The 288358-nt window shown below is 35.9% G+C and overlaps 3 protein-coding genes and 1 long non-coding RNA gene across 12 annotated transcripts; all 4 read left to right on the top strand.

The window, feature by feature from the left end:
• Nucleotides 1–47283: 47283 nt before the first annotated feature.
• Nucleotides 47284–288058, top strand: LOC149793256 (uncharacterized). The gene is made up of 12 exons (XM_089967229.1): nt 47284–47446; nt 78675–79064; nt 89478–89828; nt 93495–93761; nt 238976–239365; nt 249365–249715; nt 253358–253624; nt 264052–264171; nt 270613–270723; nt 273232–273253; nt 273914–274019; nt 281460–288058. Exons 1-12 carry the CDS (start codon nt 47389–47391, stop codon nt 281610–281612), a joined length of 2586 nt encoding a protein of 861 aa, XP_089823355.1. The 5' UTR covers nt 47284–47388; the 3' UTR covers nt 281613–288058.
• LOC149793259 (uncharacterized) lies at nt 116804–126801 on the top strand. 3 transcript variants are annotated; one of them, XR_016422745.1, is made up of 5 exons: nt 116804–119978; nt 120799–120878; nt 122711–122726; nt 123085–123166; nt 123955–126801. It is a non-coding gene; the product is annotated as an uncharacterized LOC149793259 (long non-coding RNA). The 3 variants fall into 3 exon arrangements; XR_016422744.1 differs by having other exon boundaries at nt 123082–123166; XR_016422746.1 differs by having other exon boundaries at nt 123059–123166.
• On the top strand, nt 154879–179643 carry LOC149793257 (KRAB domain-containing protein 2-like). Of its 4 annotated transcripts, none has more exons than XR_016422736.1 (10): nt 154879–156343; nt 159413–159527; nt 168059–168178; nt 168575–168679; nt 169046–169189; nt 169512–169902; nt 172722–172912; nt 173312–173368; nt 174450–175089; nt 175255–175382. XR_016422736.1 is itself a non-coding variant. In XM_089967238.1 (10 exons), exons 2-10 carry the CDS (start codon nt 159498–159500, stop codon nt 179574–179576), a joined length of 1290 nt encoding a protein of 429 aa, XP_089823364.1. In that variant the 5' UTR covers nt 154879–156343; nt 159413–159497; the 3' UTR covers nt 179577–179643. The 4 variants fall into 4 exon arrangements, 3 of the variants coding, with proteins under 3 accessions (XP_089823364.1, XP_089823363.1, XP_089823365.1); XM_089967238.1 differs by lacking the exons at nt 173312–173368; nt 174450–175089; nt 175255–175382 and adding exons at nt 178536–178664; nt 179047–179130; nt 179481–179643; XM_089967237.1 differs by lacking the exons at nt 173312–173368; nt 174450–175089; nt 175255–175382 and adding exons at nt 178536–178664; nt 179047–179594.
• LOC149793258 (uncharacterized) lies at nt 175106–178528 on the top strand. Of its 4 annotated transcripts, none has more exons than XR_016422738.1 (5): nt 175106–175387; nt 175628–175797; nt 176113–176299; nt 176707–176859; nt 177709–177838. XR_016422738.1 is itself a non-coding variant. In XM_089967241.1 (5 exons), exons 2-5 carry the CDS (start codon nt 176781–176783, stop codon nt 178423–178425), a joined length of 684 nt encoding a protein of 227 aa, XP_089823367.1. In that variant the 5' UTR covers nt 176167–176299; nt 176679–176780; the 3' UTR covers nt 178426–178528. The 4 variants fall into 4 exon arrangements, 1 of the variants encoding a protein (XP_089823367.1); XR_016422737.1 differs by lacking the exon at nt 177709–177838 and adding an exon at nt 177253–177702; XR_016422739.1 differs by lacking the exon at nt 177709–177838 and adding an exon at nt 177253–177702 and having other exon boundaries at nt 176679–176859.
• Nucleotides 288059–288358: the final 300 nt, after the last annotated feature.

The raw sequence follows: 288358 nt of genomic DNA, 5'->3' as shown, positions 1-288358 counted from the left end.
CTCTATTCCGGTATTTCTTCCGGTATTTCTTCTTCTGGTTCTCTTGCGGTGGCGCCTAGTTCTTCTTCATCGGCCATTGTAACATAAGGTTCTTGTGGGTCCGTTATATCGAGTGGTGGCGGCCGTGTTGTAGCAACCGCTATTTTCGCAGGAAGTGTTTTCAGAGACTCTTTTGTTTGCTCGGTCTGAGCCGCTATCTTTTCAAGCGCACCGAGGACTGGCACAGTTGAGCTTTTTACCGGAGCAAAGAGTTGTTCACTTCCAACAGCAAAATCAGTTTGTAGTTGTTGCCGCGTTTGAAGTTGTTTTCGGACCCTGTCTCGTAACGGTATGAACTTTTTAAGCGCTGCTAGCCGCTCTCTGGCTAGCCGAGTAGTAAGTGATTCGCCTACCATTATTGCAAATTGCTCCGTAATTTCTAATTTCCCTGTGGCAGCCTTACCACGACCTATCGGGGGGAAAAAAATGTATACAACGTAAAAATTCACTTCCGTACGCTACATGCCAGGCTCCACGGAGTTTTCGTCTATAATCCTTCTAATGTTTTTAATTTTATTAGAGATTTCTCGACGCCGTTCAAAAGCCTGTCCGAGTTTTTGTCGTATTTTTTCAACGGTAGTAAACAATCCAATAAATGCATTTAGGTCATTGCCATAGAGGTTTTCATTGATCGTATATTGTAATCGCTTTATAAAAGAATACTCACGTGGCATGGTATATCGACCTTTCTTTGATTGCTCGTTAATAATTTCATAATCGGACAATATTTTATGGTTATCAAGCTTATCAGATAATACAATTCCTTGATTTTTTAATTTTGAAATCTCGGTTAATATATTATTGATGTCTTCGATATTCATATTCTTATAAAACATCTTATTTCTAAATAAAAAAAAAATATTTTACAAAATGAACCCTGCGTATCAATCCCGAGGTGTGTTATCTAGTATGAAGTTGAAACAGACAATTCGTCATGGTGACCTTGTCACGGTGACCTTATAATCGGAGGATTTATTTATATACGAAAATCGAATTATGTGACCCGTCTTTTTTGAGATCGCTGTTTGATATACTCGTTCTGCAACAAATAGTACTGAGGCCCTACAAATGTCGAAATATTTTCCTGCCTCATTCATCGACTGAAATATTTTTTCCTCGTGCGTTGATGTATCAAACGACTTGACCCCCGTTGCTTGCTTTGAAAACTTACCAGTTTGGCCTTTTTTATTATTTTCCCTCTGAGAGATGGCTTGCAGATTACACAGTCTGTTATTTTGAGGACATCCATCAATGTGATCAATAACAAGACCGTCGTTGATCAATCCGTTAAACGCTTCATATACCACCCTGTGAACAAGATAAATCCCCCCCCCCGGCACCAAACACCAAATACCCGTGATTATTTACGGTACCAACCGGCTTCTTCAGTCTGCAGTTTCTAACAACGCCGTCGCGAGATGTCTCGTAATTAACGAGCACAGGATGCGGCTGAAATTCTTGGTTCATTTGTATAATAATACTACTTGTCTAATTTATTATTTGGTTTAATTATAAACCTTGCAATGTAGTCCTGAGGAGTTTTGATGATTTTGTCCTTGACGGAGTCAAGGATGGAGTCAAGGACGGAGTCAGTGACGGCGTTTTTTATTCGTTTGTCATAATAGCGTTTTAGTTCCCTGTATCGTTTGCCGCCACAATTGATACATAATTGTGATTTTCCTCTTACACCAACGTGGCAAACCAAGCACGGGAGGGGGCCATTTGAACATTACGAACGCTTTGTAAATGATACCCGCAGAATTCACCTCTACATGATTTATTGCACGGGGTTGTCGACCCAATCATCAACCATTTACAGTGATTCATTATACTATATTCTTTCATTTAAATACTTGTTTTAATTATATGGAGGAGTTCGAGAGATTAGCAGCAATTAAGCCCTGGAAAAATATTAGGTTTAATCTCGATAGAGTCCTCAAGGACGCACCAAAAGCGTTAATAAACGATAGAACCCTGTTGAATAAAATACGCGATTGTATCAATGAATTCAAGCGTGATGGTGCATCTCATAGTTGGTCAACATTTCGAATTGATGGTGTTGTTGATGCTACCATGAACGACAACCGCGCAGCAACGATAATATCACAACTTGACGGTAAAAAGTATTTCTTCAGAGTAAAATTCATCGTCCGGGTGGAATCAGGTAATTGGATCATACGTGATAAATTTGAACCGGTTCTCAGCGACAAGAAATCAGTCATTGTTAGCCGCGACTCCAAGCCAGGGTTGTTAACCGGAATTGACAGACCATACTATGAACGAGCGTATCCTGAAACAGCAGTTGTCTATGGAATATACCCGTTAAATAAGAAACCTGATATCGGAAAACTAGCGCCGATGAAACAGTCAACGGGGATAAATTGTGTAGCAGAACGAGTAATAGAGCATTTTACAAATGCGTGTCGAGGAAATAAACTGACCGATTTACGACGTAGCAAAATAAACCAATGGGAGGAGACAGTGCGCGAGCGAGGAGCAACCATCAGCGACATAGCGAAATTAGAAACGTCGTTGAGATTTCCAATAACCGTTACAACAATAACCGGTGAAGTATTATATGAATCAAAGTATAGATCAAAGGGAGCCCCAATCAAAATTATTGATCATAACGAACACGCGTGGACGCCCGCGGTCACAATATTTCCACGGGATAGAACAGTAAAGTATACCCCGGGGGAATTCCTGGGAGAGGATGGTTTTCTCGCGGAGAGGAAACTATTTGATGCTATTGCTTGTTTGTGGAAAAACGACCCTGTGTCAGTGTGGTTACTTCGCAGCGCTGAAAACGATGCGGATACCTTTGATCAGTTTGTAAGACCAAACGGTGAATTATATCGCACTGAAGCGTTTCACAACAAGATGAAAAAACCGCCATGGAATTTGAAGAGCATGATGAACAACTGCTAACAAATTGTTTTACGATTCCATCGGTTGCGGCTCATGTTGCAGCAAGGAAAAATGCGTGGAGACCAACGCGCAAGGAATTTCTACCGGATGTACAATCCAGTTGTTTGGAATACTATCACGGTGGACTATGGAACACTGAATACAACCGCGACGCTATGATTTCCGTTGATATGGTTGCCTGTTATCCAGAGAGTTTTCTCGGGTATGGATCCGCCGCTGAGTACTTTAAACGATTTGGACACCCCAGACATGAAATGACTCGTGTTGCTATTAATGGACCACTGCCTGATTTTGATTTAACCGGATTCGCTCGCATAGTATCATTTGAATTCGCGGAAGGACTTCATCGCTGTTGTTATATTTGGATCGGTAGACACATGGCTGAAAAGAGATGGCTTCCAATAGCGCTGCTACGGTTTATGATTGATTGTAGCATGCTTGTATCGTTGATTGTCAGTGACGCGATTATATCATACCGGGCGCAGACTGAAGTCTGGTTACCAGAACCAGAGCGTCTAGATAGCATAATTGACGAGTCCAGAAAACACATTGATGCCGACGAGGAATATATCATCGAATGGTCCAAAAAGATATTCAACCAACGAAACCGCGAGGCAAAAGATCTCGGTAGAAGAATAATTGGTAAGTTCACACAAGATGGAAAAAACTGCGACTACAAACGATATTGCTCACGGCTGATTATAGATGACGCAGAATATGATTTCGTAATCAAGGACGCAGTGGCAAAAAATAGATACGTGAACTGCAAAACAGCTTTCTTGTCCAATGGAACAAAGTTGGGTACAGTTGTTACCTACAGCGATGGAGACAGCCCGGCATATCCACATTTGAGGGCGTCTATGCTGGGTTACGCCGCTATCAATTTATTCTCGATGATAAATAGATTTCCCGACACCGCGGTTAGAGTTGCGATTGATTCATTTTATATAGACGTAAAGTATAAGGGAAACATAGCCGAGTTTACTAGTGCGGACGAGAGTTTGGGTATATGGAGAATTAAAAATGAAATACGACGCGATTATTCCCCGTCAGCAGATGTCACCGTTGAAAATAATTACTTACGCGGTGATAATCTATCAGAATGGTCTAATGCACCACCGTGTTCTGATCCAATTTGTAGATATAAAACAGTTTATTTAAGCGGCTGTGGCGGGTCAGGAAAGACGACTCGGGCAATTGAATTATTTCGAACGCGGGCAAGTATAATCGTGCTTACACCGACCCATAGACTAGCGCGAGAGATAAAACAACGAAATGTTGACGCCGTTACTTATCACAGCTTTTTTCGATACAGCGGCGGTGAGTGGACTCCTGATCGAATGGGTGAAAAATTTATTCCTGAGGTTATCATCTGGGATGAGATATGTACTGTTTCGTTAGATGTTTTACAAATGTTTCTTGAGTGGTTGCTGCGCGCGAATACAGCGGTGATAATGTGCGGAGATCATGGCCAACCACCACCATTTGTCGGCGAGGGTCCACATGATTGGTTAAAGGGTTTTGTGGACTATTATGAAGAAACCGATACTGATTACCGAGCACTTGATGAACAACTGCGCGAGGTTAAAAAATTAATCAGATTACAGCCGGATAGAGTTCAATGTGAAATAATCCGCGAGGTGATTCCGGAAACGCCGTTAAAAGAATTCTGGGAAACATGGAGACCAAACGATTTGATTGTAGCGAGTAGAAAGATAGTCAGAGACACACTTCAGCGAAAGTTGTTTACGTTGCATAAGGAAAAGTTTCCAACGCGCCCAGTGCCGTTATGTTATAGACCCGCGGACACACGGCGGCAGAACATTGAAGTTGAAATCCCGGGCCCGACAGCGTCAGGGACAAAAAAACAAATTCTTGTGCTGAATGATATTGTGCTCGTTGATATCAGCGTCGTCGAGGACGCGCTACGTGCTGATAAATCCCCGTGGACGCTAGGATACGCAACGACAATACATTCCTCGCAGGGATTAACCATCACGGACACAATTGTTTGGATGGTTGATAATCGCATCGAATGGTCAAATTTAGTCTATCTCGCAGTGTCCAGAGTACGGAGAATGAATCAGCTTCGAAGAATTGTTATTGACGAAGTCACCGACAAAGTCACCAACAACGACATCATCGATGCAAGCGTCATTGATAGAAAGCTCTCGGGTTACCGCCAACAGGATTAAGAAAAACAGCGGCGTTTTGATATTAATGCCGAATTAATAATTGCGTTACGACAACAACAGAATAATCACTGCGCGAGTTGCAATTGTGTAATGCGCTGGCGTTATTCGGATTAAGACGCTCGCCAATTTACCGTGGACAGGATCGATAACAGTCTCGGTCATGTCAAAAACAATGTGAGGTTGACCTGTCTTGAGTGCAATAGACGCAACGGCGCTAGTTAAGACCACGCGGGGGCAATTGAGTATCGTCAGGTATCACTTGTAGTTGCTCGCGTGTAAACCCCCGCTGTGGGGCAGTTGAATCCAGTCTATAGATCGGTGGTCTACCAGTTGATCGTGTTATCGTTGATATGTTATGTGTGGTAACACTCCAAATAGGATCAGTAGCTCTTTTTTTACCGCCTTCAAGCTCTCCTGGTTCATACAGATATCTAACAGTGACATCGCCGAGAATCGGCTTGGAAACGATATCTATTTTTGATCTTCCGGGTATATACTTTTTTTTAATCGCGTCGCTGGGCTCCGTGTTGATTGCTCGGGTAATCTCGTTATTTAACGCTGCAATTACGCCTGGCAACCTTTTGACCCATTCACGAGATCGTTTTTCTTGGATGAATTCCTTCGCGTATTGATACCCAAATAACCGTTCAGCAAGAGTCCGATTGAATCGTTCAACAATTGCCTGATCACGATGTAGCGCAGTATGACCTCGTCGTATCGCGACGCTATGATGTTTCAGCGTTGATAAAACAGCGCCGCGAAATTCACTACCAGGATCAACTTGTAATAGATTTGGCCAGCGCAGAGGACCCCTTCGGTAAATCCGCTCAAACGCATCGGCTACTTCAGTTGCTGACTTTGTTTTTAACGGCTCCGCTTGTTTGTATCGACTCGCAACATCAACTACGGTTAGCGCGTATTTGTAACCGTTGTCATGCGGCAGAAATAATATGTCAGCTTGATGAACTTCATTGGGTACGCTGACATCAAAGCGCGAAAAGTTGATTTGTTTAGGCCGTGGTAGATAAATTTGCCATATAGCCTGTTTGGATAACCAATTATCCGCAACGGCCTTTGTTACCTTTGCAGCGCTTGCGAGTTTACCAATTGCGGCCTTTCCTTTCCAGTATCCTCTCGGAGAATAATAGATGGATTCCATGTTGTTATTATAAACGCTAGCGTTTTCAATTACCAGCGCGAGAAGCTCCGCTTCCAATCATTAATTTACCTTTCATAGCCGATTTTACCAACCATGAAGCCAATTTTTCTTTGAATGATTTATCAGGAATAGCATTTAAAGCGTGAATTAATTTTACATCCGCGATATGACGCTGTTGCAGATCGCTACTTTTGTAGTAAGCAACATCATGAGCATGACACGCCTTATCGATAGCGTTTATTGGATACTCACCGGGTTTGGGCTGATTTTGATCATCGAGTCTGATATCTAATCGTGTTCCGGGGCCACAGTAGCTATATCCCGGGAGGTGCTTTTCTCCTGGATACTTTGCCCACGGTGTTCCGGGGAGTTTTGATAACTTGGCTGCAATATCACCTCCTCGCTTTTTTTTAAAGCATCCCCGGGTCTAATAGAAATAAATCTAAATTTCTTTGTACCGCATCGTGCACACTTGCCAGTAAGTGCCGATCTGTTATTTCTCGTTGTAACGGTTGTCATATCATTTGTGCCAGTACGCACTCTACACTTCACACAATATAAATCCATAATTTATGTATAGAGATATGAATATGATTGATTTTTCTGCGACTAAAACAAGAGAACCAGTTAAGCATGTTGCAGCGTTACCAAACTCGATCCGGATGATTATCATCGGACCATCTGGATCCGGCAAGACGCAATTGTTACTCAATTTAATAATGAGATGGATGAAGTGGGATAAGTTGTATTTAATCGCCCCTAGCGTGGATGATCAACGATGCTACGAGGTGTTGAAAGATTTTAACGAGAATGCACCAGCGATCGCTGAAAAAAATGTTATTGAGTTTATTACAGATATCAATGATGCACCAGGTATTGATGATATTGATGGCGACGTTAACAATCTAGTCGTGTACGATGATGTTATGTTAGACAATCAAAAAAACCCAGCTAGGATATTTTCCAGAGGCAGGCATAAAAACACCGACGTGATATATGTCACTCAACGATACACTCAGATTCCAAAAGTAATCAGAGACAACTGTAATATTCTTGCTGTATTCAACGACGTTGATACACACACGCTACAAAATATCTGGCAAACTTGGTGTGGCGGTGACATGGACTTTAATGGTTTTCGAAACTTTTTTAGTCATGCTCAGTCGACCCCACATGGATTTGTAACGATAAATTTACATGATCCTCGGACACGATATCGTATTGGACTTGACCAAATATTCGGTTAAATTGTAACTAATTTTCATTGTAAATAACTTCTTAGCAGCAGGGGGGCGATGACATCGACGCGGTCGTCGCGCTTTTTACCCGACGCTGACAACACTGGGATCGCTGAGTGCAGAAAGTATTAATTAAACCAAATGACGATTGGACGACACCCCCCCCCCCCCCAACGACGACGTCGTTTTTTTTTACCGGGCGCTGACGACACCGGATCCGCTGAGTGCAGAAAGTATTAATTAAGCCAAATGACGATTGGACAAAATGTCCGATTCGCCCCCCCTGCTGCTGTTCATAGAAGATTTTAAGGACGGAAAATACATTCATGTCTATTATCACGATGAGCATTTCGATACCATTACCACTATCCCCGGATTCCTGGGATATATTTATTATTGTGAGAAATGTGATTATGATTATAATAATCGAGAGCAACACAAGCATTGTGGATTGAAATGCCCAGGATGTTTGGCCTCTCCACCCTGTCTGAGCGAAGAACCAGTGCCTTGTTCAACTTGTCTGCGCACGTTTGTCAGCCCTACCTGTTACCAACAACATCTGAAGACGCAAGGTTCACAGAAGAAATGTGCTTGTCATCTGCTGAGATTGTGCCCTACCTGTGGACAAGGCATACTTACCAATAATGCCAAGGCACACGTATGTCGAGGAAAGAAAAAATGTCACATTTGTCACCACATCGGGGACTTGGAACACCAATGCTACGTGCAAAAATACCAACCCCCACCAGAGAAAGAGGACGGTCACAAGAAGAAAGGCAATTTCATCTTTTTCGATTTCGAATGCATGCAAGAGACCGGCATTCACATTCCTAATTTCTGCGTGGCTCATCGAGCGTGCGAGAAGTGCATTCAAGAACCTATTTTCAGTCATTGCTCTCACTGCAGCAAGATTCCTGGAGGGCGTGAAAAAATCTTTCGGGGACCGAACACGCTAGCCGATTTCGCTCAATGGGTCTTAGACCCCATCGACAAGACGTGGAGCCAAGAGGACATCGAACGTTACGGAGATTGTCATCGTCATGCCACGGTGATGGCTCACAATTTCTCCGGATACGATGGACAGTTTCTTCTCAGATACTATACGGAACAAGGCACCGAGCGTCCTAAAGTCACTTTGAACGGAGCCAAAATCATTTTCATGCAAGTGGGACAAGTACAGTTTAAAGATTCGATGAGCTATTTGGCCATGCCTTTGAGTCGAATGCCTAAAACGTTTGGAATGACAGAAATGGCTAAAGGGTACTTTCCACACTTTTTCAATACGGAAGTCAATCAACACGCCGTTCTACCCCATTTGCCTGAGGCTCACTATTACGACCCAGACAACATGCGTACCGAACAACGAGAAGCTTTCTACGCTTGGTACCAGGCTCACGCCTCGGACCCTTTCGACTTTCAGGAAGAAATGCTAAAGTATTGTCGTTCCGACGTGGACATTTTACGGCGTTGCTGTGGAAAATTTCGAGAACTGTTCATGGAACACGGAGGGGTCGATCCTTTGAAAGAAGCTTGCACCATTGCCAAAGCGTGTTCCTTAGTGTACCGCCAACGATTCATGCCTGAAAACACCGTGGCTGACATCAGCCCTCAAACGACACACTATGTCAAACGTCAATACTCGGTCAAAGCCCTACGTTGGTTACATTACTTGTGCGACAAGGAAGACAAGTGGATTCAGCATGCCCGCAACGGAGGCGGCGAAAAGACCATCGGAACGTATTCGGTCGATGGCTGGGACCCCAAGATCGTGTACGAGTTTAACGGTTGCTTATTTCACGGATGTCCCGTCTGTTACCCTGACCGTGGCACTAAAAATCAGTTTTTGCAACGAACCATGGAAGACTTGTACCAGGACACTTGTCAGCGACGCCTAAAGTTAGAACAGCAAGGATACCAAGTGGTGGAAATGTGGGAACACGAGTACGATCACCGTATGAAAACCGATCCCGAGTTTAAACGCCTCGTGGAAAGTTACCAGTTCATGGACCCGTTGAACCCGAGGGATAGTTTGTACGGAGGAAGGACCAATGCCACCTGTTTGCTGTACCAAGCCGACGAAGAGAAAGGAGAAGAAATCAAATACTTGGACGTGTGTTCGCTGTGTCCTTACGTGTGCAAATATTGTCGCTTTCCTGTAGGGCACCCACAATTGTTAACGGAACACATCGACCTAAAAAACATTCGACAATACGAAGGCTTGATCAAGTGTAAAGTTTTACCTCCCACTAACCTATACCATCCCGTCTTACCTCACCATTGCCAAGGCAAACTGATGTTTCCCTTGTGCCGAAACGTGCAACCAAGACCAACCTTGTCAGCACACCCAGGAAGAACGTGCCTTGACGGGAACATGGGTCTTCGTAGAATTGTTCAAAGCTCTGGACATGGGATACCAACTGTTAGAAGTGTACGAAATTTGCCACTTTCCCAAGACACAACAGTACCACAAGGGTGATCCCAGTCAGAAAGGCATTTTCGCTGACTACGTGGATGCCTTTTTGAAACTGAAACAAGAAGCCAGCGGCTATCCTTCCTGGTGTCACACTCCCGAAGACCAAATACAATTCAAAGAGAAATACTACGAACAAGAAGGCATCTCTTTAGACCACATCGAAAAAAACGAAGGCAGGCGATCGTTTGCCAAAGTGATGTTAAATTGCTTGTGGGGTAAAATGGCACAACGACCGTGTTTACCCAAGACGGAATATTTGACAGAACCTTCCCGCTACTTCCAGATGATTCACGACAAAACCAAATACATGAAACACGTCGACGTCGTTCGAGAGAATTTGATCTTGGTCAATTACGAAGAAGATCTGGACTTTGTACAAGACGACCCTTTTGGAAATGTCATCATTGCGGCTTACGTGACAGCCCATGCTCGCTTAAAATTGTACGAAGCTTTAGAACTGTTAGGGGAACGCGTCCTGTACTTTGACACGGACAGTTGCATTTACATCCATCACCCGATTCAACATCACCCTAACATCGAAGGAGACCGTTTAGGAGCCTGGACAGACGAGCATCCCGACGACAAGATTCTAAGTTTCGTCAGTGGCGGCCCCAAAAATTACGGCTACGAATACCGGGACAAACAAGGAGAAGTGCACACGACGTGCAAAGTGAAAGGACTGACTCTGAATTATCGTACCAGTCGAGTGGTCAACTTTGGGGTATTGAAAGAAGCCTTGCAATCGGGAGAGGATGGACACTTTAAAGTGACCACCTATCAACCGAACAAGATTGTACGTTTACCCACTCACCACATTGTCAGTCGACCCTTGGAAAAAGTCTATCAAATCGTGTACCAGAAGCGAGTGAGACTTCGCAATCACTTTACGTTGCCGTACGGTCACGTCGGTATTGGTCTGTATATAAAAAGGAACCCAAGGCAAGATCGATAGTTCATTGTGACTACCAAGACCGAGCGAACAATATGAATACTTTCAGAGAAACACAGAACAAGTTGTTTAGAAAGGCACAATTCAAGTGTGAGGCTTCGGAAGTGGAATGCGATTGTGAGCCTTGCGATGGGTACGATGCTGTACGCTGTGACCTTAGCGATGCCATAAAGCATCATGGGAACTTTGTTCTCACGACCCCTATCATGGAAACTGATGCTGTGCGTGTCAAACCTGAGGGATGCGAAAGTGATGCCGCTCGTCCTCTTGGACATTTTACTGGGTTTCGTTTTAAAGGGGAATGTTCACCTTCACGTCTACCCCCCTACGGATGTCATCCAGCCCTGAGCAAACTCCTACTCATGTCACTCAACCCTCATCGAAACGAACTTGTGAAAGACGAATATTCGTTCCCTGTGCGTTTGTCGGAATACTGCGACTTTGAAAATCGGCTTCAATCGTTCAAAGGAAAATGGCCTAAGTATCTGGGAGGACCTACCCCCGAAGAATTAGCCAGAGCCGGATTTTTCTACTTGGGCGAAGGAGATAAAGTCAAGTGCTTCAGTTGCGGTGTGTCACTTCACCACTGGGAACCGCAAGATTCGGCCTACGTAGAACATGCTCGATGGTCACCGAATTATCATTACTTACCCTTAGTGGGACCGAGACATTGAAGTAACTTCTTACCATAATCTGTTCATGGATACTTTACAAGAGAACATTCGTGCTTTGCCTGTGGAGTTGAGAGAACGCATTTACCGAGAGCTAGTCAAAATACAAGTGAAACGTAAAGAACAATTGCATCCGTTACGTCACCGATGTTTGAACCACTGGTACCTGAAGGCTATACAAGGACTGATTCAATTGAAAGTGTTCCATTGGACAGACATTGATCAACGATCCTCTAGTTTTAAAAAGGATTGGTTTGTTATGGACGATTCTACCTACATCATTGTAAACTTACTGCATCGAATTCCAGAGGAAGAGTTAACGAATTACCAACATCTTGAACACAATGTCAACTTAGTGAAAGAGGAAACTTCTGAACGAATTGTAATGTGCAAATTAGCAACTAAACGATTTAAATTCGACACTGAAGTAAAACCATGTTTGTGCAAACAGTACATTTCTTGTGTCAGACCAAAGAGGATTTATTCATGGATACTTTGCTAGAGAACATTCGTGCTTTGCCTGTGGAGTTGAGAGAAAGCATTTACCGAGAACTGATCAAAATACAAGTGAAACGCAAACTCAAAGTGATTCATCCGTTTTTAAATTATGCTCTGTTCCAAAGTACAAGAAGACTGATTATGAGTGGATATTACATTAGGCACAAAGTTAAACGAGGCTATTGGCCACCACCCAACGATTCCAACAACAGTGTATATACTTATGGATACTTTACAAAAGAACATTTTGGGCTTGCCTGAGGAGTTGAGAGAAAGGATTTACCGAGAGCTGGTGAAAATACAAGTGAAACGTAAAGAACAATTGCATCCGTTACGTCACCAGATCTTTAACCACTGGTACCTGAATGGTATAAGAGGACTGATTTGTCAGAAATTTTTTCAGTGGTCAGACCTTGTTGAACACTTTCAGTTTGGGGATGATGATGGACTAGACGTTCGTAATTTTGGTTACTTCTAGATTCACTTACTGCAACGTATTGAGGAAGACGAGTTAAAGGATTACCAACATTCGTTACATGGAATCTGCTTAGAAAAAGACGAAACATCTAGACAAACTCTGACGTTTCAGTTACAGTATGTAACATTTAAATTCCCTACTGGAGAACGAACATGATTGGTTAGAAATTACCTTTATTGCTTCCGAAACAAAGACACTATAAAATCAAGTTGCCATGCCACGGATTATGTCACATATTATTGAACAGGTTCCGTGGAAGGAACTCAATGACCATATTCAAACCGTGGATCATTACCATCGATTATTACAAGAACTGTATCCGTTCAATTTGGGACGACAAGTGGTGTGTGTCTTAGTGACTTGTTTTCTGGGATTTCGTTTACCAGCCGATTCTTTATGGACTCTTTACGATCAGTACTTACCACCTCAATGGCCTTAAATGGTCACGAAAAACTCCTTTTGCTCAAAGCCTTGCGTTTTCATCAGGATACTTCTCGACCTCAACAGGAAGAAAGATTCGTCAACTTTTAGCTACCCAAGACGTGTATGACGATGTGTGTGTAGCTTGTGACTTACATCCCCATTGGACAGATGTTCGTGCCTGGAAAGAATGGGGTTTTGAGGCTTGGACCCAAGAAGTGGCCCAGTATGCACGAGAGTTGTTCAAGGAAAAAAGTTACTTTTCAACCCGTGTTAGTGACGGTGCCAGAAGAACCCGTCACCCAGGACGGGACTGTCGTGGAGAGGCCTGAAAGACCCTTTCGGGAGGACACTTGTGTGACCTTAACCCCACTATAGAACTGGTTAGAACATTACCCAAAACATGTGGTTGTACAGACACTTGTTTTTATTCCACGTTAATGGTTATCATGTGCCTTTTATTCTTGTACTTAAGCCTTTGGCTTTTATGTATTTTTGTCTTTCGTATTCATGTTTGAAAAAAAAATACATTCAATAAACGTGTTCTGAAAAAGTATATAAACTCTTGTCTTGTTTGTTTTCGTGTCACAAGTGACATTTCTCACACAATGGCTACCTCTGCTGTCTCTGCTCCCTCTTCCTCTACTGTCAAAGTCATCGAGGAACACTTAGATCGTGCCAGTTGGGAGGCTTTGTATCTTCGCCATCCCTTTAACATGCTCATTGCTGGACCTAGCGGTTCAGGCAAAACCGAATTCGTCAAACGTTTGATCGAACATAAACATCATTTGATCGATCGGCCACCTCAGCGGATCATGTGGTGTTACAAAGAGTGGCAATCGGCGTACAGTATCTTGCGAGAAAGTCAAGGCTATTCCATCGTGTTTGTGGAAGGCATTCCTAAAGAAGACGACAGCATCGTCTCTGACTCCCGTCAAACCCATTTGGTCATTTTCGACGACATGTTAGGAGAAGACGAAGAAGAAATTAAACTGTGGTTCACGCGCAAAGGGCATCACAGTAATGCCAGTGTCGTTTACATCACCCAAAATTTGTTTCAACAAAGTAAAGCCCATCGCACCATCAGTCTCAATGCGCATTACGTGGTCTTGTTTAAAAGCCCTCGAGATAAATCGCAAGTGCAAGTCTTAGCCAAACAGTTAGGAACGCCTTGGCTGACTCAGGCGTACGACGATGCCACTCAAACACCACACGCCTATTTACTCGACGATTTGAAACCTACGACTCCCGAGGATTTGCGATTTCGTACCCACTTGTTTCACCACTGGTGCCAAGACGGAGGGCCTGTCCTGTACACGTCTCCGTCCTCGACTTCATTTCACTCCCCATAAAAAAATCTATAAAAACCTCAGACCCTTTTTCGTCTGTCTCACACAGTGTGAACATGACGTCCCTTCAGTCGCATCTTCCCGTCAAATTGATTCGTGCCTTGTATGGCATCAGTCGAGAAAAAAATCCACAAACACGAGCTCGTGTCTTAGAAGCTAGTCTCAAAGAAGTCTTACGATGGTTCACGGTGACGGCACGTCAATTACTCCAAGGAATCATTCAGATTCCTCATCAAACCAAACGCTTTTTTGATCGAAACAAAGTCGCTTTGGTCCAACTGGCCGATCCCCGCATCGACACTCAAACCAAAAAACAAATCATTTTGAAACCTGGAGGGAGCGGTACTCTAGGAGGGGTCATCATTCGCTCTCTCTTAAGATGGGATCCTAATGCCACCAAAGTTATACCCAAGAAAAAAGTCCAACGCAGCCCCAAGAAGAAGAAAAAGACCAGGTCCCCAAGGAGAACTTCTCCAGTGGCAGGACCCTCCTCTGATCAGACACCACCACCCCGGAAAAAGAAAAGAAGCCCCCAGAAAAAGAAACAGAAAAAAGCCCCCAGAAAAAGAAAAGTCCACAGAAGAAAACTAGTCGCAAGAGAGGCACTTCTGCCAGGACGCAACCTTACATTCGCAAACCACGACCTGCCACAGCGCTGACTGCGTCTCCGGCAGCCTCATGTTTATCCACTTCTCCGTTAATGACACCCAGAACTGAAGAGTACTTGGAGACGTTGATCACACCAAGAACTTCTCCGTTGATGACCCCCAAAAGAACTTCCGCAGTGGCAGGACCCTCCAATTTAGTGGCAGTGGCTGCTGCTCACAAAGTACCTTTTCCCAAAATCAAAGTTCAAGAAAGATCGGGCATGTTACAAAGTTTACTGGATTTGTCCAAGCAAGAACTGGCTCGATTTAGTCCGTTGCGTACCCCTGCACGACGTGTCATGCCTGTCCTCAAACTGATACGACGTAAAGACAATCAGTGGCGACGCGTTCCAGTATAAAAAAGGTGTGTGACCAAGTAGGGTATCAGTGTTTTTTTGGTGCTCCTAAAGACTCAAAGATGTCACCCTCCAGAAAACCCCAAGGAAAGAAAAAGAAAGGACTGCCACCACGTTTAGCCAAACATGGGGACATGTTATCTGTCCTGTCCAAAGCTTCTCCACCTCTACGAAAAAAACTCATTCAATCGGCCTCCAAAGAGGTCATCGATACCGTGTGCGAATGTTGTTTGAACGTTTTGAAAGGCACGATCCCTTTGTCCAAACACCAGAAACAATGTTTAAGCAAACATCGTCACGTTCTTCGCCAAATGGTTCAAAAGAAAATTCCCATTCATCAAAAAAAGAAGATGTTGGTCCAACGTGGAGGCATTTTACCTCTCTTGTTAGGTCCCATACTGAAAGGAGTCTTGGGAACCATGTTGGGAGGAGTGGTGGGAGCAAGATAAAAAGGCCCTCGGAAGTCCCAAGATCTCAGAATCGACCCCTGACAACCCCATGGAAGGACGAAAACTAGCTTTAGTGCCTTACAAACGATGGATGGAATACCATCGGTGGCAAGAACAACGCACCCCGCATTTACCTCCCAATCCCAATTTGAGCGAGATGTCCCAGTTACAACACGAATTGCAGTCCTTGATGGATCGCCAAGATTTGTCCGAAACAGAAAAATCGCAAAAGTACGGTCAACTCTTGCAACGATTGCAACTCTTTCACCAGAAAGCTTTAGACGAAACAGCTCTACCCACTTTGAAAGATTTTAAGACCTTGATGAAAAGCCCAGCTCCATCATCACTCCCACCACCACCACCACCACCACTACTACCATCCCCAGGGGTAACCAAAGATGCTACCCCACGAAGTCCTGAGGAAGAAGAGATGCGAGAAGTGTTTCAAACACCGTCAGCAGCTCCCATTTCGAGTAAGATTGCAGCATCCTTGTTGACCCCGTCCCCCACACCCCAACGAGAAGAAATGAAAGCTTGGGTTAAAAAGATGATGTCCACTCCTCCTTCGACAGAAGTCAAAAAGAAAGAAGGGAAACCAGAAGTGAAAAAAGAAAAGAAAACCAAAGCCATTCCATTGCCACCTCCACCACCACCACCACTACCTTCGACTTCCACTCCCGTAGCCCATCGGACACATAAATCCGTTTCTAAACCACCCTTTCGTCCCACCCAAAGTAGCATCACCGAAGAGTGGGTGACTTATTAACACACCAACCAACACAAAAAATGGAAAAAGTCTTAGCCAGCATTTACTACGATCCCTCCCATCCTGCAGGTTACGCAGGAGTTCAAAAATTGTATCGTGCTGCCAAAACTCGACTGAAAAGTCTCCGTTTACCTCAGGTGCAACGATGGTTACAAGAACAAGCTACCTACACTTTACACAAACCCATTCGACGCAAGTTTGCCAGAAGTCGCACCCGAGTGGAGGGCATCGATCATCAATGGCAAGCCGATTTAGCCGATGTCTCTCATTTGGCCAGCTACAATCGCGGCTACAAATATTTGTTTTGTGTCATCGACGCCTTTTCCAAATTTGCCTGGGTCGTACCCTTGACTTCCAAATCGAGCAGCGAGTTAGTGCGAGACCTGCAACGGGTGTTGAAACAAAGCGGTCGTCACCCTCATCGATGGCAAACGGACAAAGGCACCGAATTTCTGAACCAAGCTTTCCAAAAAGAATTAAAGAAACGTGACATTCATTTTTTACCACCGAGAATTCCGAAACCAAAGCCAGCATCGTGGAACGTTTTCAACGCACTTTGAAAGAACGCATGTGGAAATATTTTACGCATCACCACACTCTGAAGTACATCGACATCTTACCGCACCTGGTGCAAGCGTACAACCAATCTTACCATCGAAGCATCGGACGTGCCCCGCAAGACGTGACTCCCGAGAACGAAGTGTTGGTGTTTGAGCGCCTGTTTGGTACGTCCCCGACGAGGGCTGTCCCCAAGAAAAGTGGAGAGTTGGCCGTAGGAGATTGGGTGCGCATTGGCAAAACCAAACGCACTTTCGACAAAGGTTACTTACCTAACTGGACCACCGAATTGTTTCGCGTCACTGGACGAGTGCATGGCCGTCATCCTGCCGTCTATAAATTGGAACACATGAATGGAGAAGTGCTCAAAGGAACGTTTTATTTGCCCGAGTTACAACGTGTCACCAAAAAAGAAGACGACGTGTACGACATCGAAAGCATTCTCGAACGCAGAACCCGTAAAGTGGGCAAACGACGTGTCAAAGAAGTCAAAGTACGTTGGAAAGGATATCCACCCAGTTTTGATTCTTGGATCGACGCTTCGCAAGTCATCGACTATAAAAAGAAGTGACCATCATGCCCTTTCACACAGCAGACGCAGCTACGTCGACCACTCCTCCTTCACCTAGTTCTTCTGTGCAAGATTTACAAAAACGACCCTTGTGGGTGTGGTGTGGAGAACGTGTGCCTAAAACGCAAATCGTCTTTTTCTGTCAAATCTTCGTGGTGTATTGTGTCATCGGAGCAGCCATTGCCAATTTGAGTTTGCAACAATGAGACAAACAATTGTGGACCATTTTATTGAGCAGTTGCATCGGTTACCTGCTTCCAAATCCCTCCCTGAAATTCTCTTCCAACGGGAACCACGGGGACCTTGTGTCCAGTGCCAGTGTCAGTCACCACTCCAATAACAATCAGAACCCCATTTTGGGCGGAGACACGCCTTTGACGTCCACTAACCCCTCGGACAGCCACAGAACTCTGGAATTATGAGTCACCAAAACCAATTTTACTTAACCTTACCCAGTGACAGTTCCATGGAAGTGTTTCCCAACAACACGTTGTGCTGTTACACGGCCAAATTACCTCAGGCCATCCCCTTAGATCACTCAGCCCATTGGGAAGTGGCTTTAGTAGAAATGATTCACCCGACCCAAGTCCTCAATGTCCTTCCCAATCAAAATAAATTTGATGCGGAAGTTCATGACGAACAATTGCAACAGTGGATGGATAACCATGGCAAATATGACAAGAAAACCCCTGGCACAAAAAACCAAAGGTACACCACCTATCACTTGTTCATTCCCCCAGGCTATTATTTTAGTGGTCAACATTTAGTCAGCACCATAGCCACCAGGTTTAATGGCGTGTTTCTGAAAGCTTTGGAGGATGTCAAAAGAGGTGTCGTCACCCTGGAGTACCACAAAACAGCTCGTCGCTTCCTGATGAAATTTCCTGAGGGGCGTAAAATGATGTCTTTCTTATTTTGTACTGAATTGTTTGACATGTTGGGCGGAGACATGGAGATGAGAAAGAAATTTGAGCAAAAAGGTGAGCTAGCAGTGATTTACGACAACGAGTATTTTAGCAAGTTCTTTCGTACCCCAGTAGAACTGAATCAAGGACTGAATTTGATGTTCGTGTATTCCGATGTGGTGGAGTACAACGTGGTGGGACACACCTCCGTACCGTTACTGCGTGTCATTCCTTTCAAAGTGGATTCTGCCGCGAACGCTGACGAGGAAGGTGGAAACACTTACCACGTCCACCGCGAATTTGTCCATCCTCACTATTTGCCGGTCAGCAAGTCGTATTTGGATACGGTCAACATTACTATAAAAGGAGATTTGGGACAAAATATTCCATTCTCCAAAGGAAAAGTCACGGTGAAACTCCATTTTCGAAAACGGTTCTCTCACGACTCGTAAGTAAGTCATGTATCCAGTGTACCGAGGGGTTGCACGACAGCGAGGACACGGTTTAGGAGATATGCTGAAATCGGCCTTTCGTTCGGTGGCCCCGGTGTTGAAACCGATGGTGACACGCGGATTGCACGCCTTGAAAGATGCGGCACTGACGCAAGGCAAAGAATTTCTCCAAAATTTCATCATCGACAAACAAAACCCTAAAGAAGCCTTCATGAGGGCAGGCAAAAATGCCTTGCTGTAAACGGGCAAAGACATTTTAGGCCGACGAGACACACCTATAAATGCCCTGCACGCTACCGAGTCAGGCATTCAGCAAGGACAAGGCAGAAAGAGACGACGCAGAAAACACCCTTTCACCAGACTTCAAGCGAGAAAGGCCAAGAAAAGAGGAACCGTTCGAGACTTAGACGTTTTCGATTATTGAGAAAAGAGACAAAAAAATGATGCACCGAGAGTCTTGCGCTTGTTCCAAGACGGAACTGGATCTGTTTGCCATGCCCCCCACCATGATGACCATGCAAGAGTCCCAGTGGGTGGAATTTCACCCCGTCTCCTCATTGACAGCCTCAGCTCCCATCGAGTTTGAAATCAAAGGACAGCCCGAAGATTACATCGATCTAAATAGCAGTTACTTGTACTTGAAAGTCAAAGTTATCGATGAGGATAATACGCCCCTAGAAGGCGATGAGGTAATAGCTCCCGTCAACAATTTCATGCATTCCTTGTTTAGCGGAGTGGACTTGTGCTTGAACAACAAACTGGTCAGCAGCAGCATGGATACTTACCCTTATCGAGCGTACCTGGAAAATCTCTTGACGTACGGAATAGACGCCAAGAACACTCATCTTAATACCTGTGTGCTATGGGAAGCTGACGAAGCAGAGCAGTTTGAAAATTTCGAAACTGATGCAAAAAAAACACCAAACAATGACGGATTTGTAGAACGAAGAGAGAAAATCAAAAACGGACAAAGTTTAGAACCAATGGATAGTTTGCATTTGGACATGTGGTTGCAAGAGAAATATTTGCTGAACGGGGTGAATGTCCGCCTGAGACTGAATCGTAGCAGTGCCGCTTTCCATCTGATAGGTAATACTGCTTGCAAAACTGTCATCGAGGAAGCTAGACTCTACGTACGACGCGTGGAAGTGTTACCTAAAGTGGGTAACGACATCAGTCAAACATTGAGCAGAACGACCGCCAAGTATCCCATACGATGCGTGGAAGTGAAAACCTTCACCATTCCCAAGGGACAGCGATCCATGATCGAAGATCATCTGTTTCAAGGACAGCTACCCAAACGTTTGATCGTTGGTATCGTCGAAAATGAAGCCTTCAACGGAGCTATCGCTAAAAATCCTTTCTACTTTCAACACTTTGGCGTGTCCAAGATCGAAGTCAGTCGCGATGGCAAGACCTTGTGTACCCGACCCTTTGAACCTGACTTTGACAAGAAGAATTACTTGAGGTCGTACTTGTCCCTGTACGAAGCCACCGGACAGTTAGGAACCAATACAAGTCACGGCATTACGTACGAAGATTACGCAGGAAGGCTACGCTTTGTGGGCTTTCGATTTCACTCCAGACCAAGGCAGCGACGAGGGACATTTCCACCCTATAAAATCTGGCCAGATTCGTGTGGAACTTCAGTTTGCAAAAGAACTACCAGCGACAGTGAACGTCATCCTGTATGCAGAAGTCGATAATACCATAGAAATTAACAGTTTGAGAGAAGTCATTCTAGTTTATTAGAAGCCATGGAAGACTGTTATCCCTCTTTACCTAGTGGAGAAACTTTGGACATGAAATGTGAGGAGACCGTGGAAGGAGAAGAATCTCAAGACAAAGACGAAGAAGTTGTCATGATGAAGTCGAGATGGCCAGAACAAGAAGCCCATTTAGTCTCCTGTTTTGCCAAACACTTGGTCGAAAAAATGACGGAATTGATCAAGAAAAATTGTTATGGATGTCAAAACGATCATCCCAGTCAAATTCAACACGATAAATGTCTAATGTTAAGTCAAGAAGAAAAATTGGACGAGTATCTGGACGAAGCTTGGAGTCTCATCTCGGACAAAGACGTGTTGCACCAGTGGTATAAAGACTTGCGTGAACATTCTTGTCCACCATTAACCACTCAAGAGATCCATCGTATCGAAGCTATCCTGAATCAGAGTGAGGAAACAGAACGAATAACCGTTTATTCGTCAGACATTTTCAAGCAAAAAGTCAGGATCGAATTGACGACTTATTATTATCTTTGAAGAAGAAAAAAGCACACACATACAAAACATGGATACCTGGGAACTTTATTACCTTTTGAACCACAGTTCGTATACGGCTTCTTGGAATCCTGTCGTCTGTGCTAAAGATGAACTACCTCATCGCAAACCTAAAGACCATCAAGCTTACGTGATCAACACGGACGACAGTCATCTCCCAGGAACCCACTGGGTAGCCGTCTACTTTCCTCAAGAAGGATGTGTGGAATATTTCGATTCGTACGGATTGCCCCCTTTGGAAGACGATATCATTGACTTTATGAGAAGAAATGCTCAGACTACCCGATTCAATAACGTGAAATTACAAGGCACAGATTCATTGGTGTGTAGACAGTACTGTGTGTATTTTCTGCATCATCGCAGCCTGGGCTATTCCTTAGAACATTTAGTGACTCATTTTGATCCTCGTTCTTCTGCTAGAAACGATGTGAAAGTAGATCGATGGTTTTGTGACCATTATGCTTATCTTTTGTCTCAAGCTAGGAAACGTAATGTCCATCAATGGCCTAATGATTTCCAACAGTGGAAATCACAATTTCATTCACAACGTTGTCAGCCCTGTTTAAAGTAGATTGTCAACTGAGAAAAAATGTTTGTGATTTGAAAAAAATTGTTTGATGTTATATTGTTGGATTATTGTTAAAAATGTTAAAGTTGTTGTTTAGTGTTAAGTGATTTTTGAATAAAAAAATGTTGTGTTTTGAAAAAAATGCCTTTGTCTTTTGTTTAGCTATAAGAATGTTGGATTGATGCTCTTTCATTTCTTACTATCCCTCTCATGACACTCACTGAACGTTGCGACTCGAAAACCGTGTGGGGGATGTTTTCCTTCACGTCCGCGCTTTGACTTTAAGAACCGGGGTTGTTTCCAGTCCAACCATCCATTGTCGACTCATCCTCCTAAGAAGATGTGCTCCAAACTAGCTAAGCTCAAAGAAGCCTACGTGAATTTGCATAGGGTCAGACACAGTCTGATACCGAAGCCAGAAGAAATAGAGAATGTGAGAATGTTAAAAATCACTGAAGACCTGATAGAAGAGCTCTTCAGAGAAGAAATGAACAGGGAAAAAGAAGAATGGACAGAGAAGTACAGACTTCAGAGACAGCAGCAACAGCAGGCAACAGCAGCAGCAGCAGCAGCAGCAACCTGAAGCTGACAGAGGCTTTGTCGATTGTCGTATCGACACCAAAGAGTTCTTCTTCTCTTTCCGAAGAAGCAGACCTATCGCCTGAAAGTCTATCCTCAGAGGACATCGCATTTTTAGAAACTAAAAAAGATTGCCATAGCAAACAAAAAAAACCAGCCCTTTTCAGGGCTACCCCAATACTCTAGGAAAGAAATAACTATTAATTTGCCAATGTGTGTAGGTAGAGTAGTGTGAATATAAACACTAACTCTTTTATAAAAAATGTGAGGGTATGTGTTAGAGAGTTTGTAAGTGCTAATGTAAGTTGGTGTGGGTAGTAGATTAATATGATGTTTGTTTTCTTTGGTGTTTGAGATGTATATTTGGGGTTAGATTGGATTGCTTTGCGTATGTAAATAGTCTATTGAAGTGATTTATAAAAAATTTTAAAATAGTGATGGGTAGCATAAAAAAGTGAGTGAGTGTTTCTCTTAGGTCCGTGCGTTGTTTCTTTGGTCATGATCTAGGTAAGATCAATTTTATGTTTTTAGGGGATGTTTTCCATCACGTCCTCGCTTTCAGTATAAATTGAAACTCGCTCGGCAGTCTAGCTACCCTTGTTGATTGATCAACACCACCAGAAGAATGAACACCAGAATTGTGAAACTGTTAGAACTCCAGATGCACCTGGAATATGCCAGGCGCATACTAAATGAACTGGCCGCGGAGGCCATTGTCGAAGAAGCAAGAATGAAAGAGGAGGAGGAGGAGGAAAGAAGAAAAGAAGAGGAGGAGAGAAGAAACAAAGAAGAGGAGGAGGAAAAGGAGAGAAGAAGAAATTTCAGAATCCCAGAAACCGAAAATTGGGATTCTGAAGCCACATATCCTGCCTCTGCACTCCCAAGAAGAAAGGTGAAAGGACACTGGGGAAGAAGATGCGTGTGTGGCGCCAGGTCAGGAAGGTACAACCATTAGATAGGTGCATCTGGAGTTCAAAAAAAAAAAAACAACAGCCCTTTTCAGGGCTACCCAATACTCTAGAAAAGAAATAACTATTAATTTGCCAATGTGTGTAGGTAGAGTAGTGTGAATATAAACACTAACTCTTTTTTCATAGTGTGAGGGTATGTGTTTGTGTGTTTGTGTGTTTGTGTTTGTGATTGTAAGCGCTCACGTACGATTGTGTGGATAGTAAATTATGGATTTGTTTATTGTTTCTTAGCGTATGTGGAGAGTATAGTTTGGGTTTTATTATATGAAATGAGAAAAAGTGGGGATGTTTTCCTTCACGTCCGCGCGTTGTTTGATCATGATCTAGGTAAGATCAATTTTTATGTCTTAGGGGGATGTTTTCCATCACGTCCGCGCTTTTCGTACAAGAACCCACAGTTTTCGTCGTTTAAACCATTCTGCAAAGAATAAAAAAGAAGATGGCTTCGAACCACCTTGACAAAATGGAAAAATTGCAAAACGTCCTGGACAATTTAGGAATGATGGAGCAAATGTTGGTTAACCTAAACGAGGATCACTATTCTTGCAGTCCCCATCGAGTGAAGATGGAGATAAACAATTTACGAAAAATGAAGGTAATCATCAGTGATCTGTTGAAAGAAATAAAGGAGGAGAAGGAGGATGAAGAGGAAAGGATAAGGATGAGAGCATAGAACGAAAAAATTGAAAAAGAAGAAGAAAATGAGAAGAGGAAGAAAGAAGAGGAGGAGGAGAAGAAAGAAGAGCAGGAGAAAAGAAAGAAAGAAAAGAAAAGAAAAAGTGTAGGACAGAAAATAAGAAGCTGGTGGAGAAATAGAAGAAATTAGAAGAAGAAGAAAACCAAAGGCCCTTTTCAGGGCCACCCATATTTCTCGAAAAGAGAATGACTTTTCAATTGCCTACCCCTTTTTTAAATTTAAATTTAAATTTAAATTTAAAAAAATTTTAAAAAAAAAATCCCATGTTCAATTCCCCTTGTTCTAGACAAGCCCAAACTCTATTCCCCATGTTAAATTCCCCTTGTCGCTCAAACGACCCACGATTTTTCTCCATGTTAAATTCCCTTGTCACTAAAACGACCCACGATTTTTCTCCATGTTAAATTTCCATTGTCGCTAAAACGACCCAGGGGTCTCTGTAATGCTAATTCCCATTGTCGCTAAAGTGACCCACTTCACTACTCCCCCATTTGTTCTGGTTCTATATAATGTTGGTTTTTGGACGTAATGTGTCTTGAAGTTCCATATATAGTTTATAATTTCCTTATCTATCTTATCTAAATTTTTATTTTCTAAATCTACGGAGTTTATTATACAGTTCATGCTAGAGTACATGTATGCTTTTGCTACTTGTGCAAGCTCCATTATGCATAATGGCGTTAGTGCCCAGATTTCGATATTCTCTTTTTTTGCATATATTTTTGTAGTTTTCTCTTTCTTCGTTTTTCCCAAAGAAGATTCCTAAAGCTTTAACAGTTACCTTGATCAAGTGTGGGTTTTAAACCGGGATGGTTTCCCCTCCAGTTCCATATTTTTAGTATTTATGTTTTATCATGATTTATTTGCGACCCTGATGCTTTTCCAAACGATTCGTATTCCTATTGCATGTGTTTAAAGGAATTTTGGTCTCTTATGAAGTTAGTATAGTCATCGTCAGGTTGGAGCATTTTGAAATCCTCTTTCAGATTGGGGAGTTTTATACCTTCGATATATTTGTTATTCCGTATTGTGATACTTAGTATTTCAATTGCTATTACGTATAATAGCAAAGATAGTGGGCAGCCTTGCCGCACCAGTCTTTGAATATCAAATTTATCTGTGACAGCGCCGTTTACCTGTACTCTAGCTGTTATTTTATTGTACAGGATTTTAGTCCAGTTTTGGAATTTAATTCCAAATCCAAATTTCTCTAATGCCTTTTGGGTATAGTTATTTTCCAATCTGTCGAAAGCTTTCTCTTGGTCAGAAAGTACCATATCGCCTTGTTGACCTGTTTCATTAACATAATCAATTATCGTTCTTATATTTAAGATATTATTTTGCACATTTCGTCCCCCCCCCCACAAGACTGGTTTACATTTATGATTTCATTTAGACATAATTTAACTCTATTTGCTAAACATTTTCTTAAATTCTTGTAATCTATATTTAGGAGGAAACTTTAATATCGAGCCAGATGGTATATATGGGCGTTCTTTTCCGCCTTTTTACGTGTGGGTCCCAGATCAACTCGATTCCCTTCCTTCAGCGTTGTTCCAGTCTTTTGTGGTGGTGTGAGGTGGTGGGGTGGTAAACATATGGCTGAGTAGGAGCTGATGGATTAGAACCAGGCGAAAGATAATGCCAATCATGCCACTAGTTCTATCCTGCTTGGGATGAATTGTAACTATCTAACGTGTTTGAATATATGTGCTATTCAATATAAATTATTTTAATTTATGATAAAATAATCATATATCCAACTATACAATGTTCAGAAACTTCCGTGTCAGTTTAATATAGTGCTGTTAATATTACTATATGCATAAACCTCGCATCTGTAACCAGAGGTCCAACACTTTATATGCATAGATGAGATTAAAGTTCGGCTTGCCTTGCTCATAACGATCACACAATTACCACCATAAAAATCCATAACTTTGTTCTATCAAATCCACAAAAGTGCTAGTATCAAATTAGCTCAAGCTTTGCTGCACGTGAATTGCAATTTCTTTTTAAACAACACAAGCACTCTGTGAAGCCGCCTAGTTTGCTGACAAATTCATGGGCGTAGCCACCTTTACTTCTAGTGCGCATCGATTCATTTCTAGGATATTGTTCCATGAGTTTTAGGAATGCTCATAGGGTCGAGCGGATCCAACCTGTCTGATTATGTTGGTGTGATGCTATACAGAAACCACAGACTTGGACCACACAGGTGAATATTTGTCATAATAAATTTTGTTAGTAAATCTTGGAAATAAGGATCATTTAGCGTACTTCGCTGTGACTGTGTGTTCTCCGTACTTCACAAAGGGCACGTTAAGAATATTAAAGCTGTACGGGCACACCATGATCTAGATTATACGATAAACTGCTTCCAGGTTGCACTTGGGTTTGTCTGATCAACCGCCATCACAAGTTGATTTCTGCACGAATCTTGCAGAAGGGCAACTTCATAGTTTTGTTATATTGTCCTGCGAGTTCACGCAATTTAAACTATATAAATGTTAAAGCTTAAATTGGCTGATACGGCACTACTTAGAGATGATGTCCGTCTGTTCCCTGTTTCATTTTCATTCCATTTCTTGATATCTTGCATATATTATTACATCACTTTGTAAAGAAGAAACCGATCTATTTCGATCTCAATGTGGTGATGGCCATGGTAACAGAAACTGAGTAGAAGCATAATAGCGGTGTATAACCGAGCTGACCAATCGGATTTTTCACACATACATGCATTATAACCCACGGGGCCTTAAGCGAGTTTTTCACGAGGTGCTTCTGCATTATTTTGCTTTATGTCAATACACTACTTCCGCTGACAAAGGAGAACTTACATCAGTGTTATTACTGATCACGTCTGTCTGGTTTATAACGCATGATTTATAATGCATGTAGCCTGCACACGTTTCATTGTGTATCGCACAGCTTCAATCAAGAAATGGAGTGTTCTGCGTCGCATTTAATTCTCATAAAGGATACCTAGAATTTGTGACCTAATCTGTCTTATCCACGGTCGATATAAAATCAAATCAGTTGTTGAACTTCATAACACTGAGGGGTTTTTTTTAAATACCGTATGTGATGTGTATCATATCGACAATAACTGACAATTCTAAAAAGGCACATTTCACGTGTGGTTTCTAATAAGCAAGAGGGTCAACGTATCGCAGATACTACTGTAATTTAGGCAGCCGCGCATACTTATCAACCAGTTAAAGTCACAAAGTTGAAGATGCACAAGCGCATTGGTGATTTCGATGATTACCGGGCATATATCACACGTGAATACAAACCAACGAGCGTTGCCGTGAAGCTTCTCTCAAATATTCGTCCATAAATTATATCAACGATGACTTCGCCACAAGTGGGTCCCGAGTAGCGATTGGTCTAAAGCGCTCACCGTTACGGATCACTGCCATCACACCTCTGCGTGGGTTCAATCCTCGAGTTCGGTCAATGTGTGTATGTGAGAAAGCTTGCCTGTAGCTTCTCCTGGGTCGGTGGCTCTTTCCGCGTATTTCCCGGGTATTTACTCCACCATTTATACTAGTGGCTATGTATAGCCTATCTTGTGCTGCAAAATGGCGTTAAACTCTACAACAACAACAAACTCGCGTGAACCTCACTTTTTTTTGGGGGGGGGGGCCAAGACAGATGCCCCCCCCCCCAGCCAAAGAATAAAAGTGTTTTTATATTTCACTGAGTCCCCCAGATATGTTGCTTTGTTTTTTTAATTTAAACAGAGTTTTGATAAAAAAAAATTTAAATGAATTTATTTCCTAGTGTATTCTATAGGATTGTTCTTCCGAGTCGGTTTCGATCACCTGACTCGGAGTCCCTCTCCTAGTATTTTTGTTACCTTGGCTAAAGGTCGCCAACGTCCCGTGTTTGCTATGTGTGAATGTGCTATATGTTTGTTCGTGCTATAGTTGTGTTCGTGTTGGGACAGCCGTCTGTATCGCATTCTTCTCCAGTTGTCCTGCGATCCTTATAACATGGATCTTCTAGATTTTGTACATATTTATATTTCCAAATTTTTAGAATAAGAATTTTGAATTTTGGGCGAAGTAACGGTGTAATAATATTTTTAGTGTGTGCTATGTGTGTGTCGTTCTTCGCAAATCTATATTCTGCTGAGGTCAGCTGTGTTCGAGAGAGCTCCATATTTACTTTATTTTTTTTACTTCGCTCTCTCGAACTTGGCTACCTTTATTTACTTATCATGTTTCCAAAAAGGATTGCCAAAAATTTTATTTCCTATACAGTTGAGTGACAATATAGGTGTTAGTATAGATTGGTTTCTATTATGTTGTATATCTACTTTTCCATGTCGCATGTCTGTCCCTTCCTTCCTAGCTCCATGTAAGTGTAGGTCTGTGTCCTATAATTCTCAAAGATAAAAGAAAGGTATTAGTATTCAATATACATTTGCTTAAGTATAAATTGAGAGGTATACGTTCTACTATTATTTATCAAGAGTAGGCAGGAGTAATGTCCCATTGGGTAACTACCGTTGGTAGTTATCATTACATATGCCTCTCACTCTAATTTATTTTCCTATGACTATTATTTGGCCACAGGCCATCATTGTTGTAACGATATAGTCAGTCATTTTATATAGCGTCAGTGGCGTCACTCGAGTTGGTGTCACCCAGTGCGGTAGCTAATGGTGTCACCCCCATGGTCCTCCTTCCGTAACAGACCATACAGAATCCTTAGTAATGTCATTTTGGTATCACCCCCTCTGATGGTGTCACCCGGTGCAGTCCGCACCCCCCGCATCCCCCTAGCGACGCCACTGCTGTGCCTGCTAGTCATGTATTTAACTATGATCGGTTATCCGCTTATGAAATCCGACTAGACCGAGCAGTGTGTGCTCTGTAAAATTTGCAATTTTTCACTTTGGTGTCACCCCTCTGAAATGGTGTCACCCGGTGCGGTCCGCACCCCCCTAGCGACGCCACTGTATAGCGTATTTTTAGTAAAATTCCCATCAAGATATAAAATGCTTTGTTGTTTATATTTATACGTTTTGTTTATTTCAGCTATTACCTTGTCCCTATTAATTTTTGTTTTTTCACATTGTGTTATCACATGGAATTTAGAAAACAGGCCTCTTTTACACAGTGGATATTTTGGCGGTACTCTGACCATGCGCCGTCTCACTGCAGCCTCTCCTGTCAACCATGCATTGCGCATGTATTCAAAGCAGAGGCTTTGAGTTTTAAGGGAGCCTAGTTTCATCCAGTGCCCCCATGCTCTGTCCCAATTAACGTATAATTTTTCTTTTTCTGCCGTGCTTTTAATATTTTTTATTACGTCCTCCCTTATCCAATTATATGTTAAGGTTTCTTTTTTATTCCATAGTTCTTTTTTATCTCTATATTTTATTAGTAAATCTTTTATGTTTTTGAATTTACTTGGACTTTCTAATTGTTTTATTAATTTATTATTTTTGTAAATACCATCCCTATTTCTTATGGAGAATCCATAACGGTATTTGTAAATACCTTCCCATGGACTCTTTGGTTCTACTCTTAGCTTCTTAAATCTATTTAAAATATTGCCGGCTTTAAGTAGTATAGGGCTGGGAAGCCTTACCCCTCCCCTTTCTTTAGCTTTATATAGTGTTTCTTTATTAATATAATGAAGTTTAAATTCCCAAATGTAGTCTATTATATTATTATCTATTGTGCTTAATGCTTTGTTACTAATATCTACAGATTTTAAGATATAATTAATATGGGCGTACATGTATGTTTTCGCTACTTGTACTCTCTCCATTAGGCATAGTGGCGTTAGTGCCAGATTTTCACATTCTGTTCGATTGCTTCTCTTATTTGTCTGCAGTTTTCCTTCTCTTCATTTTCTCCAAAATTGACTCCCAAAACTTTGACCCTTTTCTTGATTAAATGTGGGGGCAAACCTGGGTGGTTACCTCTCCAGTTTCCTATTTTGAGTATTTCCGTTTTGTCGTGATTAATCCGTGACCCTGATGCTTTGCTAAATTTGTCAAATTCTTGGATCAGGTGTTTAAAGGAGTTATGATCCTTTAAAAAGTTTGTACAATCGTCGGCGTGTTGTAACATTTTCACTTCTTCTTTTATATTCGGTATTTTAATACCTTCAGTATCTTTATTTAGTTTAATGCTCATGCTTAGTATTTCAATCGCTATTACATATAATAGCATAGATAGTGGGCAGCCTTGCCTCACCGATATTTTAATATCAAATTTACCCGTCTTTGCTCCATTCACCTGCACTCTTGAAGTTATTTTTTTGTACAGGATTTTGTTCCATATTTGAAATCTGTTTCCAAAGCCAAATTTCTCAAAGACTTTTTGCATATAGTTGTGTTCTAATCAATCAAAGGCTTTTTCTTGGTCAAAAAGTACCATAGCAGCTTTTTGTCCACTATCATTTATACGTTCAATAATTGTTTTTATACTTAATATATTATTTTGTATGTCTCAGCCTTTGGGACCACATGTTTGATTTATATTTATTATTTTCCCCATTTCCTTTTTTATCCTATTCGCTAAAATTTTGCTTAGTATTTTATAGTCCGTATTTAGGAGAGAGATGGGCCTCTAATTTTTAAGATCTTCCCTATCCCCTTTTCTTTATACAGTAGTGTTATTATCCCTTCCCTCATACTCTCTGTCATGACATCATTTCTAAGTCAAATATTATTATACAACCATTCTAAGATGAGCGACAACTCACCACAGAATTTCGCATAGAAGTCCGTGGTGAGTCCATCTCCACCTGGGGATTTTCCTTTGGTGAGTCTTCGAATACTTTCCACTATTTCTTTTTGCGAGATGAACTCATCACATAAGTCTTTATGTGCTGATGATATCCTCTCGCACTGAATATTTTTTAGACAGTCATCAATTTTGTAGTCTTCAATTTTTTGAGATGTATATATTTGAATGTAGTATTCCTCAATGTATTTGAGTATTTTATTTTTATCATTAGTTTTTTCCCCATTAATTTTCAAGGTCTCCATAATTTTTTCTTCCCCCTCCTAATCTCTTCTCGCTTATACACCTTTCCGCTTTTCTGTATATATGTGTGAATTTTCCCGTTCTCATTTCATTACCCCTGATGTTTTCTTCTATTATTTTGTTTAGTCTGTCGTTTAGTTTTTTTTTCCATATCTGCTGTGTTTTCCCTCTTTAACTGCCGTTCAGTTTCCTCTTTCTCCATTTTAAGTTTTTTACTTCTGATATTTGAAGTTTCAATAGCTATACTTTTTATTTGTAATTTAAATTTATCCCATTCTCTAATAATATCCATGTTTCCTCTTTCAATAAACCTTTTTAATTCATTTTTAATTTCGTTTATAACATTGGGATCTTCCAATAACTTGTTGTTAAATTTCCAGCCCCCTTTTCCCAGTTATTTTTAGCTTTAAAATTTACTGTCATGTATATAAGTTTGTGATCAGAGATCTTAAAATCAATAATTCCAGCCTCTTTGTGTGTTTCTTCGTTAAAGTTTGTACACAAGAATTTATCTATTCTACTCCCTTTGTTTATTTTATATTCGTATGTATATTGTTTCCTAAGTATATTTAACTGTCGGTATACATCTTTAAATGTATGCCTATTTATGAAGTTTTCCATTTCTATCCTAAATCTTATATCATTGGTTGTTAGTTCTCCCTCCCTATCTATATTATCCCCTTCCCAGTTATAGTCCCCTCAAAATATTACGTCTTCCATTGTATATCTTTCTAGATATTTTGATAGATTTCTAATAAATTCCTGTCTTGGATATTTGTTGGACGGCATATAGAGATTAATAAAATGTATTTTCCCAATTTTGACATGTAGTAGTCTCCCTTTAAAATCTTTACCCTCTTCTATTCTCTCCCATTGGATTCCTGGTTTATTTTTAATTATTGTTGTCACACCCCCTTTCACATCATTCCCCTCAAAGTCATTTTTCAACAGAATTCCATTTAAGTGACTTTCACAAAAAGATATTACATCATTTTTAAAACCATTATGGGTTTCTTGTAAAAAAAGAATATCAAAATTTAGGTCTTTATTGAATTTGGCAAGTTTTTCTATATTTATTCCATTTACATTTATTGAGTATACTTGGAAGTTCGTTCCTTCCATTTCTGGTTGCCTCCAGGTTGCCGCATTTATGGTTACCACTTGATTATATTTTGATTTTTATTGATAATAATTTTTATTTAGATTTTTATTCAACGGGGGCACTGGCTTCAGAGCCCCCCCCCCCCCCCTCCCGTCGAAAGGGTGGGTGGGGTTTCTTCTGTTGAATTTGTATTTTCTTTGCTTGCTTGTTCAGTCTTGTTCTCTGTCGTATTGTCTTCCATTTCTTTTCTTTGCGTTTCATCCGTCTCACTCTCTCGTATTCACGTCCTGTTTCATAATCATCATCATTTCCAGTTTCTTTGTCATTTTCCTGTTCAAATCTAGTTTCATTTTCTGTTTCTGTTTCCATTGTTTCCATTGTTTCTTCTTCGATTTTTTTTCCTCCCTTTTCTTTTTGGTTATGGTTTCCTTCCTCTCTGACACATTTTTCCTTTCTTCTATTGTATAATCTTCATTTCTTCCTGTTTCGCCCTCCTGGGGTGATTCAGGTCCTGTGGCTGCTTTTCTTTTTATTCTCAACTTTGGTATGGGCGTGGATGTTAGAGGTTGAATTCCTATGAAGTCATTCCCAGTATGGTTATCCTGTTCCTCTTCCTCTGACAGACATCCGTACCTATTTCTCAACGTTAGTCCCTCTTTGTTGTTTGGGGTTTTTGAAGGTTCCGATTTGTTTGGGTTGATTGTTCTTCTCCCCTTATTTCTGTTAAGTCCATATCCGCGAGTGAGCTTCCCGTTGCTTCCTTATTTTGCTCATTTTCAGTTCTGACTTCTTTTATGAGTTTTAGTATCGGATCGGGTTCTTGCATGTTATGATTTAGTGGTGCAGCTGCCACCCTACTTGCGTACGTATCCCTGTTGGTTGTGCCTTGCGCTGTTTGTTCTACGCCTGGGCAATCACGTGGTTCGTGTCCCGTTTGAAAACATCTGGGGCATCTCCGATCTTGCTCTGCTCCTCTATACCAACTTTTGAGTTTGAACCCCATGACATAGAAAAAAGAGGTATTTTCTTTGCATCTTCTTTTTGTACATAAATAATTCTGTTTCCGGATTTGATCGGCGCAAAACCCCAAATTGTTGCCATCTTGTGGGTTACGACCTTCGCTCCGAATTTCTTTTCAACTTTTAGAACAAGTTGATCTGTATCCACTTCGAATGGAAGTCCCACTATATGAATCTCTGTTAACTTTGGCTCGATATTCGTTGCAAAGGGTTCTGTCTCCTTTACCATTGCTCTCATCCTTTTTATTTCTATTTCCGTCATTTCTAATAACGGAGTTCGATTTTTGTGTATATCACATATTTGTTCAGTCCTCCATTTTGAAGCGCATCTATCTTCCCGATCTCCACTCCCATGACATGCAATGCCATCAGTATTTCCGCTTGTCTTGGTGCTTGTGCGGCTCCTTCAAAATCCAAAGTCTGACATCCTAGTGGATGGTGCACAAGTAGTCGTCTATCTTCTACACTAGTTCTGAAGTACTGGTTCAGTTTAGATCTTGTCATTACATTTATTTCCACCATGATTTCCATTGTAGTAAGACAAAGGCTAAATCTTTTCATTAAAGTTCATGTAACATAATTCCTTGAAAAAACAGGTACCACACCACTGTATAAAGATTCAATGTATATAAAGTTATTGTAATTTCAATACTAGGGCGGTCGTGTTATAGTAAGTCTCTTGAAATAGAGTAGCACTAATCCCTTGGGTTGAGTACTTCTCAAACCTACCTTTGGCTGACCGTCCAACAAAGTTAATATGAACAAAATAAACACAAATGGCAAAACTAACAATACAATAGTGCAAAGTTTCCTAACTGGAAACGTGCACAACAAAACCACAGTTAATGAATTTACAGAAAAAATATATAATAATACAAAAAAAAAAAAATTGCCTTCTCACTAGACAGTTTGCTTTGCTCGCATCATTTCGATACGTGCCACGATAGCTAATGTAGGTCAGAGCACACACAAAACACGACTGTTCTCCACGACGAACAACCCGCGTGAACTCTACGGGTCCAAGATGAATGTTACTCTCGACTTTACTATACTGCTAGGTTCTAAAGATGGATTTAACATCATGAGCAGACACTTTCTTAGTGGTGACAGTGTGACCTTGATCCGGAAGACCCCGAGGCCATTAATGATACAATCGACAAAGGTTTGCATTGATTCTTAGAATATTCGGCATGGGCTGTTTCTGCATGCTCAGAAAGTCATGTTGTTTCCCAATAGAACGACAAACGGATGTTTCGAATGGGAGATCTTGTCTGTGTTTCTTTCCGCGAGCAATTATACAGATTAGCCTCGCAAATACCGACAACACTTTGGTGACCTTAAATTGGACAAAATAGATTTTACTAATCAAGATACTGTCATAAATTAAGTTTGAAAGGTTCACCCTGGTGTCACTGTTAATGCAACAACTTCTCGATGACCATGCGCGAGGCTGCGGTAGGGTCAGAAAGGCAGATGGAAGAAGCACCGTACCATCAGGCAAGACACATGCAAGAATGTTTGGAAACTTTCTGCAGTGCAATAAAAATAGAAGGTTATTATGTCATGTGCGCTGCCTTCGAATGCTTCAAAGTTCCGAAGAAAGTTCCGATTCTAAACGACAGTGTGTCCCCAAGCTCTAAAGTTTCAAGTAGATATCTCGCTAACAGTTGAAATTCAGTCGCACAATTAATCCAGTTTCTCTAATGATCACAAGATTGTCCAAAAGGAGTGCTAGCTGAATATGCGATTATATGGTGACTTTGATGATCTAATTGCTGATGATTCATTTCTGGAAGAGTTTTTGGCGGAAAGTATGCGAATAATCCACGATTTCAAACATGAAAAGCTCGATAATACTGATCTAATTTTGTTAATAGATTCTGAAAAAGCACTTGATGCAATATGCTGCAGAATTTATGACCAAAACATTATTATATAATTTTTCTACCGGGATTTAGTTCTTTCCGGTGGCTAGAGAGTCAGTCTCTGTCGCGGGTTCGAAACCCGGCCGATTCATACCATAGACTTATAAAATGGTACTAACAGCTGCCTCGTTACGCGATCAGCATATAGAGGTTAGTGTTAGAACTGGTCAGCCTGATGTCAGGATAACGTGACTGTGTGGAACATGGTGCCACGTGTCTGCGGCATGGTGCCCCAGTGTAGGGCCGAATTAAGCGATCACAGGCCTTAGGGCCTCTCCAAGGTTTTGTTCAAACAAAATTTTTCTTTATAAAATTAAAAAGTGTTGTTCGGCCAGGGCCTAGGTGATATATCCCTGGTTGCCCCTCCCCTCTCCCACCCTCCCCCCCCCCCCCGCCGTTTCTTGTCGGTCCTGCTAGACATCACTATAAATTTCCACATTGCAAACATCGCAGCGATATGACTGAAAAGTTGTTAAACTACGGTACAAATCCAAATCACACACTCGAGCTTCAGTCAATAAAATAGTCTGGTTCCCTGCTTAGTATGCTCCCTGCGGAGTACAACGTAGGAAGTATACTAAGCAGGGAACGAGACTTTCAACACAAAAAAAAACAAAGTTATACGGTAGATAAGTCATGCACATTCCAAAAACGGATATAGGTACAAGTTATTTACTGTTTAAAGATATGTTGCCAAGACATACAAATTCACCAGAATATTTATTTAATGTGTTGAGATACATAGGAAAATGATGTAAAATTATACAACAATTAAATTGCTATTAGTAATGTCATTATGTTGAAATTCAAATATGTTTGGATGCAAGGGGAAAATATCTCTAACGCTACAATATATGTGTTAAAAGCAGTTTATAATATGTCAGTACTAAAATAAAGGTAGAAAAGCCTCTGGCAAGTTGCAGTGGCACATTTAAATAAGATGTTAGATTTTGCCAGGACTTTAATTCAGATTGGGATCAATGACCTCTTGAAATGTTAGGGGCAGCTTCTTCAAGTCATTACTGGGATTGGGATAAAATACAAATCACAAACGCCGGTAATTCTGTGCAGTTAGTTTCGCATTTAATGTATGCTTCTTCAGGTACAAAATGTTTTACAAGAAACGGGTAAGGTACTTATATTTTTAAATAACAATTTCGTCATTACGTACGTCATAGATGATATACATCATCATAACAATATATATATATATATATATATATATATATATATATATATATATATATGATCTAAAAGATACACGAGTCTCTAATGAAACCTGAATCAGTAAAATAATAAAATAGAATAGAGACGAACAGTCATAGATATAATTATATTGTTATAAAGAACATACAATTTATCAATAAATCAAAAATATACAGTTTAATATAGCGCATTAGTATTAGGATTATTATTGTTATTAATATAAATACACTATATAAAATTGTATATTTTTTTCTGTCCTTTTATCATTTTCTTTAAATTTCTTTAATTTCGTTTTGTTTTCTATTGCTTGTTTCTGGTTTGTTTGGTTTGTATTTTTTTAATTCTAAATTTGCTTTTGGGGCCCCGAGTGGCCGAGTGGACTAAAGCGCTCACCGTTACGGATCATCGCCATCACACATCTGTCTGCCTGGGTTTGAGTCTCGGATTCGGCCAGTGTGGATATGTGAGAAAGCTTGCCACATGCTTTTTGTGAGTCGGTGGTTCTTTCTGGGGTTTTCCCAGGTTCTTCCTCCAGCATTTATATTGGCGGCTATGTTTCGCCTATCTTATGCTGAAAAATAGCCTTAAACCCTACAACAACAACTTTATTTGTTTTCGATTTGCTTTTTGCCAGTGACCGGTCTGTGGGAGTGGCAAGACTGATAAGGGAGATAATCTAGCGTGACCTGAATTAATTCTCCACGTATATTTGATGAGCGTCAGAAGAAATTCCGTTGCGTAGCCACAGGCATTTACCTGATGCTATCAGGACAGCGATGTGTATAGGCCTACGTGATTTATCAGACAGCATGTAGTAAAACGGGTTGGACATGTAGATCACTTATAAAGATGGGCCAACTGACAACTAGAGAATGCTTCCCATAAGAAGTTTAACAATGGAGGGGTCACGATGCGTCTCTCAGAGACGTTGTTTACAAAAATAGACTATTTTATCGCCGGAACAAAGCCATGTGAATTAACATGAATTATTGTTTAAAACGTCATATTTCATATAACATACGGGGTTTATATGGCAAACCCTAATCGGCTATCGCTGTATCTGAGGATATATCGAAGTCAACAATCGTGATAACTGACTACCGACGAATTAAACATTTCCCTGTGCTGTTTATAATAGGATTTAGTGATAAAGGTCAAGTCTACTTGTTATACTCGAGTATTATGTCATTATATATATATATATATATATATATATATATATATATATATATATATATATATATATATATATATATGAAGTATTCTTCCCTGCAATTAATACAACTTATGTTCTGTTATACGTGTTATATATACAGTTACATGTACAATCAAGTAAATTTGTGCTAGATTGATAGAAGTCAAAATTATACTCGTTCCAACATTTAAGTAACTAAACCCACTCACCCTCGATCGAATCCCTATTTCTACATTTCTATTGACCGATTTACTTCCTTACATACCTACATACCAAGTGAACATCTTCTACTCGTCTTCTTAGGCGCCTATCAGGCGGCCGTAACAATATTAAGTGTCCATTCCCCACCCAACCGTACCCTTTCACGATAATTACTTTTCGGTACTATATTCATTATCAGCATAAACAATGTCCGTGTTCTAATCCAGTGTTGTATATGAGTGCTTGGCACGTAACGGCTCCTGCGAAAATTGGTATATTCTTTGTATCTGGTATGTACAGGGGATCGAAACAGGAGACCTGTTTACATTCACAAGTTATACTAACTGAATAATATGATCTCCAACCGGTTTAAACATGCATACCGAACTGGGGCATATTTATGTTTCAACAGCAGCAAAGGAGCGAGAGAAATAAAATCAACCTAGACATGTTTTGCTTGAAGGAAGCAAACGACAGAAGGTGCATATTTTTTTATGTGTGTATGTGTGCGCGCGCGCGTGAGAGTATGCGCGTGTGTGTCAGATTCATCAATTATTTGTGCACAGTTTTATCATACTCTTATGTAATTAGCAGTACAGTTCACATCTGTAACCCAATATGCTCGCTGATTGCATTTAACCGATAACCATTTGATATACTGATATAACTTATTGTGAACACTGTGATATGGATATATATCGAAGATTGATTGATAGTTGAACGGAAATGAACATGACAATTTGTCAATTGGATCAGTAAATAATGATACAGGATCCTACGGTTTGATTGAACTCTGTTTTGAAACAAATAACGGCTGTCGCTTTATAAACTTGTTTAAGCTCTTGACCAGTATTAGTGGCCAAATTATTCTCATAGATAAAAATTTGTATTACATATGGATGGGAAAGGAAGGTTTTAACCGGACATCACCCAAACTAATTAATTAATTTATTTATTATTGAATGCATCAATTAATGAATTATTCAATTAATTAATCAATCAATCAGTTAATTAATAGTCGTCATAATAATAAAGATAACACATTTGTTGATACTTCAGTCGTGTCTGTTTGTTTTTATTTATTTGCATGGATTCTTGACATAATCAGTACATGTAAGAGACTTCTGATAAGACAAGGAAGTTATACATAATGAAATGCATATAAAAACAGACGTATACGGTATTCACATTTATTTTACAGCACACAGCAAATTTCATGTATATACTTACACGAATATTTGTTTACCTTTAGAAGTAGGTTCCACTTCTAGTGTTTTTTTTTTTTTTTTGGCTCCAGTAAAACAAGAAAAGGTGAGTGGCACATTTATATGTGCTCCATGACTTTCAAATAGCTGTATGTTTTTCACCTACATAGGTTGACAGATAATGTTTCAAACCAGATTCAAACCAGTCCATACCATTTATATATTCAGATTGAACCAATCCATATCATTCATATAATCAGATTCAAACCAGTCCATACCATTCATATATTCAGATTAATACCAATGCATATCATTCACATATTCAGATTAAGACCAATCCATATAATTCCTATATTCAGATTCATCCAATCAGGCGCAACCTGTGTAAAGCATAAACTTGACTTGCATTCGGATGGTCCGTCTTATATTATCTAATGTTGAGAATGGATGCATCTCTTGAAAGAAATATTTCGAATGTGGTACACATGGCAAATAATAATTACTAATTATACTACTTCTTTAACTCTCGTTAGAATTTTCTCTCTCTCTCTCTCTCTCTCTCTCTCCTAAATTGCAAAATTTCGTTCTTGAATTGCTTCACTATTCATACTTCATGTATATACCAATCGTTAGATGAAACGGGATGCGTGAAAAACAAATTGACTACTCCTAAAGGAATGACTATGATGTCATTAACATCATGACTCGGATATATCGAATCATGTGGGTGTGGGAAAATAGGTTAAAAATGAGTCATACAGGTTTGGTTTCTTGTGAGGGAGATAACTGTTGCATCCATGAAAGTAAAATTCCAATCGATTCAGCAATCTATATGATCACAAATTATTTCCATAGCTACGATCATAACATATCTCAACAGCTAATACATTTAAAAGGCTATTATAATTTAACCACCACCTCTCTCTCTCTCTCCACAGTATATTTCAATTCAGGTAAGCCAGACTTGCTGTCGTCCGGGCAGCAATACGCATCGATATTTTAAATCTGCTGTTGCGAGTCTGCTCTCTAATTACAAAGTCACATGATCTCCGCAAGAATGATAAGAGGCCCTAGGGTACGTTGCCAATATAACACATTTTATCGAAAGTGATGTTTGTAAAATACATTTTATAAAGATTATACATAGATGTGGTATTGACTAACATGGTAAACTGATGATGATGTTTCGAATTACGCAGTAGGTGACAGACGTGATGATTTGTAATAGCTAGCTACATAAGGACTCACGGTACTAATTCAACTCCAATAGTAAACATATGGAAACACTATCATATTCAGAATTCAATAACTTAAAATTTCTGGGTGCTGATGATGAGACCTATAATTATCCATGCACATCTAAGCTTGTGCAAGCTTATGTGTGGAGAACACCATATGAGCCGCGGCATTTTCTTTATTTACATGTGCATGAAACACGTGTTATTGATTCTGCACCAATGAATCAGGTCCTACTTTCATTATTGAGTACTCCTGAGTCAAGCCTGTAAAAATACTAAAATTGCATCAGTAGAAATGTGTCTATATTTTTTTAATTACATATAGGATAAGCTCTCAAAAGATATTTTTACTAAAATTTTAATTTTTATTATTAACCAATTATGGACTGCCAAACCCGTAAATACTCTATTATTTCTTAACCCATTTCTAGACTGGTTCACAGTTCTTCCATGTAATTAGTACCGTGTGTCCATAAGTTGTCCTAACTTTTCTCAATGATCAAAATTTACGATTTCATGTTTGCTGTTGTTGATTGGGGCGGGGATAACTTTAAAATGTGATAGCTCGGTTTGATTTAATTGAACTTCTTTCAGTATTATCTTTTTGTTTCCGCTTGAAATAGGAGGGGTTGGTTTGATCGCTTTTTCAGAGAGCCCCTTTTAAATCCCTCGCTTGTTTTTGATGCTCTATTTAAATTGTATAGAAGCCTCGTCATTTTTGCTACTTTTATCTTATGCAGAACAGGAAATGAAACTCTTTTCATTCCATTGAGTGCAATACATCATACTTCCTCTTTACCCGGTGACTAACTAATCTATCAGATTTGTTCGTGTGCTTCTCTTTTGACTCACTGTGCTCAGGGCCAAACTGCCTCTGGCATGCACCGTACGTCGTTCATCAATACCTCTGTTTTCTTTCTTTTTTTAATTACAAAAATCCGCTTAGTCACTTTTAGCCATACTTGGCAGGAATATTCCCCATGATATACCGTAACAAAATTATGTTTAATCCGTCATGTAGATATGATTGTTTGAACATGCTTCATCAAAACTATGTTCTGTGTGGCTCTCCTAGTTACAGTGTGGCTTTCTCGGCAAAAATATTCAAGACCTATTTTTACTTCTCTATATCAGATAAGTCAATTTTCATAATTCTTAGGATAACTAGTTTTAGGGCATGTTCTAATATAGTTCTGTCTTGGTCGCTTCCCTGGAAAAAGTGTGGCTCTTTAGAAACAACACGGAGAACATAGTTCCAACATCTACTCAGGAACAATTTAACCACTTTCAGTCAAACTTAGTATGACTGTTTGTTATAACATGCTTTATGAACAATTAGTTCTTAGTGGTTCACCTTGTCACAATGTGGCTTCCATAATAGCCATAAATCAAACGTAATTTAAATAGATTTTCGAGAACTGCTGATCAAATCGTGATCACACGTTATAGAATTTGTTTCATAGAACATGCGGTTTCAATTTGATGTTTGATGTGTCCCCACGAGGAAAGATGGGGCTTCCTTAGAAACAATGTGAAAAACCTATTCTCTAACATGGCTGAACCATTTTATTCAGACTTGGTAGATTTATTTCTTAGTACATGCTCTGTCAAATTTATCTCACACAAAGCTATCATGCTCTTATACCAATTGCGTATTGTACATAGAAAGCAATGGGAAAACCGTCTCTAATTTCTTTACAGCAAATGTGATAAAACTTGGGTACAAATGGTACTTATGGCATACTCTAGTAAAGTTAATCAGCATGGCTGATACCACCAGATTATATCGCATAGCTTGAAATTATCACGACATGAATGTATTTTAGCTTAAGGCAGGCGCTTTATTAATGACTTTGCCTTTTAGACCAGTATATCAAACCCACGTAAGCATCTTAGGTGAGTTAATGCAAATTAAATCACTACAGTGAAAAACATTTGGAAACAAAAGAAACGTAAATATAAAAATTGCAAGGCAGACAGTAGGTAGAACAATCTTGTGGGATGGGATATTGATATATCATGAAGTCAGCTGTGCATCTTTTAATTTGTAAAATTGATGTCCATGTATAATTTTATGATAATATCTCGCATATCAATTATATTCAGCTTCCCCTCACCCTGCCTGTTCTTAACTTGTACTTCCCCATTGTTTTTGTTTTTGGTTTTTGTGCACATATAAAAAAGAACGAAAAAAGAAACGTAATTTGTATCCATACAGCGTTAAAAATTTACATATATATTATACACATTTAAGAATTAAGCATATTTACAACAAAAAAAAAAAAAAACAAGCTGAATAAGCATCACGAAAGATGCGAATTTCTCTGTCATATAATCGGTTTGTGTTTTCTGAGTTTCTTAAAACAATAAATAATTGGGGTTTTTCGCTGCTATCCCTTCAGGTCTGGAGAGTTCTTCCCTGGTGCACTCATACTATATGCACCCATCCCCAATTACGGGAAGAAAAAAAGATAATTTGCAAACAAACAAACAAAAATGTATTACTAACACAACGATACCTTCCTTATTATTACCACCAAATGGACCCAAGGTATTAAATTATTAAATTAAATTGTTAACACCACAATATAAGATAACGACACCGACACGGAAACTTACGAATTTGAATACAAATTAATTTAAAAAATAGATATTTATGCAAAGCCAAAGCTGTTTGAAGTAGTTAAATTTAGAATACGTTCTATAAAAAAAAATTGTTGAACTGCATTGTTTTTGTATCGCGTGCATTTGTCACTGTACTGATTGTATGTTGACAATTTCTCGTTGCTTTTGTTCTGTCTTTTTTGGAGATAAATGCGAGGGACACATGCAGTACAGATATCGTCAACATCGGCGTTCTCGCTAACGTCATCAGCACAAGGTTCAAGTTTTTGTGCAAAGTCCTAACCCCGACAAAAAGCCGAGGCGCCGAGTTCCATTGACTGTATATTTTATGCACTTGTCTTTTTTCTACTTCCTGTCTTTTTCTTAATATTCTGCGCATTTTCCTTGCATATTTAGCATAAATTTCTCTCTTTAAGCATACAGTTTTCTCATTCAGGATATATTTATTTTGTTTAGCGTAGATTTCTCTCATTAAGCCTGCTGTACATTTTTCTTGACATAATACACATTTGTCTATTGCCGTTACGGTACCTACATCTCAAGCCAATATAGGTGTCAACAATAGGCGTACCTACTTTATGTACATGATAAATACGGTAACATATAGATAGCCTGTACACCGCATATCGTTAGATATATTGGAAGACGGCCATCAAATAATAAGTTTCGCTCCGACTGACCTATATTTTTGTTATTATTGTGCCAGTTAGTCTTCTGTTTGATAAGGGTGGTTCCAACTTGGCGCATTGATGGGAACATCAGCTTAATTTCAGGTGCTGTCGTTAGAGTTTATTTATTATTCAAACAATTTGTATGATAGAGTCTAAAGTAAATATTGAAATACAAGCTCGTTTTCGAAACACACACATACACACACACTATATATATATAACTGTCAGTAGCAGTTCATTTGTTTGATGGCCTATTTTTCTCAATAGCCTAAATTTTCTAAATTTTTATTGCAAATTGATACTGTAGATGGTCTATTCTGAAGTTATTAAGGATATGGATAGATCTTCTTCTACCATATTTTTAATAAATATAATAATACAATTCGTGCCTTCAGGGTCGTAGAGAGCGATCACGGGCCTTGGGGAAAGAAACACCCAGGTCTCTCCTAATTCTTGTTCAAACAAGATTGTTCTATTATAACCTTAAAAAGATTTGTTCGGGCCGAGACCCTTACGGGCCGGTCCCCTGGGGGATGCACCCACCTCCTCGTCGGCTACATGTCTTAGTTTAAAAGACACCCATATCATGATAATTTCCAGCAATCTGAAAGAACCTGGTGTCATTTGGAAAGTGCTAAATAGTTACATAATTAAGCTTTACTTTATTTTATTACATCCAAATCGCGACCTAAAAGAAAAATAAAATATCCCCCCCAAGCAAAAGAGAACAAAAAAAATAAAATAAAAACAAAATGATTTAAAAAAAACCAAATATTGAGGGAAGTTTAACAATTGAAAGTGTGTCCATATAAGAATATGTTTGCAAACCATGTAATATTTTATTGTTAGCTACTTGTTTAAAGTAGCCTATTCTTACCTGATGTGACTAAGTTGTATTTAGAATGACTGTACACAAGAGTACCTATTTTTCACCCTCGGCGTCACATTCCATTTTAAGCAGTTTGACGTTTTCTCCGGGGCGCTCTTTCGAAACCTCAGTATAAGAAGTAAACAAAAACTTAACGCAAATAATGCAATCTCTCAGACTTCATACTGCCCACCCACCCACTCATGGTTCATCATAAGGATATGGTCATAACTAAAAATCGTTGACACATCACATGCAGTTTCCTGATTTATTGATTTTTTATACATAAAAAGCTCTCTCTTTCTCTTTCTCTCTCTCTCTCTCTCTCTCTCTCTCTACTAAATTGCAAAATTTCGATCTTAAATTAAATAAATAAAACTGAGGCTGAAAGTGAACGAATGAACATTGCTAATAAGCATTTGCGTTAAAGCGTATGATTAAATACAGTATACACTCTTATAATTCCAGTGAAAATGCAAACTGCACAAACCCAGATATGCCGTCGCATAATTCGCCAACTATATATATATATATATATATATATATATATATATATATATATATATATATATATATATATATATATATATATATATATATAAGATTCGATAAATCAGGAAATTACATGCGTCAACGATTTTCATTTATGACCATATTTGCAGTCTGCTTGTAGTGATCAGTAGAACAAAATAACGCATGCTTTGATCCATAGGCGCATGATGCAATGGTAGATTAGAGTCTACGTTGTTTGCAGTTGGACTCGAATTATAAGGGAGTATATGCGGTGCATGGCCTATTTAGCAACAATAAAACCCCGTCATATAACAGTCAGAACCAGGACCTGTTAGTGTTTACATTCATTTATGAGGACATTCCGTCCTCTTATCATCACAAAAAAAACTCCATAATCCGATATACGTTGACCATCTGTGCATATTATTCCCATCCCAGCTAATAGATACGGACACTGACTAAAGTGTCACTAATTAGCAACAAACAATTCGTTAAATCCCGTCAAATAACAACATTGAAATTTGTTATTGTTAGAATCATTTGAGAGGATATTCTGGCCCCTCGTCATCATCAAGAAATGTCCTTAATCCCTTATTTATCACACCTGTAACTAGTGCGACACTAAATGAACACAGAAACAATACATGACACGCACCTGCTTGAGGTTCCGTATAAAAGAACGTTAGCGGCCACGTGTGATAGTTGGTCTTATAAAGGAGCGAGCGGCAATAAAATAAATCTCGAGTGTGTGAATTTTGACGATTAAATAGGGAAAGGGAGGTAAACAAGGAGGGTTAGGGTGGGTGGGTTGGCCGACTATCCTACACTCCCTAAAAGAACCAACTTGTTGTACACAACACGGAAACATACACAATGATACTAAATATTACTTAAGTAAAAGACCTTAGAACGGGAAGGTTTTATATTCTATCTTCCATCATCAAACAAGGAAACCCGGGTGTACGCCATCGTTTCCGAGAATGGACATCCCAAAGATAAGCTAATACTACAGAACCCTTTTATGGGACTCTTGTAGTTCCTCGTCTGGATAATTACCAGATAAGTGTATGTTAAATGAAATTGGTGAGATCAAAGATAATAAAAGTAATATAATTGTAGGATATATGAAGAGACTGTAAATAAATAAATTACGGTCAAGTATAATGGACGGTTAAATTTACCGACGTCTATATGGGCGCCTCTCGAAAGAGATATAGCTCCGTACTGGATTCCCATCTATACATCTGGCAATTTTAACAACTAATGTCCTACATGTAGACGATGCTTTTGGGAAAGAATGACGATTTATATTAATTGGCGAAAAGTTTTGGTTCTGCACAAGACTATGGCGATTCAAACAATCAGCAATATCTTGTACAGTCACAGAATTGTATAAAATTAAACTTTTCTTTCGAGATAGCAACACGAATATTGGTGAAGACAGATATATGAGGATCTTCAACTCTCCATTCTTCGTCACTAAAGTCTCCTCCAGTGTATATAGCAGCAAGATTGGCGGCACAGCTTGAACTGAACATATTCAAGTTGGTAGATAAGATTATAAGACCATTGTTTAGAAGCAACCCCATTTGTGGGTGTACGAAGATTTACGGAGAAACATTCACAGCCCACTGATTCAATTTCCGTGGTTAATTTTATTGCTGCGTTTTGGGACTGCTAAAGTTTGATGTGGTTGTTTGGTTATGTGACATTGGTATTATTTGTGTAAGTGTATGTTGCAAGCAAGGTCATTTGAGATATGGACGACCAAGTATTTTGGTGGAGATTAACATTTATTTTAGATCTGAACACCAATGTATCTGACAGAAGAATAACACGATAAAAGTGATATCTTGTGATAGATGTGGAGGCTTATTCACTGAAACACAACAGACGCTGATTATTTATCTAAATTTGAAATCAAATTTCTATATGTATAATTTTAGAACTCTGATCTTGCTTTTGTGCAAGAGTGAAACCAAGTACATAAATCAAAGGAATTTTCATTGCTGACTTACCAGCGACAGAATACATATACACAACTGTGTTGTTGTTGTTGTTAAATCAGAATATTCAAATGATTTAAGAGTCCCACACTTGTTAAATTGCAGTTTTACGCTTGTCAGGTTATTTGTTAAATTTAGCGCACAAGTATTATGTCTTTGTTCTAAATTTACTAGCAAAGTGTATCACTATTATAGTTGAAAGTATGCTTTATATTCTATTGGCAGTAAAATCAATTCCCTCGGGCGCCTCTTGAAAGTCAGGTAAACACTCTACACTTACCTGTTGCACAGTGCATGCTGGGAACAGAAAAGTTGAGTCATGGCGGATGTGTCTCCAAAGGTCTCGTAGAATTCTAGTGACTCAGAGCATTTAAATTGGTAACAAAAAGACTCAGAAATGGATTTAGCCAACGTATTTTCTGTGACAGTTTTTTTGGTCTTACTTTCTATATCAGGTATGTCTACATTTGGTACCATAACAAAACTAACGACTCCATGGCGTGTCAAATCTCTTTTGAAATTTTGGAGCCGACGGTGCGTGAAGTAGTGTCGCCTAAGTAGATATACAGTGATGCACAAGGGCTTGTTACAATTGAAGTTATGTCATTGTACAGAGGGCTGGGGTTGAGACCTGTAAAGTACAGAACTTAACATTTTAAGTTGCTGTTTATTTGCCTACTCTAGTGTTGTCGCGTTTGTTTGGTCCAGTAGTGTAAAACCTGTGCGTTTTATCTCATATTGGTAGTTTGTCATGGCTGTGGTTGAAAGATAACAGTTAAAAAGAGATGCAATTTGCATATTTTTTTTTTTAAAGTTTATTTTTGAAAGTTGTTATGCTCATCTGATTTAGATGTTATGTTTACGCTTTTTTGAAGTGACATCCCGGTTGTTTAGGGCGGTCTGCAGTGTGCGGTACATAGCTGATTTACCTTTTTACAGATCCTACAATGTAAAACGTCCACTGTGATATGTATGATGTTGGGGTGTATTGTCGTACTGCAGTAATAAATGTTGTGTAGCATGTTCCTTGGTGAATTTATAGAGGCCAAATCTTCAAAAATGTTTCACACTTGTCAGCCCATACAGGCGCGTATACTTCAGTGTGTTTTTCCTGATGTAATTAAATCCTGCAACAAGTTTTAAAGTTTCATTTACATATATTTCAGTTGCTTGAAATGCGATGGTAGCTGAAGAATGCCGAATTCAGTTGAAGTAGAGACATTTTTTTTTTTTAACCAAACAATGTTGACATTTTAAATAGGAATGAATACTTTTATCATACATGTTAGGGAATTTTAAATTGTAATGCTACAGCGTGTGTGTGTGTGTTCCATTGTCTTTGTGTGCATCGTAAGTAACACATATTACTTTCGAGGTTGTAAATATCTAGGTTTCAGAGGTCAAGATAATACAATGCATTGCGACAGGATTATGCCGAACCTTCTAGTCATATAGAATTCCTAGGTAGCTTATGCATGACCTTTGGAAGTTGTCTTACCAGCAATTTAATAATTAGTTTCTATCTCCAAAGAAACGCCAAAATCCTTTGCTTTCAGTGGGGTAATCCTTAGAAAGTTATGGGTTTCTTGGAAATTGTTTGGTCCGTCCTGAAACGAGAAAGGTGAACTATCTTTTAATTGAAACAGCTAATGTGAATCTACAACAATCCTACATTAAAATACAAAACAACAATGAATACAAACAATGGGACAAAAGAGCAATACAATAATGTTAACAATGTTTTTGTTTTCTTGTATCATATAAATTGTGAACATTAAATTCTTTTCCAGGAAAGCATGACATTTTTAACTGGGGCGATGTGCATATTTTCAAGTAACTACCCTAAAATGTTGAAGGTTTGTCTTATTTACTATAACAAGTTCTACCAAAGTATATATGGTCATTTAGATCTGCATATCGACGATAATAATTGTAATTATACGGTCAAACATTGGAGTGTAATTATTTATTTAGAGGCATCTCGTGAAGAGTAAAACACAATTCTACAGAAAATGGACACAAACAAGGGGGTAATAATGGGTGGGAGATAGGGGCTTCATTTTCGCTGAAAAGGTGTTAATGAGCTTTATTCTACACGATGTGTATCATGAGCTAATGAACGCAGCTATGTCCATCTTGGTATTTTGGCAGTGCTTCACTTTTGCAATGCCCTGGCATCCTTTTCATCCAAATCTCAAACTTACACTACTTTTTTCAAAGGTTCATCGTACTGTGTACAATTCAAACCAGACTGCTTTAGATATAATGATAAAAAGTCTCAAATCTGGACATACATGCTTAGAAACTGATAATTTTCAACCCGAAATTATATGGTCCAAAAATTGTTTTTCTGCTGCATTTTTTAATGTGAGTAGGAAGTTGACATTATCTAGTATTACTGTAGAGCTACTTTCTTTTCTGTGATGCCACCCAGATTGGTTTATCATGACTGATGTTGATGTCAGAGGACACAGTTGAAAAAGGGGATTACCTACCTCATGGCACATAAACCACTACCACATTCAGTGGAACAAGGGGATTACCTACCTCATGGCACATAAACCACTACCACATTCAGTGGAACAAGGGGATTACCTACCTCATGGCACATAAACCACTACCACATTCAGGGTTGAAATGATTCATCAGTATAATCGATGCATCATTATTTTTGCTGTACTGATACACATATCAATACAGGTGGTGGAAAATCAATACAAGATATTTATCATATTCAAATTATTTTAATATTATTAGCTGCCTAATATGTTGTCTTATTCTTCTTAAGTTAAAAATTCATCTGAGACAGCTGTTGCAGATGCATGCACTTATTTTTGTTTGTTAAATATGAAATAGACTTGTCAACTCGCCATCTACAAATTAACAACAAATGATGTGGTTTGTAATATTTCCCCTCCCACCAGTTCCATGGTTATTATCTCACTGCAGTAGCTTGTTCAGCATGAAGCAGTAGTAGTTTCCTCTGACACTTGCCACCTGATTTTCAGAGATTTATATTGGTGTGTAGGGTCAGAGGCAACTTCTCAGAAGATTGGAATTCGCTGACATTGTGCAGTATTGTCATAGGGTAGCCATTTACTAGCCAACCTTACTAGAAACCCTTACATCAAGCCATACTGCCCAGGTTCATTTTCTAAGATATTGCAAGTACAATTGGTATGTATTTAACATCTGGAATATGTTGACAGATGAGGCAACTATATCGTTGATGAAAATCTGACCTCATAGTCACATATATGTCTAAATATCTCAAATGGGGTGAACAATATAAGATGAAACTGACTAATCAGAACTATATAGATTCGTGACATCACTTGAGGAATTAGTAATATAGTGTATGTATGTGTTAAGGAAATGTCAGTGGAGGATCTTTTTGTTTTGGTACCCATGTATTGTTCAGCCATCCATTCCAAAAATATACAGTCATGTGGGTGAAAATTTTGTTTCCTTTGTACATTATACTCTCTATCAGTAAAATCTGATTGGATTAGCCTAGATGGACCCTGTATTTGGTTCAATGTTTAAGTAAGTGTGGAAAGACCTAGGTTTAATATCCTGGCTGCAATCCTCCAGGGGTGGGTGTGTGAGATGAAAAAGCCAAGATAAAAATTAAACTGTTTGATATTTGCAATGGCGTCCATTTCAGGTGAAGACTACACAAGTTACATTGCCTGTACGGAGTATCAAGTTGATATATTTGTATTAAAACTCTGCCTTTTTTACCTAACACATTCAACAGTTGATTAAATGATTTTGGGAATACTTTATCAACATTAGTCAACCAACTAACATATTAGTCCTACATTAAACTTAATACATCCCATTACATTCTCTACATATTGGTCCACAATTTATATAATAGTGCTGTAATGTAATGTCCATTGTAAAAATCATTCCATATTTTTTTAATGTTTCTTTATGTTCAATGGATCTGTGTATGATTTTTAGGATCTCATTAAAGTACAGGTCATGTAGACATTCAATACAGAAAATTTCAATAATGGGTGTGATTTTCTAGAATTTAAGTGCACATACCTATAAATGGTGATTATTCACTTTATTTCAAGCCTCATACTTCTATATTTAACATATTTCTTGCCCTGAGAAACTGAAAGGTTTGATCCAGTACAAACAAAATTGAATGTAAAATGATGTGTGATGTCATAACGAGAGCTGTGAGTGTTTCAAAGACCAAAAAATCCAGCATCCCTGATATTAGTTGTGATAGACTGGAGTTCTTCTTTCATTGACCGAGTTTATTATCTGGCAAACATTGTAAACATTCATAGTTATCAAATGACCGCTCCGGTGGCCTAGTGGTTAGAGCGTCCGCCTCGGATGCGGGAGGTTGTAGGTTCGATCCCCGGCCGAGTCATGCCAAAGACTTACAAAAATGGTACTAACAGCTGCCTCGCTTGGCGCTCAGCATTAAGAGGTTAGTGTTAGGACTGGTCAGCCCAGTGTCAGGATAATGTGACTGGGTGGGACATCATGCTACATGTCTGCTGCATGATGCCCCAGTGCTAGACATCACTATAAACTATCACATTGCCGACATCGTAGCGATATGACTGAAAAATTGTTAAAGCTACGTTAAAAATCCAAATCACATCACAACACACAGTTCTCAATAATTTTCATCTGGATGTTTTTTTTCTGGTGATATTTAATGTCTAGAGCATCCAACAGTCAGGACTGAACTGATGCAAAGATAAAGGTTAATTTTCACCGTTTTCTTGACTTTTTAATTTTAGAACAATCTGTCATCAAATCTTTCAATAAACAAAACATGCATTCAGTAATAGTTATGGTATTGTTTGTTTACTTATTATGGTTAATCAAACCCATAAAGTTTGAATGGTCAGTAGTAATTAACTAATTAAATAATAACATTTATATTAAATATTTATAACAAGTGCTATGAAGCCATACAAGATGAAAGGAAAGGATCACGAAAAACTGCAAACTTTGGACCAAAACTTTGTGTAATTGTATGGACTGACAGTCGCAATCATGATTTCTTAATTAAATTTGTAATGCATCAGCTTTTCTATGGACTGTCTCCAGAATGGGCCGTGTGTTAGGGCATAGATCTCCAGTCACCAAATCAACACGTGTAACGGGAGAGGGAGAAAGAGGATGCTGCTGTAAATACATATTGTAGATTTGCATGCAAATGGAACTGACACACACTTTGCTATGAATAAATAAATATGTTTTCATTTGTTTACAATATAGAGAAATTGTATGTATAATGCAATTAATATCTAAATTTATTACAATTAGGGACATCTTGGCCCAAGACACTGGTCCGCCTGGGTTTGGAACAGCTTTGACTCAAACCCAATTATATTAAATTTTTGTGTGTAAAGTATAGTGTGGGTCAGTTGTTAGATGTGACAGAATGATAGTGAGAACTAGTTAAGACTAAGCCAACCCAGACAGAAAAACATTAAGCCTATATTTTTTTTCAACTGAAAAAAGCAGACTAATAATGATCAGTGATATACTTCTGCACAGCCAACTAGGCGGTGGCAACACATTATAGGAAACACATTGCTAATAAGCAGCTGTTGAAAAAAAGATTTGCAGCAGTTTTCTTCGTACAATCTTGAATCTCTTAGCTGTTGCATGTTTGGGGGGGGGGGGGCACTACTTTTAAAGAGACATGGGGTGATTGAAACCTAATTACTTTGCTGCCACTGGTTATAATTTGTGCTGTATGTTAATCTCAATGTGCACACAATGTGTGCAGACCTGTCAGCTCTTTTGATTTGAATGCAAGTCTTACAGAAAGGGCCCTTAAAATATTGATTTAAGGAATAATAGAGCAAAAATTATGGAAACAAGATTGTTGTTTTAATTTAGCCAGCTAATTGCTCGTCCATGATTGATTTTGATTCAGGCTGTTATATTAAAATCAATGGAGTTCAGAGAATCAGAATGGCTTAACAGGGATATCTTGGACGCTTTCAACTGTGCACATTTGTTTCATGCAGAAAATCTGCTTGATCAAGCTCTTGCTTATAGAACTTTCTAAAATGGAATCTCAGAAATGACTCGTGTTCAGAACAAAATGAAAATATGCCTCTTAAAATGTTTAAATAACAAAGAATAATAAAAAGAAATTTTCAGAATTATTGGTGAAAAAAGCTGGAATGGCAACCATTATGTATATATTATATATCATATATTGATTTTAATATGCCCCGTTGCGGAAGAGATGACAGAAAGTTTGCTGCGAGAAATGGATTAAAAAAAGTAGATGATAGCTCCAGATTGAAATTAGACAGCATGAAGCCATTGAGCTGCATAGGGTTTGGGACTGCAGTATATGAAGCTGTACTGGATGTAACAAGTTATACGTGCATCTCAAACGTTGTAGTTGAACATAATGTACACCGTCACTGTATAAGTCTCCAGTTACATTTCTGGACATTTTAAATGCATGTTTATCATTATATATTATATGTTATTACACCTTACTTAAAGTTGGTACACATTGCAGAAATTATTGATTGCTTTGCCCAGGAGGTCTTATTAGGGTTGGCATGTCTGTGTGTGAAGCTGTTTACAGAGGCAGCTGAACTTGACTGGTGTCAAATGGTATCTTGTTGGATTAAAAGTTGGATACACTCCCAACCTGACTTCTCAGCTCCCTTTTCACTGATTGAAGTGGCCAGTGAAAGAGATTTAAAAACTGGACTTGCTTATTCAGTACCAGATATATATATATATATATATATGACCATTTTCAAGACAGGTAGATGATGCTGTTTTACAGAAGGAAGTTTTATTTTGTGTCCCAGGATCCAGGTGTGTTTTATTTTTACACAGGGATTTTATTCCTTATTATCTTTTTGTGGGGCATTAAAGGTTAAGACTGACCTCATCTCAAGGGAATTGTACTTTTTTTTCACTAAAGTATCACGTATTCAGTCAACATAGAATGTTTAACTGTGTGTAAAGTCAACAAAACAGGCCATTTATACTGCTTATTGTGCCAGGTTCCAGGTAGAGTATGGGAGGGGTATAATATCCTGCTCAATTAGCACTGTTATGTTATCTAGCCAGGACTGTAGTAGTTTATTGGACCCACAAAATACAGCCCAACTTCTAAGCACTAAAGTGTGCAGTGTAGCCTATCTAGATTAGCAGGGTGATTTATCCAGTGCCTATTCAATCAGTTATACAGGTAGGTATGGATATAAATAGAGGTAATTGCTTTTGGGGACATTGATTTAATTGAAAAACTTCCCGAGAAATTCTTCATTTTTGCTCTCACCAAAAATCAGTCTTAAGTCCGCCATCATTTACGATTTTTCATGAACAGAACATGTTTAGTTAAAAAGCTCTCAAACAGTAGCCCTATTATGGCTTCTGAACAATTCAAATTTCCACAAATGAAAGTAAAATCATTTTTGACTGGTTTAATAGTTGTTTCGTTCTTAGAATAAACCCATTTCTAACCAGTCAGAGACGTATCTAACACACATTCATCACGCCTCACTAGAGACGGGATCAGCCATTGAAGGCAGTAAACAATTCACGACTACAGGCGGGATTGGCCAATGAATGCAGAAACCGGATCACGCCTACAGATAGAATCAGGGCCGAATGGGTTAATACTGTCACAGAATTATATAAATCCTTTTATTTATTAAATACATGTACTTGGGGTTTTGTTTTTATGTACAACGAGTAACCTAAGGGTGATTTATGTATATTGTACAAATATTTTGAAATAGTGAGTTAAGTTTATCCTATGCTGCACTTGCCAAGTGCTTTTGATGGGAAGAATCAAATACTTCCAGCGCAGAGACCTGTACTGTGGCATCATCTGTGTATAAAATGCCTCACCGTAAAACAAAATCTAGACTTGTCAGTGAGCTGTCTACTTTAATGACTTGCATGTCTTCAGCTGTAGAGCTGACCAGAGTGATCGAAGTGGTCAGACTGACCAGAGTTATCAGAGTGATCGGAGTCGTTGTGGAACAAGCTGTAGAGCTAACTATATGAATTGATCATAGCAGCTGTGAAGCTGAACCATAGCAGCCATAGAGCTGAGTATAGTGTTGCTGGTTGAGTAGCAGGTGGTCGGGTATTGTGACCGAGATTGGTGGGCGCTGATGGCTTGATTGACCGGTATGCTGGTAACGAAGTGTGTAACTCCATACATGTGATCTATTAGCTGTGGGCTAATCGTTGTAATACCCATGTGTTTTTGGGACTGTGAAGATATTTTGTACATCTGTCCCATTGTTTTCATTAATTTCACTATTTGAGTGAATACATTTGTCTTATATGAGTAAAATACCAGTGTTTACTATTTAAGTAAAACACATCATTCTTTTGTTGTGTAATCACTGCGAATCATTCACTCTTGTGCTTGTACTGTGTAAAGTCATTTATTTGTATTTCCATTATTTGGTTCTTGCGGATTATGTTAATTGTTCCAATATTTGGATATTTTATGCACATATTAATCATAATTCTTTTTTCATTCAAGTCATTTGTCATTAAACATTGTAATTGTGTCACCATCAAAAGTGTTCTGTGGTAAATCCGAAATCTTGTTTTGATCAGGCTGGGTTGGTGTCATACTGTGTGTCCCTTGGCAGGACACTTGACTCCAGTAGTTTGTTGTTGTTGTGGATTTAATGCCATTTTTCAGCACTCGTTCAGCTATACCTGTTGGCCAGTAGAACTAGTGGAACAAGAACTTGGAAAAGACCATTAAGAACAACTAACCCACCTACTGGCATGCTTTCTCACCCAGTAAGTTGTCTCATGTTGATGTACTGCTATAACAACCCACAAGCCACTAATCTATTATTGGGTGGAGGGGTCTGCACCAAGTGTTGGATATAAACAGTTGCCTCTCATTACTTCAGATTCCGATACATTATACATGATTGTGTTAGTAGAGTCAGAAAAGAGGTGTGTTGTTGACTATGTAATAAAAATCAGCGATTTATCATGGCAACCCACGGAAGTATATCTGGTAGGTTGATTTATATTTGTTTGAAATTACTTGGTCAGCGTGTTTTAAGAACTTTGTAAAGTAGTTAGCTGCCTTAGATATCTTACTGGGTATTTAAACTGCAGTCAAGGTACTCATTTGACTTGCTACCTGTACAGTGTCTTTAATGGGGCTATTTAAGGTTAATTACAGTCAAACTATATGTGCCTTTACTCTGCTATTAGTATTTTTTTCTAAATTGCACATGGTTTAATGTGGAGCTGTTTGCATAGATACTTCAGGGCAGATTTACAAACCTTAAAATAATCCAAACCATTAGCTGTATTTGCAAGAAGAAAAAAGAATTAGGTCATCTGCCTGTAAATTTTTGCTTTCTTGGTGTTTAAATAATGGTAGGATTTATTCAAAGATAACAAGGATATACTTGAGGGTTTATAATTCATTGATTTGCCTGACATGTGATACCAAAACTCCTGCAGATGATTTAAAGCAAACTGTATAGCTTATTACATCTGGACAGTTTGAATGCATTTTTATATTTTGAGTTGGCATCAAATAAGGAAGACCCGAGCCACTATATTCGGATAACAAAATTAGATCACCTCCATGCAAGTTTTCTACTCTCATATGCATTGTGGCCTGAAAAAGTAAAAGTAAAACTCGATTATTTGGCTTGATGTTAAATAAAGAGAACGACAATTTATAGCTAGTTCACGGAAGATTATGAAATCATGCTGTATTTTGTCCCTTTCTGTGGGTTGAATTTGGGTTGTGGCATTAAATTATCACAATGTACACTTGATTTTCATGCCAAGACAATTTGGTCATAGTCAGGTGGGCTTAAAATGATTTGGTTGACGAGAAACATGCCTGATTACCAGTAACTAAAGGACAAGAGGCAAAGAAGGAACAAGACTGATTATGAAATGAACCAAAAATGAAGAAAGAATAACGTAAAATGAATGAAAAGAAACAGAAAATGAAAATGAAGTCAAACTATTACTAAAAATAGGATTTAAATTAGCAGTACTTTGATAATTGTGACTTTCTGTGAGGTATTGGGAAATATAAAAATTGAGTGTACTACAGTGTTTAAGGTTATTTTATTGACCATGAAGTAAGTTTTTCTTGTAACAGAGATGTAAGTTTTTAACAGGGATGGGAGGATGGGTTAGTGCAGTTTTTAATTCCTTCTAAACAATCAACCACCACTCAAGTTTGTCTGGTAGATCATGGTTGTTTCATCCAGGTGACTACATAAACTCTATACAATTTTCTGGGCTTTCATGCCCTGTTTCAGCTTTTGATGAAATACGTTGAAAATTTTGCGCCAGAAATACCGTGGCTTAGTGGTTAGAGCATCCGCCTCAGATGCAGGAGGGCGCGGGTTGCAACCCCAGCCGAGTCATACCAAAGACTTTAAACAATGGTACTAACAGCTGCCTCACTTGGCGCTCAGCATTAAGAGGTTAGTGTTAGGACTGGTAGGCCTGGTGTCAGGATAATGTGACTGGGTGGGATATCATGCAACATATCTGCAGCATGAAGCCTCAGTGTTAGACATCACTATAAACTGTCACACTCCAGACATCATAGCGATATGACTGCAACATTGTTAAGGCTATGTTAAAAATCTAAATCACACACACGTTCCAGAAATAAAAGGACACAAGATTTTAAGCTACACTTGATAAGATTACTTAAATAAATAAATCTGTAAGCCACACATGACAAGACTGCTATAAAAACAAATCTATAGGCCACACTTGACAAGATTGCATAAATAAATGAATCTGTAAGCCACACTTGACCAGATGAAACATGGGGACATGATCATAACACCAACAAAAAAAAAACCAGGAAGCAAACTTGCTTACATGAATATCCAATGCTATGTTGTTTTCATTGGCAGTTTTTGATAAGTTGGATATGCTGTTAATTTTATGAAGCATGAATAAACTTTTATTAACATGACAGTTTTTACAAATTGTCTTTAGTATTTAATTTTGTTAAAAAGAATTATCATTTGTCAAGGACTAAATTGAGTTAAATAAAAAAATGGAATAGTTCAAAAGGAAGGGATTTCTTTGCCCATTTGGATGAATAATGATTAAATACTGTAACCATGTTGAGTGGTGTAAAGGCTAATTATGGTTAATTTGTGTATATTAAAAAATAGACACTTTTCATGATTATGGTCTGTACAAAGAGTGTAGGAGCTGACTGGAAATGTTAAACAGATTAAACATAACTGCACTCATATTTCACCATTTATACACATCAATGTTTGCACATATGACATTGAACATTTTGCTGATTTTCATATGTTTTCGTAGCACCAGTTCTCCGGTGAATGTTGTATCATTGTGGGGTAGGTGGCAGCTACGCTGGGGAATTAGCTGGTAGAGCAAAAAAATAAACAATTGTCTAGACAACATATTTCTTTAATGGTTTCTTTTCACTGTACCAAATTCAAATTCAAAAGCTCTCACTAACAATCAATCAATCAATAAAAATTATGGTCGCTTGCACAAACTATGTGCTTTTGTGACTTGTTAATTCCCAATCACCAGGATACTTGATTGGTCGAAGTAATGTAGGAATGGAGCCACTACAATCGCCTCTGTATATAGAATTATCAGCCTAGCGGACTTCACAGGAGACATCCTGATATCATAGTTCTGTAACTGGCTTTATTGTTTCTGGTACATAGATCTGTGTTTCCCACATTTGATATCTCACTAATGAGTTGTCTAGAAGTTGATTTGAAAACATATAAATGATTATAATATATCTGGTCAGACTCACACTCACTTTCAACCTCTTCCTCAAAATATAAATGTTACATAAATGTAGTTTATGTGTAAGGGTTGGCAAAGATTGTCAGAGTTCAAGTATAAAATATGTATTTCTTTAAAATCTAGATATAAGTTACTGTTGATAATTTGAGAAACTTAATTTACTATCTTGTCTCTAATATCATCAGCATTTTCAAAATTTAAAACTAATTAGAAGTCATGTAAATAATCATTTAATTAATTTGCATAAACACAAATTTCTGCTGTTCTAACTTACATACACCATAGAGTTAGACCCGTTAAACCAAATGATTAATGTCCATAAGGCCATGGGGTGAGTTTGCTGTAAAGATTCTACTTGTATTATTTTAGCCTGCAGAAGCAGAACATTTCTTGAAATGTGGATTCTATTCAACATGTCTACTACGTACAAGGCTAGAAAATTGGAAAACAGCTAAATCATAAAAAGTCCCTACTGCATGAAACAAAATTAAATTTGGATTTGCTAAAACTTAAGACTTAAATTTATGCAAGAATAGAACCAAAGCTTTGACAGTAATTGTCACGTTTGCCTGCCCACGTTTATGTAAGGAACAAAGGAATGGGTTAGCAGCCATGTGTATGTAGACCCTGCGGCTATCGTAGCGATTTGTGTTTGTACAAGAGCCCCACTTCGTTGGGTGTCAGAACTCACATGTATACGTTGGAAGCTTTGTTCTAGAACAAAGGACCCTTGTTGCTGTTGTAAATCTCCCCACGTTGACAGATGGCCTGAGGCTCGTCTGTTAAGCTCGACCGACTGGGGTAGAATTGATAACCAGTCGGAACTGAGGAAGGGTGGGGCCATCAATTTGAACCAGAATTTAATAGTCATTTGGGCTGGGAATGAAGTAGTGATTGTAAGCCATCATACTGGTCAAACAGCAATATACTCTGAGGAAGCCGCTCGTGAACTGGTGGGAAAACCCTTAGTACATTCTAAGGACAGAAAGCTTCGTAAAGGAAGCTTTTGGGGACAGAACTACCGGGTAGTTAAGTCCAGAGTATCAGGGAGGGGAGACAGGATAGAACAAGGCAGTAGGCAGAGAACAAGCCTTGTCGCTAGAGAGAGAGAGAGAAGGAGGAGGAGAAAAAGGAGACAAGAAGGGGAAGTGTATAGGAAGAATCGTAGTATGGAGAACGCCGGAAGGAGGAAAGGAATTGGCAGAGTAGAACACAGATGAGTAGAAACCAAGTACAGGGGAAAGTCATCTCACACTATAATCACGTGATGAAATAGGTTGTTACATGGTCAAGAGGAAGAAGATTGGTTGAGAAATTAATATCGTTTAAATTGTATTAAATTGTTATTCTTTTGAACTTGACATTTGTGTTCTCAATAATTTAATTGTTGGCATTGCTGACTGGGGCCTCAGAGCTTTACCTCTCTCCATCACTAATTTCACTTCCTACAAAAATGAGCCTGGGTGGGAGTTCCATAGTAATTTAAATAAAATATTGGGAACACCCCACCCCAACTCATAGCAGAACATCATAGAACGCCACAGTAATAATGGGACTAATGACTTAACTCCTTCAACTTGCACTAACATTCAAACTCTACAGCAAATACTAAATCTGAAATAAATGTAGTGATGTTGAGTTCAAGTATAAAAAAATTGCTAATTAAAGCACTTAATTTCCTGTCTTGCCACTAATATTAATATTTTCAACTTCTTAAGTTCATGTTAGCCCTTTAATTAATTTAACATAAACACAGCTGCCTGTTTTATTCTCTACTAAATAGGCCAAGAGCTAGACCTGTAAAACAAAACCATGTATGCCTAATGGAATGTTTGGTGTGAATGTGCTAGCAGGACTTTAAGTGTATGTGACTGTGTACAAGATTAGAAAAATTGGAAACAGTTAAATCATGTCAATTGTTCCTACAACAAATATCCCAGATTGACAGTTTTTATTTTGTTGGTTTTAATGGCACTTTTAACTTCTTACTGGTTATGTGGTGCCAAGGACATTGAGCTCTAGGCACTTCCAAAGGACCACATCCACAAGGTAACCAGATTTACAGCCAGGCAGCTTAAAGGCCAATGCCACATGAAGTTCTTGTTTTGAATTGAATGATCATTGGTTAAAACTTGGCAGTATGGTGTGTTATAAGTGGACGGATTTGCATCAGACAAAATAAAGTTGATTGGTTAGTTTCATATATTGGGTGGACTGGTTTTGGGGGTTGTGGGCAAGTTGTATCCCTTAAGATGGGCATTTATAATTTTAATCAGATTCAGCAGTGTGCATGACATACTCAGATGATTGATAAAGGCACAGGGTAAATTGTTTATTCCTTTTTTGTTGTTTAGTCTTTTATTACTAGGGCTGCAGTGACATCATCAGGAAGTGAGACTCTGCATGAAAAGATTATATTTTCATTTTTTGAAGCCCAAACACTATTTAATATTACCAGGTTAAAAGGAGCAAAGGTGTCATTAGTTACTTCCTAAGTCTGGGTCCCCGAGTGGCCGAGTGTTCTAAAGTGCTCTGCATCACGGATCGCTGCCATCTCACCTCTGTCTGCATGGGTTCAAGTCTTGGGCTTGGGCAATGTGGATATGTGAGAAAGCTTGCCGGTAGCTTTTCGTGGGTCAGTGTTTCTTTCTGGGGTTTTCCCTTGTTCTTCCTCCACCATTAATACTGGCTGCCATGTGTAGCCTATCCTATGCTGAAAAATGGCATTAAACCCTATAACAACAACAACAACAACTTCCTAAATCTATAGCATTTCCCATGAACAATACCTTACTTCTGTTATATAGTTCTGCATGGTGTTATAGATCCATGTAAATAAAATAATATAAATAAACAAATCCATTGTCAAATGTAAACGTGTATGCTGACAGGTGTATAACAGTTGCCTCTGTAACGATGTAGCTGCTCATTAGCTACATGTGAGAGTAAAGGTAATGGTTTTGTTTTGTTTACAATACTATTTACTGCTTGCAAACCCTATTTTATCTGTGAAGTTAAACATAAAGAAACAGACAAATCCATTGTCAAACGTAGACCTGTACAGTGTCAGGTGTGCAGCACAGTTGCCTCTGAAATGTTGCAGCTGCTTGTTTATTACCTGTGATAGTAAAGGTAATGGCATGTTGTTGTTGACAATAATATTTACTGCTTGCAAACCTCATTTACTCCTTAAAGATCAATAGCTGTGTTGATTGTAATGTGATACAATTTATTTATGGTGGAATCACACCTGCATTCTACCACTTTGATGAGCAGACACTACAGTGCCAAGTCTCCTGATCCATGTTATGACACTGCAAATCTTTTTACACCGTACAGCTAAAGCTTCATAAATTTGAAAGCAAGACCTTGTCCTGAATTAATATAGGATCCCTTTTAGTTCTGAGGAGTGCTTTTCAAGGTTATATGCAGTGTTTGTAATATTGAACGCGTGTAATGGGGGAATGTATTTGAGAAAAAAGTATCTGGCAGTCAGAGGGGTTTAAGAACTCTTGATTTTTATGCTCTTGCATACATTTGTCTGGATATGTTAGCGATTTAAAGAACCAGACCTCAAACTGTAATGCAAAGTTAACAAATAAAAAATTGCAGTGTAGGGCAGAGATTGTGTACTTAGTTTCCTTAACACTAAGGTGATTGGCAGCACTCGAGTCTTTGAGTGAACTTTATGTTTATATAACATGTAAATATCGGAACTTATTTGAATGTAATTTAAATTTTTTTAAATAAGTCAGTACATGTAATTGCTGTCTGAAGAAACTGGTAAATTTTACCATTTTTTTTTTATTTGGTTGTTAACTGGGCATTTTAATAGGAATAGTCTCATATAAGATTTTTTTATTTACACAGTTGTTCCATAAAATATAAACACCCCACCCATATGTGTTTATGGTCAGCCAACCATCCCTAATAATCACTGCAGAGTAATGCAGACAATAGCACTTTTCCTCCATGATAAAAAAATGATCACAAAAGTCACGTTAAATATGTTTTTACAAAATCTGACCTGCCTACCTTAATTTTAAAATCAGTGTAATAGTAAACAAATATTTCTTTGTTTTGGGTGAATATTAGAAAAACTTATAATCCTTTCAGCACATGTTGTGTTTTTGGGTTTTAGCATAACTTAGCAACTTTAGTCACATCGCTATGATGTCTGCAGTGTGGCAGTTTATAATGTTGTAGACATGTTGCATCATGTCCCACCCAGTCATATCATCCTCACAACTAAGTTTGACCAGTCCTAACACTAACATCTTAATGCTGAGCACCAAGCGAGGCAGCTGCTAATACCAATTTTATGTCTTGGTTATGTTTTATGTCTGAACTTTACGTAATTTCTCAAGTCCAGGAAAAATATTTTCTCATTTAGTGAGTAAGTGTGTTTCGTGTTTACTGGCTCTTTCTAATACATATTGTGCCTGTTATATCACGAGGTAGCTAGAAAATTGTAGGCTTTAGTACTAACACTTCCTATTTGTATCAGTAGGTTTTCTAACCTTAGCATGTTATTTTTCACAGTATCGGATATAATGTAAGCTTAATTGTCCCACTTTATTTGCTTTTTGATTGCAACTTTTACAACAATTAGCATACACAGAGCAAATTTACCTGCTATAAGGTACTAGCCTTTTAATTTGTGGGGGGAGGGGATGTGATTTTCGTTTGCGCTGAAATATTTTCTTTTCTTTTATATTCAAGATAATAATTGGGGTTTTTTTCCATTAGCATTATGGTTACTGTTGGTGTTATCTTGCTTTAAATCATAGCAGGAAAGTTTTCCAGCTATTGACAATAAGTATCAGGTTCTGACCAAGAACATTGAATATTTGGTCTCCAGTATAATTGAGTTACACAATGGTATGCGTACCACTATATGTTTAGGAATACAGTGGACTGTACAAAATTTTTTGTGGTACCTAAGCTCTAATAGCTATACTAGAACATGCATTATACTATTCTATCCCTAGACTACTTTATTGCACTGAGATGTGAGGAGGAAGCCAGCTCTTCTGTCATCACAAACTGACTGGGCAGAATTGTTACTCATTGTCATAAAAATCAGTATTTCCTGTATACAGTTGGATTTACCTGGAATGGCCAGCTAATTTAGTATATTGAACCTCTTCTCCCATCCCCAGTTTCAATCTGATTGGGTGTGCTTTCATTTTGAAAGGGTACAAGACAGGAACATTGAAAAAAAATCCAGGAAGCAGAAAAGTTGGTGAAATAAATACATTTTGACACAAGGAAATAAACAGCTTTTTAAAGTTTTGATAGGTTAAAAGTTGAGTTTTATCATGTAAATCAGTTAAAGGGATATGTATGAATGCTACAGAGGAAATAAATACATGTACAGTTGTTGATGTTTGGGTTTAATATCATTTTTAATGTATGATAGGTTCTACATGGTAGGGGCCCCGAGTGGCCGAGTGGTCTAAAGCGCCCACCGTTATGGACCACTGCCGTCTCACCTCTGTCTGAATGGATTTGAGTCTTGGGATCGGCCAATGGGGGTACGTGAGAAAGCTTGCTAGTAGCTTCTCGTGGGTCGGTGGTTCTTTTCAGAGTTTTCCAGGGGACTTCCTCCACCATTTATACTGGTCTCCATGTATAGCATATCTTGTGCTGAAAAATGGAGTTAAACCCAATAACAACAACAACAACAACTGTACATGGTGCCTGTACGAAAACTTCCGCCCTGACTTTAACCAGATTCCAGGTGGAATTTTAAAGCGGATTTCACTTAAGCCTAGATTCCACCTATAAATTTTAGGTGGGTTCAGGGCGGATTCAGGGTGGAATACAGCCCGAAATATGCAAATTAGTCCGTCTATTACTTAAAGCGGAATTTGTTTATTCCGCCTACTAGGTGGAATTTGTTTATTTCTTCTACTAAGCGGAATCTGTTTATTCCGCTTATTTAGCCTAGATTCCCCTTATTATCACTTTTAGGCAGATTCAGGGTGGAATATAGCTCGGAATATGCAAATTACTGTTACTATGTGGAATCTTTACTTCTGCCTAATTAGATGGAAATACCTGCAGAAACCCTATCCAATAATGAAAATGTAAAGGCGGTTTTTAGACGGGTTTTTTTTAAAGCAATTTCTGCCTAAACCATAAAAAATATACTTCAGATTTCTATTAAACTGCCTAATGATTTTTAGACATTATTGGGAATCAATGATAAATATTCACAGTAATATTTAAAATGGATCATAAATTTTATTTTGACAGACATTATCAAATAAGATTTAGGTTTTTCTTGTCCTAAGGGGCAATGCCATTTTCTTTCTTGCATACAAAATCTAATCCAACATGGCATCACTTAAGTATTTTTCATTTCACTTTAAAGTTTGGCGAGATTTCACACATATTTTGACCAAACATTCATTAAAATTATGTTGAGGTCTCACTCAGATTTCTTTGAAATATTTGTGAAGTTTGACAAAACAATTACTAAAACTTTTGTAAGATTATCACTACAATTTTGATCATTATATAGTATATTACTGAATTTATTTATAGTGTTTCAGACATTTCAGCAGGTTTAAAAGAAATAATGGATATGAATTAAACAGGACTTTATTAACCAAGGTGATATTTAACTGTGCATGAAAACAATTATACTGATGTTGTAATTATATGACATCCAAGGTAAGAGAAATGGGAGTTAATAATAATAACAATAATAATAATAATGACTTTATTTAGAGAAGGTAATTCAATTAGTTACAGAACTAATCTACCTCGAGGCCTTCTGTCTGTGATGTACAACATCTACAGTATATACAACAAGTATCTGACACTAAATAATTATGTGGTTTTAAAAATCAAAGTATCAAGCCTGGAGCATATGCACAGGCATATGTGAACACATAAACATATATAAAATATTAATCTGCATTGAAAAATTCAGCCTTGAAAATAATGCAAAATTACAGAAAAGCATCCATTTGAGACAATTTGATTATGAGAAGAAAAGCTAGGAGCCCACCTTATGTCACTTGTACTGTAGACTGGATTTTTGATTGCACAAACTATGATGCTGTCATGGACTCTCGAATTAGTCCTTGTTCCATAAGCAGCCATGACAAACGTTTATCATGATATAATTACTCTTATTTTACACTGAATTCCAACACACCAAGAATATTTTGATAATATACACAATAATGCCTCACGAGATTGAAAGTAGATTTTACGTTTCAGCCAAGAATATTCTGCAAAGATATGACTATCTTTGATAGACATGGATATCTGGCAACAATTCCCGCCAGTGATCTACACGTTGTCCCTCCTTAAATTCTGAAGTTAATCAGTTTGGAGTTGTATAACTTCGAAATCATCCTGATTCCTGGTTCAATTCCTTGTCCTATTCAGAACGTTAGCCGTTACTGTAAAGCTCTTTATGGCACAAAAAGCAAAATGCTTGTCCTGGCGTTCAGTTTTCATACAGATTGACTAATTATGTTCCCATCAAATTTGCATTCAGGGTATTCTCATTGCCGCACATTTTTCAAATAGTTATTCAGTCTCTCGTCCCGCTCGAAAAATCGAATCGCCACGTTTTGCAGACATGCTCTTTTCCATCAGTTTCTGTTACGTGACGATTCATTGGGCAATTAAAAAATGTTGACCAATCAGAAAGCTCTATACAATGATCCTCTGTTACACAATAAACGGAACAAGTACTTATTTGAAATCTCGTTGTGGAATGGGATCGGATAGAGCATTATTTGAAAAAAAAAGTTTCGCAGACGATTTTAAAAAATGGGTCCATATCGAGGAAATTCAGGTCAGGAGAAAAGCGAAATTATGTTTAAAACGGAAAACAAGATGAAAACTTGTTTGAGGGCAGTTAAATCCAATTGAAGTTAAACAAAAATACAACAACAACAAATCTGAAAAAGAAATTTAACAAGGAAAGCTGTGGAAAGAAGTTATAAATTGTGCCAAAAATAAACAATAAAATTACAGCTATAAGAAACAGGAAATATAAATGCTGCTGAAATCATTCAAATTGTACAAGAAACAGTAAATGTTATTATATCTTATTGATATTTTTATTGAACTGTCAGTGATATTACAATCACAAAATATCACTATATTTTCAGTCATTTAACTTTACAGACACACAAAAGCCAAGTCCTAATTATGACTTACTTAACTGATGTGAATGACTAAGTTCTTCATTCCGCCTAGATAATGGTTAGAAAATAAACTAATTCCAGATTCCTCCTTTCATATACTAGATGCCAGTGACTAAAAGTTCCTAATTCCACCTAGATGGTGGGTGGAAAATCAACCAAGTCCAAAATTATGCCTAAAGATGTTGTCACGGAATGGTGTAAATGTTGTTAATTAAATACATGTACTCGGGTTTCGTTTCTTTTTCTCTGTACAACGATACCCGAGGGTGATTATAATATGGTCTATGTATTTCGAAATCGTCAGTACGATTCGTCCTGTGCCACACGTGCAAGGTGCCTTTGATAAAGAATAACGAAAATTCTAAAGGTATAAATACGTTACTACATGTAAAGGACCTTTACAATACTAATGGTTTTGTCAGCAAGCGGCCTGCTTAAAGGATTCGCACAACTCCAGCTGTAGGGGTAGGTAATGTTTTGGGTTTTAAGTGATAACTAGTGTATTACCATATTTGCCTTTGCATGTTTGTTATAGTTTTCTTTACATACCATAATGCGTGCATTTTTTATTCTTGTTGCGACGTAGTGCAGGACTTATATTGGTAATGTAAAGCTACATTTTTTAAAAGAATTGTTTACTATTGTCTTATCAAGCAGGGTTAGGTTACTATTGAACCTCTGTTTTGTAATTGCCATTATAATATAATCTTTTTAACTTACCATGTATAACGTCCTTACGTTATGTCTGTATCAAGTTTAGTACACTGTATCGGGTATATTTTCAGCTGAGTTTTGATGGTAGGAATATCCCGGTGTCCGGTGTTGTCAGAGTGTAGAAACGTCCGTGTGTCCGGAGCGTTTAAGGTGCCGGAGCGTCTAATGTCTAGCGTCCGGAGTGTCAAGAGTGACTAAGGTGACCCAGCTGTAGAGCCGTCAAAGGACCAGGGGGTCCGGAGCGTCTAATATTTCAAATGTCCGGAGGTTCTAATGTTTCAAGTGATCATAGTATTCCGAGGGTCCGGAGTCTATATTGGTTGTGAAATTGATTCGGAGGAGCTGTGGAGCGGATATGGTGCACGGGTGACGGAGTGCATCTCCACACATGTATTTTTAGCTGTATGCTAATTTTGGGTTAGTAAGACCCAGTGTATTATTCAGGACTGGAAGGATAGATTGTATATCCGTTCTTGTTTAGTGACATAATTTCGCTACCTGAGCGAATACATTTTTTTACTATGTGTAAAGACTTACATCGTTTACTATTTGAGTGAACTATATTCATCTTTCCATTATTGAATCATTTGTGAAATCATTTATCCTGTGTTTTAGGGTTACTGAACTAATTTATTTGCATATTTTTTCCATCTTTGAAACTGTGCGTTTTTTTATGTTAAATAGATCCAATATTTGGATTATAAATACGCACACATCTTCATAATCCACTACTTGTATAAATCGCCACATTAAACCATATATCTGTGTCGTCAAAACGTGTTCTGTTGTTAATCCGAAATATCCCACCCGGTTATCTTGTTACAGATGTATTTATAGCAGGAATTTGACAAAAGTCCATCTTAGAGTTAGACGGACTCTAGATGGATTTATCTTTGATTTCTCAAATTTTCCATGTCTGCCTTTGTTATTACCAGATTTTTAACATTTTAGGCAGATTCTGCCTGGAGTCTGCTTAAGTTCCAGGTGGAATCCGCCTAATTATTTCGTACGGGAGGCACTGTTTAACTGGTGGTGGAAGAACCCAGGAAAACCCCAGTAAGAATCACTGGTGCATGGGAAGCTACTGACAGTCTTTCTCAGATACCCACATTGGCCAAGCCTGTCAGACTTGAACCCATGTGGACATACCCGAGATGGCAGTGCAGGAAACTTCTACCGGTATTTGTTGATCCTAATGATTGATTACCCAGGTACCCAATCAAAGGGAAATTTTATTAAATGTGAACCTGAACTGCTTTATTGTAGGTTCAATTATGCCAATCCCCAAGAGAGGTTTAAGGGTAATTGCATGTATTACTAATATGTCCCCAAAAAGCATAATTTAAGAATAAAAAGAGCAATCTATATATTACATGCCATAGTTATGGAAAACTATATGAAAAACAAAAAATGTGCAACTTACCTGGATCTGCAGTTAAAATTCTTCTCACAAATTAGTTAAATCCATTTGGCTTAGTAATTAGTACAAGAGTATAACAAATGATACCAATAAATTATTTATGTATAACACTCGCTTTAACTAGTCTACATGTCCATACATTCCAACCATTACCCTTGTGGCATAATCAGTATGCTTTTTTTCTCACCAAATTATGTTTTTTGCTAGACTGTATATCATAGGATTATCATTGCTCTTTTGGTAAATTAAAAAATTAAAGCAATACAAAAATATTTTTTTGCATTTTTTTTGTCATCTCTTTAATTTCACTGATAAATTGGAGAACAATTTTGAAAAGGTGATTGATGTGTAAGAATGGCATAAGAGTTCTTTCTTTCTTTGATATTTATTGTAATTGTATGTGACCCATTTTCAAGACAACAGTCACTGGTATCTTCATATGTGACCCTCACAGATTCATTTTTTGATGTTACTTGGTTAGTTAGTGAACCAGTCTGTACTTTTAAAGAAAATGGCACCAGATGTTAATTGAAATGTTTCATGGTCTGAGTTGTGGATGTTTCATGATGGAAAATGTTAGAGCAGATGGATCTTTCCAAACTTCAAAACATGCCAGATCAGAAAAAAGGACAAATCGACATCACTTTACAAACTTTAAAAAGAAGAATATGAGAACCATTCAATACATTTTGTGTTTGTATTCTGGTTCTAATCCATGTTGATTTTGCCTTGTGACAAAATTTTTGAGCATCTGCGGAACCAGCTCAGTAGTAAAAATCTATCCTTTTCATACATACTGCAATTCTGGCATGTAATATGTACATTTTATGCCCAAATTGCACTTTGTTGCCACTTACAACAGCAGTTATAACACTTTTACCCATAAGAGGGTTGGTTGGTTGGTATGTATGCATGTCTGTCTTGTCCTGAATGATAGTGAAGTCCACAAATGATAAATGCTGTATTTCATCACTGTCAAATTCTTCTTTCAGGGTTTGTAAAGTGCTTTGATTTGTCCTTTTCCTGGTGCAACATATTTTTAAGTTTAACAAAATCCCTCTCCTCTAACATTTTTCACTCGTGTAACATTCATGATTTACATCAGTAAAGCCTGTTTCTCTCAATATTTTGTAAGAAATTTAGACTGATCTGCTACCTTAGTAATGTGTGTATCAAAAATATAATGAATCTATAACAAATGTTTTCACATTCCAGAAACCCATCTGTTTTTACGGAGCTGTTTCATGTACAGTTACTATAAATAGAAAATAAGGAAATTTTATGGAGGTCTAATGATGCATAAATGCTCAGCAGCCAATAGTCACAAGACATGAGCCTTGAAGTATAATCATTATTCTGTGTCTCGATCACTCCTGATGTCTTTGATATGAACTTGGAAACGTTTTTATTTTAAATTTCTTTATTTTTAATGGATTCCTGGTTGCCTACTTTATTACCCAGGTTATAATCAGTGGGTACCCAAGTGTCAGTGTACCCGTTGAGAGCTTGAATACCGTGTGCCCTGAAACTTTGATGGGACATAGTACTCCATTTATCGAGGCTTTTGGAAGAGAAAATTCTGTCTTTTATAAAATACTAGCACCTTGAACTCAAAATTACATCTAACCAGGAACAGATCAGATTTAATTTTTTTCTTCTCATCGACCACAGTGTCACTTTATTTGCATCATTACTCTTGCGATTCAGGGCCCCGAGTGGCCAAGTGGTCTAAAGCGTTCTCCGTTATGGATAACTGCCATCTCATCTCTATCTGCGGTAGTTCGAGTCTCGGATTCAGCCAGTGTAGGTATGTGAGAAAGCTTCCCAGTAGCTTCTCGTGGGTCGGTGGTTCTTTCCGGGGTTTTCCCGGGTTCTTCCTCCACCATTAATACTGGCTGCCATGTATAGCCTATCGTGTGCTGAAAAATGGCATTAAACCCCACAACAACAACAACTCTTGCGATTCGCAGCATAATGTTACGTCTTAACAAGAAAAGCTATAATAAAATATTGATGGTTTGGAATTTTAACATCATTTGATAATCAACATATATTTCTGTATCATTTGTAAAACAAGTTTGAACAACTTTATATGTAAGGCGTTTAGGGCAAGTTGATTCCAGTCATTGGAATCTTTGAACCATGGATCAGATGGCATAATTATCGTTAATCTTTGTTGCATTAAAAAATAGTGTGATGCAGCGTTTGAACTCAAATAATCCTCTGTTTGCACAAAATGTTATGATCTGATTTGGGTGTCTTGAAGTGAAAATTGCACCATGGATAGCCTCCCCATGTATATAAATATTTTGATTTGTATCTCAAAGGCCTAATAATGAAAAACAGGCCCTAATATTTCAGTGAATATTTTCAAGTCCTTCCCTGGCTGTACATATTCCGAGGTTTACTATTATTGGTTGCTGACTTTTCTTGGTAGTAGTCCAAGGACAATTTTTTTTGATACCATTGTTTAAGGTTTTTATTCTCAAACGTCCGAGGACACCTCCCTGGCATAAAACGTCAGCCCAAGAATTGAAGCAGATATTACAGAATATAATAATATGTTTTTTTTATTATTTGTTCAACATGTACAAATAAAACTTTAAAAAGGTCCAAATATTGAGAATACCCATAATGTTCCATTAGTGTAAATTGTCCATTTAATTTTAAAAATCCATAAATTTATATCCTGGTTTCTTGATGGTTTTAGTACTTCATTGATTTTCTTGTTTGTCATCACATCTTTCATATTCTGCTATTTCTTTTGGTACAGTTATGTAAAAAAAAATATTGGTTGAAAATGTAAAATGTGATGGATTAATAAAACAAATAGTACAGATGTAACTGTTATTTTTAGCCTTAAATTTACAAATCATGTTTGGAAACGTTTAGTTCTGAAAACAAGGTATTAACCCATTAAACACTATATTTCTAAAATGGAATGTTCTTTGAATTTGGGACCATCATTCTAAATTCTTGATAACAAATACAGTCATGATTATATTCTGTTCCTGGCTCAGTGCCTTACAAGTTCAAACTAATGTATTCAATCAGTTATAAGATCCTGATGCACCCCTTTAAAGATATTATTAAAATTATTCAGAATTACTATCTTATTATTTCATTATACTGTAATCAACTCTTAAAGATATGACACAATGCTTGTTGCTTTTTAATAGTTTTTAGAAACTTTGAAATTGCTGCATCTTTATTTTTACCTGGTCTTTTTTGGTGTTACCATCTTAGTCTGTTTTGATGTTACCATCTTGGTGGTCTATTTAGTTGTTATTTTCTTAGCAGTTTTTTATGGTTTTGGTGATTGTGGATTCGCTTGCATCAACCCTAAATTTGTATTAAAAAGAACACTTTTCAAATGATATGCAATACATTCCATGACATTTGCTAGTGATGGGAATTGATTATTTGAGATAAAATACATATACCCATGTTTATTGCCCAAAACAATTGGTGTGGCAAGTTGGCCTTTAAAAATAAAAATATTAATGATTTTAATTATGTAACCACACATGAAAGACAGCCTGAGTAATACTGCGGCCTAATTCTGTGATACAGACCATACTAACACTAAAGCAGCGCAGAGTTATCCATCCAGTGTAATCTAGCTCATCTTTAGAACAATTTCAGACACAAGAACCAAAATTCAAAATTCATGCAAGTACATCCATTTAGACAGTACCCTGGAATGAGCTGACTCCTGCCTGCAGATGGTCGTCTGCCTTCCTGGTCACTACCTCCTTTGCCTCAGTCAGACACAAATAAGCGTGCAATGTGCGCATGAAACACCTAACATAAATAAAAGCAAAAATAAATGAATAGCGAGTGTGCCTATGGTGTCAGAATCCTTACACAATTCTATCAAGATGCCTACAAGAACTACCCAGTCCAGGAGCTAGTAGAAGAAGCTAACTACAATTTTACGCTACACAGCTACCATTTCCCTGAAATTACCTGAAAGGAAAAGGGACTCTGGAGAAATGTAAAGAAGCAGAAGAAAAATGGGGAACTTCTGCTAAAAAAAAAGCCCTTCTAAGGGCTACCAATACTGCCTCTTATCCAGGGAACCATTTTGGCTTGGTATCCTGTTTCGCTAAAACTATTATGTACACTAACTTGATCCGTCAATCCACCGGTTCAAAATTCAAACCTTTTATGACCTAACAGAGACCAAACTTTGTATATGTCACTCAGACATGTTATTAAAAATTTGTAGGGCATCTACAATGCACACTATGTACTAGAATTTGTTCGATTGTTAGGACGTAGGAAAATTTTACAACTTGTTTTGATTTGACCCAATTGCACAGGTGGCTAACACATTATTGGCGTTTTTTATCGTTCATTAGTACAACTAGACTAAATTTGACTAAGTACGGACTGACGTTATTGGAAGTGCACAACATCCATGGCCGGCTTGCCGAGTTCCTTGCCCTTCTGCCTCTCTCGGACATCGTATAACAGCATAGATATGGAACAATTTCCACCCGCCTGAAGCTAGGTGTCCCGATGTGTTGTCATCATTGCGACCAATTGCAACGGGCGTTACATACTGCTTGGGTCGACACCTAGTACAGAAAATATGGACTGAAATCAACTCATTGTTAACATGAGTGTGTGTTGGGCCCATTACCACTCATGAAAACCCTTCATTCAGGTCGTTAGAGACATATAGTCCTACGACCTGATGGCTAAATTAGCAGTGCTCCTTGAGCACATAAATGCCTGGGGGATGTGGCACTAATTCCATCCCCAAGGAACATTTAGAATCCCGCTGTGCGGGAATAAACCCGTCGCACATGCCCTTCTGGGCGCACGCGATGTAAATCCAAGCAATCAGTCAGATAATTCCTTCTGTAATCCCAAAACTCAGCAACCCACCCTTGCTGACACTAAATCTCCGACTTTGTAATCTTCGATTGCCTTTCTTGGCTGAACAATATTTAGGAGGCTTAGAACATTTCTGGTAATAGGATTATCATATAAATAACACAAACAAGTTATGGGGGCCCTGAGTGGCTGATGGTCTAAAGCGCTGTCCGTTACGGATCACTGCCATCTCACCTCTGTCTGTGTGGGTTCGAGTCTCGGATTCAGCCATTGTGGGTATGTGAGAAAGCTTGCCAGTAGATTCTCGTGGGTCGGTGGTTCTTTCCGGGGTTTTCCCGGGTTCTTCCTCCACCATTAATACTGGCCAGCTATGTATAGCCTATTGTGTGCTGAAAAATGGAGTTAAATCCTACAACAACAACAACAACAACAACAAACAAGTTATGGCGATTGAGAATCCACTCCTTTTTAATGCAAGTTTTCACTGATCAGTTTGCTTTCAGTGGACCACTTTCAAATTTCTTATTATGGTGCGTACAAGATTGATTGATGAATCGGCTACTGTGATTGGATGCTTCCATGCTTTGCAACCAATGGAAGAATGTGAAAGAAATATTTCCTAGATCTTTCCACAACTTCTTAATATTTTTTTTAATTTTAAAAGTAGTACTGTAAGCTGATAAGCACCTGCTACGAGTAGTACATGGGGTACTTCAGTTACCTCATTTTTTTTTAATACGATTAATTATCCCCCAGATTTTGATTGTTGCAGACCGGAAGTGCCATATTAGGCCAAAAAGATGAAAGTTCCTGGTTGGCCGACCATCCCCATTTTTGTTGCCCACCGTAGTACTTTATCCATGGAGTAAAAATAAATTTAAAAAATTCATGATAAAACTTGAAATGTTTAGTATATATATATATATATATATATATATATATATATATATATATATATATATATATATATATATATATATATATATATATATACACAGAGATCTTGGAAACGTTTGATTACGCATGTTTAGATGCAATTTTTGATCTAGGGCCGCAGAAAATTACTGAGGCGGGAGTTCTCCGTACGCATGTAATAGGTGTGCGGCAAAATTCAAAGATTTGCCTGTCCTGTTTCAGCCATCTCCTTTGTGGGAAAATGTGTTGATCAATTAGCTGTGTTGATATTTACAATGACAGAATTCAGTGACTGAAAGACCCCTTGATATACATACATGTTGACATTATAAGAGTACATCAAAAAGAACACGATGCAGTAGCTGGGCGGCAAGTTCAAAGGCTTTGACTCAGAAAGACCCAGAGATGTACATGTGGTCATTTATAAAAGTACATCAAATAAACAACTTTAGCTTTCGTTATTGTGTTCATTTCTGAATGTATCGGAATAAGTAGTGCACGTGACCTCAGAATCAACATATGTTGAGACGTAGACAAAATGCCATTCGTAAATGTGGATAAGAATTTTGGGGTTAAACAGCAAACATACGAAGATTGAAACGAGATTCAGAAGAGTGCTAAAGCTGCTAGAATTGATAGTTCAGACAGGACAGTAGCTAAGTGTAAGAAAGTGTGTGATGCCTAGCTTAGTGTTTGGAATAAGTCATTACTTGGATTGACAAAATTCAGTATCACTGATGGACGAACAAGAGCTATTTAAGAGGTACATTGACAGACCATACTCTTTTTTAAATGTCCCTCGCCTTAGCCCAGTTAGTTCTAGTGTTGTAGCGAAATGTATTCTTCAAGACATCAGTAGCTAGGCCTAGTTTTGATATCAATTATGTTGACAAACAAACTCTTGCCCATTCACAAGCATATGTTTTGATAACTGATTGACCATTAACCCTTTTCCGAGTAAGGTAGCAACTATCAATTTCCTGCATGATATCCTTTGATGATAAAATGTACAGACATGTGTTTTAAGATCAGAATCGGTGATCGGTGTTCTGGATATATATTAACTGCCTCTTGTAAACTATTTTGTCATAAAATTTGTTTGAAACTGTAAGTGAACCAGTAGGCCTTATGGGAAATAACGGCGGACTTCGCTAAGCCTGGGATGTACCATGCAGTTTATTAGATTGTCTGTTTTCGTAAATCATTGGGCAAATATTGTCAGAAAAATATACAAATCATTGAAAGCAGAGCCAAGGTATTCTTTTATTAAAGATTTAACTTTAAAATGCAAATTATGTAGATCAGAAACGTATAGGACAATGCTATGTTGTGGAATTCGCGAGATGCGCTTTAAGGCCTAAGCTGTTTTCCGACATGACACGTATTTTCGAAAATACGGGGAAAAAACAGCAAATCGGATACTATTTAACCATTGCCTAAATTTACTACAAGGACATAGACAAATAAATAAACCATAAATTTGCAATCCTGTCAGTGGACTGTTGCAATGAAGTTATATTAAAGTGAGTGATTACATTATGAAAACCTCACCATCTCAAAATAGATGCACTCACGTCGGTGTTGATTCTGTAGGAAAGAAGGGACTGCAACTTTTGATGGTGGGACTCCTATTTTTACCAAAATGGGAGTCCTGGACTCCTAGTTTTAAAATCCTAGCGAGACCTCTGGCAAACCGGTATGAACTGCAAACAGACAGATGAACCTTTGCAAAAAATAGGATAAGATGGGTCTGTTTAGCAAAAAAACAAAAAACAAACAAAAAAGAACTCCAACTTTTACCCTTCTGCTCATGCGGGACCAAAATAGCCAACAAAAAACGATGTTTCTACCCCACCTAGGCAGTATATTATTGAAAGTTACCTGTGATTTGGTGTTTTCGGATGCATTTAGAAATAGCTTTCAAAATACGTTTCCTACTAGAATTTCAGGCGAAAACAACAAAAACCTCCAGGGGTTAACGTGTTAAAGAATTTCCTTTATGTAAAAAAAATAAATTGTTTCTCTAACATGTATAATATTTGTAAAAATTTGAAAATGAGAAAAAAGACATTTGTAGAAAAATAACATTTCATAATTTGTCTTGGTCAAGAAATAATTCAGTTTATTTTGAAATATATTAGTAATGTTCATGGTTAATTTAAAAGTAGAGAAATGTTGGAATAATATATTTCATTTATTTATCAGCTAAGTACAAGTAATTCAAGTTCTTAGCATTTCGCATCACTGAAAATATATATTATTTAATTCAAGTGCATTATCAGATGCTATAAATAAAAGCTAGATTACCGGTAACATCTTTTAATTTGACAGTGTAGTTTCTTATACTGAACATGATCTAGTCACAACATATATTCTTCAACATTTCAGGAAGTACTGATCTCATGCAGAGCTGCCAACTTTCAACTTTTATGCCTGATTATTGCAAGCTTGCGCAAGCTTACATCAAGTATTTTAGATTTCGCAAGCTTGCAGACTCAGAGAAATTCCTTTTGCAAGCTTGTGCAAGCTTGAACTTTAAATTCTGCAAGCTTGCAAACTCGCAGACTTCGAAAAATTCCAAGCTTGTGCAAGCACCCTTACTAGCTTGCACAACCTCAGTTAGCTTGTCGTAAGCTTGCTGCAAGCTTGTCATAAGCATACATTTTGGTTTGGGAAATCACAGACAGAAAGTCACAGGACAAAAAGTGACAAGTCTGATTTTCATTAAGAAGTTTTTATTAGGACTGGTGGGCCTGGTGTCAGGATAATGTAACTGGGTGGGACATCATGCTACATGTATGCGGCATGATGCCCCAGTGCTAGAAATCACTATAAACTGTCACAATGCAGATAATGATATGAGTGAACAATTGTTAAAGCTATGTTAAAAATCCAAATCACACACACACACACACACACACTCACTAACAGAATTTACTATATTAACTCCCCCGTGTGAATAATGCTAGTGATTGTACCTTCTTTTATAGCTTTGAAAATCAGGCTTGTCACTTTTTGTCCTATGACTTTCTGTCTGTCACTTTTTGTCCTGCGACTTCATGTCCTACAGTCATTGAGAATGACTATAAAAGTACTCCTCAGTTAAATGCAGAATCATGATCTCGGCATGGTCTGCAGTTTGTTTACTGTATATAACTATTGTAAATGGTATGGCCCGACTTTTGGTGGAGCAGGTTTTTGGGATTTTCGCTGTACACCTTTTTCTCATTATAACACTGTAGTCTGGGTCCATAACAAATGATGGTACAGAGAGAATCACAATGTGTACAGAACTGCAGTATACTGAGGATAACAATGTATTTAACATTGGTTTAGCAGGCACTAAAATAAAATTGTTAAATAATGCTGTTTTAAAGTTTAACTTTTTCTTCAATGCATATTGTTATACGTTGATGTGATTTTGGTAATTGGGTTCTTAATAATACCAAGTTATATCCGTAATCACTTTGGAGCGAGGCATAATTTAATGGGTGAGAACTGTATTGGCATTTAATGGCTCTTGCATAAAATAATGAGTATATGGTGCCAGTCAGAAGCAAAGTTTCCAGAAAGGCAAAGATCAAAAAAGCACACAGAAAACTAGGAAGTAAATGATGTACCTGATTTTGTTCAGTTTTGTTCTTGAAACAGAGTTGTATGATGATCATAGTATATTTCAATAAAACAGAAGTAATTGATTTCAGCAATTTTTGATGTCATATTATGTTATCAAAAATACATGTATGGCACAAACTGAATAATGTTGGTGAAGTTATGTGATAAATTATTTTTATTTTTATTTTCCAGGTTTACGGTCTGCAACACTGACATTAAATAAATCCACAGAGAAGGGGCAGCTTGGGAACAACCAGATATCATTATTTTGTGACTATACCCTATCAGCAGCAGAAGTTTTCTTTGCCATTGAATTGAAAAGAAAACGTGATACTGACCCTGACTTCATTATAATAGTGTTCTACTATCAAGATAATCAGTTCAATGCTTCATATAATTTACCAGATGCAGCAGACATTGAAAACAGAACTGTAAAATCAAATCCTACATCAAGTAACCGAAGATCCATACTACAGTTTGATTCTATACAGTGTTCAGATGAAGCTCAATACCGCTGTGAATTGGTGTATGTTCAGTCAGGAACTAAAAGAGTTCAAAGCAATGGAGCAATTGTGGTCACCGGTATGTATTTATGAAAGTAGTGTTTTTTATGCCTCCATGCAGTGCAGTTGCAGATGGAGGTATATTGTTTTGTTGCTGTCCATCTATGTTTACATGTCTGTGTGTAAAGTTCCTCAAACCTGAATCAATTTTTTTGCACAATATCATAACATTTATTAGAGCTATAAAATATGGAAACTTGTATCTGCTTATAATTGGATGGCCTAATTACCATATGTTGCTGTATGCAAAGCTTGTTTTACAGAAGAAGAAAAAGATTTTGTTTCAAAGTTGACATGAATAAAGGACCAAGTTACTACAGGTAATAATAATAACTCCTTGTGAAATTTTAAATCTGTTGCATTATAACTAAATTCTTTAACTGATTCGGCCCCAATCCCGTCTGTAGGCGTGATGAGGCTGTACCCTACTTCCGAGCTCTGCAGCATCAAGGTCATTTAAGATACACCAGCGTGGGTGGTATTTAAAAAAATGCTGACAGATATAGCTCTAAAATGATACCAAATAATCTGGAAGTTCTAGTTGCACTACAAAATACAGAGGGAAAAACCTCATTTTTTGGACCCCGGTTTTTTTCCACTCAAAATTCGCTCAATGTCGGAATGCGATTATGTGTCCGGATTTTAGACCTTTTGGCCTCAGATCTAAGACATACCGGTCTTAATTGCACACAGGCAGGTGATTCTTTGCAAAAACTAGGATTAGGTGGGCATTTGGAATAAATTGCAGTCTCCATACGAAAATGATCAGTCCATTAAGTAAAAAAAAAAAAAAAAAAAAAAGAACTCCAACTTTTACCCTTCTGCTCATGCGCAAGCTAAATATCCAATCAAAAATAATGTTTCTAATACAACTACGCATTAGTCTCTTGGAAAATCTGTTGAAAGCCGATGTATTCAGAAATAGCCCTCCAAATGTCTTTCCTACAAACATTTCAGGCAAAAACGACAAAAACCTCTGAGGCCGAATGAGTTAATGGCAGTGTTTCCCCCAGGGGTATAAAACAAAGGGTAAAAAAACACCTTTGGTGTCAGAACTGGGGATCGATTGAAACGTGGGGTCAAGAATGTACTAACAAGTTTTCATCTGACCCATACTTTTTCAGCTAATACACCTCTCCCTCGATAACTCGCTTACAACGGGATCCACAAACATAGACCACACTATAAGCGAGGGTGTGAGTTACCGATGGACTTCTAAAAACCGATTTTTTTTTAGCTTAGACATCGAGAAATCCGCTGGGGGGGGGGTATTTAGGGAATTGGGCTGTTTAATGACTGAATCCTCGTTTAACAATCGCGTCGATAAGTCTTTATTAATAACGCGCTTTTTCTAATGAAATTGTTGGTTTTTCTGAATAAATAACATTTATTTTTAAAATGTCCAACATGTGAAAGATCGTTCCAACTGGTTTCAACAACCATCATGTGTACGCATAAACATCTAAGTATTACTTTTTGTTTTGTTGATTAGTCTGGTTCCAAGAGTGTATTTGTTACTACAATACAAAGTTGGGAGTAAAGCTAGCAGGGAACTAGACTGAATGTCAATACACCACCAAACAAGATTTCTTTTTATATAAAAAAATTTATGAACATATATTTCGTGAAACATTCGTCTACTTTGAAACTCGATTTTTGTATTCTTAAATTAGTACAGTATTGATGTCGTGATTTCATTTGAAGTAATAGTGAAACTTCTTACCATCCTTAAGGATATATCTAAGTGCCAGTTCAGCAATTCTCAGAAACTCACTTGCCCACAATGGTCCGCATCTATGAAACCAAGCTCTGTATTTTATGAAGTATTCGTTTCGCTTGGTTGCCTTGCTGTCGTTGATCACAGATATGAATGAGTTGGTTAATTTAAGGTAGTTTAATTATGTTACATACACAATAACATTTATAACAGTGTTCGATTGATCAATTGAAGCGAGTTTACCCGACATACGATCGAGGCTGCTAGAATTTAAGTATGTAGGATTTGCATGCCTTTCAGCTTTTCTTTTATTCCACCTCATTTATTTGATTCAAAAGACATAAGTAATGTGATAATGCAAAGGAAGCCATCTTTTAATTCAGTACAACAATACAACAAATACTTCCGCAAGACATTTACAAAACACGGTATGCACTTAATTAGGTTCTCAGCGAAACACTTGCAGACATAGCTGTTACAGTAGAGTGACACATTTTACGTTTAAATATACATTGTATTTATCATGATTATACTTAAGAGGAACTAAAAGATAGAAATAACACACAAATTTCACTTAATTAAAATTATTTAACTGGCATTTAAATATTAATGTACAGCCTACACTAGGTGTAATTGATAGTTTCATTGATTGAAATTTCCTTAAATATCTTTAATTATGGTGTACTGAGATTGTCGTTTGGAAAGAAAATGTAACCAATTATATGACTTCTTATTAACAGCTAATTTATAAATGTTGATTAACATTTCAAGGTCCTATCTACAGTTTTTGACCATGAAACGAATGATATATCAACATTTCAGTTACCAATTTTGACCACGATTTTCTTCACAGTGAAGAAATACTGATCAGTTTTTTTTGGGGGGGGGTTTGTGGTACAAAAATTTGGGATCCACTCCTGACCCCATGTTATAAGCTGGTTCGCGAGTTATGAGGGAACGAGTTATCAAGGGAGTGGTGTATTAGGAAATTGCAAGTTGTACTACATTTTCTCTCCCCCTCTCTCTCCATCAAAAAATACAAATAAACACGCAGAGTTAACAAACAAATTCATTGTCCATTCATAGAATAATTGTATTATTTCATTTTCCTTTTAGTTTATAATCGTACTTTTAACAGTATCTTTCATCTTTTTGTAGCAATATCATAAACTAACACATTACATATAATGTGCATAAGCCAATACAAAAACCCAAATAAATCTTTTGATACAAATGGCCGTTAATTTACTGCCTGTCATAAAGGGTGTACTTTCTTAGGTTTCATTGTTCTTCATACTAGAAAACATCTATCCAAAAATAAAAAAGGCTAACAATTCATCTTCTTTTTGAGTAAGATAAACTTAAACTTTGAGATCTTTCTCTTTATGCAGCAAAGTTACAAACCAACAAAAGCTACAATGACCCGCACCCTTTATTATCCAATTCCAAATATAACGTATTTGTCTCTGCAAGCTTACAGATTTTTTTGTTGTGAAAGAATTCCTTGGGTGATGATGTGTTTTCCAGATATCTTATGGAGAACAGTATCAGATTGTTGAAAATTCTTAAACCCTTTCACAAAAAGATTATTCACTTTTGCAGTTTACACAATCATGAGTCACATCAGTAATCCCAATGGATGTGCCGTGTTCCAGTCAGGGAAATTGTTTTCTCTATTTTTTTTATTAACGTTACAATCCACAGCTATTATGTTGTGTTCTGTTTCTTTTTCTTTCTTGGGTAGTAGGGGTGAAACGATTCATACACATACTGATACAAGAGATGGAGAATCGTTACAAAACGATACTTACGGTATGCATTTTATTTTAGTCTTTCGCAGTCATGAATAATTATTAGTTGCCTTGTTATTCTGTAAAATTATAATCCATCTTAAACAGCATTTGCAGTCACAGGCACTCGTGTTTATTAATAAAAATGAAAAAGACTATTTGAGAATACATATTCATTGTCTACAAGTTAACACAAAATGACATGGTTCGTAATCTGGCCACCCTCCCCCATTCCATGCTAATTATCTTAACCCAGAAGTATGTTTAGTATACATTCCAAATGTGTTCCATGTGTATAATGAAGCATTTTACTCATCAGTTTAATAACCACGTTCATGCAAAGTTTCTACTTTGAATTGTATCTCCAGTCCCTTGGTCAATTTGAAATCTATGCTACCGGTTTATTGCAGGGTAAAATATGTATCATTGAATTCTCATTTGTGGTTGTTGTTTGATCTGTCCAGGCTAAACAATAACCACCAATCAGAAATGTAGCTTATTTTCTGCATGACAAAAAGGAAGTATTGGCAGAACAACAGAGTCTTCCTGGGAAAGTCATTAGATATGTGAAGTGCTTACGCAAAGATGTTTTCAGAGTGTGCTCTTGCACAAATCGTACAAAATTTGTATGAATTCATGTGCTTGGAGAACAGTGAAGCATGAGACCTCCCGCAAATTTGTTGAAAGTTCCACTTATGAAAACGTGCTTGGCAAAGTATACAAGTTTTATTTAACGTTCATATGGCGACATCTGTTTTTTGGATAGCAGCTGTTCCACATTTGGGTTCTTCAAGCATGCCATGAATGGTTTGGAAACTAACTTTGATAGCACAACATGCCCAGGATTAAGCATTATGTTGTTGTTTGAAGCCATTCATGAAGAAAGTTTTACAAATGCTTGTTTAAAATACGGGTTTCCTAGTAGACCCAAAATGTCTGCTTCCTGTTGTGGTTCATTACAATTTAGTTCAGCAAATACTTGCTGATGATGTGATGATGACAATGATCTTTAAAGTTATGAGGTATATCAGACTATTCAGTGCATGTATAGGAGCTGGGAAAGTGTAAATGGAGATACCAGTGATTGATTTTGAGCCCAAAATGGAGTTAAATACAAGTAAGATGTACATGCTGGATGGACACAAAATAGACAGCATGACCCTTTCAGTGGTATTTCGAACTTACAAGTACAAAGGGCAGAATACTGAGCCTAATTAAAATACAGACAATTTAAAAGTATAATGCAATCTTCATTTGTTTTCATTAATCAGTTTTGCTCTGTAGATCATATGCTACAAAACCATATACATATTTCCATATGAGGGTCAAGATAAATTGAATAAAATAAGGTTAAAATATGAAATTTAAAGGAGTAAAGATATTTATTTTAATACCTCTGTTTGCACAAGCAATGATGGACTAAATACCATTATAATGCATTATGGAATATACAAGAAATTTGGCATAGCAGTCAGTAAGCTACTGATTTAACAAAGAAAGTTTATGCTAGTGAAAAATCCTATTTTGGAGCAGATGTATCCAAAAGACAATATCTGTGATCTCTGGAAAATTGTACAAAACAGTCACAAAGATCAGTTTCCCAACGTTATATTCAAGCTGACTAAGCTTAGCTATGTATATGCCTCTTCAGAAAGAAGCACAGAACAATTTTAATAACAAGAAGAAGCAGAGTATGCTCAGAATTAATTAACATATTAATGCTCATGCAACTAGAAGTGACATCTGTCAAAGATGTTGATTTCAGTAGAGCTGTAAGAAAGTGGAGCAGGAAGAAAAAGAGCTTGAAATATAACTCTCTTGTGTTCCAAGAAGTCATCTTCATTTTCAAATCAATGTATAGTTCTGCTCTAATCCTAATGTATCTGGTGGGCTTTGTAAAATATATTGAGCATGAAATAAACATATTTACCATCAGTATGTTCTTTATCTTGTAGGGTGTAATTATGTGCTAGGCAAAATTACATTGCTTTTATTGTGTTTTGGTAAAATTCTAATTTAACCTGTAATATTTGATACTAATTTGTTAGAATACAGTAGTCATTATTTTTTTTTTACTTGGCATGATATTTTTAGAGGTATCATTGCTGAATGAATATTCAAAATATTGACATATCATACAGCACAACATAAAAAAGGGGCAGCTATCAACACATAAAGGGAGAAGAGTCCTTGACTAATGAGTCACCCTCTATAAAAAGCATTATTTTATTATTATTATTATTATTATTGTTATTATTATTATTACTAACGATTGTAAGTTGAAAAGCACATAAACAACCAGTACAAGAGTGTGTGTTCATAATTTGGATTTTTAACTTAGCTTAACGTAGCTTTAAAAAAAATTCAGTCATATCCCTATGCTGTCTGCAGTGTAGCAGTTTATAGTGATGTCTAGCTCTGGGGTATCATGCTGCAGACATGTAACATGATGTCCCAACCAGTCACATTGTCCTGACGCCAGGCCGACCAGTCCTAACACTAACCTCTTAATACTGAGTGCCTAACAAGGCAGCGGTTGTACCATTTTTATAAATCTTTGGTATGACTCTGCTGTGATTGAAATTGTGACCTCCCACATCCAAGGCGGACGCTCTAACCCATAGGCCACTGGAGCAGTGAACAGCCAGTACAGAAAGCAAATATTTTGTTTGTCCAACAAGCAGCTTTTAAAAAATTTGACAATAAAAACCAGTTCTGTCAATTGCACATACACTTCTTCTTTGATAACTTGTTGACAACAGTTTCTCAAAACAGATCATACTATAAGCAACGTCATGTGTTAATGAGGAAACATTGAAAAAATGAAAATGGGGATGCCATTCCAGCTAGACCTCGAGAAGATGTGGAAGAGGTGGGGTAGGGGCACTGTTTAGTTGCTGAATTCTTGTTTTATAATCACATTATGATCAATTATAAACAAACAGCATTTTGTAATAAAATTGTTTGCTTTTTGGTATAAATTTCCTTTATTTTTAAGATATTCTGTCTATGAAAGATCGTAAAAAAATGCCTTCTAGAGGTTTCAGCACATGTATATGCAAAACGTTGTTTATTACATCACTGCTTTTTTGCACAACAAAAGAAGATTCTTTTTGTTAAAAATATAGCAACATTTATTTCATGCAAAAACAGTCAGCAGTAAAACTTGATTTTTTAAAGATTATTCATTTAATGAAATATTATTTTCAGGATTAAAAGTTAAATTATTATTGTTTATTCCTATGTATGCACCATACATTTATGAAGATTTTCTGCATATACATTTATCAAAAGCTGTAAATATGTGTGCAAAGCGAAATCATATGACTTGTGAATGGGGAGTAGATTGCCTAGGTTACATTTACCTAGTGCTTCCTGGCATTAACATGTATGTGTTTTTACCAGACGTATTACAAATTACCATTTCGAGTATTTATATGTGCATTACAAAAACCAGCCAGAACCAGTCTATTGGGTATCTGAATTGTTCATGAGTGCTTGTGACCAGTGTGCAGTGATGTGTGGCCAAGTAATGAGATTAAGGGTATCATATATACAAAAAAGCTATTAATTGATTACTTCATTGTTTGTAATCTGGAGATTTTAAACCAAATGAAGGATACTTTTTTTGGATATAAATAAAGGAATCAGATAGTGATCCATCAGTTTTTGATTGAAAATCTGTCATTTAGTGGAGGTTAGATAAAATGGAAGAATACCTAAAAATGATTTCAGAGAAACACTTGAGCAAGTATTTTGACTTTTTTATTGTTCTTGTTTAATTGTTACTGTGTTGTTCAACTTCAAGATGTTTTTTAAGTTAAAGTTTAATGAATAATAACAGAGCTGACCCTTGCACTCATTTACACTAGTGGAATGCAACACTTGTTAAACATATTAAAAAGTACCTACGGATGACATCAAAAGTATCAAGAGAAACTGTATAAAACAAAACATGCTTCAGATGGTAGTTAACATAATGCTGATCCGATGAGTATGGAGAACATTGATAGAACAGTTAGAAAATGGCTGACCTTGGGACCTGGAGGATAAAATTGCTTTACAGGAAATACTTTAAGATCTGAATCAACTCACAAGTTAGTTTATTATTAAAGTCTGTTTTTTATCTTTTCATATTTGAAGTAGAGCAATTCCAGTGATATGCGAGAACTAATATTTAAAAATAAGGGCGATTTTCAGCATATGGAAGCTGGAGTTGGGACTTGTGGAATTGGAGCCAGGCATGTGATATTTTAAAGTAACCAACCCTGGGCCAGTGTTTAATATAATTTTTCTTTGAGCACTGGTAGGGTATATTGTATTTATGATGATTATAATGAACTTGACAAAACTTATTTTCATTGCTATTTATTTCTTAAAATGTTTACTCTATTTGAGAGTGCAGGAGCAGTGTATTGAAGGGCAATTGCACATTACATCATTTGTAAAATAAAACATGCAAACATACAGTGGATGACCACTTATCGATCAACAGCAACAATCGCTATTAAATTTCAAAAATGGGTTAGCCATAAGGTCAAGTACCATAGGAGGGAAGTACATATCTTTAGGACTGGCATTGGAAAGAATGGAAAACTTGGATTGGGAATCTAAACTTGTACAGTATATCTATATCCAGTTAACAAACAAGAAGGTGCAATAGAGATATAAAAACTTGTAACTTTTGGACTAAGGAGGCTCACTGTCTAGAACTGCTAGATGAGTAATAACTGGAAGTTGTTATTGTTGTAGGGTTTAACGCCATTTTTCAGCACACGATAGGCCATACAAGGCAGCCAGTATTAATGGTGGAGGAATAACCTGGGAAAACCCCGTAAAGAACCACCGACCTACAAGAAGCTACTGGCAAGCTTTCTCACATACCCACATTGGCTGAATCCGAGACTCGAATCCACGCAGACAGAGGTGAGATGGCAGTGATCCGAATTGGAGACTGCTTTAGACCACTCGGTCACTCGGGGGCCCCATAACTGGAAGTCTGTATGTGTCCACACAATTGAAGACAATGTATCAATATGTGCATTGTAAGAAAATTGTACACTGCAAAACATAAGTGAGCCATTGCTGATGCAGAAGCACATGGTATTGGAGCTTTTTGAATGGAGTGTAATGTAGATGAGTCTTTGGTATAGAGTAGAGAAGATTGACCGATGTGGACTTGAAAGTTTTCAAGAGTAACAGTGATGAAGAGGAATTTAAGGATTTCATGTAACAGATAGAACTCCAACAAGGCAAGCTTTAAAATGTCCCTTTTAAGAGCCAGCCATAACGTAGGAGAGATATACATTAAATGTTAACACTTTTTAATCTTCTGAGAAAGTGGTGCTGCTCAGACATATAGTAGCCATTTTGAAAATCTCGATGCTACACCATCCAACATTTTCAGTAAAAGATTTCTCATGATCGTTCTTGATGAAATTGGTGTTGATCTGACATCTAAAATGGCCACCACGGCAGCTACCTTGAAAGTCTTTTTATAACTTTTTCCCTGAAGAGAAAGTCATATTGATGTGGTCTTCAGTAGATTTTTTTATGATGTCTTGTTCTTAAATAACAATAATACTTGAAAATCTAATTGTCACTCTTCCTAGATGTAAAGTCTTCTCAGCAGTGGGTTTTCACCAGAAATCTTCATGGTGTCTATTTGGTACTAAATGAAAATCGTGCTGATCTGACATCAGATATGGACACCATGGTAGCCATTTTGAAAATCTTGATATTGCTGCTCCTTCTAAACGGAAATTTAGATCAACATGGGGTTTTCACTGAAAGTTTAGTTATGATATCTGGTTGGTTCTTAATGAAAATTATGACTTCAGAAACTTGTCAACAATTCTCCTGTGCCGGTGGTCATATCATCATAAGGGTTTTCACCAAAAGTCTTCTAATAGTTTCACCCAATATGGCTGCCACAGAGTCTGATTTTTTAAAACCTTGTCACTCAAGGATATCAGATATAATTTCAAAATTCAACAGTTAGAAAGAAAAAAAAATGGCCATATCTTGAATTCCTGGAAATTATGCTCAGTTAAATATATATATATATATATATATATATATATATATTAATCTTATCTCAGTTTTTTACTGTAAAAGACACAACACCTGAACTTTTAAGTTTCATTGACTATTTCTGGAAATACTGACTTATTCTTAAATTAATTACAGTGTATTCACTTAGAGCTCTATGAGAGCACAAGGTAGTTGTAATCAATGAAAAGCTTGCTTCATGTCTCAAACAGATTAAATCAAGCATCTTGATGATATGTTGGACTTGCATAGTAGTTGAGACACATTCTTTAAACAAAGGCAATACATTTTTGCTTTTTTCTTGTTGCTGATGTTTATGCCCATTGAATTTTGCTGTGCTTAAAGGAACATGTGCTCATACAGCTTGGAGAAAGCTGCCTATATGCACTGTGAAGTTTTTAGGTCCAATGCTTAGACCCAAGCATAAAGTTGTCAGGCCCAGTTGTGGTATAACTTCTGCTAGGGCCAGTTAGTAACATTCTCTTTTTAGAAAAAAGGTTAAATGTAGCTCAAGCAGCCATAACGCAGAGTGGCATGTTCATTACAAATTATGGTATGTGATAGATTTTACATTGTGACTCCAGCAGATAACTGACTAGATGGTGGGATGAATACTGAAATGATAATGTCCAGTCAGAACCATGTCTTTCACCTAGTCATCTTTAGTATTGGCTAGTTAATGATTATTAATTGCGAGTATGAAACTTGCATAAGGCAACATATGTGTTTCTGAACTTGAATCAGTGAGCTTTTCTTTGCTAGTCATTGGTCAGAAAGACAGTATTCATTGTTAGCAAATTGAAGACTCGTCAACATGAGTATCTTTTTGTAATTTTGCCCAAATTAATATGATGTTACATTTGATTATTTACAGCAACACCAAAGTTTGAGAATCAATCATTGCCATACACCCCATCCACCATCCTGGCAGAGAATCAGAGTGTGATCTTTACTTGTTTTGGAAATGTTGGTCGTGAGCCTCAAGGGAAGTTTGTTTGGTACAAGTATCTCAGGGGTCAGACTACAAGCACAGTCATTACTGATGGAGTGAACCAAGTATCTTTTAACAAGGTTCCAGGATCTTGTACGTATGAGAGAACAGAAAAGTTGACAGTGCAGTTGACCAAGGATGACAACGAAATGGTGATAAGGTGCACTGTTCAGCAGACAACATTATCAGAAGATGGAGATGGGTACCATCAAACAGGACGTATTTCTGTTAATTGTAAGTAACTGCTTGGAATATTAAAATCAAATTAAGCTTCTTGCTAATTGGTTTAACTTAATTACATTGCGATTACAGTTGAAAAGAAGACAAATTTTGCATATATCAAAGCCACTGTCAATCCATTTTGTGAGATTGTAAATTATCATCTCCCATCTTCTATACTGTTTTGATACAGAGTGACGCTGCTATATCATGATCCTTTATAACATGGTTCGGATATAACACAATCCTGGTATGGCTCCCAAAGTTTCTTGTCCATATATTTTTATTGTATGCAAAAATAACACTGCTCAATAGAGATGACCCAGTTTGTCTAATAGTATTTTGATGTAAATGGGTTTTCTGATTTGTGCAGAATTATGCTGATCAAACAAAAAAAATTTTAATGACTTTTTCCAGAAAACCATTCGGCAGATAAATTTGATGAAATTTAACAGAAATCGTTGTGGCATAGAAGGCTTACAAGTTCGTAGAAATGCTACAAATTCACTATCAAGCATTGCTGTCATTACTGAAGATAGAAAAAAGCCTTTACATGACTTCTGAAAAATAGCACAGCAGAAGTTGAGCAAGTGTGACAGAAAGCATCCTTGTATCAAGTTCTTTTAAATTTGTATATATGATGCTGAATTGCCTTCAATACTAAAAATAGAACATTTTTAAACAACTTCATAAAAACTGTTCAGAGGAGTTTGGCAGAAAGCATTCTGTTGTAAAAGGTTTCCAGATTTTATACAAATAATGGCCATCAACCATTAAGTATGGCCACATTTATTAAACGTGCAAAAACCATTCAATGAATAGTCAACTTAGACAAAAAATTGACAAAGTATCCTGGCATAAAGGGTTTTCATATTTTATATCAATTCTAATCTATCAGATACAGCAAACAATGATAAAACATAAAACAAACTCATCTCAAAATGTAACAGAATTTAAGCAAATTAAACAGAAAGCACTGTATTATTTAGGGCTTTGCTCAACCTTCTACTTCACTTTTTCACAAAAATGGAAATTGTGAACTTGGATTATTGGCCTTCACATTCCTTTTGGTAACTTTTGATGGCTTGAAAGCAGATTGTACTTAGGTTTTATATAAAGAAAATCGAGTTTAATTTTTACTACTCTGGCAGATTTTACAGAATTACAGCCCCATTTTGCAGGGCTCGAAATTAGGACTTTTGTTGACTATCTCAAAGGATCAACAAAATAATACTTTTACTGGTCCTTCCTAAATTTCTCTGATTCTGCTCAAATCAAAAGAAGCCAGTATATCTACTAAAAATAGTTGCAACACCTGTGTTTCACCAATAAGACTCACAAATGAGGTACCCTGTGCACTTTAATATTTATTTGAATACTCAGTACAAAAAGTGCTCAACATCACAGCCTCTCCTAGGTCATTCTTCAGCCATTTATGTTAATTTTCCCAGCATCTCTACCATAATTTCTTCTCTTTATCATATTTGCCATTGTGCTTTTTCTTATCATCATCTAATTTTTGCAGTTTTGGAGCACTGAATGTTCATACAAAACAATGTAAATACTAAAACACATTGTGTGGTATAATTCTAGATTATTTGTTTGGTCCTCACATCACATTTTGTGATTGGTCTGTCCAAGTCAGAGACACCACACCTATTGTTATCATCAGTACTGAAATCATTGCTTAGGGGGATGTAAACTAGGTTATAGCTCCACATCAGGGAAGATTGGACATTAATCAAAACTAATTGATGACTAGATGGTTGGTTAACATTTTTCCATTTGTGCAGCCAACATTTATTGTACCAGATCAGGTGCAGGATGTTGCTAGGTCTCAGTTAACAAATAAACATCAAGTAACCTGTAAAAGAAATGATAATACATGACCAATTCTTAACAGTTATGATAAGGTAATTTTCACTGCTCCAATGGATTAGTGACAGCTTGGTTTTAGTGATCCAGCAACAGAATCATTGATGGCAAGATAGCGAATAAACATTAATTTTGAACCATTGGTTTGCCCTAGACCTTTGCCCTTTAATTGCATTATATTTTATATTTCATCAATTTGAATTAAATCCTTCTTTTCCATTTATTCCATATGGTTAACATATGTTTAATATGTTTCTCAGGGCATTCAGAGCGTCACTAATCATGTGTCTTTTGGCCTAATTTCCTTCAATCATATCCTTTTCTGTGTTGCAATTTACCTTTTCTTCAAGTCCTTGCATTTTTTGTTTTAATTCTGTTGGTTATAGACCAGATGACCTACATAACTGTCTGTCTTTTGTTGTCCATTGTCTGTCCATCGGTTAGCACAGGTTTGTTATCATTACTTATCCGAACTTACGGAGGATTGCTATGAAATTTAATACAATTGTCCCATGGTTTAGTTGTTCCTACATGATAATGGTGATGCTTGCATAACTAGTATGGCTGCCAAAGTGGCCATCTTGATAATCTTGTTATGGCTAGTCCTCCTAAATGGGTTCCGGTGGCCTAAGTGGTTAGAGTGTCTGCCTCTGGTGTGGGAGTTTGCAGGTTTGAACCCCGGCTGAATCATACCAAAGACTTATAAAAATGGTATTAGCAGCTACCTCACCTGGTGTTTAGGATTTAGAGATTAGTGTTAAGACTGGTCGGCCTGGTGTCAGGATAATTTGATTGTGGGGGACATAATGCTACATGTCTGTGGCATGATGCTAGACACCACTATAAACAGCCACACTGCAGACATCGATGCAGCATGACTGAAAAATTGTTAAAGCTGCATTAAAAATCAAACACACACACACACACACACACACACACACACACACACAAACACACACACTCACAAAAACACACACACACTCCTGGAATGGATAGTCATATCAAATTAAGCTTTTCACTGAAATGTTTCTTATGATTCATAGTTGGTTATAGATAAAAATGGTGTGTTCATTATTGTTACCATAGCAAACATCTTGAAAATCTTATAGCTATTATTGACTAAAGACTTAACAATGTTTCCTTTGCTTAATTATTTTTAACATGCTTTTGTTTGTAATTTAATGGTGTTTGTTTTTGTAATCTTATCTATATATAGGTTCTTATTTGGTGACTAATATTGTAAAGAGCTTAGGGCTTCTGATGATTTAGTGCTGTACGAAGTCATTAACATTGCTATTAATATTATTATCATTATTAGGGTGTAATAGAGACAGTTCGAGTCTTAGTTCCTTTTGATATATAAAGGATTTATGAGCAAGCTGCTGGCGGATTCAAGAACAGTTGATAAAGTCACTGTTCGCAAGAGAGCAATGTCAGAGTTTATTTCCCAACATGGTCAGGCAGATTTACTAGACCTAGAAATACGCTTTCGCAATAATTGCTCATTGCATTGTTCCAAAAAGACATACATATTTTATATACCTAAACTTGAGAATTATATCGGGTGGCCATGTGGCACATTTTTATGCATTTGAGTTTTTTGATTGAAGATGTCATCTACTTGACACAAGGACATATTTCATATGCTAATGTCTGTTTTATGGGAAACAAATATGTCAAGGATAATTTGTAAATTTTGTCCACTAAAAGGGCTTGATATAACCATTTTGTATGCGCGTGTTTTATTTCATCATTCCTATCATACTGCCAAGAACATTACTAAATTTTGATTTTCAATTTAAACAGATGCACCTAGAATGAGCTCTATTGCAAGTGACCCTGATCGACCAAACTACAGTGAAGGTCTGGCACAATTGACGTTGACATGTAATGCTGACAGCAACCCTCTTCCGAAATATATCTGGACTCTGCCTGACGGAAGAGAGCAAACAGGGTCCCAACTCCATCTTACATCCCTAACCACTAACTATACTGGTATCTATACATGCATGGCATATACAGAATGGGGCGGACAGAATTACACAGCGAACAAAAGTGTTAACATCATAGTTGGTAAGACTAAATGGCGTTAAGCAGTGACATACTTGACTACATCATTTTCGAAGTGTTTTGGTGTTTTTGTTTTTGTTTTTTTTGTTTTAGATCAGGTTGTGAAATAATAATGATGAATGCATTTGTGTTATTTAATAGCTTTAAAATAACCTATACTTATACGGAGGTCTTGCTAAGTTTTTAAAATTAGGTGTCCAGGACTCTCATTTTGGTAAAAATAGGAGTCACACCAGCAAAAGTTGCAGTCCCCTCCAGGGGTCAAGCTAGACTTGAATTTTCAGGAGAAGTGACTTCTCCTTCTGGACAGAACAGGGAGATTTGAGAGCTCAGTGGGGAGAAGTGGACGCGGAGCAAATCATACTGTTTGTCCTCATTTCTTCGTTGCAGATAAAACATTACCGTAACTATTCATAACATACTAAAATGCATAAAATTAGAATGACTCCTTTATAGTTGGTATATGAACTAAACACTTCTTTCCTACAGAATCAACACAGACCTGAGTACACCTATTTTTAGAATTAAAGGTTTTTGTAATGTAATCACTCACTTTAATATAGCTTCATTACAACGGTGCATTGACAGGATTTGCAAATTTATGGTTTATTTATTTGTCTACATGCTTGTAATAATGTTAGGCAATGGTTAAATAGTATCTGCTTTGCTGCTTTTTTCCATATTTTGACAAATACATGTCAAGTCAGAAAACAACTTAGACGTTACAACGCACCTCGCAAATTCCACAGCATAGCATCGTACCATATATTTCTGACCTACATAATTTGCATTTTAAAGTTAAGTCTGTAATAAAATAATACCTAGGCTTTGTTTTCAGTGAATTGTATATTTTTCTGAATATATTTGCCTGATGATTTACGAAAACAGACAATCTAATAAACTGGTACATCCCAGACTTAGCAATGGCTGCCATTATTTCCTGTTAGGCTACTGGTTCACTAGGGTTTTAAACTAATTTTATGAGGAAATAGTGTACAAGAGGCAGTTAATATATATCCTGATCACCAATTCTGATCTTAAAACACAAATTGCTATTTACACACTATTGCTAAAGTTTTGAAACACAACTTTGTATGTTTTTATCATCAAAAGGAGCACGTGCAGAAATTTGGCAGTGATAGTTGCCACTTTATTTGGGAAAGAGTTAATGGTCAATCTGTTATTAAAACACATGCTTGTGAATGGGCAAGAGTGTGTTCGTCAACGAAATTGATATAAAAACTAGGCCTATAGCTCATGATGTCTTGATGAATGCATTTCGCTACAACACTAGAACTACCTGGGCTAAGGCGAGGGGACATCTCAGAAAATATGGTCAATCAATGTACCTCTTAAAAAGTCACAGGGGAAATCATTTTTACTTTCCTACGAGAAGAAGGCAAAGTTTAAACTTTTTAGGCAACTTAGTCGCCCACTTTGCCAGGAAGAATGACCCCTGGCCCTCCCAAAAAACTATGAAAATGAGAAGAACTATTGGTTGCCGTTGAGTTCAGTTTCTACTTTCTTTATAACACACATAGCTCTTGTTTGTCCATCAGAGTGAGACTGAATTTTGTCAATCCAATTAAGGACTTATTCCAGACACTAAGTTCGTAAGTCTGCCGTTTAATTCAAGAATACTTATCCAAATTTGTGAATGACATTTTGTCTAAGTCTCAAGATGTCTTGATTCTGAGGTCATGTGCACTGTTTATTCCGCTACACTCGGAAATGAACACAGCATTGAAAGCTGAAGTTGTTTATTTGATGTCCACTTATGAATGACCACATGTACATCTCAGGGTCTTTCTGCCTCAGAATTCAATCACTAAATATCAGTAATGTTTTCCCACCTGGCTGCCAGTCAATCCTTTGAACATGCCGCCCAGCTATTGCATCATGTTCTTTTGATGTACTCTTATAATGGCAACATGTACATCAAACGGTCTTTTAGCCACTAAATTCTGTCATTGTAAATATCAACACAGTTAATCGATCAACACATTTTCACACAAAGCAGGTGGCTGAAGCAGGACTGGCAAATCTTTGAATTTTGCCTCACCTATTACATGCGTACAGAGGACTCGCGCCAAAGTGATTTTCTGCATCCGAGATAAAAAATTGGCGTCCAAATACGTGTGATTAAGCTTTTCCGAGACCTCTGCCTATACAATCTTGTTTGAAACTATTTACCTTACATAAGACAATGCTGGTTATTCTAGACGCAGGAAATAAGGTTAGAGATTATTTTTTCATCATTTAAAGCCAAACGTTATTCCACATTGTTTTCTTGAAATAGAGGAAAAACAGTTTTCTATTTAAGCATTAGAAAATTGTTCTGAACCTAAAGTATTCATGTTGTGATTGCTTATAAGGCAATCAAAGGATAGTCCTCCCTTGCTTGTATTAGGAATTTTTTAATATTTTGAAACTGAATGAAATTCTAATTGAGTTTGATCATAGCATATATACTTATCTATCATGTCAGTATTCATGACATTGTTTTGGGATGAGAGTTGTTTTTTTTTTCTTACTTCCAAACAATGATTCTGAGATTAGCTGCTTTTTCTTATTTACATACAAATTGCAGTTGAATATTATTTCTGATTGCTGCTGATGTGCTCGGATATGCAGTGTTGCACATATGATCCCAAGAGAAGTGGATAAATAAAAATGTTAGTACAGTGTGACCCCGCTATACCACGCTCTGTTATAGCACAAATTCGGATATAACACGGTTGAGGTGTGGCTCCTGAAATTTCATATACATGTCGCTTTCTTGTACATGAAGAAAAATCTTTCTTAAAAGTATGAAAAAAATGTAAAAAGTTTATCCTTTTGGCGAAGAGATCATGTATGAATAATACCAGATGATCATACAGTTTATTTTTCTCGTACACAAAAAAAAATTTCTTCTTAAAATTATGAAACATAATGTAAAATGTTTGTTCAGCAATCGCACAGGGCTTCTCCAATGTCACAAACTGCATTTTATTTTCCTTATTGGCTGCAAAATATACCATCTGACAATCTTTTTTTTACTGGCGACATTGTTGGCCGTTTAAACTTGTATATACAACCATTGCTTTGGAGTGGAGAAATCCATAGTCCCCATGAAAGGATGCCACATGCTTGATATAAAACGTAATGAGATTTATCATTTGTTATGTAAACAAATTCTTTGTCCATATTGACAAACCATCTTAACAGTACATTGTTATATCATACTCCGTTTATATTAACATCAAGCATGAGTACTGTATGTTGTGAGATATCCATTTTATTTTGACATTTCTGGAAGTGGAAATCAACTGGATGAGGCATTATCTTATAATCTGTCTTTCGTTGGATTTTCAGTCGCTCGCTAGTAATTAAAATATTTACATAGACTGACATTAATATTTGGGTGATAAGTAAAATTCCTTTTCTTTTCACTCAGAATTAAATCCTTCAGAACACTCACATTTTCTGTAGTAATCCCTGTCATCAGACCATAACACCTATGTCTCTATCAACTGTTGCCCCTTTTTTAAATTTCTGATGTATGCGTGGAAGGCAGCATCACTCAGCTACCACAAATGTAAAAAAAAAAAAAAAACACCAAAACCAAGATCGTACTTGTTGCACTATACAATAGGCAGGGAGGCACAGTAACTACAATTAATCAAATGACGGCCAACTACTTTTTTACAAATGTGCCCAGATAAAATAGTTTGCTGAAATTTCAAAGAAAACATTACCTTTGAAGCACAGATTGTAATGAAAATATACTAAGCAAAGGGAAAAATAATTGTCTCAATCACGCAATACAATTATCTGATGTTGCCGCCACAATAAGAAATGAGCATTTATTTGACTCTTCAAAGCTGTCCTTTAGCAATGACTTCAGTAACGCATCACCCTTCATCAAAGAAAGCCGACTACAGTCTTCATAAAAAACAAAGAACCCTTCTTTAAAGGAAGTCAGTACCAAACTGAAATAAAAGCAATAGTGTCTGATGGATTGTTTCATTTTTCAAATGTGACTGGAACACGTTTACTATGCCGTGAAAGTTTTGCAGGAAAAAGTTTATGCTTACGAATGCTACCAATGACGGCTTAAAATGCAAACTAACTTTTACCGACTTGGGACGTGCTGAAAACTAAATGTGTTCATCATTCCTTATATGATTGTGGTATTATTTTTCCACTGAATTCAGACCTGTATGACCTGTGACAAAATTATTGATTATATGTTAAATCTCTGTGTGTGCATATTTTTGATGGACTATCTTGTAGATTCAATGTATGTGATGAGATTCGCGGGTGAGTACACAATGTTGATACTCTGTTGATGTTATACGTTAGACATGTCCATATAAACATTATGCATGTACATGTACCGATGCGTGGGTCTCTGAATAAAGTAAAATATTATATATACCTTCTCTTTTTTTACCACAGGTGTATTTCTCATTTAATATGCATCAAATTAAGATTACTGTGCAAATGAAGCACATCTTTTTGCACCTGCATTTATTAAATACACACCCACCCCCATTTTTGGGGTTACATGCATCATTTTCTTCAGCTAACTGACTTTGTTGCTTATAACACGGTTTGGTCTATAACAAGGGTTCTATGGCTCTCAATTACTATTTTATAGCAGGGTAACACTGTACATATATAGTGCCATAAAAATGGGATAATCTTGGTTGCTTCAACAGTTTTGCCACCCAAACTTTGTGGTCTGCACTGTTCTATCATACATTCTTCAAGCACTTACATTATTGTAATAAAAGTTTTATTATGTGCTCAAGTAAATCATGACAAAATTATTTGATTAACCTGCAATGAGCTGCACCATGGAAGTTTCCATTCCGGATATTGCTTTCTCATTTAATTCGAGTGTATGCTCATTATCTACCCAGCATTTATTATAATAAATACCAATTTTCTGAATTATTTTTCTTTAAAATCTAAGAAATCATTTTTTACATAACAAATTGTGAATTTCATTTTTATAAATTAGTTACTTTTGTCAACTGCAAAATAAATTTCATATTCCTAGCAGTAATGGTGACTTTAACATCAAAAATATGTTACGGTAACAGCTGTCAAATACTTTACATTGCAACTCTGCCAACTATCACGAACATGGAATGTTTTTATTGCCAGATACATTATTTTAAAGTATATATTTGTTGTCGTCTTAGTTGTATCACCTTCTGTGACTTTGGATATTGATTGTACCATAAGAGTACAGGTGGACATCCACTAATGAAACTTTGTAATCATATTTTTTTATTTTGTTTCTGGCAAAAATGTGTGCCTAGGAGGCACACAGGGTCAAAATTTGGGTGACATGGGACAAAAATTATGGGAAACCCACAAGCCTGCACACAATGTGTAATACTGGATGTGACAGGATGATCCATCTAGAGGAGTATCCATTATTTGTTATTGTCGAACACCTTAACTTCATTCCTGTCCTTGATTTGTGTAAATGTCTCTCGTTACTTTACATGCTTGTCTTGAGATTCTGTTGTAATCAACTGGGTCACGAGAATTCATTCACTGTGACAGTAGATACTGATTAAGAAGTTTTGTTGAAATGAGACTTAAATATGTACTACAATTCAAATCAAACACAATGAAACTGTTTTAACTAATGCCTTATTTGCTTGATGTCTGTGGCCCTGGAGTAAATGGTAGCAATTCAAGCCAAGCCACTGTTCATGTGTTGGTCTTCTTTACCTTTTGATTAGTAGGAAACCTATGATAGATTTCTATGACAGCAAAGATATTGTAAAAGTTACTTAATACAACATGCACTTCTTTTATCATATTGGAAACTATAAATCCAATGGAAATAGGATGAAATTCTTCATTGTATTTGATATAAGGGAAAAAAATCTTTCTTGTAACAGGAAAACGAAATCTGAAAAATTAAGCATCTATTTAAATTATGATAATTTTATCGAAATAGCTTTGAGAAAACAATTAAAAATACATCATGGCTAAAAATGCATCATTTCTGTGGTGTTTTTAAATATTTTTTTTTAAAAAAATATTATAATGCAAGCATTAAAATTCACATCAAGGGCACGAACCAGGGCAGGTTGAGGATACTTTACATATCAGTCTTAGAGATGTGGATGACATCTTGAGTGAGCAATTAAGAGTTTTCATTACAGAAGGTAATTAGTAATTGCTTTGTTTTCCATGTTACTGTTACATGTACCAAACACCCGAATAAGATCAAATTACTGAATTTATTTTGCCGCGAATATGAATGTCAGAGACCGACACGACATGAAGGCTGTCACTAAGTCTTTAATGATTGCAAATTGATATACATAACTCCAGCTATTCTGATGGCTCAAAAAATCTTTACACATGTATTGCATGTACACCTAACTTAATCTATTTTTATGATCCTTAATAATCACATTGTCTTTTCAGTAGCATATTTATTCCCACACTTTACTCTTTAGTTAGATTTTCATATACATTCATCTTTTATTAGAACACTATAAATGCATATTTATTCATTTGCAGAATATGTATAAAACCATACTTGTGTACACTTTTCCCTCACAATATTGTGTTCTTATATTTTATCATAATGCTGGTATATACTTGCTCTCAATCTATATTACTAGATTAATCTATTCATTTATTACTATACTGTATTATTTATATATGCCATTCATCAAACTACAGTAATGATTTTAATACATAACATGATACATTTTTAAGTTCCATTCACCTGACTTCTCGGATATATTTTATGATAGTATGCATTTCTCCACGTGTACAGGATGCTATAGATAAACATGAAAGAATTCTGCTCTTTTCCATGCTAAATAGACAACTTCTGAGACTGGTGCAAATTTGATCTGATAATAGGAGGGGAGTGATAGGTATATAGTACATAAATAGTACTGTCAATAGTACACAATCCTTATGAGTAAAACCAGTGTTTTGGTTTGCTGAAACCATGATAATAGCTGTTTTTCATTTCCAAGAACTGTTCTGGCTGAATTACAGTGGACTAAGTCACTCACCTTTAATAATCACTCACAAATCTCACCTCCATCTTTGTGAGTTGACGTTTTAGCTCAACCAGTCTGGATATGAGAAAGCTTGCTAGTAGCTTCCAGTGGTCGATGGTTCTTCCCATGTTCTTCCTCCACCAAATATACCATCTGCCATGTACAGCCTATCATGAACTGAAAAGTGGCATTAAACCCCCCCCCCCAAAAAAAAAATCTTACCCCCAACCCTAAATTCTATTCTAAGCACATGTCTGGATAATTTCCATGAATTCTCCAAAAGAATTGTGTAACAAGATAACCGGGTGGGATATTTCGGATTAACAACAGAACACGTTTTGACGACACAGATATATGGTTTAATGTGGCGATTTATATGAGTAGTGGATGATGAAGATGTGTGCGTATTTATAATCCAAATATTGGATCTATTTAACAAAAAAACGCGCAGTTTCAAAGATGGAAAAAATGTACAAATAAATTTAGGTCAGTAACCCTAAAACACAGGATAAATGATTTCACAAATGATTCAATAATGGAAAGATGAATATAGTTCACTCAAATAGTAAACAATGTAAGCGTTTACACATAGTAAAAAAATGGATTCGCTCAGGTAGCGAAATTATGTCACTAAACAAGAACGGATATACAATCTATCCTTCCAGTCCTGAATAATACACTGGGTCTTACTAACCCAAAATTAGCATACAGCTAAAAATACATGTGTGGAGATGCACTCCGTCACCCGTGCACCATATCCGCTCCACAGCTCCTCCGAATCAATTTCACAACCAATATAGACTCCGGACCCTCGGAATACTATGATCACTTGAAACATTAGACCCTCCGGACACTTGAAATATTAGACGCTCCGGACCCCCTGGTCCTTTGACGGCTCTACAGCTGGGTCACCTTAGTCACTCTTGACATTCCGGACGCTAGACATTAGACGCTCCGGCACCTTCAACGCTCCGGACACACGGACGTTTCTACCCTCTGACAACACCGGACACCCCGGATATTCCTACCATCAAAACTCAGCTGAAAATATACCCGATACAGTGTACTAAACTTGATACAGACATAACGTAAGGACGTTATACATGGTAAGTTAAAAAGATTATATTATAATGGCAATTACAAAACAGAGGTTCAATAGTAACCTAACCCTGCTTGATAAGACAATAGTAAACAATTCTTTTAAAAAATGTAGCTTTACATTACCAATGTAAGTCCTGCACTACGTCGCAACAAGAATAAAAAATGCACGCATTATGGTAGGTAAAGAAAACTATAACAAACATGCAAAGGCAAATATGGTAATACACTAGTTATCACTTAAAACCCAAAACTTTACCTACCCCTACAGCTGGAGTTGTGCGAATCCTTTAAGCAGGCCGCTTGCTGACAAAACCATTAGTATTGTAAAGGTCCTTTACATGTAGTAACGTATTTATACCTTTAGAATTTTCGTTATTCTTTATCAAAGGCACCTTGCACGTGTGGCACAGGACGAATCGTACTGACGATTTCGAAATACATAGACCATATTATAATCACCCTCGGGTATCGTTGTACAGAGAAAAAGAAACGAAACCCGAGTACATGTATTTAATTAACAACATTTACACCATTCCGTGACAAATTGACTGTTGCATATATTTAATGTCACACACTATATAGTGACTATAGTGGATTGTGCCACAATTGTGGAATGATTACGACAGTTGATATCAAAAATACTCTCGAAGCAGGATGATATTTGACTAAAGTAGCTGATGAAGACAACAAGTTAGATGGGACAGCTTAGAAGACTTAGTGCTTCAGTACTGTCTTAGTGCATTTCAAATGTGAATATTCCAAGGAAAGTTTTGTGAATTTTATGCATTGATGCTTGTATATTATGAAATGATAGGTGGGAATGACATATAAGTCTCTGAAAAAAAGCTGGATATTGAACTTCAGAAATTTGGATGGGGAATTTTTCCACACTAGTTTCAAGACCCTGACATGGGGACTCAATGGGCCCCAAACCTAAAGCATACTTCTGTTTTTCTCATTCTATCTGTCTTTCATGTCTGTATGCTTGACTACAGGAATTATATTTGTTCTGATATGCATTGTTGACTAATGCTGACAATATATGATGTCATATGAATCAGGTGATTAACTAAATACATTATTGTCTTATCTTTTGGGAACTGACCTCCTATATGTTGTATGGTGGAGTATAGTATAGTTGTCTTCAGCTTGCTAACTCCTCTATACTATAGGAAATAGTTCCCTATGGAAATAGCAAAAAGTAGGATGCTGATCCATTTTCTTCCTATTATTCTTGTGTAATTTTCATATTGCAAGTTTATGGTAAAGATTTTTGGGAGTAGTCTGCTTCAAGGCTGGTTCAGGTATTGATTTTATGTTGAGAAAACTGTAACTATGGAGACATTTGGGTGTAGTAGTCATTATAGTTGTTAATTTGCTCTTTTTGGTAATAATCACAGCATGTTTTCATCCTAACATTTGTCACAGATAAGGCCTGGATATTTTCAGCTGGATTTGAATGTAAGTTATGCATGAAATATAATTCTGACTTCATGCAAACTTGGGTTTGCTGTCATATGCTGCACATTTTATTAAACAATAACATTTTGATCAGTTCCTAAATTCATAGACCGTGGGTTAAATTTTGTTTCAACAGAAAAATTAATTTTAGGTCTTAAATTTATGGATTGTTGCAAATACAAAATTGATACCCCATGAAAATGCTTAACTTACAATGACTTCAGTAATCAGAGGTCTTGGGCAAGACTTAAACTTTATGAATTGTTGTTAAAACTGGGGCCAAGACATCAGAAATAGGCTTGATGTCTATAATTATGGTATGATTTTAGTTATCATTACATATAAAAAGATCATTTATTGGCACAAATACAGCCTTTGTATGATGAAGTTGTAAGCACAATGGCTTGGCAACACCTGAGTCCTAGGTTCATCCTAGTATTTCTCCCATAAAAGACAATGGATGAGCCCCAAAAATTAATGTAAAAATAGTGGTTGGCTTATTATTAAAGATATCCTCATGATTATTTGGCAGACATTTGTAGGAAGTTGTGCGGGTCATGGAACCAAGCATGGGCTTGTCTTCAGACAGATACAGTATAAAGTGTGGTTTAGGTAATCCATTTGTCATCTGACTACCTTATTCAAAGCTTTGAATGAATGGTAAATGCAGGGATTATTCTGCTGTATTGGTTAGAGCAGAATGAGACGCCAGTTTCCACTGGTGGTCAAGAAAAAATAATCTTGTGTATCTGTAACAGATGTTTCGAGACTGGAACTGGAATTTTACCTCCTTTTGTCTTGATCTTTTAGAAGCTTTGCATTGTTTTTAAGTGCATTTAAGAAAAATCAGTATTTAGATTCTCCATTGTATGTGTATTGTTGAAGATCTGACATGTCAGCAGAAATATCCACCATTTTTTTTAGCTGTGGATCAATATTAATTTCTTAATTTGAAACGGCTTTATGGATAGTTTGCAATACATACCAGTGATATTCACAGCGTTGCACATAAAATCCCAAGTGCAAGTGACACTGTTTCCCTCATTCCAAACCTGAAGGGGACATGCCATTTTAGAGTGACAAACAAAAATAAAAGTGTATAATGCACTAATAGTGCTATGTGAATTTCTGAAAATTAGAAAGGCACAGTAAATCAAAATTCGGATTATAAAAATAAGATAGATCTAATCTTGTTTACCCATCATAAATCGTTGCTACCAAGATGTATTGGATAAACGTAAATGTATATGCAAATTTGCAAATGATGATATAAGTGTTTCCCTTATATGCCAATCAAATGATTATCTGATAAATGGATGGATAAACAAAACTAGACTGTACAAGTTAAATACTGAAGGCACGATATAGAAAAGAACAGAATAATTTATTAATTGTACCATAACAACTATACCGTTGCACTCATAGGCTAATAATGTTGTTTTATAAAATCTGTGTTCAGTATTTGTCTTTAGAAATGTAAATTGAATAGGCATCAAATTGGCTGCAGTGATAATTTGTAACCAATGAAGGAATTTCAATTAGAAAACGTTCCAACATTAAAAACTCTTTATCAGCTAGTAAAATATATTTATATAGAAGCAATATTAATTTACACAGTTAAGAATCTGAAAAGCAAAAATGGTATTAATTTTTTTCTACTGGAACTTATTTTAGATGGTATCATATTTGTGGGCTCTTGTACCAACAAAATCGTACACTGGTTCCTCAATGACATGATATACCTCATAAAAAATGGTATTCCTTACATCAACATTTGGTCTTTAAAGTCATCGTTTGTAGCAGCAACAAAATTCACAGAAATTGGTACACATGAACAACAGTATATTCAAAGTATTTGGTACAAACCTGAAAAAGTAGGTACAGTGTCAGGAAAAAATGAACTTGTTACAAAAATCATCAGATCAAACTGAGGAGACATTGATAGCAATGATGAAATGTATAAATGTATTTTCAAGTTGTTGACATACTTGCTATAACATGGTTCAAATCAGATCACCACAGTAACTGTCCTATGTGAAATTGTTATCTGATTTTAATCAGATTGGAGCATGGCATGTCATGCTGAAAATACTATTTTGTACTCCCTAAGCCCCTGACACCATTGTGTTTCTAGAAAATAAAATAAAATGTTCAGTGATCTTAAAATAAACGGTAAACAGTCATGATTGGAGCGGATGTAAAACTATCCCTTGGGCAGTTGAATTAGGAGCAGTTAGAGGTCAGGTATAAACACCATTTCGCATATTACTTAGTCTTAATTGACTCACAATAGCTAGCGAGATGTGTTTGAAGGCTGCAATGGGTGAGCCAACTGTGCTGATTTGCATAGGTAGGATCAGGAAGTGGAATAACTCATTATAGGTCAATCAAGTAAGATACTAGATGTGTGTGCAGAACAAACGTTGTTACATATTATTGCCTTGAATGAGAATGTTTAGGCCATATGAATTATATTTCTGACAAGTTTGTGAACTGCGGCAACGTTTCTTTGAAGTCGGATTTTACTGCATATATAGAATGGAATGCATTGTCATTTCCGTTGTCGGAATAGGGTTCAAGTGTAAATCATTTTTGAAGCTGATTTAGGAAACAATTATCTATCAGCAAAGCCCAACAAAAACTTCATAACTCTTGGTTAACTAAGTTTTACTTTGTGAAGCATGCCAGCATAGTGACGAAAACTAATGACACTTCCAATACCTTTAAACTCATTTGACCCCTATTGGTTTTATGCATGTTTCTTAGTGTTGCACAGTGAATGCAAGATTGTGGATTTTGAACAACGCTTTTGGCGTATGTCTACCAAATCTTGATACCTGCTCACCTCATGAGCACATGTTTGTTGGTACTAGCAATGGCTAAAGTTACTGAAGGTGAGACTTACTAAACTTGCAGTTAATATCCATTAAAATATTGAACATTCATGGTTTGTGGTTGTTTCCTGAGTTGCAGCATGAAGTCTTTGATAGTCACATGTATAATATATTTTCGATGTTGAAGGTGCAACTGTGGTGATAACAATTTTATTTGAGGTTGAATTAATAACAAAAGGATCAGCATTGATGCAAATATACAATCTGTCATTTAATGAATAAATAAATTATTAATTTGAAAAGAAAGGCAATTCAGACAATAATGACAATTGTTATTATAAATGCTGGTGGATAATGAATAAATCCTGAGGTTAAATGAGAGAATGATTTGGAACGGAAAATTCCTTAATATAGCTCATTTCAGGTGAGCTAGTTATTCAGATATGTCATTTTTTCAGACATTACTTGAACACTTGCTAAAACATTTATTACAAAATGTAAGTGTCCTACAGTGTAGTCTACAAAGTGCACTAAGTGCTATCTACTATTTCCCTTTGTTCATTTAAAATAGGTGTCCCCCTTAGGTTCACAAGACAGTGGACACAAGAGCAACACTTATTGCTTCTTAGTCCTAATTATAATATTTTTGTGGACACCAACCACATACACATTGTTCTTCTACAGAGGAGGAAGATAATGTTGTCTAACGGTTAATATGGTCATCAGTTTCTGTTGATGAATAATTGCTACAGGACTCAAAATGTAAATAAGGTCTCATAATTTTCCCATGCAGTGTTCTTGACATTTTATGCTGTGAAACAGCTTCTAAATTTGCCACATGCATGGCAGTCCTAAACAAACAAAACCACTGTCAGAAGGGACCACAAACATTGGAAGAAATTTTCTGATTTGTTTCAATAGTCACTGGCCCAAAGTCTAGCATGTTTAGGGCATTCAAACTAATGCATGTTAATGAAGCACAAAGTTTCCATTAACAAAGTGAATGTTATCAATCTGATTAACCCAGTTATTTTGTTGGAATAAGCAGTTTAATTAAATGATATGTAATGTTCACATTATAAATTTAGGCTGTAAATGCAACAAAATTTTATTACTTTTTAGATTGCCGTCAAGCAGCTTTCTGCAGTTTATAGATGCAGGCTTGAAAATTCAAGTTGTGTTTGAAATTGGTGAAGTGCTTTTTTTGAAATATTATTGCAAATAAAGCATTGAAATGGGGTATGAATATGCATTTTGACTTATGTTCGCAGGTTATGATTTGCATGGCTGCATGTGAGCTGTACTGTTATAGCATTACCTATACTCTTGCATGTTTTTTTCCTAGTGGCAACAACCACCCCACCCCCCACTACTACTACTACTACTACACGTTCCTCCTCTACAGTGTCAGTGACCAAGAAGCCAGGGACAGATGCAGCTAGTGGTGATAACACATCGCAAGCAGGTAATTATAAATTTGAATTTATACAATAAGCAAAGCATTGGTTATTATCTATGAACTTCATAGTCCACGTCGACACTGTTTTGAGTCTCAGTAAAACTTTTGTTATATACCTCTGAGCAGTTATTTTGACACCACTTTTATACATGATACCATGTTCTACAGAATACAGTTATTTGGAGCATTGGTCTCATTACTTGTAATGCAGATTTTTTTAAGTACTATTATTTGAAGCATATTTGCATGCTAGATAGATCCTGCTGCAACCCAAACAGACCATGATCTGTAGTTATATAATGCGCTGGCACATAACACATAAGGGTCTGTGTTTATTCAGCAATTAGATTCCAAACAGTCGGCATACATACAGATCTACTGGTGCATAATGCGCAGTTGAATCTGACTTATATGTGAGTATATATGGCACTTGTGTCCTCACCGTCAGTCGACTATTAATTTCTTCTTGCATCAGTATCAGCTATTTGGATGTACAGAAGATCTGCTAGTTATATGAGTTATGGTTAAACATTTTATTCAGAAATTGTTCGTTTCCATAGGACACTAATTTTCATTTCTTAAATTAATGAATACCAATGAAACTACACTTCTCCCTTGGCAACTCACACATATCGGATTCCAAAAAGAGACCGCACTATAAGCGAGGGCACGAGTTACCGAGGGACCTCCAAAACATCCGCTAGACATCCAGAGAACCATGGCCTGTGGGAGGGGGAACTGGGCTGTTTGTAACTGAATCCTTGTTTTATAATCACGTCAATAAAGTGCTATTTCCGATGAAGTTATTAGTTATTCTGTATAAATTAAATTTATTTTCAAAATATCCAACATCTAAAAGATTGATAACATGATTCCAACTGGTTTTAACAACCAACACTCTACGCAAAACCATTCATTTATTACATCATGACTTTTTGTTTTGTTGATTAGTCTGGTTCCCAGAGTGGTGTGTTTAGTATTTTGCAAAACAAGGATTCTATGAAACAGGGAACCAGACTAGCTGTTGATACACTGCCAAACAAGATTCCTTTTTATACAAAATGCAACATTTATTGACACGGTAGTCTGCGTCGAACCTCAATTTTTGAATTGTTCCGATAGATAAATATTGATGACATGATTTCATTGCAAGTAACACAGGGTTCCCACGCTACCGGGAAATCAGGAAAAAGTCGAGAGAAATTATAATTTTTTCCCAACCGTGAAAAGTCCTTGAATTTCGCAAATATTGATGAAAGTCAGGAAAACCCCAGGAATTTTTCACATGACGCCTGAAACAATTTCATAATTGAGTCATAACTGAACTGATCGTGAGTTAAATTTATCGAGCTCTAACCAGACTTTTAAGAGGTTGCAGTATGGATCATTTGGGTGCTTGCCATAACTATATTTGTTGAGACAATCCAAACGCTCAGTGGATTGGATTCATCTAGTACAGTAGTCCCCCTTTTGAACGGCCCCTCCGACCAGCGGCCACCCGCTCCTTACGTCCAGAATCCGTTGGCACCGACAAGTTTGTGTTCAAAACCCAAACCAAAATGCATCCTTGCTGAAAGCTTGTGGCAAGGTTGCGGTAAGCTTACGATAAGTTAGTTTGATGTTTATAAGCTAACATGGATGCTTGTGCAAGCTTGTACAAGCAAGTGCAGGCTTAGGCAAGATAGCTGGATATAACCGCAAGCTTGCACAAGCTTTATTGTTTCCTTCAGATATTTAAACTAGCTTGCGCAAGCTTTCTTGTTTGCTTCAGAAAGTAAAACTAGCTAGCTGTCAAAATAAAGTTCATTTCTTCCGAAAACGTCTGTTATTTCTTCGATCTAACGGACAAGGTAAGTACGAATTTTTTGTTGTTGTAGTTGTTGTTGTTGTTGTAGGGTTTAACGCCATTTTTCAGCACTTGATAGGCTATACATGGCGGCCAGAATTAATGGTGGAGGATGAACCCGGGAAATCCCCGGAAAGAACCACCGACCCTCGAGAAGCTACTGGCAAGCTTTCTCACATACCCACATTGGATGAATCCGAGACTCGAACCCACGGAGACAGAGGTGAGATGGCAGTGATCGGTAACGGAGAGCGCTTTAGACCACTCGGCCACTCGGGGCCCCAAAGTACGAATTTAGTTTTGTTTATAAATCTCTCGTCATTGTGCACAATAAGCGAACATTGTACTTTCATCGTTCATCAGAATACTTGTATATATTTATTTTTAATCCATGGCAGAATATTTATAAATCCATACTTGAGGACATTCTTTAATCCACAGTATTTGTTATTTACTTATATTTCATTGTAATAATTGTATATACGTTTTTTAATTCTATATTACAAGATCAACATTAGGGAGAAATCGAATCATGCATTTATTACTATACTTTATTACTAATATATGCTATTCATCGCATCACAGTTATGTTTCTTCGTACATCACATGAAATATTCCTAAGTTCCATTCAACTGACTTCTGGGGGATATTTTATGACAGTATGCATTCCTCCATGACTGCAGGATGCTTTACAGAGGAATGAACAGCATTACCTATATTCTTGCATTTTTTCCTAGTGGAAACAACGCCCCACCCCCCAGTACTACTACTACTACTACTAATATAACTATATATTCTGCTTTCTTCCATGCTGAATAGATAACTTATGAGATTGGTACAGATTTGATAACTGGAAGGCAGGGATTGGTACATAAGACAGAAGTAGTACTGTGAAAAGTACACTATGCTTATTATTAAAACCATCTTTACTGAGTTTGCACTAAAAACTAAATTGTGTTTTGGTCTGCTAAAACACACATACATAATAATATCTGTTTGCGTTTTAAAGTGGCGTCCTAGCTGGATGACAATTGTCTGAGGCACTCGCTTTTAATAATCATTCATGCATATCACCTCTGTATGTGAGAGTTCAAGTTTTAGCTCAACTAATGTGAATATATGAGAAATCTTGCCAGTAGCTTCCTGTGGTCAATAGTTCTGTCCATGTTCTTCCTCCACCAAATCTACTGGCTGCCATATATAGCCTGTCGTGCGTTAAAAAATGGCATTAAACCAACAAAACCACCTCTAAGCACATGTTTATCCAAAAGAATTCACTGTTGCTTATATTTAATGTCAGAACAGTGTTTGCAAAAATGACAACCTATATAGTGGCGATAGTGGATTGTGATAAGATTGTGGAAATGATAGCTGGGAATGACAAATAAGTCTCTGAAAAAGTTGGATATTGGACTTAGAATTGTTAAGTTGATATTTGGATGGCTATTTCGCCACACGAGTATAATTTCAAAATCCTGACATGGGGACTTGGTGGCCCATAAACCCCAGACCTGTGTCTGATTTTCTCATTCATCCTATCTTTATCTCTTTATGCTTGTCTACAAGAATTGTAACTGTTCTGATAGGCACTGTTAACATATGCTAACATTAAATGATGTCGTATGACATCAAGCTATAAACTAGATACATTATTGTCTTATCCTTTGGGAAACGTCCACCTATATGATGTCTGGTGGAGTACAGACATCTCCATTTTTGTATCAGTGGTTATGTATTCCTTTCATAATCAATTTGGAACAGCTGTGTGGATAGTTTGCAATACATACCAGTGATGACGCCAATGTTGCACATAGGATCCCAAGTGCAAGGGAAGTAATTTCCCTCATTCCAAATCTGAGGGGATAAACCATTTTAGAGGATAAATGAAAATAATAGTACATAATTCACTATCAGTACTATGTGAATTTTTGAGACTTAGAAAGACACAGTAAATCAGAAATCAGATTATATAAAAAAGATCTGACATTTTATTTACCCATCATAAATTGATGCACCAAGATATATCATATAAATGTAAATGTATATAATTTGTAAATGATGACATTAATTGTTCCCATACATGTTAATGAAGTGATTATCTGATAAATGGCTGGATAAATAAAAACAAGGCTGTACGAGATAAATACCGAGGGCAGGATGTAGAAATGAACAACGTAATTTATTAATTGTATCACAACAGCTATACCGTTGCTTTCATTGGGTAATGATTCTGTGTTATAAGATATGTTTTCAGTACTTTGTCTGTAGAAATGTAAAATGAATAGTCATCAAATTGGATGCAGTGATAATTTATAACCAAGTGTAAAATTTCAATTAGAAAAACTTCCCACCTTTAAAAACCCTCTTTAACAATTGGCAACTTATTTATATTGACGCTAACTTAATTTACACAGTTAAGAATCGGAAAAGTAAAATGGATGGAATTTTGTTCTACTGGAACTTATTTTGGATGGTATCATTTTTCTTGGCTTCTGTACAAAACAAATCGTACATTGATACCTCAGTGACATAATATACCTCGTAAACAAATTGTATTCCCTAAATTTGGTTTTTCAACTTACTGTTTTTGTAGCAGCAACAAAATTCACAGACATTAGTACACATTGTTAACAGTATGTTCAAAGTATTAGGTACAAGTCAGAAAAAGTAGGTACAGAAACAGGAAAAAATGAACTTGTTACATCATCATCAGATCAGACTTTTATCCGAAACATTGTAACTACCAATTATTTCTGAACGTTTTAACCAGATGAGAAGGAATATGTTAGTGCCTCGTTAGCATCTTACCAGTGATTGAATATATATATAAATTGCTTTCGTCTGAAAGAAGTTGAACTTTGCAACAAATAAATGAGGCTAATTAATGTGATGATAACAAACCTCAATGTAACTTAAGAGCAGCAGTTAGATTTCTTTGTAATATTGAGCACATACATTTGGGGATCAGATAGACAGTTCATTGAATTGCATTGTTTGAGTTATCTTAACTTACCTTTGTTTTTTGGATAAAGAATGACTAAAGCATCTAATGCATAATAAGTAGATTTATCATACTCAATCCTGAGGTACTGACTTTTATCCTGCAGTACTGACTCCTTGAAGGCATTTGCAACAAAAACATGTCTAAAAGCCAGTCTGGAAATTCCACCTAAATGCCAATGCGTGTACAACACTTCCTCCTTATAACGCTGTTATGGGAGTCATTCTGGTGAGACCACATTCAAATGAGAGTTTTCTATTGCACTTGTTTTAAGAGTCAGAATTGGAAAATTAAGTACAATTCGTTTATGCATGATTTACAGTGTTGCACCTTGAATGCAAGATTGTGGAGTTTCTGCAAAGCTTTTGGCGTATGTCTGGCCAATCTGTGATACCCGCTCACCTCATGAGAACGCTTTGTCATTGCAGGGGAGATGCCTATTACGTTTTTTATATATGGTTGGTACTAACAATGGATAAAGTTGCTGAAGGCGATAATTACTAAAATATCAGTTAATATCCATCAAAATATTGAACATTCATAATTTGTGGTAGTTTGCCGAGTTCCAGCATGAAGTCTTTGATGGTCATATGAGTAACAAATTTTCGATGTTAAAGACACAACTATGGCAATGAAAATTTATTTTGTGGTTGAATTAATAACAAAAGGGTCAGCATTTATCCAATTACACAATGAATGAATTGTTAATTTGAGATGAAAAGGTAATTCAGATAGTAAAAGTAATTATTATAAATGCTGGTGGATAATGAATAAACACCGACGTTAACTCAAAGCATGATTTGGAATGGAAAATTCCATAGTGTAGCTCATTTAAAGTGAGATAGTTATTCAGATATTTCAATATTTTCAAACATTACCTGAGCACGTGCTGTGTCAAAGGAAAAGATAATAGCACAATGTAGTCAACAAAGTGCATTAAGTATTATCTACTGTTTTCCTTTGTCCATTTAAAATGTCTCTTGCTCTTGTGATCCTTGGCGCAACATTGATTTATCTGAGTCCTAATTACAGTATGTTTTGTGACACCGACCACATACACTTTGTTCCTCTATTGAAGAGGAAGATAATGTAGTCTGACGTTTAATGCAATCATCAGTTTCTGTTAACAAGTGATACCTACAGGACTCAAAATGCAAATAAAGTCTCATAATTTTCCTCTACTGTGTTCTTGCCTTTTTATCTTCTGAAACAGTTTCTAAATTTTCCACCTGCATGGCAGTCCTAAACAAACAAAACCACTGTCAGAAGGGACCACAAACTTTGGAAGAAATTCTCTGATTTGTTTCAGTAGTCACTGGCCAAAAGTCTAGCATGTTTAGGGCATTCAAGCTAATGCATGTTAATGAATCAAAAAGTTTGCATTAACAAAGTGAAAGGTATCAATCTGATTAACCCATTTATTCTGTTGGAATAATAAGTTAAATAAATTATATGTAATATTCACATAAATTTAGGCTGTAAATGCAACTTATATTACTCTGTAGATAGCCATCTTGCAGCTTTCTACAGTTTATAGACGCAGGCTTGAAAATTCAATCTGGATTTGAAATTGGTGAAGTGCGTTCTTTTAAAAAAAATTATTACTAATAAAGCATTCAAATGGGACATGAATGTGCATTTTGACTTCTGTTGGCAGGATATGGTTTGCATGGCTGCATGTGAGCTGTACTGTTACAGCATTACCTATATTCTTGCATTTTTTCCTAGTGGAAACAACCCCCCCACCCCCCAGTACTACTACTACTACTACTGTCATTTCAACATCACTGTTATACATGATACCATGTTCTACACAATACAGTTATTTGGAGCATTGGTCTCATTACTTGCACTGCCGTTTTTTGTTAATACTGCTATTTTAAATATATTTGCATGCAAGATAGATCCAGATGCAGCCCAAACAAACCATGTATCTGCAGTTACATAATGCACTGGCACGTAATGGTCTGTGTTTATTCAGCTGTTAGATTCCAAACAGTCGGCATACACACAGATCTACTAGTGCATAATGCGCAGTTGGATCTGACTTCTATGTGAGTATATATGGCACTTGTATCCTCCCCCACAACCGACTATTAATTTCTTCCTTGAATCGGTATCATCTATTTGGATGTACAGAAAATCTGCTAGTTGTTTGAGTTATGGTTGTTATAAACATTTTATTCAGAAATTTTCCTTTCCATAGAACACTATTTTTTCCTTTCTTAAATTAATTAATACCAGTGAAACTACAATTCCCGCTCGACAACTCGCACACATCGGGTCCCAAAAACGTAGACCGCACTATAAGCGGGGGCACGAGTTACCGAGGGACCTCCAAAACATCCGCTAGACATCCAGAGAATCGCAGGGTGGGGTGGGGGGAACTGGGCTGTTAATAACTGAATCCTCGTTTTATAATCGAGAATAATTTTCAATAAAGCGAATTTTCCGATGAAGATTTTAGTTATTCTGGATAAATTGTATTTATTTTTAAAATGTCCAGCATCTGAAAGATCGATTGCATGATTCCAGCTGGTTTCAACAACCAACACTGTACGCAAACATATTCGTAAACAACGTCCAGGCTTTTTGTTTTGTTCATTAGTGTGGTTCCCAGAGTCATGTGTTTAGTATTTTGCGATAAAAGGGGTCTTCAAAACAGAGAACCAGACTAACAGTCAATACACTACCAAACAAGATTCTTTGTTATAAAAAACCTCAATATTTCGTGAGACAATAGTCTGCGTCGAAACTCAATTTTTGAATTGTTCAATTAGTTAAATATTGATGATGTGATTTAATTGCAAGTACAAGTGAAACTTCCTCTCATCCTTGAGGATATCTCTAAGTGCGAATTCAGGAATTCTCTGAAACTCGTTTTCCCCACAACGGATGGTATTTGTGAATCAAAACTCTTTTTTACGAAGTACGCTTTTCACTTGGTTGCCTTGATATCTTTGTTAATTTAAGGTAGATTAATTAGATTACATACACAATGACATTTATAACAGTGTTCGATTGATCTACTGAAATGAGTTACCCAACATACGACCACGGCCGCTGGTTCTTAAGCATGTATGATTTGTATGCCTCTTAACCTCTTTTTATTTCACCTCCTTTATTTGATTCAAAATGCATAATTAACGAGATATTAGAAAGGAAGCCCGCTTTTTATTTAGTGCAACAATAAAACAAATGCTCCCGATTGTCAGATATCAAAACCCGGTCGGCACTTAATGAGGTTCTCAGAGAAGCGCTCACCAACATAGCTATTACGGTAGATTGACGCATTTTATGTTTAATAATAAGAGGACACGTTGCATTTATGATGATTACACTTAAGAGGAGCTTAAGGATTGAAATTGAACACAAATTTGACTTAATATTTTTTTAAATTGGTATTTATTTATTAAAGTACTGCCTCCACTAGCCTTGACATTTTCATTGATCAAAATTTCTTTGAATACCGTTAGTTACGGTGTACAAAGAATATCGTTTGGAAAGAAAATGTAACAAATTTTATGACTTCTTTGTAAAGCTGATATTTCATAATGTTGATTAAAATTTTCAGGTCCTATCTACTGTTTCCACGAGAAAACGAGTGATATATCAAAGTTTCCGTTACAAATTTTGACCTCTATTTTCTTCACGTTCAACAAATAGGGATCAATTTTTTGGTATTTTCTGGTTTTAAAAAATGGGATATACGCCCGACCCCGCGTTATAAGCGGGTTCGCAAGTTATCAGGGCATGAGTTATCGAGGGAGTGTTGTACATGTATAATTGAAAGGATTCAACTTTATACAACATTTGCTATGGTGGAGGGAATTTAACATTATATCATTTACTAATAAAATGGATGAGAAATCACTATGAAATTTTTAGCATGGCATCTACTGAGGGCAAAAGAAACATTTGTTTTTGTCCTACATATTGCTCAAAGGGAACTAACTCCTGTGAATAATTACTTTCGGTTTGCAAGTACGAAAAGTCATATTATTCATCTATTATCTAGTGTCTTTATATTTTTTTACAGTATGGTTGACGTGAAATTCGTCATACCTGTTAGACTGTCTGGTCTGCTAGCACATTATCCCACAGCAAATCTTAGTTGATGCTGATTACCAATGGAGTACGCTTATAAATAGACTTTTAATCAGTATTTTGTTGTTGCTATCATCCAGATTCCATAACTGGGATGATCATTGGAATTTCAATTGGTGGTGTGGTGGTTATCATTACAATTATTATTGTGGTTGTCTTTATAAAGAAGAGAAAGAAGCAAGGAATTGAAGGTAAGTGGTTGAAATCAGGTAGTTTAACATCTTTGATATGTCCATAAAATGCAATTTAATACAAGATATTTTACATTGTGGTCTGGTAAAAATACGTAAAACAATAGCTCTGTATGGGCTATTATACTAGCATGGCAAAACAAGACTATTTCATAATTCATCAGATAAGTACACAGATTGTATATACTAGAAGTGCTAAAAGGACTTTGAAAAGCATTCAAGTCAGTAATTTATAAGACAGACGTATTTTGTGAATGGCATAGGGATAACATTCATGATAATTGGAAAAAAATATTATGTTTATTACACTATTCATTTTTTAGGTTTTGTTTGCAAAGTTACAAATGGAATAATTGTTGCATAGAGTGACAGTTCCAAGTACCTATACAAATTTAAGCAAACTTGAATAGTCTTCGGGATTTGATGAAACTTCAGAAACAAATCCATCCCAGGACTAGTGTCCCTGAATGAAAATGGCACTGCTTGGATATCCAAAACTGCCATCTCGATTACCATCTTGAAAATCGTATTAACTTTCCTTCTCCCAGCTCTACATTGTTTGCAATATTATTTGGAGTTGCGTTGGAAGTCTCCATTTTCCTGGTTACATACCTGTCTATATACTTAAACAAACACAGCATTTTGCCAGCAGGTTACTTTTTATATCAATCAACGTTATTTTTCACTGAAAATAAATTAGTTGTGATTTGATAAACTTATCAGACATAATGAAATAATAATTAATCTATTACGATCGAGCCGCAGCGGTTCATTGAAGCTCATGTAGTGCTCGTGACCACCATGGTACGTGTTTAGAATATTGCCATTGGGTAAGCACCAGTCATATGCCAATTTATGTACCTAAGCAGGAAGCTTTTCTACTTGCTCCAGGACGATATGTCCTGTTCAGGTTGATATGATGAAAAAAATCACAAAAATGCCTTAAGCCATAACAATATATTGAAAGTTCAACAAACCAAGATGCAAGCATTGTCTATGGACTCACTATCTGTTTCGATACATATTCTTCCATCAGAATGCATATAACTTAGTCTCTTCCAACTCAATGTAGATAACGTAGTCTCTCACACATCATTTACATAACTTAGTATCCTCCATCAGAATTTATGTGACTTTGTCTCTGTCAACAGAATATATGCTTAAACACTCCAAACAATCAGTAATTTCAATTAATTTATTTCTCATCATTATCAATTAAACAAGAATAAAAGCTACTGGGCATGGTGAAAACATCAAGATTTACATAACAAGAATAATTGTTATTAGATTGTTTGAAATATGAAAGTTTGTTCCAATAATGGACCTACGGTTCGAATTTATATTTCACTTTTGCTTGCTAGACTTTATTAAAATTAGGACCTTATCAAATAATGCTTTATACCTAATATTAGCTAGTATTATATTTTTTAACTTATGTCTCTCTATACGATCGCTCCAAGATGAATCTACGATTACTTCAGTTCAGGGTACGATCTATCCCAGCTTATCCATCAACTACTTCAGCCAACACACCCTACGATTATTCCAGCTCAACCTATACTTACTTCAGTTCACTCTACGATCTATTTAAACTCACCCTATTATTATTTCAGTAAACCTTACTATCTTTACAAGCTCACCCTACGATTACTCCAGCTCTCCTGCTATCACTTCAGCTAACCCTGCGATTAATTCAGTTCACTCCACGATATATCCATTTCGCCTTCTCCAGCTCAATTTAGGATCACTCCAGATCATACTACAATTGCTCCAGTTCATATATTTTGCACCAGTTGGCGTGCCATACATACACATTTAACTTATTCCGAAACCAAAACTGAATGAAACATAGCTTTATTTCACTAGCATCATAAACAAATAAATGGAGATAAAGATATTGGTACGTGGTTGTAATAAACGAAAAATGTACAATATTATTTACATCAACCACAGAACGATTTTCACCTATAATTGGCAATAATGTTTAAATTTATAGGAATAAAAAAAATTTCTATGAATTATGGCATTTGTAATAGTATGGCTTCATATAGATATTTTCTGTTTTATAATAATTATGCCTTAACAGACATCATAAATCATTTCCACCGTTATTAGAAGAACACTTCACACAATAGTTATCACAAATTTCTGCATTCAGACATAATCCAACATTTATGAGTATATAATTGCAGTACATGCGACATTTTGCAAAGATAGCTCATAAAGATGGTGACACACTTGTCAGATATATAAACAAATTAAAAGTATTGAAGGCCGACCAAGCATTGTTCAGATACTTCTTCCTCAACCTGCATCCTTTGCAAGTACCTAAGCAATAGCCTCGTTCAATCGGTCGCGGCGGCTCAGGATTAGCGTACCTTACAGATGATTGAAGGGGTGAAGATTCTAATCCTACCATATTGGGTCGCAATCCATGGGCACATCACTTTCATTGTCAAGGTACTAAATGACTTACTTTTAATGCTGTGCCACCGTGAAACACCAAACAATAACCATGACTTCAATATCTCATCAATGGTGTTCTGCAACTAACACCTTTAACCAATGATGTTGATTGTTTTAAAATCTACTCTCCTAATACAGATTTTATGCATTTCATATGTCCTCTGTTTGCGAACTATAAACATAAGTATTTCACCAATAATTTTATTTAGTACGATTTGAAAAACGCCAACGGTCAGCTAAAAATTTCATGAAATACATGAACTGAAATAGTTTTCGTAAAAGTTTAGTAGTGTGATTCAACTCTCCTCCAATTTCATAACCTAAAGTAACACTCATATTTCAAAGTCATCAATATGAGTATAACTGATAATTAGTAAAATGTTATGTCATATAAAATGAAAACAAACTGAAACAATCAAACATCAGAATGAAAATGATAAGGTACATGAGAATATTTAAAATTATCCAGGAGCACACCATATGTCTAGCACGATACCACAGTTAAGAATCTAAACTTATATTTGATTCTGCATTTAAGGATAGATGAGTAACTTTAAAATGTGATGTACCATTAAAGACATAAATTATATGCAGGTCAGCATCCTCGCCTACGCAAAACGTTGATTACAAATATGAAAAGATATACGAGATTAGAGTTCATCCATTTATGCATGTATATAAATTTTATGTTTCAGATTTAGAGCATCAGGTGCAAAAGTAAGTTCAGAAAATTTAATGTAGCTGTATGAATCTTAAGCAACTCTTGTGCATAATATCTAATTTAGAGCGAACAAATTGTTTTATTCATCCTATCACACGCATCAATAAAATCAGGCAAAAGTATTTGCAAAAGTAATATAGGCAAAGAATTTAACACGCCGTTCTACAAGGACTCACAAAAGGTAGCTTGGATATTGCTCTTAATTATGATATTAACATCAAATTTCCACCCCTGACATCCGGAAAGTACAATTCTGGAATTCATTGGAGGGTGATCTTCCGGATATTTAGAACAAGCTGAGAGTTTTAATGTTTGCTCATATAGTCTGTGTCTATTGAACAAGAGTCTTAGAAACCCACCGCATTGACGATTTCGAGGGCTTTAAAGATGGGCGCTTAGAAAAAAAAGAGTAAACGATTGTTGTACTCCTGCTGTTTATATGGTGATCCCACCTTTACAATAGAAAGTGTGTATACACACACAAACAGACACACACACACACACACACATATATATATATATATATATATATATATATATATATATATATATATATATATATATATATATATATATATATATATATATGTGTGTGTGTGTGTGTGTGTGTGTGTGTGTGTGTTTGTGTGTGTGTGTGTGTGTGTGTGTGTTTGTGTGTTTGTGTGTGTAAGTTTCGTCCGTAATATGCAGTCATGAAGAGGAATCTATTTCAATGGTTGAATTTTATTTGACGAAAACAACAATTGGTGTTCCATCATAAAGTTCGGACAGGAACTTTTTATACTGCTGCTGCTGATGATGTTAATATATTTGTAGCCGTTACAACACGTATGACGGACTGCAAATGCGAATGGCAACTTCAGAACCGTATGCTGCATTGAATATAGAACGTTCAGGTACTTCGTTTTGAATTTTATTTTGTTTGTTTGTTTGTTTGTTTGGGGATCATTTTATTTTTTAAATCATGCTTTTTATTATTGAATCGTCTTCAACAGTATTATAGTGTCAAGTATCTGGAAAACTGGAACTGGATGTCCCAGAACTCCATGTCTTAGGCTTCTATGATTTTGTCATAGCAAAGTGATACTGAAACGGTGAAGATCACTAAATAATAACATCATTTCAGAATATTGTTTTATTTGAATATCCTTGCTCTATAATTTTTATCAGAATTGCAAGACTCTGGTGTCTTTGTTTCACTTAATGTTATCAAAATGCATTGATATTTTCTCTGCAGAGGGCGTGGCTATCAGCAATGTATATCTCCTATCCATCTTTTACTGTCCTCACGATATGCTCTTTCACGCGCGCCGGGAATTTTTTTTATTATCTCATAGTCTGTAAACTTACATAGAGTGTGTGCAATTTAATATTTTTTTATAATAAACACGGTAACATGCTTTATGTAATTCTGGTTGGCCGAAAATAAGCCCATGAAACTCTTGCACTGTATTTCCATTACTGATTGGCTGCGATCGTGGGAAAATTTTCTGTACACCGCCTTTTGGAACGTTTTCTTTTTGCTAATACTTTGAATATTCTTTTAATCGACTGCCCAAACGGAATTGGGAAAAAGTTCAAGTTGATTATGAATATGGCGAAGTTACATTCCACCCTGGTTTCGGTCCGCAATGTACAGCATATGATGCTATGGAAAAATGACGTAAAACCCTAATTAATGAACAAGAAAAAGTAAACCTAAACATATTGTCCACTTAATAGCGCATGCAGTGGTCATGTTGAACTGTATATATGAAACAAGGAGTCCTATATATAAGCGTGGTGTAAATATTAACTTACAGAAATAGATAAACTGACCTTTGTTCACAGAAGAATGTGAACATAAACCGGTCTTCCACCTGGTATAATTTCATCCAGCCTCAACATAATTACGTTGTAAATATGTGATGCACTTCCTATATACAAGCGTGGTTTAAAAATTAACTGACATAAATATATAAACTCACCTCTGTTTACAGAAGAATGTGAATATAAACCGGTCTTCCAGCTGACAGAATTTCATCCAGCCACAAAATAATTACGTTGTAAATATGTGATGTACTTCCTACTCAAAATAAATTTCGTTTTCTATACTCTACTGTTCCAAATCAAGCAACGCAAATTCGTTACAGTAAGTATGGGAGTATCTGCAAATTCATTACAGTACATATGGGAATATTTGCATCCAGCATTCTCTTTTTAGATGAATATCGCATTATTATAATATTTAGTTGCACAATCATAGGACATTCTGTGTTTTAAAAACAATTGTATGTATAAACTGTTCTGTTTATTAGGGCACACGTTCTTTGATTTATAGCTTTTTAAAAAATGTAATACCTATCCATAACGTTAACAGTTTGATCTACTTCGCTTGTGACTACTTTGTTATCAGAACAAATGTAATGTGCATCGCTTCAATCAGTCTGAACAAACTTATTAATTCTTTTCTCTCTCTAAATAACTTCTTCCGAAATAAAAACTGTGGTAAAAATAATTTGAAATGGGTAATAACTGGATATTATTCTGTTTGTTCCATACATTCAATTAAATTATTACCAATTATAAAGGGCAACATTGGTATTATAACAAAAACGAACATCGTATATATTCCAAGTGCAATAATTTTCAAAAATCCGAAATCTTCTAGAGCTTGATGTTTTTCATTGACCTATGAAGTAAATATTATTCTCTAAATCAGTATTCATTAACTTGTTCTTTCTTTCAGATGATTACCAACAAAGGTAACTTTATGAACACCCCTATACAATTGTGTTCAAATTTTAACTATAGCTATCTAACATCTGCCATTTAAAGCAAATAATTTGCAGGTTGTTACATGTATTGCCTTCAGAATAATTCTGGCTAATATTTCTAGTTGAAAGGAATTGTATATTATAAAGACATGCATTGTTATAATGAATCCTCACTAGGATAAAATCATAGTTGTATTTTATTTAGACCGTATATAAAGTTAATTTCATGTTAGTATATCATTTCCTGTCATCTATATAATAATGAGTATCCTTCATTTCTTATTGAATCTTATGGCCTTTTTACTCTTTTTTTTAAAAAGTACTTATAGTGTATTTCATATAGCAGTGCATATTTAAATCCATATGAGGGACTACACAGAACATTAGAAAGCTCAGAGCCGTACGATATGTTGGAGGGAAGCCGTTAGGTTAGTAAATATTACAATTAAGGGAAATTGAATTTCATGCAAATATATATCTTCTTCATGAAAAGCGGGCTTTAATACAAAGTTATGTGCTATTAATATTAGTGCTTTTAAAGAAACACGCAAAACCAAAAGAAAGATATACCTAAGAATCAAGGCAAGTCTCTCCAGAACTTCTATTTATATCAATGTATTTAATGATTACAGATTTGTATTTATACTTAATACGAACTAAATCAATATGAGTTAAAATATCAACGTCAATTTCGTCCTTAAATTGATATGTCAGTAATTATCGAAAGCAATAGCTTTATGTTCAAATCAGCAATTATCTGTATTTGCATTAGATAGGTTCTTTTTCGAAATGACAATTTCTTTCGTCTTTCGCATATTGCAACCTCTTACATGTTGTCTGTAAATTGAGACAAGTGTTAATATCCTGAAGTCACATACTGACTACATCAATATTAGCTTTAATTTGGTTCATTTCGTTTGCGATATTCATGCACGGTGCTTATGCTTTTGCTTGGGTTTTTCATCAAGTATATGGGTAGGATAGGCTCAGTGTTAATTTCTCCTGCATAACGTTTTTTATATGGAACCAACATGTGACGCCTATCAGATCATTGGTAAGACATCAAAATAAGGTCATATTGTGTATTCAGTCTGGAACAATAAATTTCGTAGTTTTTATGATATTAATCCATGTGTATGTCACAATGATATTTCTCAATATGTATGTTGATTAATTTATTTATTTATTTATTTATTTATTTATTGCTCTTTTTCAGATTGAAGCTTTTATTATAAACAGTTAACGCTTGTCACTATAACAAACAAAGTGTTGTGAGCACCCTTTTACAGCAGGTCAATATTGATGTCTCCCTAACCTTCAGTGAAATTTTGCATATGCCAGGCATATGATTATCTTCCTTCTGAAGTACAACTTACATCTAATAAAGCCTAGCGGTATTTCAGTAGTTACGATGAAGGAAATAGTGGTCTAATACATTCAATATCAAGCCTCCAGAGATACAAAATAGATGATATCGGTGCATTTTTTACTTAATAATGATTATATATTATACCAGCTCTATCAAGAATCGATTATTTGGAAGTTTTAAAAAAGATATGAACTGATCAGCGTTCTGGTTCAGAGATGGAATACGGAACTAAATGCAATGAATTCTTCACAGTATGCATTGCATTTTCTTTGGTACAAAACTGTTCCATTATAGTTGCATTGTTATACATATATAACTGTCTATATGTTTATGTCATGCGAAGCCAAACTCAAATTGAATCTGGGTCTATTTACCCATTGTCCTTATGTTGAAAGTTATATGTTTTCCTTTCGTTTTACCATTGTATATACATGCTTGATATCTACTGATTTCAAAAACTGGTACACCTTGTAATCTGATTTGTGTTATCTTTCATTCATTGGCATTAAGATATACTGTATCTTCCTAAATATTATAACCTTGCCATAACACTATTTTGTAGATATATGAATCTTTCCATACCTTAATTTCATGACCTTCCAATACCATTTTGTTTCCTTGAACTGTTTCCTCTTGTTAAACCATGGAATCATTAACGTTATTCAATTGTAGCGTCCTCAATCTAAAACTAAGTTCAAGCATATTATAACCCTAAATGAAATTAACTATGTATCAAGTAATAATAATGAGCATCATGGAAACTATTTAGCACGAAAAAGGTTTTATACATTTTATTATAAAGTAACCTTTATGCAAGTATGTAGATTATGCAGTCATTTACACTTTACATATTGCAACGATATATCGATGGCATGTCGGAGGAAACACTCTGCTGCAAGCAAAATAATCATTATAATAAACCTGATACGTTACGGTACTCCAAATGTAATCAAAAAGATTACAAGATCTGGTGATCAGCCTTCAGAAACAAATGCGAGATTGATACAGCGTACTTGTATATACAAAAACAATTATTAGAATTAATATCTTATTTCCAATGGTGCTTGAAAATAATGATTAATATTTTGTTGCATATTAGATATCATGATAAGTATCTTAAATATGCAATATAAGGTATTACAACCCATGTGCAGTACTTGACATTGGAATCACTTACAGAGTCTTCCAGTTTTTCCAGAACCGATAGTTCATACATTAAGTTATTGACTAGATCGAGAGGCTTCCGATAAATATACTCAGATTCATGCATAACTAATGTTTGTCATTTATATACCATGTCCATGAATGGTGTTGATCAAGATAATAATTCTGACTTTATACATTTTGCCGCTAAATAGAAAGCATTCGTTGGGCGGTAATCTCGAAGAACTAATAAGCTCTGAATATTTTTTCGGTCGTGTCTGTTACATCACTTGTAATACATGTGCCCTCGAGGGTCTAGAGACCTTTTATGATAATGTATTTCTTACGGTATTCAAAGTTGAAATATGCATTTTCGTTATTTGTTCAAGTATTAACTTCTTATACTAATATGTCCTGTAGTGTTTCTTACGTGTTGTCCATTTCCATTACTAAGATGTAATTCAGTGAAACATTTGTTAATATAAATGTGAAAAGAGTGATGGCAAAAGAATGCAATTATACTTTTTTCATCTTAATATTACGAGCATGATACATTTTAAGTTTTTTTAAAAACGCACGCACCAAGTGTTGTAATCAACTAAAAGTAAATTTAGCTATAGGTTTTCAGGTTATGTCTTCAATTAGATGGTTTACGTCCTCAAGTTCATCAGGGTAAATCAAATTGGGAAAGAAAAGCAATTATGACTGTGTTGCACATTTTAATGCCATAGTGATCACTTTAGCATAGTATGCATGTCCTTCTTTACACCCTAGATTACCCTCTCGTCAATAAAGTTTTATTTTTTAATTAATTCTGTTATATATATTTAATTTGCATTGTTTGCTGGTTAGTTTTTATTTTAATTTCATGATAATCTGTGGGTTCTGGAAAATTGAATCTTGTAGCTAACCCTGAGAAAAATCAAATTCATTGTGTACCTGACCAAAATCATTGACTTTAATGTTCTGGAAACTAGCGCAACGTTAATACTTTTATAAAAGTGTTGGTTATAAGTTAGGATCAGTATCATGCTCAGAGTCAAGGCCATTAAATTTATGATCTCATTTAGTATAAAATTTTAGTAATAATAACTAGAAAGCTTCTAGAAAATGAGCTTTTGTCCTTCATTTGGGCTATTCTTTTGTGCCTTAGTTTTGTTTCTATAAATCTTATTTACTGGAAATTAGTCGTTCTTGCTTTAAGATTTTGGCAAAATTATATGTTTTATTATTGTGTCCAGTATTTCATTTAGGTTCGAATTTATTCAACTTATATTCGCCGGACGTGTACTTTAGACGAAAATTATTGGGAATTATAGTTAATTCAAAACATTCTTCTGGAATTATATTAATGTGATTCAACAAAAGACTGTCACTAGCATATATACATTACAGCGTTAGATTTTGTTTTAATACAGCCAACGTTTATTCAGACCTTAATTTGTAGGACTTGTGTTGAAAGTTCTAGGATTTCGGAGGATTCAATTCGCAAACCGTAAGTTCTTTTAACATTTTCACTTTATGTTCTAGGGAAATAAATGATATGTTGCATTTTACAAAGTTTGTTGCATTTCGTTCGTTTCAGTTACTTTGTTTAAGAGCATAGGCTCGTAACAGTTAATTGGGGGCTCGTCCTTAGAATACGAATGTTTCAAAAATATCTCAGAAATATTTGTTTTTGAAATTTAAATTCACTTTCTTTTGGATTTTTTTAAGTCCCATGTATTATATCATAAATTACAGAAATCAATAGTAAAGCTAATAAGATTGTATAATGTTATCTAAAGAAGATAACTTTATTAATCATACACAGAAGGGGATAGAGTCCTTGCAAAATGATCAATTATTTAAAATTGCCAGACAACATGATCTCTCTGACGCAAAAGCTTCTTTATGGTGCAAGAAAAGAAACATATTTTGGTTCAGGTTCTGGTGGAAAAGAATCTTTTTAAAGTGCTTTGGCCTTGAATAGTAAGTCAACAACTGAATCTAATGTGCAAGAAATGCAATTGAATTTTAAATAAAGGATCGAATTGGACTTAAAAAAATAAAGGCAGATGTAATTACAGAAAGAGGAGAGAGAAATTCAGATAGAAAGATAAAAGGAAGAGAGGACATTTTAATTTAGATTAAACGACTTAGAACTTGAATGGGAAAAGCACATGTTAATAAGAATATTAGATTAGTACACCCTTTAAAGGAAAAAAGTAGATAAATATTTTCCTCATTTTGAAAACAAAATGCTGAAAATTTGCAATGGCCAGGAGAGCATTCGATTATATTATTACAAAGTGTAATTTTTGGCAAAGTTTGTGACATCTACACTTCTATGTCAGTACAGCAAAGTGCTAATTATTATCTGGTTAAGTGATTATTTTCATGGGGTACATCAGGCTTGTCAACAAAGCTTTATCAACTATAAAAAGAAACTGGACAATCACACCCATATCGACTATGCAAGAGTAAAAGTTGTTGTTGTTGTTCTTGTTGTTGTAGGGTTTAATGCCATTTTTCGCCACACGATAGGCTATACATGGAGGACAGTATTAATGGTGGAAGATGCACCCAGGAAAACCCCGGAAAGAACCACCGACCCACGAGAAGCTACTGGCAAGCTTTCTCACATAACCACATTGGCTGAATCCAAGACTCGACCCCACGCAGACAGAGGTGAGATGGCAGTGATCCGTAACGCCGAGCGCTTTAGACCACTCGGCCACTCGGGGCCCCGTCAAGAGTAAAAGAACAAGTATCAGATATATGATGCTTAATCAAGAAGGTTCGTCAAGATTACGAACATCTCAGGCAATTCATATTAGTTGAAGAGTTCAAGAACTGTTTCTTTCGTAACGCTAAGACGTACCTTGATAGTCACAATGTCGAATCTTTAGAAATTGTTGCTCGTACAGCTGACGAGTATTCCACAGATCATAATGATTTTTTCTCATTAGTTTTTCAACTTAGCAGTCTTGTGTTAAAAATATATTTCAGTCTAATACGATCAAGTTTAAATCACAGTCTGTCATAACTTTTTGGAATCAAGTTTCTGATAAGATTGATCAGAACTCCTTTTCTTATCCTACAACAACCTATTGTAAGAAGGGAGGGTATGCTATTTCTGACTGATATGAACTGGAATATAAGCAACATAATCAAGACAGACCCATTACAAATTCTCGTATTGCAAAGAGGTGAAATTCATGGTCGTGCATTGAAAGCAATGCCCCATTATTGGTCAAATAAGCTCCAGTCTGATTTTATTATGGATAATTATGAATCATTCATGTCGAAAGGCTTTATATCACTCATAGGTTATTTTGGCCATTCACATACCTAATAAAATGTTAAGAGACACGGGATATTTTCAGAGTCAAGTATTATCCTTTACTTTGTCTGTTTTTGAGAAGTCTTATTCTAATGAGAGTCTTCTTATTCAAGGAGTAGATTTGCGGCTTTGTTCATGATCCTAGCAACTGTGTACATTTGCCATCAGACTTGGTCTCAGGACCCTTGTTAGTTGCAAAGGTGTCGTCCTTATCCATCGAGGGCATTCATTTAAGAATCTTTATGATTTAGTTCATTTGAACTAGCGCTTGGACGTACTCTTATTGAATCATTGAAGTTGTTAAAATAACAAACTTCCTTCAACAGAAAATACAGTAATTAATCTTGTCAAATTTGTTTCATCTTTTAAATACAAGTTGTCAAAGACTTGTGAAGTTGAAGAAACAAATATGCACTCTACTCAGTAAAGCACGAACTTAACGTATGACAGAAATACAAACGAAAAGGAGGTTTCAGTCTGGTAATAGAGTTCTGTTTTCTTGCCCTTACCTCAAAATCCTCACTGAAAACGTACTATGGTCCTTACACAGGTGAAAAAATAAGTAATTGATTTAAATTATAACATTTATACCCCTGGGACAAGAAACCAAACACAACTTTGCCTTATAAATGTGTTGAAGGAGTATATTGATAGAGATAGTCATGTTAATCATGCCATCTATTTCGTTTTGTGTCCCACCCAGTGAGGATTTAAGTGATGGAATGCAATCGGACTGGAGTGACTTTGCTGTAACAAATCATCGAAATTCAGTAATTAATAATAATCTGGAATAAAAACTTTCACATCATCAGCCACAAGAAAAGAATGAACAAAAACAAATCTTACCTTAATAAAGGCACTTGTTTCCAAACAAAATCTAACATGACGACGAAATTCCACCACCTGTGATAAAACGCCATATAGGATGAACTATCTCGAACAGGAATGTTTGAAAAAATCATTTAGCATCATTACTCTAATGCCTGATTGGTAAATATAAGATGCATAAATATAAAGAAAGATAAATTAACCTTATCAAGGTTTCTTTCCAGTTTAATTTGTTTCGATTTTTTTTACTGCTTTACTCAACGTTTCAAATGATGTTATATTCCGTCTCAGAAAAAAAGCAATAATAGCTTGTGTTTAGTCCTTATGAGTATCTTTTCAGCTTTATTACGTTCCCCATGTTGAATAAATAGTGTTCTCAAATAGTAGCCCTCGGATGGTAGGTTGGTGGGTGATTCAAAAACAAACTTTACGTGCTCCTTATTTCTCCTTTTTCCCCTAGCCAGTTGATACAATGATTTCCTGTATTGATTGTGCTGATGTACGATAGTCTTCAATGAGCTAAAATACCACCAGTCTTGATCTGTCACAATGATAATATCCAGAATGTCATTGAATGAAATACCAATAATCGCAAAATAGTGATCTAGTCCAAAATATCAATGAGAACTTTCTAATACCAATTAATTCTTTCAATGAATGATTCCTCTCAATTTAAGTCGGAATGCACCTAAATTAGAAATGAAATAATTTTGATTACCTCAAAGCTTTAGGAAAACCTTAAACTTAACAAATGATCAAAATGATGTTCAACGTTAGCTTTCAGAACACACTTAAGCTTATAAATAAGGCCAGACTTGAAACTAAATCCATTTCAACGTGTTGCTTACAAATGATCATTGTGTTCAGGTTCAATCTAATAAACGTTAGATATGTAATGTGGTGTTTAAACATGACCCTTGCAAGCTGAAATCATGAACAAAACTTAAACACACAATATAGACATACATAACGACTAGTATATATTTTATATTAACGTGTCAATCTGCATATACATCCGTGTTTCTGTTTATTCGTTTTCTGTAACTGTATAACTATAACTGTATATCATTGACTGCTGGTGTTGTTAGGGGGTTTAAAGGCATTCTGCGGCACAAGATCAGTAATACATGAGGGTCAGAATAATTGGCAGAAGAGGTACCCGTAGAAAATCCTGATGAGAACCAACGACCCGAGAAAGCTACTGGAAACTTTTCTCAGGTACCCATATTAGCCGAACCCTATACATGAACCAATGTTGAAATGGTGTAATGGAAGACGGCCTTAACGATGAGCTCTTTAGACCACTCGTATACATAAAATCAACGTCGCAATTGACATTGTAAGTTTCCGCATCATTTTTCGTATCATATCGTCTGTTATCTCTTTCAAATGCAATAAATATTGTAATATTTATAATTCCTTTGGATTATAATTGTATTGTACTCATGGCGTATCTTTTGTATGTTCTGTCCACTACGCACGTTCCTCTCATATATATGAAGCTGTCAATATTTCAAATTTTCTACAAACTAGGAGATTTTCTTAACTTTTATAAAACATGAAACTAAATTCTGATAAACAAAATGAAAGTATACATTTTAAATTTTGTAAATAAAATTTGCCATAAGTGTGGGAATTGTGAGGTTGCTGAATTTAGAAGTTTGCTGTAGATACGATATTTATGGGCTACTTCCTAAAGTGTATGTCAATGTCGTTATACAACTGAATTTATTCATCTTAAATTAGATATAAATTGTTGCAAAATTTAACATAATATAGTTTAACCAAACTCTATCCAATTTGTATTATTGATTGTTCTGTATCTTAACTACTATTAAGAAACTTCCAGACGAAAATTGTTCATCGTTATAGACTTTTACAATGGTGGCCAGGTACTAAATGGCTTATGAATGTGGTCATGTAGGCGCATTTATTCAAATGAAAATAAATATTAATTTTTGTTCTAAACGATAAAGTATTTTCACCAAAGCGGTATAATAAACCCAAGTCTATTCATCATCATTGTTGAAATATGGTAGCCAAGTACTAAACGTGGTAAAGAAAAGAGAACGTCGGGCCTATCTTGGCTATTTTAGTAACGGGTGTCACATTTCAGCATTTGATTGCACATATATTTAAATGGTGATTATGCACTTTGTTTGGAATCTCATATATACGTGTTCCTTGTGGAGGGTCATTATTTTACACGCCCTAAAATGTGCATAATGCAGAATCAATGTTAAATTACGCGTATATTTAAGAACATGGTCAAAATAAAGTTAAGATTCAATTAAAATAGGATTGTATGTAGCGCGTTATGGTATCACACTGAAAACAGCGCGTTGTGAACATAAATTAGTACTCTCCTGTCATTTATTATTATAGATCCGATTTCCACTTGTCTTCAGCTTGTCTTCCTTGTTTTGTCAAAGTCCATACCTATCAACAGTTATGTTATGGAAAGTTATAGATAACATTTACGGTACAGAAAAAGCAATCGAAAGTCAAAATTGAAAATATTTTAGTTAAGCTATCTTAGTACTCAATGTAAAAACAAAATAAATAATATTCAATTTGATTAAATGTGCCTACATGAGTACATTGACATGCACATTAAATATATAGCCAACGAAAATGTACCATAATATCCTGCTCTATAGAGAAATGCACATATTCTTAAAAACGTCTACATCGAAGCCATGTATCACTAGCAATTACAAAGAGAACTGAATATGATGTATAATTGTGAATTAAGTGCACTTAAATGTCGCCCATTGCATACCGTGACAGGAAAGGGAAGTCCTGACGATTGTGTAGCTATAAGTCGCATAGTGTACGCTGGCTCAATGGACTTGAATTCTAAACAGAAGAAAAAAACATATAATAGATTTAATAAACATACTTTCTGCGACATATTTATTCAACGTAATTACTATATCAGGTAAGCTTTACATTTTAAATTCGTCCCAAAAGTGAATGATATCTACTGATGTATCTCAGTGAACTTTCAGCTCAGTGTCATTTAGATGTAATTCAACTCCATTCTTCAGCGTAATACATCTTATTAAACGAGTGCTGAAGCATGGTTGTTTCTTTACGTCAACGTTCTCGCTGCTGCTTGACCTGTGGAAGAGTCGATTTGTTTCTTAAGAGTAATGAGCTTGATTATTCGGTAGTCCTCGGCCATATTGTTGATGCCTCCCTGAGATTTGTTTTGCTGTTTCGTCTTGATACATACACATGTGTTCTAATTAGGTCAGACAATAAGCTTCTGGCAGCAACTCTTTCTTTTTGGTTTGAAATAAAGATTGTATTCTTCATCTGATAACTTATAGCACAAGAACGGATATTTTACAGACGTTTCAAATACATGTTTAAATATATGGCATGCCTAATTTAAAAGTAAATGAATTTGTATTATCAGGTGCTTCCTTATTCAAAGAAATATTCCATTCAAAGAATTATTTAATTAACAGTAAGTGCTAGTAAGTGCTAGTACAGTTTTATATATATATATATATATATATATATATATATATATATATATATATATATATACAATAAAAAACGGAAAGCGGATTTTACAAGGAGAATACTTGATATTATTATATGCTCATTTTTCCCCGTTAACTTTATATTGTCAAAATCGTTCAGTATTACCCGATAATGAACTCACGCGACACTACACATATAGCATTCACGTGCATAAAGGAACTACATTCTATTGTAAACAAACGATGGACGCAGACGCCACCACTTTTGATTTGTACACAAATCATGTACACTCGCGTAAGAGGCTCTTTACGTTGTGATTGTTTAAATTTGTTTCTGAATGAACTAAAACAGATGTTTCGTGCACTGCCATATAAAAGCTGCTTTGGCACATTCCGCGTTGATATAATGTTACGGATTTAGGCTAGCTACATTATATAACAGACGCAAGATAAGGTCCTTACGAATAACATACAACTGACAAGTCATATTCTCTCTTCTTTAGCTGTTGATAAGAATGGCAAAATAAATTATACTTACAGTTTTGCATCCTGAATTTCCTCAAAATGTATTTTCTTAATTCTTCAAATCCGAATTACATGAGCCATGTCATAGGTTTTCAATCTGGATTACAGATTTTGAAATTGTGCTGCAATTTCAATCATAAGTGCAATTGCATCCTCCTTACTGCACTGAAAATGAAATAAGCATTAAATTACATAGCCTCTTTTTGATAATTGCAATTGAAAGACTTCATATTTTTTCCACTTTATGATTTTAAACATTCGATGACAGAAACAGAAACACATTTGCAGATGTCAACACGCTTCTCCCAGCTTATTAAATCTCATGTATTTCATGTGGAATCGTCACATACAAATCCAGTCAATAATCACGAAAGTTCCTAGAATCCAGAAAAATACCAAAATCTATTCATTCCACATCAAATGGAATCCAGTCAATAATCACGAAAGTTCCTAGAATCCAGAAAAATACCAAAATCTATTCATTCCACATCAAATGGAAAAGTTGTTGCAATACACATTCATTCACATTATGACTCCAAATTTCAATTTTAACTAGACATGCTATTTTCTTTCGAAAGTTATGTCGAGCGCGAGACTAAGTTCAAATTTATCTGGGCATAGTTATGTGCGCAGTAATAATGTTGATTTGTGTAATGATGAATATGCGCTTGTGTGTTTAGTTTGGAATGCGGCATACATTCATTTACGTTGTAGTGTATTGTGTTTATATAATTAAACCTTAGGTAGAATTTAAAAAATGAGCATATAATAGAAAGGTTACTGAATTTGTATGGGAAAATATGAATTCGTTTTGTCGGAAGGATATACTGCACTCCCAAGGTCGTGCAGTATTCCATCCCAAAACTCGTTCATATTTTCCCATACAAATGCAGTAACCTATAAATGCTAGGCAGAATTACTATTTAGTACAAATAATGCTTTCATACATGTTAGGGAAATTTAATTTGCACTCTACGAAGATTCGAACCCGCGTCCGTCGGTAAACGGCACGCATCGCCTTGACTGCACCAACCATCCCACATTACATCATGGATATGCACAAACCACCAAAATATGATGCAACTTAGCGGTTGTTTTATGAACTATACGCGGTTGTGGCTTTGCATAGTTGTTGTAACATTAGTTGCATGACGTATATACAATAATAGTTCCTGTTCACACAACCCATTTTAGACTTGTCGATCTATACTTTTGCTGCTTTTAATAAGATATGGTTAATATGTTGTGTGTTTACACCTGTACTTAATAATCATCACAAAGTAAAGTGCAGTTTGTTTTACTCTACTTATATTTTGTGTAAATCCGCTACCAGTTTCCTTGTCTGTACTCGTAGTCTTCTAGATGTAATTCATCTTACCTGTGATCGGTGTTTTTTTTTTTTTTTTATTGCCCCAGCACACTCTTGAAATCAGAAATGCTAATAATTATATTCCCTTCAGCCATCAAATACCATTTACTATGTGATTCCCGCTACACCTTAACAAAACGTTGTTGTAACCGCAGGCCCACATTTAGCATGTACAACCAAATACGCGGGTTTATATTTCATTATTAGCACAGGAACTTTAGTGATTTCCTCTCGCAGAGTTTGCTCCGCTTCAGTTATTTTCTCTCGTTGATAACACTTAGGGCCTATCATAATTATTCTATAGATAATACAATTGCGTGTTACAAATGGTCGTCAGTACAACCTTGATCAGGTGTAACACGTGCACGTGCATTTTGTACAGCCAATTACCTTTTCCTTTCTGACACATCTGTCATAAAATAATATAAAATAACTGCTTGGGACATATTTAAGTCTCTGAGGATTGATAGCGTAGCGCCCTTTTAGTTTAAAACCGAAACAATTGTCTCTCGAAATGATGCATTTAAGCGACAGTTCTCGTCGTCATCAAATAAATGCTACCAAAGCATGTGCTTTGTTGTTGAACAACAGTTGAGATCGTTTCGTTTTACTGGAGTCTATGTTGGTTTACTACATTCTTTGGTGAACACCACCGGGGTGGATGAAGCGGTGAATTCCACTTCATCATTGTAGAAACAGTCCCTGAATGTGTTCGCACCTGGTATTGCCGCCAACGATTAAGTCTTTTCACGTTCTAATGCTAATACACCAAGATAACCGCGACTTGGCATTGGTACATCAGTGTGGTCCCAACAGCCAACTTCTGCTTGACCCTTAACAAGGTTAAATACAATGGTCTGGTAATACAATGTTGAAGAAGACATTCGTCAAAAAGCGAAACAAACTTACTATCAATTTTATCATCCGATAGCAAATGGTCAAACACTTCGCGCGTCAATTCCGCAACCTCGTCCATGGAACTGAATTTTATCTTCGGCGACCAACAACAACGAAATTGTAAATACCACCGATTTTTAAACAATATCGTTATGAATACTACGCGTTACTGAGGTAAAATACACAAAGTCGTTAGTTATCATTATTGTCATTGAACCCCTCTTGACACTAAAACCGACTACATATAATAACTATGGTCCGGACTCGAACACTTTTAAATGTGAGATTTAGGTGAACGAGAGCCATTCCCAACAAGAGCGAGAAAGGTTGATCGTTTCTTATACCGATCTTTTTTATTTCCTTTCCTTCCCTGGTTAAAATTTGTCCACATATGCCACCAAACGTTGTTACGGGTTGTGTTGCGGGCACGTAAGCGAGTTGTTCATCCAGGTAGCGTTTTTATGCAATTATTAGTATCATCAATATACACTTCATTTAAAGCAAACGACACACCTCTGTCACTGACTCCTATGTTTTCAGTTATTTCGACCATCTTCTTTGCCACAGCGTCTTTCAACTTGAGCATATCATCTTGAATGTCAAAACTAAACCTTTGAATTTTTCCAGGTCAATCGTCAAAATCAGAACTCATCAGTATCAACACTAACAGCAACCCAACTAGTGAACTCGTTCAAATCCGCTTTGATTGCATGCCTGCTCAGATGCATATCAGCACTACGTCGGGTTGTGCAAAGTCCGAAAATAGTACTAGTCGTTTTGTAACATATTAAACGTATTTTAATATGCCATCAAAAAGTAAATGAGGGGATTGGATTCGGGAAGCCAGTGCATACAACGCTTACACAACAAGGTGACTGCATAGTCGAATCTATTGGTGGTTGTCGTCCATGTAGGTTTCTAGTGCTCCTGTTAAATACGAACCTTCAACTAGAATTGCAAGTCAATATGAGTCGATATACAAACGACGTCTTGTTATCATCATGTGTGCAACCCTATGTGTATTAGGTCATGTTGATAAATCCAGGTTCATAATGCATGTTCCACGTGTGCGCGACACCATTAGATGCAAGTTAGTCTCGCACAATGACAGGTCAATGGACGGATTAACTGCGCGGTCTTCTGCGTGCTTCAAGAGTAATCTACTATCTCTTCCATATGGTACACGGCGATTTATTTCGAGTAATTAAACTCCATTTCTTTTGGTACTCTCATGCGATCTCCAACCGCTTTTTGAGCGAGATTTCTGACGCTGTTCCGAAAGCCCCTAACGGTGTGTACACGCTGAAGTCACTGAAATTGTTGCAAGGAAGACAAAGAATCCACCAGTCTTTTGCATTTGTGTCACCTCTGTTTTCGACAATGTTAGCACCAGCTAGTGCAATGTCTCCTCTTGCTATTAATGCAACTTTAACTGTATTCAATTGAAGCATCCTCTGTGTATTATTTAATGCACTTGGAAGATATTGTAACTTTAAACTGTCTTCCTTAAAAAATGAAATAACTTTCCTTTACATCAAGTACTTCTAATAATGACCTTCACGAAAACTGTTGTGCACCTCATGATGCGTTATACATTTTTCTAAAGTAGCCTTTAAGCTAGTGTGTATATTAAACTGACTTTAACCCTTCATATATTGCAATGATATTCACTTAGGCATCGGAGCTATCAAGTAATGTGCGACGATGGCACAAATGATGACGATAAAAGGGCTGAGGCAGAATCGTCCTGCAAATGTAAAAAACAATATATTTGATGTTCAATTTGCCGTGTCTTTTATATAACAAATGTGAAATTCATCCAGTTGACTTCTGTATACTAAAACTTATTGCAAAATATATCGAATTTTCATTCGCGGTCCGCATATAGCGATGTATCGATACCTTGATGAATATATTGGATACCGTATTTTGCAGTTTAACCATTCAATGTAATGTATAAAAAGTCATTCTGCATATCTCTCCAGGCTGAAACAGACTTCCAATCAGAACAAAAGTTTGAATACAAGTGAATTTTTAATTCACGCTTGTCCATAAAGAGACTATATGTCACACATTCTTCCTCTTTGTGTCAAAAAACCGATGATTATTTTACATTTAGTGATTTACTATATCAAGAGGCTTGTAATCCATGAAAGATTCAGAGGTATGCAGACGAAAGTAATGTTTGCGATTTGTGCTTCCTGTTTATCAATGATATTGATCAAGAGTTTAACTTTATTCATCTTGCCGCTCAGTTAAAACCATTGTGGAACAGTAATCTCAGATTAGTTTCTGTCTTGTCTGTTATATCAGCTTATTGCAGGTAACTCGAGGTATAAATAGTTTACATGAGCAAGTATCTCTCACCACATTCTCATTTAAATGTACACAATGTAATTATTTGTTCCAGTAATATCTTCTTATAAGTCCTGTCTGTGTTTCTTATTTATTGCATTATTTGTATAACTTTCATGGGACTTAATGAGATATGATCAATATAAAAGAGTAAAAGAGTAATATTATCGTGATTCGTATTGTAATATGATATGTGTAATAGTGTTTTATTGTCACACATGTTACAAAACATAGGCAGTACTGGCATGCCTGTGATATGAAGTACGATAACATATATTCAGATAAATTTATTTATATCATAATATCTCTACTAGGCTTACAATCGTTAAAATAAAAAACGAAAATTCGACTTTGATTGTCGTCCTTACTGTCGTAATAATGAACAGAGAAGCAATTGTGCATACAGTGGAAATGAGAAGAACAATCACGCGACTCGAGTGTGAGCAGCACAACGCAGAAAAACATTGGTCTACATAACATTTTAAACGAATTAGTTTTCTTATCTGCCTTTCCTGCAGATTCCCAATATTCGATTTTTATGCTTTTTAAGGAGGATTACATTTGGCTTTAGCACATGTTTTATAAACAAAATGATTATCTTCCAAGGTTCCCAGAGAAGAACATAACAAACCTAGGGTAGAAGCTATATGTATGTATGTATCTTTCCTTTATAAGTGACCGTTTCATTATGTGGAATGGATAGTGGGCAGATGTTTATTAACCCTATAATTAGCCAATTGTTGGGAGCAGACATAATGTACTGCATGGATTAGCCTTGTAGAATGGACCGTCGCTAATTTCTTAACATTTCTTAACACAGGAATTATCTGGTTATTTAAAGGTTTACGAGTTTAGTAACTTGAAATAGGAATGATTCTTTGAATTGCAGGTAGGTTCGAGCGTTGTATTGGTTGGCTTGATCACGTTATAAGTGGAGATCTTTCTTTAATTCTGATTTTGATTACCCAATATCTAGTCTCGTTCTCTGCACAGGTTTTGATACTCAGTAAAGCAGCAAAGAATTTAGTGTAACAAACCGGACTATATGCCTCTTGTTAGCACAGTTGGAATATCGTTTCTATACTTCTTTGCTATTCAGAGTTCTCGACCGTAGTATGTCGAACAATCTGACTTTTAACATTTTATTACTTTCTGAAGTTTTGAAAATTCCCCGTGGATCCAATGAGTGCACAATTATTGACAGTATATCTGCGATATGTGTCTTTCTCGCAGTTTGTTGGAACTGGCCAGATAGAAAAGTAAGTCTACTAATAGACCTACGTGATTCGACTGTTTGAAGACTTTGTACTATATTCAGTATTGTTTTAGATGAATAAATCAATATAATTGCTGAGTCAAATATAAATCATAGAAATGTGTATCTCAGTATACGGCATGCCTTCACTATCTTTCCATTGATTTATTCAAGGCCATTCATCCTAAGTAATTATACAAGAAAGGTTTACTAAAGTATCATATACATTTTAAACGTACTTGACAATTTAGAAGGCCCCGCAGAAAAGCACATACAATTGTATGCACTTTCTTGTCTTCGAGTTTGTTCACATTATTTCAAAAATAACAGTACGTTTACAATATCTCCATCATTCGGTTTCTTCTCATCGTTTAATTCTTCCTTCAACTGTTTACAAAGTCTGATTGTAATGAATTGCCAATTGCGGGATATTTTTACGTTCCTCTCCGTCATGCAGTCATGAAAGACTTCATCGCTACCATACCGGAAAAGTATGAGCATGAAACTCACTGCTTGGCTATTCTTAAATATTAATAAGAAGATGTTTTATAAATAACAAATAAAGCAACGGCTTTTGACTCGAAATTTGACTTTAATATATGTATATCTAGCTGTAACGATCAAATAGTCGTATTTAATGAAGAAATAACATAAAAACCTTCCCATTTTCTGTGGCATATTTAGGAGTAAATTATAAACTGAATATTTGGTTTTACATCGCAGCCGATAGCGATTACTTTATATGTAAGAATATGAAATTTAAACTTTTGTTATTAGTACATGTTAATAGAAATCACACTAAGCATTTGGAAGGTGAAGTTCATTTTTTCTAGATAGTCGTATACTATTTATAGATACAAGATGGGAGCCATGGCTTAACCAGCTTGAAGCAGCTGTTCCCTTTTTTAGTGCAGTTTTCATGATATTTGTGCTTGCTGCCTGTCTTCATCTACGTTATTGTGTTCATTATGTATTGGCTGTTCAATTCGTATGTGTTTCTTCATCTCCTTGTTTTGGAAATGAGAACAATTAGACTTTTTCTCAGCTGTCGTGCACCACTGCTGTTGAACAAGCCGCCATCCCGTGATCCTCGCCAGTCTACCCGTTTATGCTATGATGGACCCTCATTAATTGCTTTAATTGATCACTTCTTGGCTTTCCACTACATTGTATTCTAGACTAAACTAACTGGCAATACATTCATCATTACCTAAATGTAAACAGAAGCGAAAAAAGAAACGTTGTTTCAAACCTGGTCGGCGTAGAACAGGAAGAAGAATTCCATTTATCTCTCTTATTTTGGCTCAACAATTTGAAAACAATTCGACCGTTAATTTAGATAACCTAATTCAAATCCCTATTAATTCGTCAACCGTTGTGTCAAGTGTCCAAGAGATACCTCCGCGTATTGCATTATTCAATGCCCAGTCAGTAAGACCACCGGAAAAGCGGACAGGAATAGTTAATTTTATCACAGACCAGAATATTGACGTCTTTTTCCTGACAGAAAAATGACTAAAAACATCAGGCGATGAAACCAAGTGTGCGGATCTAACACCCACTGGTTACTCCATCAAGTAGTTAACCCGTAATTCTCGCAGAGGTGGAATTGATGTCATCACAAAGAAATCCATGATCAAACGTCTGAACCACACCACAACATTCAATTTCGACCAAACATCGTTTAAACTAGTCCAAACCACACTCACACTGGAGCAAAGGTCAGTCCATTTCTTCTGCCTTTGCCGCCCTCCTCCTAGTAGAAAAAACAACCTGGAGCAGTTTCCGAATCTAATGGACTACGGAAATTCGATACTTGGCAACCTGATTATTGTGGGAGATTTCAACTTTCACTTTGCTTGTCGCGGAAACCTAAACACATCAAAACTCGTAGATTCCATTAATGTTTTCAACCTCAAACAGTCAGTTAACCATCCCACCCATAAACATGGTCACATTTTAGACTGGATTGTTAATAGACATGATGATAACATTATATGGTCCTCACTGGTATTCCATGACCTTGCATCAGATCACCTCTACATTATATGCCATCTTGACGTATCAGTCCCTAACCCTCCACCTTTATCTGCTACTAAGCAAAACCTCCGTATGATAAATAAAACCAAATCAATGCACGACATCAAAGCTAGCCTAACAACTTACTTGCCTCCTACGGCTTAACATCTCGATAACAGCTTGCGTTCATTGCTTGACAAACATGCTCAAGCTACCAAGTGCAGAGTACCAATTCAAACGTGTTATCCATGGTATAGCAGTGTTAAGGACCAGCTACACACTGCTAAATGAGGATGGCGTAAAGCTGAGAGACTTTGACTTTCCGTCAGACTCACTATTCATAAGCAAATATATGAAGTCGCTAAGAAGAATGTCACAAATATAGTCCATGCAGCGAAGTCAGCCCACTACACTACTATGATCATGAAAAGTTTCAGCTGCAAAGAGCTCTTGCAGATTTCTAAAAAGCTAATGTCAAGGAACAAATCAACACCACGTCCAACTACCTTCTCTCCAGTCGTCATTCCGGACATGTTTGCAAATTTCTTCCGTGACAAACCATTAGAGATAAGCTTGGCACCACAATTTCAATTTACTAGTCGTCACCATACAGTTAGGATACATAATTTGTGCGGCAACCATTAGCAGCATTTGAACCTGTCTCTATGGATTTCGTACCTACAATCCTGATGAAGAGTGTACCAAAGTCATGTGAACTTGATCCAATTCCAACATCACTGCTGCTTGAGTGCTTAGATCCAGTATTGCCTTCACTAACTGATGTTCTTAATACCTCCCTCTCATCTGGGGAATTCCCATCATTTTTCAAAACTGCCATTGTAAAGCCTCTGCTGAAGAAACCAACACTAGACCATAACGATTTAAAGAACTACCGACTAGTTTCTAATCTCCCTTTCATTTCAAATATCTTAGAAAAGGTTGTTCTATCCCAGCTTGTATCTCATATCAATTCAAACAGTCTTTTTAGCAATGTACAATCTGCATATTGCCCTTGCCACAGTACTGAAACTACTCTTCTAAAAGTAGTTAATGACATTCTCTCTGCATTGGATAGCGGTAAGATTACAGTCCTCACCCTCCTTGATTTGTCTGCAGCATTTGACACAATAGACCATGATATATTACTTCACCGTCTTCATCATGTATTGGCATTCATGATACAGCCTTACTGTGGTTCAAATCCTACTTGGTCAACGGGACACAAATTGTATCTGCAGATGGAATACACTCCAGCCCAGTTGGTCTTTGTTGTGGTGTTCCACAGGGATGTGTTCTTGTACCTGTTCTCTTGATTCTGTGCACTGAATCGCTCTCAAGTGTCATTTATCAACTGAATTTGATGTTACCATCCTAGGTGTAGAGAGGTGTATTTCTGATGTGAAATCATGGATGACATGTAACAAGCTGCAGATGAAAGATGCTAAAACCGAGTCCATTCTGATCACAACACAAAGACTTTCTCATTCACATCCTTTAACTCAAAAATAAATATCAGCAACACCAACATTAAATTCACACAATCAGTACGAAACCTAAGTGTTACTCTGGACAGTACTCTTACATTACACCAACATGTCATGAACATATGCAAGACTGCATATCTTGAGCTGAGACGCATCAGCTCAATTCGCAAATATCTTTCAGTTCATGCCACTAAAACACTTGTGTGTTCATTAGTACGTTTAGGACTGGACTACTGTAACTCAGTTCTGTCTGGTTCATCTCAATATCTGCTAAAGAAACTTCACAAAGTTCAAAACACAGCTCCTCGGATCATACTTACAGTACAACGATCAGAGGAGACCTTGCCGCTGCATTGTACACTTCACTGGATATCCATTCGATCAAGAATTTGTTCTCTGTGCTACGTTTCACTGTCGGACTCTAGTCAAACATACCTATCCGACCTCACCCTTGTGTACACACCAGCAAGATACTTACGCTCCTCTTCTGACAATCGTATACTCATTATTCCCACTATGACAACAAAGTCATGTGGACAGCGTTCTTTTGCATACCAGGACGTAGCAACGTGGAATGAAATGCCTACTGAACTTAGACACAAAGACAGAATCATCACATTCAAGAGAGCTCTTGAAACTCACTAATTTCGACTGCAAGAAGAAACGTAAAGACCTAATAATGTTTCCTACCTTAAATATTCTCAGCATGGTTTTTAATGTTTTTTGATTTCATGTGTGTTTAATCATATCATTATATATTTTTTTATCTTATAGGTGTTTTCTAATGTTGTAAAGTGCTTAGAGCTTCTAAAGATTAAGCGCTATACTCTCTCTCTCTTTCTCTCTGCCTCTCTCTCTCTCTCTCTCTCTCTCTCTCACATACACACACACAACATATTATATAAATTTGGAGTCGTATACTATTTTGATTCGATATTCTCTCTCTCTCTTTCTCTCTGCCTCTCTCTCTATCTCTCTCTCTCTCTCTCTCTCTCTCTCTCTCTCTCTCACACACACACACACACAAACACACACACACACAACATATTATATATATCTGGAGTCATTGCCGTAAAGCAGAAGTAAAATATACATTGATAAATGCAATCGACATGAAGAAAATGTCGACGTGGATACTTCAAATCTGTATCACAGAATTAGGTAAAACAATAACTTGGCTTTGCCTTAGAACTATTTGACTATTTGTCGGTGTACATGCGTGCAACGTTATCTAGGTTGAATAAGTGTTTTTTCCAGTTGGCAAGGATCACGGTAGAAAAACATTTCCTAACCTGAAAGGTTGATGCCCTTTGTATGGTAAACCCTATCTACGGTCTGACAATCGGTAATCTTGAAGGTTCCCGTCTTCCAACCACGGCAGATTTCAGGATACATATGGCCCAGGCAAACCCGACGAGAGCAAAATGCGTTTCAGAAATTAATAGTCCCTGAATCAATCTCAGGAATTTCGCGTGATGAATTCAAACTTTTACAAGAACGTGACGAATCCATCAAAACTATTATTGAGAAGATAGCGTCCGACGCAGCTAAACACTGCAAGGGTGGGGACAGCTCGAGATCCGTTCGGAGGAACGAGCTAATCCATAGGGAGTTTATCACTCCGGAGTGTAAGAGGTTTTGGCAAGTGGTCGTACCCCAGAGATACAGATCTCAAGTACTTAGGGTGGCACATGAGTCTAGCATGGCAAGACATCTAGGTAAGGCGAAGACCACCAGCAGAGTAGTCGCTGAATTGTACTGGCCTGGTGTTAATGGCGATGTCACGCGGTTCTGTAGGTCTTGTGTCGTATGCCAGAAAACCGTATGTAAGGGAAGGGTCACAAGGGTGCCTTTAGGACAGATGCCATTAATAGATACACCGTTTAAAAGAGTGGCGGTGGATATTGTAGGGCCAATACAACCAGTTACCGAAAGGAAGAACCGGTATATTCTTAGTCTTGTGTATTACGCAACCAGATATCCAGAACGGATGGCTGAAGCATTGGTTGACATCTTAAGTATGGTAGGGGTGCCAGAAGAAATCCTTACGGATTGTGGTGCCCAATTAACCTACGACCTCATGTGTGAAATAAGTAGGCTGTTATCCATCAAACAGCTAAACACTACCCCATATCATAATATGTGCAATGGACTGGTAGAGATATTTAATGGTACCCTGAAACATGTGCTAAAAATTTTCGCGGAACGTCCGCAAGACTGGGACCGTTATTTAAATGTGGTTCTGTTCGCGTACCGTGAACTACCACAAGAAAGTTTAATGTTTTCACCCTTCGAATTGCTATACGGAAGAACAGTTCGAGACCTGATGCGGTAACTACGCGAACTATGGACAGGTGACGTCGTGAATGAGGAAATAAAAACTACCAACTAGTACTTGTTAGATCTGCCAGAGAAACTAGAAAGTACAGACCAGATGGCACGTGATGAATTAATGAAATCGGGACGCGGATATGCCAAGTATTATAACCTCAGAGCGCAAAATAGGAAATTTCTTGTAGGAGATCAGGTTATATTGCTTCTTCCTACTAGCACAAATAAGTTACTAGTCCAGTGGAAAGGTCCCTACGAAGTTAAAGAGGTCAATAATGACATGGACTATAAAATTGACATAGACTGTAATTTAAAACCATTTCATCCTAACATGCTTAAGTTGTACATCAAGGGACAGAGCGACAATGTAAAAAAGAGTCTTAAATGTGGTTTGTACGTCAGTCATCGACGACGGCGTGGGAGAATCAGAACAGGTTGTACATCCTTGGTAGACCTCAATATTAAACTGAATACATCTGACCCCATAGGAATCAAAGGCTACCCGGTACCATACAACGCACTAGAAGGTGTGGACGAAGAGGCGGGTAAAATGTTCGATCTCGGGGTGATTGAACCCTCCAACTCGCCATGTTCTTCTCCCGTAGTGCTAGTCAGAACAAAAGATGGGACGAACCGATTCTGTATCGACTTCCGACTGTTAAATGAAATGACGGTGTTCGATGCATAGCCAATGCCAGATATGGAGGGTCTATTTGCGAAGTTGTCGGGCTAGCGATGGATTTCCAAACTGGATCTGTCCAAGGGATAATGGCAGATTCCCATTGTTCAAGAATCCCGTACATTTACAGCATTTGCGACCCAGAAAGGATTATATCAATTCAAGGTAATGCCATTCAGGTTAGTAGGTGCCAGTGCCACCTGTTGTCGTTTGATGCGCAAGTCGCTAAGAGGTTTAGCAAGCGTTGATAGCTTTGCAGCCGACATATTCGTGTACACGAATACTTGGAGTGAGCACATATCCGTCTTGGGGGAACTCTTCGATAGACTCCGCAGAGCGAACCTCACGGTGAGACCCACTAAATGCAATATTAGCTATACAGATTTAGATTGTTTGGGTCATAGGGTCAGTGTTTCGGGTCAGTTCAAACCTCACCACAAGCAAGTGGAAGCGATTAGAAACGCACCAAAGCCAGACAACAAAACGCAAGTTCGTTCATTTCTAGGTCTAGTAGGGTTTTATAGAAAGTTTATACCAAACTTTGCAGCGATTGCTAGCCCACTGTCTGATCTGACAAAGAAGGGGCAACCAAACAAAGTAGACTGGGGACTGCCAAAAGATAGAGCTTTTTGCGCGCTGAAAGGAAAACTAATCAGTGGACCTATATTAAAATTGCCAGATGTTAGCAAACCCTTTATTTTCAGAACAGATGCGTCTGAAACTGGGTTGGGAACAGTTTTATTGCAAGAGCAAGATAACAATAAGTTACCCGTAGCTCACTCGAGTAAGAAATTGCTACCCAGGGAGAAAACCAATTCCGTTATTGAAAAAGAGTGTTTGGCCGTAGTGTGGGGAATTCTGAAGTATCATGCGTATCATTTGGGGAGAGATTTCGTTCTCGAGACTGATAACCAACCCCTATTGTATTTAAACAAGGCCAAGGTCACTAACGCTCGATTGATGCGTTGGGCGCTGACACTACAACCTTATCCGTGTAGAAGCAATAACAGGAGTTGAAAATATAGTGGAAGACTACTTTAGTAGGGCATGATTGGAAAGTTGGATAAAAGTTTTTTACCCAGTATAGAATATCTAGATTGCAGTATAACCAGTGTAAATATTGCAACATATCATTAGTAGTTATTTTTCTTTTATTCTGTGAGGGTTTGTTAATACAAAAGTGTACATTTTATTCTCTAAAGGGGGAGGTATTGTCACAGAATTAGGCAAAAGAATAATTGGGTTTTGCCTTAGAACTATTTGACTCTTTTTCGGTGTACATGCGTACAACGTTATCTAGGGTGAATACGTGTTTTTTCCAGGTAAGCGACTGTATTAACATGTACCTCGCCTGAAATTACTTGCGGCGAAGGGACATCAATAACATGATATGCACGGGTATTTTACCCTGACTATTGCTCACTCTCCTATGGATTTCAGTAAGATCAATTTCTAAACGGACACTGGTCGTTTTGATTCACGTTAAGGAGTGTACGCTCTCCATTGTTCTCTAGCCATAGGGGTAAGGGTTAAATTTATATTTCATTTGATTTGCGAAGCTTATTCGGTTTGTAATGTCTTATCGCGTAATAATGTGTTTATTACAACGCATATTTGAATTTTGAATTACAAGTCACTATTAGAGGTTAATGTATTAGCACATATCTAGAGATTTTACAGACACTATTATTATGACCAGTTTGGTTTTATTGTAGCTGATTGTGATTGTGACTGTGACTATGACTAGAGATTTCTAGAGCTATCTGAAGCTGTTTGGAGCTGTCTGGATTTTCCAGAGTATTTAAGGATGCGTGTTGTCGATACGTATGTTTGTATGTACGTATATTTGAGCCACGGACGTAGATGTAGCTAATTCAAAAGGGGGCTGTATGCTGTCTGTACGTATGTATACGTATGGCTGTACATGTTGTGGATCCATGAAGGGTGCGAGCGGCCGATCAGAGTGTGGGCCAACCCAAAGAATCGTGCGACTGTACAAGGGGTCTAGAAGCATACGTTTGGTTCAGTTGTTTTTCCAAGATTATTTTGAATCTTAGTTGTGTTCATAAGATTATTTTGAATCTTGTGTTCCAAGAGATTCTGTGAATCTCTCTTATAGGTTATGACATTATTTTGAAACACATTTGAATATAGGATTATTTTGAATCTTAATCGGAGTGATTATGTCAATCTCTCTTGTAGTGTATAATACTGTTTGAAGCGTATCTGCAGTCCATGAGTTTTCTTGGATCTGTACTTCATATTGATTTCATATTTTTGGTTTATTTTCAATGTGTGAATGTTGTGTAGAGTGATTGGGTCAATCGTATGTAGAGAACGTGAGAGAATCATTGTATTTATACATCATATATTTTTCTTTTTTTATTAATTTCATAAATTTCCATCTTTCTCACATTATGTTTGTCTTATTCATTTAGTCCGAAAACCCACTCGGTTTCTATTCGGCGACAATCAACCGAAATATATCACATAAATCGGGTAGATTAGAAACATAATTTTAGTTTGACAATCCAATAGTAATATCGACGGGTTCGCCATGATGTAACATTAATATAGCTAAGGCTAAAGTGGTAGCTTATATTTGGATTATACTTAAGAGGTGAGAGAGATAAATACATATAGTTATGCAGTAGAGAAAGGTGTGTTCGGTACTGCAAATTTGCTTGGTTTAGCCATATGATAATATTTTCACCTTTATTCCATTTTCCATGTTCGAGAAAGACAGCTCTCAAGTGGTACTAATTACATTAAAGTTTTGTCAGATTGTTGGCTTGTGGAGGTGACAGAAGTGAACTCTAAGTTATGTTTTTTTTCTCCAATTTTTATAATAAATAACCAGTTTTTATACGGGCAGTATTCTTGTATATATATTAATATATATCAATTGGTGTTTCAATTGTTCAATTGTTGCTTGTAACGTTGCTGCTAAAGTTAGTGCCAGATTTATCAGAATTGAACCTTATTAAGGCACAAATGTCATGAACAGAAAGCTTCAACAATGATATTGCCAAGACATTTTAATATTCAAATTTTCATCTGTATATTCATCTGCGCGGCTCGATTCATGTTCTCTGTAACTTGATTTATCACTATAACTTTATATCATTAAAGCATGCTGCGTCACATATTTACTTAGGTGTAATGAATTACACTTTTTAGAGTTTGAGTATCCATACTTTAAGTGGCAATTATTCATTTTGGAGGGTCATTATGCTATACGCCCTGAGAGGTAAATATGATAAAATAGATGTTAAATTATGTAGACATTTTTCGACTAGATCAACCTGATGGTGTGAGCTGTTCAAAAATGGATCAAATGTCTCTTCCTCTAATGTAACAATGCAAACAGTGTGCGTTGATAAAAAAAGATTCGACTACTCTATTATTTATTATCACACACGATACGTACGACGTTTCATGACTCAATTAAATTCCCGTCGGCAAATGTGTAAAGTCCATATAAATGAATAATATTTGTCCGAATTATTTTTGATGACATTTAAGATGCAGAACAATCAACAGACACGATTAAACATATTTTAGTTAAGCTACTTTAACCTTCAGCTTCATGGCTATTATTAGTATTTAATTTAATGTATTAAATGCGACAAGGTTAAGCATAACATATATATTTTTAAATACATCGATAGCAATATAAACAATATCAATAAGTCATAACTTATGAAATGTAGACAAAATGCACAGGAACAAGCACATAATAATACTCATGTATTAGCAATTAAGGATTTCCTTTAAATCTGTTCCACCAAATGTCGACATCGAATCCAAAGATCACTTCCAAATACAGTGTGTATTAAACACAAAGTAATAATTGCTATCCGAGCAGAGTCTGTCGACGGAGTATACCTGGAGACTCAAGTTCATTCATCACGGATTGTCTCTGATATAAATATATATATATAACAGAATGAACTTGAGTCAAAAGGACCTTTGCTCATTTGCTAGATGTTGTTACTAACTGCATTGCTTTTTTACGATAACGTTTTTTTATAAATATTATACAAAAGCTGATTTTAGTCACGAAGTAATAATTGACATCAGAGTAGGTTACGTCGACAGAGTATACCTGGAGAATCAAATTCACTCATGTCGGATTGTCATGGATTGTTTTACAGTGTTTACTGTCTCAGTGCACCTGAATTCTAAACAGGAGAGACAGCTTCACAAAATGGATTTAACAACCATATTTCTTGCGACAAATTTTGTTCATCTTAATTAATGTTGCAGGTAAATTCTACATTTAGTATTCAGTTAACTTTGCTATGTATCCAACTCGTAACATGCTGCATTGCATGTCAGAGACTACCAACTGAGCTACAGTTGTCACTTCATAATTTATTGTTGTGTACATTATAAATAAATCGGAATCGAATCGGAATTGATCAATACGCAATATATATATATATATATATATATATATATATATATATATATATATATATATATATATATATATATATATATATATATATATATATATATATATATATATATATATATATATATATATATATATATACAAATTCAGTTAGCAGGATAAGGCTGCTCATTTACAGAGGCCAGTCGTTTTCTATGATAACAGTTTACATCCGATGACAAATTGAGATCTTTTTGTACACTACTACAGGTTTTCTTCCTTCTCATTATTTTGTTTTTCTTTTCAAAACAACTTTTGCTCATTTGGTCATATTCATCAGTACATGTGCTGTTTGCAATGTTATTTTAATAACTATCATAAAGTAAAGTGCTGAGTTAGGTAATTAATGTTATAGATTAGCAGATCCTATCCCATTACGTAGGTGAAGTTTCATATATTTGAAAACAAAATACTTTGTCCTAAAATTATATAGTGACTCTGACCACAAACATTTTGTAGAGTGTTTCTAGTGTCTATGAGGTATATTACAATGAATAAATTTAGTATATATATATATATATATATATATATATATATATATATATATATATATATATATATATATATATATATATATATATATATAGATATATATATATATATATATATTTGAGTTAGGGAGTTCTTTTGTAAAGAAGGCTTTAACTAGCTGTCAGACGGATTTAGATGCTCTTAACTGTTTGATTATAGTGTTTAGTCATTTATCTGAAAATAATATCATTGTTAGTCCAGACATATCAGTCGTGATTTAAAGAACATGACGTCAAATACTGAAAATTATTATAATTTACCTGGCTCTTAACAAGTCTATGATTAGTCAGTGTTTCAAAATTGGACTCTTCTCAGATGGACAGATCATTTGGATATTCATTGTATTGATCTATTTATAGACTATATGATTAACAGTAGTGATTCCAACTTTTCTTTCTTAGGTAGTTAGTTCAGTCAAACATTTCCTCAAGTATGATTGTATTCGTCTGACTACATGATGTGTGTATGATTATAATATGCAAGACAACTTTCATTAAACACAATTTCCACTCGCCCATTACTACAGTCTCTTAATGATTGTAATTAATTTTGACACTTAGACTTCCGCATTATACAATTGTATCCCTACACGTATGTGTGTGTGTGTAGAGAGAGAGAGAGAGCGGGAGAGAGAGAGAGCTCTTACAAACCATCATTTCACAGTGACTCGGCCAGCATTATTCACATTATAAGAAAAGAAATTTATCCTGTATACAGCTTCATTTACCTGCTATGGACAGCTAATTTTTGTAATAAGTCTGTAACGGGCAAATCAGGAAATGTTGGCTCAGATATCTCAAATGGTAACACGTCAGTTTGGAGTTAAGTAGGTCCCAAGTTCGAGCCTCAGTCTGCATTTCTCGCTGTTACTTCTGGTATTGTACATATTGTTCCTCAAAGTAACCTCCAATCGGATAGGGATGACGCCGTTAAGTGGAAGTCGAATACTCAGACACATGGACGTGTCTAAAAAAGCATCGGGCTTAAAAGGTAGGACATGGCAATTCGAATCAGATACTTTAAATTTAGAGCATCTGTGTATAGATAAGATGTCACTGGCTGGATCGCCAGTGATGCTGTTGTATTAATCATTGTTACATTTCTGATTATGTCTCTGTTGGTTCTTATTAATATGAGACAGATAGTACAATCATGTGGACAATTCCTAATTCTTATACGTTTAACATGCCTTAAAACTTACCAATTTACACCCATAAAATATTGATCCAGGGCCAAGCGGTATCAACAAATATTGTATCACATAAACGTCGAGGCATGTAAGCAGTATATTTTAGGATTTCGTTGCATTTGATTCATGGATTACTGGTAAAGATGTCGTCCATCTGTATTTCTTCACCTGGCTTGGTTAGCAAAACTGGTGCCAAATATATGATAGAATATTAAGGTTTATGTACCTAATTAGAACGTTTCACAACGGAATCTTATTTGGCTAATGACTTAGTGTAGAGCACGGACTTAAACCCAATATGCAATTTTACGATATTAGGTGACGTTTTAAATTATCATATATATATATATATATATATATATATATATATATATATATATATATATATATATATATATATATATATATATATATATATATATATATATATATATATATATAAATCCCTGTACTGATAATTAGCACATTTTCAATACTCCACGTGTTAGACAATAATTTCATTTATAAAAATCAGGCATTCTGGAGTTTCTCAAGTAGGTCAGAGATAAAACGATAATCGACAGTTAAAAAGACTAGAAGAACAGAAAGACAAGCTCATCTTCAATTATTTTAAATTTGAATTGCCCAATTGAACATCAATTACCTTGAAGGTATTTCCCAGTATGGCTTCGTAATTTTCAAGACTTGTCCTTAATCGAGTTCACATGATTACATAAATAACTAGTTCGTAGTAAGCCAGTAAAATTTGCGCACCTGAAAATGGTCATAGTTCATACCCTCGTTCATTTTTACATGAATAGTTATGTTGCACAGATACGTGTATCGAAAACATTACCGTGAAAATGGAAACAAACTACAGCCACCATAGATAAAAATAGGTTATGTATACAGAACAATAGTGTTTTGATGCTATGCCGATATCTTGCATTGGCATAGTTTATCATTTTTAGTAAAGAATACTAGCAAATTAAAGCAAAAATATGAAATATTATGATATGCTCATTTTGTTCCCCGTTAACGTTACATTGTCAGAATCGTGCAGTATTACCCGATATTGAATCCGCGCGACAATTTACATATAGCATTCACGTGAATAAAGGAACTACTTTATGTTGTAAACAAACAAAGCACGCAAACGCCATCACTTTTGATTTGCACACAAATCACGTACACTCGCGAAAGAGGCTCTTTACGTTGTGTTTGTTTAAATTTGTTTCTGAATGAACTAAAACAGGTGTTTCGTGGACTGCCACATACCAGCGGCTTTGGCACGTTCCGCGTTGATACTATGTTACGGTTTTAGGCTAGCTGCAGTATATAACAGAAGCAAGATAAGGTCCTTACAAATAGCACACAAGTGACAAGACATATACTCTCTTATTTAGATAGTGATAAGAATATCAAAATAAAATATACTTACAGTTTTTTACATCCAGAATTTCCTCAAAATGTATTTTCTTAATTTTGCAAATCCAAATTACATGAGCCACCTTATGTATAATAATAAAATGAGCATATAATAAAAAGGTTACTGTATTTGTATGGGAAAATATGAACTTGTTTTGTCGGAAGGATATACTGCACTCCCGTTTATATTTTTACATACCATTGCAGTAACCTATAAGTATTATTTTATTTTAAGCAAACTTTTTCTTTTGATCATTTGATATACGATTATGTTTTGTCCATTGTGTATACATATTCAACCGATAAAAGTCACATTATTGGTCTAAGATGTTGGAAAAGTTGTCATTTTCCTTAGTTTGAATATATTCGTTTTCCATGACATATAAAAATATATTGTATTATTAAGCATCTGACCTCAATCTTCTTAAATCCTGTACAATGTGTTTGTTCAAAAATGTACAAGAACCTTGAGCAATCTTAATCAATGAGAAGTTTGCAATCAGTGCCAGCTGATGAATTATACATCTTCATGACTCGCACAATAATATGGACATATCGTGGTAAATTAGGGTTATTTTATGTTTTGGATATGTCTCTGATTTTTCTACATATTAAATATCAAATATTTCTTTGTTTAAAGGCACGGGTTCACCTTAGAGAACGCAACCTATAAGTTAGAGGTTTCTAGGTCTAAGTCTTCAACTAATATAAAGGTGTGACGCCCAAGGTTTAAATATATGCATTTATTAATGGATAAAAATGTTATGAACAAATGTGACATGATAAGCCGATTTTGCGTTAGGTCTTCTCAGTCACTGGAAGTCATGGTGAATACTGGGAACTAAGTCGGTTTACTATGTACTCAAATGTGACGTCTTGATGGTGGACTATATAAGTTGCTCTAGTGTGTAATTGATACTTATGATAGTCACCTAGATATTGAAACATTAAGGTCTGCACTCTCTGACAAGTTATTATTGTGACTGATTATGTCGCATCTCTTACCTAACCAACATCTGCATTGGTCAGTGGCCGATTGGCAATTATGAGTTTGATACTCATATAAGGCTGCAGATGGGTTTCGAGTCTTGAATGCATGATTTTTTTCATGGCTAGTCAGGATATCACTGGCTTATTAAGTGCATAACGAATTGATGGATTGCAAACACACATGTATTTTTATTATTCTTCTCTTAACTAACATCGTATCTTTCTTTTGCAGCAAGACCAACGTTTAAGAATCAATCATTACTATGCACTATATCAAAAAACCTTGCAGAGAATCAGACCTTCACTTGCATTGGAAATGTTGGCTGTGAGCCTCCGGGAACCTTTTCTTGGTACAAGTATGTTGGGGGTCAGCCTCCAGGAATGGTCATTACAAAAGGGATAAAGCCAGCATCACTCACCAATGTTGCAGGATCTTGTTCTACATTCGCTCCAATTGTCCCTGGTTGGAATGTAATCTAAACATTCAAAAATGTTCGAATTGTGTGCGGCGATTTTAATGCCTTATTATGTTGTTAGCACAAAAGGTTTGTTTGCCAGTTAGGTATTTCGACTTTCTCCTCTGCGCAGTCAGGATGAGAATATTCCATTTCTTTAGAGTGCAAATTACACTTCCGGTCCCCGGTAGTGTACAAGTTAATTGATTTCAACTTGTTTACCAAACGTAGCATCTGTGGCAGGAAGGTCAAAGACATAATAGGCACTCCCTTTATCTATGTATTGGGTAATGCCTTTTTCTTCTTTAGACTTAACCAAACCGGACTGCTAAACATAGTCGTATAGCCATTCGGCAATCACACAGTATACAACTGTACACTCTCCAATGTACTCGGTTTATGTATCTCTTCATTGTGAAATGGTTGAAAATCTATTGTTAACTTTATGTCAGGTTGATTATTTACGCCAGGATGAGGTCTTACTATGACAGTGCATACCAACAATATACCACTGTTGAAACTTAAAACCCTTTCCTCACAGTCCGTGATTTGGAAACGTATATTAGCTGTATTTTGGTAATAACCTGCAAATCTGGCCTTGCAGGTTATTACTTTGGGAGATCCATGTAAATGTATCGAAATAAATGTACATGTGATAGTTATTTTGTCTTTGCTTTTATCGAAATCGGTTTAAAATGCGAAGTTACATTCACATCCTCTATCATATGACGGTAATCAATCTCTATATTGAACCTCGACACAGAACCGTATCCAGTCTGTTGAAAATGTTTCCCTTTTGTTTGATATTTCAAGCTGTGCTGTAAATTTGACATGCTCAGATTTTGTTCAACATGATAGATAATATCGCTGTCATCCAGTACTGCTACCGTCTCCAGATACTTAGACAATCCTGGTGTTCGTGGCCATGTTTAGAAATGCACTAAAGAATTCCATGGCACTGTAAAGATATTTTGGATATGATTTACGGAAGGAATGTCAGGATTCGCCAGACACAATCTGCTCCATGGATTCTTTATTTAGTGATCACCCTCGAAACAATATAATATTCTCTAACCCTTATGTTTGTGTACGAAATTATATTTTGCATGTCATTTCACAAATTCGAATTTGGGGTGTTTAATAAATATGTAGCGTTAATGGGTACAGAAACATATCTGTCTGTGTTCTTGTATGCGTGTATGTTTGTTTATTTCCGTGTGTTTTGAAATGGTAGACATTCAGTCTAAAAACATTACTGGAAAGAAACGGAAAATGTCGGGCATGAAATTTACATTTTACCCTATTTTCGCAATTATCATTTGCTTGGTAAATGTGTGCTGTAATGTAGTAATATTTCCAATCATGTTGCATGTTTTCTTCTTAGTGGAAACATCCATCATATCTTCTGACACTGCTACTAATGGACAATTCTCCTCTGCTAAGTCACTGACCAAAGGGACAGAGACCACCACAACTGCAGCAATCAAAACACCCGAAGCAGGTCATTGTAAATATGGATTGTTACATTAAGAAAAATGTTTTTGAATATATGATTTGTAATTCAAAATACCTCATCATCTAGCGGTACATATTCATGGTTTATTTTGTTCTTTATTACTAAATAGCTACTGTTAAGCTGCATATATCCCAAAATATTAGCGTATTACGTTCAGTTGTATTTAGCTTATGTATGTTTATATAGGTGATATTTTCCTCCTGCAAGGCTTACAATTTCTTCCTGACAAAAGTATCAATTACTTGGATACGGTGAAGCTATTCCTTTTAGAAACGTTGTCATTGGTGTCAAGAGTTCATTTAGTTGAAAGTATATATTCATTCCTAAAGTCGTGGAAACAAACGAGATTATGTCGAAAACTGAAGAGATTAACTGTAGATGAAGAGATTTTATTCTATATCATCTGCTGGTATTATGGAAAGGAAATCACTATAACAATGTCTGTATAGTGTGCACTTAATGCAATTTATTCTGATTTTCTCTGTGATATTTCAGACTTTTAAGGGAAAAGAAATATTGTGTAAAATTTTATTCCTTTGTATATATTTGAAACAAGTCTTATGGCACTTTTATAAGTAAATGTCTATCTCAGTTTCTTCCTAAGCAGGTCAATCGGAAGATTGAGCGTTATAATGTACATGATGTATCGATTTTATGAAGCACTATAAACCTTACGACCTAAAATGTTTGTTAGGAGATGTTGGGTTTTTTAAAAAACTTTTTAAAGATGCCATATTATGTTGAAACTATCCAGACACTCTAAGGAGTAATCGAACGTGTCCCAGAGAATCACTGGCATTAAATATTAAAAGGAAAACCTGGTTGACCACTTTATGTTCCAGAATGATAAATCCCTTTCCATTCTCTTAAAGACCTTTCTTTTTGGAGTCCATATCATAAAATAGCACCAATCAAAAATCGACTGGTAATCTTGCACTTGGAAGTAGTAGGTATGTTTTAAGTTAATGTTCAGTTTCCCATCAGATATGGTGAATCCAATAACAGGTGCACTCGATGCATTCCGTTAGTTGTTCTAACCTGGCCAGTAAAGTGACCTTCACAGGGCCCTGGCTCGTTCATGAGGCTTATATTTTATTCTGCGCTGTACACAAGCTATGGAAATGTTGTATTTAATGGTATAATGGTACCAATTCCGCACGTCCAGGTGGGCGGGGCTTAAGGTGTAGGAAACATTGTATTTCGAAATAAACAACCAAACTAGATATGACTGGTGCATTATATAAGAGTTGTACTTTCTTTTAGGCTAAAAAAAAACGTTTATGCCTCCCGGCAACATTTGAGATTATGTTTATTCCTATCTAGATGATATTTTGTATTTTTTATGATTTTTTTTAAAATGTGGTACACATGTCTGAAACTGTGTCTGTTGTGACCAGATAACTCTTACCCCTGTCTAGTTCCAGCAGAGTTATCTCTCTTAAATGCAATGGAGTACCTGGTTTTGTCCTTGTCAAATTGACAACCTAACACTGCTCTCTAGAAAAGTGTGTCACATGCACGCTAAAGTAGGATAGAAAATATATTTATTTCTCCAGACATTAGCATTAAGGTCTATGGAAAAATAACTGGTACCGTAAATGAAAAAATAGCCTCGCAGTGTATCCATAGAAACGCATACATGTAGGCGGCATTTATGAACTTTACTAGTTTGATGTAAGACAACAAATGGGTGCTGAACAGTTTTGGTCAAATGTTGAAAGTCCTTTAAGAATAAAATGTATGAAATCTTCAGAAACTAACACAAGTTGGTTTTGGATGGGGACTTTTCATAACTATAGCTATGGCAGATATATACTTGTGTTGCCGGACACCTTTATATATGTGATGTTAGCTCCTAGATTGGAATACATGCAACAAAATAATATATGTAAACATAATATAGTTTACTTTGGCCAAATATTGATTATTTTACCTGTAAAAGATGAAAAATCATATGTACAAAAACAGCTATCTTGTTCTTGTGGGGCATGCCATAAGCCAGGATAGAGAACACTCTAAGTACACTTGTAGACACTTGTAGATTGATCACTTGTACTATGTAGGATGTTCTGGTATGAGTAATTTCCTACCTACTTTGATTTGAATTGTCCTGCTGTAATTGTCCATTTTTGTACACTTTCCTGCCTTGAAATTGTTCATGCAGTTAGTTAAGTTCCCTTACATTCCCTTTTGTTGATGTAGCAGGGAATACCAACAAACAAGAGCAGTTTCTTTCAGTCAGCATTTCCCACTGACACTTGTATAAACCCAGTTATAATCTACTATTGAATTTCAATTAATTCTATTTATTTCTGTCCATATGTTCTTGTGGAATTTCCATATTAGGTCCAACATTACTGATGGATAACCATTTTAGTCACACAGTGTGCATTCATTCCATTCAAATACACAGTGTTCTTGAAACTTTGCATACCATCGCAACAATCCAAATTGGCATAAGGTTATGTCTGCATGGTTATTGAAGGCTCCACTCTACATGCTGGCATTGTAGAAAATATAAACTATGTGATATGAAAGAGCCGCGTCAACTTAAAAATTAAAATTAAACGACTTCTGAGGTCTTCACTACATATAGAAGTGTAAATGTTAGGTTCTCACTTTATCAATAATTAAGTTTGGGATAATTTAATTACAATGAAGTTAGTGCAGGTTGTTCTTGAACTCATATATATATTACATGGGTAATATATTCGAGGTTACCACAACTTTTGTATATCATTCAGTTATCTCCCTTACACCAGCCATAACATTTAAATAAAATAAAAACTAACATTTTCAGTGACTGGTTATGAAAATAAAGAGAAGATTATGAAGTATTATATTAGCCCTCAATCTTGATGCAAATGTAAATGGAGGCAATTTAATAATTTCCCACAGTAAAGTGTACAAGTTTAAAAACTGATAAAGTATGTTTTCTTTGGTCATGGCAAGTGACGGCCTAACTTTTTAGCCCATTATTGTTAATTTCTTATGTAGAAGAAATAAACATTATATGTATTTATGGTATCTAAATTATTCACCCTTTTATCTTAGATGGAAGTAAACACCACTTCACCTCAAATTTGTGTACCTGTAAGAGATGTTATAGCACAGTTGCCTTTGGGCTATCCTTGGACCTATGGGACCCTGCCCTATATATTTGTCCAAGGTAAGGTCATCAAACTTTCACTTCTCATTTTTCGCATTGCTGATTTTGTCTCCTTTAATTTTTTTATCACAAGCTACCTCTCCATTTTTGATATACACTTTCCTCCTGTTTTTACTCCATTTGACTATACCTATTGTTTATATTTGGTATTTTTCTGTATTATATTCCTGAAATTTCACGCCACCCCCCAATCCAACATAACCACTTAGAAGCTGTGATTTACTATATTTGGTGACTGATTCGCTTACTGAATCAATTTATTCACATTACAGAGGAGGGAAGCTTTCTATTTGTGTTACAGAGAGGATGGGTAACTAGTCCTTTGTGTCAGGACTGGTGGTTAGTGATCTCATGTATCTGCAGACAGTGTAAACTGTTCAAAGCTTATACTTTATAAGATTGGGTCATGACCAGTTGTCTCTGGTATTAAGTTCTGCATCTACCAAACAAATATAAATTCCATTATTTTAGGTTAATTGTACATTTTAAAGTAGGACAGGTACATACTATTTGGTACATTGACCTTTGACCTAGTTATCACATAATAGGACATTATGTGATTTATCCCATATCACCCATGTGAAGTTCAGTAAGTGCTGATATGAATAAGATACAACCCATAGTTAAAAGAATTCATTTTATTTCAAAAATGAGTTTGCAAGTGAAGCAAAAGTATGAAAACAAGAGTTCAAAACAGCTCAATGACATTTCTGTACACATTCATATCAGACATAGCTTAGTACCTCATAAAATTGTTTCTCATAAGTGAGACTAAGTAAATTAGTTACCTATACAGTCCTGAACTATTTCACACATTATTGGAAAAATTAAGGTTTGCTATAGGTATAACGGTACCAACTGCGCAAGTCCAGGTGGGCGGGGCTTAAGGTGTAGGAAACATTGTATTTCGAAATAAACAACATAACTAGCTGTGATTGATGCATTATATAAGAGTTGTACTTTCTTTTAGGCTATAAAAAACGTTGTGCCTCCTGGCAACATGTGAGATTATGTTAATTCCTATCTAGATGATATTTTGTATTTTTTATGATTTTTTTTAAATGTGGTACACATGTCCGAAACTGTGTCTGTTGTGACTAGATAACTCTTACCCCTGTCTAGTTCCAGCAGAGTTATCTCTCTTAAATGCAATGAAGTACCTGGTTTTGTCCTTGTCAAAGTGGCAATCTAACACTGCTCTCTAGAAAAGTGTGTGACATGCAAGCTAAAGTAGGATAGAAAATATATTTATTTCTCCAAACATTAGCATTAAGGTCTATGGAAAAACAACTGGTACCCTGATACCTAAAGCCAATCCCATGAACTTTTCGACATTTTGTCCCATTCTTGTATATAGCAAACTTGTCTTTTGTAACAAGGGGTTATACGTTCGTTCTCACTGAGCCTGCTTGGATTAAAATTAAAATCCAGACTTTCAAGGATAGCTTCGAATTGTGTGCAGTGTTTTAATGATTCATTCTGTTGTTAGATCCAATGGTTTGTTCGAAAATGAGTTCTTTGCGACTTTCTCCTCTACGCTGTCACGATAAGAATATCCGATATATTTATAATACAACTTATACTTCTGTCCTTATGCATTTTACACGTTCTCAGAAGTGATTACAACTCGTTTACCAGACGTAGGATCAGTGGCAGAAGCGTCCAAGACATAACAGGCACTCACTCCGGCCACGCCTTGGGTCACATATTTTTCTTATTTTTACTTAACCCAACAGGGCAGCTACACCTTCTAAGGAAATTCCAGACATATTCGTATAGTCTTTCGGCAATCATACCATTGAACCCCTCCGGACAGGCATCTTCAAGTCTGTTATCACTAGCTTTTGCACTGTCCGATCTACTAGGCTTACTTTCATCTCAATTGACAAATGGCTGAAAATCGAAGATTACTAAGTTTATGAGGTCTTATCTGCGACAGTGCATAGCATATCTACAATACACAACAGGTGCATACTTAAGGCCTTTTGCTAACGGTCCGTGATTTGAAAAGGAACACCATCTACATCTTGATAATAACCTGCAAATCTTGCCTTGCATTTACTTCTTATACTTCCGGAGATCCATGTGAACGTATCGAAAGAAATGTACATGTGATAGTTGTTTTGTCTTCGATTTAATCGAAATTCGTTAAAAATGTGCAGTCACCTTTCACCCACTATCATGTAATGGTAATCGATCTCCACATTAAAACTCAACACCGAACCTTGTTCGGTGTATTGTAAATCTTTGACTTTTGTCTGACCCTCCAAGCAGTGCTGTCAAGCAGTGCTGTCAATTTGATATGGACAGATTTTATTGAACATGATAGACAATATCGCCGTCATCCAGCACTGCTACCTTTTCTAAATACTTAGATAATCCTTTGCTCGTGGAATCTCCAACAACACAGAAAATAATTAAATGGTACTGTAAATATTTTTCGGACATGATTTAGCCTACGAAATGTCAGGATTCGCCAGGCAAAATTTGCTCCATCGATTCTTTTTTTTTTAGGGAGAACCCTAATGATCCCCAACCGTTATGTTTGTATACAAAACTATCTTTTGCGTAACATTTCATAAAGACGACATTGGAGTGTTTAATAATAGGTAGCTCTTTTGCTTTGAGTTTCGCTTTCTTTTAGCATAACCGTATCCTTACAACCTGGTTACGTGTCTCATAACATCTCAGCTACTCGTCCTTTGGACAATCTTGTTTAGGGTTTCGCTTCCCACAGGAGTCAAGACATTTCGCCTCGTGCATAAACTGGACTGCCTGATTCTGTGGTGTAATTTATTTACAAAACACACCGCAAACCGTTAACTTATCTAAACCGAAACCCTATTTGTTTAACAGCCATTTTTAACACACGATTATCCGGGTTTTTGAAAAATTCATTTCTTGTCTTAAAACAAACGATATCTGCAAACATTCAAGATATTAAAATATTTAAAAAATACAAACGCTCTTCCTGCAACATTTCAATCCTTTTTGATATCTCGATAAACAAAACCCAATCTTCACCCCTTGTCCAGTTTTTTCCTGACATAGTTATCAAACAGAAACTCATTAGTAATCAACCAAATCCCTACCAGATGTATTCAAGTATTAGCATCTTTAGACATGCCATGAACTTAACTTGTTGTGTATACGCATAGATCAATATAATTGTTATACGTTAAAACGACATCTGCACATTTCCCTGTTACACCAAAAATCTAGAATTTACACCAATGGCGTTGTTTTCAGATCTTTATTTTTCTTTTATGGAAACAAACGCTATGATAGTAAAATTCAAAAGAATATTTAGGAAACCTTTTCCTCTGCAACTATCATTTATTATAAATGATTTAAAGCATACAAATTTTTTTATGAGAGGACCCATTTAGATTTTAGAGATATCCGCCCCAATATTAATGTATACTGGATGCTGTCTTTATAGAATAAGATGCATCAAAGACCTTGCAAGTCGAGTAAGCAGTGAAGACAACATCTTTTGGAAAAGGGGTGCATTTATATCGATTGGATTTTAAGCAGAAACGATTTAGAAAACTGAAATATAGACATATCAATGATGGCATGTGTGCCTGATCATGTGAAGTAACATTTACAAATGAAAGTTGATCACAGACAGTGCGGTCCAAATGTTATCAGTGGAGAATAACTCTTCCATTCATTTTCGTAATGTCGTCCCAGTTCTACTTGTAAGTGCTTACATTTGGAATCATTACTGCAGTGTAAGTTTCATAATATATAACGCAGTCCGAAGGCATAACACCGTCATATGATATCCAGGTTTTCAATTGAAACCAAATCATACCAGAATCTTCACTATCATACATTTTCACTCCATATTTACTCTAGTTTTGCTCCAGGTTTACTCTAGCTTCACTCTAAATTCATCTTGTAACAATTAATATAAATGTAATTTATAAGTTTGTAAAAAGAATAGAATGGAAGGTGAAGATGTAATAAATGAAGATTATAGAACAGCTAAACTATTCATCTTTATGGAAACATTACAATATCGTTTAGTGAGTGTATCCAGTTTAATTTTCTTCCAATACTGGAATATCTCTATATCAATGAATCTCATAAAATCAGGAGAGCTTATTTACAATCGCACTTTACATCACTCGTAATAAGCTATAATACCTTTTCGTGCCTTAATGCAGCTTTGTAAATTATCATTGCGAATATCTGGCTCACAAGTTATCATTCGCTCAGTCGTTATATAAACTAGGCTACTGATGGCGTTACTCGCGTCACCGGTTGGATTGTTGCTTGGAATGAAGTATAATTTCCTAACTTCTATGATAATATCTTAAGTATTTATTCAAACATACAGTGTATTCCGGGATATAAGCTTCCTCTAAACTGTATATATATATATATATATATATATATATATATATATATATATATATAGTATGTACGCTAAATCAGTGATAAATCACGAGATGTATAAATTTTTCATTTAAAGGAAACAAGACTCGCCGAGTTTCTATTTAATGAAAAATTTATACAACGAGTGATATATCATTGATACAGCGTACATACTATAGATATATTTTATTTATATCACATACAAATACACATATTTGCTCTTTGAATGGAGTTACGATATTCTCCAGGCAACTGTGTACTGACCAAGTGAATGAATTCCTCACATCCCTGCAAGTGTGTCCGTTCAAAAATGTAGTTCTACGATTTTTCTTGTTGTTCACAATCACATTTGAAAATTGATAAGTTGATTGTTTCGTTCTTGAGTTTCTATTTTTATTCAGATTTGTTTTAATCAATGTAAGACACACTCGTGATTTAAACATGAAATATGTTGGGGTTTTTTGAAGAAAATGGTGCACTGTCAGGCATTCACGTACTGCGTATGGAAATTAGCGTGGAATAGAAACTATACGAAATGACAAACAAACAAGAGGTAATTCAAATATTTTAATATATTGACAGTCATCATGATGCTTTAATTAAAATTTCTAAAGATTATAAAAGTCTCTCTCTCTTGTCACTAGGGTTGGTGTCACCCAGTGCGGTAACGGATTATGTCACCCCCACCCCCATTGACCTCCTTCCTGCAGAAAACAAAAATAAATTATTGACGGTCATTTTGGTGTCACTCTCTGATGGTGTCACACGGTGTGGTCCGTACATCCTAGTGACGCCACAGCTCTCTCTCTCTCTCTCTCTCTCTCTCTCTCTCTCTCTCTCTCTCTCGACTGCATGACTAAACCACAGGAGTCTGACGTTGTATCAATAAAGTACGGCGAAATCTCTGACAATATGAAATCCCCTTATCTGTAATATAAATAAACACAAGGAGTGCAAGCGTGACCACAACCCTTCGCTCGATTCGACTTTTTCTCATGCGTCTTTTATCGCTTCAGAATCGGAAGAAGACTGAAAAACCACACATATACATTCAAAAGACAGTAACGAATCAACGCATATCTCTTAAATGACCATGTCCTGAATTCAATCCGGCGAATTAACCTTTATTTTCACCACTACGGCCAAAATCCCTTTCTAGCAAAATCGGCTAGACGGAAGTAGTTTTAGGCTCCAACTTGGAATAACGGAACAATTCGGAATCCCGAGTTGTTGCGCTTTTTCTCGAGAAATTGCGTGACCTTGCGAACCGATATAAATAGACCCGAGCTGCTGGCTTAGCATCAGTTTCATTAGAGTGTTAAGGTTGGAGGATGTTGACCTAGATATTTTTGAATTGTTCTGCACGGAAAAATATGTAAGCAACAAGACCACAAATAAATCTGTGACGAAGGTGTTTGTCAATAATATAATCAATCTTCTCGATGAGAAAGTTCAAGATGTTGTAGGTTTCTGCAACAATTCGTCAGCGAAATTGGCGAAGTTAAAGCATAAAGTAAGTATATTTTCCCATCGCTTTCATCAGTTTAAAGTTAAATTTAAGACAGGTTGTGACATTCACTTGTGAATAATTTCACCAAAGTACAGATAGATTATAAACTGTATTAATGACTATTAAAATGAAGTTTCCATATTTCCTAAACTCAACAGCTATTGCTGAGCAACGATTTAAAACTTTGAAACCTGTTGTCTTGTTTATATTTGGAATCAACATTTATAAGACTATCAAATTCATTTTGATTTACGCAAATAAATGTTAATAAATATGTTTACATGACATCAATCAATTTATCTAATAAATGTACTTGGCTTGCAGTGAACATACCATATGAATTATGCTGCTTTATAAAAAAAAAAAAAACATTTTTAAGTTAGAAATCAAGTGCAGAGGAATTCTGCGGCAAATCTAACTATTTGTGTAACACAGTTGAAGAAAATAGTAACGACCCAGCGAAATTATGGCAAAAGTTGAATTGTAGTAGTGTATTGACTACTGATGGTAGCTGTAGCATCCACCGAAGACACGGCCATAATGCAAATCATTTTTTTATATTTTAATTTCATATTCCCTGTACATTGGTAGCCATCCCACGGACTACCTTACAATTTTTTTTCTACATAAGTCTTGTCTTCTGTAATTTTGATTGGACAAATGACATTTTTTTAAGTCAATCATTGCAAGCCCCCCTTCTTTATTAACTTAACTTTTATTTATTTTTCATTTTATCTTGTCAACTGATTCTTTCCACAAGTTCTTGTAGATTAAACTATTTAATTTTTATAATGAACCAATCTGGAGGAATTGGTAAACTTATTAATATCTGAATTATTTTGAAAAAAAGAAAGTGATTTTATCACAATATTTTTCCCATAGGGGATAAGAACTATCTACAACCACAGAGTCATTAGTCTATTGATGTCATCTAATTTGCGATCATAATTAATATTTTTTATGTGACTTAAATAGGTAGAGAAGATAATGCTTCATATTGTGAAACTATCAACTACCCAGCATAAATTATACTCTATACACAAATGGATGTAGCTGTTTTTCATGCTTCCTATAATAGTCTTGTTTTCTCTCTGTTTGCATTAAGGCCTGATATCTTTGCGTGCATTGTATTTGTAAGAGCTTTTTCCGATCCATCCAAAATTAATGTTTTATCATCTTAATAATGATGTATTAGAAATTCATTTTTATCTATAATAGTACCATTTATATCTTTATTCTTTATAATTAAATCATTTTAATATGTTGTCTCATATACAATCTGCTCTCGTAAATAAATTAATCACAGCACAATTGGAACCATGTTTTAAAGAGTTTTACAGTGTAAGAAATATTCAACATAATCACTTGGCAACTGGAACCTGTAAATGAACACGGAGTAACACAGTATATGACTAAATTATGCTAATTCAAGTTGTTATGAGATTTATCCATCCTACAAGTCACCTCAGCAGTTTCACAGTTTTATACACTGACCTGTATACAGAACAATTACTTGAACAAACCTACAGAATATTTGTATTAAAAGAGATTAAGTTTGTTCATGGCTTGATATCCTTCCTTGTGCATTTATTTCACACTATGGATGGAATTGTTTTCACAGTAATACAGAAATTTCCTTGTTACCTGGACAAGGTGTGCTATAAAACCACACAGACACCTTATTGTGTGTGAATTGCAATTAAATCATACACTCTATTACAATTAAGGTGTGATATAGAAGAGGTACGTGAAACCAACATTATATTGTCAAAGTATGTTTAACATCATATAACAATAAATGAAGGAAAACATTTATTTTACATAGACTATAAATACACATATGGTCTGAATTATGTCCATAGATAAAGCCAGAGTTATATTAGAATAATACATAATTTAAAGCAGTAGAAATAACCAACAGCTATAAGATGTATGAGGAATTGTATCATGATTTAGGGATAGTGAAGGAAATAGGGTCAAATACAGAAGTTCAAGAAATGTATAAAATATTTATGTATGTATGGGTGTATGGGTGTGTTTATATATATATATATATATATATATATATATATATGCTTAATGTATCCACACAGGAGTTGCAATTGGAAATAGTAAAGTTAATTAAAAAGAATTTCATTTATATCAGTATAATTTAACTGTCATAATATTTTTGTATACAACATAAAGTTTAGTTCTGGAAAATCAAGTAAACTTGTATGAAAATGGGAGGAAAGAATCGAAGTCATATATAATTATAAGACTGGATCAGTAGAGATGACCGCCTTTTATACCTACACAATCTCATAGACAGAATAATCTACGGGAATCTGAAAGACCCAAATGCTAAAATTACCGATACAAATCAGAGATAATTCTAACAACCTTGATAATTGGTAAGGTATGCAGATATGAAAACAGTATAGAATATACTGCATTGTAGGTGGCAAAAAATGACAATGATAATAATACACCATTTTTAAAAGTATTTAAAAAAACAAAAGTATCTCTTTAAGTAGTCTTATTTGTTGATCTAGTAATTAAAAAAGAAGACAAAGAAGGTTGAGAACAATAGAATACCAACATAAAAAGATGACAAAACTTGGCAATCATTACTTGTATTTGCTTATACTAACAGGTTCAGCAGAATGGTTATGGATCAATGTCCATACCGGGAGAAGATGGGGTCCATACCAGAGTCTTGACTGTACCCAACCGAATCCGAGACCAAAAAATCTCGGGAGCAACTTCAGCTCATGTAAGTTAAGGAGAAAAATTTACAACTTTCATTCACTATAATGAGAGTCAAAGTAATCAAGTCAGAAATCATTATGACAAGATCTATAGTAATCGAGTTATTATTAACTATGGCAAGGGTGGAAATAATCAGTAATCTCTGTAACAATGCATGTGCTAATCAGGTTAGTAATCATTGTAAAAAGGCCTGCAGTTATCAAGTCAGCAATCACTGTGATTAGGCCCTAAAAGATCTTGTCAATAATCATTGTATCAACACCTGGAGTATTGTAACAAGGCCTGTAATCAGTGTAATGAGGCCTGCTGTAATCAAGTGAGTAATGGCTATAACAAGGCCTGGAACTTTTATTCCATTTGATGCCTAATTCTTATCAAATCTTGCAATTAATATTTTCAGACAAGTGGCCGACTGATTGTAGTACCCACCGAGGACTTTCATTCAACATTAAAAACACTCCATCAGACCACTGGCCATGGGAAGGAACGCGTAATGCTACACAAGGTATAATACAATAAAATGTATTATGCTTTCATCCATCCAACATTAAACACACTCCATCAGACCACTCTACATGGGAAGGAATGAGTAAAAATACACAAGGTATCAGAAATCCGTGCCTTGACCAGTTGGTTTATTTCATTATTGCCGGTGACACCAATATGCATTATATTTTCAGCCAAATTGGAGACTGGCATAATTATTATTATTATTATTATCAAATTAGTTTCTTTATATTTGTTAAATATGATGTCATATTTAAAAAATAAACTGTCTCATAATATTTCTATTTCTATACATAACTTTGTTACATATTTTGGAACTACATTTTCTTGATAAGCTATGTATTTTTTATTTTTTTTTACCCAGGTTGCTGATCAATATGAAGGCCTGCCCAAAAGTGCTGTTCAAAAGTACATCAGCATGTGCAGGACATGCAGTAGGAATAAGGCACAAGTTATACAAGCCCCACCCAGAGTTATAATCAGCCAGGGCTTGTTCTCTCGTTGTCAGGTATGTTCAACAATGGTTAATAACCTTGATGCATTTGTGAGTCTATATATGTGTAACAGTACTATCACTAATTGATAAATAGATTTATCTGTATATATCATGTACAAAGATAGTTCTATTATCTCCTGTTCCATACTAAAATTATAGGAAATTCATACTTGTCAACATTCTTCCTAATCACTATGGATCATTATTTTTATTTCATATTGCTGTAAAAAAGTACAAACAAAGGAAATATACATTTGCTATTTGGCAATTTATGAAAACAGCAGAAAAACAGGGTTGATAAAAATCATTAATAATTTTACATTAATATTTGCAGGTTGACCTTGTCGACATGACGAGGAAGCCATCAGGTGGTTATAAATATATACTCCACCTGATGGATCACTTCAGTAAGTTCCACTTACTGGCACCACTGGTCCAGAAGACTCCAGCAGAGGTTAATCTCGCTTTGTCCCATATGTTTAGTATCATCGGAATACCAACCATTCTGCATATAGATAATGGATCAGAGTTTGGTGCTCTTGATAGACTCCTGCAGCAGTGGCCAGGTTCAAGTGATATTGTTCATGGACGTCCCCGTCATCCTCAGTATCAAGGATTGGTGGAGAGAGGGAATCGGGTACTGGAGGAGAAAATTTCAGCAATGGAGGCCACCTGTCATGGTGATGGCCCAGCTCCCTGGCATATGTGGCTTCCTCTCAAACAATGTTAGTTTCTGTATAGGTTTAGTGATTCAGTTGACAGTTTGATTGCATGACCTCAATGTCTAATATGTGCTGTATTTATCCATTGATAAGTTTATGCTTCATTTAATTCCATCCTCCCCATGTTACACTGGACAACAAATTTTTACAAAAGTCATGTTACTGAAATAAAATTTGTCAATTCTTATCAATTTTTATGTGCTGAACACGAATATGACAGTCAAATTGCAAAATTGGCTCTAGTTTTTTTGTAATCTGCAAGAAATTAATGTTTACATAACGAAATGCATTCCAATAGTAAAAGGTCAACTGTAATAGCCTACCTATAAAAAATCAAGTCATTGACTACATCTTAGATTTCTTCGCCTGTCTCTTGTACAGCTGTTCGGGAGCATCTCTGAGGAGTGTCCAGCAGTAGTCAGCCAGCATTGTAGTGGACCATTTTCCCTGGTATCTTTGTTCCATTGTTGCGATATCTTGATGAAAACGTTCGCCGTGTTCATCACTAACAATACCACAGTTGCTAGGAAAGAAATCCAAATGGGAATGAAGGAAGTGAATCTTTAGAGACATATTGCAGCCAAGTTTCTTATACTTCATCAACATGTCTTCTACTAGTTCCTTATAGTTTTCTGCCCTAACATTTCCGAGGAAGTTTGTAGAAACTAGGCGAAAAGCATTCCATGCTTGTTTCGCGTCACCTTCCAGCAAGTTGTTGAACCGGTCATCTTTGAAAAGCTCTCGAATCTGAGGACCCACAAAAACTCCCTCTTTAATCTTTGCTTCGCTGAGTCGAGGGAATTTTTCATGCAGGTATCGGAATGCTGGCAAAGTCCGGTCAATGGCTTTCACGAAGTTCTTCATCAAACCTAGTTTGATGTGAAGGGGTGGTAGCAAGATTTTCTGAGCCTCAACCAGAGCTGGGTGTTGGATATTCTTCTCTCCAATGGCTACATTCTGCCTGTGAGTCCATTCCTTCCTCATGTAGTGCATTTCCCTTGCTCGGCTATCCCACTCGCATAAGAAACACATGTATTTTGTATATCCTTGCTGCAGTCCCATTAAAAGGGCAACTACCTTCAAATCACCACAGAGGTGCCAGCTGTACTTGTTATACTCAATGGAATTCAGTAGCTGCCTTAAGTTATCGTATGTCTCTTTCATGTGGACAGCATACGCTACTGGAATAGGTGGAAGAATGTTTCCATTGTGCAAAAGCACAGCCTTGAGACTCAGTTTCGAAGAGTCCACAAATAGTCTCCATTCTTGTGGGTCATGAGTGATTTTTAAAGCATTCATGAGGCCGTCAATATCGGAACAGAATATCAGATTACTTTCCTTTCTGAAGAAAGGCTCCAATTGCTGGTGGCGCTTTCGATATGCAGTAATTGTGACATCTTCTTCTAGAAGATTCCATTGTTGGAGTCTTGATCCTAGCAATTCTGCCTTGTTCTTTGATAAGTCCAAATCACGAATCAGGTCATTTAGTTCTTCCTGTGTTATTCTGTGTGGGGTTGATGATGCACCACAGTGAAAATCTGGATCACTGCATGCTGATGGACCAGGAGAAGAACAGGTCGACTCACCTTTGTCTTCGTCAGATGAATCAAGAGAATATTCTGCTGGAGGTTCTGGAATAGGAAGTCCCTCACCATGTGGAACTGGTCTCAATGCAGACGGAATGTTTGGGTAGACTATTCTCGACTTCTTTCGCTTCGTTATTCCGCCGGAAAGAGGAGGAACCAAGCAGAAGTAACAGTCATTTAGGTGGTTGCTTGGCTCTCTCCACACCATTGGGACTGCAAACGGCATTGATGACCTTTTGCAATTCAACCACTGTGAAAGCTGTGTTGTACATGTAGCACAGCATATATGCGGAGCCCAAGGCTTGTCTTGGTCACCAACCTTGCATCCGAAGTAAAGATGATATGCCTTCTTCACTTGAGAATTGATACTTTTCTTCTGGTTGGCAAATGTCACTTCCCCACAAATATAGCAAAAATTGTCCGCGGTATTAACACACTTTCGAGGCATTACTGTTCTTTATTGTACGTAAATGGATAAAATAATAAGTTTTATGTAACAGTAGCTTGAACTGTCTCGCACAACGTCTAAAATATTTTAAATGCTGAACCTATCTGATTGGGCTTTATATAGTACACTGCTTACGTCAGCTTCAGCAGCAGCCTGGCATTAGTATAATAGGCCTACACATGTATAGTACACTGCTGACGTCAACTTACTTCAGCAGCCGCATGGCATTAGTATTGCATTGCATCAGAAAATGATGCAATCAACTGTGGATGATGTGAGCATGATGGTATTATGCAATGTTACATCATTATTCCGGATGTTGCTGCAGTCCTACTGGAGAAATTTACACAGTGAAACATAGAAAATGAGGTATATGAATATCTTCAAAACGAGAGCCAATACAAATTTTTCACGGTTATATTCGTGTTCGGCACACCAAAATACTACAGATTAGGGCCTTTTCAAGTCAGTAATGATTTCACTGTTGACCAGTGTTATCAAAGAGCTCGTGTTATAGGTACAATGTTGATTGACCATCAACAGCTTCAATTAGTAAAATGGTCATACCGAATAAAGCACATATCATATCCATTTCTGGCACTGATGTAACCAACCAAGTTAAATGTTAACAAGACACCATGAAGCAATGAAGTGCACTTAAAACTGGTATTCAAGACTGTAGCCTTTCTCTGAACATGATGTTGCCAGGTTGTACTTTTTTAAAGCCCATTTCAAAGAAAAGTGTTCGTATATGGTACTATCTTTCAAATGTCGGTAAACACTTTCAGATCAACTCAACACCATGTTGAGCAGGGTGATACAGCTGACACCATATGAGTATGTATTTGGGAAAAAACCACCATCCCCACCACCACTTGGACGTCCTGCCAGAGTGATTGCCCAAGAAGAGGCGGATGTGGAAGAGTCACAAGAGGATAGCCAAGAATGTGACCTATTGCTTGACCACAGCTATGCTGGAGTAACAAAAACTTTATTATTATTATTATTATTATTATTATTCCCTCACTTAAAGAGTACTCATTTTTCTTTGTAAATCCATTTGCTCCAACTGCTAAGTATTTGCTTGAAATGCTTGGTACAGCATTAATGATTTGGCACCAAAGTTTCACTTTAATTAGGGCTGGCCCAAGGATTTTTTTTCACTCTAGGCAAACTATGCAGAAAAAATATAACTTCCATCAGATATATTTTTGGGAAGAAAGATTTTTAAAAAAAAAGTATTCATAATATTCATTACTTACTTAAAACCATGAGCAGTATATCATATTCTTAAGCTGTTGGATCTGTAAAGTGGCATCCATTAACTCATCTTGCTGTTGTCAATGAGACATTTATGCTCTGTGTACTTTTTTGACAGACTACAAATGGACCAGAAGCAGAAGACGAGAATGTCAGCCATGAAGCCCAAGTTGAGGTAAGATGCAGGTTGTTGATCGTTAGTAATAGCATTAACATTCACTGTTTTCAGCTTCTTTCTATCGAATGGTGTTGGAAAGGATTGAGGATATCATTCACATCTCCCCTGGTGTAATGATAGGTACAGCTAGAGAGTCATAAGATTCCTGATTATTTAAGAAACAGACACCATGTACATGTTATCCTGCTCCTTTTTGAGACCAATATCTTATTATAGAGACACCAGATTTCATGAATGATATTAGATATTAATTATTTAAGTACCTGTTGACAGACCGCCAGTGCACCAGAAGCAGAAGATGAGAATGAGAATACCGGCCATGAAGCCCAAGTTGAGGTAAGATGCAGGTTGATCGTTGGTACAAGCATTAAAAGTCAAACTGCTACAGCATCTTTCCATCGAACTGTGTTGGAAAGGAATGGGGATATCATTCACATCTCCCCTGGTGTAATGATAGGTACAGCTAGAGAGTCATAAGATTCCTGATTATTTAAGAAACAAACACTGATGTGCATGTTATCCTGCTCCTTTTTGAGACCAATTTCGTATTATAAAGACACCAGATTTCATGAATGATATTAGATATTAATTATATACATAATTTTTGAGAGACTGCCAGTGCACCAGAAGATGAGAATGAGAATGTCAGCCATGAAGCCCAAGTTGAGGTAAGATGCAGGTTAATCGTTGGAACAAGCATTAAAATTCAAACTGTTTACAGTATCTTTCTATCGAACTGTGTTGGAAAGGAATGGGGATATCATTCACATCTCCCCTGGTGTAATGATAGGTACAGCTAGAGAGTCATAAGATTCCTGATTATTTAAGAAACAAACACTGATGTACAAGTTATCCTGCTCCTTTTTGAGACCAATTTCTTATCATAAAAACATCAGATTTCGTGAATGATATTATATATTAATTAGGTACAGCTATAGTCATAATATTCCTGATTACTTAAGAAACAGACACTAATGTACTTTCAATCTTGCTTCTTTCATTGCTGTAAAGATCCAAGACATTAGCATTCAATATAAATGATATTCAATAATTTATGCTTGTTCTTATTATGTGTCAGAATGCCACACACAGGATATGGAAGCCAGAGGAGCTGTCTACAACAGAAAGACACCGATATAGAAGAGTATTAGCTAATCAGGCATATCTTCAAGAGGCATCCAGAAGAACGAATGCCCTAGAACCAGACGTTGTCCGTTTCAAAGTTGGTGAATTGGTGTCCATCAAAGTTCCCAGGTCTGATCGCCATAAGACGGACTGCAAAAGGATCCTTGGAACAGTAGTGAACAAACATGGAGAGAAGGATCCAAGTTTTCGTATTCGATATAGATTGCTTCTTGTGCTAAAAACATGAAATTACATCAGATTGCCATCAGTTATGACTTTTTCTAGCTATCATAGCAAAATAAAGTAAATATTTCTTATCTTTCTTCTTAGATGCAAATATGGAATGCTTGCAGGTAGATACAGAGGCGATTCCCTTCTACCATTCCAAGGAGCCATTCCTGAACTAAGTGTCGATGGCTGGAAGGATGAGAAAGTCATCTCCTTAAGGACTGCTTCCATGTGCTTCTCCAAAGTTGCATGCCCTGCAAATGTTTGCAATTGCAGAGTAGGATGCCAGAGCAGGCGTTGCATCTGTTTCCGAACAAGATTCAGTGCCAGGCTGCCTGCCATGCTGGTAGATGCTGCCAAAATGGGTTTGTATTCATCAAACATTTTTTTCACTTAACGAATATGAATCTGATACAGATAAGTTTGAAAACATATTCTACGCCAATAGAAATTATGGATATCAGTTGTACTGAGATTTTATGTGTATGTATTGCTTTTGTTATGTTATCTCCTGTATGTGAAATTTTCAGAACGGAACATGATAATGCAAGGTCAGAGGACTTAGAAAACGTGGGATCAGAGGAACTTGACAGTAGGACAGAAGACCATCGGTATGATATTCCAGTCACCTTCAAGGTCTTTGTCCAGCAATTAATTGAGTCAGTAAGTTATTCAGAAATTTTAGCAAATAATTTATATAGATTTACTTTTCATGTTTTTATGTTTTTTGTTTTTGGTTGTTTGTGTTGGATTTAAGACAATAATTATTGACTATATCATACAGCAAGATGATCACAAAAGTAGACATTCTTCTCCTCAAATTTGAGTGAATGATGCACTTTTGACCCACTGCTAATATTGCCTAATGAACCAAAAAATAAAAGAGAATTGATATCATTACAGGGTTTACAAGAGACTGAATGTCAGTCCTGCTTGAGTGTTATTTCACATGCAGAATCATGGGAGGCACTAAGTTTTACTGCAAGGTACATTGTTGAGAGACTGCCTGACCTGCAAACAGAGGAACCCATTCCCATTATCCGTGCTAAGAAATTGGGAATCTATGGTGATGGGTTTGTATCGTTTAAAACTTACAAAGTATACAAAGAATGCTTCACTGTAGCATAGATATATCAGATTTGTGATACAACTGTAATGACACCAATATAAATGACAAAGAAATCATTGTAAGTCATTATTCACATATTTTCCCATTGTTATATGTGTTGAATGCATACAGTTTACAGCATCACTTGCGATGACTAACACTCTAATACACTGTCACTTTGCTCATGTGTTAATATTTATGTTTAGTATTAAGGACAGATCTGCTTTGTGTTGAATTACCAATGTGTATTATTAAGCATTTTATCTTTTACTTTGAGTAGCTTTATCCAGTTCATTCCTCTGGACATACGGACATCACACACAGTGTTCCAGACATCCGTGGATGATAACAATTGTCTGTTTAACTCCATCTCTCAGGTCCTTTGGGGTCACGCTAAGAAAACAGTTTTTCTTCGCCTTGCAGCTGCCATCTATGCCATTGTTAACCACGAGAAAATGGTTGATCAGGTGATCCTAATAACTACTCTCTGATCTCATTTTGCCATCAAGAAACTTGAAAACTATCAAATTTTGTGAAATAATAGAAAACGTTAATATGTGTATTAATAAACTGTTTATGGCTTAATAAACTCCATACAATCCAGGTAGCATTCTCTTAAGTTTGACAATGCATGTGCCATTTTAATCTGAAAAGATAACATGTGTTTGTTTTTATTTACCAGTTTCCCTTCTAGTTATTATGGGTCTGAAATAGGATTATCAATGAAAAGAAAAAACCTTGGGCCACTATCACAATTTGCCCGGTTTATCACATTCTTTATAGTATCTCTAATTGTATCTAATCATATCATCATATTATCTAATACTGTTGTAGTATCTATAACAGTTTATTGGCATTATTCATGTGATGGAAGGAATCATGGACTGGAATGATGCTGTGGCATAGGTCAATAGGTCCACAACAGCTAACATTTCCGACGATACCACCATGATGCAGCAGCCACGACACCTGGTAAAGACAGCCATAGAAAAAGAACTGTTTGCAACCCTCAAAGGCACAGATTCTGGTAATTAATAATATTTAACTATGCTGGTGTACATAAAAATTTTCATATGATTTAGGGATAAGGATTTTAATGTTGTGCAAGGTAAACCATGATCATTAGTAGCTGTCTTAAGAGGGGCATATCAAATATAATCCAGTAACATGTTTGAAAACATACCCTAAGTTATTTGGCTAACTGTCTACTTTGATCAAAACATAGCTTGTTGCATTCATGGATCTACTGTTTACAAATAGTTATTATAGAAGTAACATACCTGAAGGTGTAATGAAGTAATGAATCCTTGCAAATATTGATAACAAGATATGCAATGAACATTAGGTCCTGAATAAACAAAAACGTAATAAACATGTTTTACTTTGCATCGCTTATGCCCAAAATGATTTATATTTACAGCCCAGGTACAGTTCATATCTTTGGCTGGGTTACTCAGGAAAAAGATCACCGTTAGAAACTATAATGAAGACATTTATCCCCAAGAAATATTTTGCATTGGAGAAGAGATCATCCTGCTTAAAGTACCAGTACAGTTGCCATCTGTTGATGGGAATATTCGGTATTCGTACACCTATACAATTTCTAGTACTTTTATTAATAATACCTTTTCAGTTCCACCATGAATAATGGAGAAACTGCCTGTACCTACTTTTCTTTAAAACTACTGTATCCATGAAACAATGGCTATCTTCAATGACATATGAATGTGTTGCTGTATGTCATTGAACATTATTAATTTTCATATTTGTATCATGTAGATTTTTCTTAATTCAAGGAACTGTTTCCCATTTTATGACACATAATGTATACAGTAGCTGGTAGTGTATGTATGCTTGATTCCTTTTCCTATTTCAGGCTCAGTCACCTGGTATTAGCCATACCATTCACACCAAAAGAAAAAGATGCAATGGACATGTGCTTCTGTGAATGTTTTGGAGTATGCAATGAAGATGACAGCATGGGATGGGTGGCTTGTATTGTGTGCTGTCTATGGGCACACTGCGCCTGCATAGGCAGACACAGCTTTAAACACTACCAAGAAAAGGAATTCACATGTGGATGTGATAAAATCCGTCCATTCCAGTTGAAACAGTAAGTGAGATTAGTAAGAGTTTGAAAGTTGCTGTGATAGAATCCATCCATTCCCATGGAAACAGTAAATCAGATTAGTATCTTTCTTGTTTATTGCATTATACACTTAAACATAATTGTTTTACAAAGTGGTATTACCTAGGGGACAACATTACTTGCATAATGCCAATATCTTGCTAATGCAGAAAATCCAGGATGATAATGAATATGATGATGATTGATATATCAATTACTGTATGAATGTAAAATAGCTACATTTTGTTAACTTTCAGCTTTCCAGTGTTCAATAATACATCCGTGATCAATGTATTTTTGAAAAAGAAGAGAAATCAACTCAAGGTAGGTAGCAATTTCTTGACAGTGGGTCACAACTTTGTATTGCTAAGACATGGATTAGTGATAATAAAAATTGGCTATTCTGCACAAGCCAGTATTTGTCAGTTTTCCACAAGATGCCGAAAATGCACACCCTCAACATAATATTTTAACAGAGACTTATGCTGAAACTATAATCTAGATAACACTGTACATGGGAGCCTTCTGAAAAGGAACCTTTGTAATAAGTGTTACTTTTTATACTTATTTGATAGAATGTTGTGGTCAAAACATGTTCAAAGACATCAAAGTCATGGAGAATGAGAGATTTGGACAGCAGGTCCTCACATATAGTCCGGAGACTGACCCTCTTCTCTGGCCTGAATATTCCGAATGAAAGTGTGGTAAGTATGCATATTATAATTTACATCTATACAATAATGACGGCAGATAATAAAAATTGTGTTGCAAAACATACATGACCCAACTTGTGTTATGAAGTTAGTATGGTGATGATAATAATATAATTATCCAATGATCAACTCATGGCCTGCTTTCAAAAAGTTCAAGTATAGATTTTGTTCGAGCACATCATGATCAAGGACAAGGCTCAGCCAGGACAGTATTGAGATAATAGCTTTTACCTATCATTATGTGAATAATTGTATTGTTCATGATGGGCAAACTAGGTTTCAAAGTAGTTTCATGACATTTACTCACTAAACTTTTTTTTTAAACAAGAATGAACTGAAGTGAATGATACAATTGTTGATTTTTTGCTTCCAGGTTAGTGCCCTACGAAAGTTCATAGAGGAATTGCTTCTAAATCCAATGAACACCAAAATAATCGACTTAGTGTTGTTTCCTGAGGTAAAGAAGACAAAAAGCAAGCAATTATATTTACTATTTTTCCTAGACCTACGAAGAATGAAACACCACCACTGGAACCACTTTATTTATGCATGTTGTTAGCTTGTGAAGAATAATGAAAGGTGACATGAAATACTGAAAATATCCCTGAAAATACTGAAAAGCATCATAAGGGGGTGCACAGCTCTGCATGATATTGCATTTGGGGGTGTGTGAAATAGCTCACTTTATCTTTTGGCAGTTATATTTATATATTCTAATTAAAGTACTTGGACACCTTAGATTAAATTCTCAAATTTGATGAAATATTTGAATCAACTTTTGTTTAATATTTCTTCATATACTTCAAGGTGCTGATACACCTGATGGCAGCTGTTGAAGGAATCTCCTACCTTGAGGCTGAAGTTATCATCCAAGACAGTTGTCAGCAGAAAATTTGTTCTTGATATATGTATTTCTTACTGTTTTTTTTAACGTTTATACAGCTGTAAATAATATCACAAATAAAATAATTAAAATAATAACCTAGTTGTTGTTTGAGAAAATGAATCCTACGTATTTTGCAGTCAATGATCCTCCGGTACCTCGCACATAATACAACTAAATCAATAAAATGTAACCAACCATATATAAAATGGGAAACCCAATGCTTACTAATAAACTAATAAACATAATGCTCCTCTTTATTTGCTTCCCTTTTTCCTTTCTTTCTTTTCTTGATAAAATTTAGACGGACACAGGTCATTTCTGATTATTTTTGGAATTTAAAAGTATTATATACACCAGATACTCATAGCATACTGGCCATCCATCCATCTTTCCAGGACAAAATTCCAAAATGTTGCATGCAAGCATCATGCAACAACTTGGAATAACTCCACAAAGTTCAGTGGGACAACAATAACAAGATTACTAGACCTTTAATATGTTCCAAATATTCAATATCTGCAACAACTCCGTTTAAGACCTTTGCTAGATTTGCAATATAATTTTAAAGGATTAATTTTTAAAAGAATGGCATGTATGCATCACACAACATTCACTGAAGTAACCCCCATAACTGTGAAATACAAGTCTATGGGTCAATAGTAATAGATACTTTGGACATTTAATATATTCCTACTATTAATGTTATGCAACATCTCCCCTCTAAGTTTCTCCTACCTTGAAATTAGTCTTTTCAAAATTAAAATTTTAAAAAAAGGTATGGCGGCATGATGCAACAGCTTAGAATAAACACCCTAGGCTGTGAAATATAACCCTATGGGGCAACAGTAATAGTTTCTTGAGATGTTTAATATGTTCCAGATTTTAATTTTGTGCTACATCTCCACTCGATACCTTTCCTACATTTAAATCCATCTTTCCAGGACAAATTCCAAAATGTTGCATGCAAGCATCATGCAACAACTTGGAATAACTCCAATAAGTTCAGTGGAACAACAATAACAGGATCCTTAGACCTTTAACATGTTCCAAATATTCATTTTCTGCAACAATTCCGTTGAAGACTTTTCCTATATTTACAATATAATTTAAAAGGATTAATTTTTTTAAAAATGGTATGTATGCATCACACAACATTCAATGAAGTAACCCCCATAACTGTGAAATACAAGCCTATGGGTTAATAGTAATAGATACTTTGGACATTTAATATCTTCCTACTATTAATGTTAAGCAACATCTCCCCTCTAGGTATCTCCTACCTTGAAATTAGTCTTTTCAGAACTAAAATTTTAAAAAAAAAGGTATGGCGGCATGATGCAACAACTTAGAATAAACACCCTAGGCTGTGAAATATAACCCTATGGGGCAAAAGTAATAGTCTCTTGAGATGTTTAATAGGTTCCAAACTTTAATTTTGTGCTACATCTCCACTTAAGACCTTTTCTACCTTTAAATCCATCTTTCCAGGACTAAATTCCAAAATGTTCATGCAAGCATCATGCAACAACTTGGAATAACTCCAATACGTTCAGTGGGACAACAATAATATGATCCTTAGACCTTTAATATGTTCCAAATATTCAATTTCTGCAACAATTCCGTTGAAGACTTTTCCTATATTTACAATATAATTTAAAAGGATTAATTTTTTTAAATGGCATGTATGCATCACACAACATTCACTGAAGTAACCCCCATAACTGTGAAAAACAAGTCTATGGGTCAATAGTAATAGATACTTTGGACATTTAATATCTTCCTACTATTAATGTTATGCAACATCTCCCCTCTAGGTATCTCCTACCTTGAAATTAGTCTTTTCAGAACTAAAATTGTTTTAAAAATAGGTATGGCGGCATGATGCAACAACTTAGAATAAACACCCTAGGCTGTGAAATATAACACTATAGGGCAACAGTAATAGTCTCTTGAGATGTTTAATATGTTCCAAATTTTAATTTTGTGCTACATCTCCACTCGATACCTTTCCTACATTTAAATCCATCTTTCCAGGACTAAATTCCAAAATGTTGCATGCAAGCATCATGCAACAACTTGGAATAACTCCAATAAGTTCAGTGGGGCAACAATAACAAGATCCTTAGACCTTTAATATGTTCCAAATATTCAATTTCTGCAACAACTCCATTGAAGACTTTTCCTATTTTTACAATATAATTTAAAAGGATTAATTTTTTTTAAAAATGGCATGTATCCATCACACAACATCCAATGAAGTAACCCCCATAACTGTGAAATACAAGTCTATGGATCAATAGTAATAGATACTTTGGACATTTAATATCTTCCTACTATTAATGTTATGCAACATCTCCCCTCTAGGTATCTCCTACCTTGAAATTAGTCTTTTCAGAACTAAAATTAAAAAAAAAGGTATGGCGGCATGATGCAACAAAACTTAGAATAAACACCCTAGGCTGTGAAATATAACACTATGGGGCAACAGTAATAGTCTCTTGAGATGTTTAATATGTTCCAAATTTTAATTTTGTGCTACATCTCCACTCGAGAACTTTCCTACATTTAAATCCATCTTTCCAGGACTAAATTCCAAAATGTTGCATGCAAGCATCATGCAACAACTTGGAATAACTCCAGTAAGTTCAGTGGGACAATAGTAATAGTCCCTTGAGATGTTTAATATGTCCCAAGACCTTTCCTAGAGTTACAATAGTATTTAAAAGGATTAATTTTAAAAAAATGACAGAAGACCGAAAGAAACAAAGAATACAAAATACATCTAAATTCAAATATATTATTATTTTATTAAATATTTTTACAAACATATATTTTAAGCACAAATATTTTTTGGAAACATATTTAACATATTTAAAACATGCCATGGAAACGAAAATCAGATTAAATAAATATAAAGATTTTAAACAAATATATAAATCTTTGAAAACTAATGTGAAATAATTAAATAGCAGACTAGTACTTAGAATTTACAAAAGTAAAGACGCAGATTAATGTGGAATTCCAGGTTGTTACACGCAATTTCTCGAGAAATGGCTATTCCAAGTTGGAGCCAACTACCACGCAATTTCTCTAGAAAGAGTGCAACAATTAGAAATTCCAAGTTGTTGCGCGCAATTTCTCGAGAAATGGCGTATTCCAAGTTGGAGCCCAATAGAAGCACATTCTGTCAGTTTCTACCCTGCAGCAAATATGCTGAATAACATGATGAAAGTAATTTCACAAGATAAAAAGTTTATCTTGCTTTGTATTTCAGATTATATCATTTTATAATTTTATTTAAATTTCCAGAACAGAAATATGTAGTCAAAGTTTTGATAGTAGAAATAACGGTTGATGACGTCATCAACCGTCATAAATTTCCCTAATATTCAAAGATAACACAGATTCTGCGCCGTGTTCGGTACAATTATTAGACCATAACGCATATTTACTGCAGGGTAGAAACTGGTAGAATGTGCTACTTCCGTCTAGCCGATTTTGGGGGCGCTCACCAATTGATATGTACTTTAGAGAGAGTGACGTATGTAAGGTGAAGTAGTTCGCATTTAAAACATGCACAATGGAGAGAATGTTGGCATACCTATATGCAACAGTAATGTAATGTGAATGATATTTCTTTGGATATTGTACTTTTGGAAATTGTACATGATTTAAGCACACTGCTAACTAAAATGACTGCTCCCTTGTGTTAAAAAATCAGCCTGAATTAGTCTAAAGTACACTATACATAGCAGCTATTAAAATAGGGAAAATAAATTTTGCCAGACTAGACAATACCAGTTTCTGAAAGTGCAATGAATGAATTACCAAATATATAAAATGTAAAAAAAAGTTATCGGCTCTTTTTTATACAATTTACCTCTTAAGTTCAGGAAGTGAAAATGACCAAGTAGAGCTAGCACTTTTTTGAAAGGTGCACATTTGAAGTAAGGCCAAGCTGTATACTCTATAACCCATAGTACACCCATCAATCATACACCAAAATAAAGGGAATTAAAGGTTCTTTTAATTGTACCTAAAATATACAAGGTGTTTTTTAAATAGCCAGTATAACCAGTGAGAAAAGCTGGGGAAATTCTTTTTCTTTAAAATCCTAACCCATGCAAAATACGCAACTGTAGAGCGCCACCTTTGCTAGAAAGGGATTTTGACCGTAGTGGTGAAAATAAAGGTTAATTCGCCGGATTGGATTCAGGACATGGTCATTTAAGAGATATGCGTTGGTACGTTACTGTCTTTTCAATGTATATGTGTAGTTTTTCAGTCTTCTTGCGATTCTGAAGCGATAAAAGACGCGTGAGAAAAAGTCGAATCGAGCGAAGGGTTGTGGTCACGCTTGCACTCCTTGTGTTTATTTATATTACCGATAAGGGGATTTCATATTGTCAGAGATTTCGCCATACTTTATTGATAAAACGTCAGACTCCTGTGACTAAACTTACCCATCATTCATAGGTACAGAGACATCGTCGTATGACACAAGCGAAAATCCCCAATTTTCATGTATTTTAGCCTGTGTCTGGCTACGAAAATCCAGAGAGAGATAGGTGGGAGAGCACCGTTTGGATATTTTTTATATTCACTAATTAATAATCGAGTTTTAGTACATTATAATAGGTTTAAGAAAGAAAAACAACAAGCATTAAACACGCTACAGTATGTGTGCCTCGTAACCGACAAATTTAACATATAGGTCTTGTGTCGACTGGCGATTGCAACAATGTATCATTGATCTTAGGAACACTGTATATAGATCCCAAGGAAAGCGTAAACATACTGTTACGACGAAACAGATTACTGTAGATTACTTGGTACAATTTCAGTTTCAATGTTTTCGTCCAGCGCCATGTTTTTCTCTCTCATTCCAGATTTTTGTTATTTTTGTCCCTTACGCAGGAAAGGGGAGATGGGAATGGAGAAAAAAAATTAAAGGATTCAGATGAAATTGTGCACTATTTTAATTTCATTTAGAAAACCAGCACTGCTAATACATTTTATCCTTATTTTCATGTCATTTATGATTAATGAATGAGTAGAAACAGTAGCGATTTTTCTCTCAGATACATCAAGTTTTGCGTCTGCCATTTTTGCTCCCCAAAATTTTGTGAACAGGTCAATTTTATCTTTATTTATGAAGAGCATGCAAGGGGAGGTAATAAATCAGGGGAGCTATAGGCCTGCAGTTGAAAGAATGTTTATATATTCGTATTATTGCGCCATGGACGGATCACAATTTGATATACCAGTAGTATTGTTATATCAATTTGCTTTATACCAACACTTTAAATGCCATGTTATTTTAATGTATGTGGTATATATATATATATATATATATATATATATATATATATATATATATATATATATACGTCACTTTATAATTGTGATTTCATGAATATCAATTAGAACTTTAATATCTTTGTTTGGGGTGGGGGCACCAGACAGATGCCCCGCCACCCGACCCCCATTTCCCCCCACCCCCAAAAGTGAAAAGTGTTTTATGTGTAAGTGTATCCCCCAGGTACGTTGCTTGTTTTATTTTTATAAAAAGAATTTTCAATCAAAAATTTAATTATTTTAAATTTTTGATGGGTTATTTATATTTACTAATGTTACCTATAGGGGTGTTCATCCGAGCCAAGTTTCTTTCACCTAACTCGAATTCGCTCCCCTAGTTCGTGTTTGTGACCTTTGCTAGAGATCTCCTTAGTCTCGTGTGTATTGATGTGTGTGAATGCTATATTAGTTTCCGTGTTGAGACAGCATATCAGTCAAATTTCCCCAGTTTGCCTTAGTACTAGTTTTTATTTTATTTTTTATTATACTTTATTAATCAGTTTTGAAAGGGCAACTGAGCGGTGTACTATTTTCAATAGAAGAAAAAAAAGCCTAGTGTTTTATGTGCGTGCTTATATGTGTCGCTCATCGCATAATTTTGAAATGAGGCGGGCTGTGCTCGAGTGAGGGTCCATACTTCATTTATTTTGTCGTATTTCACCCGACTCGAATCTTGGCCCCCTCTGTTATTTTTTGTGGCCAAAATTCCAATTTATATTAGTCAACTATACAGTACGGGAGCTGTATAGTTAAGAGAGAGCGAGAGTTAGAAATAAGTAGAGGTGTTGTGTTTGTTTTTGTGTTTTGCATGTACTAGATATGGTGTGTTTTTCTTAGGCTCTTTTAAGGGCCTTTCCACTTCGCGTGGCGCCATGTGATATAGCCCCATTACGTCATTACCTCTTACTTTCCCCATACAGATACCCTGTCGTTTTGTATATTTAAAGGTAAGGATAATGTTCCCAAAGGATTGTTTGATATATATATGTAAACACGTGCAAACTAATAAGTGTTTAACGATATATAAGTCACCTCTACGATCAGGGTGGGAACGAGGTCTTAGCCCGCGTATGCGTTAGCGCTCGTAATGAGCGCTATACCAAGGCCCCTTTCTTACCCCTACTCCCTGTTTGGTATTTGGTTTATAAACACATGCAAATGTATTAGTGTTTAACGGCATATTACATATATATGTTTTTTGTTGTTGTGTCTTTTTGGGGGGTAAATCCATTTTATATTTAATTTTTGAGAGATATCAAGTGTTTTTTACTGACTTTAATTAGTCCATATTTTTTTAATTTTAAATAATTCTATCGGTTATGATGGCCTATGTTAGTTATTTTGTAATTATTATTACCTGGCCACAGGCCATCATTGTACTGTAATCTGTTATCTTAATTATTGTTTTTTGTCGGAATTCCCGTCCAAATATAGAATATGTTTCCTTTGTTGTCTCTCTTTTATTTTTTACATATCTCCATAATCAGTTTAATCCGGTCATCCTTTCTTCTTTCACATTGTGGGATGGCATGATATTTGGTGAAGTTGGATGTTTTACACATGGGACATTTGATTAATGTGCGAATCATCCTTCTTCTCAAGTCACTCTCGCCTGTTGGCCACGCATTATGCAAATATTTAAATATGATACTTTGTATTTTAACTGATCCGATATTTGCCCAGTGCCTCCACACTCTATCCCAATCTATATGGATGTTTTCCTCCTCTACTTTGTTTCTTTTACTATTTGCTTCATATTCACTAATCCAGCCATATGTCTTAGGTATGTCCTTTTCTCAGAGTTCCGTTTTGTCCCTAAACTTGCATAAAAGTTCTTTTGCTTGTCTGAAATGTCTAGTTACTTCTAAATTTTTGCACAAATTGTTATTTTTATAAATATCTTGCCTGTTCCTTAAGGTGAAACCGTACCAATATACGTATAGGGCTTCTCATGGACTTTTTGGTATTGGCGGTAGTCTTTTGAATCTGTTTATAATATTGTTTAAAAAAGATTAATGGGGCATGGTAAGCTAAGCCCCCATTTGTTCTGGTTCTATATAATGTTGGTTTTTGGACGTAATGTGTCTTGAAGTTCCATATATAGTTTATAATTTCCTTATCTATCTTATCTAAATTTTTATTTTCTAAATCTACGGAGTTTATTATACAGTTCATGTTAGAGTACATGTATGCTTTTGCTACTTGTACACGCTCCATTATGCATAATGGCGTTAGTGCCCAGATTTCGATATTCTCTTTTTTTGTATATATTTTTGTAGTTTTCTCTTTCTTCGTTTTTCCCAAAGAAGATTCCTAAAGCTTTAACAGTTACCTTGATCAAGTGTGGGTTTTAAACCGGGATGGTTTCCCCTCCAGTTCCATATTTTTAGTATTTATGTTTTATCATGATTTATTTGCGACCCTGATGCTTTTCCAAACGATTCGTATTCCTATTGCATGTGTTTAAAGGAATTTTAGTCTCTTATGAAGTTAGTATAGTCATCGTCAGGTTGGAGCATTTTGAAATCCTCTTTCAGATTGGGGAGTTTTATACCTTCGATATATTTGTTATTCCGTATTGTGATACTTAGTATTTCAATTGCTATTACGTATAATAGCAAAGATAGTGGGCAGCCTTGCCGCACCAGTCTTTGAATATCAAATTTATCTGTGACAGCGCCGTTTACCTGTACTCTAGCTGTTATTTTATTGTACAGGATTTTAGTCCAGTTTTGGAATTTAATTCCAAATCCAAATTTCTCTAATACCTTTTGGGTATAGTTATTTTCCAATCTGTCGAAAGCTTTCTCTTGGTCAAAAAGTACCATAGCACCTTGTTGACCTGTTTCATTAACATAATCAATTATCGTTCTTATATTTAAGATATTATTTTGCACATTTCGTCTCCCCCCCCCCCACACACACACACAAGACTGGTTTACATTTATGATTTCATTTAGACATAATTTAACTCTATTTGCTAAAAATTTTCTTAAAATCTTGTAATCTATATTTAGGAGGAAACTTTAATATCGAGCCAGATGGTATATATGGGCGTTCTTTTCCGCCTTTTTACGTGTGGGTCCCTGATCAACTCGATTCCCTTCCTTCAGCGTTGTTCCAGTCTTTTGTGGTGGTGTGAGGTGGTGGGGTGGTAAACATATGGCTGAGTAGGAGCTGATGGATTAGAACCAGGCGAAAGATAATGCCAATCATGCCACTAGTTCTATCCTGCTTGGGATGAATTGTAACTATCTAACGTGTTTGAATATATGTGCTATTCAATATAAATTATTTTAATTTATGATAAAATAATCATATATCCAACTATACAATGTTCAGAAACTTCCGTGTCAGTTTAATATAGTGCTGTTAATATTACTATATGTATAAACCTCTCATCTGTAACCAGAGGTCCAACACTTTATATGCATAGATGAGATTAAAGTTCGGCTTGCCTTGCTCATAACGATCACACAATTACCACGATAAAAATCCATAACTTTGTACTATCAAATCCACAAAAGTGCTAGTATCAAAATAGCTCAAGCTTTGCTGCACGTGAATTGCAGTTTCTTTTTAAACAACACAAGCACTCTGTGAAGCCGCCTAGTTTGCTGACAAATTCATGGGCGTAGCCACCTTTACTTGTCGGTGAATTCTAGTGCGCATCGATTCATTTCTAGGATATTGTTCCATGAGTTTTAGGAATGCGCATAGGGTCGAGCGGATCCAACCTGTCTGATTATGTTGGTGTGATGCTAAACAGAAACCACAGACTTGGACCACACAGGTGAATATTTGTCATAATAAATTTTGTTAGTAAATCTTGGATATAAGGATCATTTAGCGTACTTCGCTGTGACTGTGTGTTCTCCGTACTTCACAAAGGGCACGTTAAGAATATTAAAGCTGTACGGGCACGCCATGATCTAGATTATACGATAAACTGCTTCCTGGTTGCACTTGGGTTTGTCTCATCAACCGCCATCACAAGTTGATTTCTGCACGAATCTTGCAGAAGGGCAACTTCATAGTTTTGTTATATTGTCCTGCGAGTTCACGCAATTTAAACTATATAAATGTTAAAGCTTAAATTGGCTGATACGGCACTACTTAGAGATGATGTCCGTCTGTTCCCTGTTTCATTTTCATTCCATTTCTTGATATCTTGCATGTATTATTACATCACTTTGTAAAGAAGAAACAGGTCTATTTCGATCTCAATGTGGTGATGGCCATGGTAACAGAAACTGAGTAGAAGCATAATAGCGGTGTATAACCGAGCTGACCAATCGGATTTTTCACACATACATGCATTATAACCCACGGGGCCTTAAGCGAGTTTTTCACGAGGTGCTTCTGCATTATTTTGCTTTATGTCAATACACTACTTCCGCTGACAAAGGAGAACTTACATCAGTGTTATTACTGATCACGTCTGTCTGGTTTATAACGCATGATTTATAATGCATGTAGCCTGCACACGTTTCATTGTGTATCACACAGCTTCAATCAAGAAATGGAGTGTTCTGCGTCGCATTTAATTCTCATAAAGGATACCTAGAATTTGTGACCTAATCTGTATTATCCACGGTCAATATAAAATCAAATCAGTTGTTGAACTTCATAACACTGAGGGGTTTTTTTTAAATACCGTATGTGATGTGTATCATATCGACAATAACTAACAATTCTAAAAAGGCACATTTCACGTGTGGTTTCTAATAAGCAAGAGGGTCAACGTATCGCAGATACTACTGTAATTTAGGCAGCCCGCATACTTATCAACCAGTTAAAGTCACAAAGTTGAAGTTGCACAAGCGCATTGGTGATTTCGATGATTACCGGGCATATATCACACGTGAATACAAACCAACAAGCGTTGCCGTGAAGCTTCTCTCAAATATTCGCCCATAAATTATATCAACGATGACTTCGCCACAAGTGGGTCCCGAGTAGCGATTGGTCTAAAGCGCTCACCGTTACGGATCACTGCCATCACACCTCTGCGTGGGTTCAATCCTCGAGTTCGGTCAATGTGTGTATGTGAGAAAGCTTGCCTGTAGCTTCTCCTGGGTCGGTGGCTCTTTCCGCGTATTTCCCGGGTATTTACTCCACCATTTATACTAGTGGCTATGTATAGCCTATCTTGTGCTGCAAAATGGCGTTAAACTCTACAACAACAACAAACTCGCGTGAACCTCACTTTTTTGGGGAGGGGGGGGCACCAGACAGATGCCCCCCCCCCACCTAGCCAAAGAATAAAAGTGTTTTTATGTTTCACTGAGTCCCCCAGATATGTTGCTTTGTTTTTTTAATTTAAACAGAGTTTTGATCAAAAATTTTAAATGAATTTTTGACGGGGTATTTATTTTCTAGTGTATTCTATAGGATTGTTCTTCCGAGTCGGTTTCGATCACCTGACTCGGAGTCCCTCTCCTAGTATTTTTGTTACCTTGGCTAAAGGTCGCCTACGTCCCGTGTTTGCTATGTGTGAATGTGCTATATGTTTGTTCGTGCTATAGTTGTGTTCGTGTTGGGACAGCCGTCTGTATCGCATTCTTCTCCAGTTGTCCTGCGATCCTTATAACATGGATCTTCTAGATTTTGTACATATTTATATTTCCAAGTTTTTAGAATAAGAATTTTGAATTTTGGGCGAAGTAACTGTGTAATAATATTTTTAGGGAAAAAACAACTCTTGTTTTAGTGTGTGCTATGTGTGTGTCGTTCTTCGCAAATCTATATTCTGCTGAGGTCAGTTGTGTTCGAGAGAGCTCCATATTTACTTTATTTTTTTTACTTCGCTCTCTCGAACTTGGCTACCTTTATTTATTTATCATGTTTCCAAAAAGGATTGCCAAAAATTGTATTTCCTATACAGTTGAGTGACAATATAGGTGTTAGTATAGATTGGTTTCTATTGTGTTGTATATCTACTTTTCCATGTCGCATGTCTGTCCCTTCCTTCCTAGCTCCATGTGAGTGTAGGTCTCTGTCCTATAATTCTCAAAGATAAAAGAAAGGTATTAGTATTCAATATACATTTGCTTAAGTATAAATGGAGAGGTATACGTTCTACTATTATTTATCAAGAGTAGGCAGGAGTAATGTCCCATTGGGTAACTACCGTTGGTAGTTATCATTACATATGCCTCTCACTCTAGTTTATTTTCCTATGACTATTATTTGGCCACAGGCCATCATTGTTGTAACGATATAGTCAGTAATTTTATATAGCGTCAGTGGCGTCACTCGGGTTGGTGTCACCCAGTGCGGTAGCTCATGGTGTCACCCCCATGGTCCTCCTTCCGTAACAGACCATACAGAATCCTTAGTAATGTCATTTTGGTGTCACCCCCTCTGATGGTGTCACCCGGTGCAGTCCGCACCCCCCGCATCCCCCTAGCGACGCCACTGCTGTGCCTGCTAGTCATGTATTTAACTATGATCGGTTATCCGCTTATGAAATCCGACTAGACCGAGCAGTGTGTGCTCTGTAAAATTTGCAATTTTTCATTTTGGTGTCACCCCTCTGAAATGGTGTCACCCGGTGCGGTCCGCACCCCCCTAGCGACGCCACTGTATAGCGTATTTTTAGTAAAATTCCCATCAAGATATAAAATGCTTTGTTGTTTATATTTATACGTTTTGTTTATTTCAGCTATTACCTTGTCCCTATTAATTTTTATTTTTTCACATTGTGTTATCACATGGAATTTAGAAAACGGGCCTCTTTTACACAGTGGATATTTTGGCGGTACTCTGACCATGCGCCGTCTCACTGCAGCCTCTCCTGTCAACCATGCATTGTGCATGTATTCAAAGCAGAGGCTTTGAGTTTTAAGGGAGCCTAGTTTCATCCAGTGCCCCCATGCTCTGTCCCAGTTAACGTATAAATTTTCTTTTTCTGCCGTGCTTTTAATATTTTTTATTACGTCCTCCCTTATCCAATTATATGTTAAGGTTTCTTCTTTATTCCATAGTTCTTTTTTATCTCTATATTTTATTAGTAAATCTGTTATGTTTTTGAATTTTCTTGGACTTTCTAATTGTTTTATTAATTTATTATTTTTGTAAATACCATCCCTATTTCTTATGGAGAATCCATAACGGTATTTGTAAATACCTTCCCATGGACTCTTTGGTTCTACTCTTAGCTTCTTAAATCTATTTAAAATATTGCCGGCTTTAAGTAGTATAGGGCTGGGGAGCCTTACCCCTCCCTTTTCTTTAGCTTTATATAGTGTTTCTTTATTAATATAATGAAGTTTAAATTCCCAAATGTAGTCTATTATATTATTCTCTATTGTGCTTAATGCTTTGTTACTAATATCTATAGATTTTAAGATATAATTAATATGGGCGTACATGTATGTTTTCGCTACTTGTACTCTCTCCATTAGGCATAGTGGCGTTAGTGCCAGATTTTCACATTCTGTTCGATTGCTTCTCTTATTTGTCTGCAGTTTTCCTTCTCTTCATTTTCTCCAAAATTGACTCCCAAAACTTTGACCCTTTTCTTGATTAAATGTGGGAGTAAACCTGGGTGGTTACCTGTCCAGTTTCCTATTTTGAGTATTTCCGTTTTGTCGTGATTAATCCGTGATCCTGATGCTTTGCTAAATTTGTCAAATTCTTGGATCAGGTGTTTAAAGGAGTTATGATCCTTTACAAAGTTTGTACAATCGTCGGCGTGTTGTAACATTTTGACTTCTTCTTTTATATTCGGTATTTTAATACCTTCAATATCTTTATTTAGTTTAATGCTCATGCTTAGTATTTCAATCGCTATTACATATAATAGCATAGATAGTGGGCAGCCTTGCCTCACCGATATTTTAATATCAAATTTACCCGTCTTTGCTCCATTCACCTGCACTCTTGAAGTTATTTTTTTTGTACAGGATTTTGTTCCATTTTTGAAATCTGTTTCCAAAGCCAAATTTCTCTAAGACTTTTTGCATATAGTTGTGTTCTAATCTATCAAAGGCTTTTTCTTGGTCAAAAAGTACCATAGCAGCTTTTTGTCCACTATCATTTATACGTTCAATAATTGTTTTTATACTTAATATATTATTTTGTATGTCTCAGCCTTTGGGACCACATGTTTGATTTATATTTATTATTTTCCCCATTTCCTTTTTTATCCTATTCGCTAAAATTTTGCTTAGTATTTTATAGTCCGTATTTAGGAGGGAGATGGGCCTCCAATTTTTAAGATCTTCCCTATCTCCCTTTTCTTTATACAGTAGTGTTATTATCCCTTCCCTCATACTCTCTGTCATGACGTCATTTCTAAGTCAAATATTATTATACAACCATTCTAAGATGAGCGACAACTCACCACAGAATTTCGCATAGAAGTCCGTGGTGAGTCCATCTCCACCTGGGGATTTTCCTTTGGTGAGTCTTCGAATACTTTCCACTTTTTCTTTTTGCGAGATGAACTCATCAAATAAGTCTTTATGTGCTGATGATATCCTCTCGCACTGAATATTTTTTAGATAGTCATCAATTTTGTAGTCTTCAATTTTTTGAGATGTATATATTTGAATGTAGTATTCCTCAATGTATTTGAGTATTTTATTTTTATCATTAGTTTTTTCCCCATTAATTTTCAAGGTCTCCATAATTTTTTCTTCCCCCTCCTAATCTCTTCTCGCTTATACACCTTTCCGCTTTTCTGTATATATGTGTGAATTTTCCCGTTCTCATTTCATTACCCCTGATGTTTTCTTCTATTATTTCGTTTAGTCTGTCGTTTAGTTTTTTTTTCCATATCTGCTGTGTTTTCCCTCTTTAACTGCCGTTCAGTTTCCTCTTTCTCCAATTTAAGTTTTTTACTTCTGATATTTGAAGTTTCAATAGCTATACTTTTTATTTTTAATTTAAATTTATCCCATTCTCTAATAATATCCATGTTTCCTCTTTCAATAAACCTTTTTAATTCATTTTTAATTTCGTTTATAACATTGGGATCTTCCAATAACTTGTTGTTAAATTTCCAGCCCCCTTTTCCCAGTTATTTTTAGCTTTAAAATTTACTGTCATGTATATAAGTTTGTGATCAGAGATCTTAAAATCAATAATTCCAGCCTCTTTGTGTGTTTCTTCGTTAAAGTTTGTACACAAGAATTTATCTATTCTACTCCCTTTGTTTATTTTATATTCATATGTATATTGTTTCCTAAGTATATTTAACTGTCGGTATACATCTTTAAATGTATGCCTATTTATGAAGTTTTCCATTTCTATCCTAAATCTTATATCATTGGTTGTTAGTTCTCCCTCCCTATCTATATTATCCCCTACCCAGTTATAGTCCCCTCAAAATATTACGTCTTCCATTGTATATCTTTCTAGATATTTTGATAGATTTCTAATAAATTCCTGTCTTGGATGTTTGTTGGACGGCATATAGAGATTAATAAAATGTATTTTCCCAATTTTGACATGTAGTAGTCTCCCTTTAAAATCTTTACCCTCTTCTATTCTCTCCCATTGGATTCCTGGTTTATTTTTAATTATTGTTGTCACACCCCCTTTCACATCATTCCCCTCAAAGTCATTTTTCAACAGAATTCCATTTAAGTGACTTTCACAAAAACATATCACGTCATTTTTAAAACCATTATGGGTTTCTTGTAAAAAAAAGAATATCAAAATTTAGGTCTTTATTGAATTTGGCAAGTTTTTCTATATTTATTCCATTTACATTTATTGAGTATACTTGGAAGTTCGTTCCTTCCATTTCTGGTTGCCTCCAGGTTGCCGCATTTATGGTTACCACTTGATTATATTTTGATTTTTATTGATAATAATTTTTATTTAGATTTTTATTCAACGGGGGCACTGGCTTCAGAGCTCCCCCCCCCCCCCCCGTCAAAAGGGTGGGTGGGGTTTCTTCTGTTGAATTTGTATTTTCTTTGCTTGCTTGTTCAGTCTTGTTCTCTGTCGTATTGTCTTCCATTTCTTTTCTTTGCGTTTCATTCGTCTCACTCTCTCGTATTCACGTCCTGTTTCATAATCATCATCATTTCCAGTTTCTTTGTCATTTTCCTGTTCAAATCTAGTTTCATTTTCTGTTTCTGTTTCCATTGTTTCCATTGTTTCTTCTTCGATTTTTTTTCCTCCCTTTTCTTTTTGGTTATGGTTTCCTTCCTCTCTGACACATTTTTTCTTTCTTCTATTGTATAATCTTCATTTCTTCCTGTTTCGCCCTCCTGGGGTGATTCAGGTCCTGTGGCTGCTTTTCTTTTTATTCTCAACTTTGGTATGGGCGTGGATGTAAGAGGTTGAATTCCTATGAAGTCATTCCCAGTATGGTTATCCTGTTCCTCTTCCTCTGATAGGCATCCGTACCTATTTCTCAACGTTAGTCCCTCTTTGTTGTTTGGGGTTTTTGAAGGTTCCGATTTGTTTGGGTTAAGTACTTTTTGCCACTCCAGTGTCGATTGTTCTTCTCCCCTTATTTCTGTTAAGTCCATATCCGCGAGTGAGCTTGCCGTTGCTTCCTTATTTTGCTCATTTTCAGTTCTGACTTCTTTTATGAGTTTTAGTATCGGATCGGGTTCTTGCATGTTATGATTTAGTGGTGCAGCTGCCACCCTACTTGCGTACGTATTCCTGTTGGTTGTGCCTTGCGCTGTTTGTTCTACGCCTGGGCAATCACGTGGTTCGTGTCCCGTTTGAAAACATCTGGGGCATCTCCGATCTTGCTCTGCTCCTCTATACCAGCTTCTGAGTTTGAACCCCATGACATAGAAAAAAGGGGTATTTTCTTTGCATCTTCTTTTTGCACATAAATAATTCTGTTTCCGGATTTGATCGGCGCAAAACCCCAAACTGTTGCCATCTTGTGGGTTACGACCTTCGCTCCGACTTTCTTTTCAACTTTTAGAACAAGTTGATCTGTATCCACTTCGAATGGAAGTCCCACTATATGAATCTCTGTTAACTTTGGCTCGATATTCCTTGCAAAGGGTTCTGTCTCCTTTACCATTGCTCTCATCCCTTTTATTTCTATTTCCGTCATTTCTAATAACGGAGTTCGATTTTTGTGTATATCACATATTTGTTCAGTCCTCCATTTTGAAGCGCATCTATCTTCCCGATCTCCACTCCCATGACATGCAATGCCATCAGTATTTCCGCTTGTCTTGGTGCTTGTGCGGCTTCTTCAAAATCCAAAGTCTGACATCCTAGCGGATGGTAAACAAGTAGTCGTCTATCTTCTACACTAGTTCTGAAGCACTGGTTCAGTTTAGATCTTGTCATTACATTTATTTCCTGCATGATTTCCATTGTAGTAAGACAAAGGCTAAATCTCTTGATTAAAGTTCATATAACATAATTCCTTGAAAAAACAGGTACCACACCACTGTATAAAGATTCAATGTATATAAAGTTATTGTAATTTCAATACTAGGGCGATCTTGTTATAGTAAGTCTCTTGAAATAGAGTAGCACTAATCCCTTGGGTTGAGTACTTCTCAAACCTACCTTTGGCTGACCGTCCAACAAAGTTAATATGAACAAAATAAACACAAATGGCAAAACTAACAATACAATAGTGCAAAGTTTCCCAACTGGAAACGTGCACAACAAAACCACAGTTAATGAATTTACAGAAAAAAATATATAATAATACAAAAAAAAAAAAAAAAAAAAAAAAAAATTGCCTTCTCACTAGACAGTTTGCTTTGCTCGCATCATTTCGATACGTGCTACGATAGCTAATGTAGGTCAGAGCACACACAAAACACGTCTGTTCTCCACGACGAACAACCCGCGTGAACTCTACGGGTCCAAGATGAATGTTACTCTCGACTTTACTATACTGCTAGGTTCTAAAGATGGATTTAACATCATGAGCAGACACTTTCTTAGTGGTGACAGTGTGACCTTGATCCGGAAGACCCCGAGGCCATTAATGATACAATCGACAAAGGTTTGCATTGATTCTTAGAATATTCGGCATGGGCTGTTTCTGCATGCTCAGAAAGTCATGTTGTTTCCCAATAGAACGACAAACGGATGTTTCGAATGGGAGATCTTGTCTGTGTTTCCTCCCGCGAGCAATTATACAGATTAGCCTCGCAAATACCGACAACACTTGGGTGACCTTAAATTGGATAAAATAGATTTTACTAATCAAGATACTGTCATAAATTAAGTTTGAAAGATTCACCCTGGTGTCACTGTTAATGCAACAACTTCTCGATGACCATGCGCGAGGCTGCGGTAGGGTCAGAAAGGCAGATGGAAGAAGCACCGTACCATCAGGCAAGACACATGCAAGAATGTTTGGAAACTTTCTGCAGTGCAATAAAAATAGAAGGTTATTATGTCATGTGCGCTGCCTTCGAATGCTTCAAAGTTCCGAAGAAAGTTCCGATTCTAAACGACAGTGTGTCCCCAAGCTCTAAAGTTTCAAGTAGATATCTCGCTAACAGTTGAAATTCAGTCGCACAATTAATCCAGTTTCTGTAATGATCACAAGATTGTCCAAAAGGAGTGCTAGCTGAATATGCGATTATATGGTGACTTTGATGATATAATTGCTGATGATTCATTTCTGGAAGAGTTTTTGGCGGAAAGTATGAGAATAATCCACGATTTCAAACATGAAAAGCTCGATAATACTGATCTAATTTTGTTAATAGATTCTGAAAAAGCACTTGATGCAATATGCTGCAGAATTTATGACCAAAACATTATTATATAATTTTTCTACCGGGATTTAGTTCTTTCCGGTAGCTAGAGAGTCAGTCTCTGTCGCGGGTTCGAAACCCGGCCGATTCATACCATAGACTTATAAAATGGTACTAACAGCTGCCTCGTTACGCGATCAGCATTTAGAGGTTAGTGTTAGAACTGGTCAGCCTGATGTCAGGATAACGTGACTGTGTGGAACATGATGCCACGTGTCTGCGGCATGGTGCCCCAGTGTAGGGCCGAATTAAGCGATCACAGGCCTTAGGGCCTCTCCAAGGTTTTGTTCAAACAAAATTTTTCTTTTATAAAATTAAAAAGTGTTGTTCGGCCAGGGCCTAGGTGATATATCCCTGGTTGCCCCTCCCCTCTCCCACCCCCACCCCCCGCCGTTTCTTGCCGGTCCTGCTAGACATCACTATAAATTTCCACATTGCAAACATCGCAGCGATATGACTGAAAAGTTGTTAAACTACGGTACGAATCCAAATAACACACTCGGGCTTCAGTCAATAAAATAGTCTGGCTCCCTGCTTAGTATGCTCCCTGCGGAGTGCAACGTAGGAAGTATACTAAGCAGGGAACGAGACTTTCAACACACACAAAAAAAAACAAAGTTATACGGTAGATAAGTCATGCACATTCCAAAAACGGATATAGGTACAAGTTATTTACTGTTTAAAGATATGTTGCCAAGACATACAAATTCACCAGAATATTTATTTAATGTGTTGAGATACATAGGAAAATGATGTAAAATTATACAACAATTAAATTGCTATTAGTAATGTCATTATGTTGAAATTCAAATATATTTGGATGCAAGGGGAAAATATCTCTAACGCTACAATATATGTGTTAAAAGCAGTTTATAATATGTCAGTACTAAAATAAAGGTAGAAAAGCCTCTGGCAAGTTGCAGTGGCACATTTAAATAAGATGTTAGATTTTGCCAGGACTTTAATTCAGATTGGGATCAATGACCTCTTGAAATGTTAGGGGCAGCTTCTTCAAGTCATTACTGGGATTGGGATAAAATACAAATCACAAACGCCGGTAATTCTGTGCAGTTAGTTTCGCATTTAATGTATGCTTCTTCAGGTACAAAATGTCTTACAAGAAACGGGTAAGGTACTTATATTTTTAAATAACAATTTCGTCATTACGTACGTCATAGATGATATACATCATCATAACAATATATATATATATATATATATATATATATATATATATATATATATATATATATATATATATATATATATATATATATATATATGATCTAAAAGATACACGAATCTCTAATGAAACCTGAATCAGTAAAATAATAAAATAGAATAGACATGAACAGTCATAGATATAATTATATTGTTATAAAGAACATACAATTTATCAATAAATCAAAAATATGCAGTTTAATATAGCGCATTGGTATTAGGATTATTATTGTCATTAATATAAATACACTATATAAAATTGTATATTTTTTTCTCTGTCCTTTTATCATTTTCTTTAAATTTCTTTAATTTCGTTTTGTTTTCTATTGCTTGTTTCTGGTTTGTTTGGTTTGTATTTTTTTAATTCTAAATTTGCTTTTGGGGCCTCGAGTGGCCGAGTGGACTAAAGCGCTCACCGTTACGGATCATTGCCATCACACATCTGTCTGCCTGGGTTTGAGTCTCGGATTCGGCCAATGTGGGTATGTGAGAAAGCTTGCCACATGCTTTTTGTGAGTCGGTGGTTCTTTCTGGGGTTTTCCCAGGTTCTTCCTCCAGCATTTATATTGGCGGCTATGTTTCGCCTATCTTATGCTGAAAAATAGCGTTAAACCCTACAACAACAACTTTATTTGTTTTCGATTTGCTTTTTGCCAGTGACCGGTCTGTGGGAGTGGCAAGACTGATAAGGGAGATAATCTAGCGTGACCTGAATTAATTCTCCTCGTATATTTGATGAGCGTCAGAAGAAATTCCGTGCGTAGCCACAGGCATTTACCTGATGCTATCAGGACAGCGATGTGTATAGGCCTACGTGATTTATCAGACACAGCATGTAGTAAAGCGGGTTGGACATGTAGATCACTTATAAAGATGGGCCAACTGACAACTAGAGAATGCTTCCCATAAGAAGTTTAACAATGGAGGGGTCACGATGCGTCTCTCAGAGACGTTGTTTACAAAAATAGACTATTTTATCGTCGGAACAAAGCCATGTGAATTAACATGAATTATTGTTTAAAACGTCATATTTCATATAACATACGGGGTTTATATGGCAGACCCTAATCGGTTATCGCTGTATCTGAGGATATATCGAAGTCAACAATCGTGATAACTGACTACCGACGAATTAAACATTTCCCCGTGCTGTTTATAATAGGATTTAGTGATAAAGGTCAAGTCTACTCGTTATACTCGAGTACTATGTCATTATATATATATATATATATATATATATATATATATATATATATATATATATATATATATATATATATATAAAGTATTCTTCCCTACAATTAATACAACTTATGTTCTGTTATACGTGTTATATATACAGTTACATGTACAATCAAGTAAATTTGTGCTAGATTGATAGAAGTCAAAATTATACTCGTTCCAACATTTAAGTAACTAAACCCACTCACCCTCGATCGAATCCCTATTTCTACATTTCTATTGACCGATTTACTTCCTTACATACCTACATACCAAGTGAACATCTTCTACTCGTCTTTTTAGGCGCCTATCAGGCGGCCGTAACAATATTAAGTGTCCATTCCCCACCCAACCGTACCCTTTCACGATAATTACTTTTCGGTACTATATTCATTATCAGCATAAACAATGTCCGTGTTCTAATCCAGTGTTGTATATGAGTGTGTGGCACGTAACGGCACCTGCGAAAATTGGTATATTCTTTGTATCTGGTATGTACAGGGATCGAAACAGGAGACCTGTTTACATTCACAAGTTAAACTAACTGAATAATATGATCTCCAACCGGTTTAAACATGCATACCGAACTGGGGCATATTTATGTTTCAACAGCAGCAAAGGAGCGAGAGAAATAAAATCGACCTAGACATGTTTTGCTTGAAGGAAGCAAACGACAGAAGGTGCATATTTTTTTATGTGTGCATGTGTGCGCGCGCGCGTGAGTGTATGCGCGTGTGTGTCAGATTCATCAATTATTTGTGCACAGTTTTATCATACTCGTATGTAATTAGCAGTACAGTTCACATCTGTAACCCAATATGCTCGCTGATTGCATTTAACCGATAACCATTTGATATACTGATATAACTTATTGTGAACACTGTGATCTGGATATATATCGAAGATTGATTGATAGTTGAACGGAAATGAACATGACAATTTGTCAATTGGATCAGTAAATAATGATACAGGATCCTACGGTTTGACTGAACTCTGTTTTGAAACAAATAACGGCTGTCGCTTTATAAACTTGTTTAAGCTCTTGACCAGTATTAGTGGCCAAATTATTCTCATAAATAAAAATTTGTATTACATATGGATGGGAAAGGAGGGTTTCAACCGGTCATCACCCAAACTAATTAATTAATTTATTTATTATTGAATGCATCAATTAATGAATTATTTAATTAATTGATTAATCAATCAATCAGTTAATTAATAGTCGTCATAATAATAAGGATAACACATTTGTTGATACTTCAGTCGGGTCTGTTTGTTTTTATTTATTTGCATGGATTCTTGACATGTACAGTACATGTAAGAGACTTCTGATAAGACAAGGAAGTTATACATAATGAAATGCATATAAAAACAGAAGTATACGGTATTCACATTTATTTTACAGCACACAGCAAATTTCATGAATATACTTACACGAATATTTGTTTACCTTCAGAAGTAGGTTCCACTTCTCGTGGTTTTTTGTTTTTTTTTTTGGCTCCAATAAAACAAGAAAAGGTGAGTGGCACATTTATATGTGCTCCATGACTTTTAAATAGCTGTATGTTTTTCACCTACATAGGTTGACAGATAATGTTTCAAACCAGATTCAAACCAGTCCATACCATTCATATATTCAGATTAATACCAATCCATATAATTCCTATATTCAGATTCATCCAATCAGGCGCAACCTGTGTAAAGCATAAACTTGACTTGCATTCGGATGGTCCGTCTTATATTATCTAATGCAGAGAATAGATGCATCTCTTGAAAGAGATATTTCGAATGTGGTACACATGAAAAATAATAATTACTAATTATGCTACTTCTTTAACTCTCGTTAGAATTCTCTCTCTCTCTCTCTCTCTCTCTCTCTCCTAAATTGCAAAATTGAAACGGGATGCGTGAAAAACAAATTGACTACTCCTAAAGGAATAACTATGATGTTATTAACATCATGACTCGGATATATCGAATCATGTGGGTGTGGGAAAATAGGTTAAAAATGAGTCATACAGGTTTGGTTTCTTGTGAGGGAGATAACTGTTGCATCCATGAAAGTAAAATTCCAATCGATTCAGCAATCTATATGATCACAAATTATTTCCGTAGCTACGATCATAACATATCTCAACAGCTAATACATTTAAAAGGCTATTATAATTTAACCACCACCTCTCTCTCTCTCTCTGACTTGCTGTCGTCCTGGCAGCAATACGCGTCGATATTTTCAATCTGCTGTCGCGAGTCTGCTACTCTAATTACAAAGTCACATGATCTCCGCAAGAATGATAAGAGGCCCTAGGGAACGTTGCCAATATAACACATTTTATCGAAAGTGATGTTTGTAAAATACATTTTGTAAAGATTATACGTAGATGTGGTATTGACTAATACGGTAAACTGATGATGATGTTTTGAATTACACAGTTGGTGACAGACGTGATGATATGTAATAGCTAGCTACATAAGGACTCACGGTACTAATTCAACTCCAATTGTAAACATATGGAAACACCATCATATTCAGAATTCAATAACTTAAAATTTCTGGGTGCTGATGATGAGACCTATAATTCTCCATGCACGCCTAACCTTGTGCAAGTTTATGTGTGGAGAACACCATATGAGCCGCGGCATTTTGTTTATTTACATGTGCATGAAACACGTGTTATTGATTCTGCACCAAACGAATCAGGTCCTACTTTCATTATTGAGTACTCCTGAGTCAAGCCCGTAAAAAAAACTAAAATTGCATCAGTAGAAATTTGTGTATATTTTTTTAATTACATATAGGATAAGCTCTCAAAAGATATTTTCACTAAAATTTTAATTTTTATTATTAACCAATTATGGACTACCAAACCCGTAAATACTCTATTATTTCTCCACCCATTTCTAGACTGGTTCACAGTTCTTCCATATAATTAGTACCGTGTGTCCATAAGTTGTCCTAACTTTTCTTAATGATCAAAATTTAGGATTTCATGTTTGCTGTTGTTGATTGGCGCGGGGATGACTTTAAAATATGATAGCTCGGTTTGATTTAATTGAACTTCTTTTTATATTATCTTTCTGTTTCCGCTTGAAAACGGTGGGGTTGGTTTGATCGCTTTTTCAGAGAACCCCTTTTAAATCCCTCGCTTGTTTTTGATGCTCTATTTAAATTGTATAAGAGCATCGTCATTTTTGCTACTTTTATCTTATGCAGAACAGGCAATGAAACTCTTTTCATTCCATTGAGTGCAATACATCATACTTCTTCTTTCTCGGGTGACTAACTAATTTATGAGAATTTGTTCGTGTGCTTCTCTTTTGACTCATTGTGCTCAGGGCCAAACTGCCTCTGGCATGCACCGTACGTCGTTCGTCAATACCTCTATTTTCTTTTTTTTTTATATTAAAAGAATCCGCTTAGTCACTTTAGCCATACTTGGCAGGAATATTCCCCATGATATACCATAACAAAATTATGTTTAATCCGTCATGTAGATATGACTGTTTGAACATGCTTCAGCAAAACTATGTTCTGCGCGGCTCTCCTAGCATCAGTGTGGCTTTCTCGGCAAAAATATTCAAGACCTATTTTAACTTCTCTATATCAGATAAGTCAATTTTCATAATTCTTGTTTTAGGGCATGTTCTAATAAAGTTCTGTCTTGGTCGCTTCCCTGGAAAAAGTGTGGCTCTTTAGAAACAACACGGAGAACATAGTTCCAACATCTACTCAGGAATAGCTTAACCACTTTCAGTCAAACTTAGTACGAATGTTTGTTATAACATGCTTTATGAACAATTAGTTCCAAGTGGCTCGCCTTGTCACAGTGTGGCTTCCGTAATAGCCGTAAATAAAACGTAATTTAAATAGATTTTCGAGAACTGCTGATCAAATCGTGATCACACGTTATAGAATTTGTTTCATAGAACATGCGGTTTCAATTTGATGTTTGATGTGTCCCCACGAGGAAAGATGGGGCTTCCTTAGAAACAGTGTGAAAAACTTATTCTCTAACATGGCTGAACCAATTTTATTCAGACTTGGTAGATTTATTTCTTAATACGTGCTCTATAAAATTTATCTCACACAAAGCTATCATGCTCTTATACCAACTGCGTATTGTACATAGAAAGCAATGGGAAAACCGTCTCTAATTTCTTTAGAGCAAATGTGATAAAACTTGGGTACAAATGGTACTTATGGTATGTTCCAGTAAAGTTAATCAGCATGGCTGATACCACCAGATTATATCGCATAGCTTGAAATTATCACGACATGAATGTATTTTAGCTTAAGGCACGCGCTTTATTAATGACTTTGCCTTTTAGACCAGTATATCAAACCCACGCAAGCATCTTAGGTGAGTTAATACAAATTATATCACTACAGTGAAAAACGTTTTGAAACAAAATAAACGTAAATATAAAAATTGCAAGGCAGACAGTAGGTAGAACAACCTTGTGGGATGGGATATTGATATATCATGAAGTCAGCTGTGCATCTTTTGATTTGTAAAATTGATGTCCATGTATAATTTTATGATAATATCTCGCATATCAATTATATTCAGCTTCCCCTCACCCTGCCTCTTCTTAACTTGTACTTCCCCATTGTTTTTGTTTTTGGTTTTTGTGCACATATAAAAAGAACGAAAAAAGAAACGTAATTTGTATCCATACAGCGTTAAAAATTTACATATATATTATACACATTTAAGAATTAAGCATATTTACAACAACAACAACAACAAAAACAAACGAAGCTGAATAAGCATCACGAAAGATGCGAATTTCTCTCTCATGTAATCGGTTTGTATTTTCTGAGTTTCTTAAAGCAAGAAATAATTGGGTTTTTTCGCTGCTATCCCTTCAGGTCTGGAGAGTTCTTCCCTGGTGCGCTCATACTATATGCACCCCTCCCCAATTACGGGGGGAAAAAAAGATAATTTGCAAACAAACAAACAAAAAAAAATAATTATTACTAACACAACGATACCTTCCTTATTATTACCACCAAATGGACCCAAGGTATTAAATTATTAAATTAAATTGTTAACACCACAATATAAGATAACGACACCGACACGGAAACGTACGAATTTGATTACAAATTAATTTAAAAAATAGGTCTTTATGCAAAGCCAAAGCTGTTTGAAGTAGTTAAATTTAGAATACGTTCTATAAAATTTTTTAGAACTGCATTGTTTTTGTACGACGTGCATTTGTCACTGTACTGATTGTATGTTGACAATTTCTCATTGCTTTTGTTCTGTCTTTTTTGGATATAAATGCGAGAGACACATGCAGTACAGATATCGTCAACATCGGCGTTCTTGTTAACGTCATCAGCACAAGGTTCAAGTTTTTGTGCAAAGTCCTAACCGCGACAAAAAGCCGAGACGCCGAGTTCCATTGACTGTATATTTTATGCACTTGTCTTTTTCCTACTTCCTGTCTTTTTCTTAATATTCTGCACATTTTCTTTGCATATTTAGCATAAATTTCTCTCTTTAAGCATGCAGTTTTCTCATTCAGGATAAATTTATTTTGTTTAGCGTAGATTTCTCACATTAAGCCTGGTGTACATTTTTCTTGACATACGACACATTTGTCTATTGCCGTTACGGTACCTATATCTCAAGCCAATATAGGTGTCAACAATAGGCGTACCTACTTTATGTACATGATAAATACGATATTATATAGGTAGCCCGTACACCGCATATCGTTAGATATATTGGAAGAGGGTCATCAAATAATAAGTTTCGCTCCGACTGACCTATATTATTGTTATTATTATGCCAGTTAGTCTTCTGTTTGATAAGGTTGGTTCCAACTTGGCGCATTGATTGGAACATTAGCTTAATTTCAGATGCTGTCGTTAGAGTTTATTTATTATTCAAACAACTTGTATGATACAGTCTAAAGTAAATATTGAAATACAGGCTCATTTTCGAAACACACCACACACACACACACTATATATATATATATATATATATATATATATATATATATATATATATATATATATATATATATATATATAAACTGTCAGTAGCAGTTCATTTGTTAGATGGCCTATTTTTCTCAATAGCCTAAATTTTCTAAATTTTTATTGCGCAGATTAATACTGTAGATGGTCTATTTTGAAGTTATTAAGGATACTGATAGATCTTCTTCTACCATATTTTTAATACATATAATAATACAATTCTTGCCTTCATGGTCGTAGAGAGCGATCACGGGCCCTGGGGAAAGAAACACCCAGGTCTCTCCTAATTCTTGTTCAAACAAGATTGTTCTATTATAACATTAAAAAGATTTGTTCGGGCCGAGACCCTTACGGGCCGGTCCCCTGGGGGATGCACCGCCCTCCTCGTCGGCTGCATGTCTTAGTTTAAAGGATACCCATATCATGATAATTTCCAGCAATCTGAAAGAACCTGGTGTCATTTGGAAAGTGTTACATAGCTACATAATTAAGCTTTACTTTATTTTTATTACATCCAAATCACGACCTAAAAGAAAAATACCCCATCCCCACAAAAGAAAACAAAAATAAATAAAAACAAAACAAAATGATTAAAAAAACAAATGTTGAGGGAAGTTTAACAATTGAAAGTGTGTCCATACAAGAATATGTTAGCAAACGATATACTATTTTATGGTTAGCTACTTGTTTAATATAGCCTATTCTTACTTGATGTGACTAAGTTGTATTTGGAATGACTGTACACAAGAGTACGTACCTATTTTTCACCCTCGGAGTCACATTCCATTTTAAACAGGTTGACGTTTTCTCCGGGGCGCTCTTTCGAAACCTCAGTATAAGAAGTAAACAAAAAATAACGCAAATAATGCAATCTCTCAGACTTCATACTGCCCACCCACCCACTCATAGTTTATCGTAAGGATATGGTCGTAACTGAAAATAGTTGACACATCACATGCAATTTCCTGATTTATCGATTTTTTTATATAAAAAATCTCTCTCTCTCTATATATCTATATATATATATATATATATATATATATATATATATATATATATATATATATATATGTATAGTATAGGACTGGGGCTAAATAAATACATTTATAGGGTAGACGAACCTGCTTGAAGAAGAAAATAAAACCGAGGCTGAAAGTGAACGAATGAACATAGCCAATACGCATTTGTGTTAAAGCGTATGATTAGATACCGTATACACTCTAATAATTCCAGTGAAAATTCAAACTGCACAAACCCAGATCTGCCGTCGCATAATGCGCCAACTATATATATATATATATATATATATATATATATATATATATATATATATATATATATATATATAAAATTCGATAAATCAGGAAATTACATGCATCAACGATTTTCATTTATGACCATATTTGCAGTCTGCTTCTAGTGATCAGTATAACAAAATGACGCAGACTTTGATCTATAGGCGCATGAAGCGATCGAAGATTAGGGTCTACGTTGTTTGCAGTTGGACTCGAATTATAAGGGAGTATATGCGGTGCATGGTCTATTCATCAACAATAAAACCCCGTCATATAACAGTCAGAACCAGGACCTGTTAGTATTTACAATCATTTATGAGAACATTCCGTGCTCTTATCATCACAAAAAAAACTGTCCATAATCCGATATACGTTGACCACCTGTGTATATTATTCCCATCCCAGCTAATATATGTGTCACTAATTAGCAAACAAACAATTCGTTAAATCCCGTCAAATAACAACATTGAAATTTGTTATTGTTACAATCATTTGAGAGGATATTCTGGCCCCTCGTCATCATCAAGAAATGTCCTTAATCCCTTATTTATCACACCTATAACTAGTGCAATACTAAATGAACGCAGAAACAATGCATGGCACGCACCTGCTTGAGGTTCCGTATAAAAGAATGTTAGAGGCCACGTGTGATAGTTGGTCTTATAAAGGAGAGAGCGGCAATAAATTAAATCTCGAGTGTGTGATTTTTGACGATTAAATAGGGAAGGGGAGATATTCAAGGAGGGTTAGGGTGGGTGGGTTGGCCGACTATCTTACCCTCCCTAAAAGAACCAACTTGTTGTACACAAACTGGAAACATACACAATGATACTAAATACTACTTAAGTAAAAGACCTTAGAAAGGGAATGTTTTATATTCTGTCTTACATAATCAAACAAGGAAACCCGGGTGTACCCATCATTTCCGATAATGGACATCCCAAAGATAACCTAATACTACAGAACTTTTATGGGACTCTTGTAGTTCCTCGTTTGGTTAATTACCAGATAAGTGTATGTTAAATGAAAATGGTGAGATCAAAGATAATAAAAATTATATAATTGATGGATATATGAAGAGACTAACTAAATAAATTACGGTCAAGTATAATGGACGGTTGAATTTACCGACGTCTTATATGGGCGCCTGTCGAAAGAGGTATAGCTCCGTACTGGATTCACTTCTATACATCTGGCAATTTTAAAAACTAATGTCCTACATGTAGACGATGCTTTTGGGGAAGAATGACGATTTATATTAATTGGCGAAAAGTTATGGTTCTGCACAAGACAATGTCGATTCCCACAATCAGCAATATCTTGTACAGACACAGAATTGTATAAAATTAAACTTTTCTTTCGAGATAGCAACAAGAATATTGTTGAAGACAGATATATGAGGATCTTCAACTCTCCATTGTTCGTCACTAAAGTCTCCTCAGTGTATATAGCAGCAAGACTGGCAGCACAGCTTGAACTGGACATATTCAAGTTGGTAGATAAGATTATAAGACCATTGTTTAGAAGCAACCCCATTTGTGGGTGTACGAAGATTTACGGAGAAACATTCACAGCCCACTGATTAAATTTCCGTGGTTAATTTTATTGCTGCTTTTTGGGACTGCTAAAGTTTGATGTGGTTGTTTGGTTATGTGACATTGGTATTATTTGTGTAAGTGTATGTTGCAAGCAAGGTCATTTGAGATATGGACGGCCAAGTAATTTGGTGGAGATTAACATTTATTTTGATCTGAACACCAATGTATCTGACAGAAGATACAACTTCTAATTGAATAACACGATAAAAGTGATATCTTGTGATAGATGTGGAGGCTTATTCACTGAAACATAACAGACGCTGATCATTTATCTAAAGTTGAAATCGAATTTCTATATGTATAATTTTAGAACACTGATCTTGCTTTTGTGCACTAGTTAAATCAAGTACATAAATCAAAGGAATTTTCATTGCTGACTTACCAGCGACGAAATACATATACACAACTGTGTTGTTGTTGTTGTTGTTGTTAAATCAGAATATTCAAATGATTTGAGTTCCACACTTGTTAAATTGCAGTTTTATGCTTGTCATGTTATTTGTTAAATTTAGCGCACAAGTATTATGTCTTTGTTCTAAATTTACTACCAAAGTCTATCATAGTTGAAAGTATGCTTTATATTCTATTGGCAGTAAAATCAATTCCCTCGGGCGCCTCTGGAAAGTCAGGTAAACACTCTACACTTACCTGTCGCACAGTGCATGCTGGGAACGGAAAAGTTGAGTCATGGCGGATGTGTCTCCAAAGGTCTCGTAGAATTCTAGTGACTCAGGGCATATGAATTGGAAACAAAAAGACTCAGAAATGGATTTAGCCAACGTATTTTCTGTGACAATTTTTTTGGTCTTACTTTCTATATCAGGTAAGTCTACATTTGGTACCATAACAAAACTAACGACTCCATGGCGTGTCAAATCTCTTTTGAAATTTTGGAGCCGACGATGCGTGAAGTAGTGTCGTCTAAGTAGATATACAGTGATGCACAGGGGCTTGTTACAAATGAAGTTATGTCATTGGATAGAGGGCTGGGGTTGAGACCTGTAAAGTACAGAACTTAACATTTAAGTTGCCGTTTATTTGCTTACTGTTGTGTTGTCGCGTCCAGTAGTGTAAAACCTGTGCGTTTTATGGCATATTGGTAGTCTGTCATGGCTGTGGTTGAAAGATAACAGTTAAAAAGAGATGCAGTTTGCATATTTTTTTAAAGTTTATTTTTGAAAGTTGTTATGCTCATCTGATTTAGATGTTTACGCTTTTTTGAAGTGACATCCCGGTTGTTTAGGGCGGTCTGCAGTGTGCGGTACATGGCTGATTTACCTTTTTACAGATCCTACAATGTAAGTCGTCCACTGTGATATGTATGATGTGGGGATGTATTGTCGTACTGCAGTAATAAATGTTGTATAGCGTGTTCCTCGGTGAATTTATAGAGGCCAAATCTGAAAAAATGCCTCATACTTGTCAGTCCATACTGGTGCCTATACTTCAGTGTGTTTTTCCTGATGTAATCAAATCCTGCAACAAGTTTTAAAGTTTCATTTACATATATTTCAGTTGCTTGAAATGCAATGGTAGCTGAAGAATGCCGAAGTTAGTTGAAGTAGAGAATTCTTTTTTTTTTTAAATCAAACAATGTTGACAAAAGTGATTTGTGCCCTGGCATCCAAATCTCAAACTTCCACTACATTTTTCAAAGGTTCATTGTACTGTGTACAATTAAAATCGTACTGCTTTAGATATAATGATAAAAAGTCTCAAATCTGGACATACATGCTGGTCCAAAAATTGTTTTTCTGCTGCATTTTTTAATGTGAGTAGCAAGTTGACATTATTTGGTATTACTGTAGAGCTATTTTCTTTTCTGTGATGCCACCCAGATTGGTTTATCATGACTGATGTTGATGACACAGGACATAGTTGAACAATTGGATTACCTACCTCATGGCACATAAACCACTACCACATTCAGTGGAACAAGGGGTTACCTACCTCATGGCACATAAACCACTACCACATTCAGTGGAACAAGGGGTTACCTACCTCATGGCACATAAACCACTACCACATTCAGTGGAACAAGGGGATTACCTACCTCATGGCACATAAACCACTACCACATTCAGGGTTGAAATGATTCATCAGTATATCAATCCATCATTATTTTTGCTGTACTGATACACATATCAATACAGGTGGTGGAAAATCAATACAAGATATTTATCATATTCAAATTATTTTAATATTATTAGCTGCTTAATATGTTGCCTTATTATTCTTTAAGTTAAAAATTCACATGAGACAGATGTTGCAGACACATGCACTTATTTTTGTTTGTTACAATGAAATAGACTTGTCAACTCGCCATCTACAAATTAACAACAAATGATGTGGTTTGTAATATTTCCCCTCCCACCAGTTCCTGGTTATTATCTCACTGCAATAGCTTGTTCAGCATGAAGTAGTAGTAGTAATTTCCTCTGACAATTGCCACCTGATTTTTAGAGATTTATATTGGTGTGTAGGGTCAGAGGCAGCTTCTTCTCGGAAGATTGCAATTCGTTGACATTGTGCAGTATTGTCATACGGTAGCCGTTTACTAGCCAACCTTACTAGAAACCCTTACATTAGGCCATACTGCCCAGGTTCATTTTTTCAGATATTGCAAGTACAATTGGTATGTCTTTAACATATAGAATATGTTGACAGATGAGGCAACTATATCGTTGATGAAAATCTGACCTCATAGTCACATAATATGTCTAAATATCTCAAATGGAGTGAAAAATATAAGATGAAACTGACTAATCAGGACTATATAGATTCGTGACATCACTTGAGGAATTAGTAATATAGTGTATGTATGTGTTAAGGAAATGTCAGTGGAGGATGTTTTTGTTTTGGTACCCATGTATAGTTCAGCCATCCATTCCAAAAATGTACAGTCATGTGGGTGAAAATTTTGTTTCGTTTGTACATTATACTCTCTATCAGTAAAATCTGATTGGATTAGCCTAGATGGACTCTGTATTTGGTATACTGTTTAAGCAACTGTGGAAAGACCAAGGTTTCATATCCTGGCCGCAATCCTCCAGGGGTGGGTGTGTTTGATGAAAAGACCAAGATAAAAATTAAACTGTTTGATATTTGCAATGGCATCCATTTCAGGTGAAGACTACACAAGTTAAATTGCCTGTATGGAGTATCAAGTTGAAATATTTTTATTAAAACTCTGCCTTCTTTACCTAACAAATTCAACAGTTGATTAAATGATTCTGGGAATACTTTATCAATATTAGTCAACCAACTAACATATTAGTCCCACAATAAACTCAGTCCATCCCATTACATTCTCTACATATTGGTCCACAATTTACATAATAGTGATCGCTCCGGTGGCCTAGTGGTTAGAGCATTCGCCTCGGATGCGGGAGGTCGTGGGTTCGATCCCCGGCCGGGTCATACCAAAGACTTACAAAAATGGTACTAACATCTACCTCGCTTGGCGTTCAGCATTAAGAGGTTAGTGTTAGGACTGGTCGGCCCGGTGTCAGGATAATGTGACTGGGTGGGACATCATGCCACATGTTTGCGGCATGATGCCCCAGTGCTAGACATCACTATAAACTGCCACACTGCAGACATCGTAGCGATATGACTGAAACATTGTTGAAAGCTACGTTAAAAATCCAAATCACACACACACACGCACATATATAATAGTACTGTAATGTCCATTGTAAAAATCATTCCATATTTTTGTATTAATATTTCTTTATGTTCAATGGATCTGTGTATAATTTTTAGGATATCATTAAAGTACAGGTCATGTAGACATTCAATACAGAAAATTTCAATAATGGGTGTGATTTTCTAGAATTTAAGTGCACATACCTATAAATGGTGATTATTCACTTTATTTCAAGCCTCATACATTTATATTTAACATATTGCTTGCCCTGAGAAACTGAAAGGTGTGATCCAGTACAAACAAAATTGAATGTAAAATGATGTGTGATGTCATAATGAGAGCTGTGAGTGTTTCGAAGACCAAAAAAATCTAACATCCCTGATATTAGTTATGATAGACTGGAGTTCTTCTTTCGTTGACCAAGTTTATTATCTGGCAAACATTGTAAACATTCATAGTTATCAAATGACCACTCCGGTGGCCTAGTGGTTAGAGCGTCCGCCTCGGATGCGGGAAGTCGTGGGTTCGATCCCCGGCCGAGTCATACCAAAGACTTACAAAAATGGTACTAACAGCTGCCTCGCTTGGCGCTCAGCATTAAGAGGTTAGTGTTAGGACTGGTCAGCCCAGTGTCAGGATAATGTGACAGGGTGGGATATCATGCTACATGTCTGTGGCATGATGCCCCAGTGCTAGACATCACTATAAACTGCCACATTGCCGACATCGTAGCGATATGACTGAAATTTTTTTAAAGCTATGTTAAAAATCCAAATCACGTCACAACACATAGTTATCAATAATTTTCATCTGGATGTTTTTTTCCGGTGATATTTAATGTCCAGAGCATCCAACAGTCAGGATTGAACTGATGCAAAGAAAAAGGTTAATTTTCACCATTTTCTTGACTTTTTAATTTTAGAACAGTCTGTCATTAAATCTTCCAGTAAACAAAACATGCATTCAGTAATAGTTATGGTATTGTTTGTTTAATTATTATGGTTAATCAAACCCATAACGTTTGAATGGTCAGTACTAATTAACTAATTAGATAATAACATTTATATTAAATATTTATAACAAGTGCTATGAAGCCATGTAAGATGAAAGGAAAGGATCACGAAAAACTGCAAACTTTGGACCAAAACTTTGTGTAATTGTATGGACTGACAGTCGCAATCATGATTTCTTAATTAAATTTGTAATGCATCAGCTTTTCTATGGACTGTCTCCAGAATGGGCCGCGTGTTAGGGCATAGATCTCCAATCACCAAATCAACACGTGTAAAGGGAGAGGGAGAAAGAGGATGCTGCTGTAAATACATATTGTAGATTTGCATGCAGATGGAACTGACACACACTTTGCTATGAATAAATAAATATGTTTTCATTTGTTTACAATGTAGAGAAATTGTATGTATAATTCAATTAATATGTAAATCTAATACAATTAGGGACATCTTGGCCCAAGACACTGGTCTGCCTGGGTTTGGAACACCTTTGACTCTGACCTGATTATATTAAATTTTTGTGTGTAAAGTATAGTGTGGGTCAGTTGTTAGATGTGACAGAATGATAGTGAGAGCTAAGACAAAGCCAACCCAGACAGAAAAAACATTAAGACTATTTTTTTTTTCAACTGAAAAAAGCAGACTAATGATCAGTGATATACTTCTGCACAGCCAACTAGGCCGTGGGAACACATTATAACAAACACACTGCTAATAAGCAGCTGTTGGCAATAAGATTTGCAGCAGTTTTCTTCATACAATCATGAATCTCTTAGCTGTTGCATGGTGGAAGGGGGCACTACTTTTAAAGGGACATGTGGTGATTGAAACCTAATTACTTTGCTGCCACTGGTCATAATTTGTGCTGTATGTTAATCTGAATGTGCACACAATGTGTGCAGACCTGTCAGCTTTTATGATTTGAATGCAAGTCTTACAGAAAGGGCCCTTAAAATATTGATTTAAGGAATTATAGAGCAAAAATTATGGAAACAAGATTGTTGTTTTAATTTAGCCAGCTAATTGCTAGTCCATGATTGATTCTGATTCGGCTGTTTTATTAAAATCAATGGAGTTCAGAGAATCAGAATGACTTAACATGAATATCTTGGACGCTTTCAACTGTGCACATTTTTTTCATGCAGAAAATCTGCTTGATCAAGCTCTTGCTTATAGAATGTTCTAAAATGGAATCTCAGAAATGACGCATGTTCAGAACAAAAGGAGAATAAGCCTATTAAATGTTTTAAATAGCACAGAACATTAAAAGGGAATTACCAGAATTCTTGATGAGAAAAGCTGGATTGGCAACCATTATATATATTATACATCATATGTTGATTTTAATATGCCCTGTTGTGGAAGAGATAACTGAAATTTTGCTGCAAGAAATGTATACAAAAAAGTAGATGATAGCCAGATTGAAATTAAACAACATGAAGCCATTGAGCTGCATAGGGTTTGGGACTGCAGTATATGAAGTTGTACTGGATGTAACAAGTTCCACATGCATCTCAAACATTTTAGTTGAATATAATGTTCACCATCACCGTATAAGTCTCCAGTTACACTTCTGGACATTTTAAATGCATGTTTAATAACTATCAGTATATATTTTATGTTATTACACCTTACTTAAAGTTGGTACCCATTGCAGAAATTATTGATTGCCTTGCCCAGGAGGTCTTATTAGTGTTGGCATGTCTGTGTGTGAAGCTGTTTACAGAGGCAGCTGAACTTGGCTTGTGTCAAATGGTATTTTGTTGGATTAGAAGTTGGATACACCCCCAACCTGGCTTCTCAGCTCCCTTTTAACTGATTGAAGTGGCCAGTGAAAGAGATTTAAAAACTGGACTTGCGTATTCAGTACCAGATATATATGACCATTCTCAAGACAGGTGGATGATGCTGTTTTACAGAAGGAAGTTTTATTTTGTGTCCCAGGATCCAGGTGTGTTTTATTTTTACACAGGGATTTTCTTCCTTATTATCTTTTTGTGGGGCATTAAAGGTTAAGACTGACCTCATCTCAAGGGAATTGTATTCTTTTTCACTAAAGTATCTAGTATTCAAACAACATAGAATGTTTAACTGTGTGTAAAGTCAACAAAACAGGCCATTTATACTGCTTATTGTGCCAGGTTCCAGGCAGGGATGTGAATAGCATAATATCCTGCTCAATTAGCACAGTTATCTAGCCAGGACTGTAGTAGTTTATTGGACCCACAAAATACAGCCCAACTTCTAAGCACTAAAGTGTGTAGTGTAGCCTACCTAGATTAGCAGGGTGATTTATCCAGTGCCCATTCAATCAGTTATACAGGTAGGTATGGATATAAATAGAGGTAATTGCTTTTGGGGACATTGATTTAATTGAAAAACTCCCCAGTAATGAACACTATATATATATATATATATATATATATATATATATATATATATATAGTCAGTCCAGCATATCTTGGCACAACATGTGAAATAGATATGCCATTTGTGTTGACTGCTTTCAATAAACAAAAAATTAAAACAAATTTTAGATTATTTTTTTTGTAGCATCCAGAGTTGGTGCTTTTATTTTGGCTTTGTAGGATTTTGGGGGGAAACCATTTAATGGTGGTGGGGCAGGATTTTCTTGTTTGAGTTTTGAGTATTTTGTGAGATAGAATATTTAGCTCCCTCCCCCAACCCAGCAATAAAAACAGGCCTCAAAATTAAATAATCTGCCATGTATATCTGTATATATGCCAGACTGAGTACAGTGCTAGCATAATAGCGCTTTTGATATACCACGTGGTGTGATAATATTTGTGGATGATGCTTGGGGGACATATTCAGGGAGGGAGCCTCTTGAACTGGTTGACACAGTGCTTGAATATCAGATTTCCTTTCCCAGGATCTTCTGCCCAGGAAAACTGTTGATATTTGAAGGATGTTGACAGGGTCAAATTGAAAAAGCCTGCTGCAGTTGCCTTGGGGTTTAATTTAAAAAATAAAAAACATGCCATGCTTTTCGCAATTGAACTACATGTGGAGATTACTTGTCAGTATTAAATTCTTTAACTCCTTCTGCCCCAGCACGGTTATCAGTATCTCTGCTGATATGCCCCAGAAGCACAAAGCTGTGTCAAGTTGCTTGTGCCCCAGAGTTTTTACCAGTTTGAAAAATTTTGAAAACGTACACATGCATTCACTCTTACCGTAATTTCTGTTCTTATATCCAATTAAAATCCACAAAATGTTCACCATTTATTCCAAATGAAATTGTCTACAGTGATGTATTTTTTTCCCTATTTGTCCAAGTCTTTCACAACTTATTTATACAGTATTTACAAAATTATGTGCAACGTTTATCCGCAAGATCTCTATCATCATCGCTGTCAGCATCCTCACCTTCGGATGATTCAATCTCAGAAACTTCTATGTCCGAATCTAAATCTCACAAAATATCCAACTGCCGAACATATCTTTCATCAGCATGCTCAATATTTTCAAGATCAAGCCCGAGAAACTCCTCATTTTTGCTCTCACCAAACATCAGTCTTAAGTCCGCCATCATTTATGATTTTTCATGAACAGAACATGTTTAGCTAAAAAGCTCTCAAACAGTAGCCCTATTATGGCTTCTGAACAATTCAAATTTCCACAAATGAAAGTAAAATCGTTTCTGACTGGTTTAATAGTTGTTTAGTTCTTAGAATAAACCCATTTCTAACCAATCAGAGACGAATCTAATACACATTCATCACGCCTCACTAGAGACAGGATCGGCTATTGAAGGCAGTAAACAATTCACGACTACAGGCGGGATTGGCCAATGAATGCAGAAACCGGATCACGCCTACAGATGGGATCAGGGCCGAATGGGTTAATACTGTCACAGAATTGTATAAATCCTTTTATTTATTAAATACATGTACTTGGGGTTTTGTTTTTGTGTACAACGAGTAACCTAAGGGTGATTTATGTATATTGTACAAATATTTTGAAATAGTGAGTTAAGTTTATCCTATGCTGCACTTGGAAAGTGCTTTTGATGGGAAGAATCAAATACTTCCAGCGCAGAGACCTGTATTGTGGCATCATCTGTGTATAAAATGCCTCACCGTAAAACAAAATCTAGACTTTACGGAACATCTTGTCAGTGAGCTGTCTACTTTAATGACTTGCACGTCTTCAGCTGTAGAGCTGACCAGAGTGATCGAAGTGGTCAGACTGACCAGAGTTATCAGAGTGATCGGAATCGCTGTGGAACAAGCCGTAGAGCTAACTATATGAATTGATCATAACAGCTGTGAAGCTGAACCATAGCAGCCATAGAGCTGAGTATAGTGTTGCTGGTTGAGTAGCAGGTGATCGGGTATTGTGACCGAGATTGGTGGGCGCTGATGGCTTGATTGACCAGTATGCTGGTGACGGAGTGTGTAACTCCATACATGTGATCTGTTAGCTGTGGGCTAATCTTTGGGGTTTGTAATACCCATGTGTTTTTGGGACTGTGAAGATATTTTGTACATCTGTCCCATTGTTTTCATTAATTTCACTATTTGAGTATGAGTAAAATACCAGTTTTTACTATTTAAGTAAACCACATCAAACTTTTGTTGTGTAATCACTGCAAATCATTCACTCTTGTGCTTGTACTGTGTAAAGTCATTTATTTGTATTTTCATTATTTAGTTCGTGCGGATTATGTTAATTGATCCAATATTTGGATATTTTATGCACATATTAATCATAATTCTTTTTTCATTCAAGTCGTTTGTCATTAAACATTGTAATTGTGTCACCATCAAAAGTGTTCTGTGGTAAATCCGAAATCCAAAATCTTGTTTTGATCAGGTTGGGTTGGTGTCATACTGTGTGTCCCTTGGCAGGACACTTTACTCCAGTAGTTTGTTGTTGTTGTGGGTTTAATGCCATTTTTCAGCACTCGTTCAGCTATACCTGTTGGCCAGTAGAACTAGTGGAGCAAGAACTTGGAAAAGACCATTAAGAACAACTAACCCACCTACTGGCAAGCTTTCTCACCCAGTAAGTTGTCTCATGTTGATGTACTGCTATAAGAACCCACAAGCCACTAATCTATTATTGGGTTTAAGGGATCTGCACCAAGTGTTGGATATAAACAGTTGCCTCTCTATCATTACTTCAGATTCCGATATATTATACATGATTGTGTTAGTAGAGTCAGAAAAGAGGTGTGTTGTTGACTATGTAATAAAAATCAGCGATTTATCATGGCAACCCACGGAAGTATATCTGGTAGGTTGATATATATTTGTTTGAAATTACTTGGTCAGCGTGTTTTAAGAACTTTGTAAAGTAGTTAGCTGCCTTAGATATCTTACTGGGTATTTAAACTGCAGTCAAGGTACTCATTTGACTTGCTACCTGTACAGTGTCTTTAATGGGGCTATTTAAGGTTAATTACAGTCAGACTATATGTGCCTTTACTCTGCTATTAGTATTTGTTTCTAAATTGCACATGATTTAATGTGGAGCTGTTTGCATAGATACTTCAGGGCAGATTTACAAACCTTAAAATAATCCAAACCATTAGCTGTATTTGCAAGAAGAAAAAAGAACTAGGTCATCTGCCTGTAAATCTTTTGCTTTCTTGGTGTTTAAATAATGATAGGATTTATTCAAAGATAACAAGGATATACTTGAGGGTTTATAATTCAGTGATTTGCCTGACATGTGATACCAAAACTCTTGTAGATGATTTAAAGCAAACTGTAGGCCTTATTACATCTGGACAGTTTGAATGCATTTTTATATTTCGAGTTGGCATCAAATAAGGAAGACCCGAGTCACTATATTCGGATAACAAAATTAGATCACCTCCATGCAAGTTTTCTACTCTCAATGTTATTTACGTTTTATAGCATATATAAATAATTAATGGGGAGGTGATATGCTTTTCACAGGAAAGTAGTATGCATTGTGGCCTGAAAAAGTAAAAGTAAAACTCGATTATTTGGCTTGATGTTAAATAAAGAGAACGATAATGTATAGCTAGTTAACGGAAGATTATGAAATCATGCTGTATTTTGTCCCTTTCTGTGGGTTGAATTTGGGTTGTGGCATTAAATTATCACAATGTGTACTTGATTTTCATGCCAAGACAATTTGGTCATAGTCAGGTGGGCTTAAAATGATTTGGTTGACGAGGAACATGCCTGATTACCAGTAACTAAAGGACAAGAGGCAAAGAAGGAACAAGACTGATTATGAAATGAACCAAAAATGAAGAAAGAATAACGTAAAATGAATGAAAAGAAACAGAAAATGAAAATGAAGTCAAACTATTACTAAAAATAGGAATTAAGTTAGCAGTAGTTTGATAATTGTGACTTTCTATGAGGTATTGGGAAATATAAAAATTGAGTATACTACAGTGTTTAAGGTTATTTTATTGACCATGAAGTAAGTTTTTCTTGTAGCAGAGATGTCAGTTTTTAACAGGGATGGGAGGATGGGATAGTGCAGTTTTTAATTACTTCTGAACAATCAACCACCTCTCAAGTCCATCTGGTAGATCATGGTTGTTTCATCCAGGTGACTACATAAACTCTATACAATTTTCAGGGCTTTCATGCCCTGTTTCAGCTTTTGATGAAATAAGTTGAAAATTTTGCGCCAGAAATACCTTGGCTTAGTGGTTAGAGCATCCGCCTCAGATTGAGTATGGCACGGGTTGGAACTCCAGCCGAGTCATACCAAAGACTTTAAACAATGGTACTAACAGCTGCCTCACTTGGCGCTCAGCATTAAGAGGTTAGTGTTAGGACTGGTAGGCCTGGTGTCTGGATAATGTGACTGGGTGGGATATCATGCAACATATCTGCAGCATGATGCCCCAGTGCTAGACATCACTATAAACTGTCACACTCCAGACATCATAGCGATATGACTGCAACATTGTTAAGGCTATGTTAAAAATCTAAATCACACACACGTTCCAGAAATAAAAGGACACAAGATTTTAAGCTACACTTGATAAGATTACTTAAATAAATAAATCTGTAAGCCACACATGACAAGACTGCTATAAAAACAAATCTATAGGCCACACTTGACAAGATTGCATAAATAAATAAATCTGTAAGCCACACTTGACCAGATGAAACATGGGGACATGATCATAACACCAACAAAAAAACCCAGGAAGCAAACTTGCTTACATGAATATCCAATGCTTTGTTGTTTTCATTGGCAGTTTTTGATAAGTTGGATATGCTGTTAATTTTATGAAGCATGAATAAACTTTTATTAACATGACAGTTTTTACAAATTGTCTTTAGTATTTAATTTTGTTAAAAAGAATTATCATTTGTCAAGGACTAAATTGAGTTAAATAAAAAAATGGGATAGTTCAAAAGGAAGGGATTTCTTTGCCCATTTGGATGAATAATGATTAAATACTGTAACCATGTTGAGTGGTGTAAAGGCTAATTATGGTTAATTTGTGTATATTAAAAAATAGACACTTTTCATGATTATGGTCTGTACAAAGAGTGTAGGAGCTGACTGGAAATGTTAAACAGATTAAACATAACTGCACTCATATTTCACCATAATTATACACATCAATGTTTGCACATATGACATTGAACATTTTGCTGATTTTCATATCTTTTCGTAGCACCAGTTCTCCGGTGAATGTTGTATCATTGTGGGGTAGGTGGCAGCTACGCTGGGGAATTAGCTGGTAGAGCAAACAAATAAACAATTGTCTAGACAACATATTTCTTTAATGGTTTCTTTTCACTGTACCAAATTCAAATTCAAAAGCTCTCACTAACAATCAATCAATCAATAAAAATTATGGTCGCTTGCACAAACTGTGTGCTTTTGTGACTTGTTAATTCCCAATCACCAGGATACTTGATTGGTCGAAGTAATGTAGGAATGGAGCCACTACAATCGCCTCTGTATATAAAATTATCAGCCTAGCGGACTTCACAGGAGACATCCTGATATCATAGTTCTATAACTGGCTTTATTGTTTCTGGTACATAGATCTGTTTCCTACATTTGATATCTCACTAATGAGTTGTCTAGAAGTTGATTTGAAAACATATAAATGATTATAATATATCTGGTCAGACTCACACTCACTTTCAACCTCTTCCTCAAAATATAAATGTTACATAAATGTAGTTTAAGTGTAAGGGTTGGCAAAGATTGTCAGAGTTCAAGTATAAAATATGTATTTCTTTAAAATCTAGATATAAGTTACTGTTGATAATTTGAGAAACTTAATTTACTATCTTGTCTCTAATATCATCAGCATTTTCAAAATTTAAAACTAATTAGAAGTCATGTAAATAATCATTTAATTAATTTGCATAAACACAAATTTCAGCTGTTCTAACTTACATACACCATAGAGCTAGACCCGTTAAACCAAATGATTAATGTCCATAAGGCCATGGGGTGAGTTTGCTGTAAAGACTTGTATTGTTTTAGCCTGCAGAAGCAGAACATTTCTTGAAATGTGGATTCTATTCAGCATGTCTACTACGTACAAGGCTAGAAAATTGGAAAACAGCTAAATCATAAAAAGTCCCTACTGCATGAAACAAAATTAAATTTGGATTTGCTAAAACTTAAGACTTAAATTTATGCAAGAAAAGAACCAAAGCTTTGACAGTAATTGTCACGTTTGCCTGCCCATGTTTATGTAAGGAACAAAGGAATGGGTTAGTAGCCATGTGTATGTAGACCCTGCGGCTATCGTAGCGATTTGTGTTTGTACAAGAGCCCCACTTCGTTGGGTGTCAGAACTCACATGTATACGTTGGAAGCTTTGTTCTAGAACAAAAGACCCTTGTTGCTGTTGTAAATCTCCCCACGTTGACAGATGGCCTGAGGCTCGTCTGTTAAGCTCGACCGACTGGGGTAGAATTGATAACCAGTCGGAACTGAGGAAGGGTGGGGCCATCAATTTGAACCAGAATTTAATAGTCATTTGGGCTGGGAATGAAGTAGTGATTGTAAGCCATCATACTGGTCAAGCAGCAATATACTCTGAGGAAGCCGCTCGTGAACTGGTGGGAAAACCCTTAGTACATTCTAAGGACAGAAAGCTTCGTAAAGGAAGCTTTTGGGGACAGAACTACCGGGTAGTTAAGTCCAGAGTCTCAGGGAGGGGAGACAGGATAGAACAAGGCAGTAGGCAGAGAACAAGCCTTGTCGCTAGAGAGAGAGAGAGAAGGAGGAGGAGAAAAAGGAGACAAGAAGGGGAAGTGTATAGGAAGAATCGTAGTATGGAGTACGCCGGAAGGAGGAAAGGAATTGGCAGAGTAGAACACAGATGAGTAGAAACCAAGTACAGGGGAAAGTCATCTCACACTATAATCACGTGATGAAATAGGTTGTTACATGGTCAAGAGGAAGAAGATTGGTTGAGAAATTAATATCGTTTAAATTGTATTAAATTGTTATTCTTTTGAACTTGACCTTTGTGTTCTCAATAATTTAATTGTCGGCATTGCTGACTGGGGGCTCAGAGCTTTACCTCTCTCCATCACTAATTTCACTTCCTACAAAAATGAGCCTGGGTGGGAGTTCCATAGTAATTTAAATAAAATATTGGGAGCACCCCACCCCAACTCATAGCAGAATATCATAGAACGCCACAGTAATAATGGGACTAATGACTTAACGACTTCAACTTGCACTAACACTCAAACTCTACAGCAAATACTAAATCTGAAATAAATGTAGTGATGTTGAGTTCAAGTATAAAAAAATTGCTAATTAGAGCACTTAATTTCCTGTCTTGCCACTAATATTAATATTTTCAACTTCTTAAGTTCATGTTAGCCCTTTAATTAATTTAACATAAACACAGCTGCCTGTTTTATTCTCTACTAAATAGGCCAAGAGCTAGACCTGTAAAACAAAACCATGTATGCCTAATGGAATGTTTGGTGTGAATGTGCTAGCAGGACTTTAAGTGTATGTGACTATTGGAAACAGTTAAATCATGTCAATTGTTCCTACAACAAATATCCCAGATTGACAGTTTTTATTTTGTTGGTTTTAATGGCACTTTTAACTCCTTACTGGTTATGTGGTGCCAAGGACATTGAGCTCTAGGCACTTCGAAAGGACCACACCAAGGTAACCAGATTTACAGCCAGGCAGCTTAAAGGCCAATGCCACATGAAGTTCTTGTTTTGAATTGAATGATCATTGGTTAAAACTTGGCAGTATGGTGTGTTATAAGTGGATGGATTTGCATCAGACAAAATAAAGTTGATTGGTTAGTTTCATATATTGGGTGGACTGGTTTTGGGGGTTGTGGGCAAGTTGTATCCCTTAAGATGGGCATTTATAATTTTAATCAGATTCAGCAGTGTGCATGACATACTCAGATGATTGATAAAGGCACAGGGTAAATTGTTTATTCCTTTTTTGTTGTTTAGTCTTTTATTACTAGGGCTGCAGTGACATCATCAGGAAGTGAGACTCTGCATGAAAAGATTATATTGGTCATTTTTTTGAAGCCCAAACACTGTTTAATATTACCAGGTTAAAAGGAGAAAAGGTGTCATTAGTTAACTTCCTAAACCTGGGTCCCCGAGTGGCCGAGTGTTCTAAAGTGCTCTGCATCACGGATCACTGCCATCTCACCTCTGTCTGCATGGGTTCAAGTCTTGGGCTTGGCCAGTGTGGATATGTGAGAAAGCTTGCCAGTAGCTTTTCGTGGGTCAGTGTTTCTTTCTGGGGTTTTCCCGGGTTCTTCCTCCACCATTAATACTGGCTGCCATGTGTAGCCTATCTTGTGCTGAAAAATGGCATTAAACCCTATAACAACAACAACAACTTCCTAAATCTATAGCATTTCCCATGAACAATACCTTCTGTTACATAGTTCTGCATGGTGTTATAGATCCATGTAAATAAAATAATATAAATAAACAAATCCAATTTGTCAAATGTAAACGTGTATGCTGACAGGTGTATAACAGTTGCCTCTGTAATGATGTAGCTGCTCATTAGCTACATGTGAGAGTAAAGGTAATGGTTTTGTTTTGTTTACAATACTATTTACTGTTTGCGAACCCTATTTTATCTGTGAAGTTAAACATAAAGAAACAGACAAATCCATTGTCAAACGTAGACCTGTACCGTGTCAGGTGTGCAGCACAGTTGCCTCTGAAATGTTGCAGCTGCTTGTTAGTTACCTGTGATAGTAAACGTAATGGCATGTGTTTGTTGACAATAATATTTACTGCTTGCAAACCTCATTTACTCCTTAAAGATCAATATCTGTGTTGATTGTAATGTGATACAATTTATTTATGGTGGAATCACACCTGCATTCTGCCACTTTGATGAGCAGACACTACAGTGCCAAGTCTCCTGATCCATGTTATGACATTGCAAATCTTTTTACACCGTGCAGCTGAAGTTTCATAAATTTGAAAGCAAGACCTTGTCCTGAATTAATATAGGATCCCTTTTAGTTCTGAGGAGTGCTTTTCAAGCTTGTATGCAGTGTTTGTAATATTGAACGAGTGTAATGGGGGAATGTATTTGAGAAAAAAGTATCTGGCAGTCAGAGGGGTTTAAGAACTCTTGATTTTTATGCTCTTGCATACATTTGTCTGGACATGTTAGCGATTTAAAGAACCAGACCTCAAACTGTAATGCAAAGTTAACAAATAAAAAATTGCAGTGTAGGGCAGAGATTGTGTACTTAGTTTCCTTGACACTAAGGTGATTGGCAGCACTCGAGTCTTTGAGTGAACTTTATGTTCATATAACATGTAAATATCGGAACTTATTTGAATGTAATTTAAATTTTTTTAAATAAGTCAGTACATGTAATTGCTGTCTGAAGAAACTGGTAAATTTTACTATTTTTTTTTTTATTTGGTTGTTAACTGGGCATTTTAATAGGAATAGTCTCATATAAGATTTTTTTATTTACACAGTTGTTCCATAAAATATAAACACCCCACCCATATGTGTTTATGGTCAGCCAACCATCCCTATTAATCACTGCAGAGTAATGCAGACAATAGCACTTTTCTTCCGTGGTAAAAAAAATGACAAAAATCACGTTAAATATGTTTTTACAAAATCTGACCTGCCTACCTTAATTTTAAAATCAGTGTAATAGTAAACAAATATTTCTTTGTTTTGGGTGAATATTAGAAAAACTTAGAATCCTTTCAGCACATGTTGTGTTTTTGGGTTTTAACATAACTTAGCAACTTTAGTCACATCGCTATGATGTCTGCAGTGTGGCAGTTTATAATGTTGTAGACATGTTGCATCATGTCCCACCCAGTCATATCATCCTCACAACTAAGTTTGACCAGTCCTAACACTAACATCTTAATGCTGAGCACCAAGCGAGGCAGCTGCTAATACCAATTTTATGTCTTGGTTATGTTTTATGTCTGAACTTTACGTACTTTCTCAAGTCCAGGAAAAATATTTTCTCATTTATTGAGTAAGTGTGTTTCGTGTTTACTGGCTCTTTCTAATACATATTGTGCCTGTTATATCACGAGGTAGCTAGAAAATTGTAGGCTTTAGTACTAACACTTCCTATTTGTATCAGTAGGTTTTCTAACCTTAGCATGTTGTTTTTCACAGTATCGGATATAATGTAAGCTTAATTGTCCCACCTTATTTGCTTTTTGATTGCAACTTTTACAACAATTAGCATACACAGAGCAAATTTACCTGCTATAAGGTACTAGCCTTTTAATTTGTGGGGGGAGGGGATGTGATTTTCGTTTGCGCTGAAATATTTTCTTTTCTTTTAGATCAAGATAATAATTTTTTTTCCCATTAGCATCATGGATACTGTTGGTGTTATCTTGTTTTAAATCATAGCAGGAAAGTTTTCCAGCTATTGACAATAAGTATCAGGTTCTGACCAAGAACATTGAATTGTTGGTCTCCAATGTAATTGAGTTACACAATGGTATGCGTACCACTATATGATTAGGAATACAGTGGACTGTACAAAATTTTTTGTGGTACCTAAGCTCTAATAGCTATACTAGCACGATGTCAGTTGACCTGCTGCTACATTATACTATTCTATCCCTAGACTACTTTATTGCACTGAGATGTGAGGAGGAAGCCAGCTCTTCTGTCATCACAAACTGACTGGGCAGAATTGTTACTCATTGTCATAACAATCAGTGTTTCCTGTATACAGCTGGATTTACCTGGAATGGCCAGCTAATTCAGTATAATGAGCCTCTTCTCCCATCCCCAGTTTTAATCTGATTGGGTGTGCTTTCATTTTGAAAGGGGTACAAGACAGGAACATTGAAAAAAAAACCCAGGAAGCAGAAAAGTTGGTGAAATAAATACATTTTGACACGAGGAAATAAACAGCTTTTTAAAGTTTTGATAGGTTAAAAGTTGAGTTTTATCATGTAAATCAGTTAAATGGATATGTATAAATGATATAGAGGAAATAAATACATGTACAGTTATTGATGTTTGGGTTTAATATCATTTTTAATGTATGATAGGTTCTACATGGTAGGGGCCCCGAGTGGCTGAGTGGTCTAAAGCGCTTACCGTTATGGACCACTGCCATCTCACCTCTGTCTGCGTGGATTTAAGTCTTGGGTTCAGCCAATGGGGGTGCGTGAGAAAGCTTGCTAGTAGCTTCTCGTGGGTCGGTGGTTCTTTTCAGAGTTTTCCAGGGGTCTTCCTCCACCATTTATACTGGTCTCCATGTATAGCCTATCTTGTGCTGTAAAATGGAGTTAAACCCATTAACAACAACAGCAACAACTGTACATGGTGGCACTGTTTAACTGGTGGTGGAAGAACCCAGGAAAACCCCAGTAAGAATCACTGGTGCATGGGGAGCTACTGGCAGTCTTTCTCAGATACCCACATTGGCCAAGCCTGTCAGACTTGAACCCATTTGGACATACCCGAGATGGCAGCGCAGGAAACTTCTACCGGTATTTGTTGATCCTAATGATTGATTACCCAGGTACCCAATCAAAGGGAAATTTTGTTAAATGTGAACCTGAACTGCTTTATTGTAGGTTCAGTTATGCCAATCCCCAAGAGAGGTTTAAGGGTAATTGCATGTATTACTAATATAAGTCCCCAAAAAGCATAATTTGAGAATAAAAAGAGCAATCTATATATTACATGCCATAGTTATGGAAAACTATATGAAAAACAAAAAATGTGCAACTTACCTGGATCTGCAGTTAAAATTCTTCTCACAAATTAGTTAAATCCATTTGGCTTAGTAATTAGTACAAGAGTATAACAAATCATACCAATAAATTATTTATGTATAACATTCGCTTTAACTAGTCTACATGTCCATACATTCCAACCATTACCCTTGTGGCATAATCAGTATGCTTTTTTTCTCACCAAATTATGTTTTATGCTAGACTGTATATCGTAGGATTATCATTGCTCTTTTGGTAAATTAAAAAATTAAAGCAATACAAAGATTTTTTTTGCAATTTTTTGTCATCTCTTTAATTTCACTGATAAATTGGAGAACAATCTTGAAAAGGTAATTGATGTGTAAGAATGGCATAAGAGTTCTTTCTTTCTTTGATATTTATTGTAATTGTATGTGACCCATTTTCAAGACAACAGTCACTGGTATCTTCATATGTGACCCTCACAGATTCATTTTTTTGATGTTACTTGGTTAGTTAGTGAACCAGTCTGTACTTTTAAAGAAAATGGCACCAGATGTTAATTGAAATGTTTCATGGTCTGAGTTGTGGATGTTTTGTGATGGAAAATGTTGGAGCAGATGGATCTTTCCAAGCTTCAAAACATGCCAGATCAGAAAAAAGGACAAATCGACATCACTTTACAAACTTTAAAAAGAAGAATATGAGAGCCATTCAGTACATTTTGTGTTTGTATTCTGGTTCTAATCCATGTGGATTTTGCCTTGTGACGAAATTTTTGAGCATTTGCAGAACCAGCTCAGTAGTAAAAATCTATCCTTTTCATACATACTGCAATTCTGGCATGCGATATGTACATTTTATGCCCAAATTGCACTTTGTTGCCACTTACAACAGCAGTTATAACACTTTTACCCATAAGAGGGTTGGTTGGTTGGTATGTATGCATGTCTGTCTTGTCCTGAATGATAGTGAAGTCCACAAATGATAAATGCTGTATTTCATCACTGTCAAATTCTTCTTTCAAGGTTTGTAAAGTGCTTTGATTTTTCCTTTTCCTGGTGCAACATATTTTTAAGTTTAACAAAATCCCTCTCCTCTAACATTTTTCACTCGTGTAACATTCATGATTTACATCAGTAAAGCCTGTTTCTCTCAATATTTTGTAAGAAATTTAGACTGATCTGCTACCTATGTGTGTATCAAAAATATAATGACTCTATAACAAATGTTTTCACATTCCAGAAACCCATCTGTTTTTACGGAGCTGTTTCATGTACAGTTATTATAAATAGAAAATAAGGAAATTTTATGGAGGTCTAATGATGTATAAATGCTCAGCAGCCAATAATAACACAACATGAGCCTGGAAGTATAATCATTATTCTGTGTCTCAATCACTCCTGATGTCTTTGATATGAAATTGGAAACGTTTTTATTTTAAATTTCTTTATTTTTAATGGATTCCTGGTTGCCTACTTTATTACCCAGGTTATAATCAATGGGTCGGTACCCAAGTGTCAGTGTACCTGTTGAGAGCTTGAATACCGTGTGCCCTGAAACTTTGATGGGACATAGTACTCCATTTATCGAGGCTTTTGGAAGAGAAAATTCTGTCTTTTATAAAATACTAGCACCTTGAACTCAAAATTACATCTAACTAGGAACAGATCAGATTTAATTTTTTTCTTCTCATCAACCACAGTGTCACTTTATTTGCATCATTACTCTTGTGATTCAGGTTCCCGAGTGGCCAAGTGGTCTAAAGCGTTCTCCGTTACGGATAACTGCCATCTCATCTCTATCTGCGGTAGTTCGAGTCTCGGATTCAGCCAATGTGGGTATGTGAGAAAGCTTCCCAGTAGCTTCTCGTGGGTCGGTGGTTCTTTCCGGGGTTTTCCCGGGTTCTTCCTCCACCATTAATACTGGCTGCCATGTATAGCCTATCGTGTGCTGAAAAATGGCATTAAACCCCACAACAACAACAACTTTTGCGATTCGCAGCATAATGTTACGTCTTAACAAGAAACGCTATAATAAAATATTGATGGTTTGGAATTTTAACATCATTTGATAATCAACATATATTTCTGTATCATTTGTAAAACAAGTTTGAACAACTTTATATGTAAGGCGTTTAGGGCAAGTTGATTCCAGTCATTGAAATCTTTGAACCATGGATCAGATGGCATAGTTATCGTTAATCTTTGTTGCATTAAAAAATAGTGTGATGCAGTGTTTGAACTCAAATAATCCTCACTGTTTGCACAAAATGTTATGATCTGATTTGGGTGTCTTGAAGTGAAAATTACAGCATGGATAGCCTCCCCATGTATATAAATGTTTTGATTCGTATCTCAAAGGCCTAATAATGAAAAATGGGCCCTAATATTTCAGTGAATATTTTCAAGTCCTTCCCTGGCTGTACATATTCCGAGGTTTACTATTATTGGTTGCTGACTTTTCTAGGTAGTAGTCCAAGGACAAATTTTTTTGATACCATTGTTTAAGGTTTTTATTCTCAAACGTCCGAGGACACCTCCCTGGCATAAAATGTCAGCCCAAGAATTGAAGCAGATATTACAGAATATAATAATACGTTTTTTTATTATTTGTTCAACATGTACAAATAAAACTTTAAAAAGGTCCAAATATTGAGAATACCCATAATGTTCCATTAGTGTAAATTGTCCATTTAATTTTAAAAATCCATAAATTTATATCCTGGTTTCTTGATGGTTTTAGTACTTCATTGATTTTCTTGTTTGTCATCACATCTTTCATATTCTGCTATTTCTTTTGGTACAGTTATGTAAAAAAAAAAAAATATTGGTTGAAAATGTAAAATGTGATGGATTAATAAAACAAATAGTACAGATGTAACTGTTATTTTTAGCCTTAAATTTACAAATCATGTTTGGAATCCTTTAGTTCTGAAAACAAGGTATTAACCCATAAAACACTATATTTCTAAAATGGACTGTTCTTTGAATTTGGGACCATCATTCTAAATTCTTGATAACAAATGCAGTCATGATTATATTCTGTTCCTGGCTCAGTGCCTTACAGGTTCAAACTAATGTATTCAATCAGTTATAAGATCCTGATGCACCCCTTTAAAGATATTATTAAAATTATTCAGAATTACTATCCTATTATTTAATTATACTGTAATGAACTCTTAAAGACATGACACAATGCTTGTTGCTTTTTAATAGTTTTTGGAAACTTTGAAATTGCTGCATCTTTATTTTTACTTTGGTCTTTTTTGGTGTTACCATCTGTGTCTGTTTTGATGTTACCATCTTGGTGGTCTATTTAGTTGCTATTTTCTTAGCAGTTTTTTATGGTTTTGGTGATTGTGGATTCGCTTGCATCAACCCTAAATTTATATAAAAAAGCACACTTTTCAAATAATATGCAATACATTCCATGCCATTTACTAGTGATGGGAATTGATTATTTGAGAAAAAATACATATACCCATGTTTATTGCCCAAAAAAACTGGTGTGGCAAGTTGGCCTTTAAAAATAAAAATATTAATCATTTTAATTATGTAACCTCACATAAAAGACAGCCTGAGAAATACTGCGGCCTAATTCTGTGATACAGACCATACTAACACTAAAGCAGCGCAGAGTTATCCATCCAATGTAATCTAGCTCATCTTTAGAACAATTTCAGACACAAGAACCAAAACTCAAAATTCGTGCAAGTACATCCATTTAGACAGTACCCTGGAATGAGCTGACTCCTGCCTGCAGATGGTCGTCTGCCTTCCTGGTCACTACCTCCTTTGCCTCAGTCAGACACAAAAAAGCGTGCAATGTGCGCATGAAACACCTTACATAAATAAAAGCAAAAATAAATGAATAGCGAGTGTGCCTATGGTGTCAGAATCCTTACACAATTCTATCAAGACGCCTACAAGAACTACCCAGTCCAGCAGCTAGTAGAAGCAGCTAACTACAATTTTACGCCACACAGCTACCATTTCCCTGAAATTACCTGAAAGGAAAAGGGACTGTGGAGAAATGTAAAGAAGCAGAAGAAAAATGGGGAACTTCTGCTAAACAAAAAGCCCTTCTAAGGGTTACCAATACTGCCTCTTATCCAGGGAACCATTTTGGCTTGGTATCCTGTTTCGCTAAAACTATTATGTACACTGACTTGATCCGTCAATCCACCGGTTCAAAATTCAAACCTTTTATGACCTAACAGAGACCAAACTTTTTATATGTCACTCAGACATGTTATTAAAAATTTGTAGGGCATCTACAATGTACACTATGTACTAGAATTTGTTTGATTGTTAGGACGTAGGAAAATTTTACAACTTGTTTTGATTTGACCCAATTGCACAGGTGGCTAACACATTATTGGCGTTTTTTATCGTCCATTAGTACAAGTAGACTAAATTTGACTAAGCACGGACTGACGTTCTTGGAAGTGCACAACATCCATGGCCGGCTTGCCGAGTTCCTTGCCCTTCTGCCTCTCTCGGACATCGTATAACAGCATAGATATGGAACAATTTCCACCCGCCTAAAGCTAGGTGTCCCGATGTGATGTCATCATTGTGACCAATTGCAACGGGCGTTACATACTGCTTGGGTCGACACCTAGTACAGAAAATATGACTGAAATCAACTCATTATTAACATGAGTGTGTGTTGGGCCCATTCCCACTCATGAAAGCCCTTCATTCAGGTCGTTAGAGACATATAGTCCTACGACCTGATGGCTAAATTAGCAGTGCTCCTTGAGCACATAAATGCCTGAGGGATGTGGCACTAATTCCATCCCCAAGGAACATTTAGAAATCCTGCTGTGCGGGAATAAACCCGTCGCACATGCCCTTCTGGGTGCACGCGATGTAAATCCAATCAATCAGTCAGATAATTCCTTCTGTAATCCCAAAACTCAGCAACCCAACCTTGCCGACACCAAATCTCCGACTTTGTAATCTTCGATTGCCTTTCTTGGCTGAGCAACATTTAGGAGGCTTAGAACATTTCTGGTAATAGGATTATCATATAAATAACACAAACAAGTTATGGGGGCCCTGAGTGGCCGATGATCTGAAGCGCTGTCCGTTATGGATCACTGCCATCTCACCTCTGTCTGTGTGGGTTCGAGTCTCGAATTCAGCCATTGTGGGTATGTGAGAAAGCTTGCCAGTAGCTTCTCGTGGGTCGGTGGTTCTTTCCGGGGTTTTCCCGGGTTCTTCCTCCACCATTAATTCTGACCAGCTATGTATAGCCTATTGTGTGCTGAAAAATGGCGTTAAATCCAACAACAACAACAACAAACAAGTTATGGCGATTGAGAATCCACTCCTTTTTAATGCAAGTTTTCACTGATCAGTTTGCTTTAAGTGGACCACTTTCAAGTTTCTTATTATGGCGCGTACAAGATTGATTGATGAATCGGCAACTGTGATTGGATGCTTCCATGCTCTGCAACCAATGGAAGAATGTGAAAGAAATATTTCCTAGATCTTTCCACAACTTCTTAATGTTTTTTTTCAATTTTAAAAGTAGTACTGTAAGTTGATAAGCACCTGCTACGAGTATTACATGGGGTACTTCAGTTACCTCATTTTTTTTTAATACGATAAAATCATCCCCCAGATTTCGATTGTTGCAGACTGGAAATGCCATATTAGGCCAAAAAGATGAAAGTTCCCGGTTGGCCGACCATCCCCATTTTTGTTGCCCACCGTAGTACTTTATCCATGGGGTAAAAATAAATTTAAAAAATTCACGACAAAACTTGAAGTGCTTAGTACATTATATACGCACACACACACACACACACATATATATATATATATTTACAGAGATCTTGGAAACGTTTAATTATGCATATTTGGATGCAATTTTTGATCTAGGGCCGCAGAAAATTACTGAGGCGGGAGTTCTCCGTACGCATGTAATAGGTGTGCGGCAAAATTCAAAGACTTGCCAGTACTGCTTCAGCCATCTGCTTTGTGGGAAAATGTGTTGATCAGTTAGCTGTGTTGATATTTACAATGACAGAATTCAGTGACTGAAAGACCCCTTGATACACATACATGTTGCCATTATAAGAGTACATCAAAAAGAACATGATGCAGTAGCTGGGCGGCAAGTTCAAAGGCTTTGACTCAGAAAGACCCAGAGATGTACATGTGGTCATTTATAAAAGTACATGTACATCAAATAAACAACTTTAGCTTTTGTTATTGTGTTCATTTCTGAATGTATCGGAATAAGTAGTGCACGTGACCTCAGAATCAACATATGTTGAGACGTAGACAAAATGCCATTCGTAAATATGGATAAGAATTTTGGGGTTAAACGGCAAACATACAAAGATTGTAATGAGATTCAGAAGAGTGCTAAAGCTGCTAGAATTGATAGTTCAGACAGGACAGTAGCTAAGTGTAAGAAAGTGTGTGATGCCTAGCTTAGTGTTTGGAATAAGTCATTACTTGGATTGACAAAATTCAGTATCACTGATGGACGAACAAGAGCTATTTAAGAATTACATTGATGGACCATACTCTTTTTTAAATGTCCCTCGCCTTAGCCCAGTTAGTTCTAGTATTGTAGTGAAGTGTACCGTATTTTCGCCTATATAAGATGCGTCTTATACAAAATTTTACTTACCCCGCACCCAGAGTACGTCTTATATTAATGGGCGTCTTATCTAAGTATTTTTTAACACGAACGAACGGTACAGTGTGTGATATTGAAGGACGATTATTGCGGTCGATATTCACGTTTCACGATTTTCATTCCTGGTTGTAAAAACAATTGGGTAAGTTTTCAGTAATTACATCGGGTATTTATTGGTCCATGTACGGTACTAATCCCACCGGCTGAAGACTTGGCCTAGCAGATCAATGAAGCCTCCTTTACATCTGGCGTTTATTGTTCTAGAATCTAGATACCAGGTGCTCAACCCATCCGCTATTGGCCCAGCGGGAGATAAGAATAAACGATAACCGTTGCGGTCCTGCCTCAGACAATTCTTTGATCTCAACTAAAAATGGTAATGAAGCCTTGTTTACATCCGACGGGTGATGAAACATTGGACAAATTTTCATTTATGATAAAGGAAAGGAAACCACTGGAGATAAATTGCTCAGTGCGGCAGATGGCTAGGTCGCGTGCGTCTTATATTTGTGGGCGTCTTATGTAAAATATTTTTTACACAAATCGTCAAAACCCGCGTCTTATATATGGGTGCGTCTTATAATTAGGTGCGTCTTAAATGCGCGAAAATACGGTATTCATCAAGACATCAGTAGCCAGGCCTAGTTTTGATATCAATTATGTTGACAAACAAACTCTTGCCCATTCACAAGCATATGTTTTGATAACTGATTGACCATTAACCCTTTTCCGAGTAAGGTAGCAACTATCAATTTCCTGCATGATATCCTTTGATGATAAAATGTACAGACATGTGTTTTAAGATCAGAATCGGTGATCTGGATATATATTAACTGCCTCTTGTACACTATTTCATCATAAAATTTGTTTGAAACTGTAAGTGAACCAGTAGGCCTTACGGGAAATAACGGCGGACTTTGCTAAGCCTGGGATGTACCATGCAGTTTATTAGATTGTCTGTTTTCATAAATCATTGGGCAAATATTGTCCAAAAAATATACAAATCATTGAAAGCAAAGCCAAGGTATTCTTTTATTAAAGATTTAACTTTAAAATGCAAATTATGTAGATCAGAAATGTATAGGACAATGCTATGTTGTGGAATTCTCAAGATGCGCTTTAAGGCCTAAGCTGTTTTCTGACATGACACGTATTTTCGAAAATACGGGGGAAAAACAGCAAATCGGATACTATTTAACCATTGCCTAAATTTACTACAAGGACATAGACAAATAAATAAACCATAAATTTGCAATCCTGTCAGTGGACTGTTGCAATGAAGCTATATTAAAGTGAGTGATTACATTATGAAAACCTCACCATCTCAAAATAGATGCACTCACGTTGGTGTTGATTCTGTAGGAAAGAAGGGACTGCAACTTTTGATGGTGGGACTCCTATTTTTACCAAAATGGGAGTCCTGGACTCCTAGTTTTAAAATCCTAGCGAGACCTCTGGCAAACCGGTATGAACTGCAAACAGACAGATGAACCTTTGCAAAAAATAGGATAAGATAGGCATTTGGAATAAAGAGTGGTCTTGATACAAAAATAATGGGTCTGTTTAGCAAAAAAAAATAAAAGAACTCAACTTTGACCCTTCTGCTCATGCGTGAGCCAAATAGCCAACGAAAAATGATGTTTCTACCAAAACTAGGCAGTACGTTATTGAAAGATCACTTGGGACTTGGTGTTTTTGGATGCATTTAGATATAGCTTTGATGATGTGTTTCCTACTTTGAATTTCAGGCGAAAACGACAAAAACCTCCAGGGGTTAATGTGTTAATGGGTGCATTTTGATGACGTCACCAAATTTAAATATTCCTTGCATATTTAATCACTTGTGTATCAACATTGCACATAAATTAAAAATTTAGCCATTCCTTGACGATTTGTAAAAAATTAACAAATCCTTGTTAACACATTACCCCTTAGTTGTTGTTGTTGTTGTAGGGTTTAACGCCATTTTTCAGCACAAGATAGGCTATACATGGCGGCCAGTATTAAAGGTGGAGGAAGAACCCGGGAAATCCCGGGAAAGAACCACCGACCCTCGAGAAGCTACTGGCAAGCTTTCTCACATACTTACCCCTTAGTGATGAGTTAACGTGGCAGGAGTTAATAGCCTACTGCCGAGCTCTGTAGTGTCATGGTCATGCATTATACCCTAAAGTGGATTTTATTATAGAAAGGTAGACAGATGTAGCTCTACAATGATACCCAGTAATCTGGAATTCCTAGTTGCACTACAAAATACAGAGGGAAAAACCTCAAATTTTTGGAATCAATTGTTTTCTATCCAAAATTGGCCTGTGTTTGGGATCTGATTTTGTGTCTGGATTTTAGGCTTTTTGGCCGCAGATCTAAGGCAAACCGGTATGAACTGCAAACAGACAGATGAACCTTTGCAAAAAATAGGATAAGATGGGCATTTGGAATAAAGAGTGGTCTCGATACAAAAATAATGGGTCTGTTTAGCAAAAAACAAAAAAAAACAAAAAAAACCCCTCCAACTTTTACCCTTCTGCTCATGCGGGATCAAAATAGCCAACAAAAAACGATGTTTCTACCCCACCTAGGCAGTATGTTATTGAAAGTTACCTGGGATTTGGTGTTTTCGGATGCATTTAGAAATAGCTTTCAAAATACGTTTCCTACTAGAATTTCAGGCAAAAACAACAAAAACCTCCAGGGGTTAATGTGTCAAAGAATTTCCTTTATGTAAAAAAAATAAATTGTTTCTCTAACATGTATAATATTTGTAAAAATTTTAAAATGAGAAAAAAGACATTTGTAGAAAAATAGCATTTCATAATTTGTCTTGGTCAAGAAATAATTCAGTTTATTTTGAAATATATTAATAATGTTCATAGTTAATTTGAAAGTAGAGAAATGTTGGAATAATATATTTTATTTATTTATCAGCTAAGTACAAGTAATTCAAGTTCTTAGCATTTCGCATCACAGAAAATATATATTATTTAATTTAAGTGCATTATCAGATATAAATAAAAGCTAGATTACCGGTAACATCTTTTAATTTGACAGTGTAGTTTCTTATACTGAGCATGATCTAGTCACAACATATATTCTTTAACATTTCAGGAAGTACTGATCTCATGCAGAACTGCCAACTTTCAACTTTCATGCCTGATTATTGCAAGCTTGCACAAGTTTACATCAAGTATTTTAGATTTCGCAAGCTTGCAGACTTTGAAATTCCTTTTGCAAGCTTGTGCAAGCTTGAACTTTAAATTCTGCAAGCTTGCAAACTCGCAGACTTCGAAAAATTCCTTTTGCAAGCTGGTGCAAGCACCCTTACTAGCTTGCACAACCTCAGTTAGCTTGTCGTAAGCTTGCTGCAAGCTTGTCGTAAGCATACATTTTGGTTTGGGAAATCACAGACAGAAAGTCACAGGACAAAAAGTGACAAGTCTGATTTTCATTAAGAAGTTTTTGTTAGGACTGGTGGGCCTGGTGTCAGGATAATGTGACTGGGTGGGACATCATGCTACATGTATGCGGCATGATGCCCCAGTGCAAGAAATCACTATAAACTGTCACAATGCAGATAATGATATGACTGAACAATTGTTAAAGCTATGTTAAAAATCCAAATCACACACACACACACTCACTAACAGAATTTACTCTATTAACTCCCCATGTGAATAATGCTAGTGATTGTACCTTCTTTTATAGCTGTGAAAATCAGACTTGTCACTTTTTGTCCTGTGACTTTCTGTCTGTGACTTTTTGTCCTGTGACTTCATGTCCTACAGTCATTGAGAATGACTATAAAAGTACTCCTCAGTTAAATGCAGAATCATGATCTTGGCATGGTCTGCAGTTTGTTTACTGTATATAACTATTGTAAATGGTACGGCCCGACTTTTGGTGGAGCAGGTTTTTGGGGTTTTCGCTGTACACCTTTGTCTCATTATAACATTGTAGTCTGGGTCCATAACAAATGATGATACAGAGAGAATCACAATGTGTACAGAACTGCAGTATACTGAGGATAACAATGTATTTAACATCGGTTTAGCATGCACTAAAATAAAATTGTTAAATAATGCTGTTTTAAAGTTTCACTTTTTCTTCAATGCATATTGTTATACGTTGATGTGATTTTAGTAACTGGGTTCTTAATAATACCAAGTTATATCTGTAATCACTTTGGAGCGAGGCATAATTTAATGGGTGAGAACTGTATTGGCATTTAATGGCTCTTGCATAAAATAATGAGTATATGGTGCCAGTCAGAAGCAAAGTTTCCAGAAAGGAAAAGGTCAAGAAAAGCACACAGAAAACTAGGAAGTAAATGATGTACCTGATTTTGTTCAGTTTTGTTCTTGAAGCAGAGTTGTATGATGATCATAGTATATTTCAATAAAACAGAAGTAATTGATTTCAGTAATTTTTTTATGTCATATTATGTTTATCAAAAGTACATGTATGGCACAAACTGAAAAATGTTGGTGAAGTCATGTGATAAATTATTTTTATTTTCCAGGTTTACGGTCTGCAACAGTGACATTAAATAAATCCACAGATAAGGGACAGCTTGGGAACAACCAGATATCATTATTTTGTGACTATACCCTATCAGCAGGAGAAGGTTTCCTTTCCATTGAATTGAAAAGAAAACGTGATACTGACCCTGACTTCATTATAATAGTGTTCTACTATCAAGATAATCAGTTCAATGCTTCATATAATTTACCAGATGCAGCAGACATTGAAAACAGAACTGTAAAATCAAATCCTACATCAAGTAACCGAAGATCCATACTTCAGTTTGATTCTATACAGTGTTCAGATGAAGCTCAATACCGCTGTGAATTGGTGTATGTTCAATCAGGAACTAAAAGAATTCAAAGCAATGGCACAGTTGTGGTCACCGGTATGTATTTATGAAAGTAGTGTTTTTTATGCCTCCAGTGCAGTTGCAGAAGGAGGCATATTGTTTTGCTGCTGTCCATCTATGTTTACATGTCTGTGTGTAAAGTTCCTCAAACCTGAATCAATTTTTTTGCACAATATCATAACATTTATTAGAGCTATAAAATATGGAAACTTGTATCTGCTTATAAGTGGATGGCCTAATTACCATATGTTGCTGTATACAAAGCTTGTTTTACAGAAGAAGAAAAAAATTTTTTTTTCAAAGTTGATATGACTAGAGGACCAAGTTACTAAAGGTAATAATAATAACTCCTTGTGAAATTTTAAATCTGTTGCATTATAACTAAATTCTTTAATGGCAGTGTATCCCCCAGGGGTGTAAAACAGAGGGTAAAAAAAACCCACCTTTGGTGTCAGAACTGGGGGTTGATTGAAACATGTGGGGTCAAGAATGTACTAAAAAGTTTTCATCTGACCCATACTTTTTCAGCTAATACACCTCTCCCTCGATAACTTGTGCACAACGGGGTCCACAAACAGAGACCGCACTATAATCGAGGGTGTGAGTTACCGATGGACCTCTAAAAACCGATTTTTTTTAAGCTTAGACATCGAGAAAACCGCTGGGGGGTTATTTAGGGAATTGGGCTGTTTAATGACTGAATCCTCGTTTAACAATTGCGTCGATAATTTTTTGTTAATGACGTGCTTTTTCTAATGAAATTGTTGGTTTTTCTGAATAAATAACATTTATTTTCAAAATGTCAAACATGTGAAAGATCGTTCCAACTGGTTTCAACAACCATCATGTGTACGCAAAAACATCTATGCATTACGTCACTGCTTTTTGTTTTGTTGATTAGTCTGGTTCCAAGAGTGTATTTGTTACTACAATACAAAGTTGGGAGTAAAGTTAGCAGGGAACTAGACTAACTGTCAATACACCACCAAACAAGATTCCTTTTTATATAAAAAAATATAGGGACATATATTTCGTGAAACAATCGTCTACTTTGAAACTCGATTTTTGTATTGTTAAATTAGTACAATATTGATGTCATGATTTCATTTGAAGTAATAGTGAAACTTCTTACCATCCTTAAAGATATATCTAAGTGCCAGTTCAGCAGTTCTCAGAAACTCACTTGCCCACAGTGGTCCGCATCTATGAAACCAAGCTCTTTTTTTTATGAAGTATTCATTTCGCTTGGTTGCCTTGCTGTCGTTGATCACAGATGTGAATGAGTCGGTTAATTTAAGGTAGTTTAATTATGTTACATACACAATAACATTTATAACAGTGTTCGATTGATCAACTGAAGCGAGTTCACCCGACATACGATCGAGGCTGCTAGAATTTAAGTATGTAGGATTTGCATGCCTATCAGCTTTTCTTTTATTCCACCTCATTTATTTGATTCGAAAGACATAATTAATGTGATAATACAAAGGAGGCCATCTTTTAATTCAGTGCAACAATACAACAAATACTTCTGCAAGACAGTTATCAAAACACTGTCGGCACTTAATTAGGTTCTCAGAGAAACACTTGCAGACATAGCTGTTACAGTAGATTGACACATTTTACGTTTAAATACACATTGTATTTATCATGATTATACTTAAGAGGAACTAAAAGATAGAAATAACACACAAATTTCACTTAATAAAAAGTATTTAACTGGCATTTAAATATGAATGTACAGCCTACACTAGGCGTAATTGATATTTTCATTGATTGAAATTTCCTTAAATATCTTTAATTATGGTGTACTGAGATTGTCGTTTGGAAAGAAAATGTAACCAATTATAAAAGTTGATTAACATTTCCAGGTCCTATTTACCGTTCTTGACCATCAAACGAATGATATATCAACATTTCAGTTACCAATTTTGACCACGATTTTCTTCATAGTGAAGAAATAGGGATCAGTTTTTTTGGGGGGGGGGGGGTTTGTGGTACAAAAATTGGGATCCACTCCTGACCCCGTGTTATAAGCAGGTTCGCGAGTTATGAGGACACAAGTTATCAAGGGAGTGGTGTATTAGGAAATTGCAAGTTGTACTACATTTTCTCTCCCTCTCTCTCTCCATCAAAAAATGCAAATAAACACGCAAAGTTAACAAACAAATTCATTGTCCATTCATAGAATAATTGTTATATTTCATTTTTCCTTTTAGTTTATAATCATACTTTTAACAGTATCTTTCATCTTTTTGTAGCAATATTATAAATTAACACATTACATATAATGTGCATAAGCCAATACAAAAACCCAAATAAATCTTTTGATACAAATGGCAGTTAATTTACTGCCTGTCATAAAGGGTGTACTTTCTTAGATTTCATTGTTGTTCATACTGGAAAACATTTATCCAAAAACAAAAAAGGCTAACAATTCATCTTCTTTTGAGTAAGGTAAACTTAAACTTTGAGATGTTTCTCTTTATGCAGCAAAGTTACAAACCAACAAAAACTACAATGACCCGCACCCTTTATAATCCAATTCCAAAAGTAACGCATTTGTCTCTGCAAGCTTACAGATTTCTTTGTTGTGAAAGAATTCCTTGGATGATGATGTGTTTTCCAGATATCTTAAACCCATTCACAAAAAGATTATTCACTTTTGCAGTTTACACAATCATGAGTTACATCAGTAATCCCAATGGATGTGCCGTGTTCCAGTCAGGGAAATTGTTTTCTCTATTTTTTTATTAAAGTTACAATCCACAGTTATTCTGTTGTGTTCTGTTTCTTTTTCTTTCTTGGCTAGTAGGGGTGAAATGATTCATACACATACTGATACAAGAGATGGAGAATCGTTACAAAACAATACTTACGGTATGCATTTTATTTTAGTCTTTTGCAGTCATGAATAATTATTGTTGCCTTGTTATTTTGTAAAATTATAATCCATCTGAAACAGTATTTGCAGTCACAGAGACTCATGTTTATTAATAAAAATGAAAAAGACTATTTGAGAATACCTATTCATTGTCTACAAGTTAACACAAAATGACAGGGTTCATAATCTGGCCACCCTTCCCCATTCCATGCTAATTATCTTAACCCAGAAGTATGTTTAGTATACATTCCAAATGTGTTCCATGTGTATAATGAAGTACTTTACTCATCAGTTTAATAACCACGTTTATGCAAAGTTTTTTTGAATTGCATCTCGAATCCTTTGGTCATTTTTTAAATCTATGCTACCGGTTTGTTGCAGGGTAAAATATGTATCATTGAATTCTCATTTGTGGTTGTTGTTTGATCTGTCCAGGCTAAACAATAACCACCAATCAGAAATCAGTGTAGCTTATTTTCTGCATGACAAAAAGGAAGTATTGGCAGAACAACAGAGTCTTCCTGGGAAAGTCATTAGATATATGAAGTACTTATGTGGAGATGTTTTCAGAGTGAGCTCTTGCACAAATCGTACAAAATTTGTATGAATTCATGTGCTTGGAGAACGGTGAAGCATGAGAACTCCCGCAAATTCGTTGAAAGTCCCACTTATGAAAATGTGCTTGGCAAAGTATGCAATTTTTATTTAACGTTCGTATGGCGACATCAGTTTTTTGGATAGCAGCTGTTCCACATTTGGGCTCTTCAAGCACGACATTAATGGTTGTGAAAATAACTTTGATAGCACAGCATGCCCAGGATTAAGCATTATGGTGTAGTTTGAAGCCATTCATGAAGAAAGTTTTACAAATGCTTGTTTAAAATACGGGTTTCCTAGTAAACCCAAAATGTCTGCTTCCTGGTGTGGTTCATTACAATTTAGTTCAGCAAATACTTGCTGATGATAGTGATGATGACAATAATCTTTAAAGTTATGAGGTATATCAGACTATATATTCAGTGCATGTATAGGAGCTGGGAAAGTGTTAATGGAGATACCAGTGACTGATTTTGAGTCCAAAATGGAGTTAAATACAAGTAAGATGTACCTGCTGGATGGACACAAAATAGACGGCATGACCTTTTCAGTGGCATTTCGAACTTACAAGTACAAAGGCCAGAATTCTGAGCCTAATTAAAATACAGACAATTTAAAAGTATAATGCAATTTTCATTTGTTTTAATTAATCAGTTTTGCTCTGTAGATCATATGCTACAAAACCATATACATATTTCCATATGAGGGTCAAGATAAATTGAATAAAATAAGGTTAAAAAATGAAATTTAAAGGAGTAAAGATATTTATTTTAATACCTCTGTTTGCCCAAGCAATGATGGACTAAATAGCATTATAATGCATTATGGAATATATAAGAAATTGGCATAGTAGTCAGTAATCTACTGATTTAACAAAGGAAGTTTATACTAATGAAAAATCCTATTTTGGAGCAGATGTATCCAAAAGACAATATCTGTGATCTCTGGAAAATTGTACAAAACAGTCACAAAGATCAGTTTCCCAACGTTATATTCAAGCTGACTAAGCTTAGCTCTGTATATGCCTCTTCAGAAAGAAGCACAGAACAATTTTGATAACAAGAAGAAGCAGAGTATGCTCAGAATTAATTAACAGATTAATGCTTATACAACTAGAAGTGACATCTGTCAAAGATGTTGATTTCAGTAGAGCTGTAAGAAAGTGGAGCAGGAAGAAAAAGAGCTTGAAATACAATTCTTGTGTTCCAAGAAGTCATCTTCATTTTGAAATCAATGTAAAGTTGTGCTCTAATCCTAATTTATCTGGTGGACTTTGTAAAATATATTGAGCATGAAATAAACATATTTACCCTCAGTATGTTCTTTATCTTGAAGGGTGTGATTATATGCTAGGCAAAATTACATTGCTTTTATTGTGTTTTGGTAAAATTCTAATTTAACCTGTAATATTTGATACTAATTTGTTAGAATACAGTAGTCATTATTTTTTTTTACTTGGCATGATATTTTTAGAGGTATCATTGCTGAATGAATATTCAAAGTATTGACTTATCATACGGCACAACATAAAAACGGGGCAGACATCAACACATAAAGGGAGAAGAGTCCTTGACTAATGAGTCACCCTCTATAAATAAAGCATTATTATTTTTATTTTTATTATTATTATTGTTATTATTATTATTACTAATGATTGTAAGTTGAAAAGCACATAAACAGCCAGTACAAGTGTGTGTGTGTGTGTGTATAATTTGGATTTTTAACGTAGCTTAACGTAGCTTTAAAAAAAATTCAGTCATATCGCTATGCTGTCTGCAGTGTAGCAGTTTATAGTGATGTTTAGCTCTGGGGTATCATGCTGTAGACATGTAGCATGATGTCCCACCCAGTCACATTGTCCTGACACCAGGCCGACCAGTCCTAACACTAACCTCTTAATGCTGAGTGCCTAACAAGGCAGCGGTTGTACCATTTTTATAAATCTTTGGCATGACTCAGCTGTGATTGAAATTGTGACCTCCCACATCCAAGGCAGACGCTCTAACCCCAAGGCCACTGGAGCAGCGAACAGTCAGTACAAAAAGCAAATATTTTGTTTGTCCAACAAGCAGCTTTTAAAAAGTTTGACAATAAAAACCAGTTCTGTCAATTAAACATACACCTCTTCTTTGATAACTTGTTGACAACAGTTTCTCAAAACAGATCATACTATAAGCAACGTCATGGGTTAATGAGGAAACATTGAAAAAAAATGAAAATGGGGATGCCATTCCAGTTAGACCTCGAGAAGATGTGGAAGAGGTGGGGGTAGGGGCACTGTTTAGTTGCTGAATTCTTGTTTTATAATCACATTGTGATCAATTGTAAATAAACAGCATTTTGTAATAAAATTGTTTGCTTTTTGGCATAAATTTCCTTTATTTTTAAGATATCCTGTTTATGAAAGATCGTAAAAAAATGCCTTCTTGAGGTTTCAGCACATGTATATGCAAAACGTTGTCTATTACATCACTGCTTTTTGCACCACAAAACAAGATTCCTTTTGTTAAAATGTAGCAACATTTATTTCATGCAAACACAATCAGCAGTGAAACTTGATTTTTTAAAGATTATTCATTTAATGAAATATTATTTTCAGGATTAAAAGTTAAATTATTGTTTATTCCCATGCACCATACATTTATGAAGATTTTCTGCATATACATTTATCAAAAGCTGTAAAATATGTGTGCAAAGCGAAATCATATGACTTGTGAATGGGGAATAGATTGCCTAGGTTACATTTAATTAGTGCTTCCTTGGCATTAACATGTATGTGATTTTACCAGAGGTATTACAGATTACCATTTCGGGTATTTATATGTGCATTACAAAAACCAGCCGGGCCCTGAGTGGCCGAGTGGTCTAAAGCGCTCTCCATTACGGATCACTGCCATCTCACCTCTGTCTGCGTGGGTGCGAGTCTCGGATTCGGCTAATTTGGGTATGTGAGAAAGCTTGCCAGTAGCTTCTCGTGGGTCAGTGGTTCTTTCCGGGGTTTTCCCGGGTTCTTCGTCCACCATTAATACTGGCTGCCATGTATAGCCTATCGTGTGCTGAAAAATGGCGTTAAACCCTACAACAACAAAAACAAAAACCAGCCAGAACCAGTCTATTGGGTACCTGAATTGTTCAGGAGTCCTTGTGACCAGTGAGCAGTGATGTGTGGCCAAGTAATGAGATTAAGGGTATCACATATACAAAAAAGATGTTAATTGATTACTTCATTGTTTGTAATCTGTAGAGCTTAAACCAAATGAAGGATGCTTTTTGGAGATATAAATAAAGGAATCAGATAGTGGTTCACGAGTCTTTGATTGAAAATCTGTCATTTAGTGGAGGTTAGACAAAATGGAAGAATACCTAAAAATGATTTCACCAGAAACACTTGAGCAAGTATTTTGATTTTTTTTTATTGGTCTTGTTTAATTGCTACTGTGTTGTTCAACTTCAAGATGTTTTTTAAGTTATAGTTTAATGAATAATAACAGAGCTGTCCCTTGCACTCATTTACACTAGTGGAATGCAACACTTATTAAACATATTAAGAAGTACCTATGAATGACATCAAAAGTATCAAGAGAAACTATAAAACAAAACATGCTTCAAATGGTAATTAACATAATGCTGATCCGATGAGTATGGAGAACATTGATAGAGCAGTTAGAAAATGGCTGACCTTGGGACCTGGAGGATAAAATTGCTTTACAGGAAATACTTTGAGATCTGAATCAACTCACAAGTTAGTTTATAATAAAATTCTGTTTTTTATCTTTTCATATTTGAAGTAGAGCAATTGCAGTGATGTGCGAAAACTAATATTTAAAAATAAGGGCGATTTTCAGCATATGGAAACTGGAGTTGGGACTTGTGGAATTGGAGCCAGGCATGTGATATTTTAAAGTCACCAACCCTGGGCCAGTGTTTAAAATAATTTTTCTTTGAGCACTGATAGGGTATATTGTATTTATGATGATTATAATGAACTTGACAAAACTTATTTTCATTGCTATTTATTTCTTAAAATGTTTTCACTATTTGAGAGTGCGGGAGCAGTGTATTAAGGGCAGTTGCACATTACATCAGTTGTAAAATAAAACATGCAAACATACAGTGGATGACCACTTATCGATCAACAGCAACAGTCGGTATTAAATTACAAAAATGGGTGAACCATAAGGTCTAGTGCCATAGGAGGGAAGTACATATATTTAGGACTGGCATTGGAAAGAATGGAAAACTTGGATTGGGAATCTAAACTTGTAGAGTATATCTCTTTCCAGTTAACAAACAAGAAGGTGCAATAGAGAGATAAAAACTTGTAACTTTTGGACTAAGGAGGCTCACTGTCTAGAACTGATAGTTGAGTCGTAACTGGAAGTTGTTATTGTTGTAGGGTTTAACGCCATTTTTCAGCACACGATAGGCCATACATGACAGCCAGTATTAATGGTGGAGGAAGAATCTGGGAAAAGCCCGTAAAGAACCACCGACCTACGAGAAGCTACTGGCAAGCTTTCTCACATACCCACATTGGCTGAATCCGAGACTCGAATCCACGCAGACAGAGGTGAGATGGCAGTGATCCGAATTGGAGAGTGCTTTAGACCACTCTGCCACTTGGGGCCCCCATAACTGGAAGTCTGTAGGTGTCCACACAATTGAAGACAATGTATCAATATGTGTATTGTAAGAAAATTGTACGCTGCAAAACATAAGCGAGCCATCATTGCTGATGCAGAAGCACATGGTATTGGAGCTTTTTGAATGGAGTGTAATGTAGGTGAGTCTTTGGTATAGAGTAGAGAAGAATGAACGATGTGGACTTGAAAGTTTTCAAGAGTAACAATGTTGAAGAGGAATTTAAGGATTTCATGTAACAGATAGAACTCCAACAAGGCAAATTTTAAAATGTCCCTTTTAAGAGCCAGCCTCATAACATTGGAGAGATATACATTAAATGTTAACACTTTTTAATCCTTAGAGAAAATGGTGCTGCTTAGACATGTAGTAGCCAGTTTGAAAATCTCAATGCTACACCATCCAACATTTTCAGTAAAAGATTTCTTATGATCGTTCTTGATGAAAGTGGTGTTGATCTGACATCTAAAATGGCCACCACAGCAGCTACCTTGAAAGTCTTTTTATAACTTCTTCCCTGAAGAGAAAGTCATATTGATGGGGTCTTCAGTAGATTTTTTTATGATGTCTTGTTCTTAAATGACAATAATACTTGAAAATCTAATTGTCACTCTTCCTAGATGTAAAGTCTTCAAAGCAGTGGGTTTTCACCAGAAATCTTCATGGTGTCTGTTTGGTACTAAATGAAAATCATGCTGATCTGACATCAGATATGGCCACCATGGTAGCCATCTTGAAAATATTGATATTGCTGCTCCTTCTAAATGGAAATTTACATCAACATGGGGTTTTCACAGGAAGTTTAATTATGATATCTGGTTGGTTCTTAATAAAAATTATGACTTCAGAAACTTTTCAAAAATTCTCCTGAGCCGGTGGTCATATCATCATAAGGGTTTTCACCAAAAGTCTTCTAATAGTTTCACCCAATATGGCTGCCATGCATGCACAGTCTAATTTTTTAAAACCTTGTCACTCAAGGATATCAGATATGATTTCAACGTTCAGCAGTTAGAAAGAAAAAAAATGGCCATATCTTGACTTCCTGGAAATTATGCTCAGTTAAATATATATATATATTAATGTTATCTCAGTTTTTGACTGTAAAAGACACAAACACCTGAGCTTTTAAGTTTCATTGACTATTTCTGGAAATACTGACTTATTCTTAAATTACAGTTCATTCACTTAGAGCTTTATGAGAGCATAAGGTAGTTGTAATCGATGAGAAGCTTGCTTCAAGTCTCAAACAGATCAAATCAAGCATCTTGATGATATGTTGGACTTGCATAGTAGTTGAGACACATGCTTTAAACAAAGGCAATACATTTTTGCTTTGTTCTTGTTGCTGATGTTTATGCCCATTGAATTTTACTGTGCTTAAAGGAACATGTGCTCATACAGCTTGCAGAAAGCTGCCTATGCACTGTGAAGTTTTTAGGTCCAATGCTTAGACCCAAGCATAAGGTTGTCAGGCCCAATTGTGGCATAACTTCTGCTAGGACCAGTTAGTAATATCCTCTTTTTAGAAAAAAAGGTTAAATGTAGCTCAAGCAGCCATAATGCAGAGTGGCATGTTCATTGCAAATTATGGTATGTGATAGATTTTAGATTGTGACCCCAGGATAACTGACTAGGTGGTGGGATGAATACTGAAATGATAATGTCCAGTCAGAACCATGTCTTTCACCTAGTCATCTTTAGTATTGGCTAGTTAATGATTATTAATTGCGAGTATGAAACTCGCATAAGGCAACATGTGTGTTTCTGAACTTGAATCAGTGAGTTTTTCTTTGCTAGTAATTTGGCCAGAAAGACAGTATTCATTGTTAGCAAATTGAAGACTCATCAACATGACTATCTTTTTGTAATTTTGCCCAAACTAACATGATGTTACATTTGATTATTTACAGCAACACCAAAGTTTGAGAATCAATCATTGCCATACACCCCATCCGCCATCCTGGCAGAGAATCAGACTGTGAACTTTACTTGTTTTGGAAATGTTGGTCGTGAGCCTCAAGGGAAGTTTGTTTGGTACAAGTATCTCAGGGGTCAGACTACAAGCACAGTCATTACTGATGGAGTGAACCAAGTATCTTTTAACAAGGTTCCAGGATCTTGTACGTATGAGAGAACAGAAAAGTTGACAGTGCAGTTGACCAAGGATGACAATGAAATGGTGATAAGGTGCACTGTTCAGCAGACAACATTATCAGAAGATGGAGATGGATACCAACAAACAGGACGTATTTCTGTTAATTGTAAGTAACTGCTTGGAATATTAAAATCAAATTAAGCTTCTTGCTAATTGGTTTAACTTAATTACTTTGCTATTTCAGTTGAAAAGAAGACAAATTTTGCATATATCAAAGCCAATGTCAGTCCATTTTGTGAGATTGTAAATAATCATCTCCCATCTGCTATACTGTTTTGATACAGAGTGACGCTGCTATAGCATGATCCTTTATAACATGATTCGGATATAGCACAATCCTGGTATGGCTCCCAAGGTTTCTTGTACATATATTTTTATTGTATGCAAAAATAACACTGCTCAATAGAGATGACCCAGTTTGTCTAATAGTATTTTGACGTAAATGGGTTTTCTGATTTGTGCAGAATTATGCTGATCAGACAAACAATAAAAATTTTAATGACTTTTTCTAGAAAACCATTCAGCAGATAAATTTGATGAAATTTAACAGAAATCGTTGTGGCATAGAAGGCTTACAAGTTCGCATAAATGCTGCAAATTCACTATCAAGCATTGCTGTCATTACTGAAAATAGAAAAAAGCCTTTACGTGACTTCTGAAAAATAGCACAGCAGAAGTTGAGCAAGTGTGACAGAAAGCATCCTTGTATCAAGTTCTTTTAAATATGTATAAATGATGCTGAATTGCCTTCAATACTAAAAATAGAACATTTTAAACAACTTCATAAAAACTGTTCAGAGGAGTTTGGCAGAAAGCATTCTGTTATAAAAGGTTTTCAGATTTTATACAAATAATGGCCATCAACCATTAAGTATGGCCACATTTATTAAAAGTGCAAAAACCATTCAATGAATTTGTAACTTAGACAAAAAATTTATAAAGTATCCTGGCATAAAGGGTTTTCATATTTTATATCAATTCTAATCTATCAGATACATCAACCAATGATAAAAAATAAAACAAACTCATCTCAAAATGTAACAGAATTTAGGCAAATTGAACAGAAAGCACTGTATTATTTGGGGCTTTGCTCTACCTTCTACTTTACTTTTTCACAAAAATGGAAATTGTGAACTTAGATATTATTGGCCGTCAAATTTCTTTTTGGTAACTTTTGATGGCTTGAATGCAGATTGGACTTTGGTTTTATATAAAGAAGATCGAGTTTAATTTTTACTACTCTGGCAGATTTTACAGAATTACAGCCCCATTTTGCAGGGCTCAAAATTAGGACTTTTGTTGACTATCTCAAAAGATCAACAAAATAATACTTTTACTGGTCCTTCCTAGATTTCACTGAATCTGCTCAAATCAAAAGAAGCCAGTATATCTACTAAAAATAGTTGCAAGACCTGTGTTTCACCAACAGTACTCACAAATGAGGTACCATGTGCACTTTAATATTTCTTTGAATACTCAGTGCAGAAAGTGCTCAACATCACAGCCTCTCCTAGGTCATTCTTCAGCCATTTATGTTAATTTTCCCAGCATCTCTACCTTAATTTCTTCTCTTTATCATATTTGCCATTGTGCTTTTTCTTATCATCATGTAATTTTTGCAGTTTTGGTACACTGAATGTTCATACAAAACAATGTAAATGCTAAAACACATTGTGTGGTATAATTCTAAATTATTTGTTCGGTCCTCACATGACATTTTCTGATTGGTCTGTCCTAGTCAGAGACACCACACCTTTTGTTATCATCAGTACTGTAATCATTGCTTAGGGGGATGTAAACCAGGTTATAGCTCCACATGAGGGAAGATTGGACAATAATCAAAACTAATTGATGACTAGATGGTTGGTTAACATTTTTCCATTTGTGCAGCCAACATTTATTGTACCAGATCAGGTGCAGGATGTTGCTAGGTCTCAGTTAACAAATAAACATTAAGTAACCTGTAAAAGAAATGATAGTACATGACCAATTCTTAACAGTTATGATAAGGTAATTTTCACTGCTCCAATGGATTAGTGACAGCTGGGTTTTAGTGATCCAGCAACAGAATCATTGATGGCAAGATAGCAAATAAACATTAATTTTGAACCATTGGTTTGCCCTAGACCTTTGCCCTTTAATTGCATTATATTTTATATTTCATCATTTTGAATTTAATCCTTCTTTTCCATTTATTCCATATGGTAAACATATGTTTAATATGTTTCTCAGGGCATTCAGAGCTTCACTAATCAGGTGTCTTTTGGCCTAATTTCCTTCAGTCATATCCTTTTCTGTGTTGCAATTTACCTTTTCTTCAAGTCCTTGCATTTTTTGTTTTAATTCTGTTGGTCATAGACCAGATGACCTACAGAACTGTCTGTCTTTTGTTGTCCATTGTCTGTCCATCGGTTAGCACAGGTTTGTTATTATTACTTATCTGAACTTGCGGAGGATTGCTATGAAATTTAATACAATTGTCCCATGGTTAATTGTTCCTACATGATAATGGTGATGCTAGCATAACTAGTATGGCTGCCAAGTGGCCATCTTGATAATCTTGTTATGGCTAGTCCTCCTAAATGGGTTCCGGTGGCCTAAGTGGTTAGAGTGTCTGCATCTGGTGTGGGAGTTCGCAGGTTTGAACCCTGGCTGAGACTTATAAAGACTTATAAAAATGGTACTAGCAGCTACCTCACCTGGTGTTTAGGATTTAGAGATTAGTGTTAAGACTGGTTGGCCTGGTGTCAGGATAATTTGATTGTGGGGGACATGGTGCTACATGTCTGTGGTATGATGCCCCGGTGCTAGGCACCACTATAAACAGCCACATTGCAGACATCGGTACAGCATGACTGAAAAATTGTTAAAGCTGCATTAAATATCAAACACACACACACACACAAATACACACACACACACACACTCCTGGAATGGATAGTCATATCAAATTAAGCTTTTCACTGAAAGGTTTCTTATGATACATAGTTGGTCCTAGATAAAAATCGTGTGTTCATTATTGTCACCACAGCAACCATCTTGAAAATCTTATAGCTATTATTGACTAAAGACTTAACAATGTTTCCTTTGCTTAATTATTTTTAACATGCTTTTGTTTGAAATTTAATTGTTTGTTTTTGTAATCTTGTCTATATATAGGTCCTTATTTGGTGACTAATATTGTAAAGAGCTTAGGGCTTCTGATGATTAAGTGCTGTACTAAGGCATTAATATTACTATTATTATTATTATTATTAGGGTGTAATAGAGACAGTTCGAGTCTTAGTTCCTTTTCATATATAAAGGATTTATGAGCAAGCTGCTGACGGATACAAGAACAGTTGATAAAGTCACTGTTCACAAGAGAGCAGTGTCAAGAGTTTATTTCCCAACATGGTCAGGCAGATTTACTAGACCTAGAAATACGCTTTTGCAATAATTGCTCATTGCATTGTTCCAAAAAGACATACATATTTTATATACCTAAACTTGAGAATTATATCAGGGGGACCATGTGGCACATTTTTATGCATTTGAGTCTTTTTATTGAAGATGTCATCTACTTGACACAAGGACATATTTGATATGCTAATGTCTGTTTTATGGGAAACAATTATGTCAAGGATAATTTGTAAATTGTGTCCAATGAAAGAGCTTGATATAACTATTTTGTATGCGCTTGTTTTATTTCATCATTCCTATCATACTGCCAAGAACATTACTAAATTTTGATTTTCTGTTTAAACAGATGCACCTAGAATGAGCTCTATTGCAAGTGACCCTGATCGACCAAACTACAGTGAAGGTCTGGCACAATTGACGTTGACATGTAATGCCGACAGCAACCCTCTTCCAAAATATATCTGGACTCTGCCTGATGGAAGAGAGCAAACAGGGTCCCAACTCCATCTTACATCCCTAACCACTAACTATACTGGTATCTATACATGTATGGCATATACAGAATGGGGCGGACAGAATTACACAGCGAACAAAAGTGTTAACATCATAGTTGGTAAGACTAAATGGCGTTAAGCAGTGACATTTTCTGTAATATAGATTTATGATACTTGACTACATCATTTTCGAAGTGTTTTGGTGTTTTTGTTTTTGTTTTTTTGTTTTAGATCAGGTTGTGAAATAATAATGATGAATGCATTTGTGTTATTTAATAGCTTTAAAATAACCTATACTTATATGGAGGTCTTGCTAAGATTTTAAAATTAGGAGTCCAGGACTCCCATTTTGGTAAAAATGGGAGTCCCACCAGCAAAAGTTACAGTCCCCTCCAGGGGTCAAGCTAGACTTGAATTTTCAGAAGTGACTTCTCCTTCTGGACAGAACAGGGAGAAGTGAGAGCTCAATGGGGAGAAGTGGACGCGAAGCAAATCATACTGTTTGTCCCCATTTCTTCGTTGCAGATAAAACATTACCGTAACTATTCATAACATACTAAAATGCATAAAATTAGAATGTCTCCTTTATAGTCGGTATATGAACTAAACACTTCTTTCCTACAGCATCAACACAGTCCTGAGTGCATCTATTTTTTGAATTAAAGGTTTTTGTAATGTAATCACCCACTTTAATATAGCTTCATTGCAACGGTGCATTGACAGGATTTGCAAATTTATGGTTTATTTATTTGTCTACATGCTTGTAATAATGTTAGGCAATGGTTAAATATTATCTGCTTTGCATCTTTTTTCCATATTTTCACAAATACGTGTCAAGTCAGAAAACAACTTAGACGTTACAACGCACCTCGCAAATTCCACAGCATAGCATCGTACCATACATTTCTGACCTACATAATTTGCATTTTAAAGTTAAATCTGTAATAAAATAATATCTAGGCTTTGTTTTCAGTGAATTGTATATTTTTCTGAATATATTTGCCTGATAATTTACAAAGACAGACAGTCTAATAAACTGGTACATCCCAGACTTAGTGATGGATGCCATTATTTCCCGTTAGGCTACTGGTTCACATACAGTTTCAAACTAATTTTATGAGGAAATAGTGTACAAGAGGTAGTTAATATATATCCTGATCACCGATTCTGATCTTAAAACACAAATTGCTATTTACACACTATTGTTAAAGTTCTGAAACACAACTTTGTATGTTTTTATCATCAAAGGGAGCACATGCAGAAATTTGGCAGTGATAGTTGCTACCTTACTCGGGAAAGAGTTAATGGTCAATCTGTTATTAAAACACATGCTTGTGAATGGGCAAGAGTGTGTTTGTCAACGAAATTGATGTAAAAACTAGGCCTATAGCTCATGATGTCTTGATGAATGCATTTTGCTACAACACTAGAACTAACCGGGCTAAGGCGAGGGGACATCTCAGAAAATATGGTCAGTCAAAGTACCTCTTATAAAGTCACAGGGCGAAGTCATTTTTGCTTTCCTAACAGAAGAAGGCAAAGTTTACATTTTTTAGGCAACTTATTCGCCCACTTTGCCAGGAAGCATGTCCCCTGGCCCTCCCAAAAAACTATGAAAATGAGAAGAACTATTGGTTGCCATTGAGTTCAGTTTCTACTTTCTTTATAACACACATAGCTCTTGTTTGTCCATCAGAGTAAGACTGAATTTTGTCAGTTCAATTAAGGACTTATTCCAGACACTAAGTTCGTAAGTTTGCCGTTTAACCCAAGAATACTTATCCAAATTTGTGAATGACATTGTGTCTAAGTCTCAACATGTCTTGATTCTGAGGTCATGTGCACTGTTTATTCATCTACACTCGGAAATGAACACAGCATTGAAAGCTGAAGTTGTTTATTTGATGTCCTCTTATGAATGATCACATGTACATCTCTGGGTCTTTCTGCCTCAGAATTCAATCACTAAATATCAGTAATGTTTTCCCACCAGGCTGCCAATCAATCCTTTGAACATGCCGCCCAGCTATTGCATCATGTTCTTTTGATGTACTCTTATAATGGCAACATGTACATCAAGGGGTCTTTTAGCTGCTGAATTCTGTCATTGTAAATATCAACACAGTTAATCGATCAACACATTTTCACACAAAGCAGGTGGCTGAAGCAGGACTGGGAAGTCTTTGAATTTTGCCTCACCTATTACATCCATACAGAGGACTCGTTCCAAAGTGATTTTCTGCATCCCAGATAAAAAATTGGCATCCAGATACGTGTGATTAAGCTTTTCCGAGACCTCTGCCTATACAATCTTGTTTGAAACTATTTACCTTACATAAGACAATGCTGGTTATCCTAGACGCAGGAAATAAGGTTAGAGATTATTTTTTCATCATTTAAAGTCAAAAGTTATTCCACATTGTTTACTTGAAATAGAGGAAAAACAGTTTTTTATTTGAGCATTAGAAAATTGTTCTGAACCTAAAGTATTCATGTTGTGATTGCTTATAAGGCAATCAAAGGATAGTCCTCCCTTGCTTGTATTAGGAATTTTTTAATATTTTGAAACTGAATGAAATTCTAATTGAGTTTGATCATAACATAGATACATATCTATCATGTTAGTATTCATGACAATGTTTTGGGATGAGTTATTTTTTTTTCTTTTTCTTTCTTCCAAACAATGATTGTGAGATTAGCTGTTTTTTCTTATTTGCATACAAATTGCAGTTGAATATTATTTCTGATTGCTGCTGATGTGCTTGGATATGCAGTGTTGCACATATGATCCCAAGAGCAGTGGATAAATAAAAATGTTAGTACAGTGTGACCCAGCTATAGCACGCTCTGTTATAGCACAAATTCGGATATAACACGGTTGAGGTGTGGCTCCTGAAATTTCATATACATGTTGCTTTCTTGTACACAAAGAAAAATCTTTCTTAAAAGTATGAAAAAAATGTAAAAAGTTTATCCTTTTGGCGAAGAGATCATGTATGAGTAATACCAGATGATCATACAGTGTATTTTTCTCGTACACAAAAAAAAAAATTCTTCTTAAAAGTATGAAACATAATGTAAAATGTTTATTCAGCAATCGCACAGGGCTTCTCCAATGTCACAAATTGCATTTTATTTTCCTTATTGGCCGCAAAATATACCATCTGGCAATCTTTTTTTTTTACTGGCGACATTGTTGGCCGTTTAAACTTGTATATACAACCATTGGTTTGGAGTGGAGAAATTCATAGTCCCCATGAAAGGATGCCACATGCTTGATATAAAATCACGAACATGGAATGTTTTTATTGCCAGATACATTATTTTAAAGTATATATTTGTTGTTGTCTTAGTTTTATCACCTTCTGTGACTTTGGACATTGATTGTACCATGAGAGTACAGGTGGACATCCACTAATGAAACTTTGTAATCATATTTTTGTTATCTTGTTTCTGGCAAAAATGTGTGCCTAGGAGGCACACAGGGTCAAAATTTGGGGGACATGGGACAAAAATTATGGGAAACCCACAAGCCTGCACACAATGTGCAATGCTGGATGTGACAGGATGATCCATCTAGAGGAGTATTCATTATTTGCTATTGTCGAACATCTTAACTTCACTCCTGTCCTTGATTTGTGTAAATGCCTCTCGTCACTTTACATGCTTGTTTTGAGATTCTGATGTAATCCACTGGGTCACTAGAATTCATTCACTGTGACAGTAGATACTGATTAAGAATTTTTGTTGAAATGAGACTTAAATGTGTACTACAATTAAGATCAAAGACAATGAAACTGTTTTAACTAATGCCTTATTTGCTTAATGTCTGTGGCCCTGGAGTAAATGGTAGCAATTCAAGCCAAGCCACTGTTCATATGTTGGTTTTCTTTACCTTTTGATTAGTTGGAAACCTATGATAGATTTCTATGACAGCAAAGACATTGTAAAAATTGGCTAATACAACATGCACTTCTTTTATCATATTAGAAACTATAAAGCCAATGGAAATAGGATGAAATTCTTCATTGTATTTGATATAGGGGAAAAAATCTTTATTGTAACAGGAAAATGAAATCTGAAAATTTAAGCATCTATTTAAATTATGATAATTTTATCAAAATAGCTTTGAGAAAACAACTAAAAATGCATCATGGCTAAAAATGCATCATTTATATTTATTGTTTTTAAATAGTTTTTTCAAAATATTATAATACAAACATTAAAATTCACATCAAGGGCACAAACCATAGCAGGTTGAGGATACTTTACATATCAGTCTTAGAGATGTGGAGGACATCTTGAGTGAGCAATTAAAAGTTTTCATTACAGAAGGTAATTAGTAATTGCTTTGTTTTCCATGTTACTATTAATTTGTACCAAACACCCGAATAGGATCAAATTACTGAATTTATTTTGCCGCGAATATGAATGTCAGAGACAGACACGACATGAAGGCTGTCCCTAAGTCTTTAATGATTGCAAATTGATATACATACCTCCAGCTATTCTGATGGTTCAAAAAATCTTTACACATGTATTGCATGTACACCTAACTTAATCTTTTTTTATGATCCTTAATAATCACATTGTCTTTTCAGTAGCATATTTATTTCCACACTTTACTCTTAGTTAGATTTTCATATACATTCATCTTTTATTAGAACACTATAAATGCATATTTATTCATTTGCAGAATATGTATAAAACCATACTCGTGTACACTTTTCCCCCACAATGTTGTGTTCTTATCTTTTATCATAATGCTGGTATATACTTGTTCTAAATCTATATTACTAGATTAATCTATTCATTTATTACTATACTATATTATTTATATATGCCATTCATCAAACTACAGTAATGATTTTAATACATAACATGATATGTTTTTAAGTTCCATTCACCTGACTTCTCAGATATATTTTATGATAGTATGCATTTCTCCACGAGTACAGGATGCTGTACATAAACATGAAAGAATTCTGCTCTTTTCCATGCTAAATAGACAACTTCTGAGACTGGTGCAAATTTGATCTGATAATAGGAGGGCAGTGATAGGTATAGTACATAAATAGTACTGTCAATAGTACACAATCCTTATGATTGAAACCAGTGTTTTGGTTTGCTGAAACCATAATAATATCTGTTTTTCATTTCCAAGAACTGTTCTGGCTGAATTACAGTGGACTAAGTCACTCACCTTTAATAATCACTCACATATCTCACCTCCATCTTTGTGAGTTGAAGTTTTAGCTCAACCAGTCTGGATATGAGAAAGCTTGCTAGTAGCTTCCTGTGGTCGATGGTTCTTCCCATGTTCTTCCTCCACCAAATATACCATCTGCCATGTACAGCCTATCATGTACTGAAAAGTGGCATTAAATCCCCCCCCCCAAATATCTTACCCCCAACCCCAAATTCTTTTCTAAGTACATGTCTGATTGGATAATTTCCTTGAATTCTCCAAAAGAATTGACTGTTGCATATATTTAATGTCACAACAGTGTTTACAAAAATCACACACTATATAGTGGCTATAGTGGATTGTGCCACAATTGTGGAATGATTACGACAGTTGATGTCAAAAATACACTCGAAGCAGGATGATCTTTGACTAAAAGATGAAGTAGCTGATGAAGACAACAAGTTAGATGGGACAGCTTAGAAAACTCAGTTCTTCAGTACTGTCTTAGTGCATTTCAGATGTGAATATTCCAAGGGAAGTTTTGCGTATTTTATGCATTGATGCTTGTATATTATGAAATGATTGGTGGGAACGACATATAAGTCTCTGAAAAAAGCTGGATATTGGACTTTAGAAATTTGGATGGGGAATTTTTCCACACTAGTTACAGGATCCTGACATGGGGACTCAATGGGCCCCAAACCTTAGGCCTACTTCTGCTTTTCTCATTCTGTCTGTCTTTCATGTCTGTATGCTTGACTACAGGAATTATATTTGTTCTGATATGCATTGTTTACTAATGCTGACATTATATGATGTCATATGAATCAGGTGATTAACTAAATACATTATTGTCTTATCTTTTGGGAACTAACCTCCTATATGTTGTATGGTGGAGTATAGTATAGTTGTCTTCAGCTTGGTAACTCCTCTATACTATAGGAAATAGTTCCCTTTGAAAATAGCAAAAAGTAGAATGCTGATCCATTTTCTTCCTATTATTCTTGTGTAATTTTCATATTGCAAGTTTATGGTAAAGGTTTTTGGGAGTAGTCTGGTTCAGGTATTGATTTTATGTTGAGAAAACTGTAACTATGGAGACATTTGGGTTTAGTAGTCATTATAGTCGTTAATTTGCTCTTTTTGGTAATAATCACAGCATGTCTTCATCCTAACATCTGTCACAGATACAGCCTGGATTTTTTCAGCTGGATTTGAATGTAAGTTATGCATGAAATATAATTCTGACTTCATGCAAACTTGGGTTTGCTTTATATGCTGCACATTTTATTAAAAAATAACATTTTGATCAGTTCCTAAATTCATAGACCGTGGGTTAAATTTTGATTCAACAGAAAAAATCAGTTTTAGGTCTTAAATTTATGGATTGTTGCAAATACAAAATTGATACCCGATGAAAATGCTTAACTTACAGTAATTTCAGTAATCAGAGGTCTTAGGCAAGACTTAAACTTTATGAATTGTTGTTAAAACTAGGGCCAAGACATCAGAAATAGGCTTGATGTCTATAATTATGGCATGATTTTAGGTTATAATTATATATAAAAAGATCATTTATTGGCACAGATACAGCCTTTGTATGATGAAGTTGTAAGCACAGTGGCTTGGCAACACCTGAGTCCTAGGTTCATCCTAGTATTTCTCCCATAAAAGACAATGGATGAGCCCCAAAAATTAATGCAAAAATAATGGTTGGCTTATTATTAAAGATATCCTCATGATTATTTGGCAGACATTTGTAGGAAGGGGTGGGGGTTTTGGAACCAAGCATGGGCTTGTCTTCAGACAGATACAGTATAAAGTGTGGTTTAGGTAATCCATTTGTCATCTGACTACCTGACAAAGCTTTGAATGAATGGTAAATGCAGGGATTATTCTGCTGTATTGATTAGAGCAGCACAAGACGCCAGTTTCCATTGGTGGTCAAGAAAAAATAATCTTGTGTATCTGTAACAGATGTTTCGGGACTGGAACTGGAATTTTACCTCCTTTTGTCTTGATCTTTTAGAAGCTTTGCATTGTTTTTAAGTGCATTTAAGAAAAATCGGTATTTAGATTCTCCATTGTATGTGTATTTTTGAAGGGCTGACATGTCAGCAGAAATATCCACCATTTTTTTAGCTGTGGATCAATATTAATTTCTTAATTTGAAGCGGCTTTGTGGATAGTTTGCAATACATACAAGTGATGTTCACAGCGTTGCACATCGAATCCCAAGTGCAAGGGACACTGTTTCCCTCATTCCAAACCTGAAGGGGACATGCCATTTTAGAGGGACAAACAAAAATAAAAGTGCATAACGCACTAATAGTGCTATGTGAATTTGTGACAATTAGAAAGGCACAGTAAATCAAAATTCAGATTATAAAAATAATAAGATATATCTGATCTTGTTTACCCATCATAAATTGTTGGTACCAAGATGTATTGGATAAACGTAAATGTATATGCAAATTTGCAAATGATGATATAAATGTTTCCCTTATATGTCAATTAAATGATTATCTGATAAATGGATGGATAAACAAAAGTAGACTGTACAAGTTAAATACTGAAGGCAGGATATAGAAAAGAACAGAATAATTTATTAATTGTATCATAACAACTATACCATTGCACTCACAGGCTAATGATGTTGTTTTATAAGATCTGTGTTCAGTACTTGTCTTTAGAAATGTAAATTGAATAGGCATCAAATTGACTGCAGTGATAATTTGTAACCAATATAATTTCAATTAGAAAAAGTTCCAACATTAAAAACTCTTTATCATTTAGTAAAATATATTTATATAGAACAAAATTAATTTACACAGTTAAGAATCCGAAAAGTAAAAATGGTTTTAATTTTTTTTCTACTGGAACTTATTTTGGATGGTATCATATTTTTGGGCTTTTGTACCAACAAAATTGTACATTGGTTCCTCAATGACGTGATATACCTCATAAAAAATGGTATTCCTTACATCTACATTTGGTCTTTAAAGTCATCGTTTGTAGCAGCAACAAAATTCACAAAAATTAATACACATGAATAACAGTATATTCAAAGTATTAGGTACAGATCAGAAAAAGTTGGTACAGTGGCAGGAAAAAATGAACTTGTTACAAAAATCATCAGATGAAACTTTTATTTGAAACATTTTAACCAGATGAAAAGGAATCTGTTAGCGCTGCACTAGCAGCTTGCCAGTGATTGGATATTTACAGTTTTTTCTGTTTGAAATAAATTGAACTTTGCATAAAACAAATGCGACTAATAAGCCTTTGGGATTTGAAATTACTGTGATGATAACAAACTTCAATGTAACTTAAGAACAGCAATTAGATCGATATCTATGTAATATAAATCATAGACATTTGGGGATCAGATAGACAACTCATTGAATTGAATTGTTTGAGTTATTTGCACTTTCCTTTTTTGTTGGTTAAAGAATATCTAAAGCACATAATGCATAGTAAATAGATTTATCATTTTTAATCCTGCAAAACCGACTCCATAAAGGTATTTTCTTTAAAAACGTGTCTAAAAGCCAGTCTGGAAAATCCACCTAAATGCTGATATGTATATACAACACTTCTTCCATAAAACACTGTTCATGGGAGTCTAGTGCTTAAAAAAATTTGGTAGCCCAACACCCAGGGCATCTCTAATTTTAGATCATTCCGGTCCTGTATTTTAAGTGAGCTTGACGGAAAAAAATTCAGTTTGCCTGAGGAGACATTGATAGCAATAATGAAATGTGTAAATGTATTTTCAAGTTGTTGACATACCTGCTATAACATGTTGCAGTCTAAACCAGATCACCACTGTCCTATGTGAAACTGTTATCTGATTTTAATCAGATTGGAGCATGGCATGACAATGACACCATTGTGTTTCGAGAAAATAAAATAAAATTTTCAGTGATCTTAAAAGAAATGGTAAACAGTCACGATTGGAGCTGATGTAAAACTATCCCTTGGGCAGTTGAATTAGCAGAAGTTAGAGGTCAGGTATAAACCACCATTTCGCATATTACTTAATTTTAATTGACTCACAATAGCTAGCGAGATGTCTTTGAAGGCTGCAATGGGTGAGCCAAATGTGCTGATTTGCATTGGTAGGATCAGGAAGTGGAACAACCCATTATAGGTCAGTCAAGTGAGATACTAGATGTGTATGCAAGAACAAAAGTTGTTACATATTATTGCTGTGGTGATAACAATTTTTTTTGAGGTTGAATTAATAACAAAAGGATCAGCATTGATGCAAATATACAATCTGTCATTTAATGAATAAATTATTAATTTGAAAAGAAAGGCAATTCAGACAATAATGACAATTGTTATTATAAATGCTGGTGGATAATGAATAAATCCTGAGGTTAAATGAGAGAATGATTTGGAATGGAAAATTCCTTAGTGTAGCTCATTTCAGGTGAGCTAGTTATTCAGATGTCATTTTTTTCAGACATTACTTGAACACTTGCTAAAACATTTATTACAAAATGTAAGTGTCCTACAATGTAGTCTACAAAGTGCACTAAGTGCTATCTACTATTTCCCTTTGTTCATTTAAAATAGGTGTCCCCCTTAGGTTCACAAGACAGTGGACACAAGAGCAACACTTATTGCTTATTAGTCCTAATTATAATATTTTTGTGGACACCAACCACATACACATTGTTCTTCTACAGAGGAGGAAGATAATGTTGTCTAACGGTTAATATGGTCATCAGTTTCTGTTGATGAATAATTGCTGCAGGACTCAAAATGTAAATAAGGTCTCGTAAATTTCCCATGCAGTGTTCTTGCCTTTTTATGCTGTGAAACAGCTTCTAAATTTGCCGCGTGCATGGCATTCCTAAACAAACAAAACCACTGTCAGAAGGGACCACAAACATTGGAAGAAATTCTCTGATTTGTTTCAATAGTCACTGGCCCAAAGTCTAGCATGTTTAGGGCATTCAAGCTAATGCATGTTAATGAAGCACAAAGTTTCCATTAACAAAGTGAATGGGATCAATCTGCTTAACCCAGTTACTTTGTTGGAATAAGCAGTTTAATTAAATGATATGTAATGTTCACATTATAAATTTAGGCTGTAAATGCAACAACATTATATTACTTTACAGATTGCCTTCATGCAGCTTTCTGCAATTTATAGAGGCAGGCTTGAAAATTCAAGTTGGGTTTGAAATTTGTGAAGTGCTTTTTTTGAAATATTATTACAAATAAAGCATTCAAATGGGGCATGAATTTGCATTTTGACTTCTGTTGGCAGGTTATGATTTGCATGGCTGCATGTGAGCTGTACTGTTACAGCATTACCTATACTCTTGCATGTTTTTTTCCTAGTGGCAACAACCACCCCACCCCCCACTACTACTACTACTACTACACGTTCCTCCTCTACAGTGTCAGTGACCAAGAAGCCAGGGACAGATGCAGCTAGTGGTGATAACACATCGCAAGCAGGTAATTATAAATTTGAATTTATGCAATAAGAAAAGCATTGGTTATTATCTGATATGTGAACTTCATAATCCATGTCGACAATGTTTTGAGTCTCAGTAAAACTTTTGTTATGTACATCTGAGCAGTTATTTTGACACCACTTGCATACATGATACCATGTTCTACAGAATACAGTTTTTGGAGAATTGGCCTCATTACTTGTACTGCAGACTTTTTTAAGTACTATTATTTGAAGCATATTTGCATGCTAGATAGATCCTGCTGCAACCCAAACAGACCATGATCTGTAGTTATATAATGCACTGGCACATAACACATAATGGTCTGTGTTTATTCAGCTGTTAGATTCCAAACAGTCGGCATACACACAGATCTACTGGTGCATAATGCGCAGTTGAATCTGACTTGTATGTGAGTATATATGGCACTTGTGTCCTCACCGTCAGTCGACTATTAATTTCTTCTTGCATCAGTATCAGCTATTCGAATGTACAGAAGATCTGCTAGTTATATGAGTTACGGTTAAACATTTTATGCAGAAATTTGTCCTTTCCATTGGACACTAATTTTCATTTCTTAAATTAATGAATACCAATGAAACTACACTTCTCTCTTGGCAACTCACACACATCGGGTTCCAAAAACAGACCGCACTATAAGCGAGGGCATGAATTACCGAGGGACCTCCAAAACATCCACTAGACATCGAGAGAACCGTGGGCTGGGGGGAGGGGGAACTGGGCTGTTTATAACTGAATCCTTGTTTTATAATCACATCGAGAATAATTGTCAATAAAGTGCTATTTCCGATGAAGTTATTAGTTATTCTGTATAAATTAAATTTATTTTCAAAATATCCAACATCTGAAAGATTGATAACATGATTCCAGCTGGTTTCAACAACCAACACTCTACGCAAAAACATTCATTTATTACATCCAGGCTTTATGTTTTGTTGATTAGTCTGGTTCCCAGAGTGGTGTGTTTAGTATTTTGCAAAACAAGGAGTCTATGAAACAGGGAACCAGACTAGTTGTTGATAACACTGCCAAACAAGATTCCTTTTTATTAAAAAAATGCAACATTTCTTGAGACGGTAGTTTGCGTCGAACCTCAATTTTTGAATTGTTCTGATAGATAAATATTGATGACATGATTTCATTGCAAGTAACACAGGGTTCCCACGCTACCGGGAAATCAGGAAAAAGTCAGGAGAAATTATAAAGTCCTTGAATTTAGCAAATATTGATGAAAGTCAGGAAAACCCCAGGAATTTTTCACTAGATGCGCGAAACAATTTCGTAATTGAGTCATAACTGAACTTATCGAGTTCTAACCAGAATATTAGGAGGTTGCAGTATGGATCATTTGGGTGCTTGCCATAAATATATTTGTTGAGACAATCCAAACGCTCAGTGGATTGGATTCATTTAGTACAGTAGTCCCCCTCTTGAACGGCCCCTCCGACCAGCGGCCACCTGCTCCTTACATCCAGAATCCGTTGGCACCACCAAGTTTGTGTTCAAAAGTACCCCTCATGAAAGGCCACCAGGCTAACACGACTAAGCGGCCAGCATATTAGTGCAGTAATATAAAATTTATTCCTCACAAGCGGCTGCTTTTTTTATTTTAATATGTATCTAGAACCAGTATTTTATTCATAGCGTGTGTTAAGTAATCTGATTTCTGTTTCCCGATGTCGGGTTTTCATTACTGAAAGAAGTGTTGACTAAAGTACATGTACCACTAAGGTTAATATTATATCATTAACGCCTCACAAGAAGCACATTTATTCCATAAAGCCAAGAAAGACTCAAATTTTAATCCATACAAAAGAGTAAGTACATGTAATCCAATTAGCACCTTATTGCTATGCTATCATAAGATGTCCGGTTTGGTCACTCTGATAATTGTAGGAACAGCTGAAAAGTGGCAGCATCGATGTACAATACATATGTCAGCAGGAAAATGGTTTGATAGCCTTTATGGCTTCTCTTAGTAAGATGTTGAGCTTGTTCACTTTAACAATTAGTGGCTATTACTTAACTGACAATATTTGTTGAGATTAGTAATCCTAACGGCTGCGAGGTCAAATCTGTGTGATGTTAATGGTACATATCGAAGCCGTTTTGGCTTCTCTCACTCAGTGTAAAGAAATGTATAAAAACAATAGGGTACCAGACTGCAACTAACAAATCACATGACAAGATCACTTCCTTAAAAAACACACGGCAATTTGTTTAGTTGCATAAAAAATTGTTTTACCAGTATTGTAGTTGGCAAAATGAATAACTTACTGCAAAAAATTCAACATGTCATCGAGGAAACGAATAATTCTCAGTTTAGAAGAGAAAGTGACAGTAATTCAACTGACCGAAAAGTGGGGGAGGGTCGAGGATCCTTGCAGAAAACTAATCAGAAAGACTTCAATAAACAATATCTTGAAAGATAAGGAAACAATGCTGCAGAAGTGGGAAGGTGAAATGGACAGAGGAAGGAAGATTGTTTGAACCAAGAGATGTTTGTATCCTGATTTGAATGACAAGGTTTTTGAATGGTTTTGCACTGCACATGCTTAGAAATTCCACTCACCGGTTGAATGATCCAACAAAAAGCAACAATTTTGTCAGTTGAAATGGGATATGACAACTTTACCGTAAGTAAGGGACAGCTGCACAGATATCAAGTCCGACACAATGTTAAGTGTTCTGTCCTTAGTGGAGAAGCAGCTGATGTTAATAATGAAGTTGTCCAAGATTGGAACAAAAGACTAAACGATATTTGCAGGGAATATGATAGCAAGGATGTTTTTAATTGTGACGATATTGGTTTGTTTTTTAGACTGTCACCAACAAAGTAACAGATGATGTGATCTGTAACATAATTATAAAGACAGTTTAAAACTATATCAATGGTTATTCATAACATTCTTTTGAAAATGATGAAACAGTTTGTTTTACATTTATTTCACAACATGCATATGATTTTTTAATGAAAATATTGAATGTTTTAGAATCCAATGTACTTGTGACTTTCTTCATATGTACATGTATTTACTATTCGCATTTATCAAAGCCCTCTAGAAAGGTCACCCTCATTATAAGGCCACTTCCCTGCTGCAATAGGGGTGGCTTAAAGAGGGGGACTACTGTAGACTTTGTTTCACAGCTCGATATCCTTCCTTCTTTATTTTTATGGAAGGTATGAAAAAAGTCATGCATCACAAGAGGCCAACATGGTTGTGTTAAAGTATAGCTGGTTAGCAGATGGCTAGCAAACTTAAACGTTGTTAAATCAATTTATACCTGGATGAAATCGATATGAAAATTATTTATTTTCTCAGAAATTGTGAGTATTAAAATTGTTATATCTTTAATCTGCTGAACGACAATAAAACTAATGCGTTTATGAAATTTGAGCTCTTTTGATTGCTAGTCACATGAGAACACACAATCTCACAACCCTCAGTTTCAAATATTGTAGAAAAAAACATTAAAGTCATTGAAATAAAAATACAAAAACAAAAGGGCTTAAAATGATCTATATTTATTCCGAGACCAACTTCCGGAGTTCTGTTGTATCACGTGGCTGCCACGTTGACATGTGCTCACTCATGCAGGGAGCATGTGAAGCAGGGAACCAGACTACTTTGCTTGATGAATCAGACTGGCCAAGTTTCTTGTAGTTGTTTTCGAAATAAGAATGTTGAGTTCTTTCTGGTTCTTACAAAAGGTATCAGACTTTCATTTAATATAATTGAAATTTTGTACAACAACATTGACAGGAGTTTGTTGTTGATATCACGTGACTATTGGGCTTCCGATGTCGTTGTTTGAGATTTGTGAAGTCATGTGACTATTAACGCAAATGGCGAGTACCTGGTCAGGTTTCATCTATACTGAGTTTCATCTTGTCAGCAGATTAAATACAGAATGATTATAATACTTGCCATTTTTTTACAAATAATTTTCCTATCAATTTCATGTATAAGTCGATAAAACATTGTTTAAATTTGCTAGACCTGCTGGTAAGCTATCTTATGGTGGCGGTAGAGTCCACATTTTTATATGTAATGGTTCTGAACCCACACTCCATCCTAAATGTCTAACTGTGAAAATTTGGTTGGAATATTCGGAGGAAACCTGGATTAGAAAAATGTCAAATCTCTGAGCAGATCTTGGGTATGAAATTATTACGCAGTGACTTGTAGCTTGAAGCATTGGTTTCAGATCTTAAATGGACTGGAGGAGAAATGGGAAATTGTCATCCCTTTTGTTATATATTAGGAATTAATAAGATCCCATGTATTAATACAGGTTTGGTGACTGGTTTATTGAACTACATGAAGAGAAGTTGATTTTACAGACATTTCAGCCCTTGTTTATACAACAAAATATAATTGTGAAGGTCTTTTGTCCAAATTTACATCAACCCTTTTATAAATGTCTTTAAATGATGGAATTTTTAACCAAATCATTGTAAGGAGTTTAGGTTGGTTGAAAAATCTTGTTTGAGATTTTATTGGCACACACAAATTCTGGGTTAAACTTTTTTGTTACAAGATAAGATTCTAATACTTTGCATTTATTGGGGGTTTTCATACTGTGATAGGAAATGTTTACTTTGTATAACATGCACATATATTGCTCTAGAACTCTTTAGAATTAAAGGTTTGAAAGGAAACAAAATAATTTATGCTCATTATGTTGTTTCCACGGAGCAACATAATACAGGTCAGCAAAGTGAAGTAAGAATTTGTATTCTGTATTTTGAAATGGCTTTAAATGACAATTTATAGGAATATAGTCAGATTTTTTCGTGTGACTAATTTTGTGGTTTTGTACATGATTATCTTTTCTGACAGTCTGGAAAGAGAAACATCTTCAGATTTGGAAAATGCATGTTTTATAATCCAAAATGATCTTTAATTCCATTCAGTAATGGTCATATGTTAACCTTGAAAAAATGAATTTCATCCTGGAAAAAAACCTGGAAAAGACCTGGAAATGTATATTTAGAAAAGCATGGGAACCATGGTAACAGTGAAACTTTGTATCATCCTTGAGGATATCTCTGAGTGTGAATTCAGGAATTATTTTAAACTTGTTTTCCCTGCAATGGTCCATATCTGTGAAACAAAGCTCTTGTTTTGTTTTACGAAGAACTCATTTCAGTTGGTTGCCTTGCTGTCTTTACTCACAGTCATGATTGAGTAGGTTAATTTAAGATAGTTTAATTAGATTACATACACAATGAAATTTATAACAGTGTTCAATTAATCACCTGAAATGAGTTACCCGACATACGACCAGGGCTGCTGGTTCTTAAGCATGTAGGATTTGTATGCCTTAAGTTTTTTTAAATTCCACCTCCTTTATTTGATTCAAATGGCATAATTAACATGATATTAGAAAAGGAGGCCTGCATTTTATTTAATGCAACAATACAACAAATGCTTCTGCTAGTCAGATATCAAAACACGGTCAGCACTTAAATATGTTCTCAGAGAAACGCTCGCCAACATAGCTGTTATGGTAGATTGACACATTTTATGTTTAATTACAGGAGAACACATTGCATTTATGATGATTACACTTAAAAGGAACTTAAAGATAGAACTTGAGAACAAATTTCAATTGATAAACAAATTTGTTTAATTGGTATTTATTAAAGTACTACCTCCACTAGGTGTGAGATTTTCATTGATCAAAATTTCCTTGAATATCGTTAATTACGGTGTACAAAGAATGTCGTTTGGAAAGAAAATATAACAAATTGTGTGACTTCTTTTTAAAGTTGATATTTCATAATGTTGATTAAAATTTCCAGGTCCTATCTAGTGTTTCGACGAAAAAAACGAGCAATATATCAAAGTTTCCGTTACTAATTTTGATCTGGATTTTCTAAATGTTCAACAAATAGGGATCAGTTTTTTGGTATTTTCTGGTTTAAAAGATGGGATCCATACATGACCCTGCGTTATAAGTGGGTTCACGAGTTATCAGGGCGTGAGTTATTGAGGGAGTGGTGTACATGAATAATTGAAAGGATTCAACTTAATACAACATTTGCTATAATAGAAGGTATTTAACATTATACCATTTGCTAATAAAATGGATAAAAAATGACTGAAATTTTTAGCATGGCATCCACTGAGTGCGAAAGAAACATTTGTTTTTGTCCTGCTTATTACTCAATGGGAAGTAACTCCTGTGAAAAATTGCTTTCGCTTTGTAATTAGGAAAGTCATTATTCATCTGTCATCCAGTGTCTTTATAGTTTATCTTTTACAATATGGTTGACATGAGAATTCATCAAACCAGTTAGACTGTCTGGTCTACTGGCACATTATCCAACGGCAAATCTTAGTTTATGCTGATTACCAATGGAATACGTTTATAAATGAGTTTTAATTAATTTTTTGTTGTTGCTTACCTCCAGATTCCACAACTGGGATGATCATTGGAATTGTAATTGGTGGTGTGGTGGTTATCGTTGCAATTATTATTGCGATTGTCTGTATAAAGAAGAGAAAGAAGCAAGAAATTGAAGGTAAGTGGTTTAAATCCGATAGTTTAACGTCTTTGTTAAAATGCAATTTAATACAAGATATTTTACATTGTGGTCTGGTAAAAATACATAATACACTAGCTCTGTATGAGCTGTTTCACATGCATGGCAAAACAAGAGTATTTCATAATGCAGCAGATAAGTACACACATTGTATATACTAAAAGTGCTAAAAGGATTTTGAAAGGTATTCATGTCAGTAATTTGTAAGCCAAACTTATTTTGTGAATAGCATTGGGATGACATTCATGATAATTGGAACAAAATAATATGTTTATTACACTATTCATTTTTTAGATTTTGTTTGCAAGGTTACAAGTGGAATAATTTTTGCAATGAGTGACAGATCCAAGTACCTATATAAATTTATGTAAAGTTTAATAGTTTTCATAAGATACATCAAAATACAATGTTGCTTTTGTTATAATTTTAATGAATGTCCTTTTTTTGCTGGTTTTGCTGGTTGTCTTTTGTCTGTCCATCCATTAGCTCAAGTTTGTTATTGTTACTACTAAACTTAATGGGAAGGTTGTGATGAAACTTCAGAAATACATCAATCCCGGGACTATTGTTCCTGAATGAATGTGGTGCTGTTTGGATATCCAATACTGCCATCTCGATGACCATCTTGAAAATCTTGTTATCTCTCCTCCAGGAATGATAGTCATATCAATATTGTGTATTCACTAGAAGACTTCTTGTGGAGTCTAGTTGGTTAATGGGTCCTCAATGAAAATAGAGCCATTATAACCACAAATTGGGCCGCCATTGACCACCATGATGACCTTGTCACTGTTACTTCTTTTGGGGGGCCCCGAGTGGTCTAAAGCGCCCTCTGTTACGGATCACTGCCATCTAACCTCTGTCTGTATGAGTTCGAGCCTTGGATTTGGCCAAAGTGGGTATGTGAGAAAGCTTGCCAGTAGCTTCTCATAGGTTGGTGGTTCTTTCTGGGGTTTTCCCGGTTTCTTCCTCCACTGGCCGCCATGTATAGCCTATCGTGTGCTGAAAAATGTTGTTAAACCCTACAACAACAACAACAACAACTTCTTTTGATTGATCTTATCAGCATTGAATTTTCACCAAAATTCTTATTTTGATGTCTTGTTAGTCCTGAATGAAAATAGTGCCAATTTAACAAAAAGCCACTTTGGCAATAATTTTGAGAATCTTGTTTTCACTACTAGTCTTAAATAGGAAGTCATATCAACATGGGATTTTCACTAGAATATTTCTTATGGTGTCTAGTTGGACCTAAATGTAAATGATGCATATCTGCCATCCAGCGTTGTTCGCCATGATGGCCATCATTAACATCTTGATATTGCTACTTTTTCTTAATTGTTCTTTTGTTATCAGCATGGTCTTTTTCACCAGAAGATTTTTGTCATATCTTGTTGGTCCTAAACGAAACTGCTGCCGTTATTACATAAAGTTTGGCCACCATGGTAACCATGTTAATAATCAGAAATGGCTTTAACACCCTGCAGTTAAAAAACAGAAAAGTCTTGTCTGAATTTCTGGAAATTCTTTTTAGCCAGCAGAGAATCAGTCTAATAATGACTGTGTACCTGGTACTGTTATGCCAAGTTAAGTTTTCTAACATATTAGGAGCAGTGTTAAAAATTTTTCTTCATTCTCAGTAGCTATCAGAAAGCCTAATATATACAAAGAAATTTCAGAAGAACCTACTCTAAAACTTGACTGATATGAGTTACTAACAAAGAGAACACAGTTTTTCTTATTACAGCCATGCAATTAAAATGGCCATATAGTGTGATAATTGAATAGATACATTTTACAATATGCATGTCAAAAGAGAAGCTCTTCCTAATATGAATCACTGAAAATCATATAGAGCCTGTCACTGCTGGGTGAATGTTGTTTATATTGACGAGGAAGTGGAGATTGGCATTGGAAAGTCTGATTAATATAACAACATGACATACATGTACTTATGGTGTTGCTAAATAATTATGGTATGAGCATTCAGAATATGCAGGTATCTAATAATAATCAACTCATTCCCCAATATGTTAAAAAAAAAAAATAACACAGCCAAATAAATGAAAAATGTCTTGTCAAATTTAGTTTTATACTGGAAGTTTAAGAATTTGTCCCGAAATTTCTGAGTAATGTTGGAACACTTGAGAATTGTATCAGTCCCATTGGACGTATACCTTTGTAGAGATTTTAGTCTATCATGCAAACTGCTCGCCTCTGACTAATGACTAATGTTAGTTTCACAGCCAGAAAATGTCTACATAAAACCACTTTAAGAATCCTGGATCTACATCTTTCATTAGGGCGATACAACTTTGGGTGGAAATTTTAAGGATCACTTGGTCTTCTTTACCACGTGACATTACCGCAACGCCATTATGCTGGTTTTATCTGTTTAAGCTGTTATTGAGACAAACTTACTATTATCTAAGTTATGAGTTAAGTTTTCTGCCATATATTACTTTCTTTTGAACTTAACATTTTCAGAGCCTGCAGAAAAACCAAGAAAGTGAGTCTTTTTATATGTATTATCCCTAGTTGAAAATTAATGAAAAATACTTTAAAATTGTAATACAATTTGTGGTTATGTTGAAGAGTAGGTTATTTTAAACTTTTATATCTGACTCTTGAATGCATTAAATACAAGTTAAAATATGCTATATGTTGTAAGCTCATATTGAATGCATTAAATACAAGTTAAAATATGCTATCTGTTGTAAGGTCATAAAATTGTAATGCGTAGAAACCTCTTTGAAATAAAGGTAAACATATACCAGTCTAAAATAAAGTGGAAAGATGTCAATATTTAAATATTCCTCCAAAAGTATATTTAGTAATTTATGTATAAAAAAGGGTAAAATCCTTAAATATTGTATGGTGAAGTACATTAATTTTAAGTCATCATAAAGAATAAATGTTTTTTTTTTTGTTGTTTTGTTTAAATTCAGTAGCTTAATTCTGGTCTATTGTTAAAAATCAAATGACAACACATTCCCCCCTTTTTTTTAATTATCTCTGCACATATTCAGTGTATGGAATCACTTTCAAAACTAAAATCTGCCTAGTATTTGGAAAATATTTGGAAAGTGGAGGGGCAGAAACAAAATTATGTGGGCAGGTATTGTTAGTGTGGTGCATATTAAAGTGAGAAAATACATTTAATTTTCAGCAACCGAGATCTTGTTTTCACTGGAAACCGACCAGACCTTGTTACAAATGATGAGAAATGGAGGAACAATCAAAACAATCATATGCAAAATACCAGCCTGAATAATGTAAGTTTAAAGAATTGTAGAATTTTACATACTTGAATTCTATAGAATTGTAGAATTTTACATACTTGAATTCTATTTTTCTTACTAGTTTTTGATTCTTTTGAATGTACATCAAGTAACAGGTATCCTAGTCTATTCCAGTTTTCAACTTTGGGTTTGAGTGTCGATCTTGGCCAAAATGGGTATGTGAGAAAAAATGGGTATGTGAGAAAGCTTGCCACTAGCTTCCCATTGCTCACTGGCTCTTTCTAGTGTTGTCCCAGGTTCCTCTTCCACTAAATATACTGTGTGCCTGGTAATGTATAGCCTATCATATGCTGAAAAATGGCATTAAACCTGTCTCAAGAACAAAATCCTACAGATTGGATGGTCATTTCAACATTTCACTAAAATAACTTATAATGTTTAGTTGGTCCTAGATGAAAATGGTATGTACTGTGGTACTTTTTCATTGCACCGATACTTTGGTTGTTTCCACCAGAAAGGAATATAAAGAAACTCCTGAGTAATCTTATTTCATTATTATGAAGAAAAACATAATTCATAAAATAATTGTTTTTCAAAACAGTTGAATGTCACAAATCAAATTTGAATATTACAAATATAATTAAATTTATGATTTAATCACATGTTTGGCATGTGTTGGGTATGCCATTGTGGTGGCAAAATGGAATGTTGTGAAAGTTATTTGGGCCAAATCCAACTTTTGGAAAAATAAGTATTTTTTTAAAATTTATTTTTTGGTTAATTATCTACACATGTTATTGTGGTGAACACATGTATTCTGTTGTAAGAATGTAAATCATCCTATGATCGTCAAGAGAGCAATTGTTTTTTCTTTGAATTTTAAACATTTTCTCAAATCCACCAAATATTTTCTCATTTGTTGACTAAGTGTGATTTATTATTTGCTGACCTTCTCTGATAAATATCTTGCTTGAGCATTAGCATCCAACTTATTTATTTGTCATATCAATAGTAAATCATGTAAATTGTATGTTTCATTGCCAACGCTTATATTTTTATCAGTCAGCACTCTAATGACAGCACAATGTCTCTCATTGCATGTCAGCTATAGTGTAAGCTTAATCATTCCTCTTTAGATGAAATTGTTAGATTGTTACAACACTTAACATACACATGGCAGATTCATCCACTATCAGGTACTGCCCATTTAATTTGTTGGTCAGGGAGCTGAAATTTTGTTGTGAGCTATTTTATCACAAGAGTAACATTAGCATTTTTTCCCAAATAATGAATATAATATATTTGGCTATAAATCAGAGCAAGATATTTATTTCCAGCTATTGACAGATGGAAACTTACAAAACAAGTGTGTCAGGGCATAGTCATGTAGCATTAAATTGTTGGTCCCTAATATTATTGTGGTGTACTCTGGTTAGTATTATATGTTTAGAAATACTATGATATATATACTGTGGTAAAAAGAATCTTATAGTACCTGGCTTTAATGCACATGGTGTTTTCACCAGAAACCTTCTTATGAAGTCTAATTGGTTTTAATCAATTTGGTTCTGATCCGCCATTCAGTAATGCCAACATGTTAAAAATAATGTTATCATTACTCCTGATGAATGGATGGTTATATTTACATGGGTTTTCACCAGAATATATTTCATAATGTCAGGTTAATCCTAAATGAAAAGGGTGCTGCTTGCACATAAAAATCGCCATCCTGAAAATTGTGCTATCACTCCTCCTCCAGAATAGATGGTCATCTCATCATGGAGTTTTTACTAAAAGATGACTTACGGCATCTAGTTGGCCCTATATGATAATGGTGTTACTTTGACGTGCAATATGGCCACCACGTCTTGGTATCACTGCTCCTGAATCATCATTATTATATGGATTGTATGCTCAGCCATTTAACTGCGTCATCATCAGCAATATGCAGAGCCTGCAGTCCACCAGGGAACTTTGTCAGTGGACAGTTGTTCACAATGTGTGACATGGCCTGAAGATCTCCTTGGCAACAGGAAGAGTTAGTGGTCTGGCCCCTTTGGACAAGGTTGACTGCACAATGCCCCAGTCTTGTCTGAAAGCGGTTCAGTGTGGTCCACAGATGACGTGGGAGACTGAAGCCTGGAGGGCAGAGAGATGGCTCAGCTACGAGAGATTGGTTTACAACATCTGTTGAAGGCCACTCAATGCTCCATGCTGAAATAGCTGTCATATCCTCCGGCAATGGACCTAACCAGATTGGGTGTCTTGAAGTCAAGCAGACTGCTGATGTGAGGTGATGTCCTTGTACAGTAGAAGTTTCTCACTGGCATAGACCTTAGCCAACATTTTTATGGTTGCTTCCTGGCGACACATATGTGGAGAAGGAATATTGCTGAGTACTGGCAACCATTGTAAAGGAGTAGGATGTAGTGTTCCATAGATTATGCGCATTATGCGCCAAAGTCGCTCATTTGCTGAGCTTGAGGTGGTACTGAATAAGGACCTGGAGGATATGATGGACTAAAAAAATATCGCTTACAGCCAAGCGCAACAAAGACAGTCTCCAACGTCTTCCTTCTTAACCATGCAAATGTGAATCATGAGCATTGCATCCTCCTCAGTGGGCAGCAAATAAAACATGACCCAATACCAATATACCTTGGTGTGACTCTGGACAGATCACTGACATTCTACAACTGCCTAAAGAAATCTGCAGCAAAACTTAGCATTTGAAACATCCTATTCCTCAAACTGGCTGGCTCACCCTGGGGCCCTAGTGCTCAGACACTCAAGACATCAGCACTGGCCATCTGTTATTTGACAGCTGAGTATTGCGCTCCTGTCTGGGCTTGATCATCCTAAACTAATTGATGTCCAGCTCCTGAATCAGTGGTCCCAAACCAAAATTGCAAGCTTGTTTTAAAGCTTGCAGCAAGCTTGCCACAAGCTTATTTATAAAGCTTGCGGCAAGCTTGTATTTGGAACATTGCAGCAAGCTTGCGCAAGCTTATTTATAAAGCTTGCGGCAAGCTTGTATTTGGAACATTGCAGCAAGCTTGCGGCAAGCTTGTATTTGGAACATTGCAGCAAGCTTGCGCAAGCTTATTTATAAAGCTTGCGGCAAACTTGTATTTGGAACATTGCAGCAAGCTTGCGGCAAGCTTGTATTTGGAACATTGCAGCAAGCTTGCGCAAGCTTATTTAACAAAAGTGTCATAAGCATGCACAAGCTTGCGCAAGCTTGTTATTTATTTACCTAGTACAATAAGTATACACAAGCTTGTGCAAGCTTGTTACTAGCTTGCGCAAGCTTGTTACTAGCTTGTTGCAAGCTTGCAGAGATTTCTTGCTACAAGCATCTGGGCTTTCAAAAATCAGACATGATTGTGTTTTCCCCCCTTCCAAAAAACCCCCTGAAAATGTGAAAGGGGGGTGGGGTGGGGTCTGGGAGTCCGAAGGCCCCTGTCCAAAAATGCATTTTAGACTCAACTGCTCCTGGTGGACCAAATTATCATAATATATTGCAAAGTTTTACTTCATTCCAATGAAGTAATCTGCATATTTAATGATTAAATAATGCAATCTTATAGTTACAATGCAGTGGAAAACAAATCTGTTCTGCCAAAACATTAAGTTTAATTCCATTGTTCAAGTTTATTCATTTACTGCAAGCTTACCCAAGGCTGCAGAAGCTTTATGTGTTCCCCTAGCTGCAAGTGTCACGCCCCTATGAAATGATCATGAATAATGAATGAACTGTTCATGAACTTGGTTCAAGAACCATTCATGAAAGTTCATCAGAAGGTTCATGAATTATTCTAGAATGTGCATGAATTGAAAACAGTCCACAAATTGGATCATCATCATTCATGAACAAGTGCATGAACATATTCATGAACTATGATGAACAAAGTTTCTCAATGATTCATGACTTCACGAACAGTGCCTATAAAACAAAATATGATAACCTGACAAGTCACAAATACCTATTCATCCTGAATCATACAATAACCTTAGATGGGGGATGGGGTTATATATATAATACAGTATAAAATGCAACATATTATCTTAAAAACTGTATTTGATTTCAGATAAATTTAAACTGACAAGTGATATTCTTTTTTTTTTACCCTTAGCAACACTTTTTGTATGTTCTGTAATTTTTCTTTGAAAAATGTTCAAGAGATATTGGGGCAGTTGCCTGCAATCAACTGTTGAAGCATATTTCATCGTCATGGGGCTGTCTTTCAGCTGGGGTTTCTCCTGACCAATCTTCTTCCAGAGACTGACCTGTCTGATAACTCTTTTGTGAAATGTTCAGGGTCTATAATTTAATCAAATCCTGTCCATTGTCACTACTGAATGTCTCCTTCTGCAACTTAAGCTGTTCCATCTGATTACTGTTTGGATCTTTAACATTGTTGCAGCAGTCACAATTTAATGTCTCTTCCATCTTGAATCCTCCAGTTTTCAAATTTTCATCCTTAACCTACAAACTTCATCCTCTAACAATTTTACTTTTCTGCTGTCTGGTCTGAAAAAAAGGTAAAGTTAGTTAATTACAGATAATCTCTGATCAACATTGTTTTTAGCTTTTAGCACATTATCATTGTACCCCACTTTACTTACTGGAATAATATGATCCAACTCAAAAATGATCTAATTCCTTACACATAATACTGAGCATTTATATTATTGCAGAATTTTGTCACTGTTTTATATTAACTGAATCTGTCTAGCCATAGGTATAGTCACAGGAGACGGATGTTTTATATGTTTTATTCAGTAAAATATGACATTTTTTTTGACAACACCGTTACACTAAATAACCGTATATATTACAGATAACGGTTATTTCATGCTTTCAAATATTTTCGCCATTTTTTATTAATAAAACGCCAGACTTGTGTGGTATAGGCCCTTAGTATGTCACTAATGCAACCACTCCGACTCAGCATGTTGCGTATAGCTGCTTCCGGTTTCATCACGTTGTTATTTGCACTTTTATTGTGAACAGTTTCACGCATTAACTATTTTCTTAAGGTTTTTTTTTTTAAATTACGAAATTACATCAGATTATAGAAATAGTGATGTCATGTAAAAGAAAACGATCTCGAACATCTCAACTCCTATCGATATCGACCCACGTCTGGTATCGAGAACTGGGGTGGGTGGGGGTGATAATGTTTAGTGATTTTCAAAACTTCGATGAGCAAGTTTAAATTAGGTCTGAACAAAATCGTGTCATTAGCTTGGTTATAAATAATATGATGACATATATAAACCAATAAAATATCCATATAACTTCTACTGAAATAATCACGAATGACCAAGAAAAAGATACTTACCGTAATTCTGGTCATCCGGGCTTGGTACTCTTTTCCGCCTAATTTTGCTCTCACCAAATCATTTCCTTCAAATTCTTCAAAGTCGCTTCTCTGCACTTCTACTTACTTTAAAAAAATGATATTGAAAATATTCTCATCTGTCCATTCCATGGAGTCCACGGTTTTTGTTCGAGGTTTTTGCCTAACGGTCTGCATGATCTTTGGTTTCTGAGGAAGCTTAACTGTTGAAATCGCGCGCGTATATTAACCAATCATATCACGTCTTTTTTCAAAGTCATCCAATCAGAATAATCGTTGTTAATATATTTCGGTTTTTACTGCAAATTGGCAACCAGTGGCTAAGTCAATAGAATATGCAGTTTATAACAGTAATGGAGAGAAGAAAAAAAACGTTAGGACAAAGTCATTGAAAGCTTTTTAAAGCAAATACATTTTGTTGATGCTGGCCAGAAAATATTTTCCCATATTAATCCAGAAATACTCAGGTTAAGTAAACAAGTATTGAATTAAAGATCTGTATGAACATTTATACAGTATATCATTTTAAAAAAAGAAGAAAAAATTCACCTTTATTTAAATTTCACTAATATTGTGAGAAGTTTGTATGATAAATTTTCATGAACATTTTATGAATATAATGATATAGATATTTAATATACATTTTTTAAAGAAATACCATGGTATTGCATCAAAGTACTTGAATTGTTCATGAACCATTAGTTCATGACATTTCAGGAACTTCAAAGATATTATAATAGTTCATAAAAATTCATCAGTGTGTTCATGAACTTCAAGTACATGATTCATCAAAATTCTTGAAGTTCATGAACTTACTTGAGGAACTTTCATGAACACTTCATGATTGTTCATCAAGTCATGACTTTGTTTTCGTAGGGGCGTGACAGTGATGGTGCCTGCTACTTGGATACATGGTCTCAAACTTTCACAAGCAATGGATATAGATATAGATACATATATATATATATATATATATATATATATATATATATATATATATATATATATATGAAGAAACTTGTTGCAAGCTAGTTTAAATTTACTTTCTGAAACATACAAGAAAGCTTGCGCAAGCTAGTTTTACTTTCTGAAGAAAACAAGCTTGCGCAAGCTAATTTTACTTTCTGAAGAAAACAAGTAAGCTTGCGCAAGCTAGTTTTACTTTATGAAACAAACAAGAAAGCTTGTGCAAGCTAGTTTTAATTTCTGAAGCAAACAAGAAAGCTTGTACAAGCTTGCGCAAGCTTGTGCAAGCTTGCGGTTATATCCAGCTATCTTGCCTAAGCCTGCACTTGCTTGTACAAGCTTGCGCAAGCATCCATGTTAGCTTATAAACATCAAACTAGCTTATCGCAAGCTTACCACAAGCTTGCCACAAGCTTTCAGCAAGGATGCATTTTGGTTTGGGGTCATATTGGAAAATCATTTTAGTTGTAAATGAAAGTGGTGCTATTCTGACTTTCATTGTGGTGACCACAATGAAATATTGTTGTGGATTCTTCTCAATGGCTGTTCAAATTAATATTAAGCTTTCTAACAATGTCTAGTTGGTCCTAAATGGTACCAAGTTGTTGTCCAGTATAGCCACCAAGGGATCCATCTTAGAAGTCTTGATATTGTTACTTTTGCAAAACAAAAGATCATATCAGCATGATGTTTCCACCAGAAGACTTGGTCTTAATTGATGCCATGATCATCCTCTATGAAGATGTTGCCAATCTGACACCCACAGCAGCTAATTTGAAAAACACTGCTGTTGCTGAAAAATATCAGTGAAGGAAGAAATGGTCTTGAATTCATGGAAATTATATTGTTTCAGTAGACAATCAGGCTGTTAGAGGGAATCTTTTTAGACCATTATTACTAATGGGAAAATTTTAAACTCTGACAAAATTTAGTTTCATTTTATGACAGATATATCTTAATTGTTTATTCAGGTTGCCTTTTATATAAATAGTTTATTCAAGTTGCCTTTTATATTAATTGTTTATTCAAGTTGCCTTTTATATTAATAGTTTATTCAAGTTGCCTTTTATATTAATAGTTTATTCAAGTTGCCTTTTATATTAATTGTTTATTCAAGTTGCCTTTGATATTCTGCTTACAGTCTTATGACAGTTCAGACTCCAAAGTGAAAGCAGATGGTCAGCTGACATATGTAGATTTACAATTTGATGACAAGCCCAGAAGTCGGAAGCCTATTCAGTTGATAGACCCAGGCAGCGCACCATATGCAGACATTGCAATGCCACGTGTGTAGGATGTGCCATCTACTTCAAGTAATTCATTCAGCGGTTAACAACTTTTTTTTTTTTTCATTGCATGAAACAAGATTGTGTGCAGGTTGTGTTCAAGGACTTACATAAGCAGATACTTATATGGAACAATCATTTTTATTAGGCATGCATGGGGACATGCATGTACTGCACACGGCATGAGTTAACTAGATAATATATGGGTTAATTAACATCATTTCATCAGAATTTAAATTTGATATGGGATTTACCATTATTCATAGCTGTTCTCAGTGTTGAAAAACAGACTTAGAGGAATTCCTTTATATGAAATAGCAGTGTATACAAATATTTTTTAGTCAGAATACAGATGCTTGTGCTTTGTTAATGTAAAATCTTTAGCAAATGGAAAGAAAATGTTGTGCATACTTTTCTCTGATAGATGACACATCACAACAAAATGGATTTCTCCCATCTGTATGAGGGAAGGACCTATTGACTGTGCTGAAGGCTATCTGAAGCAGGTTATACTGTACAGTTGCAGACAGATGTCTGATCAATCGGAGTGCTTTATTTTCATAACATAAAGACAGTGTATAGATGAAAATACACTCTGCTTTGATGGAGTTTCATGACAAATCATTACATATAGTTGTAATTGATAGGCCTGTATGCAGAATATTCAGACTAAACTGTAAATAGAAGGGATGTCAATGATTTTGTTCCAAAATGTTATTGTGATGAAGAATCTGCCATGCCAGTATGAACAGGTTCATAGTTTGCTCTTGATTATAGACTGTGGCTTAAGTCTAGACTTGAGGGTTGTTAGGAAACTTCAGACTGGTCAAGTTGTGTAATTTAAATAGGTATGATTGCACATACACTTGGTTATTCATTTATAGCATTTCCTTTTTAGTGTTTTGGCACTACCAGGTTTGAATAAACAAGGATTACTACTATATAAAAATAGCTGTATTCTTTGATATCGGTCATTGAAGAAAAGGATATTATGGTAGTCCATCCAAGGTTTAAAAGTCTTTTACTGAACACCCAGTGATAAATTGATAACATGTATACTTTTGTAATTAACAGAAAAGTACTTGTAAATGTCTTTTTCACTTCATGCTGCAAATGTTACTTTATTTTTAGTTGCAATACCTTTGATTGTTTGTCAGCCTCATTTAAATCTTATTCAAATTTGAGATGATTTCCTTTTAAAACAAGGAGCTTCTTGGTGTTTTTTCTGATTTGGACTCTTGAATTTAAATTGAGTCATATCTTATTTTAGTGTCTTATTTTTTTAACCTAACTATATGTGGCAACCTTTTCATGCCTAAAATTATTTATTAGGCTGCTGTTGGGTCTAAAATATTTTGAAGTGTTACAGATTGTCACGATTTGACTTTAAATATAAAATAATTAAAATGTTACTAACAAGTTTTCTGCAGTTGTAAACGAGCAAAATTTTATATCTTAGTTTAATGTCTAAAAATGATGTAAAGAGACATTATTCTAGTTTTCATTCGACAGAATAAAACTGAGTTCTTGGTTTTTATTCATACACATTTTGTTCTTCATTTTTTAAGTGTACTCTGGAGGTTGTTAATTTTTGTTTCTTTTGGGAATTTTTATTTATAGTTATTATAATTCAAAATCATTAAAACTGTATAAAAAAAACAACCTAGTAATTTAAATCATCTGGATGTAAGGCTGAAAGAAATTTGTATTGATAGTATCATTGTTAAAATTACTCTTAAATTGTCATTGTGCCTAGTTCATGTAAATAAATAACTTTTTCTGATGATGTAAATCACTATTGCAGCTAACCCTACTCTCTAATAAAATTTTATTCTTTAATATTTTAACTTTCTTTTCACAGAGTACCAGACTAGTTTAACCAGCTTTAGAATTCTTATTTGACTATCAAGTTACAGTACACACATTTTTATTGCTAATGACAGGGAAATGAAGCAGTTCACTACTACTTAGTCGTGTTTCTGTGAATGAGTAGAATAAGCTCTTCATAGCATGAAAATGGAATTTCAGAAACAATAGGATTACTGTTTTTAACATAGGTACCATAAAGATATTAAGTTCAGTCTAGACTGACTTGTCCAACATGAACCAAATTGGGATAAATGGAAACACATGTATCATTTTAAAAGTGAATTTTAATAGTTGAATTATTATTGTGCACATGCATGTACTGTGCTTCATTAAATAAAGATGTACTTCATAGCATATTTATGTTTACAATAAAATACATTAAATTAATGAAGGAAAGGAAGCAAATCAAAAGTAATTTTTATTTTATTTCATCAAATGTATACGTGTATAACATCAAGTAACATATCTTTTTATTAGATATATATATTATAACCAAGTTATGTTTGTCAGAAATTAGTTAAATTAGCAAACTAAAGTGAATTTAGGGCATAAGATACCACATTTAATAGCCAAATTTGTTGTGGTTTTTTTCTTAATTGTCATCAGATCATCTGTTAAATTTGATTGCCTTTCTCCGTTTTTGGCAGTCACTAGCACAGACATAGCATTTAAATCACCAGCTGATTTTATTTCAATATCATATTGTTCTTTGTGTAAGGTACATTTATAGACAATGAAGAGATAGATCTGTTAAGTATTTTATTTTCATTTTCATACTGCTGGAGAAGGAGCTATGGTAACTTGGTGGTTAGTATGCTAGACTTGTAATCAAAAGGGTTTGAATTTGAATTCTGTGATCAGATCAGTACAGTTTGGCTTGGTGTGTTGTTGAGCAAAGTAGTTTTACTCCAGTTGCCTCGGCATAACTTTAATGTGTTGCTCTTTTGAAAAATGCTGAGTCAAACATCCAGTGAAGCTTAGTCACTATTGATAGTAGAGAATTGAAGTCAGATTTTACCTCCCATTGAAATATGTGCCTGCCATTTTTCCAGTTGATCTTTCTTAGGATTATTATTGGTGGGAATAGTAATTGATTATATATTATAAAACGGTGTCAGAAATTTTATCTTTCTCTCATTCCTGTACATACGTGATAAATGTCATGGGGGACAGACTTGTCCCATGAGTGTGCTCAGTAACTATATAGATGTTGTAATTATGTTTATGACATTATGAATTTATGCAATACTTCTTGCAGGTTTTATTCCTGCCTACCTTGGTGGGTGCATGTTATCGCACTTTGGTATCAATGTGCATGTTTGTTTGGATTTCAGTATGTTTGCCAAAACCCTAGATTAACCTCATTATTAAAGATTTTCACTTTAGAAACTGAAGGTGTGGGTTCGACATGCAGGCCATATTTTTTTTTGCTAAGTCATTGAAAGGAAAACCTCAAAAATGTAACCCTTGTTTACAACAAATTGTTTCTTGTAAACTAAACATGATATACTCTTTCGAATGTTGTTGAAACTTTGTAAAGCTTTGTAAATCATTAACCCAGGAGATTTTTCTCATTTTTGCCAGAAATGGGTGCAGGAAACATTTTGGGGTTACTTTCTGAATACACCCAAATACATTTGCTTCCTAGAAATTTTCGTTGAAATGGATGCCTATGTGTATGAAAGATATTTTCGATCAATATTTTGCTTGTGCATGTGCTGTAGGGTAGAAATTTGACTTCTTGTGCATAACAGACCGATGATTTTCATTTCTGTTGCCACATTTTATTGTGAACCTCTAACTCGCTCTACCTTTTGATAATGTTCACCTGTCAGTTTCCTGTTTAGACCTCACTTTTAAATATCGGGGGAGAAAGGTCTAAAATCTGGACACAAACTCCATTTCTGAAGACCAGTAATTTTTGGCCTAAAAAAATTGGGTCTAAAAGTTAATTTTTTCTGGTTGTATTCTTTTATTCAAGTTGAAAGTCAGCATTATATAGTATCATTGTAGTACTACATCTGTCTACCTTTGTGTAATACAGCCTACTATGGTGTGTTTTAAATGATGTTGACAGTACAGAGCTCGGAATTAGAGTAAAACCTCATGATGCATAGAAGTAGCACGAGGAGTTAATGAGTTAATATTGATGATGATCTTTTTATTTCCATTACTCTCTTTCTGGTAAGAAATGGAAGAAATAAAATCAATCCATCATATGTGTTGGTATGGACTAAATCCTACACCAAGGCAGTGCACTCAGGAAATCCCACATCAAGGTATATGGATTAAGGAAATTCGGCATAAGACATATTATGATTTCTATTAATCTCACAGTTATTGGTTATACACCAACAAAAATAGTTAATTTTTAAGATACACAGAATACTTGTACTTGAAATAATCTAAATTTTGCTGGAATGAATTTTCCCATACACATGGAGGAGGATCAAAAAATATGGTGGACATTGATCTCAAGAGAAGTAATGATGAAAGTCCATGGCACAATGAGAAGTCTATATATAGACTAATTGCAGTGAAAATTTGAACATGAATGCCAATTGGCTTCCTGTAGAGTCTCAAGGATGGCTCTGTTATCATGGTTTACCAATTTTATTAAGAAAGGGAAGACAAATATGATTCCGCTTTAGTTCCAGGTATCCTATGAAAAGAATTTAACTGATAATCTGCCCAGATAACTAGAGCTTGAATTGATTTAAAACAGCATGTGTTAAACTATACGGGCATTATGAAAACTGAAAATAATGACTGAATTTTATATTTTGACTTCAATTTAGATTTTGCAGATGGAACAGCTTGTTGAACTAGGATTTAATCCAAGTGCAAGTTCATTATTGGAAGATTAACAAAATTGATAAACACTTTATTTTATTTTCATTGGTTTTTTTCTTAAAAATGTATTATGTCATTCCATTTCATCAGTGGTATGATTTAATTTTAGTCCCAAATTATTATTTTATAATCTAGGTTTTATAAAAACCAGCAGATGGATCTTTTTAGGGCTGAAATTAAATTGTTTAATAGATTTTAATAGAAAAAATTCAAAATTTGAACACTATTTTCTTGTAATTTTATCCTTTTTTCATATCAGTAATTTTATCCTTTTTTCATATCAGTATGATATTCATGCACATCACATATCAATCATGCATTATATAGAGTTGATTCAAGAGAATATATTGGGTGATGATGTTTTAATTGTTCACTATTTTTATATGACTTTTTGCATAGAAAACCATAGCTTAATACCATTTCAAATATGTAAGGTCCAGACTGACGTAATATGTATATGTAAGGGAGATGATGCTTAATAAAATTAACATTCCTTGATTGTGCAATTTGGAGACACTTAAAAATGAACAAAGGTCAAGATGGTAGGTTTTAATTGTAACCTTGGGCTGCAAGAGGTATTTAAAAAATGGTCTTCAGATGCTAATAGTTATGTTTGTACCAACATTACACACATATCCATAATTAAATATTAAACTGATATTACCTCACTTTGAAATCAGTTCTGTACCAAAAATGCTAACATGTATTGATCCAATTCATTATTAAATACACCTAAGTACAGGTGTATAGAATTCATTTTGAAAATGTTTTTTAACTATCATACTTGATACAACAGGAAATAATATTTTTGATAATGATCTGGTAATATATACTAGTCTGAAGTATATGGCAGAAGATGAACTGGAAAATCATTTCTTATGGATTGACAATAAGCTTGGAAATATTTGCTTAAAATCTTGTGAACTGCGTTATATTGTATGTGGAAATTATAATGCCTGGTTCATATTGATGTAATGTATATACTTGAGTAAAAGTTGGGTCCAGCTGTAAATAATGTAGACCGTGATATTCCATAGTAAAATGCACCAGCAGATCAGGGTCTGTGTTTTTTGTTTTAGTAATTAGTCTTAATAATCTTCATAAACCTTGATCTGTCAGCATGTTATGTGACATCAGATATGGGTCTGTGTTGTTTGCAATTGGATCTGGCACATTACACAAGTGTGTATTTGGTAAGATGTCCAGAAAAAAGTTGTAAATGTTTCTATCAGTTACAGTTCCAACATGAATAATAAGGTGTCCAATGCTTTTCCGTGATTATTGATTGTAAATCATCTTAATCTAACCCAGACTGCTGCAAAATTTGTTTCGTTACTTTTACATAACATTAATTTTGCTCTCATATTATCAAGGCTTTACAAGGGTTAGATCCAGTCATTACTTTTAAATGAAACTTGCATTATCTTTCTTAATGAAATATGTATTCACTCAGTTCTTTGTATATATACATGTAAAATGTTTCCTATTGTTGTAAATATGCCACCATTCAGCCAAGACACAAACTAATTATGAGCTAACTCAAAATCTATTTTCTTTGTATCATGTACAGTAAGGATCATATTTTAGACACTTAAATTGTGCAGACTGTGTTGCAGATGTATCTTCCAGATGAAATTTCTTCTGTACATATCGTTCCCATTGAAAAAGTTCCTCTTTAAATAGAATTTACTTTGTTATAATCATATCATTTCAATAAAAAGCTAAAATGCTATCATGCTTTGTGCATTTTTTCCACTTCTTTTTTAAAGCTGATATAAAACTAAAGTTGGTACGATGCATAAAATCAATGTGTAATGCAGCCAAAATTCAGGTAGGTAGTCAATTGTTATAGTTTAACCCTTTACCTCATAGAGCATAGTGACAAAGTGTAGCGTGCTATAAATAGAACACATGTTACCTTGGCAACAGCATACGCATAGGCCTGCCTGTGAACTATTAATCAGTGTAGTGTATGTTACATTTAACAGCAGTTTCAACTGTTTTACATTTTTGGTACACATCTATTATATGT

The sequence above is a fragment of the Sinohyriopsis cumingii genome, chromosome 8 (assembly GCF_028554795.1).
Source record: "Sinohyriopsis cumingii isolate HCF-2022 chromosome 8, ASM2855479v2, whole genome shotgun sequence".
Taxonomy (NCBI): domain Eukaryota; kingdom Metazoa; phylum Mollusca; class Bivalvia; order Unionida; family Unionidae; genus Sinohyriopsis; species Sinohyriopsis cumingii.
Note: the sequence above shows the minus strand (reverse complement) of the source record. Positions and strands in the feature narration are given on the sequence as shown.

Bases quoted from the DNA above. Each gene is read 5' to 3' on its own strand.
- LOC149793256 (XM_089967229.1), top strand. From the start codon at position 47,389: ATGGATTTAGCCAACGTATTTTCTGTGACAGTTTTTTTGGTCTTACTT. The intron at 47,447-78,674 runs GTATGTCTACAT...TTTATTTTCCAG, and splicing joins GGTCTTACTTTCTATATCAG to GTTTACGGTCTGCAACACTG. The intron at 239,366-249,364 runs GTATGTATTTAT...GATTATTTACAG, and splicing joins TGGCACAGTTGTGGTCACCG to CAACACCAAAGTTTGAGAAT.
- LOC149793257 (XM_089967237.1), top strand. From the start codon at position 159,498: ATGGGACCCTGCCCTATATATTTGTCCAAG. The intron at 169,903-172,721 runs GTTAGTTTCTGT...AAACACTTTCAG, and splicing joins GTGGCTTCCTCTCAAACAAT to ATCAACTCAACACCATGTTG. The intron at 172,913-178,535 runs GTAACAAAAACT...CTTATTTGATAG, and splicing joins TTGACCACAGCTATGCTGGA to AATGTTGTGGTCAAAACATG.
- LOC149793258 (XM_089967241.1), top strand. From the start codon at position 176,781: ATGATGCAGCAGCCACGACACCTGGTAAAGACAGCCATAGAAAAAGAA. The intron at 176,860-177,252 runs GTAATTAATAAT...TTATATTTACAG, and splicing joins CCTCAAAGGCACAGATTCTG to CCCAGGTACAGTTCATATCT. The intron at 177,946-178,217 runs GTAAGTGAGATT...GTTAACTTTCAG, and splicing joins CGTCCATTCCAGTTGAAACA to CTTTCCAGTGTTCAATAATA.